At 43.1% G+C, this 246,354-nt stretch overlaps 1 protein-coding gene across 6 annotated transcripts; it reads right to left on the bottom strand.

The window, feature by feature from the left end:
* Nucleotides 1-117,974: 117,974 nt before the first annotated feature.
* On the bottom strand, nucleotides 117,975-242,890 carry Ate1 (arginyltransferase 1). 6 transcript variants are annotated; one of them, XM_085841263.1, is made up of 13 exons: nucleotides 242,587-242,890; nucleotides 238,686-238,749; nucleotides 236,071-236,133; nucleotides 234,902-235,005; nucleotides 233,062-233,316; nucleotides 231,556-231,773; nucleotides 228,748-228,876; nucleotides 227,776-227,904; nucleotides 207,359-207,391; nucleotides 193,448-193,629; nucleotides 190,116-190,215; nucleotides 149,701-149,821; nucleotides 117,975-121,232 (listed from the first exon to the last, which is right to left on the bottom strand). In XM_085841263.1, exons 1-13 carry the CDS (start codon nucleotides 242,669-242,671, stop codon nucleotides 121,054-121,056), a joined length of 1,662 nt encoding a protein of 553 aa, XP_085697389.1. In that variant the 5' UTR covers nucleotides 242,672-242,890; the 3' UTR covers nucleotides 117,975-121,053. The 6 variants fall into 6 exon arrangements, with proteins under 6 accessions (XP_085697389.1, XP_085697388.1, XP_021022640.1 ...); XM_085841262.1 differs by lacking the exon at nucleotides 242,587-242,890 and adding an exon at nucleotides 242,066-242,277; XM_021166981.3 differs by lacking the exon at nucleotides 227,776-227,904.
* Nucleotides 242,891-246,354: the final 3,464 nt, after the last annotated feature.

Here is a 246,354-nt window from a genome sequence, read left to right as displayed (position 1 = left end):
GACCATTTAGTGTAGTTGTGATGACTCCCCTCCCCTAACCATAAAATATGTGTGTTTTCCAGTGGTCTTAGGTGACCCTTGTGAAAGGGTTGTTTGATCCCAAAGGGTCAAACCCCGAGAGGTCACGACCCACAGGTTGAAAACCGCTAACTCAGGAGAATGGACTCTTCTGCTTAGCATGGAGACAGTAAGGGAGAAACACTGGAGAGGGTTCCTTCAGTAAACAGAATGTTTACCTCTGCTCCTGTGAAAATGAGCCCACTCTGGCACTCCCTTGCGTCAGCCCTTGCTCTCCGAGGGACTTTCTATGGGCCTCCAGCTCCCCACTCTAAGACCTCACTGTTCCCTCAAATCCTCAGAAATTCACAGCTGTGAAGACCCAGCGAGAAGTGCTTGCTGGTTCAAGATGGCCATGATTCCAAGCCCAGCAGAGACTGACCTTCTACAAGAGTCCTGGGAAAGGGAGCTGGGTAGGCAGTGCTGAATTATCACACGTGGAAAGGCATAGCCTCTGCCTCTCCGGGTTCACAAGGCTTGGCCCTGCCTGGCACGCTAGAGCAGTTTGGTGAGCTGTGCTTATCGCTGACAGGCCTACAGATAGATTCTCGCTGATTGACGGTGATTGAAACATAGCCTCTTTGGATCTCTTTATAGGGTGTCCGGGAAGCATATTTCAATGAGGTTTTACACACAGTGGGCTCTACCTGGAAATTAGGGAGAGAGAGCCATTTTTGCGCAAGTCTGACTTAGCCGTGTCATTCCCCTTGTTTGCGGTGACCCAGTTTCCATGGAGCGCGTGCCTCTTTTTCTGCCGATTTCTGCGTTTTCGTTATCTATTTCTCCAGGGTGTGTGTCTATTTTGTCCAAATGTGTAAAGAAGTTGCCTTAATAAACCAAAAGGGAGAGAAAAAACAAAAGGATTTTGCTGCCAGGATCCTCCTAAACTCCAAGGAGGAAGCAGAGAATACAGGTCAGGACGCACATAAAGTCACTAACCCAGTAACCCTTTTAGGGTCTCAGAGCTCCTATATTTTATCTCCAGGCTGGGGATAAAGGCCATCAAGGAGTAGGGAGATTTCTTTAACAGATTTCTAAGAACAGTGCTGAGCAAAAGTTAACTCCTAATTTGAGCTGACACTCGGGGACCCAGGAAGCAGAAGGCTCCAGGTGAAGGAGACCTAGGACCTCAGGTCGGGGAGCCTGGAGGCTCTTTGTTCTTCAACCTCTGCGCAAGAGGTAGATGCTCAGCAGACGCTCGCGCCCCCGTGTGGCCGTGGGCGTCCCTGCGGGCAGAAGAAGGGAGGGCAGGCCGGAGGACAGCACTCCGTGGCCTGGCAGGGTGCAAGAGAAGGGGCTTCCAGGGCAGCAGAAACACGGGTCATTCACTGTTCCCAGCTTCCAGTGGGTCCTGGAGTGTAGCCGATGCGGTGATTGGTGGGGAGGCGTGTCTGTAGAAAGAATCCAGCTGGTTACCCAATCCTAGCTGAGATGGACAGTCTTATCCCTTGGTGTCTTGAGAGGGCATCCAGCCGGAATGGCGAGCATCAGCAGTCTGGAATGCTACTACTTCAGGTCTCTTCTCTGTCCACAGGGTGTGGAGTCCCAGGAAGGCTGTTCCATATTTCCAGCTAGTGGCCCCTTCTCTCCACTTGGATGAACAAGGTTCCAAACAACCTCAGCAGCTTTGCCTTAAGCTGGTCTCCTTTCTGCCCTTAGCACATCTTGCTGGATTCTACCTGCACTGTTGGCCTCCCAGCTCCCTTCTACCAAGGCTATTCAGTGCCCCACTCTGGGCTATATCCTCTTGTGAAAACCACCATATAGCCATTCTTCCTGTTGTGGATACAAACTGTATCGCCTGTCTCCTTGCTATGATAAAACACCTGACCAAAGCAACTTAAGGGAGGAAGGATTTCTTTTGGCTCAATCATGTCTGGAATGCCATCGTGGTAGGGCTTGAGGCAGCTGGACATTTTGTTCCAGTGAGGAAAAGCGAAGCCCTATTTCTCCTTTTTATTCTATCCAGGAGCTTCACCCAGAGAATGGTGACACTCATATTTAGGATGTACCTACCTTCCTCAATTAATTTAATCTAGATGATCCCTTACAACTACGCAGAGACACGTGTTTCCATGGTAATTCTAAACCTCATCAAATTAGCAGTCATAGTTGACCATTCCAGGTCCTTTAGGATCCTGGCCAGTTCTGCCTCCTCCCCACTCGTCACCTGCCCAGAAGTGGGAACCATTACCTTCCTTGTCCACAAAGTCACCTTGAGTTTTGATAGGTCCCCATTTACAGGACCATGATTCTACACTCTTAGCATGGGAAGGGGCTTCCTGGAAGACATTCACTGGCTGCTTACTTTATCCTAGCCACTGTGATCGTGGTCTTCTAGGGCGTATCTGCCTTCAAGCACAAGAACCCTGAAAGGTAGCACTAGGTGACCCTGGTAACAAGCCAAGCTTTGGTGTTGGGAGCTTAGCCAAGTACATTGTTGTCATGGGGAAGGGAGCTTTAGAGATGCTGACAGTGCCTCTGTGGGCTGCATCTTTGACTGACCCTAGTGCCTACAAACCTACAGCTGTAATCCAGCTGTAATGGACGCTGCGTCTGATCCTTCTTCCTATAGACCCATGTATAAAATGAGGTCCAATCAGCTCTGCGGCTCTCCAGGGAGGTCCTCTGTCTATAGACTCAAGCTCTTTTTCCCCCTGCATAGTCCTGGCTGTTCTGGAACTCACTCTGTAAACCAGGCTGACCTCAAACTCAAGAGATCCACCTGCCTTTGACTCCTGAGTGATTAAAGGTGTGCACCACTAGGCTGGAGAGATGGCTCAGCAGTTAACAGTAGGTGGATGACCTTCCAAAGGTCCTGAGTTCAGTTCCCAGCAACCACATGGTGGCTCACAACCATCTATACTGGAATCTGATGCCCACTTCCGGCCTGCAAGCAGAAAGAGTATTCATTTCCATAAAATGCATAAATGAATCTTTTTTTAAAAAGCAGAAAGATCCCAAACAAATTACCTGGTAGACCATAAGTTCTTAGAAAGAAAAATGCAAACCAAAATATCCTGACAGAAACTAATGAGCAGAAGCTGAGGAACAGGGTATTCACTCACTCAGGCCGAGTTGGTCCTTTGCGGGTTGGGGGTGAGTGTGTTCCACCATCACCCAGCTCCGTGTCCACATACTCAACCAACTGAGAGAGAGATACATTTATACATTATATATATATATATATGTATTTATATTTGATGTATATATACTCTGTATGCCTGTCGTTTTCCCCAAACCATGAAGTAGAATAACTCTTCACGTTACATTTACACTGTTCATTTCCGTACCAGAGCCTCTAGGCCCCAATCTTGATGGAGCCCTGTTCTAACCCTGGCCTCATATGCCTCTGCTTCTCTCTGCTGAGTGACACTGGGTAAATTGTGTGGCCATCCAGAGCCCCTACCTCCCTATTGATGAACTATAACTCTCAGACCTAACTGGCTTTGAAACTGACCATCCTTAGGTAGTGAGCGACAGTCTCGGGCAGAGTGCTTCCTCTCTTTCTTCTAATGGGCCCTCCATGTGGCCCAGAAAGCCACTCTATCCATAGCTTGAGTTTGCTTTCCTGGGCCTCTGTGGTCACCTGGGCTTTCATAGCGACTTATGTATACATTGATAGAGCTTTTCACACCTTGGGCAGTAGTTACAATCATGTCCTTTTTTTCCTGGGCTTCCTGTTAAATGAGCTACCAGCCGGAAGCAGAACCTAAACCATTGAAAATGCTGTGCTAGTTGGTCGTCAACTGTGTATGCAGAATGCCCATCAGTTCTTGCCACCATGATGGCCGTCATGAAACCTCAACCTTAGAGCACCAGATTTCCAGGAGTCACAGTGAAGTAATGACTCTCGGGAGGAAGCCTGGACACTGGCTGTCCCTCAGCATGCAGGGACCACATGCCCCAAGAATGATACACCATTACTTCCCTAGGTTTTCTGTTGGGTTAGCTGGGGACTTAGGAGGCATGGTACCAGCCTGTTACAGCACTCCTTTCAGCTGTTGATGGGACTGTGGCACCCCATCTTGACAACACTATCCCTATACTAACTCAGGTACAAACAGCTTTTGTCCTTGAAGAAGACAGAAGAATTCCTGCTCCAAACATGTCCTGCCTCCAGATCCTTTTCTTCTCGGATCTCGCCCTGCTACCAGCTCTGGTCCTCCAAGGGTGCTTTCTGTTGGGATCTCTTCATCCTTGTGAGTGGTCTCTGGTGACCTCATCAGTCCATATGCCCCTCCCTCATCCTCCTTTCCTCTCTGCCACTGTCTTATTCCCAGATCCCCTCTATCTACTCTGTTGGCCTCTGCCACACATTCCTTAGCTCCTCTGTCTGGGTCTTTGGTTTCAGTTTGACTTGGGTTCCATGGCAGCTAGGTCACCTAGCCTCCCTATGCTGTGCGTTGGTTGCCACATCTGCTCTGTAAATGGCTTATAGCTCCCTCTTCTGCTATAACCACTTGCCGTGAGCTCACAGACTAAAAACTGCATAAAGATGCTCTTGCTGGCTCAAGGGCCAGAAATCTGGGTGAGCCCTGCTGCTCACAGATGCTGTAGGTAAGAATCTGCCTCTACATTCACACAGGGTATCCTCTGGATTCTGCTCTGGCACTCTGCATCCCAGGGCAGGTACATCGTGCATTTATCAGGAAGCCTATCTCAGCTCCTCTCTCCAGTCTCAAAGTAGGCACAACATATGCGTGCTTCTCGGTGCCATGCAGAGCAGCGCCTTATCTGCTGTTTCCCATCTCTGCTCTAGCTTCGAGAAGTTGTCTCTTTTGAAGAGTTCATCTGCTTGGAGAGATGGCCGATCCAAATAACCTAGTGAGTATTTTTGTTTATTTATTTATTTTTTTATTTTTGAGACAGGCTGTCCTAGAACTGGCTCTGTAGACCAGGCTGGCCTTGAACTCAGAGATTCACCCGTTTCTGTCTCCCAAGCGCTGGGATTAAAGGCGTGCACCACCACCGCCCTGCAAATAACCTCCTGGTTTAAAAGTACTTTTTCCACCTGCAAAGTTACTTTCCTAGATTCAGGGTACTGAAAGAGGAATGTCCTGAGGGGAACCAAACAGAAAAGAATACGCCTTGCTTCAGAGAGAGAGAGAAAAAAAATCTTCTCCAGAGGCTGTTACATAAAAACTAAGTGACTGGAGGACGAGCCAACTCTCTCACAGGCTCTGGAGGCTGCAAGTCCCTAAGGAAGAGGTCTATGAGGCTGAGCTCTTTTGTTACACCCACAGGAAACTCCTTCCTCTCCTTCTCTAGCTCCCAGAGATTGCCTGCCATCCCAAACCACCAGGCATTCTTACAGTCCCTTGGCGTGTACCTTGGCCCTTCAGTGGCTGCATCTACTGTCACTTCATCTGGTGTCCCTCCCATGTGTCCTTGGTTAACTTGCCTCTTCTTAGAAGGACATCTGTTGTATTGAATGGGCCCATCTTAAGGAACTTAACTTGATGACATCTGTGAGACCCCACAGTCAAACAGTAATTCAATCCTGGGTGCCCCAAACAGAGACGATGCTAGGAGAGCCTTTGACACAGTGCTGCTACTAGCTGATTTAATACTCAGTAGCAGACGGCCATGCCCAGGGCCGGTCCCTTCTAGTCCACTGTGGGTGCCAACCAGAATGGCAAGTGAGAGAATGTCCATAACCACGCCTCTCCTTAGCCATGCTTCTCCTTAGCCTGCTAGACCATCGACCCCTGCCCATCTTGAGAGCAACTCTTCCACTGCTCTTTACTGGGACTGGCTCCTGCCTGTGTGACCTTTCACCTCTTCTGGGCCATCCAGGTTCACATCTTGGGCAGTCTTCAGATCTCACTATTCTGGGAGGCTGCTGACCTCCCCACTTCCCTCTCCACCACTCCAGGGTGCCGCCCCCTCTGGCAGGGCAGACTGAGTACAGGAGCTGACATCCTCACCATCCTGCTACACAGCTGGCTAGAGAAAGAGCCAGGCTGTTAGGAAACTCAGAGTGAAGATGCCACTCACCCAGGGGATTAAGACATGGGATGTGTCTGCTCTGGGGCCTGCACAGTTCAGATGAGTGATTTTCAGGCAAGAAATGACCAGTCTGCTCATCCTGGTCCCACAGTGATCGGTCTTACAATGACCTTTTCTTTCTAGAAAGAAAAACAACATTCAAATCCTTTGGTAAGAGGTAGCCTACCTCCCCACACCCCCACTCCTTTTTTTTTTTAAAAAAGACAGGTTCACATAGCTGAGGCTAGCCTCAAGCTGACTGGGCAGAAGATGACCAGGAACTCTTGCCCCTCCTACCCTCACCTCCCAAATGCTAGAGTTACAAAGCGCATGCCACCACGCTTGATTTATACCATGCTGGGGGATGGAAGCCAGGACTTCACGCATGCTAGGCAAGCACTCTACCAAATGAGCTACACCCCAAGGCCCCCTAGCCCTTTCCCCTCCCAGTACCCGCCCTGACTCACATTAAGGATTCAGACAAGATGCTGGGTGCCGACTGGTCCCTCATGCTTGTTCACTTACTGACCTAACGTTGGCCTGCCTTAGGCTGCCGAGGGGGAAGAATTGATACATCCCTTCATCCGTCTAGGGATCTCACACCATGTTTCCAAGACACATTTAATAAATCAGTACGCAGGCAGACACAGAGCGGTCCCCAGCCACAGTTTTGTGGAGAGCAAAGAATGACTTCCAAACACTTCAGCGCTCTGACCTTCCTCATTTCCGGAAGTGCCCTTAAGCTCACTTCCACAGGCACACAAGGGAATGGAGCTGGAGAAAGATGAGGGACAGCTGTCGCTGCTGGGGGAGCAGAAGAGGCAGGCAGGGCCTCACAAGCCATTGTTCCTCTTTGGAAGGGGAATGTTTCCCAGAGTCTCACCATTTTGACCTCACCAGAGACTAACACTGCCCAGGAAGGAACAATCATGGTTTGTTAAATGAACAAATCAATAAAATGGTTTCAGGCTGCTGGAGAAGATTCTAGAACACCTCTACTCACCCACCCCAGCCCCTGACACACACTGCAAATGAAGCTTGATTTTAAACCCACACATGTCAGAAGCAGGCTGCCCTCCTCATGCCCTGTCAGAGGGTAGTGTGTTCAAGAAAAGTAGAGTGCCCCCTCAGCCACAGTGGGTCAGAGCTGAGAGCCGCAGCCACAAGGGAGGCAGAGCCGTTTGCAGCTGCTTATGTGATGTGTATCTGATGGATAAATAAACTTCATTTTCCAGGGCTGCCAATCCTTAAACATGCACAAGTATACATTCGCTCAGAAACCTAAAAAAAATAAACAAGTACGGTATGTTTGACTGGATCTTCTTAGCACCCCAGCTACTCGCCTTTCAGCTGCTTAATAAACTCGGTTTATGGGTCCCTCCTACAGGCCTGTGTGGAGCAGTTCCGCTCTGAGGAATCGGTCCCTGTAGGGTTGGAGGCGGGAGGAAGAAGGGGAAACTCAAGCGGAAAATCTTTGTTACAGCCCCTGTTTCTTCTGGACAGGTGACATTCTAAGAGGTGGCACTGAAGCTGCCTGCTGCCAGCTGTAGCTCAGCCTGAACTGGGGATGTCAGTCAGGCCAGGCAAGGAACCCCTGGGGTGGCAAGCTGGGACTGCCACCCAGGCATGTTAGATGAGAACCTGCCATTCTCATTTCTTTGTCCTCTGAGGGACATACAGACCAGGACAAGAGGAGAGGACGGAGATTTGGCTATAGGCTTCTCCTGTCTCCATCAATCTGGAATCAGGTACTAGAAGCCTTTTGCTTCCTCTCTTGACCCAAGCTGCCATGATGGGAAGAAGGGTCCACTTACCCATGTTTCTCCCACAGCGTGCCTGGGAGCGCCACAAGAGGCCATCATCCACTCCCTGAGAGCCCATGTGGTAGTAGGCCCTGGTTTCGGTGCTCACTGGCCATTCTTCAGTAAGTAATACAGTCTAACAACCCGGAATCCATCAGGAGCTAGAAGCCCAGACAAGCCTTAAGAGTTTGGCCAAGGACTTGTATGAAAGAAGAAAGAAACACAGAGAATCTTTCTAAGATTTTTCTTCCTAAGAAAGACTAGAAGAAAACTGTGAGAGCATTTTCAGCTATGCAAACCAAGACTGAACTTTCAAAAGCATATGTTACTGACAGGCTGAAAGAGGGGGTGGGAAGGTATGCAGATGACATGCAATCTGTAAGAACCCCTTCCCCTCAGGTGTTTGAATTGAACCAAGTCTCTTAAGACTGTGTGTGTGTGTCTGTGTGTGTGTGTCTGTGTGTGTGTGTGTGAGAGAGAGAGAGACAGACAGACAGAGAGAGAGAGAGAGAGAGAGAGAGAGAGCACTTTCAGGGGCCAGAACAGGGTATCATATCACATCCTGTGGAGCTGGAGTTGCGGGTGGTTGTGAGCCACTCAATGTGGATGCTGGAAACCAAACTTGGGTGTTCCAGAAGAACAGGAAGCACTCTTGACCAATAAGCCACCCCTCCACACTGAACCACAATTCTTTCACATGTTAGATAAGAACTCACCAGTGAGGTACACACCCATCCCTGTATCCCAGATTATAAAAATAACTTGAAGGGCTGGAGAGATGGCCCAGCAGTTAAGAGCACTGGCTGCTCTTCCAGAGGGCCTGAGTTCAATTCCCAGCAACCACATGGTGGCTCACAACCATCTGTAATGGGATTCGATGCCCTCTTCTGGTGTGTCTGAAGACAGCTATAGTGTACTTGTATACATAAAATAAATCAATCTTTAAAAATAATAACTTGAGGTGGTCCCCAGGAAAGATTAATTCCCCAGTTCCAGGATCCCCATATGTTCCTGGGGCAAGGTGGGTAGTCTGCCTGGGAAATGAAAGGTGGGCAGGGTTGACTCCAAGGACTCCTTTGGTGCTGATGTTGGGGAAGGCATTGACCAGGTCCAGTGTGCATTCTTAATTCACATCCTTACCACCATAGTGCTTTGTAAGAAATGAGGAAAACATGTTGTTAGCCTTCAGAAATCCTGTTAGCAAGCCCACTTCTAGGCTTCTCAGTATATTAAATGGTTCAAACTGCAACAACTGTTTACTACCACATAGTTCTGCTCTCGACTGGGCTCAGAAGGGTGGTTCTTCTAAGGTGGTTCTTCTTTTTTATGGTGGTGATCCCAAACGATACTCTTTCCCGAAACTCATGTGGCTGGCAGTCCATGCTAGCTATCAACAGAAGTATTTCACTTTCTTGCCATGTGCCTCTCCACAGGACTGAACTCCTCATAGTATGGTGATGGGTTCCAAGCAAGAGCATCCCAAGCAAGTGGAAAGCTACAAAGCTCCAGCCAGGGTCATAATCAAGCATCATTTTTCACATCTCATTGAGCAGATGGGAGGCATGACAAGAAACTAGAAGTCTTCACCCCACCACAGGTCATTGTGGGAGAATGGAGAACATCTCTTACTTTGACTGCATCCTTTTGATGCTAAGAAACCTTACTTATGGGAAAGGACAGGATAATCAGTCATAACCAATAAGGAGACATATGGGATATATATATAGTCTCAGTCCTAAAAACAGAAACATCTGCACCTTCTCTTCTGCATATGAGAGGGGCAGAGCCTGCACTACTCATCTGCATATGAGATGGGGTGGGGCCTGCAATGGCCTGCTCTGGCCCCCATTTTCTTCTTTCCTCTTGCTTTTGCAGGTTGTATATACAAACAGGAAGTCCCTGTTGGTCACAAAAACCCACTTCAGGTCCATGGGTGACATCAGACAAGGAAACCCACTTCCCTTCCTCACCTTTTAATCCCAAACTCCAAACACAGTATCTCCACGCTTGCATTTTACCAGTGGCAGAACTATGAGTCATAGGCGTGGCGATGAATCCCAGGGCTTTGTTCACGTGTGAGAAGTCACAGCTCCATAGACACAGCCCACACAGGACAGAAAGGTTCCCCCTTGCTCCTGGATTTTAACTCATTTCCCTAACCCTGCCTGACACACATATACAGACCACAGATGTCACATCCTCAGCCCAGCTGGGCCCTCAGGACCTCCTGCATATCCAGAAGGCCGGTTCTATTCATTCCTGGGCAAGTTGGGGAGGGGGTGTCAGAAATCACTTTAAATCACTTTAAATGCCTCTCCAGAGAGTAACAGAAAAAGCAGAGCAGATTTCCAGAATCTATCATCCCCAAGGCAATTCCAGAGCACAGGAAGGTGACAGCGTCCCCTCCGGCTCTGCAGCCTGCACAGGGCTGGCTGCTGCCCTCAGACCCTATGTATTTGTCAATTTTAAAATTACACTTATTCCCTCTCTCCTACCCTCCCTCCCTCCCTCTCTATGTGTGTATGTTCATGCATGTGGATATGTCCCTGTACCACTGGGCATGTGTTGAAGTCAATGTGCAACTTGTGGGAGTTGGTTCTCTCCTTCTACAGTTTGAGTCCTAGAGATAGAACTTGGGTTGCCAGACATGGTGACTGGTGCCTTAGCTCATTGAGCCATCTTGCCAGCCTGCCGCATATCTTTCTACCTTCTTTTGTGAGGTTTCCTCAATACAAATTTAAAATCAAACACCTGAAACAAGCAAGACTGTTGGTCCCCAAATCAAAGCATGGCCTAGTTTTGGATTTTTAAAAAGACACTTTATAGGGGCTGGGAAGATAGCTCAGAGGTTAGAGCACTGGCTGTTTTCCCAGAGGACCCTGGTTCAGTTCCCAGTATCCACATGGATGTTCCCAACCACCTATAATTCCAGCTTCAGGAGATGCAACTTTTTTTGGGGGGTGGGCTCCTGGGGTACCAGGCAAACACACAGTGCTCGACACAAGCAAAACACTCAAACACTGAAAATAGACTTTAAAAAATATATAGACAACCTACAATAAATACACAAGAAATTCTAGACACGTTCCACCAAGTCATAGGTTTGTTTATTTATTCATTCAACTAGCACTTAACAGCAAACATGAGCAAGATGCTTGTGTCGTTTGGAAGGGAACACTGGTGCTGAACAGACAATTACAAGTGTAAGCCGAGGGGCATGAAAGGGAGGCCTCTGTGCCCAAAGGACATACACATATATGCACATAACAACAATTAATTAAGACAGAGGCCATGAATTTGGAAAAGGGCAAGAAGGGGTATGTGGAAGAGTCTGGAGGGAAGAGGAAAATGATGTAATTATATTATAATCTCTAATAAAAATTAAAAATAAAGTGACTCGTTGGCTGGCGAGATGACTCAGGCGGTGGAGATGCCTGCCGCCAAGTCTGATTATTCTAACTCCCAACACTCGCAGGTGGAAGGAAAGAACTGCCAATGCAATTGGGCTCTGACCTCAGTGTGTGCCCTGTGACACACAGGCTCCACCCCACCTGTGTGTGCACACACTATAAATAAATCTAAAATTTATTTTAATGAACTCTTATATTTTTGGTTGTGAGCCTAGCCTTAAGTGGCTGAGCCATCTATCTCTTCAGCCCGTTAATGAATAGCGTTGTCTGTTCTGTATATTTCAGTTCTGTGGCTATAAGCCAAAGTCCTTAGCGAACATGTAACGTACTTTGAACAAATGATTGATGGCCTGCCCTGCCTGGCACCGCATGCTGGTTGTTTTCGGTCCCACATTTGGGATGGGCACCAGTGACCAAATATCATACACAGATGTGTCTAAATGTCACACCACTGAAGTAAATACACATGACCTCAATGGAAAGCCAGCTGCCTCTCCTGGATGGAACCCCAGAGCCTTACAGGTAAGACAAATACCAACCAATACTTAACTTCTTTGGGGGTTTTGTTTGCTTGTCTGTTTGTTTATTTGTTTGGGAAGTGAGTAGTGGTCCCCCAGCCTCTGTTCTAGGCACCCTTTCCAGTATCTATTTTGCATGATAAAAAAATTCACATTGGGGCTGGGGAGACGGCTCACTGGGCAAAGCTCTTGCTGCTCAAAGTTGAGGACCTGAGCTCAGATCACTAGAACCCACTTAAAGCAGGCACAGAAGCAACATCTGTACTGCCAGCATGCCTAAGGCAAGAGAGAAACATAGACAGGAGAGCCCCAGAAAGCGAGATGCAGCAGGGAGCAATGACAGAGTCCCTGTCTTAAACAAGCTGGAAGGCAAGGACTGGCAAAGGAGGCCGTCTTCTGACATCCACATGCATCCCATAGCATATTTGTGCACCCATACTTACACGTGAGCACATACATACAATAAGATAAAAAAAATACTGACAGTAGTAGTAGTAGCAGCAGCAGCAGCAGCAGCAGTAGTAACCTTGTATGGACTTGGTAAGGTTGCTGATCTCAAACTGTTGTCCCCGTTACTGGTGGCCTTGTGAAGGGGGCATGAGCAGCCTCAGCATCACTTTGATGGGACATCAAGTCCCTGTCCTGAACCTGTGGAAGCTGAGAAGGTTTGTTTGCGTGTGTGTGTGTGTGTGTGTGTGTGTGTGTGTGTGTGTGTGTGTTCCAAAGACACATAGCAAGGGTCCAAACAAAAGATTCAGGTATTTCAGAGCTATCCCCAGACTGCCGCCCCCCCCCCCAGAGGAAGAGCCTTCTCTCAGCTAGGCATGTTGGTACCCTTGGATCTGGAACTCAAGGATGCTGAACACCTTAATTGCACATGTCGTCTAAGTTGGTTTATTGCATGAGACTTCTGCTAAAGATCAGTGTGATAACTGCACAAATCAGGGATTCCTTCTAGTAACTTCACAGCATTCTGGGCACAGTTCTAGACTAGCCAGTGTAGGGGGTAAGGTAGTGAGGACCCAGCTAAATAATTAAATAAGTAAAACCTCACTTTATGCCCATACGGATTACATTCCAGGAGAGACAGATCACAAACAAGTAGATAAAAAGATTATCAAAGCCCAAAACAGTCTAAGGAGAAAGACGATTGATGCCCTGACTGATGTGTCTATGTGAAGAGCAATCCGTGCACTGAGCATTTGGGGACCTCATAGGAATACAGAGCCGCTAGGAGGCCAGGGACCACATGTAATATAGACACAGGATTGAATGCTCCTTGCTGAGGCCCAGTGGTTTCTTTCTCCATAGAAAGTACCTGAGGGAAACTGAGGATGGAATCAGCATGACTTGAAGAATTCCAGGAATTGCAGACAGTAGACCTAACCTGCATACCTTGACCCACATGACCTCTGCAGTAGAACTCCAGGCGAACTGCCTCAGCATCCAGGTGCCTCCAGAAACTGTATAAAATAAATAAATTAATCGGCTTCCACCATTAAAACTGCTATCTTCATGCATGTGCATACGTACGTACATGTGCATGTGAGTGAGTGTGTATGTGTGTGTGTGTGTGTGTGTGTATGTGTGTTTGTGTTGGCACACACAGAACAGTAGATTTGACCTGAAGCTATGAGATGTAGCTCTGTACCTGGCTATGGCTGCAATCACTCATAGCAAGAAAACCACTTTGGACCCATCTCCTTATGTCACACACCCTGACAACTGCCCCAGCACCATGTCTCCAGAGTGCTACAGGTAATGAATACCTTGGGATCCAATGACATCCGAGCCAAGTCCTGTCCCTTACAAGTACTCACCATCCCAGCTCTGGTGTCCTCATCCACCCATAGGGCCAACATCACCTGCCTCCTTCCCCCTGCAGCATCTTGGTACCGTGCACAGGGCACAGATAGTTTTAGCTCAGATCAGGAAGCCTGAGAAGGACACCCATCCACAAGATAGACAAACCAGGACCCTTAGCTGGAGTTTGAAGACTGTTAGCTGCCATGACTGGAAGTTCTAGAGATTTGGTGCTAGATGGAAAATTTTATCAGGAAATGTCAGAAGCCACAGAGAAAGAAGTATTTAGAGGAACCATTGAAAACTGCTGGCTAGAGGGATGGGGAGACAGGCCAGGCAATAAGTGCATGCCTTGCAGTCACGAGGACCTAAGTCTGCTCCCTCAGAACTCAGATAAAGAACCTGGGTATCAGGGCTGCAGAGATGGCTCCGTGGTGAAGAGCATGCACTGCTCTTGTAAAGGACCCAAGTTTGGCTACCAGCTCTCAACTCAGAATTTCTCAAGACTCCAGCTGGAGGATCTAATACCCTGACCTCCCCAGGGCAGGCACCTATAGTTCTCACATGTACAACCCCCCCCACACACACACAGGTGCACACACACACACATGTGAATACATGCACACAATTTAAAAATAATAATAATAAATATTTTTAAGATTTATTTGTTTATTTTATGTATGTGTGTACACTGTAGCTGTCTTCAGACACACCAGAAGAGGGCATCAGATCCCATTACAGATGGTTGTGAGCCACCATGTGGTTACTGGGAATTGAACTCAGGACCTCTGGAAGTGCTCTTAACCACAGAGCCATCTCTCTAGCCCCAATAATAAATATTTTAAAAATCCAGGCATGATATTGCCTGCTTTTGAACCCAGCATTGAGCAGGTTAAAAGAGTCAAATCTCTTAGATTCTCTGGCCAGCCACCCTAGCTAAGCTGACAGGTGAATGGTACCTGAGGAATACACCGGAAAGTGACCTGTGTCCTCCACATGCAAACACATAGCATAAAGACACAAGCAGTTACACATATGCACACACATATGGCAATAAGTGCCATGCAAGAGACTCTCCTCAAATGTTGGCAATGGAATGCCCACACTTCCTGCTTTTCTTTGACTACTAAAGCTTTTATTTTACTTTATTTTATTTTGTTTTATCTTTTCCTATTTCAGACCCTCATTCAAACAAGCCAGCAATACCTGGAAGAGCAATGCTGTTATGGGATATTTGAACCTGTTTCTAGTTGTGGTGTGGATCGGCCCTTAGCACACAGCTTTAATCCCTCTGGCTAGAATAGGGACAAGTCCTTATTACTCACCTGCAACCCCAAACAATGAAGGTAAAGTTAGTTTGTAGAAGGAAGCAGCCATGTTTGAAAGTGATGTCTAATTGAGTGGCAGAAAAAGGGACGAATCAAAGAAAGATTTGACAGAATAGGGTACACCCAACTCTCAAGAGAAAAGAGAGGAGGGGGAAACTACTCAACGGGGAGGCAGACAGTACAGGAGGAAGAGGGTACAGTACAGGAATACAGTAGACAAACAGTACAGACAGTACAGGAATACAGTAGACAAACAGTACAGACAGTACAGGAATACAGTAGGCAAACAGTACAGACAGTACAGGAATACAGTAGACAAACAGTACAGACAGTACAGGAATACAGTAGGCAAACAGTACAGACAGTACAGGAATACAGTAGACAGACAGTACAGACAGTACAGGAATACAGTAGGCAAACAGTACAGACAGTACAGGAATACAGTAGGCAAACAGTACAGACAGTACAGGAATACAGTAGACAAACAGTACAGACAGTACAGGAATACAGTAGGCAAACAGTACAGACAGTACAGGAATACAGTAGGCAAACAGTACAGACAGTACAGGAATACAGTAGGCAAACAGTACAGACAGTACAGGAATACAGTAGACAGACAGTACAGACAGTACAGGAATACAGTAGGCAAACAGTACAGACAGTACAGGAATACAGTAGGCAAACAGTACAGACAGTACAGGAATACAGTAGACAGACAGTACAGACAGTACAGGAATACAGTAGACAAACAGTACAGACAGTACAGGAATACAGTAGACAAACAGTACAGACAGTACAGGAATACAGTAGGCAAACAGTACAGACAGTACAGGAATACAGTAGACAAACAGTACAGACAGTACAGGAATACAGTAGAGGTCCTGGAGAGCGGGGCAGTAGAGTTGAGAGGGAGAGGAGAGCAGCACAGAGAGAGAAGGAGGCAGTGTTACCAGGAGAGTTTTACAGAGACAGATTGGGGAGAGAGCAAGCTAGACACAGGTAAAGAACAAGAGAATAAGGAGCCAGAAGATGAGAAAACATTGCTAGAGTTGGTTTGAGATCAAGCAGAGCAATTCAGAAGAAGCCGAGATAAAAGCCAGGTTGAATCAGTCCACTGGGAGAGGAGTCGGAGTCAGAACAGCTGAGTTAAACCAGCCAGCAAAAGATCAGGAAAAACTAGAAAGGGTGGGTTTATTCAGCAGCACATTTCGGAGGCTGAAAACATTCTAGGCCTAGAAGATTGTACGGAGGCTAGAAGCTTCCAGGACTGAGCCTAGGTTAGCAGACAGAGGCAGTAAGCTTCGGAGATGACAATTACATCAGGCAAATAGAAGTTACTTTTACACAACGCTGTCTCTTTAAGGCCCTCATAGATCGACTCAGTTTTCTTTGGCATCAGGGTTGGGCATCTCTGGGAATCTGACCCACATCTGCTCGGGATAAAGAATAATTATCAAGCTGAAACATGCCCCCATCCAGCACACCTACTTAATTGGTACTTTTCTTAAGTTAATGTTTCAGATGACGTGGGCTTCCCCAGGGCACCACGCTGAAGGTAGAGCCCATTTGCTGAATACCTTCAAGGATGCCTGATGCCTCCCTTGCACACAGGTGTGCAAGCCTGCCAGCATGCACCTTGGCACCAGCCTGATGCCCTTCGTTTATTAGAAGTGACCAAGTTCATATGCCAAGCTTTCTGAACTTGTTTCTAGAAACTTCTTCTGAGCCACAGGACTAGAACAGAACAGCAGTGACTAAGAGCGGGTGAGATGTTGGGTGTCTGTAACCAGAGCTGGGTCTGACTGTCTATATTGGTGGCAGCATGGCCCGAGGGCATCTGGTCTAACATTTTCGTAGCTGAAAATGACATGCTGTTCTCGCTATAAATTCACTTAAGAAGCATCACCTAGGAGCTTGGTAGATGGCTCAGTAGGTGAGAGTTCCTGCTCTAGGGGACCTGAGTTTACGTTTTCAGAACTTTTGTAAAAAGCGAGATATGATTGGATGTACCTGTTACGTTGACATGTACGGGAGGGGCAGAGACAGACACTACAAATCGCTCACTGGTCAGTCAACCTAGACATACCAGTGAGTTTGCACTTCTGTGACAGACCCTGTCTCAAAGTAATAAAGTCGAGATTGACAAAGATGCCTGAAATCCAGTTCTCAATTGGTGTATGCATGGGCCCATGCACCTGCACATTTCAAGTGCATGCAACATGCAAAGTTCTAAAAAGCAAATAGCGAATCAAGGTGATATATACACATTATTGCCCAACAGGAACATTTTGATAGGGAAAGGGACACTAGAATAGCAGGTGTCCCTAGGACTGTCCCAGAGAAACTAGCTGTGTGGTGACTCTTGCTATTCTGACTTGCTACTAGCAAGCCTTAGAAACTACCAGCTCAACCTATTTATTGGACACATGAAGTGATTGACTCCAAAATAGATTTCAAATGGCATGAGGTTGCATTGCTTGTTACTAGCAGAACACATGTTACAGGTCACTCCAGTTCAACCCCAGGGTCAGGTTTAGCCTATGAGTGTAAAGCTCCCAGCTATTGTTTCCACAAACACATTGGAAAGAAGCTATGAGGAGGTAGTTGCCAGTTCTCACTAAGGATATGCAAGGGCCTGGCTTACAAAGGGTAGCAGTGAACTTCCAAGAAGTTAAGGGACCCATCCAAGTCCATATCACAGCAAAGGTAGCTGCTGAAACTCGGGAGGTTTGAGTCCTTCAGGCCTGAGCTGTCCTATGCTGCAATGCAAGCTACCCCATCTAGTTTCTTACATTCTACCTCTCCCCCTGCCTCTGTGTGTGTGTGTGTTTCAGACTTCCCTAGTCTTTTCCAAGAATTCATCCATAATGCTGACATTCTAGTTTCCTGCTCTTCTATCTATTCTCTTTCACACTGTCACTACTTGCTTTTGTGCTTCTAGGTAATGATGGGTACTGACAGGAGTGAGAGAGAGAGAGAGACAGAGACAGAGACAGAGACAGAGAGTCAGAGATGGAGTGACACAGACACAGACACAGACAGAGAGACAGAGACAGAGAGAACACGCATGCCTTGCACTATGGGTGGTACACCATGGCTCGCTCACAAACACACTTTTGTTGAATGTGGTTGTTCTGAAACCCTATCAAATTGCTCACAATCCTAAAGAACCCACATCCCCCCCCCACACACACACACACACAAGCCAGAGAAACTCTCCACAGGCGCCCAGAATATGTTTGCTGAACTGACTGCCCCACTCCAGTAAGGGAAGAGCATGGTAACCTGCTATTCCTGCGCTGAGCCTCCTCTTACCAGCTAGCGGTCTCCTCCTGGGCTTTGTCCTAAACTGCCTTCCCATTTCCACCTCTGATCGGGAGGGTGCGGATTTCATGTGTGCTGGAGTCTGTTTCCTCTGGTTGCAGGAGCCAGTGGAGTCCATTCCTTCTCGAGGAATGTTCAGGAAGTCAAGTGGAGAGCTTCCAACTGGCTCTCATAGAGGGATTCATACCACGACCCTCAGAAAAGACTACAAATTAGGGCCCTTTCCTGTCTTTCTTGAGAACCGGTTGTTAAACATTGACTGTGGGCTTCCAACTTCCTTCCCCACACCCTGCTGTGTGTATGTACCCCACCATGTTCCCCTGCTTCTCTAGTCTCCTCCACCTCGGGCTTTCTCAGCAGAGCTGTTGTTCCCCCACCCCCGTCCCCTCCTCATTTCTCCAATGTTCTGCTTGTCCTCAGCAATTGCAGACAATCAGTACACCCCCTTGTAAGGTATGGGTTACCTACAACAGAACCTTGGTCAACCAAGTCTCTCTCCACAATGAGTCAGTTCTGAACACAGCTTGTAAAAATGTGTTTACAGTGTCTCTCAGATCTCTGCCTCACACATGCCTTTACTTGCTAAAAGGGTTACCCAGTTCTCTTCCACCACCCCCTCCCATGTCCCAAACAGAGTGTGATCACCATATTTTTTTAATCTCCAGCACGCCCTGGGTCTTGTCAGCACCCACATATGGACTGAGTTTCTTTTAAACAGGCTAAAGTTTCTCCTGTCTCCATTTAGTCTTCACAGACCTGACTAGGGCAAGAAGCACTCCCTGCTTCCAAGCCAGGCTGCCAAGAAAAGGCACAGTAAAGGCACCCTGCCCCCAGCCCCTGTGAAAAAAACAAGTCCCCTTCAATTCAAGGAATGCTGCTTTACAGAGTTAAGTTCCAGCCAGACAGCAAGCGGACAGTCACAGACTGTGGTAACGCAGAGGCCGAAATCCAAGCTGCCTGGTACGGGGACTCCCTGCCAAGCCCATTGCCTTGCGAAATCCACCTTCCTGCTTGCATTCCAGTTTTTGAGCATCAGAGTTCTTTGAGAGCAAATACCCAAAGGTTAGGGTGCCCCCTGGCTCTCCCCACCCACATTTAAAATGATGGCTTTAAAGGTCAAAGAGCTTTAGCCGGTCTCGAGAAAACCCTTACTCACCTCTCGGTTCTCACGGCCACTCAGCCCCGATTTGCCCGGCACGTGTAGTGCGTTCCCACAAGAAGATGGGAGTCTCCGAGAGTCATGACATGATCATGCCTGATTAACTTAGCTGGAACTCAAATATTTTGGAAGCGAAACAAAGAGACTGTGAGAAAAAGAAAGTAATGCTGCAAATTAGCCAGATTGCTGAAGTGGAAGAGGTGATTTTGATACGATTTGGAGCAAGGCTGATCCTAACAATGATCCTAACGGCATCTGCTCACAGGGCATGAAGACAGTAAGCTGGACCCAAGCAGTAGCCCTGGGGTCTTAAATTCACTCTGCAGGGGGGCTTCCTGCTGCTCATAGACCGCACCTTATGCTTATGATGGGGAGGGGCTAAGGTGTGGGGCCACTTGGGGAAGCTGGAAGCCATATTCTGGCCACCTGAGTAGTATCAGGTAAGAAAACTGCAAGCAAGTCCCTTTAGTTGGTAGTTCCCCTCACTGCTGGGTCCAGAGCAGAAGTTCTGGGCTCACTTACAGATACTGGCAGGCAAGCTGCTTTCTATCAGTGCTGTGTTAATGATCACAGACCCACAGTGCCCACAGTCCACTCAGGTTATGAGCATCACCTCCGACGTTAACCACCATCTACTTCCGGTTCTGTAGGATGTAGGCAGCTTTCATTTGTTGAGTGTTTACCATGTCCAGTTCTTATATTGAAGCGGACATAATCTAGACTGCCTTTTGGGGGAGGGGTTGGTTTTTCAAGACAGGGTTTCTGTCACATGAGCCTTCAGCCTGGATTTGGGACATTTAGGGCAGTGCCACTCCGCCAGTGCTATCTGTCTCTAGAGCATCTTCAAACTTCCAGAAGGAAACTCTGTCTTCACTGGCAGTCGCAGTCTCCAATCCCCCAGCCGCAGCCAGCGTCCTTCTGTTTCCTGTCTGTAAGGATTTGGCAGCTCCAGGAACTTCACCTAGGTGGGACTACAGTGGGGCATCCTTGGAGATCTGCCTCGTTGAACTCAGCACACAGTGATTTTTTTTCATATCATTTCTATATGTCTTTATTTTTTCATAACTTAAAAAACCATTTTTTTAAAAATCTCTCTTATCCCCGAAGGCTATATGAAAATTGGTAGGTGTGCTATAGCCCGAGGTTACAGTTTGCCACCATACCCCTATTCTAAAGGTTTTCACTAGTCTGATCACACGTGCCTTTTGATAAACACTTCAGCTAAGGCACAGAGAGACCAAGAGAGTTATCTACTGTAACACAGCCACGCTGCGGTCATCAGCAAACCAGAAACAAGGGGGTAAAGGCCCCCACATGGCTCCTGCGCGTGGTCCCATGCTGTGTGACAGAGCAGGAAGTTGCTATTCTCTCTGGCAAACTCGCAGAAGAGGTCTCTCCCGTTCTTCCAGCCTGGAGATGGGGGATGGGTGGTGCCTGGCACACTGCTGAGTGACAGGGGAAAATGTCAAGTATGCCCTTGTCCTCTGACCATCATTCAAGTCAAAGGAACCAGACCCAGCAGTGAATAGTCAGCTTCATATACCTTATTTCCATACACAGTAACTCTCCAGACGCTTACAAGATGCATTTTAAAGAACACTGAACACTGCTCTGCTCCTATGTGATGGACAAGCAGATCTTAAGTTTCCCACCCCAGGCTCTCAGCAAACACCCTGCCATATTCTGTCTTTTCTTTACCCCAGGAAGTCAGGATTCACACACTTCAGTTTTCTGCAAGTTGGCAGGACGGGAGAGTGGACCCAACGGGCCTCACCCCAGCTGGTCAGCAATGTGGACCGCGGTGGTGGCTAGTGCTGGGTTTCAGGGCTGCCAGCACCCTGCATCAGTAGATGGTATGTATGTCAAGGACAGACAAAGATTTTTTTAACAGCTGTCTTTCAAAAGCAGGAAACGGAGAGAGGCTGTGTGTCCTTTACCGGGTCCTCTGGGTGAAGTCACTACTTCCTGTACACAGACCCTCCCCGCCAGGATCCTAGAAGTCGAATTTCTGAATAGCGAGCCTTGATTCCTTGGGATCCTGTATGGCCTCTGATTTGGGAGAGAACCTTCACCGCTGGACCATATGCTGTGTACTCGTGGAATAGGGTATGGCCCAATGCTTGAGGTAGCCCATTCTCTCCCTGCAGGAGCCATGCATAGCAAAACAATGGCCCAGTTTTTCATCATTAAAAGACAAAATAATAGTCTCTTTTTGGGGGGGAGGGTTAAAGATGTCTGACAAAGGAGCCCCGTCTTCAGTGAGTCTGGTTCATTGTAATTTCCAGAAGGACTGCCTGATCAATCAAAGCAGCTCCGAGGGGATGGAAGTCAATGGCAGCGCTGGTGACTAGAGCGAACAGGAGGCATGGAGGGAACTCCAGCTCTGGCTGCTAATCTGGTAGCCAGAACACAGTTCTGCGGTGCTCTAGGGGGTCCATAAAGGGAGACTGGCCTCCAGAGGTCCATGGTTTAGAAGGAATATGATGTCTACCGATGAAGACCTGTAGCTCAAGGCCAGGTCCATGAGAACTGAGGAGGGTGGGTGGTGTGCGGCTGCTGGGGTGGGGTAAGAAAACGGCAAAGAGAACCCAGAGATACCAGTGTCTCCGTGGTTCGCCTTCAAGGCCCTGTTCCGGCACGTGGCTGCGCTCTGATGCTCACTGCTTTCCAGATGCAGCGGTTTCTGCTGGACAAGATAGTTAATTCTTGATGCCATTAGGGAGGCCCCAGCTTGGGGACTTGGCCAGGGCTCTCAGCTGATGCCCAGGTCATGCAGATATAAAGCATCTTAGGCTGCCTTGAGAGTAGTCCAGACCCAAAACGATATGCTGTCTGCAGAAATGCAGGACCCCTGCCTCTCAAAGGGGCTGCCCGTCTGAGAAGGGCCTGTGTGAACATCACGAGGTCATTCTGCTAACCTGGTCTCAAACTCCAGGTCTCTAAAGGCCAGGCCTCATCTGTCTGATTTCTATCCACGCACAAGCTGTGGTGAGTTAAAGGTGTCCTACACAGTAGCATGGACCGTGGCAAGAAACAGCTGTCCTGGGGCTGGGGCAAGCAACCCCCCACCCCACCCCACACACACGGGCTGTGTGATAGCTGCAGTCGTCAGCTTTGGGGCTTGCTGTGAAGGAAGGTCCAAGCGTGTGTTTTCCTATTGCACTGAAAGAAGAAACTTTTGTACGTTGTGCTACGTATTTCCCCAGTGCTCCTCAGGACAAGTTCCCTCAATTTAGCCACAGGGGAAAAAGTCAAACTCTAAACTCAAAGTCTAAAGACACTTGCCACCAAACCTGATGAGCTGAGTTCAATTCTCCTCTAATAGGAGAGAACTGACTCTCACAAATTGTCCTTGGGCCTCCATACATGCACCACCCCCCCCCACACACACACACACACATAGTTCTAGCTTGCTTCCATTGTTATGGGGTAAAGAAAAGTCTCTGGCTAAAAGCAAGTTACAAGTCACAGTTCATCACAAGGGAAGTTAGAAGTTAGGGTGAGAACTCAAGCAAGAGCGTAAAGCAGAAACCGTGGCAGACACTGTTTTCCGTTGTGCTTCACCAGCTTTCTGACACTGCCCAGGACCGCCTGGCTAGGGAATGGTTCCTCCCATAGCAGACTAAGCCCTCCTGCATCAGCTGTCAATCTTGACAATTTCCCACGGGCATACCCACCCAAAGATCGACCTGATCTGACCGTTCCTCAATTTAGACTTTGATCTCGGGACACGCTAGACTGTGTCAAGTTGACAGCTGATTAGGATGAAAAGAAATAGTTAAATGAAAAATCAAACTTCTGCATAATACTATCATCCAAACTAAATGTCAGACCAAGAAAATGATTTATAAAATATACAACAAGGGGTGAAGATATCTACTAAATAAACAGGTATTCTAAAAGAAGGAAAACAATGCCCTCTTTTAAAACATGGCACGAAAACAGAGCAGCTATTGTTGAGATGGAAATAAGCTTCTCTGATATGTATGAAGAATAATCACTGCCCCAATATCAAACGACCACACAGTAGAGCAACTTTCAGATGTAGTGTCCTACCTGTGAGAAAGCCTAAGAGCATAAAAGATGTATATCTAGCCAGTGGCAAAGACACCCATATTCTTTGATGGAACTGAAGTTTGGGCAACTTTTCTGAGAAAGAGTTTCTAACAGATGTCAAACACGTTTTGGAAGAGTATTTGGTTTTGATCCCGGCGGGCCGGTGCCCAGAACTTGTCCTACGGAAAGAAGAATGGATGTATACAAAAATTTGTTTTCTAAAGCTCATTGGCTTCCTTATGGATTATAATAGTGAAAGACAGGAAACCAGCAGAAGAGCCAGCCATGAAGTCACTAAAAGTAAAGAGCCAAACAATACAACAGGACATAAACATGACAGCTCTGGAAAAATTAATGACATGGAAAGATGTTCACGGGAACGTGAGTGAGGAAAAGCATAATGCAAACTAGTGTGATCTGGTGACCTTTTCTGTAAAAAGAAAAAACTCCAACTGGTTTCGACATAATGAAGCGTCTGGAAAAATGGACTCTCAGGTGTTAATGGAAGCTGTTTCTGAATGGGTGGAATTGTGCACACAGGCATGTGCACTCACACACACACACACACACACACCTTCTTATATTAACTTGTGTTCCCTGTATTTTCTGAACAGTAATGTGTTTTTTAAACGAAGAGAAAATGTGATTTTTAGCAATAAAACCCACACACCGTTAAGACTGAAAGTAACACGGTAAAAAAAAAAAAAAAAAAAAAAAGAATCATGCGAAATATAGAAAAGTGGAAAACACAGAAGAAATAGAAAATTTAGTAAAAGAATATGGCAAAAAAAAAGATGAATATATTTCCACAGACGAAGACATGAGAAGTCAGAGCCACCAAGAAGGCACAGAGGGCAAAGGTGCTTGCTGTTTTGATCTCTGAAACACACATTAAGGTGGGAAAGAGAACCAATTTCATTCCACTGGTTGTCCTCTGAACTACACACACACACACACACATACACACACACAGAGACATACACACACACACATCTTGAACAATCCTGAAACATACACAAACAAAAGTAATAAATAAAAAAACTAAAAGTAGTTAAAAATTATAAGTAAAATATAAGTAAATATAAAATATAGTAAAATAAAAGTAGTTAAAAATTATAAGTAGTAAAAGAACTTCAAGATCAATAAATGAGAAGTCATGTTTCCAACTAACTAAAATATTCAAGTTAAAAAATAAGCGAGTTCTCTTTTTCTATATATAAATATTTATTCTGCCTCAAATGTGAAAATCTACAAACTCCTGTGATTGGGTTTTTACATGTTTATTTTTGTTATTTCTAACTATGTGGATGTGTGTCTATCTCTGTATGGGTGTATGCATGTGAGTCCAGGTGCCCTTGGAGGCCCAAGCCATTGGATTCCCTAGAGCTGGAATTACAGACAGTAGTGAGCTGCCCTACATGAGGGTAGGGCATGGGCTGGAAACTAAACTCAGGTCCTCTGCAAGAGCAATACCTGAGCTTAACCACTGAGCCATCTCTCCAGCCTGTTATTCCCGCCCTCCGTTTTGTCTGCCTGCCTTCCTTCCTTCCTTCCTTCCTTCCTTCCTTCCTTCCTTCCTTCCTTCCTTTTTTCCCCCATTTTGGTTTTTTGAGACAGGGTTTCTCTGGGTAGACCTGGCTGTCCTAGAACTCACTTTGTAGACCAGGCTGGCCTTACTCTGTAGAACTCAGAGATCCACCTGCCTCTGCCTTTTGAGCACTGGGATTAAAGGCATGAGCCACAATGCTCTATTTCTCCCTTCTTTCTTAAGCTGAACATAAAGAACACAGTCTTTCTGATAATCCACAGGCCTCCTGGAAATCACCTCTGCCCCCTCTCAGGTCTAGCGGCAGGATAGATGTTGAGTGATGTAGAAGGTAGGGGTAGCCAGCAGCCCATGGTCCTTAGTGGTGATAGCATTTTGTTCCTTTTCCCAGCTTATGAGAGGCCTGTAAAACTGCACATCCCTCTCACCTGTAAAGTGTATTTCTTTCTTATACCACCAAACTCACTAGGAAGGTGGAGAAGGAAACATAACGCCATGGCTCTCCTATCACCCAATGTCATCCTTAGAAGCCTAGGATGCATCATCACATTGCAAAGTCTCCAGGGACACCGGCATTGATAATAGATGATCACAGAGCCCTGCAGAGGTAAACACAGCAGCAAGGAACTCGTCATTCCAGAACTCTGGGGTCAAAACCTACATTTTACCAGGATCTCAGAATGCCATGCACAGACGATAGAAAAACCAGAAGAGTAGATGCTGAGAGCAAAGTGCAGAGCTGACCTGGCTGGGGCATCAAGGCCTCAACTGGGAAGTCTTTAGAGATGTCTGCTCATAAATATAGGCAGTAGGATTAGGTGGTCTGTGTCACCTTCCCGAGGAAGCAGCTGAAGCAGATGAAACACAGGCAGGGGATGATATAACCTGACCAGGCTGCCCATGGAGCCGTCTGCACATCATTAGAAATGGAGTCACCAGGCAGGAGAGATGGGCAGCAAGAGTGTTAGCGATGGAGGACTCTAAGTCTAAGCCACTCTCCAGTTTCAAGGAAGCAGAATTGAGTGTGAAAGTCTACAACTGTGTTCTCAGTACATAGAGGGTGGAGGCAGAAGAATCATGAGTTCAAGGCTAGTCTTAGGCTTCGTGGTAAGACTTTATCTTGGAAAAAAATATGCATGCCCACATCCATAAACATGTAAAGGAAGCACAAAGAGCTGGGGAATGTATGAAATCACACCACCAAGATGAAAATTAAAAATTCAGAAAGTGAAAAAAATTTTTGCAAATAATTTGGCACAAAAAAAGAAAGCGAGAGACTATTCTAGAAGACTAAAAATCGTCAACTCAACCCAGAGATTGACAGCTGTTGCCTGATGTGAACATATTGACTAAAAAAGGACATTGGTAGAGGCAACCTGAAAACTGGACACACTCCAAGCATCAAAGGATACAAAGGAATGGCTCCAGGGACTGTGAAGATGGCATTGTGGTCACATAAATAAGGAACGGTCCTTACGTGTTACATGGACTTGCTGCGGCGCTCACGGGTGAGATGATGTGGCACCCACATTAAAAACTCTAGGAAGCAATGACAAGAATCCTCATAGGAAGGAAGAAAGCCAAACTAAGAAGTCCACGTGCTCGCTGTGGTTACTCAACACAGTTGATGTGTGTATGTGCAGATTTGTTATGCAGTTTTATTTTATATAAGTTTATGGTTTTTCTTTAAAGTTTTTCTTTACCTATTTGTTTTTAGAATATTTTAATTTTATTTATGTGTGCATATGTTTCTGCTTGAGAGAAGGGTACCTGCAAAGGCCAGAAGAGAGCATTGGATGCCTGGAGCTGGAGCTTCTACAGATGTAAGCTGCTCCAAGTGGGTGCTGGGAACTCTGATCCTCTGGAAGAGCAATCAGTGCTCTTACCTGCTGACTCATCTCTTCAGCATCCATTTTTGTTTGTTTGTTTGTTTAGTATGTGTGTGTGTGTGTGTCTTTTTCTCTCTCTGTGTATGTATGTGTGTCTGAATGTCTGTTCATCTCTCTCTCTCTCTCTCTCTCTCTCTCTCTCTCTCTCTCTCTCTTTGTGTGTGTGTGTGTGTGTGTGTGTGCATGTGCGTGCGTTCAGGTCAGAAGACAACATTGTAGAATCTGTTCTCTCCCGTCATGTGGGAGCAAACTCAAGTTGCCAGGCTTGAGTGACCAATGCCCTTACCCACTGTGCGATCTCGCCTTACACACTGTCTGAAATCACACCATGACTCCAGCACCGAGTTACTGAATGTCTGAAGGCTCATTAACTCCATCCACACACTAAGTGAATAATAGTCTTGTCAGATAGCTCACACAAACATACTCAGCCACGTCCAGCACATAGTATATACTCACTAAACATTTGCCATCCAGTCGGTATTTATAAACCAATTTAGAAACTGCCTACCTCAGGTTAGGTATAGCAATTGATGGAGGTAAAATCTCTCCAAATACGCTGACTTAATAAAATCCTTCAAAATTAACCCTTACCTTATGAGCTGACACAGATACAGACATGGTCAGCCTACCCCCTACCCCCACCCCTCCTGAAAACAGCGGGCATTGGCCAGCATCTGCTACCAATAAAACCCTCTATGGACTTTTAAAAAATTGCCTGGCCTTAGTTGCTGCCCAGAATTTTTCTCCTGAAAATCTTCACTCCCAGGATGCTTCCAGAAGGTCACCTAAAAGTTGCCTATTACTATTTATTCTTCCCAAGGAATCATCCACAGGCACTGTATCTCTGCTTTTAACACCAACATGGTCCTTTCTGGAAAATGGCAACCACCACATAACCCCAGACAGTGTGGCTCAGAGTCACCTGGGGAGCTTGGCAAATACAGTTTGCTTATAGATATGTTCCACTTCTGGGTGGCTACACCACTATGTTCAGTAGCATCTGTCAGTCTTCACCATCTGTACATAAGGCACAATACCACTCTACATGCCATCTCCGAGGAGAGAGCTATATGTGAATGCACACATATAGCTCAGGGAAGTCCTTGTGTCAGCCTGCGCCTTCCAGGGTTGCCAGGTGTCGCCCCTCTGCCTCTCCATACTCCTTGCCCTGAGAAGAGCCTTCTTACCTGTTCCCACCCACCTTTATCTGACCCCTTCTTTCCCATTTTTTTTTTTTGTTTTTGTTTTTTTTTTTTTGTTTTTTGTTTTTTGAGACAGGGTTTCTCTGTATAGCCCTGGCTGTCCTGGAACTCACTTTGTAGACCAGGCTGGCCTCGAACTCAGAAATTCGCCTGCCTCTGCCTCCCGAGTGCTGGGATTAAAGGCATGCACCACCACGCCCGGCATGACCCCTTCTTTCTCAACACCACCAGGCACCCGTGGGGCCAAGCAGCTTCTCTGTCTTGGGTTTCCACCGTGCTGCTTAGCTCTCTTCCTCATTTTATACCCTGGGTACCAAAGCATCCCCTGGCCCCATCCTGAGGCCACTCCTGCCTGGGAGTCTGGCTCCTCAGCCCTGGATCGGAACCATGGCAACCTGAGAGGATGCTTCAAACTGGTTACTTTCAGCATGCCACCCCAACACCTGGGCATCAAGACCTCTCACTCAGTCGCTCCCACCGCATTCCCACCCCACACCGTGTGTCCAAACAGGGACAAATGTTAACTTCTGCCCCTCTTGCCTTAAAGAAAGGGGACAGAACACATTCAAGGCTTTCTGCTGCTCTACCCCAGCTCTAAAGGAAATGGCTTCCCCATGGATGACCAGAAAACCACCAAAACCCCTCAACGCTGGGACACTGTAGACCACGCCAAGCTTGGGGAAACAGAGTGGGCCTCACAGTCTGCCAGGCCAGATTGAAGCAGCTCACTCATTCCCCACATTCTCTTGGGATTAGGGTGTATTTTTCCCTCTGGACTTAGAATATTCCAGATGCCTGAATGTGCTCAGTCTCCAGAGCCCACTCTCCCATGAACACTGAGCCCCTCCTGGAGAGGCTAACTCCGAGACTGGCCAAGGCAGCCCCAGGAGGGGAATCGGTCCCCTTTCCTGTCCTCTGCATCACTGTACAGCCCATGTGGCAGTAATATGACACCCAAAGCCACACTAACCGTTTACATATGACTGAGAGCAGAGACTGAAGCCACGGAGAGAGGCCCAAACATCCAGCGTTTCCCACAGGAATATCACAGGACAGTCTTTAGGCACATGAGTGGAGTTTCCAATATCCTGAGGTGTGTGCCACGAGATATGAGCAGCCACAGGCTCTGAAGAGAATATTTGATAGCCACAGAGGCAACTTGAGCTGTGGGCATCTGACTGTTAGCACAGCAGAACCATAGCTCATCTCTTGTCAGTCAAGTTGGTCATGGCTGCCAGGATGCCTACAGCCATGGAGGAGTTCTGCCTTGGTCCTATGGAGTCTGAGAAGTCCTGGTACAGATTGTCTACAAGGCCCCATGAAAGCTGAGTCAAACATACAGCCCAGGAACAAGGATGATGAAGCCCAGGATAGGCAGATCTCAATAGCTTTGAGGCTCACCTGGGTACTTGTCTTAGGGTTTCATTGCTGTGAAGAGATACCATGATTACAGCAACTGTTATTTTAAGCAGCATTTAACTGGGGCTGACTTACAGGCTCAGAGGTTAAGTCCATTATAGTCATAGTAGGAAGCGTGGTGGCGGGCATCATCCGAATCAGCAGGCAGCAGGAAGAGAGAGTGAGTCACTGGTCTGGCTTGAGCTTCTGAACCTCAACCCAGTGACACACTTCCTCCAATAAGGCCACACCTACTCCAACAAAATCACACCTCCTAATCCTTTCAGATGATGCCACTCTCCATGAGCCTACAGGGGTCGTTTTCATTTAGACTACCACAGTCCCCCAGGCTAGACCACTCAATTGGCATCTGCATTCTGACATATGGCCAGCTGACCTGTGAGCATGTTTCAGGAGTTCAAGAAGCTGTCTGTTGCATTAGCCAAACAATACAACATGGCTATCAGCATCAGCCAGGTTATCAGTTGAGAAATATCTAGGGCCAGCAAGATGGCTCAGCTGGTAAAGGTGCTTGCTGCTAAACCTGAGGGCCTGAGTTTGATCCCCAGGACCTACACGGAGGAGTAGAGAACCAAGTTTTCCAAGTGGTCCTTTGACCTCCACACTAAAAGGCTATTTGACAACCTCAGTTCAACCCTCAGGGCTCACACAGAGGAAGTTAAGAACCAACTCCCATAAGTTGTCCTCTGACCTCCACATGTACACTGTAGCACATATGTACACACACATGCACAAATGCAAAAATACGCGTAATTGCAAAGTATTTTTATAAACATTTTTAACATAGAGGAATTTAATCTGTTCTCAAAGCCACCACGTAAAGGATGTTGGGAGGGAGAGCCCAAGAATAGCCATGTCTTGCTCCAGTCTGGTTAAATGTGAGCCATAGCCTGGCATGCAGAGCCCCATCTGCTCTCCACGGCTCTGAGTGTGGCTGGAAGCACTGGTTTGCAGCCAGGCAGCCATAGGTGCCATGCAGTGATGCCGAGTTCTCATTAAGACAGAACCTTAGAGCTGGGTGGTGGTGACACATATCTTTAATCCCAACACTCAGGAGGCAGAGGCAGGTAGATCTGAGTTCAAGACCAGCCTGGTCTACAGAGTGAGTTCCAGGGCAGCCAGCGCTACACAGGGAAACCCTGTCTTAAAACTAAACAGACAACAAAAAAAAAGACAAGACCTTAGGTCTTTGTTCTCATTCTCTCTTCCCCACAGGGAAACTAGGACAGGCTTCCAACAGAGGCAAATCGGCCATATACACATAGCTTCTGCATAGCTTTTAAAATACTCTTAAATTAAAATATTAATAATTACTGTCATTAGCTGTGTAAGTGTTTGGTAGGGATGTTGGGGGGGGGGAGGGAGAGTTTGGCCTTACTCTGTAGCCCAGGTTGGTGTGAAACTTGTACAAATCCTCCTGCCTCAGCCTCTCAAGTTCTGGTGTCATGAGCACAAGTCTCCCGGGCTGAGTGACGTCACAGAGTTAAAGCTATACACACTAAAACACTTACCAGGACCTATGTAGCTGAGGCCCAGGGGAAGCCCGAGCCAGCCCCCACTCCAGCTCCTGGCTCAAGCTTTTAGGCTCTGCCTGTTCCACCTGCTTCTCTCAACCTCCAGTCACCTTGCCCCTCATGCAAATCCTCATCGTCTCCAAGCCTAGCTGTAGGGAACACATTGGAGACTTGAGTCTCCCATCTCCTCACACATTGCCAACTTGACCACACTAACTGTTTCTGTGGCTGGTGTGCTACAAGGTGGGCCACATGGTCTTAGTTAAGTAACACAGTTAACTCACAGGGTTATCCCAGGAGCCCTCACTCCTAGCATAGGTATCTTGTGATAAGGTTCAGTGATCTGTCCCCTGTGGAGGGTTCTTGGGTCCAGGGAAAAGCTACACACCAAAGAGAGGCAGGAAACATAACCTTGACTCTAAATTGGCTGAGTGCTAATTAGGAAGCACCCAGGACAGGGAAGGGAACAATAAGGATGAAGGATCAGGGCCTGGCCCTTAATCTAATCTCCTGCCTGGAAGGAACGGCCAAGGGCTTTGCACCCAAGTTGGCAGTGACCCTGGGCCAGCCAGGGTTAAGCCAAGCAAGAAATCATGCCAAGCTCCAGTCGTGCGTATCTACACGCCATACAGTTATGTGTGTGGGTGTACACCTACATGAAGGTCAGAGGTCAATGAGAATGATCTGAGTGTCTTCCTCTATTGTTGTCCTGCCACGGACCCTGATTTTTGAGATAGGCTCTCTCATTGAATCTTAAACTCCTCAATTTGATTAGACTGGCTGGCCAGCAACCTCTGGGGATCTGCCTGTCTCTACCTTCCCTCTACAGAGATCACCAACACACTCTGCCATGCTAGGTTAAACATGGGTTCTGAGGATCTGAACTTGGATCCCCACGCTTGCACAAGTCCTTTCTTGACTGAGCATTCTCCCAGCCTTTCTTCACATTCAGTTTCCTTGCTGTGTATGTAACTCAGGCTGGCCTCGATCTCACAGTCCTCCTGGCTCTATGGAGCAATGGGTGTACACCACAAGGCCTAGCTTGTCTTTCCTTCTGACCTACTCTGTGCTTTCCTGGGGGTCCCTCCATGTCCTCAAGGTCATGGACTCTTTGGGGCAGAAGGGAGTCCACCTGGGCTGAGGTGCAGGGTTACTTCTCAAAGCTGCCTTGCAGAATCTGACGTCCCAAGGAGGTAAAATCTTTCCTCAGAACCTTATTGAAGTGTCCATAGCCTGGATGAGCAAATTGAGGTGGGGGGAGGGGTCAACCCATTCAAAGTAATGGTGTTCATTCATTCACAGAGAGAATTAGAGTGTCGGTGACAGACTGCTTCATGCACTTGAAACTGCTGTGCTTTGTCAGAAAAGCCAGACACAAGGACCACGTACTGTGTAGCCCTCTGTGTACAAAACACTGAGAACAACCCATTTCACAGAGCCTGAAAGTAGACGTTAACAGTAAGGGCTGCCCCAGGCTGTGGGAAGAAGTAAGTGAGACATAACTGACAGGGGTGGGGAGGGATTCTTTAGAGATAAGGAAAACAGCTCAGAATCATCTATGGTTGTGACACAGCGTGACACAGTGAGACTGCCAAATGCCACAGAAATACAACCACATGTGGATAATTGTCAGTGTTTTGTTTATTAGTCAGAGACTCACATAACCCAAGCTGACCTTGAACTCACTATAGATCCAATAATGACCCTGAACTACTGCTCCTCTGGCCTCTGCCCTCTACGTATTGGGACTGTAGGCAGTGCCACCATGCCTGGTTTATGGGACGCTAGGGCTAGAATCCAGGGCTTTGTGCGTATCAGTCAAGCACTCTATCTCCATTGACTGAGCTACATTCTTCATCCCTACACAGTAAATTTTATTAATTTTCATCTTAGATTTTTTTTAAACTGGGATGGGAGTCTTCAGAGGCTCCAGATTTAGAAGAGGATGTCTTGTCCTCTTTCCCAGGCAGAAAGATGTCCCTACTTTAGCTTGTAAAACTCTCAAGGCTTGCTATAGCCAGGACTATACTTAGGCCCCCACCATAGACTCAAAGGAAAAAGGGAGGAACAAGTAGGCAGGCAGGCAAGCAGAGTGTTCCCAGAGTGTTCCTACTCTGCTCCGCTCAGCTTGTGTGCCCTTGAGCGAAATGTTAATAGTCCCTAAGCCTGGCCTCTCCTCTGTTAGAAGCGGGAGGGGCAAGCATCATGGGTTCTGAGTCCTTCACGGCTGACTCTAAGGAACAAATGGAACAGAGCTATGGAAAGCATCCCGATGTCATCTGCAATTACTTATGACAGTGGATTCATTGGCTAGAACACAGGAGAAGTCTTCTGAACTATCACAAAGAAAAGCTACCCACGGCAGAGCCCAACACTGCTGAAGTGATCGCCTCCAGCTCTCAGCCTTCTGGGAGAAACTGACAAGCCAGGCCAGGGGACTCTGAAGCATTCACGTGTTCAGAAGGGCTGTGGTGGACCTGATTCTGTACCAAGATTGCTCATCAGCCCTGCATGACTGGAATAACACGGGCAAACGCCCACCCTCTGGGAGTGTGCACTCTACCTCCACTTGGCAAATATTCAACAGTAGGTCATTCCACAATGATTAGATGAGACAAGGCCCCACAGTGGGCAGCTTGGAGCATTGATGATGTGAAATAGCAGTGACACATCTGAACCAAAAAGGTGTCCCAGGCTACCTGCCCAGCTAGCCAAAATGCTGCTCTTTTGAGACCAACACTATCCCCTTGGACTAGTGTTTAAAATGCAAGATCCCATAGCCTTGATGTAAGACCAAGTGCTAGATAACTGGTCAACCCAAGAAAGAAGAAAGGTGCTGATATAGAACATGGGCCCTGAAAACAGAATAGAAAAATGCTCATTCTAGGCCAGTTGGGCTCAAGGAGACTGAATGTCTGGGTCCTGAGGAAAGCCAGGATACTTGACCTAGTGAGGACATGGAGAAGATAGTATCAGAAGCCTGCTCCCAGAGGATGTCATGGTGACAGAAAATGAGATATTAGGTCACTGGTTCCAATGGTTGCCTGGATTCAAGTGAGATCAGATCAACCAGCCAATATCTCCTGGAACCAAGAGTCAGTCATTTTTATGGGCTCCTGGCGTGTATAAGGAAGGTAGTTAAGGGCATATCTAAACAAAAGGAATCCTGGACTGGGATGACAACCTACCCAAAGAAGAGGCAGCAGGAGGGCTGAGCCTTTGACTGGGTAGCTGCTGTGCAGGCTGGGAGGGTTCAAGGAAGGGGAGAAGGGGAAGAGTAGGAGAGCACAAAAGAAGCTGAGGCGGAACACAGAGGAGCAACCAAACTGTTCACAGACCAGGCAGCCTATGCCAGTCCAGAGCTATCGTGGCACTGTCCTCAGCCTCCCGAGCCTGCCCACAATCCATCAATACCCCTTTTGTGGCTCAGGTACCATCTCAATCCTTCCTCTGTAGGCCCTGTTGTGTCCAGAGGCCTGGCAGCATCTGGTGCCCCAGGGTGGAGTGAAAAACTGAGAGGCAGCTTCTCCTACTGGCACCAGAAGCCACAAACAACCAGATGATCAGTATCCTTTTGTTTGGGGGAACAATGGGCCCCAAAGAACCCAACCCACAGAGAGAGGAAGTTGTAGGGCAATGACCACCCCCACCCACCCCCACTTCCTAGTTGGCATGGAAATGAAGGGGTGAGAGAAACCCCAGTATCCTACATCTGAACCTGGTGACCATGTTCCTACCTGAAAGGTACCCATGGCCCCATAACCCACACTTGCAGGAATTTGCCTTAGCCACAGCTGCCTGGCATCCCAGGATGCCAATACACCAGTGTGCTCCTGATCTCCATGGAGTCCTGCTTGATGTGGATATCACCTCCAAGCTGGCCTCTGTCACCATTTTCCATGGTCCCAGGGCTGCTGTGAGCTGTCTTTCCCACCTTGCTTCATTTCTACCAGCTGCTCATCTGAGCCCTCAAACATTGCACATCTGGATCAGTCTACTGGAGATGCCACAACAAACCACCACAGCATGTGGCTTAAGCAGCAGACACTTACTGTCTCTATTTTGAGACTGGACATCCAAGATCAAGATGTCCAGCAGGCTTGGTTTCTCCTTGACTCGTCAATGGCCATCCCCAGGCTGTGTCTTCCTATGGCTTGACATGGACGCCCAGCCACTCATGGTGTCTCTCCTTTTTGTCACGACACCAATTCTATTGGATGAAGACAGAACTCTGAGGTCTTATCTAAAGTCAATGACTTTTCCAAAGTCCCAATTTGCAAACACAAACCTACTAGTGATTAGGGGCTCAAGCCTACAGCCTTGGAGGGATACAATTCAGTCCTAAAGAATCCTGCAATAGCGTTGGCAGTAGCTCCTGTCCTTCCCCAGTCTGTGAGCATATGCTCCTGATCTCCATAGAGTCCTGCTTGGTGTGGCTATCACCTTCAAGCTGGCCTCTGTACAACTAAGCATAGATTTGCATCTTCTACAGGGTTTCCTCATACCATATAGTCCTCATGGCCACCACTTCAGCCTTAGTTCGCATTTCTATTGTGTGTGTGTGTGTACATATGCACACATGTGTGGAGGTCAAAGGCAGTTTCAGAGGTCATTCCTTAGGAAGCTTTTCATTATTTGTTTGAGACAGGGTCTCTCATTGGCCTAGAACCTTGCCAAGTAGGCTGGACTAACTGGCAATGAGCTCCAAGCACCTGCCTGCCCCACCGCCTATTGCATTATCAGGAGGCTTACAGGTGTGCACCACTGTGCCTGGTTTCTACACAGATTCTAGGGATGGAACTCAGGTCCTCACACTTGCAAGGCATGAGCTCACTCACTGCAACATCTTCCCCAGCCTGTATACTATGACTCTCTGATTTTACCATAACATACGGATAACATAGGCTTATTTGTTTGCTGGCACATAGTTGGCTGAAATGCAGATTTCCTGAAGTCAGAGGTCCTTTGTCTGTTTCTTTTGGCACAGAAATGCCCATCCCTAGGACAGGGTCTGATACTCAGTAGGTGATCAGTGAACATCTGTGGAAGAAACAAAGGAATCACTCCCACTTGCCTCACAGTGTTTTGGTCTCTCCCTTGATTTAAAAACTCCCTAAAATTGAGCCCTGCCTGCACTGTTCCCCAGATCTAGAACATACCCCGAACCCTGCTTCATCAGGACACAATGTCTTCTCTAGCATTCGACTCCAAGGGATTTCCATGCCGGTGCTTGTTCTATATCCTTGGGTGGGCTGAGCACTAGGGTGCAGGCCACCAAACTCATCACATTGCATCGAAATTGCCTTGTATCTGTGGCTGCAGTGGTCAAACTAGGCTGTGAACTCTTCAAGGGCAAGAATGTCCATCTTCTACACCCAGCACCGGGTCTGGCTTTCAACTCATGTAAGTCAAAACAAAACATAGATCTCACAGTCAGTGCACTCTGAACCTTCACCTTCTTATTCATGTATCAAATAAATAACAACGGAACATTTACAACAGTTTCTTGAGGAATCTGGAAGGAAGCAAATTATACGTTGAATTTTACTAACCCATAACAGTTCTACACTCCCACCATGAATACAGACTCTGTCTTAGTTTCATTTGTATTACTGTAACAAAACACCCTTGCGAAAGCAAGTTGAGGGGGTGGGTATTTGGCTCACATTTCCAGGTTCCAGTCCATGAAGAAAATTCAATGATCCAGCTGATAGGGGTGGGAACAGGGTTAAGGGAGGGGCTGGTTCCATTCGTGGAGAAACCTGGAGGACAGGACTGAGACCCAAATGATAAGGAGTGAACTAAACAAATTGTTGGGAAGGAAATGGCGGAGCAAAGTCCAGGAGCTTAGCCTGGCTGTGCAGCTGCCACACCTAGAGGAGCTGTGGGGGATAGAAACAAGGGTACTGACTGACCTGTGGATTTCGGAGCTGGGTCAGGAGCTGGGTCCCATCCTTAGGACAGAGAAAAGCTACTAGAGTATCTTAGGAAAGTTGCTCAGTCTATGGTAGAGTCTGAAGGTCATGGTGGCTTCCATGGGAGTGTAGATGCTGGGGCAGCTGAGGAGGCCACCACAGAGAAGAAATAATGGAGTCTGCAGCCAGGATGGATGCACCACTGGGGAAGGTGGTTGGATTGGGGGTGTTTGAAAGTGTGGCAGACAGAACCTACTAGCCTGAAGAGGCTGAGGAGGAGTCAGACTAGTGCATCAAGGTGACTCTACTGGTAGCCTGAACAACATGATGGGTAGCTGATGACTGACATGGAGCAAGTCAGGAAGGAACTCTGCTCCTGAGGGCACCGGATCCAAAGTCAACCTTCTGTTGTCTGGTACTAAGTCCCTATGTCCTGCCCAACCCAGACTTCTACCCCCTAAGGCAAAATGGGGCCAGCCAGGTGAGTATGTAGTCAGAACTCCATCTGAGTAACCAATGACTCACTCTCCCTTCTGTCTACCTCATCCTTCAACCCCAGCGTTACCCTCCTCTATGCTGACCTCCTGTATTTCATACCCTACTGTCTGCAAGCCACATGTCGGTACTTGGTCTTCTTTCTGGTGGTACTGGTCCTTTACGGGAAGGAGCGGGTGCTCTTCAGTGGGCATGTGTATTGGTCACATTTTGCTGTTGCTGTGACAAAATGCCTGAGACAAGTAATCCTAAGAAAGGAGGTTTACTTCAGCTCATAGTTCCAGGGCTCAGTTCACTACTGTAGAAGGAACAAGAGACAGCTGATCACCTTGTGCCCATCATCAGAAAGTAGAGAGATGAATGTGGGTGTTCACTGTGCTTTTTGCCTTATTCAACAAAGGACCCCCGCCCATGGAATGATACTGCCCTCCTTTACGGCGAGTCTCTCCGCCTCAGTTAATGCAACCTGCACAATCTGCATAATAGAGACCTGTCTCCTAGTTGACTTCAGACCTTGTCAAGTTGATGACCAAGACAAATCCTCATGTGTTCTGCATCTTCACCCCAGGTGAACATGAACCCTCTCTAGGACTAGCCTGCGTTCATCCTAGATGCTACTCACACTCAGTCTCTCTGTGTTATCCTTGAGCCTGCCAACAGCAGTATCTGTTTTGAAATCATTTACTTGGCAGCTCCCAACTTCGATGGTTAATTTTAAAATGGCAGCTATTAAATGAAATGTGACATTTAAAGAATCTGTGAAGGGGCCTGACATGGATGAGACCTTGCCACCACCCAACCCTAGCACTCCAGAACTACTAAGACCTGAAATTCTCCTAAGGTAGGACATTCCAGATCCAAACACAAAACCAGAGTACAGATTGTACAGAGAACAGGTTATCTCTTCTTCACTAACCTTTAAGCCACAGACAGAACCAAATGGGAGTTGTCCTGTGAAAACACATCACCTCCTCCACCTTCTCCTGATGAGTCCCTAGGTTGCCAGACCCTGGTTCTGGCTTCTCTTCTCACGCACAGCACCCAACTTCCAATGGTTCTCCGTGCACAGCAGTCTTGAAACACAAATGCATCTCGTTTTTCATAAACTGCCTGGTGCTTTTCGTTCTTCGCATGGGTGTTTTCAATTGCCTGCCAGAGCTGCCTGTGTGCACAGACCCACCCCCAACATGGCAGCAGAGCTGCTTCCCTGGAGTCAGGATAAGAATGCGACCGATACAATGGCCTGGGGACCTGGACTTGCCTTGAGTGATCGCGATGGCAGAGAAGGGACTCATCATTGTAGATGTTACTTTTCTGTTGTTGTGATGAAACAGGAAGGAAGGGTTAGATTTGCCTTACAATTCCAAAGAGGTAAGAAGAATCCATCAGAGAAAAGACGCAGAGCCCCAAATGACAGGCATGGCAGCAGCAGGCAGCCGAGAGCTCACATACATCTGCCAACATCTTCCCAAAACTCCGCAAACAGCACCGCTAACTGGGAGCCAAGTGTTCAAATACCCAGGCTAATGTTGGTTATTCCTCATTCAAACTGCCTGCATTGGTACTCATTTGAAGCCCTGACTATAGGGGCAGGAATGCAAGTGGAATAGCTGTGGATACTTGAGGCTCATCCCCCTCTTTAGATGGGGAAAACTCATTGCTCCCTGCCTCCAGGAGCCACAGGGGCAGAGACACTGCCTGCCTCCCTGGTGGATAAGGGCATAAAGCACATTGCAGGTGATGTCAGGGATGTGACAAATGCAAAGACCTAGCACCTTGGTTCTAGTGACAGTGTTCCTGGAATAGTACTGCAAGGGACTGGATCCTAGCTAAGCCCCGGGGGGCAATGATTGACTTGGGCAAGTCCCTTACCCATCTGAGCCTGAGGCCTGTCATTTGTCAAGCAGGGACAATGCTTTGAGGGTTGGTCCTAACTGAGTCTGAGGTTTTGGAGAACCATGCCCAGCACATGGCATTTGCTCTATAAATGAGGTCTCTTAACATTGTGGAGCAAGACACACACAGGAACCAGTACCATCCTCCTTAGCCACACAGAGCAGATGAGGCAGCTAGCTCTCCATGAATGGCTCACAATGCTATAGACACAACAGGCCTAGGGGGGATTCCCAAATAGTTGTCTTGGCTCTGTTTTTATTTTTATGTTCTACCACTCACCTCTCATATCAACAACCCGCTGCAGCTAGGAACTGACCTGCCCCACCCCCACCCCCCTCACCTGCAATGTGCCTACCCAATAGTCCGGTGTGGAGGGAGTCTTGAATGCAGAGCTAAGGGTGGGGGACAGTGATGGATGTCAAGGGGACCAAGGAAGATTTCATGAGCCAGATAGATTTTTGCAGTCTATTGATTTTGGAAGGCTGTTTGCACAAGTCATCAAAGGGACATTCCAGGAGGTCAGCCCACAGCGCGGCGCCTGGAAAACTGAAGCAGAACACTTGTTAATTCCTTCTGTGGCTGTGGGAGCACAGGGCTGTGCCAGGCCCTCCTCATCGACTGCAGGGCTCATTCTACACCTTGGTTCCCCTGGGGAACCTAAGCAGGGCAGCGATTCCCTGCTTCTGTTTCAAAAGTGGTGAAAGCATGGACAGACCAAGGAGACTTGGGTTAGGGTAACACCTGATCTCACTCTTCCCATCTGCATCTCCCTTCTGCTTAAATGTATGCTTTTAATATATTTATATGATTACTTGTATCATGAGCCTAATATAATCTTTTATGATTTTATTTTATTTTATTTTATTTTATTTTTTTGAGACAGGGTTTCTCTGTGTAGCCCTGGCTGTCTTGGAACTCACTTTGTAGACCAGGCTGGCCTCGAAGTCAGAAATTCGCCTGCCTCTGCCTCCCAAGTGCTGGGATTAAAGGCATGCACCACCACGACCGGCTATTATTTTACTTTTTAAGACAGGATAACAGCGCGGGACCTGAGACTGCATTAGTTAGGGAAGCAGAAACCGGCCTGAGTAGGGCCACAGGCCTCATCCAGCCGGACCAGCACCGGGGTAGCTAGAGCGCAGGGTCGGCTGACACCCGCCAGCTGCCCACGACCCCCGCCACAGGATTTTGAGACTGCTGGTGAGTGGAACACAGCTTCTGCTCCAGTCCAATCACGCGGGACCTGAGACTACTTTGGTTGGGGAGGCAGAAATCCGGCCTACGTAGGGCCACAAGCCTCTTCCATTCAGAAAAGCACTGGGGTAGCTAGGGCGCAGGGTCGGCTGACACTTGCCAGCTACCCACAACACCCGCCACAGGATCTTAAGACTTCTGGTGAGTGGAACACAGCTTCTGCTCCAAACCAATTGCGCGCAGGACCTGAGACTGCATTAGTTAGGGAAGCAGAAACCGGCCTGAGTAGGGCCACAGGCCTCATCCGGCCGGACCAGCACCGGGGTAGCTAGAGCACAGGGTCGGCTGACACCCGCCAGCTACCCACGACCCCCGCCACAGGATTTTGAGACTGCTGGTGAGTGGAACACAGCTTCTGCTCCAATCTTTAAACAGTGACAACGACAACAACTAACCCCAGAGATTACCAGATGGCAAAAGGTAAACGTAATAATCTTACTAACAGAAACCAAGACCACTCACCATCATCAGAACCCAGCACTCCCACTTCGCCCAGTCCAGGGCACCCCAACACACCGGAAAAGCTAGACACGGATCTAAAAGCATACCTCCTGATGATGGTAGAGGACTTCAAGAAGGACTTTAATAACACACTTAAAGAAATACAGGAGAACACTGCTAAACAGGTAGAAGACATTAAAGAGGAAGCACAAAAATCCCTTAAAGAATTGCAGGAGAACACTGCTAAAGAGTTACAAATCCTTAAAGAAAAACAGGATAACATAATCAAACAGGTAGAAGTCCTTACAGAAAAACAGGAAAACACATCCAAACAGATGATGGAAATGAACAAAACCATACTAGACCTAAAAAGGGAAGTAGACACAATAATGAAAACCCAAAATGAGACAACACTGGAGATAGAAACCCTAGGAAAGAAATCTGGAACCATAGATACGAGCATCAGCAACAGAATACAAGAAATGGAAGAGAGAATCTCAGGTGCAGAAGATTCCATAGAGAACATCGGCACAACAATCAAGGAAAATGTAAAATGCAAAAAGATCCTAACTCAAAACATCCAAGAAATACAGGACACAATGAGAAGACGAAACCTACGGATAATAGGAGTGGATGAGAATGAAGATTTTCAACTCAAAGGAACAGCAAACATCTTCAACAAAATTATAGAAGAAAACTTCCCAAATCTAAAGAAAGAGATGCCCATGAACGTACAAGAAGCCTACAGAACTCCAAATAGACTGGACCAGAAAAGAAATACCTCCCGACACATAATAATCAGAACAACAAATGCTCTAAATAAAGATAGAATACTAAAAGCAGTAAGAGAAAAAGGCCAAGTAACATATAAAGGGAAGCCTATCAGAATTACACCAGATTTTTCACCAGAGACTATGAAAGCCAGAAGATCCTGGACGGATGTTATACAGACACTAAAAGAACACAAATTCCAGCCCAGGCTACTATACCCAGCCAAACTCTCAATTAACATAGATGGAGAAACCAAAGTATTCCACGACAAAACCAAATTCACACATTATCTCTCCACGAATCCAGCCCTTCAAAGGATAATAACAGGAAAAAACCAATACAAGGACGGGAACCACGCCCTAGAAACAACAAGAAGGTAATCCCTCAACAAACCTAAAAGAAGATAGCCACAAGAACAGAATGCCAACTTTAACAACAAAAATAACAGGAAACAACAATTACTTTTCCTTAATATCTCTTAATATCAATGGACTCAACTCCCCGATAAAAAGACATAGACTAACAAACTGGCTACACAAACAAGACCCAACATTTTGCTGCTTACAGGAAACTTATCTCAGAGAAAAAGATAGACACTATCTCAGAATGAAAGGCTGGAAAACAATTTTCCAAGCAAATGGTATGAAGAAACAAGCTGGAGTAGCCATTCTAATATCTGATAAGATTGACTTCCAACCCAAAGTCATTAAAAAAGACAGGGAGGGACACTTCATACTCATCAAAGGTAAAATCCTCCAAGAGGAACTATCAATCCTGAATATCTATGCTCCAAATACAAAGGCAGCCACATTCATTAAAGAAACTTTAGTAAATCTCAAAGCACACATTGCACCTCATACAATAATAGTGGGAGACTTCAATACACCACTTTCACCAATGGACAGATCATGGAAACAGAAACTAAACAGGGACACAGTGAAACTAACAGAAGTTATGAATCAAATGGATCTGGCAGATATCTACAGAACATTCTATCCTAAAACAAAAGGATATACCTTCTTCTCAGCACCTCATGGTACCTTCTCCAAAATTGACCACATAATTGGTCACAAAACAGACCTCAACAGATACAAAAATATTGAAATTGTCACATGCATCCTATCAGATCACCATGGACTAAGGCTGATCTTCAATAACAAAATAAATAATAGAAAGCCAACCTTCACGTGGAAACTGAACAACACTCTTCTCAATGATACCTTGGTCAAGGAAGGAATAAAGAAAGAAATTAAGGACTTTTTAGAGTTCAATGAAAATGAAGCCACAACATACCCAAGCTTATGGGACACAATGAAAGCATTTCTAAGAGGAAAACTCATAGCTCTGAGTGCCTCCAAAAGGAAACTAGAAAGAGCACACATTAGCAGCTTGACAACATACCTAAAAGCACTAGAACAAAAGGAAGCAAATTCACCCAAGAGGAGTAGACGGCAGGAAATAATCAAACTCAGGGGCGAAATCAACCAAGTGGAAACAAGAAGAACTATTCAAAGAATCAACCAATCAAGGAGCTGGTTCTTTGAGAAAATCAACAAGATAGATAAACCCTTAGCCAGACTCACTAGAGGGCACAGGGAAAGCATCCTAATTAACAAAATCAGAAATGAAAAAGGAGACATAACAACAGATCCTGAAGACATCCAAAACACCATCAGATCCTTCTACCAAAGGCTATACTCAACAAAACTGGAGAACCTGGATGAAATGGAGAAGTTCCTAGACAGATACCAGGTACCAAAGTTGAATCAAGATCAGGTTAATGATCTAAACAGCCCTATATCCCCCAAAGAAATAGAAGCAGTCATTAATAGTCTCCCAACAAAAAAAAAGCCCAGGACCAGATGGGTTTAGTGCAGAGTTCTATCAGACCTTCAAAGAAGATCTAATCCCAGTTCTTCACAAACTATTCCACAAAATAGAAACAGAAGGTACTCTACCCAACTCATTCTATGAAGCCACAATTACTCTCATACCTAAACCACAAAAAGACCCAACAAAGATAGAAAACTTCAGACCAATATCCCTTATGAATATTGATGCAAAAATCCTCAATAAAGTTCTTACTAACCGAATCCAAGAACACATCAAAACAATCATCCATCCTGACCAAGTAGGTTTCATCCCAGGGATGCAGGGATGGTTCAATATATGGAAATCCATCAACGTAATCCAGTATATAAACAAACTCAAAGACAAAAACCACATGGTCATCTCGTTAGATGCAGAAAAAGCATTTGACAAGATCCAACACCCATTCATGATAAAAGTCTTGGAAAGATCAGGAATTCAAGGCCCATACCTAAACATGATAAAAGCAATCTACAGCAAACCAGTAGCCAACATCAAAGTAAATGGTCAGAAGCTTGAAGCAATCCCTCTAAAATCAGGGACTAGACAAGGCTGTCCACTTTCTCCATACCTATTCAACATTGTACTTGAAGTCCTAGCCAGAGCAATTCGACAACAAAAGGAGATCAAAGGGATACAAATTGGAAAAGATGAAGTCAAAATATCCCTTTTTGCAGATGATATGATAGTATATATAAGTGACCCTAAAAATTCCACCAGAGAACTCCTAAGCCTGATAAACAGCTTCGGTGAAGTAGCTGGATATAAAATTAACTCAAACAAATCAATGGCCTTTCTCTACACAAAGAATAAACAGGCTGAGAAAGAAATTAGGGAAACAACACCCTTCTCAATAGTCACAAATAATATAAAATATCTTGGCGTGACTCTAACTAAGGAAGTGAAAGATCTGTATAATAAAAACTTCAAGTCTCTGAAGAAAGAAATTCTAGAAGATCTCAGAAGATGGAAAGATCTCCCATGCTCATGGATTGGCAGGATCAACATTGTAAAAATGGCTATCTTGCCAAAAGCAATCTACAGATTCAATGCAATCCCCATCAAAATTCCAAATCAATTCTTCAACGAATTAGAAAGTGCAATCTGCAAATTCATCTGGAATAACAAAAAACCTAGGATAGCAAAAACTCTTCTCAAGGATAAAAGAACCTCTGGTGGAATCACCATGCCGGACCTAAAGCTCTACTACAGAGCAATTGTGATAAAAACTGCATGGTACTGGTATAGTGACAGACAAATAGACCAATGGAATAGAATTGAAGACCCAGAAATGAACCCACACACCTACGGTCACTTGATCTTCGACAAGGGAGCTAAAAACATCCAGTGGAAGAAAGACAGCATTTTCAACAAATGGTGCTGGCACAACTGGTTGTTAACATGTAGAAGAATGCGAATCGATCCATTCCTATCTCCTTGTACTAAGGTCAAGTCTAAGTGGATCAAGGAACTTCACATAAAACCAGAGACACTGAAACTTATAGAGGAGAAAGTGGGGGAAAGCTTTGAAGATATGGGCACAGGGGAAAAATTCCTGAATAGAACAGTAATGGCTTGTGCTGTAAGATCAAGAATTGACAAGTGGGACCTCATGAAACTGCAAAGCTTCTGCAAGGCTAAAGACACCATCAATAAGACAAAAAAAACACCAACAGATTGGGAAAGGATCTTCACCTATCCTAAATCAGATAAGGGACTAATATCCAATATATATAAAGAACTCAAGAAGGTGGACTCCAGAAAGTCAAATAACCCCATTAAAAAATGGGGCTCAGAACTGAACAAAGAATTCTCACCTGAGGAATACCGAATGGCAGAGAAGCACCTGAAAAAATGTTCAACATCCTTAATCATCAGGGAAATGCAAATCAAAACAACCCTGAGATTCCACCTCACACCAGTCAGAATGGCTAAGATCAAAAATTCAGGTGACAGCAGATGCTGGCGAGGATGTGGAGAAAGAGGAACACTCCTCCATTGTTGGTGGGATTGCAAGCTTGTACAACCACTCTGGAAATCAGTCTGGCGGTTCCTCAGAAAATTGGACATAGTACTACCAGAGGATCCAGCAATACCTCTCCTGGGCATATATCCAGAAGATGTCCCAACCGGTAAAAAGGACACATGCTCCACTATGTTCATAGCAGCCCTATTTATAATAGCCAGAAGCTGGAAAGAACCCAGATGTCCCTCAACAGAGGAATGGATACAGAAATTATGGTACATTTACACAATGGAGTACTACTCAGCTATTAAAAAGAATGAATTTATGAAATTCCTAGCCAAATGGATGGACCTGGAGGGCATCATCTTGAGTGAAGTAACACAATCACAAAAGAACTCACACAATATGTATTCACTGATAAGTGGATATTAGCCCAAAACTTAGGATACCCAAGATATGAGATGCAATTTGCTAAACGCATGAAACTCAAGAAGAATGAAGACCAAAGTGTGGACACTGTGCCCCTTCTTAGAACTGGGGACAAAACACCCAGGGAAGGAGTTACAGAGACAAAGTTCGTAGCTGTGATGAAAGGATGGACCATTTAGAGACTGCCGTATCCAGGGATCCATCCCATAAGCAGCTTCTAAACGCTGACACCATTGCATACACTAGCAAGATTTTGCTGAAAGGACCCAAATATAGCTGTCTCTTGTGAGACGATGCCGGGGCCTAGCAAACACAGGAGTGGATGTTCACAGTCAGCTATTGGATGTATCACAGGGCTCCCAATGGAGAAGCTAGAGAAAGTACCCAAGGAGCTAAAGGGATCTGCAACCCTATTGTTGGAACAACATGATGTACTAACCAGAACCCCGGAGCTCTTGTCTCTAGCTGCATATGTATCGAAAGATGGCCTAGTCGGCCATCAATGGAAAAAGAGGCCCATTGGACTTGCAAACTTTATATGCCCCAATATAGGGGAATGCCAGGGCCAAAAGAATGGGAATGGGTGGGTCGGGAAGTGGGGGTCGCTATGGGGGACTTTTGGGATAGCATTGGAAATGTAATTGAGGAAAATATGTAATAAAAATATTAAAAATTTAAAAAAAAAAAAAAGACAGGATAACACTCTTATAGTCCGGACTGCCAGACTAGCCTGAAACTCACTATATAGTATAGGCAGCCTTGAACTCCTGGTGACTCTCCAGCCTCAACTCCTAAGTGCTAGGATTTTAAACATAAACTATCAAGACTTGCTGAGTTTGCTAAAATGTCATGGATGCTCTTGCCCTCTGACAGATGTCGATTGCCATACCAGGCCCAGTATCTTCTGTTTGGACCACTGATCTGCTGGGGAGACCCTGCTGGAGTTACCTCATGTCTTGACTGGAATTCCTACATTCTTCTACACGGATGAGGCAGACTGGAACAGAAGGCAGGTAGAGTCTTTGATCCAGCCTAGGTTTCCCCTGTAAACAGTAATGTCGGCTTGGAGGAAGCAGCTTTGCATTTTGCAGTGAGTCATGAAAGCAGATTTGGGGTTGAACCTCACTTGACCTTCTCACTAATCAATTCTAAGCAGCCAGACCTCTCCAACTTGGTGCCCCGACATGGGAATGTCACCCACTCTGCAGAACTGCTGCAAGCCCGAAGGTTGACATAAAGAGGAGGGGACACCACCACTGAGACCATGATACAAGCTTTGCTTCTCCCTCTGAAGAGAAAATTGGCAAATGATGCCCCGCCCCCAATGTGCAATCATTATATGGCCCATGAGTTATGGATGGCTTTGATACTTGCAAAAAGACTCAAAAAACTCAATAGTATTTCTTGAGACATAGAAATTAGGTAAAATCGAAGGGTCAGTGCCCCACAACAGAGGCTGTAGGTGAGCTCGTTCATGCTGTCTCAGTGGCCCTGTGCTGAGCAGAGCAGTCAACACGGACTGCAAAGCCTGTGATGCCTACAGTGTTTATTCTCTGGCTCTTGGCCAGTCCTCAGCTTAGATGTCTGTTTTATACTAATTCAGAGAACTCTTTAGACTTCTTGGACATGGGGGTTTTCTATCCTATGTGGCACATGGAAGAAATGAGAACTGCAATGAATTCAACTGGCCAGGCTGTTCCCAAGTCCTTATCCTCTTCACAAACCCTTAACAGAGCGGGCATACTCGGACTTTACCTTGAATACTGTTCTTGGTGTCTGCTGAAGAGGGCCACTTCCTAAGAGCCTTGTTCTGAGAGAGATAACTTTTCTCGGAAGAGCATCCTGCAATCACTTCTGGCATTTTGGGTCAAATCACTCCCCGTAGGAGAGCTGATATCACATGGAAGCGTTCATGTCTGCATCAGCTGTGTGACTGACAGCTGGGGACAAACATGCCTATGTTGCAGAAATGTACACGTCCAAATCTATGAAATGCACAGTTTAGTTCACTTACCAGGCATGGGGGAGTTCTCAATGGCCACCCTAAAGGTTCCCTCCTCCACCATACCCCATTCTCCCTGTGCTCTTCTGTTCAGAAGGAAATGTTGATGAGATGGCTTGGTGCAAAGCCACAGAATCTCACTGACTTCAGGAACTGTGAGGGAGCTAGCAGGATTACTACCACACAAGCAGAAATTCGAAGCTCTGTGGGAATCAGGAGGCAGCTCTTAGGTCTAAGTCCTGAGGCCCAAGGCTGGAGTCACTTGCTGATGTCATTGAAGCCTGCCTAATTCAGATCAGAGAGAAACAAAGAGATTTTGAGAAGGGTCATGAGAGGCTGTGGACAGAAAGGAGGAAGGAGTGGACGTATTGTTATATGGGTGAGGTTCAGCCTCCCACTGAGGGTGCTGACTGAGGAGGCCTGAGAGAGCTTGCAAAGCCACCTTGGATGCCCCCTTGCTGCCATCAAGCCAGCCAGCTCAGTGTTTTACTCATGCTTAGTGGAGACAAGTGTCAACCACAAAGCAGGCTGGTTGCCTCCTGAGGGTAGAAAATCATACAGACAAGATGGCGGCTATAAAAGTGATCAGCTGTTAGACTATGGAGATGTATTGGTCACCGGAGTACAAGCATGATGGCCTGAGTTTGGTCCCCAAGAACTCACAAAAATAAAACAAACCAAAACAAAACAAAAAGCTAGGAGTGGTGCTGTGTGCTTGGTATCTCAGTGTTGGGAGACAGAGACAAGGTCCCTGGGGCTGGCTGGCCAGGCAGCTTAGCCTACTTGTTGAGTTCTAGACCAGTGAGAGACCCTGTCTCAAAGAACAAGGTAGATAGTACCTAAGGAACTATAACTAGGGTTGGCCTCTGGCCTGACACACATGCACATACATGTGCCCCCACGCACTTGTATAGCCCACACCAAAGGGATAAATTATCCTTAAACCTGACTGTGTACATCCATGCAGTGGCCATGAGGGAATCAAGGAAACCCTAGCCTTTGAGCAGTTCTTACCCAAATAAGATGGCAAGTTCCTCTTCTAACTGTGGCACCGGGTGAGAAGATCCTCTGTGCTGAGGGCACGTCACTCCTCCCTCCCTTTCCACATAGCAGTTCTCTTGACTGTCCTGGCTCCTTTACTGTATTAGTCTGGGCTTTCTGGTAAAAATAGTCACAAAGTTAAAGAGGTTGGCAAGACCAGAGTGCTGGGTGGTCTGGCGGCCGGAGACCCAGAGAAGTCTGTTTTTGAAGTTCAAGGCTAAGAGATGTCTACTGGAAGAATACCCTCTGTTTGGAGGAGGTCACGCTCATGTTCCATTCTAGCCCTCAACTGATTGCACAGGACCCACCCACGCTATGGAGGGCACCCTGCTTTTCTCAAAGAATATTGATTTAAAAAAAAATGCTAGTCTCATCCAAAAAACCACCCTCACAGAAATATCCTGTGTAATGTTTGGCCCCATCTCAGGGCGCCATCCCCAGCCAAGTTGACACACGAAGTTAGCCAACACAGTCAGCATTTTGTGAAGACTTATCGAGGGGCAGTTCTTATGGTAATTACTTGCCCAGTACATGTTAGTTGGAAATAATGGTTGAGAGTTAACCTGCACAAAGATGGCAGCCCTGAGGGTCAGACATCTGCCACCATGTTTCGGAGAAGGGAATGGCTCCAGAAGGACAAAGACCTCTGAGATATCTTCATTTAGCAGAGAGGCTGGACCTGGGATCTTAAAAAAAAAAAAAAAAAAACAACTTTGTTCTCATGGGAACAATGCCTCAATGCTGTACGGTGCCCAAACACACATGGCAGGACACAGGCAGGGATACGAGGCCAGAGACAGCTGCTTATGGAAGGCCTTAGTGTACCATGCAAAGAGTTCTCCATTTTTATAACAGAGTCCTGTCCAAAGCTCTTAGACACCCTGTTTGGTGATCTTGGCCCCTACTAGTCTCACATTAGGGGGTGGCCAGTTTACAGAGCAGCCCCTTGGAGGACATTCTCATTTGTTCTGCAAAAGCTTCTCATGTCAAAACCAAGTTTATGAGAGGTGAAGAGAAATATGAATGTCTACTCCTGGGGCAGAGGACTGGCCCCAGGGAGGTGAGGCCCCCTCAGGCCAGAAGATGCGGGAGGCCAAGCAGCCAAACAGCCTGCTCGGTGGTAGGGAGCAGCCCAGAATTTTCCAAGGAGAGAGCCAAGGGTGGAAGTGCCCTTCAGACACTTCTTCCGACCCTCTGGGCAGGCAGAGCACATGGTACCAGATCCAACACTGACAAAGAGACCTAGTGGAGCATTAGACTCAACCCCCCGCCCCCCCGACCCTGGGAACCTAGGCACAAGTCAGCAATACCAGGGGAAAGTACTATCCAGAAGGGACCACTGGGGGCCTGGGGGAGGGTATGGGAAGCTGCTTCCAATGAGCCCACTGGGAAGCAGCTTTGCATGTAGGGACAGGGCTCCAGCACTTGCCTGTGTGCCACTTTGAGAGCATTGTCAAGTGTCAAGCACACAGGCACTACTCCTTTGCCAGCTGTTCCACGGAAAACTTGTCATCAAGGAATACTGAAGTAAGAGCCCTGGTAGAGTCTTTTGGAAATGCACCATCACGATAGGTAATTTGAAATACTAACCTTCTATTGTCCTGGCAGTGACAGACAGGGGAGCTCAGGTCTTCCTGTGTAGAAGAAAGGCAGCTGACTTCAGGAGAGGGAGTCAGTTCACTCACACACACAGCATCTTGATTCCAGGAAAACAAACTCTGAAGACCCCTTCTAAAACTAGCGTCTCTTCCTGGCTCCTCGGCTCTGGTGGTTCCAATCAGTGGGTTATCAAGCATCTGTGTGTATGTTTGTCTGCGTTTTCCTGAGCCTTGGGGATACACCAGTGAACAGAATCCATAAACATCCCTGCCTACGCAAACCTTGCATTTGAGCTGGAGCTGGGGCTGGGGAGATAGGAACTAAACATCCTGTGACATAGGTACATTATAGATGGTGTGTTACAAAGGGGCATCGACTACAGGGGACCAGCATGGAGCCAGCAGGAGCAGAGGGAGGCCAGCAGTTCCCTGCCTGTGGATCTTGACCATTTTGGAGATCGATCATCAGATAGCTTGCACATCAGATATTTACATTACAACAATTTTACAGTAGCAAAATCACAGTTGTGATGTAGCAACAAAAACTGGGAACAGGCGAGAAGGCAGTGTCCATTGAAAAGGTGGGTAGTCTGAAATCCTCTAAAATCCACCTGCCTTGGGGGCTAGCTTCTCTAACAAGAGAACATGAGACTTCCCTGTAGATGAAGCTATTTCCTCCCAGTTTACCTACCTGCCTGTGTGCATCCTGCCAATCTGGTCCGCATCTGGCCTCCCCTTTGCTGGAATCAGCCCTACATTAAGTTCTATTGTGGTCGGATGACTCTCCCAGCTCCTCCCTGCCCCCACCAGCTTCCTCCCGCTGGAGTTGCTCCTAAGAAACTTCTTGTTGGCCTAATACCATCTGCTTCCTGATGCTGGAGACTTCATGAGAAGGAGGAAGGATAATTTGGTGGTGAAACCCCACACGGAGCAGAGGCTTATTCAAGTAAGTGCCAAGCAGTCCCTCTGCTTGGGTTGGAAGCTGCTGGCTGGACACTCTGCTCTCCATATTCACTGACAGATCTTTTCTGTCACCTCTGAATTGTCTGATCAACTTAATCCCTTGGTGCCGATCCTGCTGCTGTATCTCATTATGTGTCTTGTTGATCCAACAGATCGAGGCCCTGGAGCTGCCTCCTCTCCCATCCCTAGGACCTCCTGAGGAGCTTAGCAGACCTCAGCTTCTCTGCTTCTCCTTCTCCTGACTGCAAGTCACCCTAACTTGGAGACATACATGCCCTATAGGTTACATGGGCATAAGTGTGACAGAGATATGGCCTCTGAGAACATCACTGGGAAGATCCTTTTGACCAGCAGTTCTCAACCTGTGGATTGCTTATCAGATATGTTACACATCGGACATTTATATTACAATTCATATGAAGTAGCAACAAAATAGTTATATGGTTTGGGGGTCACCCCAAATGAGGAACTACATTAAAGGGTTGCAGCATGAGGAAGGTTGAGAACCACTGCTATAGACTGTTACATTTTTGGATCGCCATCCTTGGTTACAGACCGCCAGCTAAGGACCTAGTTGGTCATTCCATCTCTACCTTTGCACCCTCCTATCTATGCAGACCCAATGACTGGCATCCTCTAAGCATGTCACCCAAGTTCCCCTTCCTTTTAATTCCAATTAGTTTCCTAGAAACACTTCCCTAGAGTCCAGGGCTCTAGAAGACATGCTGAAGCTGCCTCCAGCCCCCTCTTGTATCTCTGTAATATTATCTCCTGCGTGTGAGGGGCTACAAGGGTTAAGGAGGTTGGTCACTAAGGCCACTCTAGAATGATGACTAATTGTACCGAGTACTTGAATCTGGCTTATGATAACAGAGTAGCAAAGTTCAAATATTAAGCTTGCAAACTCTGCCTCCACTGCTGAGCCCTCAGGCCTGGAGCACATTACACTTCTCTGGGCTGTAGTGCTCCTATCTGCTCCATGTGGGGAATCCCGGAACCAATGTTCCACATCCTGCCACCCAGGCTGAGTTCATAATTCAAAGCTCTTAACACAGTAACAGACAAGCACTTAGTGTTGACTAGCCACTTAGTAAATGTCTTGTCTACCTGTCACTAATTGTTGAACTGCAAGCTGGCTTCAGTATCACTCGAGCAAATACTTGTGAAGGGTTACACTGCCCAGAGCCTTGGGAAGCTTGTTTTCAGCTTTGAATGCTGAAAGAACCTTAAATGCACACCTGAAATGAGAAGCTGCAAGAATAAAACAGGACAAGTGTATCCCAGCCCCACGTCCGTCGGTTTGGATGGATGGCTGTACTGAAGCCTCTTTCCAGTCTCTCCTCTGCTCCCTTGCCCCTTCTTTTGTTTTGTTTTGTTGAGATGGGGGTCTCACAGGGACCAGCCTGACCTTGGACCACACAGCCAATACTGGTCTTGAGCCCCTGGTTTTCTTTTCTCCTTCTCTCCAAGTGCTGGGATTACAGGTACCACCAGCCCTTAGGACCTGCTCACTCTCCCGGCAGCGTGATCCATCCCTTCTGTTTTTCACGTACAAACATGAATTTGCCAACCTCAGAGAGATTCTCCTTGGTAACCACAAGCTGAAGAACTTAACAGTGACCTGTTCTATCTTATCTATGGTTCCTGTTCGACTCTGGTCCACAGACCCAATTATTTCTCATATTACTGTCCTCTAATCCAGTTCAGATTAGGTACCATATCTAGTTGTTCTAATGCTCTTAGAAACTTATGATTCCATCACCAATGAGTCCCTGTCCCTAATATTTGTAGGAAGAGAAAGGGGTACTAGAGAGGCCCATGTACCATATCTCTAAATGCATGAAGATTAGCTTTAAAAACCAACTGTTAACGTTTCTACTCTTACCTTGACAAACATGCTTTCATAATAGCTAGAAGCCCATGTTTGAATGTTGCCTTCTTGAACTCTGTGTTAGAGTCACTGCTGTAGGAACAACAGACTCCTAACCTCTAGCCTCTTCTTCTTCTCTTTCCATCAGCTCTGGCCACTGCAAGGGGCCTTACCTGCACTCCTATGAAAACTGCAGTCTGCATTCCCAAGGGCCATCCACTGACCACCAACAGCATGGGCCTCAGTATGGGCTCTAAGGTACCTACACTAGTGACATGATCTATCCTCAGGAGCCCCAGCACATGGAAGGAACTGCAGAGGCCATAGAAATGAGTCCTTGGATCCGCTGGGCTGAACATGTCTTTGTAGCATCACCAGACCCAAGAAGTAGAGTGCAACTGGAGAGGACCAGAGAAGGATGGTTGTAATTGGCTCAGAACAGGGGTCTCCTTGCCTGGGCCTTAGGATTTCCTATTTTTTTCAAGGGCCTCAGCTAATGAAGAATACAGAATTGCCTACCCTCCATGAGTGCTTAGGGGTTAGTGAGACCATATGTCACCAAGTTTACAGACGAGTCTCCCCCTTCCTCTGGCCTTTGCTCTCCCCTAAGGACAGTGCCATGATTGCTTTACTAGGAATATCTGTGTGTGTATATCATTGACCTCTTAAACAGGCCTTGATGTCAGGATCCATGCCTGTTGTCCTGCATTTCTCACCGCTCAGTGCACAGTCTATCAGAGAAGACCATCAGTAAAAGAGTAGTATGTGAGCGCACAAAGGCACGGGCCATGTCCTAGCGGGATGGGTGAAGGCAAAGGAGACTGGATGAATGGATGGTTGGTTAGCTAGATGGGTCAGTACCTGGATGGGCAGGTCTATGTGATGGCCTATACCAACTGGCAACTTGACAGGACCCACCACCACCTAGAAGACAAATCTCTAGGCTTTCTGTGAGAGAATGTCTAGATTCTAGATTGGGTTAACTAAAATGGGAAGGCCCACCCCATTGGTGAAGTGGGTTCTCGACAGACTAGATTGGAGAAAGTGAACTGGACATTAGTATTCGTCTTTTTCTGCTTCCAGACTTTAGACGTCGTGAGATCAGCCGCCTCACACTCGGGCCGCCACAACCTCCCACGATGGCTGACTGTATCCCGTCAGCCTGAAATAGAAAAAACTCTTCTTTCTTCCCTTCAGGCGCTTTTTATCGTAACACTGAGAAGAGTGATCAGTAGAGTAGATGAGTGTATGCATTTGTGGGACAGGTTAGGTGGTGATAGGTAGAAGGATGGACAGGCAGATGGTGGATGAATGGCCATTCTTATCTTGCCTGAACCAGGTAAAGGCAATGGCAAGTGCTGATAGCGTTCGGAGAAACCTTGAAGTAACCCTCAGATGCTGCACCAGAGGATCTGAGCAGCAGAGCTGGCAAGAGAATCTATCATATTTGTCTCCAAGAACCACCGTGTTAGTCACCAAGTGCATCAGCTTCTAATCTACAGCAGTAAAGCTCCATCCTTGGCTTTGCAGACAGAGTCTGCCCACCATTGTTACCTGATACCTGTGCACTGGGCTTCATATCTTCAGCTTGACAGGAGAGGGGACTCATGCCTGTCATATCATGTGCGTCCTATCCTGCCAAAGGCCTGGGAACAGATTCTGTTCACACCGAATGACTGGGATGCAGCATCAGGCAGGTGTCAGGACTCTGATTCTCTGAGACTGGGTCACCAACAAGTTATCTCTCCAAGTTTCCCAGTGAAATATCTTACTTCATCCCTAATAATTACAGCATGGGGGGGGAGGAAGAAGAGGAGGAGGAGGAGGAAGAGAGAGAGAGAGAAGAGAGAGCAGAAAGAAAGAAAGAAAGAAAGAAAGAAAGAAGGAAGGAAGGAAGGAAGGAAGGAAGGAAGGAAGGAAGGAAGAAAGGAAAAAGGAAAGAAAGAGAAAATTCTCATTAGCTATCCTGCTGTCCCAGCTTTCAACAAAAACTTAGGGCATAAAAGCCAGGCTTCCACATGCGCCCAAACGATTCACAGATTCCAAATAGCAAGAAAGGCTAAGAACTGGCCACATGCAATAAATTAAAAAAAAGAAGAAGAAGAAGGGAAAAAAGACAAAGAAGATTAATTGCCTATGGAAATAAAAGATAATCAAGTGCCATGATCATATGCACCAGTGGGAAAGGGTTCTCAGAAATGCCACATTAGTGTCTCTGAGAGCAGGGATGAGGCTCCCACTGTGACATCAAAGTGCTGGATCATGTGGCCAGTAACTGGGATGCTGGGGAAGGTCTAATAATAGTCCTGTTCTTGCTGCCTTCGCATATTTGAGTACCAAGGACTGCCCTGGGGAAGCTGGCACACAGCCAGGGACTCTCACGGTAGCTTTATTGTGCTTACAGGGCTTTTTAGCAGCTGGGGAGGACCATGGGCCTGGGGACAAGGGGGTGGTCAGGATGCTGGCCTGGAGACAGATGGAGAGAAAGCTAAAAGCAATGAGCTTTCCCCCCCCCCCATCCTTCTCCCAGCCCTCTTGCATCTCTGGGCCAGGTCCCGCCCTGCTCTTCTGCTGGGCCTGGCAGCCAGCTCTCCACAGAGCAAGCAGGACAGGAAACAGCAGCAGGTCTGCAGCTGGGTGCAGAACTGGGCCCCGGGAGACTGGAGTGGGAGGAAATTTGTTTTGGATGTGGGACCCAGATTGGGGGTTGGGGGGAGATAAGAAGATGCTCTGATCTAACTGGAAAGAAGGAGTCGTCCTGAGCTGAAAGCACGGAACTTCCCTCAGCTCCCCTGCCAAACCTGCCTCCGCTTCCTCAGCAAGCTGTCCACAGGACATGACACCAGTGCACCCTCTGGGCCAGCAGTCCAGGAATGCCAAGACTGAATCAGTAGACCTGTGGCCTGTCACTGCCTGTCCAGTTTGGCAGCAAGGAGCCACTTTGTGACTACTGAGCCCTTAAAAATGAGGCTTGTCCAACTTGAGATGGACCATGACTATAAAACACACGATGGGGCTCAAAGAGCTATAGATGGAAAAAAGAACACTGAGTCTCATGGGTAACTATCATAAGGACTACATACTGAGGTAACTACATCTGCATGTGTTGATTAAATCTAAGATAGGAAAAAAAATTATCTCATCCCATCATTTCCTTGTATTTTCCTCCATGTGGCAATTAAAAGTCACACATGTGGAGCACACTGTGTCCCTGCTGGCAGCACTGACCCATAACCCAAGTGAGCACCTTTGCCTCCAAGTTGCCCTGATGCCATCTGACTCAGTAAGAGACCAAGCTGCAAGACATTGTTAAAATGACAAAGTGCTCTCAAAACATTACTACAAGTCAGTCGCCTGTCAAGCTCTCTCGTGTGCCCTTATGTGTGTGTTCGTGTGCATATGTGCATGTGTGCACATATATATAGGGATCAGGGGTAAAGATATAGGGTGTCTTCCTCAATCATTCTCAGTGTGTGTGTGTGTGTGTGTGTGTGTGTGTGTTACTGGGGAAGAGGTGAGATGAGTGTGGAGGGATAGTATTGGCAATGCTGTTAGGCAGCTCATTTGTGTGCTTAAAAGCCAGGATTCAGGACTGGGCTTCTGGTGAGAGAGGTCTTATAAGTCCAGCCAGAGACCTGGGCTTCTTGAAGAGACACCCTTTAGAGAACTGACAAATTGAGAAGTTGGAGCTTGGAGCCTGCCCTCTGTGGGTATAGCAGTTACCAGCTAAGCCAACTCTGGCCCGACTCTTCAAGTGTGTGTTGACAGGCATTCATGCAATAAACAGAAGTGTCAGCCATGCCTGTGCCTGGAGTCTGCATGACACCCCAAGTTTGCCCAAAGGTCATAGTCCTTTCCCTCCTAAGGTGCTGGTGTTCCTACTGTGAGCCCATGGAGCTTGGCCAAGGGTCCTCAGTGTGTCTGCCCTTCCTGGCTGTGACATCTTTGCTGTGGTGCTGTGGTGGCTGCTTGCTGACTGTGACCCTGTGGGAGCAGGTGCTCCAGTCCTCAAGGCCTTGCTGCTGCTCTCACGGGTAGCAAGCCTGGATCCCCCTTCCGAGGCTTGTGTGTCCGTGCCTACTGACATACAATAACCTTTCATCCTGCCACGAAACAGCCCTTTCCAGGCTTTTGTGAGTTACTTTTGTGACAGTCACAGCTCAAAGCAGTTGAAGGATTCTCTCTGCTTCAACTTGTCAGAACACTCTATAATGGGTCTTTAAAATGCCATCTTAGAGTCTCTGGATGCTGCAGTCAGCCTGGTGCAGACAACTAGTGGTTTCTAGGACCACCTGGGTATACAACAGTCTGAAACCTCTGGTCTCACCCTAATAAGAAAGCCCTCAATATCAGGGGCATTGTGATTCTGAATGGCAGTGTGTCCCTGCAATCCATTCGCTTGCCTCGAGGAAGTATCCACTGACTCCGGCTGTGTAGGAAGCACCCCTCCCTTTTCACGTGGGTTTCTCTCCCAAAGGTGCTGTCATTAGTAGGATGGAAGTTCTGATGGTAACACTTGGATTTCTTCTCCCTTGGGGTCCCTCTTTTCCCTGACCATAGGATTTGTTTCCTCTGGGACTGCAGGGCCTAAACAGAAGCCTGTTCCAGAAATGAAGTCCTGGACCACCAGTGGATGTGACCTGAAGACCAAGGTCCTGGAAGTTGGGGATTGAAAGTGTCTGTCCCTCTTAGCATCAGTGACTGATTTCTGGCCTTCCTTCTACTCCACACAGAAAACGGAAAGGGATAGAGGAGTTTGCCTCAGGCCACAGTTAGAGAAGTGGGATTAAGAAGGAGGCTGAGCTGCAAAACAAACTCAGTGATGCTATGTAGACTTTTCCTCTCGTTTTGCTTTATTTGGGTTTTTTTTTCCTTAATTGTCTTTTGCTTGTATATCTCGTTTTCTCTTTTTGTGATGGGTTTTGGTTTTTATGTGTGTGTTTTTCTTTTGTTGTTCGCTCATTTTTATTTTTGTCTGTTAAAGAGAGAAAGAGAAAAAAAGAGAGAGAGAAAGAGGAGAAAGGAGGAACGTGGAGTCGGGAGGGTGGGGAAGCAGGAGGAACTGGGGGAGGGGAAAATCAAGATCAGAATATGTTGTATGGAAAAAATATTTTTTCAATTAAAAAAAAGAATAGGAGGGAAATAAATGGCACCACAATAAATTTTGTCTTATTAACAAACGGAAGGGAAAAAGAAGACGGGGGCAGAGTCATGGGCCATCTAACTATGGACCATGTGAATCATATTTTCCCCTTGTCAATCTAACATGGATGGAGCCAGCCAAATATCCCAGAGCGTGAGATACAACTGGTGATCAGTTAGCCAGACCTGGTGGTAAAAGCCTGTAATTCAAGTATTCAGGGAAGTTATGGTGGCAGGAACTTGGGGGAGCAGGTCACATTGTACCCACAGTCAAGAAGATGAATGCTTGTGCTCAGTTCACCTTCACCTTTTATGTGGTCTAGGATCCCAGCCTAGGGAATGGTGGCACCCACAGTAGGCAGGTCTACCCATCTCAGTTAACCCAGTACAGGTAATCCTCTACTACAGGAATGCTCAAAGGCTCATCTTCCAGGTGATTTCAGATCTCATCAGGTTGACAATATTGATAAACTATCATATCTAGATATCCATGTTATTCATACAGCAACAGGATGAAGGGAAGAGAAATGAGTCTAAACCCTCCAGAAAGGTCTTCTGTGGTACCTAGGATACCACTGTCATCATGAAGTGATCCTTAGTGACTAGGGAGAACTCAGATGTCGTTTCTGGCTGGGTTTTTCAAATTAACCATATTCTAGAGCCATGGCTACTCATATGTTCATTGGCCTGAAAAGCACTTGCTTGCCCACGTGAGAGTTTGCACAGCATGAACATTCTAGTCTGGGTTCAAATCCTGACTGCTGCTAGGTAACTCTAGACTATTTGCTGGATCTCTCTATGTCTTGATTTCCTTATCTGTAAAACAGGACCAACAAGCATACTGACCTCCCAGGATGTCAAGCCACTCTGCCTCTTTATCTTAGTCCAGTTTCTACTGCCCTCAAATACTCAAGGCTGATAATGCATAAAGAAGAGGGAGAAGATGCTCAGTGGAAGAGCGCTTGCCCAGCATGCACAAGGCTCTGGGTTTGAACTCCAGCATCACTGACAGTTTGGGGCCCTCAAGAGCAAGGTGCTGATGCTTATCTCAGGTGAGGACTCACCCCTTTAGCATGATGGATTGTGTTTCATTGAGAGGGCATGCAAGAGGGAGCCATCACATGACAAAAGAGACAACTAGAGAGTGCGGGAAGGAGTCAGCCGGGTTCCTTTCTAACCACGCACTCTCTTGGGAACTGTTTATGGCCCCATAATCTCTTTTGAGGGCAGGGACTCCCCATGACCTAACCACCTTTTGCTAGACCTCACTTCTTGAGGTCTCCATCACTTCAAACTACTACATAACTTCCCATATATGGAAGACAAACCACATTTAAACAGTAGAACTTCAAGTTCTACTGTTCTTTTTTGTGAATCTGATGTTAGGCTGTAGACAGGTGCTCAGCTGATGGAGAAGAAAGCTTCTCCTTGTGGGTGAGTGACTGCCAGCCTCCTGCCAAGGGCTTGCTTCCCCAGTCCTGACTGACTGCCTCTTCATTCTTCAAGCCCTGTTGCAAGCCTTCCTTAACACAAACTCCAACATCTATGGTGGTCAGTGTTGAGAAATGCAGATGTTCAGTGTGGTTCCAGAACCTTCTTTGACGAGAGCCAGGCTCCCCCAGTAAGTGGGTAGAAATAACCAACCAGTGATGTAAATGAAGAAATGCCCCATCTTCCTCACAAAGGAAGACGGCCACACTCAAATCCTGTTAGATAACCTATCTTACCTCTCAAATGAGGAAGGTGTAAAAGCCTGGTAACAACCTAAGTGTCCATGGAGACCTAGTTAGTGCTGCAGGAGGAGTCTGGTAAAGCCACATGGGCCATGGGGGCCACTAAACACAAGAGGAAACTGGTACCAGAGGCATTTTCTCATAAATCACATGTAACAGTCATGACAATAGAGGGCTAACCAAGTGAGAAAAAAAAAAAAAAGAAAAAGAGCAGTTCGGGGGCGTGGCTCCACAGTATGCAGCTTGCCCAGGGTGTACAAGGCCTTGGAATTCATCCCCAGCACTGAAAAAGAGGTTGGGGGTGGGTGGGTTGCAGGGGATGGAAGAGTATGAATGGAATCTCTTTGAAGTACCCCCACCAAATCAGAGCTGTGGTCTCCATCTCTGGGGAGGAAGTTCCACCCAGGGTGTGTGCACACTCTTGGTACCTCTTGGGTTTCTCCTCTGAAAACTGTGTCCCACTGCACCGAGTGGCGTGGCGGGATCAGAGCAGCTGAAAGCATTTATCTGCAGCACTGGAGTAACAAAACAAGCAGAGACAGAGTTCGACCTACAAAATCCTATGGGTTTTTTTGGCCAATAAATCAATATGACCCAAAGCCTATTAACACACACCGAAATCAGCTTAAAGTTTGGCAGGGGAGTTCTGGGAGCTCTTCCCTCAGGGCCACATGGAAAGTTCTAGTTAAACTCTCACCCAGTCGTTTTGAGGCCAGCTTCTAAAGGAAGCTGGGTGGAGGCATAAAAGAAGATCTCACTCGGTTTCCAAATCGAAGCAGGACTGGAGTTGGGGAGCTCCTGGGGACCAGCCATCAAACAGGGCTTCCCTGATCCCAGCACACTCACCAGGGAGAGTCTCTAAAACTGTGATGTGACCATGACATTTATCATTAGCTTGGTTTCCCATATCAGAAACGACCCCGCACCTACCCTCTAGCCCCAGACCTTGCTGCAGCAGCTGCCCTAACCTGTAGCTAAGCCAAGAAACCTCCAAGCCAGGGGTCTGGTGTCCTGTCCAACCCAGCGCTGGACACCAGCCTCCAGAATGGCCCTGTTAAGGGGGTGGGCAGGTAAAGGTACTTGCTAAGCCTGGTGACCAGAGTGCAGTCCCCGGGACTGACACGGTAGAAGCGAGCCAATTCCCTATCTCCCTCAAGTCGTCCTAGGACTACCCACCTGTGAATAAATGTAATCGATTCTTTAGAAAAGAGGAGCCTTTATCCCATAACTAGGCTGCTCTGGTTAAAAGCCCAGTGCGTCACAGAACAAAACCAAGAAGACTTGAAAGTGGGAAGGGGACTTGGTGAGAGGAGGATAAGAGAGCGCAACAGAGGACGAGTATGACCAGAATGCTTTATAAACGTATATGAAATTGTCAAAGAATATTTTTTTTAGAGGAAAACTTTAGACAGACAAATTCAACTGTGTTTGTGTGAGTGCGAAAGCGGTTCAGAATGGCCAAAGACCCAAGCCACGGAGGCTCCCGCGCAGGCGCAGTTTGCAGTCATATACAGAAGCAGGCGGGAAATGCCTTGAGTGTCGACAATCATGCCAAGTGTGGTTTGCTCCCTTGGAAAGACGCCAGCTGGAAGTTCTGCAGAGGTTTCTGATTGGTTAGAAACCAAGTACCCGCTCCTTCCCATTGGGTCACAGTTTACTTCCTCCGAGCACACTGTACTGGAGCCAACGCAGCCTAATAGCCTCCCAAATAAACTTAAAAGAAAAAAGGCCCACAAGAGTGGATTCCTCAAAGCACACAAAGAACGGAGTCAGGGCCCATGACTCAACACTGCCACGATCCCAGGTATAGGTTACCTTTAGTGGTGCATAGAAGAGGACGGTTATCAAATAATCTTTGTAATTGGCATCACACAGTCCTTATCAAGGCTTCCTTCTAGAGGGTGTGGCCTCCTCCTGACTCTTGAAACCTAGGACTGAGAACAGGTAGGAGAGAAGTCAAAAAATTACCTCAAGGGTTTTGTCTTTGTTGGAGATGGTGTCTCACTATCTAGTCCTAGTCTCAAACTCACAGAGATCCTCCTGCCTCCTGACTCATTAAAGTCATGCATCCACATATCCAATGACTTCCAGGTCTGAAGTCAGGCTGAAAAGAAGGTGGGATGAAACCGGTCAGCTGCGGGAGGGGCAGGGCTGTCCGGGCTCGAGAGAGATGGAAGATGGGAAATGGGGTTCCCCAAATCCCAGCCCCTTGGATCCCTGTGATAAGGCTCTGCCATGTTAGCAGAGACGGGGGAAGATACCCAGAGAGCATCAGATGGTGGGAGTTAGTCAGCTGCCTTCACCAGCATGATGGAGCCTAAGAAGAGATAAGCCCTGCTCACCTCCTTCCCCAACCTTTCCCTGCCTCCCGTGCTGATTGCCCCAAAATAAGAAGCAGGAGAAGGATACAGAAAAGCCTATGCCCAGATCTACAATCCCTGGGCGGGCTGACCACAGTGGGATTCAGCATTGGTACCCGTAAATGGTGGAAAGACACCTTCTTGCAGGAGAACAAGAGAATTAAGCTACATGATGTACTCAAAGCCCAGTGCAGTTAGCAAGGCTTAACAAAGATTTTATTCCTGTAAAATGATTAGCTGCTTGCCTAGTGACCAAGAGGGAAAACACTGGAGTCAGACAGCAAGGGATCAAATATCCCTGTGCCTCAATCTTTGTATCTGTGAAATGGGGGCTGTGAGGATTACATGAGTTACTAGTTTGTAAACAGTAAGGCAGCATGGACATTGGTGCGAAATACTGGCTACAGCCACCAGACAGCACATGGTCACTCCAGAGTGTGACATCATACGAGGGCTTAGCAAGAGGACCCCCACATGGCTGAAATGTTACATCTTACTAGCTCAACATAGAACACAAGTGATCTTCCTGAATCTGTCTTGTACTGGTCTAATAGAGAGCACTAGGAAAAAACACTACTTTCCAACCCAGTGCCAGGATGTAGGGGGCTGGGGGTTTGCAGTGATCTGTATCCACCAGCACTTGGTGGGAACAGCAGAATGAGACCTGCCAGAGAAAGCCTCTGGCCTCAGCACCTTCCAGCAGGACTCCAGCCTGGTTCCAAATAGCATCCTTTTCAAAGAGAAATAAAAACATCAACCAACCTGTATCCCTAGCACCACCTCGCTGGAACACTAAATACAAGCCTCAGAAAAGCCACTGGCCATCTGTGGGGAAGGAATCATGAAAGCCAGCGCAAGCTGGGGCTGGGGTGAAGGAAGGGGCTGCATTATCCACTGATCAAAGGGCACGCATAGCCGAGGAAGGTGGAAGGAGCCCGGAGGAGAGAGGAAAAGTGAAGCTGGCAAGTTGGCATCAGTCCCATTACCAATCCCGTGAGGAACGAGAGGGCGACACAGGACAAGGATGTTGGATTTGTAGTTTGAAGTCACGGCAAACTTTAGACACTGAAACCAAACTTGTATGCCCAGGAGACCCAGGTCCTGCTCCAGGGATAGAAAGCGGTGCCTCCCTAATCCCTGGCTGCAGGCTATGGAATTCCTGGGCTCATCCTCTCCCCAGCCCAACCCAGAAACACTGTGACAAATCAGGCTAAACCCCCAAGGTCTTGCTGTGAATGTAATCCACATGCAAGGTCTGGGCTGCAGCTGCCCGAGAGGACTGCCTAGTAGCAGGGATTGAGGGCTAGGGATCTAATGACCAGTGCCCTCCTGTTCCATCAGTTTGTGGCCCCTCCTGCCATAGGACTGAGAAGAGAATTAAGTCCTGAGCCAAGACATCCAGTGCAGAGATCACACTGTAGCCTGGCCACAGGAAAGAGGACATTCCCCTTCTTCTCTGAGCCTGTAGGAGGTGACAGCCCCGCATATTCACAGCATAAAGCAGGATGGCAGTCTCCTGCCCCCAGAGTTCCATTTCCATGTGTACTACAGGACCTGGATCTCCAAAAGCTGGCTGGTGGAGGGGAGAAGGAAGGGGATGAGAAAAGACGGGGGTTCTGGCTCATTCTCCCATGCTGCTCCTTGGCTGCCTGTCCTCAGACCTGGCTGAGCCCATCCTGCCCTGTGCTATTGCCCCCGAATTTCCACCCAGGATATCTCTATTTCTCCCTCCTTGATGTTGAGAGATCTGGATGAGACAGGGATGTGGAAGGGCCACTGGGAACTGGGATGGCAGCCGGCTGGGTGCTTTGAGAGACAAGAGTGCTGACTTATGAAAAAGTAAGTACACAGGGCTTTGAAGCAGACAGCGTGGAATGTCCCAGCTTTGGAGCAGAAAGAGCCCCTAGTGTAAGAAATCAATGTTGGGTTCAGCCTCTGCGATCGTGGCTGTGGCCCGAGATGGTCATAGGCTCCCTCAATGGAAGTCAGTCATTGTCACAAGCCCCTCACTCAGCACAGGGCAACAGAGCTGGGTGACTAAAGATGCATCCATGGCTCCCTGGCTTCCCAAACAATGGCATTTCAAAATCCTCTTTATTTTAAAATAATTATAACTTCAAAGGCTGTTACAAAACCAGTGCAGAGAGCCCCAGGGACTCTTTTTCTTGATGCTACATTTACTTTTTAAAGACAGGCTCAGTCTCATGGAACCCAGGCTAGCCTTGAACTCATCCTCTCACTGTAAGGATGAGTTCCTTACAGTTCCTTCACTGGAAGGCCAAGGATGGTCTTCCTGCCTCCATCGATATTCCAAAAGTCCTGGGAGTCCAGGTGTGACCCGGCACACCTGGCTTCCAGGATTAACATCTTACTGAATGCTCACTGAAATACATCAACACTGGGACACTCCACAGGCTTTACCCAGATGCCAACGGTGGCATTTTAGTTGCCTCCTGACATGGCTTTCAAATACTGTCCCATCAGACTGTCAGCGCCATTCTTGAGAGTGGTTGAGTACCCACGTTTATCAATGGTTGAAGTGATCACTTTAGTATCTGTTCCAGGCCATACCCTGTTCCTCTTCCCGCAACTCAGAGGGAAAGTCAGGAGACAGATACAGGAGCAAAGCAGTAACCCCAGCGCAGCCAGGCCCTGGTGCATGGCTTTACTTTACCTTTTGATGGACTGTCCTGGTCCTTCTAGGAGCCTACTGTGCAATGGAAGGTAGGATGCCGGACCTCTTCCTCAGGGAGCTTCTTCAGTCTGCACCATCCCATGTAGAGTGATGCGCACCCCAGTTTTATCGTCTGCAAAGTGGGACAGTACCAAAGTCCCATTTCCTCCTTGTTAAGAGAACTTAGTGAAATAACTTTAAAAAACTTGAAACATCCCCTCTGTATTTGATAGCCTACTGTATTTGATAAATTAATAAGAAGAACAAAACACCTATAGGAGATATTTCAAGTGAGCAGAACTCAAGCTAAGTCTTTTCCAAATAGCCTGGAGTGAACATGCTTTGGGAAAGCATGGGGGTCTTTGATCGAGCACTTAATTTATACAAGGAAGCCCTTAGCATGTGAAATTGATTTAATATGCAAATCGCTGAGACTGATTGAAGACTGTAACCACATGCTTTAAATAGCAGTTGTTCTTTGGAGCAGCCACCAGCTCCTCCACAGCATTGCTGTTGAGTGAGGTTCCCTCGTGTGTGTGTGTGTGTGTGTGTGTGTGTGTGTGTGTGTGTGTGTGTGTTTGTATTGCCCCTCCTTCATTGGTGAATAGCACCTCAAATGCCAGGTCTATTCACAGGCATAGCCCAAGACCATGGTTGGATTTAGCCATCTATTATAAAAGGTCCACAGATTAACGATGGTTCAACTTCCAATGTTTTGACTTTAAAATCAAACAAAAAATATACACATAGAACCATTCTGGTTTTCATTTTCAGTCTGGGATTCAGAAATTCAATCTTACCCTTTAAAGTTGGTCTCATATGAGAGGATCTGCCAAGCTGCAGACTAATGTAGGTGTTCTCTGTATATTCAAGGCAGTGTAGGCTGGGCTTTGGTGTTCAATGCATTAAAAGAATTTTTTAAAAACAGAGTTGTACTCTGTAGCCCAGGTTGGCCTTGAGCCCCAGATCTTCCTTTCAAACACTGCCACACCTGCCTGATATTAAATGCATTTTTCACTCTGCACTTGTTCCGACATCAGTGGAGTCACCAGGATGCAGTGTTGTGTCATATGTCAAGGAGTACTTGACCTCCCTCATTGTTGAGGACTCCACAGGGCCTGCAAAAGACATAGGCAAGATCTTGTTAGAGAACTCTGTGTGTTTGTGTGTGTGTGTGTGTGTGAGTGTGCATGTGAGTGTGAGTGAGCATGTGAGTGTGTGTGTGTGCGTGTCGGTGTGTTTTCCAGGCAGAGGCACCACTCCTGGCCTTTTGCATCATGCTGGAGCTCTATACTCAGGTCATTAGGCTTGCACAACAAGCGCTTCACTGGCTGAGCCATCTTTCCAACCTGAAAGCTGCAGTTGTCACCAGCTTGTCGAGGAGTCTTGTACATGTGTGGCTCTCAGGTATGGCTTATGGGTTAGGGATGGATTAGAGGATGTGAGGGTGGAAGGAATCAATTTCAGATGGTCAAGACTTTAGAAAGCCTTGAAGCAGAGTAAACGTGGGAATGGATATAGAATTGTAAAGAGACAAAATCCCAAAGTTGAGGCAACTATTTGGATATAAAGAGGAATCTAGCCCCCCAGGAAGCAGAGGCAGGGGAATGGACCTTTGTGAGCTCAGGGTCAGCTTTGACTATATAGAGAATTTCAGGCCATCCAAGGCTACATACTGAGACTGATAAAAATAAAGTAACAACGACAAAAAATAAATGACATATTGCTACCTGTACCAGCATGGCCAAACCTTGAAAACATTACGTCAAGGGAAAAAGCTATCACAGAAAGCCATGTATTGCCTAATGCTATTTATATAAAATATCCAGGGGAAAAAAAAGGCATTGAGACAAAATTCTCTTTGGTGGTTACCAGGGAGCTTTGGAGAGGAAGACTAGAGATAACTAAGGACTAGAGATAAGTATCTGGTCAGCCAGAGGACTAGAAATAACTAGCTGGTTGGCTAGAGGACTAGGGATAACTAACCAATTGGCTGGAGGACTAGTGATAACTAGCTGGTTATCCAAAGGACTAGAGTAACTAACTGGTTAGTCAGAGGACTAGGGATAACTAACTGGTTAGCCAGAGGGCTAGGAATAGCAAACTGGTTGGCTGGAGGATTGGGGATAATTAACTGGTTAGTCTGCTCTAAGTCATAGATATGTTTCATGTCTGATGGTTGCACAACCTTATGAATGTACCAAACATGACTAGATTGTTCATCTTAAAATGGCTGGTGCTGTCATGGTAGAATGCTGTGGTGGTTTAAATGAAAGTGGCCCCCATAGGCCAATTGGGGGAGGTACTGTTAGGAGGCGTGGCCTTTTTGGAGTAGGTATGGCCCTGTTGGAGAAAGTGTGTCACTCAAGGTGGGCTTTGGGGTTTCAGAAGCTCAAGGCAGGCCCAGTGTCACTCTCTCTTCCTGCTGCCTGTGATCTAAAGGTAGAACTCTAGGTTCCTTCTCCAGCACCATGTCTGCTTGCCTGCCACCATGCTTCCTGCCATGGCAATAATGGACTGAACCTCTGAACCTATAAGCCAGCCCCAATTAAATGTTGTCCTTTGTAAGAGTTGTGGTCATGGTGTCTGTTCACAGCAATAGGAACCCTAACTAAGACTAATGCATAGTATGTTTCCTCAAAACAAAAGAATAGTGGCTCAACGTACTTGCAAACTGTCCCATTTTTCTAATGAGTCCCTGAAAAAGAAAAATACAGTTGGCAAGCCCACCCAAATGTACTGCAGTCAGATTCAAATACATTATTTTGCCCAGAACCTCTGTGGGGGAATTTCTCCTCCAATAATTCAGAAGCCTCAAGATTCCTAAGGAGTAAGTTAGACAAGCCACACCGCAGGGCGCTCTCAGAGCAAATGCAGCCTCCGCACCAGCCGCCAGGAGGGAGGCCCAGCATTCATGCTGCTTCCCTCTCTTGTTGTTCCTGGCATCAGAGAGCAGGAGGTGGGAAAGAATAACTCGGTCCTTGTGGCCTTCCTGGAGACAGATGCTCTGGTTTGTAGAAGAGAGGAAAAGAGAGTCCTGGGCAGTAGTGCCAAACTGGAAGTCTTCAGGATGTGGCTCACTGAGCTGGGGCTTCAGCCTGGAGAGGAGAGAACACAGCACAGCAGAACCTAGCCCCAAACAAGATGCAGGCTCAGGAAACCATGCAGAGTAGAGGCCTGCCTTCTCTCTCTCTCTCTCTCTCTCTCTCTCTCTCTCTCTCTCTCTCTCTCTCTGCCTCAGCCTCCCTGGCAAGTCTCAGCTGCCCTCAGATCTGCCAAGACAAACAGCTCCAGGCTTTCTTTCAAAGCAGCTCTCTGGACAGAGCTTTGGAGGCTGGGCACAGTTCCTGGGCCCACCCGAGGGTGTAAGGACCCTACCCACTGCTGAAAGAAGTAATGTTCTGATGGCTGTTGCCAAAGCCCAGCATCTTCAGGAAGGAATTATGTCTGGTGGGAATAGTAATTTATTTGCTGGTCCCCAGGGACAAGAATATAATGAAGCATGGGGGAGAGAGAGCTTGTGTGTGTGTGTGCGCGCGCGCGTGCCTGTGTGTGTGCATGTGTGTGTGTAGCTGGGTAGAGAGGGTGGACTTTAGTCTTGCCTTCTGCTGGCCTGTCTCTGGAAAAGGCACAGTTAAGGGGGTATGTGAGAATTCCCAAAGTCGGGATCTGCCATGGATGGTACAGCCAGCAGAAATTCATTCCTGGATGTGGAAGGAATTGCCACTTCAGATTTCCTATGCTGGCTGATAGCTGGCAGCCTAGAGCTGAGGAGAGCACTAGCAGTGAGGATGAGCACGGTGCCTTAGTGATGGGAGGATGTGGAAAGAGCCCTGTAGAGCCCACCCTTCCTGGGCTGCCTGCATCTTTACTCTCACTTTGGTCTTCAGACCTCCACTGGATTCAAAATAGACCCAGGATGCTCCTGTGCCATTAGGGACTCCAGGGCCACACAGGTTCCTTCAAGTAGAGACTAATGAGGTGTTTCTGTGAGGAGGGGCCCTAGCACCTCATGTCAGGAGATCTTGTCAGGAGCACATGTGCAAACCTGAACTTCTCATCAACCTGAACATGTTTGCTGCATTCCTATTCTTTTGAAATATTCGGATGAATATATTTTTCAGATATTTGACCTGAAAAAATAAAGTGAGCTACATTGAGTTTTTTTTTTAAAGGGTAATACTATTGAACACATTTTCTTTTTATTATTAAATCAGAGCCAGTCTAGGTAATAAATTTTTTCAAATGTGGTATGCACCTTTTTCCTTACATAGTCAGAAAATCTCTAAATAACTATTAAATAAATAAATAAATAAATAAATAAATAAATAAATAAATAAATGCTGTTGATGGTAAAGGGAAGAATTGTGTTGTGCCCCAACCTACTAACTGACACAAAAGGACTTGCTCTAGTCTTTAACATTAGAGGTTTTGTATCTAAGCTTTTGAAAGCAATGAGAAAGACTAATAAACCACAGTTACAGAGAGAGAAAGACAGAGAGACAGAAAGAGAGGCAGAGACAGAGAGAGGCAGAGACAGAGAGAGAGAATATAAGTAGGTTATGTGTTCCCTTCTTTATATATGTTTGTGTGTGTGCACATGTGCATCATGGCCAGGGGAAGCTGCCATCTGGGGTCTTCCTCTTCCTCCTTTCCACCTCATTTTTTGAACCTGAAGTTCACCGATTTGGCTGGATGGTCGGCAAGCTGCAGGGATGCTCTTATGTCCCCCCAGTGTGGGGATTACAGGAGAATGTCGCCTTTACGAGAGTAGTGGAGCTTGAACCCAGGTCCTCCTTGTTGAGTGCCGAGCACCTTCACGACTGAGTCATCACCACTGTGCTTGCTTTCTCTCAGAATCTGAGTAGTCCTCCCGGCTTCTGCTTCAGAGACTTGGGGGTTTCTCATCTTATGGGATCTCCAGCCGTCAGCTGCATCTTGTTTTAGTTCATCTGTTAAGAAAGCCTGTGGGGTGGGTATTGTTTGGGGAATTTGTAGAACCTTTAGGAGGAAGCCCATCATTGGGGGTTGTGTTTATAGTCCCATCCCACTCTCTTCTCTCTCCGCTCTGCTCTGTGCCACTCCATGTTGGATACCCACTCTCAGCTTCCGGCTTCTGTCACCATACCTGAAGCTTGCTGTCACACTACTCTACCATGATGAATGCTGACCCCTGGAAACATTAAGCCCAGGTAAACTCTTTTGTGTTTTGTGTTTGTTTGTTTGTTTGTTTGTTTGTTTGAGATAGGGTTGCTTCGTGTAGCTTTGGCTGTCCTAGAACTCACTCTGTAGATCAGGTTGGCCTCAAACTCACAACGGTCTGCCTGCCTCTGTCTCCTGAGTGCTGGGATTAAAGGTGCACACCACCACTGCCCAATCCAAAATAAACTCTTTCTTTCATGAAAAGTAAGGGAAGAAAGCAAGCCCATAGCAACCACGGGCTGCTGAGAAGGGTGCTCTGAATGCACAGGGGAGCCAGAGAAAGCCATAAAGAGGGCAGTGGGGGCTTTAGTCTTTTATCCCAGAGGTTCCACACAACACTTCAAGTAGAAAAACTGAAGACAGTTTTTAAGAGAAAAAACCCTCTCACTTAGGACATGGGCAAAATAGGCTCAAAGCACTGGGTTCATGGGCCATCTGCTTTCTCATACAAATTATTCAGCCAGCAAAGCATTGTGTGGAGGAGGCAGGAGGCCTTTGAAGTCAGTTGTTTCCTTGGATGGCTTCGGTTTTCCTGGGCAGCTGATTTTCACATATCCATCTTCTGGTTCTAACTTGGTCTCCACTGAGCCAAACAGAGGCTCTGCCTCGTTGTTCATTAACCAGGAGGAATGCATATGGGGCTTAAGGGCTTGCAAGAATTCTACCATTGTAGGGCAGCTGATTTATGGCCCTGTGTTTACAGCTTCAACAAGGTCCAGCTTGTCCAAAGAAGGGGAGGTCGGCCCTTATGTTCTGATTAACAAAGGCCTGGCAACCCTGCAGCACTGAGGACTGCTTTGTTCTGGAAGAACTGTGAACAACAAACCTGAGCCCTGCAGGTGCAGGCACCAGAGACGGTGCTGCTTCTTCGAGGGCATCTATCCCCAGGTGTGGGCTGAGGGCCTGTTGGTGGCAGATGCACGACTCTGGGTATAGGCACCACCACAGGACTTAGAGAGACACCATTGCTGCCATGGGGGCTCTACTTGAAGACAACTGAGCAACCACCAATGTTCAGTTAACACTGGGATGACTAAAGTTTTGCCAGTGGATTCATTCATATGTTCATCTGTTTATGATAGGCTGCTATCAAACTCTAGATCCTCCCAGCTCAGCCGTCCAAACACCGAGGCAACAAGCAAACACTCCTGTGCCCACAAAAACTGAAAACAGTCATTTTCTCCCCCCCCCCCTCAGGGGGAAAACAAAGTGTGTTTCTCACCAATAGTAGGAGCAAGCCATTTTGTACCAGCTCATCAACCTACCCTTCTCATGGGAGCCATAGCCTTTTCACAGTGCTGTATCCCTGACGTCTCACCTAGTAAACGTCTTAACCAGTATTTGCTGATTTCTGAGGATGGCAAGGCTTCTCATGAGCCCCCCTGGTTCCTTCTAGGTAAAAGTAAACAATTCGTGTAGAAACAGAACCAGGCTTGAGCGGGCCAGCCATCCTGGCTTCCTAGAAGAGGCTGGGCTTGTGGAGGGGTCACCTCAGACTGACTTAACCTGGCTCCTTCCTGCTTCTGCTGGGCTTTCCAAAACTAAAGGGGCTTTTGGATCTTTCAGAGGCCGTGTCAAGAGCCTCCTCACTGCTTTCTTGAACCCAGGTTGCTGGAGAGATGAAGGGCCCTTTTCTTTTTTCCATTTCAATTTTTTATTAGCACCTGTTAATTATATATAATAATGGGCTTCGTCATATGACATTTTACATGTGTGAAATGTATTCCGATCATACTCCTGCAGCTCCCGTCCTCTTCCCAAGTCTTCAGTTCCCCTTCCACTTTCAAGTCTTTGTGTTGATGTTGGTAGGTTGTCTTTTGATTTTTTTTTTAATCTGATAAATGAAATCAAGGTTGCTTCCATGAGCATGGGAGAGGACATTTTTACAAGAGTACCAGCAACCTACATTCTCAGAGAAATCTCTCCTCCTCCCTATTAACTGCCCTGGTCCTCACCTAGGGCGGAGCCTCGTGAGCTCCTCCCCCATACGTGATGGACTATTGCTCCGCCCTATCTGCTACAGTCATCCAGAGCTGCTGTTAGTGTGTGCATTCAATAGACACTTCAGACCTGGTAGACAGAGTTCCTAACTTCACCTCTGGAGAGCTGTGCCTAGGTGTGTGTGCCGCTATAACAGGAGATTCGAGAATGGGTCTTTTATCCGGAGCATGGCTGTATTGGAGGACACAATTAGAGGCCACAATGTTAATGACTAAGGAGCAGCATCCGTCCTGTAGATTCTTGAACCTGAAGCCAAACCTAGAAAGGCAGCGAAAGTGAGGCAGCGAAAGAGAGGAGCTGGGCCTGTCTTTTACGGGAGTCCACTCCTGCAATCCCAGCAATGACCCCGTCCCTCTGGCTCTTTGGCTCTTCTTCGTAGATGTCACCTCCCTTCCCAGTACCACTGCACTGGGAATCAGGGTTGCAACTCGTGAATCTGAGGACACACAGTCATGTAACAAGTTAAGCCTTTGTATTTATAAAGAGTGTATGACATTTTCTAGGGTTGTTTATTGGCATTATTCAAAACGAAATAGCTTCTTTTGCTTTTCAATATTTTTATTTTTAGTTAAAATATTTAATTAACATTTAATTAAAAAAAATAAGAGTAAGCATAGCACATGCCTTTAATCTCAGCATTCCTGTGTGTTCTAAGGATGGACGACAATACATTCACTTCCTTCGTGTGAAATACTCTTTCTAGCTTGTTTATGATCTACCAAGTCCCCTCTTTAAGCAGAAAGCTCCATCTCCACCCCTCCAAACACACATAGCAACCAAATGTACGGGTGGCATCCCAGACCATTTCACTGTATCCAGAGCCCAACAATCCTGCCAACCATGGCTCTGTGCACGGGACACTTCAGAGTAGCCCTGCACAATTAGGCTAAGGTGAGTGGACTCAGCAGCCTCAAGAACCCATTGGCCAGAAAGGGCACACACCACTTTAAGCGTGCTTATATGATAAAGACTCACCCCCCCCCCAACTATACATCTCTACCATCACCCCCACTTTTAGTTAAAAGGCCTGAGCAGTAGGGGGAAATTTCTCTGCATGTCCTTAGTTTGTATGTGTTCTGTGTGAAAGCTGTTGCTTTGCTTTGCTCCAAGGCTCATCTCTCATACTGTGTGCCCACACTGCCACCCTTGACCTGCTAAGGACTCAGGAAGATGCAGATGGCTATAGAAAGTGCTGAACCTATTCTGTAAACAAACCTATAAAACAATGAACCCAAGAGGGGAAGTGGTGGTGCACACCTTTAATCCCAGCACTTGGGAGGCAGAGGCAGACAGATCTCTGAATTCGAGGCCAGCCTGGTCTACAGAGAAAGTTCCAGGACAGCCAGGGCAACACAGAGAAACCCTGTCTCAGAAAACAAAACAAAACAAAAAAAAAAAAACAACCCCCTTCCCCTACCTCCTCCCCCAAGAAAAGAAAAAGAGAATGAATCTGAACCAAGCTTGGTGACTTGAGTTTGATCCCAGGGACTCACCTGGTGAAAGGAGAGAAACGACACTTTCAAACTGTCTTGTGTCAGACATGAGCCATGACATGCACTGCACCACACACACACACGCACACACACTTAAATTGAAAATGCAATTTAAAAAATAGAATGAACCTGATATCTGAGATTAGCACAGACTCCTCAAACCTGGAAGGCAGAGGTAGGAAAATCATTAGACCAAAACAAAGCAGGAACCTGAATGGGTCTGAACAACTCAGGGAAATATTCCTGTAGAATACCCAGGAAGGAGCAGTGCGCAGGGTCGGGGAGCCAGAGGAAACGCCTGTGGTTCACGCCATACACACCAGTGCTGTTTCCCTGCAGCACCAGGGCAGGCAGCATTCCTACTCCAGAGTCTAACAGTAACAACTTTCATTCTAATCTGTGCACTTTCTTTTCAAGCTCAAAGGAGTGAGTTCCTTGATGTTTTTGGGGCCCCAGCTTCTCTGCAAAACAGAGACTTTTTAGATGCTCCCCCTCAACACACAACTTGAGAAGGCCTGGATTACAATGCAAATATAAACACTCCCTTTGAAACCAAAGCCAAGCTTAGGAACCTGTGAGGATAGTTTATTTGTCCCAACCCGGCCCCACTCCAACCCTCCTCCCTTCTGCCCTTCCGATCAGAAAGTGCCAGCGTGACCCTCTGATCAGGGAGCTCTTCCTGTTCCCTCTTCCCCTCTGCTCCATCCTCTGGGGCTGGGGAATTGCCAATCATCTTCACTAATCACCTGCTGATTTCTAATTGATAACCATACTAGTTCTCCCTCCATCAGGGCCACAACATCTGCCATGCAAGACATTGTTATAGAAATTAAAGATACAGATGAACAGGAGTTGGGGAGAGGGCTCAGTTTGTAAGAACAGAAGTGCCCGATGCATGAGCATAAAGACCTGAGTTTCAATCCCCAGTTTAAAAAAAAAAAAAAGCTGCATCATGGCCCCCTAACACTAAAGGTGGAGCCATGATGCACATAGCTTGGTCGGCACCACCAACAGCTCTCTAATTGGATTTAAGATCCATGAAACAAGAAGGAGACCATGCCTGGTACGTGGAAACCTAACGAATACTCAGTGTTAGTGGAGTCATGGATTTTGAAGAAGAGTCTACAGCCAGAAATTTACTAAATTGCCCCTAACAACAATCTATAAACACTTGTCCTAATATTTGCAGATAAGTGTAGTCTTCATCCCTCATCAAGGACACTTCTCTTTGCAGCAGACTGAGACCACTACAGACAAGCAATATGCAGAGCTGTGGAGCCCAGTCCACAAACACACCCACACCCAAGGCTTGGGAACATTGCAGAAAAGAACTTATCTCAAGGGAATAAAGTGGAGATTGATAGAGCAGGACACCACACACACACACACACACACACACAGAGAGAGAGAGAGAGAGAGAGAGAGAGAGAGAGAGAGAGAGAGAGAGAGAGAGGCACTTCATAGACAAAGAAATGGTGAGCTATTTCAAAGGTTGCCTGGCTCAGTTGCCCACCCCACCTTAAGGGATGTATATACACTAACTCCATTTTGTATTGTGTGTACAGAATCAGCTCTGCTCCCTTGGGAGAGGCTGGACTCTCATCTTTAAATGTCTTACTCCATGTACATCTCAGAATGGGGATAGGAAGTGCAAGAACAATGGTTGTGAGGGGGAAACCATTAGGGAAATGAGATCAATTACCACACACTCAGATCACAGCTCTGCAGAAGCAACCAGGGACAGGAGTTAAGACGATGCACTTCTTAAGTCTCTTAAGTACAAGTCCTTGAAACCCACTATCTTCCAAAAACATCATAATGATCTTACAATCATGACTTCAAACAGTCCTAATGAAACCCACAGAAAAAGGTATGCACAACTTCTTGAGGCAAGGGAAGAGATTCATCTAGAAAATTAATAGAAAGTAGGCAAGACCCTACACGCAGCCATCCTGTTGCTACAATAAATTACAACACTGTCGAGGGCTTTTTATAAAATTAGATACCTCAGTAGCAAGAAAGAAATGAAGCCCTGTCTCACTTATCAGAAGGATCAGTGGTAACTGAAATAATTCTATACTGAGAAAGGATTAGATTCTAACCTTTCCAAAAAAATGTCATTCTAAATGAAAAAGCCCACTGGAGCCTCTGCTTCATGCTGGAGCCTGTGCCTGCCTGGGAGATGTGTGCAGATGATAGGCACCTTGCCTGCCTGTTCCTGCAAATGCTAAGGAGGTGATGTCTTCCTTACCCACCTGCTTGTCTCCTGTGCAGGATGGATGACAGCTAATCGCCAGCAGCTCAGAACGGGGAGCAGCCTAGCTGGTTAGAACTAGTTTAAAATGACACGGGTAGCCTCCTTATCACATATCTTGGTGGGCTTGTGCCTCTGTGCACAGATACCTGAGGAGAAATAGCTGGTATAATTTAAATACTCAGCCCCTTCCTTGAGTGTATCATCCACTTCCATCTAATTAAATTCCAGAGAAGATTTCTGTCCCGACGTCCCTCCCCCATGCCACTGAGCCTCAGGTCCACTGGCTCACTGGAATTTGGCTTAGGTGCCAGACTTGCCTGGACTAGAACAACTGAGCCCTCTTAGATTCCTTGATGACTGATACTCTTTCTTCTCTCTCAAAGGAAGGCTTACTTAATCTGCCTTCCTCGTCTGTTCTATTTGCTGGCAGGATGTACTTGACAATGGGGCCCACAGCGCAGCCTAGGGCAGGTATGGACCACTCCTGCATTAATGGCTTTTATGCCTTCTCTCAAGAAACATCCAGAAAGTCTTTTTCTGCCTCTTGACACAGCTCTCTGGCTGCAAAATGACAGTCGAGGGGACCCAAGTGCAGGAAGGGCAGGCAGGGAGACAGATGATCAACTACAAGAGAGCCCAGAGGCTGCCAGGGCAGCTTTTCCATCTGTGAATGAAGATTCAGGGCAGAGAGAGCTTGTAGTGGGTGACTAGGTCAGAGAGGGTTTACAATGGCCCATTTAATTGTACCACTCCCCTGCTGGCATCCCTCTGTGCTTCCCAAGCCCTGACAATGCTCTTGGAATGATGATCAGCATCAGCCTTCCTCATGAGAAGTCTTCCCTTAGCTGTGCAGAGCAGCCACATGGAGGAGAACACAGCCCTGGCAATGGCTGCTGCTGAACTCTTACCTCCCAGCTAACAGAAGCCCGCCAGCTAAGGGCACCAGTACTCTTGGTAGTTGACCTTTGTAGATGATACTTCATGGAACAAAGACAGGTCGCCCCAACTAGTCTCTGCTCAAAATGAAGAGTCAGAAGCAAATAGGATGGTGGGTGTTGTTTGATGCCGCTTTGTGTTAGGACAGTTGGCTGTATCCCAATCAATAACTAACATGCTTTTGGAAATGACCTGGTTTGCACATCTGCTGTCTACAGTCTATCTATAAACTTAGCTATGGTAGCCTTTTCCAGGGCTAGTCCATCATCTAGGATAGATACGCCTTGATCATATCAGGACCCCAAGGACTTAGCAATGCTTGGCTCCTAATATGCACTTAATAAATACCTCTGAGTGAGTGAGTGAGTGAGTGAGTGAGTGTGTGAGTGAGTGAATGAGTACAGTGATGGATGGAAAAGAAAAGCCACACAAGCCAGGCATAGCAGCCCATGATCTTAATCCCAGCACTTGGAAGGTAGAGGCAGGTGAATCACTGTGAGTTCCAGGCCAGCCTGGTCTATAAGGTGAGTTTAGGTGCCAGGGATGTTTCACAGAGAAATCCTGTCTCCAAAAGCAAAAGGAAAAAAACAAAGAAGCAAGCAAGCAAGCAAATACACACACACACACACACACACACACACACACACACACACAAGTTCGAATCAGTTAGAACTAAGAGCTTGATGTCTGGCTCCATCACTAATTCATTCTTTATTCTCTCTCTCTCTCTCCTCTCTCTCTCTCTCTCTCTCTCTCTCTCTCTCTCTCTCTCATAATTTCTTTTTTGTTTGTTTATTTGTTTACAGAACCCAAAAGCTGGTTTTCTTTTCTTTTTTTTTATTGTATATTTTCTTCATTTACATTTCAAATGCTATCCCAAAAGTCCCCTATACCCTCACCTCCCCCCACCCTGCTCCCCTACCCACCCACTCCCACTTCTTGGCCCTAGCTTTTCCCTGTACCGGGGCATATAAAGTTTGCTAGACCAAGGGTCCTCTCTTCCCAATGATGGCCAACTAGGCCATCTTCTGCTACATATGCAGCTAGAGACATGAGTTCTGGGGATACTGATTAGTTCATATTGTTGTTCCACCTATAGGGTTGCAGACCCCTTCAGCTCTTGGGTACTTTCTCTAGCTCCTACATTGGGGGCCCTGTGTTCCATCTTATAGATGACTGTGAGCATCCACTTCTGTATTTGCCAGGCACTGGCAAAACCTCACAGGAGACAGATATATCAGGGTCCTTTCAGCAAAATCTTGCTGGTGTATGCAATAGTGTCTGCGTTTGGTGGCTGATTATGGGATGGACCCCCAGGTGGTGCAGTCTTTGGATGGTCCATCCTTTTGTCTTAGCTCTAAACTTTGTCTCTGCAACTCCTTCCATGGATATTTTATTCCCTATTCTAGGGAGGAATGAAGTATCCACACTTTGGTCTTCCTTCTTGATTTTCTTGTTTTTGGAAGTTGTATCTTGGGTATTCTAGGTTTCTGGGCTAATATCCACTTATCAGTGAGTGCATATCAAGTGACTTCTTTTGTGATTGTGTTACCTCACTCAGGATGGATGATATCCTCCAGATACATCTATTTGCCCAAGAATTTCATAAATTCATTGTTTTTAATAGCTGAGTAGCACTCCATTGTATAAATGTACCACATTTTCTGTATCCATTCCTCTGTTGAGGGACATCTGGGTTCTTTCCAGCTTCTGGCTATTATAAATAGGGCTGCTATGAACATAGTGGAGCATGAGTCCTTATTACCAGTTGGAACATCTTCTGGGTATATGTTCAGGAGAAGTATTGCTGGATCCTCCGATAGTACTATGTCCAGTTTTCTGATGAACCGTCAGACTGATTTCCAGAGTGGTTGTACAAGCTTGCAATCCCACCAACAATGGAGGAGTGTTCCTTTTTCTCCACATCCTCACCAGCATCTGCTGTCACCTGAATTTTTGATCCTAGCCATTCTGACTGGTGTGAGGTGGAATCTCAGGGTTGTTTTGATTTGCATTTCCCTGATGATTAAGGATGTTGAACATTTTTTCAAGTGCTTCTCAGCCCTTCAGTATTCCTCAGTTGAGAATTCACTGTTTAGCTCTGTATTCCATGTTTTAATGGGGTTATTTGAATTTCTCTCTCATAATTTCTTAACTTTGACCTTCAGGAAGGAAGTACCTTGATTTCTAGAAAGTGTGTCTTTTATGTTCAATGTATCTTCAGTTGGTCACCACAGACCTGGTTTCTTGTTGGTGTTCAGAGTAACCATCATGGATATATATTTTTTAAAGATTTGTTTGTTTGTTTGTTTGTTTCATGTATGTGAGTACACTGTAGCTGTCTTCAGACACACTAGAAGAGGGCATCAGATCCCATTACAGATGGTTGTGAACCACCATGTGGTTCCTGGAAACTGAACTCAGGACCTCTGGAAGAGCAGTCAGTGCTCTTACCCACTGAAACTCCCCCCCCTTTTTTTTTTTACATTTTAAGGGTTTTTAAATATATAATTTATTTATTTTTATTTCATGTGCATTGGTGTTTTGCTTGCATGGATATCTGTGTGAGGGTGTCAGATTCCCTGGAACTGAAGTTATAGACAGTTTTGAGCTGCCATGTGGGTGCTGAGAATTAAACCCAGGTACTCTGGAAAAACAGCTAGTGCTCTTAACCTCTGAGCCATCTCTCCAGCCTCTCTCCCTCACAACCATGGATATTAAATAAATATATTTGTGAGAGAAGTATCACACTCTACCTGTTATATATATTAACTCAATCCCTTATGATGGGCACTATCATCATTACTTGATTGATTGATTGATTGATTGATTGATTGATTGATTGGTTGATGATTGAATTGTGAATGAGTGAAATGTTCAGTTGTGTAAGGTGCGCATAGATGTGTGTGCACATGGGGGGAGGGCAGAAGCTGACCCTGATATCATTCTTTCCTGTGCCATATACCTTGTTTTTTGAAGAAGGGTCTCCCACTGCCCCCAGGGGTTCACCTGTCTCTGCCTCCCCAGACCTGAGCTGACAAGTATTCACCACCATGCCTGGCTTTTTATTTGGCTTCTAAGGTCCAGACTCAGGTCCTGGTGCTTGAGGGGCAGCACTCTACTGGCTGGCATCTCCCCAGACTAGGAGCTGTTATTTTTAGGAAAGGAATATTGAGGCTGGAAGAGACTTAGCATCTTGCCTTCTAGAATGGTCAAACCAAGCTGCCAGGCAGGGCCAGGTGCACCAGGAGGTGGGAAAAGATCCTTCCTCCTGCTTCAGACACAGAGCCTTCATTTATGAAGTGCATTAGCGCTAAGTGCTGTCATCTCTCTAGGCTTTTGCTTATTTTGTTGCCCAGAGGAAGAAGAGGATGTGATCATGGGGCTCCCAGCATGGAAACAGTCCTGTTATGTATCAAAGACTTCGTAACGTGGGTGTGTTCGTGTGTGTGCATGTGTGTGTGTGTGTGTGTGTGTGTGCGTGCGTGCACATGCGCGCACGCACGCACATGTATGTGTAAGCATCCAGAGAGACACAGCCTCACTATGAAGGCACTAATGCTGTCTGGCCAAGGGCAGGGTCTGGGTGGAGGGGAGATTAGGCACCATTGCAGAAGAGTCTCAACTCTGCTGAAGTTATCTGACTCTTCTTGGCTTAATTGACTGTCATATCCATGTTCCATTTGGTGCTGTGGACAGCTACACAGCAGCCCTTGAGATCTAGGCTTGTGCTGGGTGACAGACACCTTGCTCTCTGATCACCAGTGACTAGAAGTCAGGGAAGCCCACTCACCTAGGGAAGTTATTGGATTTCATGACAAGGGAGGAAAGACGAGCACCCTCACCGTGCAACCTCCCAGGACTGCAAATCCTCCTTGTCTGAAACTCAATTTCCTTGGGAATAAAGAAAGCACAGGCCACACCAGCCCCACAGGTGTCATTTCAAGTACACTTGAGGGCCCCGGGTGAGTGTCCCCAGGCCTCCCTAATAATGATAACAGCAGGAAAGAACCCAGTTTTATCTATAAGGTTGGCTCTGCCTAATAGGCAAGAGGCTAAAAGATCAGGTCCTGAGCCTCCCAGCTGGCCCGGGAGCACCCAGTGATTTCCAGAGCAGAGGGATTGAAGTTCTCTGCTGGGCTAAAGTTAGCGAGTCTTCAGAATCCTTTTTTTTTTTTTTAATTCATTTTTTTCCAAAATTGGTTTTAAAAAAAAAAATCAAGACTTTCATAATTGTTTCTCCCTGACTCCAAAGTGTGTGGTAGGCCCATCAGTGACTAGGATGGTGTGATTATCAGCTTGATAGAGTAGGGCATGGGTAATGACAGCTTTGCTTTTGTTTGTGATGCCAGATACTGATTAAGAGACGAGGCCTCAAGGGAACCAGCTCTAGTGCAGCCCTACTGTCTGCACACCTAAGGGAACCTGGCTCTGGTGCAGCCCCACTGTTTGCACACCTAAGGGAAGCCTACTCTGGTGTAGCCCTACTGTCTGCACACCTAAGGGAACCAGCTCTAGTGCAGCCCTACTGTCTGCACACCTAAGGGAACCTGGCTCTGGTGCAGCCCCACTGTCTGCACACATAAGGGAGCCTGGCTCTGGTGCAGCCCTACTGTCTGCACACCTAAGGGAACCAGCTCATGTGCAGCCCCACTTCTGCTCACCATATTAACCAAGGAACATAGATTCTCTCTGGCCCTCAGCAGCCCATGGAAAAAACCTGGCCCTGGGTCTTCTTCTCCCTGCTCTTCCCTTAGGAAGATCTGTGAAAGATGGGGGAATAGGATGAAGATGTTTCCTAGCTCTATCTCCAGGTGAGGTGCATTTTGGGAGGGTCAGGAGACACAGCCAACCTATACCCCCAATCACAACAGCCCTTTTTTGTTTTTGTGATTTTGAAATGGGGCTTGCTATGTTGCCTGAGCTGGCCTCTAATTCCTAGCTTTAGGTGGCCCTTCTTTCTTGGTGTCCTAAATAGGTGGGGCTCTAGAGGCTCACCTCTGCCTAGTTTGATTATTATTGCTTCCAGTTTTCACTCCGTGAACTCTGGTGTGGCTGGCATTATAATTAAAGTCTCCTTGTGTGTCTCTACTTTTCAGTTAAGTCTCAAAATATTTCTCTCCTTCAAAATCGTCTTCAGACTACCTATTGTTTCCTCTTTTATAAACAGTACTTTCAGAGCTTCAACTATGGTTCAGAGGTAACTAACTAACAAAACCAAACTTGCCTAACATCAACAGGGTCCTCCTGGGTTCAATTCCCGGGAACACCGTGAATACCACATGGCCACCACCCCCTACTACCTGCACCCCTCACCCCCTCACCCCCTATTCCCCACCCCCACCTATCCTACCCATCTCACCCCCACCAAATAGCACTTTTTATTTTGTTTTGTTATGTGCTTAGCTGGACACAGTTACTTCAAACAGAAAATACAACTCCCTGATGCCTTTGCAAAGAGGTGTGGCTTGTAAACTAACTTCTGTCCAGTAAGGGTTTTTTGTTTTTTCTTTTCTTTAGCTTTCTACTGATTAAAGAGGTGAATGCGATGGGTGAAGATTGAGCAAATATGTTGTACTTTGAGGTACAAGTTAAAACTGGCAGAAGTAGAAAAGAAAAAAAGAATATCATGAAGCTGCCGTTTCAACACAGACTGTCTCTTCCTAGACAATTAGAAAAGGAAACAAATCTACATAAAAGCCCTTGTCACTTTAGGTATCTTCCCTCTTGGTCAGATCCGATTCTGCCTCATCTCTCCTGCCTCACCTCCAGCCACCCTGACATCTCCCAGCAGATTCTTCTCATCCAGTGAGGATGGGTTTGCCCTTCAGAGAGCAGAATATCTGGAACCCCTGAGAGGATGGCAGCCTCTCTTACCCCACAGTAAGGTTCAACTCTACTGGATCCACCTAAGCAAGAGAAGATGGTGCCACCAGCCTTATAGAGCCTCTTTAGGTTACAGAGATCCTGAAAAGATAAGTCTCTGTCCATTCTCCTCAAGGGAAGGCAGGCATGGTCAAAGGTTCAGAGCAAGAAAGAGATAAAGGGGAGAAAGAAGTATGATCCCACAGCCACATCAGCAGTCACAGCACACATGTTTAAAATGGCTGCCCTGGAGTGTCACTTACTGTGTGCTGCACATGTGTGTTCTTGTGGGAAGTGCTGATAATTGAACTGGGGCTTCATGCATGGGAGGCAAACACTTTACTGCCAAGCTGTATTCTCAGCCCTGGGTACATGTTTTAAAGAACAGAGGTGTAAGGAGCCGCCTTCACATTCGCCATTACAAGATGGCGCTGATAGCACTGACACCCGTGTTCTAAGTAGTAAACAAGCAAGCTGCGCATGTGCCGGGGTAGCTTTCCACGCCATGTGCTCTGCCTTTCCCGTGACAACTCTGGCTGATGGGCTGCAGCCAATCAGGGAGTGACACGTCCGAGGCGGAGGACAGTCCTCCATAAAAGGGAGGGGGCTCCGCCATCTCTCTCTCTCTCTGGCTCTCTTCTCCACTGGCTCCTGATGGGGTAAGCAATAAAGTTTGTGCTGCAGAAGATTCCGGTTGCCCTGAGCGTGTTCTTACCAGGGGTAAGTAAAGCGTGGGCAATACAGAGGCAATCCATAGGTACAGCTGGCTCAACCTCAGAATGGTATAGGCCCTGAGATCATGGAGGGTGTGGTGAGACATCTCTTCCAGAACCATAGCAAGAGAAAACCCATCCACATCTCAGCTTGGGTGGCACATCTGCCATCTCCTGGGGACATGCGGCTTCCTTAAGAAGGATGTAGAGTTCCAAAAATATGGGGAGATTGATGTCAAATAAGGACACAGTCATTGTCTGTGATACCCCAATTTTACCAGAGTCCAAGTCCCTAAAGCAAGCTCCCACAGCAACTACCAATGTCACCACCTTCGACAAAGTCATAGAATATATTCCATCCATTTATACCAATAGCTCTCCAAAGCAGTCACTTGGGGATCATGGATAAAGGCCCCAAGACACCAGGGGCAGCTTGTCCATTAGCAGTGCTTCTGTTGTAGATTCGGTTCAGATCTGACAGTCACTGACTGCTAATGTAGGTGTATGCCTCTGCCATTACAGTTATATGTGAATGAAGGAATCAGAGGTCATGGTGTCTGCAGCCACAGCCTCAGCAATCTACTTGTAATGTCTGCTGTCGATCTCTGCACTCACTGTTATTGTCTCGAGTTCATATGTGTGATGTAGACGGGTTATGGTGGGAAGCGGAGCTGCAATCCAGAATGTCCCAATGGCTTGGTTTTCTGTGTTCTGGTTGTGTCTGTTTCCCATCGGATCTTAGAGTCTTGGCACTCTCCTGGTGGATTCTGAATTCTGTGTAGAGGTTGTTTACCTACTCCAGCTTCACATTTGCATATTAAGGATGACTTCCAGGAAGAGGGGCTGTGCAAGGAAGCATCTCTGTTCTTAAGTTACTGGCCATGCACATAATCACAGAATACAGCAGAGGGCTGATACATATCTGATTTTGTACAAATTCATTCCCCTTCTCTACCATCTGAAGTTGAGTCAGGTCTTGAAGCATATAAAAATTTTATTGCCTTCGGTAAGCACCAGCCCCGGGCCACCTTGGGTGGGAACTCAGTCAATGGTCCCACGGTTCGCAGAGGACTCTCCATGCCACAGGCACCCTAGCACACCCAGGATCTTAGGATCACTGGTGAGTCGAACACAACATCTGTCCCAAAACCGTGAGGGGCCTGTGACACCAGTAGCTCAGGTTCCTTCTGGTCAGTGCTGGTCTACCTTGGTTTTGAACACAGCGGACAGCCCCATGGTCCCCAGAGGAGGTACCACTTCCAGACGCTCTAACATGCCCAGGATCTTAGGATTCCAGGATCCCAGCATCCCAGGAGCTTGGTCACACCAGGATCTCGGGGGTCTCAGAGGAAGCTTGACTGCCAAGAACTCTGACATACCCAGAATCTCAGGTTCGCAGGATCCTGGAATCACAGGATCACAGAGAAAGCTGGACTCTGAGGAGTTAGGAATCAACCAGAATTACAGGAAGGACAGGCTCCAATCAGATATACTGAGGGCAGCGAGCACTTGAGATAATCAGATGGCAGGAGGCAAGCATAAGAACAGAAGCAACAGAAACCAAGATTACTTGGCATCATCAGAACCAAACTCTCCCACCACAGCAAGTCCTGGATACACCATCACACCAGAAAAGCAAGATATGGATCTAAAGTCACTTCTCATCATGATGATGGAGGACTATAGGAAGGAAATAAATAACTCCCTTAAAGAAATACAGGAGAACACATACAATCAGGTGAAAGAATTGAAGAAAACCATCCAGAATCTAAAAAAGGAAGTAGAAACAATAAAGAAATCATACAGGGAGACCACTCTGGAAATAGAAAACCTAGGAAAGAAGTCAGGAGCCATTGATGCAATCATAACCAACAGAATACAAGAGATAGAAGAGAGAATCTTGCCGGGCATGGTGGCACATGCCTTTAATCCCAGCACTTGAGAGGCAGAGGCAGGTGTATTTCTGAGTTCGAGGTCAGCCTGGTCTACAAAGTGAGTTCCAGGACAGCCAGAGCTATACAGAGAAACCCTGTCTCGAAAAACTCAAAAAAAAAAAAAAAAAAAACCTCAGAAGAAGAAGAAGAAGAAGAAGAAGAAGAAGAAGAAGAAGAAGAAGAAGAAGAAGAAGAAGAAGAAGAAGAGAGAATCTCAGATGGAGAAGCCATAGAAAACATTGACACACCAATCAAAGAAAATGGGAAATGCAAAAAGATCCTAAAACATCCAGGAAATCCAGGACATAAGGAGAAAACCAAACCTAAGGATAGTAGGTATAGACAAGAAGGAAGATTTCCAACTTAAAGGGCCAGTAAATATCTTCAACAAAATTATAGAAGAAAATTTCCCCAACCTAAAGAAAGGGTTACCCATGAACATACAAGAAGCCTACAGAACTCCAAATAGACTCAACCAGAAAAGAAATTCATCCTGTCACATAATAATCAAAACACCAAATGCACAAAATAAAGAAAAAAATATTAAAAGCAAGTAAGGGGAAAAGGTCAAGTAACATATAAAGGCAAACCTATCAGAATTACACCTGACTTTTCCCCAGAGACTAGGAAAGCCAGAAGATCCTGGGCAGATGTCGTACAGACCCTAAGAGAACACAAATGCCAGCCCAGGCTACTATACCCAGCAAAACTTTCAATTACCATAGATGGAGAAACCAAGGTATTCCATGACAAAAACAAATTTACACAATATCTTTCCACAAATCCAGCCCTTCAAAGGATAATAAAGGGAAAACTTCAACACAAAGAGGGAAACTAAGCTTGGGGAAAAGCAAGAAAGTAATCTTTCAACCAACCTAAAGAAGATAGCCACATGAACAGAATTCCAACTCTAACAACAAAAATAACAGGAAAGAACAACGACTTTTCCTTAATATCTCTTAATATGAATTGACTCAATTCCCCAATAAAAAGACATAGACTAACAGACTGGTTACATATACAGGACCCAACTTGTTGCTGCATAGAGGAAACCCACCTCAGGGACAAAGACAGACACTACCTTAGAGTAAAAGGCTGGAAAACAATTTTCCAAGCAAATGGTCCCAAGAAACAAGCTGGAGTAGCCATTCTAATATCAAATAAAATCGATTTTCAACCTAAAGTTCTCAGTAAGATAAGGAGGGACACTTCTTACTCATCAAATGTAAAATTTACCAAGATGAACTCTCAATTCTGAACATCTATGCAAAGGCATCCATATTCATTAAAGAAACTTTGCTAAAACTCAAAGCACACATTACACCTCACACAATAATAGACTTCAACACGCCACTCTCATCAATGGACAGATCCTGGAAACAGAAACTAACCGAAGTTATGAAACAATGGATTTAACAGGTATCTATAGAACATTTCATCCTAAAACAAAAGGATATATGTTCTTCTCAATATCTTCTCCAAAATTGACCATATAATCAGTCACCAAACAGGCCTCAGCAAATAAAAAATTATTGAAATAATCCCATGCACCCTATCAGATCCCCACAGATTAAGGCTGATCTTCAATAACAACATAAATAATAGAAAACCCACATACACGTGGAAGCTGAACAACAATCTACACAATGATAACTTGGTCAAGGAGGAAATAAAAAAAAGAAATTAAAGACTTCTTAGAGTTTAATGAAAATGAAGCCACAACATACCCAAACTTATGGGACGTAATGAAAGCAGCCCTAAGAGGAAAACTCATAGCTCTGAGTGCCTCCAAAAAGAAGCTGGAGTAAGCATACACTAGCAGCTTGACAGCACACCTGAAAGCTCTAGAACAAAAGGAAGCAAATTCACCAAAGAGGAGTAGATGGCAGGAAATAATCAAACTCAGAGCTGAAATCAACCAAATGGAAACAAAAAGAACTATACAAAGAATCACCCAAACCAGGAGCTGGTTCTTTGAGAAAACAACAAGATAGATAAACTCCTAGCCAGACTAACTAGAGGGCACAGGGGCAATATCCCAATTAACAAAATCAGAAATGAAAAGTGAGACATAACAACAGAATCTGAGGAAAACCAAAAAATCATCAGATCCTACTAAAAAAGCCAATACTCAAAAAAAAAAAAAAAACCTGGAAAATCTGGATGAAGTGGACAATTTTCTAGACAGATATCAGGTACCAAAGTTAAGTCAGGATCAGATTAAGCCTCTAAACAGTCCCATATCCCCTAAAGAAATAGAAGTAGTCATTAATAGTCTCCCAACCAAATAAAAAAAAAGCCCAGGACCAGATGGGTTTAGTGCAGAGTTCTATCAGACCTTCAAAGAGAACCTAATTCCAATACTCCTCAAACTATTCCACAAAATAGAAACAGACGGTAATCTACCCAATTCGTTCTATGAAGCCACACTTATTCTGATACATAAACCACACAAAGACCTAACAAAGAAAGAGAACTTCAGATCCATTTCCCTTATGACTATTGATGCAAAAATACTCAATAAAATTCTCACAAACCGAATTCAAGAACACATCAAAACGATCATCCATCATGATCAAGTAGGCTTCATCCCAGGGATACAAGGATGGTTCAATATACGGAAATCCATCAACTTAATTCACTATATAAATAAACTCAAAGGAAAAAAACCACATGATCATCTCATTAGATGCTGAAAAAGCATTTGACAAAGTCCAACACCCCTTCATTATAAAAGTCTTGGAAAGATCAGGAATTCAAGGCCCATACCTAAACATAATAAAAGCAATATACAGCAAACCAGTAGCCAACATCAAACTAAATGGAGAGAAGCTGGAAGCAATTCCACTAAAATCAGGGACTAGACAAGGCTGCCCACTCTCTCCCTACCTATTCAATATAGTACTTGAAGTCCTAGCCAGAGCAATTAGACAACAAAAGGAGATCAAAGGAATATAAGAAAGGAAGAAGTCAAAATATCACTATTTACAGATGATATGATAGTATATTTAACTGACCCCCAAAATTCCACCAGAGAACTCCTAAACCTGATAAACAACTTCAATGAAGTAGCTAGATATAAAACTAACTCAAATAAATCTGTGGCCTTTCTCTACACAAAGGATAAACAGGCTGAGAAAGAAATTAGGGAAACAACACCCTTCAAAATAGTCACAAATAGTATAAAATACCTTGGTGTGATTCTAACTAAGGAAGTGAAATATCTGTATGACAAGAACTTCAAGTCTTTGAAAGGAGCAATCGAAGAAGATCTCAGAAGATGGAAAGATCTCCCATGCTCATGGATTGGCAGGATTAATATAGTCAAAATGGCTATCTTGCTGAAATCAATCTACAGATTCAATGCAATCCCCACCAAAATTCCAACTATATTCTTCACAGAGTTAGAAAGGGCAACTTGCAAATTCATCTGGAATGACATAAATCCTAGGATAGCAAAAACTATTCTCAACAATAAAAGAACTTCTGGTGGAATCACCATCCCCAACCTCAAGCTGTACTACAGAGCAATTGTGATTAAAAAAACAAACAAACAAACAAACAAAAAACTGCATGATACTGATACAGTGACAGACAGGTAGATCAATGGAGCAGAATTGAAGACCCAGAAATAAACCCACACACTTGATCTTTGTCAAAGGAGCAAAAACCATACAGTGGAAAGAAGACAGCATCTTCAACAAATGGTGCTGGCTCAACTGGTGGTTAGCATGTAGAAGAGTGCAAATTGATCCATTCTTATCTCCTTGTACAAAGCTCAAGTCTAAGTGGATCAAAGAACTCCACATAAAACCAGAGACACTGAAACTTATAGAGGAGAAAGTGGGGAAGAGCCTTGAAGATATGGGCACAGGAGAAAGATTCCTGAATAGAACACCAATGGTTTGTGCTGTAAGATCAAGAATCAACAAATGGAACCTCATAAAATTGCAAAGCTTCTTTAAGGCAAAGGACACCATCAATAAGACCAAAAGGCAACCAATAGATTGGGAAAAGGTCTTTACCAGTCCTAAATCAAATAGGGGGCTAATATCTAATATATATAAAGAACTCAAGAAGTTGGACTCCAGAAAACCAAATAACCCTATTTTTAAAATGGGGTACAGAGCCAAACAAAGAATTCTCAACTGAGAAATACTGAATGGCTGAGAAGCACCTAAAATAATGTTCAACATCCTTAATCATCAGGGAAATGCAAATCAAAACAACCCTGAGGTTCCACTTCACACCAGTCAGAATGGCTAAGATCAAAAACTCAGGTAACAGCAGATGCTGGCGAGGATGTGGAAAAAGAGGAACACTCCTCCATTACTGGTGGGGCTGCAAGCTGGTACAACCACTCTGGAAATCAGTTTGGTGGTTCCTCAGAAAATTGAACATAGTTCTACCAGAAGATCCAGCAATACCACTCCTGGGCATATACCCAGAAGATGCTCTAATATGTAATAAGGACACATGCTCCATTATGTTCATAGCAGCTTTATTTATAATAGCCAGAAGCTGGAAAGAACCAATTGTCCCTCAACAGAGGAATGGATACAGAAAATGTGGTACATTTACACATTGGAGCACTACTCAGCTATTAAAAACAATGAATTTATGAAATTCTTAGACAAATGGATGGATCTGGAGGTTATCATCTTGAGTGAGGTAACCCAATCACAAAAGAACACACTGATATGCACTCACTGATAAGTGGATATTAGCCAGAAGCTCAGACTCCTTCTTAGAACAGGGAACAAAATACCCATGAAAGGAGTTACAGAGACAAAGTTCGGAGCAGAGACCGAAGGAATGACCATCCAGAGACCGCCCCACTTGGGGATCCATTCCATAAACAACCACCAAACCTAGATACTATGTCAGATGCCAACAAGAGCTTGCTGAAAGGAGCCTGAGATAGCTGTCTCCTGAGGGGCTCTGCCAATGCCTGGCAAATACAGAAGTGGATACTCACAGTCATCTATTGGACAGAGCACAAGGTCCCTAATGAAGGAGCTAGAGAAAGTACCCAAGGAGCTGAAGGGGTCTGAAGCCCCATAGGAGGAACATCAATATGAACTAACCAGGACCCCCAGAGGTCCTTGGAACTAAATCACCACTCAAAGAAAACGCATGGTGGAACTTGTGGTTCTAGCTGCATATGTAGCAGAGGATGCCTAGTCGGTCATCAATGGGAGGAGAGGCCCTTGGTCCTGTGAAGGTTCTTTGCCCCAGTATAGGGGTATGCCAGGGCCAGGACTGGAAATGGGAGTGGGTGGCTTGGGGAGAAGGGGGAAGGAGAGGGGATAGGGGATTTTCAGGGGGGAACCAGGAAAGGGGATAACATTTGAAATGTAAATAAAGAAAATGTCTAATAAAAATATTTTTTAAAATTATTATATAAGTCCCTTTTTAATTACTGGATTTTTTTTTCTTCCTCCAGCTAAAGCAAAAATATTTTTGATATTAAAAGTTTGGGAAATGTGGAGGCTGAGGAGATGGCTTAGCAGGTTAAGAGCGCTTGCTCCCCTTCTAGAGGCCCAGAGTTTGGTTCCCAGCATTCATGCTAGGTGACTCACAAGCACCATGGCTCCAGTTCTAAGGGATCTGATGCCCTCTTCTGGCCTCTTGGGTACCTGCATGCGCATGCATAGGCACACAAACACATTTTTAAACTGAGACATGAAGCAGCAGAGGGAAGCAAAAGAAAGTACATAGGTGACCGCACTGGCTGGAAATTAACCCCCGGGATGCCAGGTGATTTATCTTCAGGTTAGTTTGCCGAGAAAAGTTGCTACTTTGTAATCTGTGTACTGCTTGTTACACAGTTCTCGTGGTTTTCCATGACAACGCTTGTGACCTTCCTTTTTCATTCACTGTGGCTGTGAATCCCAGGCTGTGGAGGAGACTGGCAAGTGAGTGGAGAGGAGGGCAAAGGTATGTGGGTAGCAGGCATAGCAAGGACAGGGCCCTCGGATGAGTGGACATCAGAAAGCTAGGTAGTCCTGACCACCGAGCCCTAAATGCTGAGGGGCTGGGGGTGTTCCGTTGGCCACCCGGAGGCGCATCCTCCAGCATTTAGCAGATGCTGATAGCTCTGGAATAGGGCAGTGTCATAACTAAAATTGTACCTTAGGCCACAGTAGAAGGTGGGTAACAGGGGGACACTGGGGCTTCCTATGACCTTCAAGAGGGAAGGCAAGGGAAAGAGAATAAAGAGGAGTTGAAGGAGGGAGAAGGACATGGTGTGACACACAGACCTAGTCCATGGAGCTACTCCGATATTGTGATCCCAGATTCCCACACAGGAGACTGCAGAAGCTCTGGGCTGTAAAACCTACTCCCTCTTTAGCTTTTATATTTCTTTGAGATTATGTCAGACAAACCGATGTCACAACCTCAAGACAAAATTGCAATATTCTTCATTCCATTCCCATCTCTCGTATCCATACGTCCATAGAATTTTCTTCCCTAAAGCTAGCAACAGAATGGAAGGTGGCCTTGGCACATTGAGGCTGGATGTCCCAAGAGGTAGGCATGTGGTTTTAGAATCCTATCTCAGGAACGTGAGCCTGCCAAATCTCTCTTGTCTCATGTTGTACCACATTCAGTGCGCATGTGTGCTTACTGCTTATTTCCCTTGCTCTCCTTTCGTGGATGGTAAATTCCTCTGAGAGCAGAGCAGACACCATGTGATGTCCTTGTATGCTAAGTTCTTGGCATAATGGTCCTTAAAGCAAGAAGTCAGTGAATGGTTCTTAGACTGGATCTAGTGGTGCATACCTATAATCCCAGCACTTCAGAGGCAGAGGCAGGAGGATCCAGAGTTCAAGACTATTCTCAACTACACAAACAGTTCTGGGTCATCCTAGTCTACTCTGAGGTCCTGTCTCAAAAATAAAAAATAAATAAATAAAATTCAAACAAAAAGGAAAGTGATTCTTGAATGAAGATTTCAAATGAGCAGGTATGAACATTCATCTCATAGAAGTCCAGCGTGTGTGTACGTCCATGTGTGTCATCTGTCTGTCTGTCCAGCTCTATGCCTCACCACAACCAGTGCAAGAAAAAGGCCTCGAGTACTGATCAGTGTCTGGTCCTCCAGCTGGGTGGATCTTGCTCTATGCAAGGGGCATGGTTTCACGTAGTCTTGGTTAGGCTCAAAGTTGCTATACTTCGAGGATGACTTTGAACTTCTCTTCTGCCTCCACTGCCCAAGCGATGGGCCTACAAATGCGTGCACCAAACCCAGTTAAGACAATACTGTGGACTCAACCCATGGCTTTGTGTGTTCTAGGCAAACATTCTGTCAGCAGCACTATGTCCCCAACCCTATAGGAGAATTTTGGAAAGACATTCTCTGTAATCCAAGTTTTTCTACACTGACTCCAATTTTAATGTACAGGAAGGATCTGTTATTTAATGCCCCCTTCACATATTCTCGTGCACAGTGAATAAACATTTTTAGTTATGTGCTTATCACTGAGATCTAATACTTTTATTAATCATTTCTATAAATTAATCAGGTCTGCTTAAAATTGGACCGTGCCTCCCTACTCCTGGACAACCCACAAACTTTGCTTAGTAAGTATTTGTTTCCCTTGCTGGTTGATGGGGAGTAGGGGTACCAGAGTGGACACAGTCTAGGATTGCCATATCTCAGAGCGTGCAGACTACAAGGCAGAACTATAACAACCTACTGGGCAGCAATCACCTCTGCAAGGACAATCAGTCAGGACAAAGAGTAGCCTGCCACTCCGCACACCCCCACAGTAGAGCTGTGGGCAGGCAACCTGTCTCTAGGATACAGAATGTCGGTCCCTTCCACCCATGTAATTCATTCTCTATGCTGAAGTCACTCCCTAGTGTTAATTCCCACTACTCTTTCCATCACACACCCTCTGGTCCTCAGAGGGCCCAGCCAGGGGCAGGGCCTTGGTGACAGGCGATTATGCAGCTCCATGCATTCATAATTCAAAATAAACCCATCAAAACATTTGCTCTTACTTTTAACCCCATTGTGCCCTGAGTGGAAATGTTGAGACTCGCAGCAGAGATGATGAATACGGCGGACAAAAGTTTTCCCACAGCCCACAGCCCCTTAAACAATCTAATCCCATTCAAGAGATTTATGCCTGACCTGGGGGACTGCACTGGGGAGCTGGGCTCCTGCGGGTGGCCCCTCCTTGCATCACCAGGCTTTCTAGAGACCAGCTGCCTGTTGCCATAGTGATTTGGTTATAGAAGGGCAATGCACCTAACCTGGGTGCTTTTTCCCCCCACATGCTTATTAAAAGAAAGGAGAAAGTTTCCATTAAACTCTGGGCTGATTACATTTGGGAACTTAATAATGTTTGGATTCAAAGAACTCCCATTGAACTGACCCCGGCAGGGCTCCGAGTTCACCAGGGGAACAAACACTCCCGATGAGGCTTGGCATCTTAACCCTATTTAACATTTTAATTAAGAAGGGAAAATTTGGTGTCATTTGCTTTTCTGCTGTCTCCAAGAGCGGCAGGGGACTTGCTTGAGAATTCCCCCAAGAGTAGGCCGGAAAGAAATACATTAGCTAATTAGAGATGATGTGGACGTTGCTTGGTCATTTTGTTGGCCAACTTTCCTGTTGCCCTCTCTTTCTAGATAGATTCTTTAGATGGGGTTGGTGTGGGGAGCCTAAGTATAGCTTCTTTTCCTTCATCTTTAAAAAATATCCTTTAATTGAGAATGGGATTGTTGCCTGCGTCTTTTCCCTCCACAGGGCCAGAACAAGGCGGGGCATACGAAGCTCCAGCCTCCTCCTGGGAGATGCCCAGAACTTAGAAACTTTAGAAAGCTTGTCCTCAGGCCCTCCTTTCATAACCATCAAAACCCATCGTTTCCTTAGCATTTCTCTTTTTAGCCAGGCAGGCACCACGGGGCTGATTCTTAGGATGACCCAGTTAAGGAGAAATCACTATCTTCTGGGTTTGCAAATGAACTTGTGAGGGAATTTAAAACAGTCCAAGAGAGGGACACTTGAGCTCAGGGGACCCCAGAAGTGTCCGGTGGGTCCCAGCTACTCTCAGCCAGGCTCCTGGGTTAGTAGAAATACTGAGTTCATGAGAGGGCGGAAGAGCATTTTATTGTACTTCCAACCTCAAATCCCAACAGGCAGAGGTCTCTCTATTTCATTTTGCTTTGTTGAAGGACTCCACCATATTTCCTATTCATCCCTTCATCCTGTCTCGGTGCTGAACCTGGGACCCCCTCCTGCTCCGTTTAGCCTGCTGTCTCCTTTAGGAGGGGCCGCAGAGAAGGCTCCGTGTCAGAACCCCTTGCCTCTGGACCTGCAAGGGATGGAAAGTAACTGAAGTCTGTGTTAATTGCATTACGGCTGCGACGTCTTTTCTAATGAAATGGTGGCTTTCTCCATGGCAACGGTGATTAGTACAAGCAGAATGGTGGGTCGTCCCCAGCCTGGCTGCCTGGAAAGTGACTACCACTTCACAGAACAATTCAGTCCAGAAAGACGTTTACTGTGCACAGTTTGCCTAAGCTGACTGCTCAGGCTGCATTCCCCACAGCCCTATTCTTTCCCTCCCAGCTGGAGCGGGTCACAGACTTGTGACCCTGGGTTGGGGGGTGGGACAAAGCTGGCTAGAGCTGAGGTCCCGGGACAGAAAAGAAAGTTTTACTCTTGTTTAGGGGAGTGGGGAAGCAACCCCTTAGTATTTGCAGCTTGCTTCAGTTAAGACAGCTCCAAAGAAGCCCCATGCTTCCTAATTAGTTTATAAAATGCACCGCTCCCCACCCCCCCCCCCCGTGCACGCGCGCGCGCGCACACACACACACACCGAGATGACTGAGAGGAGCAGGTAGACCCCTTTCCATCTGTGACTATCTTTATGTCTTATACGTTGTAGAGTGAGTAGTTTTCAAAGTTGGAGGGAAGAGAAATGGCGCTCTGGATGGAAGCAGAGAGAGTTGGGGAATCCTGGTTTTGCCCAGTGTAAAGGCTGGAACAGAACACAAGAGGCAGCATTGTGGCTTCTCTAGGAGGTGGCGTCCTGGGCTCCCCTCACCCGCCCCCCCAGCCCCTCACCACCAAGGTGAGCAAAGCATAAAAGCACATGCTAGCTCGGTGCTGAGCACACGGCTGGTGGAGCACCTCGCCCGGGATACACCCATCAGGCCCCTCAAGGTTGTCCCTCAGAAGCTGCGGTGAGGGAGGCCAGGGGGTTTCAGTTGTGGTTATCAAAAACAAAAATGAAAGCCTGAAATAGAGTGTGATGGCAACACCTAGATTCAGAATTACACGCAGCCAAGCTATGTTCTCAGCCTATCATAGAAACTTCTGCTATCTTTCTGATAGCTCTGGAGGCTGAAGACTTGGATGTGAATGCTGCTCTGGGCACTCAGTTGAGTGTCTACTACCAAGGGACCAAGTCTCTCCAGGCCTTAGTTTCCCATTTGAAACAAGAGCACCTGCCTCTTTTGATCATTGTGTTCTGTGGGCCGAGGAGATGTCTCAGTTGGTGAAGTGTCCAGCCATGCAAACCTGAAAACCTGGGTTCAGATCCGCAAAACGCACCTAAAAAGCTGAGTGTGGAGGTGTGACCTTGTAACCACTGTATTAAGGGCCTCAGAGAGGGAGTGGATCCTTGCATCTCCTTACCTAGCCAAACTGGCAGAATCCAGACCATCCAAGTTAGCACACAACCATTGAGAAAGACACCTGATGTCAGTCTCTGCCTTCCATATACACAGGCAGGCTCATTTGGATGCACACCCCCACGCTAACATCTGCACACACACACACACACACACACACCTCAAACAGTAATTACTATTATCACACAGAATAGTGCTTTGTTAAATTTGCACAGTTTTTAAGGACACAAAAGGGGGTTCCACTGCAATCCTAACAGCTTTCCTTATGCCTCAGAGAGGGAGGGCAAAGCTCCCTTCTCTAAGCACTTCAAGTCAAACAGAAAAGGAGTTTCTGGTTAGAAATGCAACCAAGACAGGCTAGGGAGGGAGGGAGGGAGCTCGATTATTAAAGTGGACCAGGGTACAAAACACCTTCTGGATTGTGTGGCAGCCTGCCTATAATGCCAGCTTCCAAAAGCAGAACAGGGGACCCTGGAGCAGGTGGGCAGGCGAGACTGGTCACATCACTGAGGTCTAGGTTTAATGAGAGAACTTACCTCAAAGGAAGAGAAATTGAGGCCCATTCCTGACATCAGTCTCTGGTCTCAGTATAAATAGGCACACGTATCCATGCATGTTCATACTGACACACAGGTGTGTGTCCACACATGCAAACACACATACAACACGAACACATAAAAAGAAGAAAAAGAAAACTCAAAGATATCCAAGCTCCAAAATGCAGTCTTGATGACCAGAATACGCAGGGCAGTGGTTCTCAACCTGTGGGTCAGTGAAGGACCCTTTCACAGAGGTCACCTGAGATCATCGGAAAGCACAGATATTTACATTACAATTCATAACAGTAGCAAAACTTCAGTGATGAAGTAGCAGTGAAAGAATTTTGTGGTTTGGGGGTCACCACAACATGTGAAAGTGGTTTAAAGGGTGGAAGCACTGGGAAGGTTGAGAACGTAGGATCTGAGAACGGTAGAAAGACCCTGACTGGTTATCCACCCTGGAGTGAACAGTTCAAAGCAGGGCCAAGAGCAAGGATGGCTGCTTCTGGCCTGAGCAGACCAGGCAAACTTCCCAGGGATGCTCGCTTTTGTTTGCATTAACGAAGCTGAAAAGATACCACACTTAAAAGGACTTAAATGCTTGGATTTTCTGTGGAAAATAAAGATGCTATTTATACTGGCATAAAGTATAATTTTTCACACTTTCAAAAGTGCTGGAAGAAAACTGGATGAAGGCCATGAATCAAAATATTTATAGTGCGGAGAAATTGGTGTGCTACTGTGATTTGTTTTCGTTTTTAGAAAATAACTCATTTCTATTATTGTTATGTTAGAAATACTATTACCCAGACTTTTCAACCAAAAGAGAAGACTCCAAGTACTAAATAATACATAAATCTGTTAAGTAAAGAGTCTTGTAATTATGCTCTGTGTGCAAGCCTATTATCTGGGTATTTAATGTGAAGTTGTAACATCTCTATAGAAGCAAGGACAAATTAGTGAAGTGCCCCACTAAGCAGACACACTCTCTAAGCAGCCGTCTGCACCTTCAGAGTTTGGGACTCAAGACTGAGCCAAGAACCAACCGTGTCAGCTACACCCAGGTGCTTGCTAGATGAAAAGATGTATTGGAATCTTGTTATTCTAACAAGCACAAAGGTGAGCAACTGCACACATACTACATACACACACACATGTGTACACATGAATAAAATAAAAAATTAAGAGAGTAGAGAAGTCAGGTTTCCTTTCTTTAAAAGAAAAACACAGATGTTTTATACAGCACTTCATATTGCCTACCAGTGGCCAGAACTTAAGTCACCTAGCTGCAAGGGAGTCTGGGAATAAATGTCTTTTAGCTTATTTTGATTCTGCAGAGCATGTGCTTCAATAAGAATAGTAATTGACATAGTAATAGTTATTTCTGGTGGCCCTGTGGAACCCATTGTGGCAATGACCCCAAAATAGTGGGCCTCAGATACTGGGAGGGAGAAAGGGCTATGGTTCATGGCCTTTATCACAGATGTTCTGCAGTGAGACTTGCAAAAGGCGCTGGACCATCAAAACACTGTAAATGAGCAGTTATCCATATACCTTCAACTGAGAAATGTCATCCAGTGACTCCAGGAAACTAACTACTCAAAGGTATATATGCAAGTGGATTAGGGATATAACTTCTTCATTGAAACAGTGGTCCCAGATACTTCACACATGTGAGCCTGGAAGTGTACCCTACCCCACCCCCACCCCTTGAGGTTGACACTGGCTGAAGTTCTCAACTTCATTGACTGAAAGAGTTCTCACAGAGCTCCATGACAGCCTCACCAAGGACTCCATGAATGTCAAGGCCCATGTCCACACACTACTAGAGGGCCTTAGAGAACTACACAGCCTGTAGAATTTCCTAGAGCCATCTCCCCATTGGGTTCATTCTTTTATAGGTTTGTTTACAGAATGGATACAGCACTTTCTATAGCCATCTGCGTCTTCCTGAGTCTTTAGCGGGTCAAGAGTGGCAGTGTGGGCACACGGTACAAGAGATGAGTCGTGAAACAAAGCAAAGTTAACAGCTTTCACACAGAGCACATACAAACTAAGGACATGCAGAGAAGTTTCCCCTACTGCTTGGGCCTTTTAACTGAAAGTGGGGGTGATGGTAGAGATGTATAGTTGAGATTGGATGATGGTGGCTCATGTTTGTAATACCAGCATTTAGGAGGTTGAGGTAGGTTTATGGCCATGAGTTTGGGGCCACCCTGATCTCTATAGTGAGTTCCAGGCTCAGTCATTAAAGGCTAGGCTCACAACCAAATGGATTAAAATTCATCAAATATGTTTAAGTACATGGGTTCATGATCATATACATATAGACCTCTGTGTGTGTGTGTGTTTGTGTGTGTGTGTCTGTGTGTGTCTCTGTGTGTGTGTGTTTGTGTGTGTGTATCTGTGTGTATTTGTGTGTGTGTGTTTGTGTGTGTGTGTGTTTGTGTGTGTGTGTCTGTGTGTGTGTGTGTTCTCACACACACCTAAATGGTCACTTTTAGAGAATGAGAAATAAGCTTGTTATGTAGAAATTATTTTATATAGGGAAGGAAATATCTTTTATTTCTTAACTGCTCTGAATCTAAAGGATACACAAACAGAACACGAGTGTGTCTTTGGAATCATTCTGACCAATAAGAGATAACATTAAAATATTATCACTTTGCTATACGTAAGCCCCAGTGAATGAATGAACCTGCTTAGAGTATTCTCTTACATCACAGTATCAGAGCATCTCCTGAAACCCAATAAAAAAGGATGGGAGAATCAAAGCCCCTGGGTCCACAGAGTAGAGGGCAAGACAATGTGTCACGGACAGGGGATTCACAAAAGCTGTGATTTGGCAGAAACTCTAGAGATTAAGTCAACTGTTTTTCTTCAACGGGTATATGCTGAAAAATATAAAAATAAAAAGAAGAGGAAGAAAAACGGAAAAGACAGCTAGGGAGCAGACAAGGAAGCAAAAGGACATCCAGATGGGGAAGGCATTGGCAGGTGTGATTACCAGGAAAGTCAGAGTAATGGCTACTCTGGGTTAGGGAGAAAGGCACTGTGGCCAAGACAGGTGGGTTCCCAGGTTAGCTGACAAGAGTTCTAGGCTTAGAGAGGTAAGCAGGTGTTTGCTGCTGCGTTTGAGGCTGCTGCTGCGACTGAGGCTGCTGCTTCGTGCACACATGCATGGAAGTCAGAGGCTGACACTGGGTGTCTTCCTCAAAATCACTCTTATTTTTTGAGGCAAAGTCTCTCTTGCTGATTTAGCTGAACTGGCTGGCTAGGCAGCCCCAGGGATCCTCCTGTTCCCGCATCCCTAAAATTGGCTTGCAGTGCATACTGCCTATGCGGAGGATCTGAACACAGGTCTGCTTCGTGTTTGTGTGACCAGCACTTTACTGAGCCATCTCCTCAGCCCTACACCTTTTAAAAGATGTTCCTTCTAAATGGCTTCCTCATACGGTAAGGTCATGTCAGAGCGCCCCAAGTGTCAGCCCCTGGATGTGCTGCCACCCTTGGAAAAGACACAGAATTGGCCACATCCAAATCATATCAAGAAAAGATCTTTATAACTGTCAGCTTCTTTGGTTGAAAAAAAATGTGAAATTGTGGGGAGGGCTGATCGCTTACTTAGTGGTTAAAACTGAACCATACATGCTGCCTACATGCACACGATGCCCCTGACCTGAAGCAAGAGATCTACAAGACAGCATTAGAGAAACAGAGGAAGTCGGGTACCCTTGGATAATGCATGATGCCCATATTTCATTCCTACAAGACACAAAGTGCTTCTTTGTACTCATCTTGTAATTTCCCCCAATTCTTGAAACTATGTCAAAGTGCAAGATTGCAAAAGGGATCTGGAATCTGAGAGGCAGGCATGGCTGCTCGTAGAGCCAAGTACTCCCCTGTGTGGCAACTGAGTTCGGCTTGCTCCCCACAGCGGGTCAGCCAAGGACAGTACGGGTCATCCTCTTTCCTACGGGCAGGGCAGAGCAGTGATTTAGGGGGCGGAGAGTGTCCCTGTAGTTTGGGAAGAAGAGGTTCCTGTGCGTCCATAGTGAGAAGTAGCACCGAAGGTCAGAGCCATCAGCACTATCTTAGGCCCAATGCCTTGTGACTTTTATTAGCAAAGCAAAGTAACAGAAATCAGGGAAAAAAACCACACTAACCACTCTGTATAGTTTAATCTTTATTTTTACAGCATTTGTTGGAGCCACAGAGTCTGGAAGAGTGGGCCATTTGGGGAATTTTGTATTTATTAAAATGGCCTGGACACTCATTATTGCATCTCTCTCTCTGAAATGGAGTGGGAATTCTTCTGATAAACTGGCAGAGGCCCCGTCCAGGCTCCTGGAACTAGGCTCCAATGAACTTCTGACATTTACCTTCCTGAGAGTCTCTGTCCTTAGCCTCACATGTCCTCTTAGTCATACTAAGGACAGAATAACATCACAGTTAGATTTGTCTAAAAGCATCTCCAAAATTATTATGAGTCTACTACATAGAATCATCGTCATCCTATTTTATTGGAAAAACAGTTTCAGCCCTTAGAGTTTACCCCCCTTCTATGTACATGCCACATCTTTCATGTTAACTTTTGTTACACACACACACAGGTGGAACTCCTCTAATCCCCAAACACGACATCTAAAATGCTCTAGAATCCAACATTTTTTGAGTGCTGATGGATCCAACACTTGGCCTGAAGTGATGGATCTCAGACAAAAGGAAAGCAGGCTGAAAGCATAAATAAAGAAAAGGTGAATGTCTCAGATCACCTTCAGGCTGTGGGAATGGGGCATATATCAGACATAAATGAATCCTGTGTTTACAGGCGAGTCTTTCCCTAGGACACCATGCACGCATATATGTATGTGTGTTTATGAATTCAAATATCTAAAAAGAACAGAAACATTCCCATCTCAGGCGTAGCAGAGAGCAGAGAAGTGACCTGAACTGAAATTTATCATCTTTACAAAAGAGTGAAAGAGACAATTCAGGCGGCATGGCACAGACTCGGTGTCACTTAAATTGTGATAAAATGTATGTAATATAAATTTTGCCATGGCAACCGTCTTTAAGCACACAGCCCAGTTGTGTTCAATGGACTGTTACATCAACCCTGTCCAGAATTCTTTCTTCATCTTGCAGCTCTGAGCCCCGGTGCCTACTGAACAACAGTTCAAGTGGACCACTGTGCTCCCCTCCTGTAGGGACCCTAGACAGCTCAGAAAGATCTAGGTGCTTTGTCACATGTCTGGTGCATTTCACTCACCATAATGTCCACAGGGGAACGCTCATTATAGAATGCTTCAGACGCCTTTCTTGTCAAGACTGCATAAGATGCCCTGCGTGGATACACCACATTGGCTCACCCATCTGTCACGGACACGTCCGCAGTTACTCCCTGGCTATCGAGAACAGCACTGTGGTGAACATGGGATTCTTCCAGACGCTTCTTTGATTCTTCTGGTCATATTCACAGTAGAGTTGCCTGGTCTCATGGTAATTCCTCTTCTAACCTTGTGAGGAATAGCCAGCCAGAGTGTTCCACAGGATCTACACTATCCCCACACCCATCTGTAGTGCACAGCTTCCTTAAAAAAAAAAAAAAAACTATTTTCTGTTTGTTGTTGTTGTTATTGTTGTTTAGCTGCCATCCTATGTTTATTGAGGTTTAATTTTTTTTTTTTTTCGAGACAGGGTTTCTCTGTGTAGCTCTGGCTGTCCTGGAACTCACTCTGTAGACCAGGCTGGCCTCGAACTCAGAAACCCACCTGCCTCTGCCTCCCAAGTGCTGGGATTAAAGGCGTGCACCACCACTGCCCTGCTGAGGTTTAAAATTTAAGTTTAGCATCTACATATATGATAAAAATCAATGAAAGAAATATCTAAAGCTAATGAACAGTCAAGGAGGGTATGCCTCACCAAATCTTAAGTGCTATTATCCTGCAACATGTCTACTGTAGTAGAGAGAAGAGACCGGTCCTTAAGAGACTCAATGAGCCCATTTTAGTCTCTGATTTGAGAGGTCAAAGCCAGGCAAGCTAAAGCAGTGCGGGGGGGGGGGGGGGAGATTGAAACGCTAAAACTAGGGCTTATAGCAACAGCTCAATGCAGACCTGAATTTGAATCTCTAGAACACTGGTAAAGTTGGACCAGGCAGGGCATGTCTGTAATTCCAGTGCTCCTATGGTGAGATGAGAGGCAGAGACAAGAGAATTTCCAGAAGCTCAGGGCCAAGGGATTCTGGCTCAGATAAAAGGTGGAAGGTGAGGGCTGACAGTCAAAGTTGTCCTACGACCTCCATGTGCCATGTGCCCTCTTCCATTCATACACACAAAAATGACTTAAAAAGAAAGTATGAAAAGCAAAGCTTGATGCGGTTCCATATGCCTGTGATACTAACACTTAGAAGGTGGAAACATTAGGATCTCAGATTCCAGATAAACACAGTCTACTAGTGAGACACTGTATCAAACAAATAAGGAAGCGAGATAGGGCTACATTGTTTCCAAATGATGGGGGAAACTTACCTGGCTTGTTGATTCTGGTGGTGGGCTCCATTTGTTTTCCCTTTCCCCTCCCTCTCTTGTTTCCCCATCCTTCCATTTTTGTGCATGTATGATGTATATGTATGTGTGTGTGGGAGTCAGAAGACAACCTTGGGTATCAGTTCTCCTCTTCCATCTTGCTTGAGACAGTCTAGTTGGCCCATGGACCTTCAGGGATTGTCTTGCCTCTGCCTCCCATTTTAGCACAGGAGTTCTGGAATTGTGGATATGAGCTGCCACGCCCAGCTTCCATGGCAATCCCTTTCCCCACTGAGCCATCTCCACAGCACTGTCCTGTGACTTTTGGGACAGGGTCTCACTCTGTAACTCAGACAAATTCACCATACTTCTGCCTCAGCCCTCCCAAGGCCTGGGACTATAACCACGGTTGCTGGACCTCCAGCTTGAATGCTCTATTCTCTTCCTGGAGAGCGAGTCCTCTCCTTTTGGACACGGGAGATCATGGCAGCTCCTCGGGGTCCATCGAGGCTGCCTCAATGGTTCTCAGCCACCATTTGCTGACATCTGTGGTTCTGCACACACTGTCCCTCTGTGTACACTTTCCCTACATAGCAGCTAAATCGCACTGCTCCCTGTACATGCCCAGGTCTTTTGCCTCCAGCAGGGCTGGGGCTCCATTCCTTCTGCCTGGGTTGCCCGGTCCACTTTCATCTCTAAAATTAACATCAGGTCCAAGAGCTCCTCTCTTGGGATCCCTCTATGCTTTCTTGAGGATACAAAGGATGTCACTTGTACTCTTAAGAGTAAGTTTGCATTCCATCTCGTGGTCTTGAGTTCATCCTCTGAGACCTGGAACTTCTAAGGAGCAGTCATGGTGGCCACTACATCCCTGCATTTTTCCAGTGACTCCTGGTATTGATGAACTCATGGTTGCAGGCACTCAGCACGTGGGTTTTTTGTTTTTTGTTTTTTTTTTTTGACACTACTTCAACAAGGCCCTTCCAGGTCACCCTGTTCAAAGCATCCTTGGTGCTACAAGCACCATCTAGCAGTCTTGTTTATGTATCCCTTCACGGTAAACGGTTTGGGTTCCCCTAGCATGTAACACTAATCTCTCTTACTTACCCCAGTGAAAAGGACGGTATCTGGCAGGACAGATGCTCAGACAGTTGTTGGGTGAATGGGTCAATAAGGAAATGAATGCCAGCTGGGCATGGTGATATGCATCTGCCACCACCAGCTAATGGGGAAGCTAATTTGGGAGTATATCTTGAGCTTCTGAGTCTTGAGACAAGCCTGGTCCACATAGCAAGACTTCATCTCAAATCAGTAGTAAAAACAACATTAAAAAAAGGGATCAGATATAAATAAACAAGTAGATATACTAAGATTTTTTTTAAGGAAATGGATGACTAGAGTTGGCATGAGTACTTACCTCTTTGCACAGTGCTTATGAATAACAAGCAGGTTGAACACCGAGGGCCCCTAGGAGAGGCATCAGTCTGCATCAGAAAGATGTATTGGATTAGTGTTAGCTCTGTCTGACCAGCATGTGCCCTGGGACCACATCCTTCTTGTAGGACAACTGGAAATAACATGCATCTCTACTGGACGATGTGGACTCCTCTCTGTGCCCAAACTCTGAAATGAAATGAATAGTGCATGTCAGGACTGCTCTTGAATGTCTCAGTAGCATGCAAGAAAAGTGGCATTCCTGTAAAAATTGCAGAGGCCATGGGACTTTAGGGCAAGTTAACTCAGTAATGAAACCGCCAGTTACTGTTTAGCTGGATTTCAACAGCACCCTGTCCCAGACGTTATCAAGGAATAGCAGAGCATGAGAAATTCCAAGGGCAAGTGGAACCGGAAGAAAACCTCTCAGCAGGTTTGAACCTGTCTTCTGCTTTTGTGGGGGTGGACTGGAAAAGTTTCCCTCCCTCCCTCCCTCCCTCCCTCCCTCCCTCCCTCCCTCCCTCCCTCCAAGATCTCCAATAGATGTCAGTGGCCTTTTCTCAGGGTGAAGTGTGGTCCACAAGAGCTCCAATAGCTTTGACGTCAACACTAGAACATCTTGGCTTTCATGAACATGAACTTATGAAGAAAAATTCAAATTAGGTGGAGACTATGCTGATCCCTTTTAAGCATGTTTTGTTGTTGATGGTGGTGGTGGTGGTGGTAGTGGTGGTGGTGATGGTGGTGGTGGTGGAGGTGGTGGTGGTGGTGGTGGTGGTGGTGATGGTGGTGATGGTGGTGGTGATGGTGGTGGTGATGGTGGTGGTGGTGGAGGTGGTGGTGGTGGTGGTGGTGGTGGTGGTGGTGGTGATGGTGGTGGTGGTGGTGGTGGTGGTGGTGGTGGTGATGGTGGTGGTGATGGTGGTGGTGGTGGTGGTGGTGGTGGTGGTGATGGTGGTGGAGGTGGTGATGGTGGTGGTGGTGGTGGTAGTGGTGGAAGTATATGAAGACCAAACCTAAAACAGGCCTGCTCACAAGTACCGATTTCCATACTCATTAGGCCAGGAATTCATTACGCAAAGCAATTGTTCTACCAAGAGCCAAAATGCCCTCCTCATATGTATCCTGCCCTGCTCAGGGGTTTGTCCCACCTTTGTTTGTAGGAGCGAGCTTGTATTTGGTCCCTTCCCTTGCTGTCATCTAGACAAGCAGATGAACATGAAGGTCCCTTAGCACACATGTCCACATGTTGCCTGCATACCTACTGACCTCCTACTCACCTATCTGTCTACTGGGTCCAAGTGACCACACAAGTAGGCAGAACAAAGGGCACGCCCCTTGGAGATGATCCTTAGTAACTGCACATCTGAAAGCAAACAGATTGGTACTTCCCTAGGGTTATAAAGCAACATTCTTTTATATGCCTTAAATTTACAACTTTCCTTTATGGGTGTTTCCGATATTCTTAATGCGTGAAGAGCCTATGAAATTCAATGTGGTCTAGTTTGGTCTCGCTTCTTGGGAATGCTTCCTAGACATTCCCCAGTGCTGTGTCAGGGAAGAGCAAACCCAGTCTGCATTCTGGATGTTAGGATGTTGGCACTCACATGACACACAAGACTCTCAAATGAGCCCGGTCTTGCGCTCATTCGACAGACACTCACAGGCACCATTCCAATGAACCAGCTGTGATGTTGACTTCCTAGGCTCCCTAAGAAATGGCCAAGGAAGAAGGGATTTAGGTAGTGCAGACAATGGAGTGCTTCTGAGAAGGCCTGCTGCAGACTTTAGAGATTTGAACTCATGGAACTGGAAGAAATGCAGGCCTGGTGGCTGGGGACAGGCTTCAGTGAGGATCAAGAAAGACAGAGTGGAAAGAGACAGCTGGGCTGGATATTATGGGGTGCAAGAATGAAAGATAAGCCTTCCAGGATGGGTGGCCTTATCCTCACTGGATACATGGTAAGGACTCGCTGAGGTATAGAGGATGTGCTTGGCAGATAACCCCAGTGTCTGTATACTGTGGCTGAAGAAGTGTGGAAACTGACTGAAAGCTGACTACCAAAATCCATATCCCAGGGGGTCAGGCTGCCCTAGCCCAACAAGGTTGGAAGTGCAGAGGGCACCAGAAATGAGGATGTTACTGCACTGCGTTCCATGGGCGATGGCAACTGAATCGTGAGATTCGCCGTCACAGCGTCCTGGACCTCAGAAGAGTGCATTCAGACCTATTCAAGTCTGAAGAAAGCAAAGCCAAGCCATGAAAATCAAAATTGATATTAAAAACCTAGACCCAGTGAGAGCCACCCAAAGGTGCTCATTTGCATGGACAATCAGAAGTGGGGGGGGAGGGGCGGGGGGGGGACCAAAACAAACAAGGGAGCTCCTTCTGCCCCCTGGTGGCTTTGGGGAAAATTAAGCAAAAGGGCAGAAAGAGAGTAAAATCTTCACTCTGTACCCAATGTCAACTGAGTCAGGAGCTGTCTGAACAATGAAGATGGCAGAAAGCCTCCTCCCCACAACAGCTCATACTGTTGAGGCTGGAAGAGACTGCTCCTCTCCACTGGGCAGTGGCCTCGGACAAATCTCTAGCTCAGCTCCTAAGGGGAGTTGGTGAGCTGCATGTGCCCTGTGAGCGGAGCATTGGTGCCAATGCCAATGGCCCGCTGCCCCAGAGGCTGGATGCCCAGCTCAGCACATAGTTGATTTCACCTCAAATGAGGCTACAGCAAATGGCTTTAAATACAGAAGAAGTCTTTGGGGACACCAGTTACAAACCCATTTTTTTCCCCAGGGTCATTCTATACCTCTTTCTGCTGCCCATTTAAACAGTCATCTATGGCACTACACGATGACACTCCTCCATTCCAAAAAGCATGTGCCTGGTTTCCTGACCTATTTAATATAGCTTTCGGCTAACCTGGGTGGCTCAGTGAAACACTAATTTCAAACTGCAACGCCTCCTCTGGAATATGCCTGCCTGCAGATGAATAATACAGAGAAGGGAAGAAAGCAAGAACAGTCGGGGGCAAGCTGGAAACAGTCGCAGGCATTTTCAGTTCGAATATAGCAACCTGCTGAGCAAGGCAATCCCACAGCCCATGAAATGGGGCTGATTTTCCAGACAGCCAGTTGGCTGGTTTTGTCTCCAACAAAACAAACAAAAATATGCATAACTGTATGAGGCCTTAAGCTCATTTTATCCTCCCCCACCCATTATGCCACAGGGATCCATGCCGAGGTGCCCTGGAGTAAGGCTCCGCCTGGGCTCCTATGAATAATTGTTTATGCATGTTCTATTAGGGAAAGACAGCCATCAGTAAGTGCTTACCATTTTAACACTGGTCTGTTCTTTGTGAAGGGCCATTTGAAATGGATCCTAATTACATGGTCTCCAAGACCTGTTTCAGTCTTGTGAACGTGCAGATAACTGTAATTATCCAGTAACAGAGGCTTCTTATTTCTTAAATGACTCTGAATGGCACTGGGTGTTTCTTAGGTTAAAGTGAACGCATTTTAACCATTTCCTGGACAGCTCAACAATCTTAACTCTCTGATTAGCTTGAAAGGAGGGTGTGCTCAAAAGCCGTTGGAGATACGTAAGGCCCCAAACACTGGAATAATGACAGGCTTAACACTTGGGTTTTTGTGAAACAGTTGGAGAAATGGGTCAGAGGTTAACAGCACAGTACTGCCTTTGCAGAGGAGCTGGGTTCACTTCCCAGCACCCACATTTGGTGGCTTGAAGCCATCATCTTTAACTTCAGTTCCAGGAGATCCAATGCCCTCGCCTGGCTTCCATGGGCATTGCATCCACACGGTGAAAATACACACATGTGCACACACACCACACACACACGCACACACACACACACACACACAACCTCTCTCTAACACACACACACTCATTCTCTCTCTAACACACACACTCATTCTCTCTCTCTCTCTCTCTCTCTCTCTCTCTCTCTCTCTCTCTCTCTCTCAAACACACACACACACACACAGTCATAAAACCTAAAACTTTTAAAAGACTTTCTTTAGGGGCTAAGGGGTGTAGCTCAGACAGTAGAGTGTACACAGAGCCCTGGATTTGATCACTAGCACAGCATAAACCAGATGAGTGTGTAAGTCTGAAGCCCCATCCCTGGAGAAGTAGAGGCAGAAGAATCAAGACTTCAAGGCTATCCTTCTTGGCTACATATCAAGTTCAAGGCCAGCCTGGGCTACAAAAGACGCAGCCTCAAGAAGATTTTTAAGGGGGAGGGGCTAGAGTAATGACTCACTGGTTAAGAGTACTTACCGCTCTTGCAGAAGATCTGGGTTTGATTCCTAGCACCCACATCATGGCAGATCACAAATGTGCAACTCCAGTCCCAGGGAATCTAATGTCCACTTCTGACCTCAGGGGGCACCAGACACTCATGAAACATTTATATATGTGTGTGTGTGACCCAATATGATATATATCATATGATATATACTATATATGTTATTTAACATTATTTATGAAATAATATATCACCCATATACATAAAATGAAAATAAATGTTCTTGAGGAGGTGAGATAGCTCAGTAAAAAGCATTTGCTTGTAGAGAGAATCTCTCATGGACTGTGTGAAAGTATCACCTGTCAATAAAAATCTGATAGTCAATGATGAGGCAGGCTTAGAAGGTGGAACATCTAGCAGAGAGAGATAGGAATTCTGGGAGTCAAGCACAGGAGGTTCACCACTTGGACTTAGAAGAAACAGATGTCTGAAGCAGAAGAAAAGTAACCAACCATGTGACACACATGGAATAGAATAAGAAGGTTACACAAGTTACAAGCTAGTTGGGGAACAAACCCAAGCTTATGGCCGAGGCATTTATTCATATATAAATAGCCTCTAAGTCATTATTTGGGAACTGGGGCATGGGTGAAAAGCCCGTGGTTATTCTTGCTACCAGGCCTGATGTGCTGAGTGTAAACTCCCCAGGACCCACATGGTAGAAATGGTAGGAGAACCTATACAAAAGGGAACCCTGAATGCTCCAGTAACACAACCATGTCCTACTAAGGACACTTTATTAGAGTGTGAGATAAAAAGCAACAGCATAAGCCAGTTACAGGAGAGGAGATGGAGAAAAGTAACAAGAAAGCCAGACCTGTTTGAATAGGGTCCAAGACAACAGGCACACCCAGCACTGGAGATGCATGTATGGTGGAAGAGAGGGCTTCAGAGAAAGAACGAGACTGTCCAAAGGGAAAGCCTGTTACTAAGAAAAAGAAAACACTCCCAAGAAGAGGAGTGGGCTAGTGACCTCTGGGGAAAGCTCCAAGAGCACTGGGCCACTAGGCACATGACCCATCTAGACCCTTCAGCTCCCACCCCACCCCCGGTACGCAAAGAACATGCATCTGTGCATATGCTATGCTCTGTGCACACGCTCTGCTCAGTATATAAAGACCAGGTCTGGAAGAGTTTCAACCTTTTTCTGCAGAAGAAGCCTGGAAATGCTCTGATGGTTGAATGAAGCCCAGCAGGAGAGGGGCTTCTAGTCTTTGTTGGCCAAAGGACTTTTGTTTGTTTGCTTGCTTATCTTGTGACAGGGTCTCTCTGTATAGCCCTAGCTGTCCTGGAAGCCTGCCTCTGCCTTCCGAGTGTTGGGATCAAAGGCATGTGCCACTGCTGCCTGGTTGTTATTCTACTTTTCTTTACTTTGTGTATTTACATGTGCATGTCCACATGTGTCACCGTGTACACGTGAAGGTCAAAGGACCTTGCAGAATTTGAGTTCTCACCTTCCATCGTGTGTGTCCCAGGAAAGCAATTCTGATTACCAGGCTTGGAAGCAAGACCCTTTCGTGGCCGAGCAAATCACCAGCCCAGACTCTCACACTACTACTCCTGATGTGAGCTTTCCAGTCTATCCTCCTGCCTTAGTCAGAAGGCATGTCTGCCCAGGCTCTCCATCCACAGGTAACCACACGATCATGTACAGCAGGGTGGCATTAATGTTTATCATACACACAGCCGTGGCTGGCCAGGCATGCTGTGTGTCCACCCATGAGCTTGTCATGTCTCATTCACTTCCACATTCCCATTAGAAAATTCCCACCAAGCCCATGCGCCTTCCTCTACTCTAAGTCCTTTGGATAAAGCATTCCAGTGAGCATTAGTTACTTAGACATTTTAATCAGTAAAGGGTCTTTTGTTTTCAGTTGCACATGTGCATGTACGTACGTGTGTGCGTACAGAGGCCAGAGGTCAACCTCAGGCATCTTCCTCAATGGCTACGCACTTTGTGTTTTGAGACAGGGACTTTCGCTGACCTGGAACTCACCAATTAATCTAGAATGCCAGCCAACAAATCTGGGCAATCCTCAATTCCCTACACCAGCACAGGTCTATTCTAAGCTTGTGTGCCTGACTGACCCATGTTCTTAGCCCCTCTTTTTGAGATGATCAATGTTCCAGATGGTACAATGGCTAGAGAAGCATAATTTAAATGAGACAGAGACAAAGATGAGATGGAGACAGATGATACTGATACAGATGATACAGAAGCAAAGGTGAGACAGATGATACAAATAACAGATACAAATCATTTACTGATCATACTTAAAGAATCCACACCATAATGGTTTAGGAAACAAATTGGGTAATAGAAAATAAACCAGGTAATAGGGGAAAAATACAGCAACTATAGGATTTTTTTAAAAGCAGAGCTGCACACCTCCCGCTCCACCTTCCGGGCTGGTTAACTGATGAGCGACCAGGCAGCTGCATATGAAACAGTCCAGAGGGAACAGGAGTTTTTTCCACTTCTTTTCTGCAAAGCCCAGTAAACTTTTTTGGGGAGACTGGTGAAAGTATTTTTATTGCTATATGGCAGAAAAATAGATAAATTTACAAAGACTTTCATACTTGATTAAAATAAGCACTTAATTAGAACCTTTAAAAACCTGGAAGGAAATGTAAGGCAAACTATTCATTTAATTAATTACAAAATGACCCATATCCATGTGTTGTCTGTGTGTAGGTTTGTGCAGCTGTGTGTGCAGGTCCCCTTGGAGTCCAGAAATGGTGCTGGATGTCCTGGAGCCAGAGCTGCAGATATAGTGAGCCACCTTCTCTGAGTACTGGAAACTGAACAAGATAAACTATTTTAAAATGGAAATACACTAGTAGTGATGTATAAACAATCTAAGCAAGTCAAGCTTTTCTTTTAAAAAGTCCCATCTCTGTGCATTGCTTCACTATACGTCCTGTTACAGTTGTGAACACCAGGAAATGGAGACAACTCCATGGAATCCAGAAACTATGGGTTCACACACAGTGTAGCTGTGATACTGCCTAGCTCCTGGTTCAGTGAGAGATTCTGTCTCAAAAGGAGTGAAGAGAATGGCAAGAAAGCAGGACATTCAATATCCTCTTCTGACCTCCAAACACCCCCTACACACACACCCACACACACGCACGCACGCACACGCACACGCACACACACACACACACACACACACGTACACATGCATCCAGACTCAGGTTAGTAAAATAGCTCTTCGGTCTGGCCATCTCTCCATGTCTGAGAAGACAGTGGACAGACACGTGGAATCCTGTGTGTATGACTAAGATGACTGAGATGCTTTTGTTTCATGGTCAAAAAGCTCCCTTAGTTGAGATGCGACTCAGGCTTACTGAGTAGTGAATTAACAAAGTGTGATAAATTGGACCTCATGAAGAATTCATGAGTTCTCACTTAACGCTAATTTTTTTTTCAAGGCCTACATTGTTAAATGACTTTAAAACCCTGGCTCAGACTGACAAGCACAAAAATTAAAGTTCAGAGAAAATTCAATCTTAATCCATACAGTCAAATAATATAAGATTGCATTTATGCCCTTTCTTGCAGTGAATGCCTAAAGCCTGCAACATTAAAATAAAAATTTCAAGCTACTTCCTCATACTGCATGTTATCAAACTTTAATGGTCCTTTGATCCTCAAACAAGAAAATATTTGTGCTAGTCACAAAGAGTCTGCTATATGCACGCCAGACAAGTGAAGGATGCCTCTGTCTCTGTGGAGGATACAACACTCCCTCCTGAGTGTCACAAATGTCTTGTCACAGTGGTTAGCTAGAGCCATGTTGAAAACATTTACTTGGCATTGATTCTTCATATTGCAAGTCAAGAGATGGGTGGAGAAAACCAAGCTATTCTGAGGCTCTTAAAACCCTAATAGTCTTGCGGGTAGCAAGATGGATTGGTGGCTGGAACTGCTTCCTGTGCAAGCCTAATGAGCTGAGTCAACCCCAGCTCCTATGTAAAAGAGGCAGATTTGGAGGTACGTCTCTGTAATCCCAGGATTCCTACAGAGAGATGGAAAGCAGAGATAGCAGGCTTGCCCAAAAGCCTCCAATACTCTCAGCAGGGCAGAGACAAAGACTCTGCCTCATGAACAAGGTGGAAAGATAGACTGACCTCCTGAAAGGAGTCTTCTGACCTCCACACCATGGTACATGAGCCCAAACGTACACGCCTGCTCTCTCTTGTGTTCTCACTTTCACATGCCCCTCCCCAACCCCCAATAATGCTTTTCTAAAACTCAGAATTTGACCCATGTGCCTGCCCCAGCCCTGAGGCAGATGCCACAGTGATGAGTGAACATGTGATGAAGAAAGAGGAAGATGGAGTGTGCAGTAGATAGGAGAAAGTGTGAAGCCAAGTGGTTTGTGTGCTATGGAGCGAGGTGGAACTGGAGATGCAATGGTGGTGAGGAACAACAGGTGGGTCTGAGGAGCCTGTGCCTGAGGCCATCGAGATGTCCAGGTCCCGGATGCTGCCAAGAGCCATGGCTGGGCCTGTGGCTCTATGGCAACAGGGTCTATGTTGATGTCTGTAGACCATATTGCCACCAAGGGGCATTCAGATGTCTGTGGTCTGGGCTGCTGCCTGAGACCATGTTGATATCCAAGGGTCATGCTGATGCCAAGGAGACTGGTCTGAGTAGTCCGTGCTGCCACATGAGACCATGGTGACATCTATGCCCATGCTGCTGCCAAACGCCATGTCTGAATCCACAGTCCTATTGCAGGCATAGCATGTGTTTATACCCGAGACCAGTGTTACCAGCAAAGCCCATGTAGCTGCCTCTGTCTGGCCGCTGCCTGAGGCCATGCTGATATCTGAGCACTGTGATGAGCTAGCCTCGCCCCTCACCAGCCACTCAGGAGAGCTGTCCCCGCCCCTCACCTGGACAGCACAGGAGAGCTGGCAGGCTAACCAACTCAGCTACTACACAGGCCCAAATCCTGGGCTTTGAGCTGGTCTATCCAACATCTACCAGCTTCTGAGCTGCTGTAGTGAGTGAAGGGGTTGGTCCTGCAGAGCCAAGGCTCCAGGATCTCCATGACTCTGAGCAATAGCAGGATAGCATGAGTCTCAGTGAGGGTCCAGTATGGATAACATTGCAGAAATCAAAGGCCTTGAACCAGACCAATGACTCATTGCAAAAAAAAAAAAACATTTCCAAGTAAATATGTTTGAACAAAAGGGTATACTAAAATGGAAATTGCTGGTTTCTTTGGATACTCAGGTTATAATGATGTTTTGCTGGGGCAGACAGGTGAAAGAACATTTTGCTAAAGCAGACACATGAAAGAATGTTTTGCTGAAGCAGATACAGGTGAAAGAATGTTTTGCTGAAACAGACACATGAAAGGATACATGATGCTTAGAAAGTATAGATATGACACCCCCCCCCCCACCAGACAGTGGGAGCTCGAGTATTGGTTCACTTGGCTCTGCCTCGCTAGTCTTCGCTGACAACACACATGCATTGGTTCACCTTACACTGAACTGCTGAGCTTCACCAAAGAAACTCACCAAAGAACTTCTCGTGAGGTTCCTGTGGCATCTCGAGGCTTCTACAGTGGACTCGGGACAGTTGACGAGCCTTGCCGTTTCTTCAGGACTGAACTGCCCCTGCAGTCCTGTGTGGTGTCTGCTGAGGTCTGCAGCTGCTGACTCGGGTGTGGTGGTTGCTAGTGGACTGGACAGAGGAAATCTCCCCCAAAAGAACTATTTCTAAACAGGTCCACTTCCCCCCAGATCCTAATAAACTTCCTTTTCATTACCTCTGGTAGGTGGTGGACTAGAGGAGAGGTTGAACCTCTTTTAAAGCAGGATGTGAAAAATATATGCCTTTGGTATCTGTGGGACACACCATGCAACACTAGCTTCCATGGTGGGATGATTGGGGGAAGTGATTACAAGGGTGGAGGGCAGATATGGAAAGCCTGGGAAATGAATGAGACTGGGGTGCATAAGTGAAATTCACCAAAAAATTAAAAACAAAAATAGTTTTTAAACCTCGTAATTTGGGAGGCAGTATATTGGCAACGTTAGCTCTTGGTTTCACTGAAATAGTCATCAGACAATAGTTTCTAAATGGGAGCAAAGATAATATAGCAACTGACCAGATAGAAAATGCAAATTCACTCAGGTTAAATCTCAATCAATATAGCCAATGTACTAAACACAAAGTTGAACTTAATAATAGTAGCACGGCTATTCATTCATTTCTGTAAACACCACTTACAGACTTTTTGATTTCTGAAAGAATTCAGAACCTTAATGCTTTAAAATAAACTTAAGCCTTTAAGTTAAGGCATTCTGTTGGAATATTAGAGGCATACAAACTTAAACACAGTAGCATAAATATCCAGTAAACAATGAGAAGAGAGACAGTAATCTTCCAAAGCTAATTTTCCCGAAGCTTTGGGTAAAGAGGCAGACAGCTAGGGAATGAGGGGTAGAAATAATGGTAGCAGGTGTCTGTCTGTTGGGCTTGTTATAACAAGGCACAGATTGGGGGCGGAAGACAAAAGGAATTCATTCTTGAGTTCCGTAGAAACTTCTTGGGAAGTTGAAGATCCTGGTGCTAGGAGACTTTGAGTCTGATGCGAACACACTATCTAGTCACAGACGCTAGCTTGCTTTATCTTCCTGTGATGGGAGACGGGGCTTTACAAGGGGACCAGATAAACTTACAAGACCTCTGCCCTTGTGATCTGATGACCTGCCACAGGTCTCACCTAAGTCAGCACAGCGAAGCTAAGGCTTTCAATACTGTATAGAATTCCCAGAGGGACATGGATAGTCTAAGCTCCAAATACTGCAAAAGGTGGACACAAAAGGGTAAAGGGATGAATAAACTCACAATACATTCCAGACATACACACGACCATCAGTGAATAAATACTGCAAAGCCTTTTATTTCACTTAGGCAATTTGATGCAGTAAGAAGAACTACAGTGCTCACACTAATTACATGTCCATACACTCACAAGGCTGGAGGGGCCTTCCTCTCTGTGGAGCTCAAGGGTAGAATGCTTGCTTGGCTGGTATGTGTAGGGTTTGATCCCTAGGACCATACAGATAAATAATGTTCCTTTTGGATTGTTTATCATGTCTGAATAACGTATATAGAATGCTCGTTATTGTACATTCTAAAAACAAAGCTTGGGTTTTCTTAAAAAAGAAAACATAACAAATAACAATTAATTGCCAAAAAAACCAAAAACAAACAAAAAACTCCTGGTAATGCTGTTATTTATAACTCCTGTTACGCATGAAGTGGGCTCAGGGGTATGTGTAGCCTTCTTCTCCAAATGTAAGTACACACTGGGATACTATGCAAGCATTAGGGTCAAATGCACACTGGAATACAATGGAAGCATTAAGAGCATTCTATTTTCTTTTAAATATGTATATATTTATTTATTCAATTATTTACTATTGAAACTTCTGCCTGCATGTATATCTACACACCAGAAGAGGGCACCAGATTTCATTACAAATGGTTGTGAGCCACTATGTGTTTGCTGGGAAATAAACTCTGGACCTTAGAAGAGGAGCCGGTGCTCTTCATTTCTGAGCTGTCCCTCTAGTTCAAGACCATTCTATTTTAATACACTCAAAGTAAAATGATGAAAAAGCATGAAACCATATTCATGGGTGATTTCACTTTTCTTTAAGAAAAAAAGTGTATGTTTAAGTGCATCTATGTATACATACACACACACACGTATACATATATACATATATGGTAGAAAATAAGTCTGAAAGAATATATACCAAAATGTGAACAGCAGAAAGTGATGAAAATTGACTTTCTATCTTGGAATTTAATTTGTAGACCAGGCTGGCCTCAAAATCAGAGATCTACAAGCTTGTGCCTCCTGAGTGCTAGGATTACAGGCACGTACACTACAGCTAGCAAACACGGTCACTTTCAAACCAGAAAAATAATAAAACCATAACCACTCTTTCTGGAGAGAAATTAAAAGTAATACTTAATTCTCTTGAAAATAAGGTTCATTTTATCACCAATTAACCACGATCCTCGTTATCACAAGGAAAGGCAAAACCCTAGTGAGTGTGCACCACCTGTACAAGTGTGAAAACCCTGGTAAGTGTGTACCACCTATACAACTGTGAAAACCCTGCTAAGTGTGCACCACCTGTACAACTGTGAAAACCCTGGCAAGTGTGTACCACCTATACAACTGTGAAAACCCTGGCAAGTGTGTACCACCTATACAACTGTGAAGTATATACTGTGGCCTTACTATCTCTGGAAATCCCTCAGGATAAAATTAAAAAGTTCATCCTAATTTTTGTGAAATTCTACACATTTTGCTTAAATTGAGATTTATTTTATCCTCTAGAGAGGAAGTCATCCATATCCATACTTTGACATAACCAAATGGTCTACAGCTGATTATTGACAATCAAATTTTATAATTTACATAGTCAACATTTTCTACATGTTTTTTATAGGTGTAATATATTCAAGGATATATGTGTGCGTATGTGTGTACCTGTAGATGACACTGACTGATCGTTCCTGTCTCTATATCCTGACAGTTAGGATTACAGACAGATATGGTGCTGGACCTACCTGCTATTACATAATGAACGACAAGGACCACGGCCGATACAACAGCTTTATTATTAGTATTTTTATTTTGGGCTTTTTCACAAGAACAAAAATCTCCAATGCAGTCGGACTTACTTTGCCTTCTAGCCAGTGGCTCCCTTAGGAGAGGAACATACACTGAATGACTCGGAATTCAAACGTGTCAGATCCCCACTCCCCTCCCTCTGTTCTCTTAAGTCAGCCACAGTAGAATCACTTTGGTTAAATGTTCGTATTCTCTCTCACCTTTATTCACACTGAAATAATACAATATTTACACACCCAACTATTTGCTGTTCAGAAAGCTAGAAACATTCTTCTACATAATAATTTTGATATGCTAAGAAACCACACAAAACTGGCATTTGCAAATGGATTAAAATAGGATAGATTGCTTGAAAGAAAACATAAACAATAATTTTATCTAAATAATTTTAATTGAGTGACTATATTCATCTGATAATATAATTTCTATCTTAGAATATAAAAGTGCTCAGATTACCTGTAATAAAAGTAACAAAAGTCTCAGAGAACTGAAAATAATTTAAATAAAGATGGTACACTGAGAATCAAAATGAGCCCTATGCTGTAGGCATGGAGCAAAGTGTGACTCTACCTGAACTCAGAAGGGGACACTCTTAGTGAGATGGAACACACAGGTCTTCCTGCCTGGAGAAGTCAGACACTGTCCCTGAAAGGCTCCCACGCATCTTTATTTACATGAAAATCACAGGATCAGCTATCTCAGAGAGACTTCACAAAAATGCCAAGTTGGGATACTTTCTTGACTGTCCTATCCTAGCTGTGATGGACACTCACTCGAGAGCTCAAAATATTAGCAAGCCCCTAATGTTCTCATAAATGCTGTCCAAGTCCATTTAGACAGGGTCTCTCAGTGGCTCGATGCCCAGTGGCTAGGCCAGTGGCCAGTGGGCCCGAGAGGTACTCCTCGACTGAATCCCCAGTGCCTGCATTTCAAACACACACTACCAGACCCAACATTTTACATGGGCTCTAGAGAATTGAACTCAGGCACTGTACTAACTGGGCTATCTCCTCAGACCCACCCAAGGACACATCTTTGACAACACCTAGACCCCTAAGGTTTCATACTAGTTGAAAAAACTATATTGGGGAGAGGATAGAGGGAGAGAGGAGGAAAGAATGAGTACAAAGCAACTGAGCTGAAGAGAGAGTTTTCATGCCCAAGACGCTCTGAAGCCTCACTAGGGCCACCCTAGGGTAGGCTCATCAGTATAGAAACAGGGACAGTGAGCCATTTTGCTCTATTCTCTGCAGGAGAAACTCAGAGCTAGGGTAAGATGTTGGGCTGACCCTCCACCCCTCCCCCCCCCCAAAAAAAAACCCTCTGGTAGCATGGATATACCACCTACCAGGAAAGGGGGATGCAGTTTGCCTGGCTACCCAATGCCAAGGTCATATATGCTGATCCCATTCTACTTAATAATACTGAGACTACCTATCACATCTTCTGCAATCTTCAATCTCACACACATTCACCGAGGGCAACCACACAGCAAGGAATGCACGATTTTATCTGGGGTGGACAAGAGATTTGTGGATTTCCATAATGCTCCTTTCTCTATGCCTGGGAGGATTTCAAATGACTTTTAATTTCTTAGCATCCCAGGTGCTTACCACTGGAGTGATTTTTATGAAAAGAAATAAAGTAACAACACTACCCTCACTGTAGGATAGGGTGCTCTCAGCAGGTCCAAGGCCAGGCAGGAAGCACAGAAGGGGCCAGCTGAGAACAAGTTCAAACAAAGAGCTAACCTGTGCATCCAGCTTCCCGCGCACTTGAGGGAAGCCTCTCCTCACCATGCCTGATGTGCCCACTAACTAGCTGGCTGCCTGCCTCCTTGACAGCAGGCATTTGGTGAACAAGCAGAAGGCCCAACAGCACAAGAATGAAAGTGAATGGCTGGTCTCCATTCTCAAGTACCATGGCAGTGCCTACTCTCTAACCCACAATCAGAAGAGGAATGCAGAGGCTATAGGCCCACCAACTCCACTACGGCTGTGCATAGCTACAGGACTAGTTAATACTCACTTCTATCACTAACCACAAAAAAGCGTCGGAGTTCCAGAGAATGGAAAGTAGGAAGCTATTTTCTTTGGATAAGCCTCAGATCAAGCAAGAGTTACGACGTTTCTTTAAAAAGTTGTTTCTTATATTTGTAGAAATAGAACAAACACCACTAAGATCACTGCATATTTTATCATCCAAACAGAGATAACTCTGGGGCACAAGGGAACACTAGTGACAAGGAAAACAATTATGCCAAGACAACAGACATAGGCAGGACAGTCCTGGACAGACACCCAAAGTGAACCCCTGATATCTGCAATGTTTACTGTTCCTGTTGTCTAGTATACACTGCCACACTGGCAGACTTACTATCAAGCAGAGTAACGGGGTTTTGGTTTGTGGGAAAGGCACATTTCCTGGGCTGGAATGTGCTCTTCACCTTTAACCCCATCTGAATTTCCCAGCAGAAGCTAACGTCTTGCATGGGTCTTAGCCAGTGGTTCTTTCTCTACCTTCCTAATACTGCCATCCTTTAATACATTTCCTCACGTTGTGGTGACCCCACCCCAAGCCATAAAATTATTTTGTTGCTACTTCATAACTGTAATTTTGCTACAATTATGAATTGATCTCACACAGGTTATCTAACATTCGGCCCCTGTGAGTGTGGTGAACCCACGGGTGAAGAACCACTGGTCTAAAAGAATAGTCTCTGTGTCAGAATTTCTCCAGGACAGAACAGTAACTGTGACAAAATGACCTATATTGAGTTCTGCATTTTTCTTCCCTAAATATTCACTGGAGACATTAAGCACACTTGGCTCCAGAAGCAAGCTGCAAAGGACAAGTCCCAATTAAAGGGCTAGGTCATAGAATATTTTAAAATCTTTATATTAACCACAAGATTCTCATAAATACAATTCCACAAAATATTTTTAAAAAGCTCTACGAATGTACTTGGTGAATGGCTGCAGGAGCCGAGACGCAGGTGGGACTGTGGCAAGAGATGCCAGACTGGTGCTGGGCTGAGGCGCAGGCCTTCAGTGTCTGAACAGCAGCATCCTCTCCGAGCACTTCTGTCCTACGAGGTTTGCATACTCCAGCACACCAGCCTCCTCACTTGGGTCTTCTTGGTGATTCTTATAAACACCGTAAGGCATGGCAGATCGTCTGTGAAACACCCTTAGTCGGTCAAGTTCCTTACTGCGTCCTTCATCCTCTGCAAAGAAACAAATAAGTGTCAAAGACCAGACACACGTGCAATGTTGAACTGTGTGATCTGAAACATGATGGACTAGGAGGTCCTGTCATGCAGTGTGCTCAAGGGCACGTTCATAAGAACTAACAGAAGGATTTTAGTGAGAGGCAATATGTTGTGGATGGGTCTGGTGCGGTTTGTATTTTGATGCTAATTCCACTCTCCTGGGAGAAGCTGCAGACAAGAAGTGAGTCACATACTCAGATGTCTTCTTGTGGATCAATCCCCTAATGAATAAAGGAGCCAATCTCTGGGCAAGTAGGAGGGGCGTCCAGGTTGGACAGAGGAAGAGAGGAAGTAGAAGAGAGTTAGGTCTTTTTTTTTTTTTTTTTTTTTTTGAAGGGGAATAGCGTAAGGACAAGATATAGCTAGATTTAATGAGGCTTTCAAAATCAGGATTATTAGGGAAGCCAGGCGTGGTGGCACACGCCTTTATATCCCAGCACTCAGGAGGTAGAGGCAGGCGGATTTCTGAGTTTGAGGCCAGCCTGGTCTACAGAGTGAGTTCCAGGACAGCCAGGGCTACACAGAGAAACCCTGTCTTGAAAAACAAATAAACAAAAAAAGATTAGGATTTTAGCTGCTGCCCCCAACGACTGGGTTACTGCTGTTTCTGAACCAAGTTTGTGTTGTGTTTTCCTTCACAAAGTGGCTCGTCCCAGTTCAAGAGAGAAAGATATGATGGTGGCAAATCGTGGGTTTTGCCTGAGGTGCACCACAAAGTCCACGGGGATTTGAAGCACAGGGTTGGCGTAGTAGTGACCCGCCAGTGGGAACTTAGCAAACTGGGTAGAGACATTTCTGGAACTCAAGGCCAGAGTGTCTCCTGGAGATAAGAACAGGTCAGTCATTGCCCACTAGTGCATGGGGCTGGCCAGGCCACTGGGGCAGAGAGTTGCTGGTAAAAGCATGGGAACGAGCCGGTTCTTTTTCTTTTTTATATTTCCCACAACAGCAATAAGCATTCCCCAATACACTAGCCAAAACAAAGAATTGCATTCAACTGAAAACCACTCTACCATACTCTGCCTTTCTGATTTTCTGAAATGCAGTGGCATCTACGATGCTCCAGAATATTCCTAGAGTCCACATAAGTCTCCAGTAACTCTCTAGTTATCTTATACAATGTACCTGTGGCTTTGGCTCAGTATGGAAACTTACAGCCAATTTAACAGGCAGAAAGAAGTCTGGCTTTTGTGGAGGGCAAAGGGCAGATTCTCACAGCTTCCATAGAAAACACAGCACAGAGTTCTATGGCTGCTGCTGTTGAGCTTTCTCAGCGTCCATATACAGTCCAAGAGTTCATGGGCTGTATCAAGGCACAGAACAACCTAGAAGAACACCTGTGCCCCTGCCTTCCCTGAAGGGGCTATGCCTATGACTCAGTTCTGCTCAGCACAAGTAGGGTTCTCTGAGACTACAAGTCCCCAAACATTGTGGAATCCTTCTACAGAAATCCCAAGTGAAAACTGGTCTACACGAACCTTAAGCACCAGGGTTTTCTTAAGTATTTAAGTCCTGCTCTTAGTCAGGGCAACATCCACAAAAATGCTTGTGTGCATGGGCTCACAACAGTGTCTGGAGACCACACACCCCAAAAGTCTACCAGTGAGGAACTGGTTAAAGATAGCAGCACAGGAGAGAATGAAGGCAAAGAACAGAAATTGGTAGTTTCTGAAAGACCAGTGCAGGTAGTATGAGTCTCTGACTCAAAAAACTCAGGATGAACTGAGTGGGGTGGAGTACACTTGTGATCCTAGTACTTGGGGAGTGAGAGGCTGGAGGATCATAAGCTAAAAGCCACCCTGGCTACATAGAGAATTCTAAGCCAGTCTGGGATACACAGCAAGACTCTTCCCAAAAACCACAATCCAACCAAACAAAAATGCTTCGTATTCGAGGGTTTCAGAGAGTGGAGTTTGGAATACCTGTATACTTGTAAAGAGACCTGGGAAAGAAACCCAAGCCGATGTGTGAATGAAACTCACTATGCTTTTTATGCACCAAAACCAGACCCAGAACATCTCATACAATGTAAGTGTAGCTATGACCTACCATATAAGGTCAGACATGGGATTTGTAACTAAGCCACAAACATTTCAAGCTTCATCTGCCTCAGAAGCTGTTGCTCTAAAGCAGCATCAAACTCAGGACAATTCACTGTAGATCAATCAGATGGCAGAAACAGAGAATGTGCCCACGTATTGTCTGTCTGCCCAACACACAGAGAGGAAGGGAGCCCACCCAACCTCAGACTCAGACTCCAGACCTGCCTACATGTCTGGAACTGAGCATCACTCTGTCTGTCAGGCTTTGTGGCCTGTGGCAGTTTATGATCATCCTCAAGAAAGGCACAATTATTTAGTTTCTTAAAAAATGTACTTATTTAATGTGTTCAAATGTTCTACCTCAATGTACATGCACCACCTGTGTGCCTGCAGAAGTCAGAGGAGGATGTCAAGTCCCCAGGGTCTGGAGTTATGGATGGCTGTGAGCCACCGTGTGGGTGCTGGGAACCAAACGGGGATCCTGTAAGAGCAACAAGTACTTTTAACCACTGACTCATCTTTCCAGCCCCAAACTTATCTTAGTACTTCCTATATTGCTAATACTGAAACCAATTTAAATTTAAACAACAACAAAAATCCTATGTAAGATATTTCAAACACTAAAACTAAATTTATTTACTAAAAGGGGAAGAATGTGTCTTAATTTTTTTCTTAAGATTTATTTGCTTGTTAGTTTTATGTGAGTACACTGTAGCTGTCTTCAAACATATCAGAAGAGGGCATCAGATCCCACTACAGATGGCTGTGAGCCACCGTGTGGTTGCTGGGAATTGAACTCAGAACCTCTGGAAGAGCAGTCAGTGCTCTTAACTGCTGAGTCATCTCCCCAGCCCTAAATTTAAAAAAAAAAAAAAAAAAAATCCTTTTATAAACATCTTGCAGTGGTTGCCGTAGATACATCAGTGCTTATGAACAAAAATCTACTGCCCTAAACCAGCAAGGCATAAAGGCCTTTCCTTGATGGCACCTGAAGAGTACAAAGAATAAGGAATATTGATATGAAAGATGGTTGTCACTGGACCTAAGGAAAGCTGGCAGCTTAGATGTCATAGGAATATGTTCCAACAAGAATGTCATGATCGGAATTCTGCTCTGTCACAGAAGGCCTTAATCGTTTTATTAGAAACAGCTTGGAACAGCCATTAATCCTAAGAGGTGGTGGTGGTAATGGCTCCTGGAGCCATCTCCTCTGCAGTAGTATTGGCATCCCAGAAGCCTGTGAGATCTGTTTTACTTTCTGTTTTGGTGGTGCTAAGGACTGAAGCCAGGGTCTCAGACATGCTAAGCAAGTGTTTACCAACCCATTATGGATCTTTAATATTACAAATAATATGGTACTAATTTTATCACAAACCCACCAGATTATAATGAGAATTAACATGATCAATATATTAATTTACTGAAATAAAAATCTGTTTAATAGTGCCACTATCACACCCTGACTGTTAAAACGTCACTGTAACACTTGGCACATCTGCCTGTGTCTATCAGACTTCTGTGAACCTTTCTTCACATGCTTGGGGGCGGGGGTGGGGGATGGGGGGTGGTAGGAGGGTAGGGTTCGAAACAGGAATTCTCTCTGTAGCCCTGGATGTCCTGGAACTAGCTCTGAATATCGGGTTATCCTCAAACTCAGGGATGCACTTGCCTGTCTCTTGAGTACTGGGATTAAAGGTGTTCACCCCCACTGCAGGGCTGTTTCTTCACACCTTTTGACTTCACTCATGAGAGCTAATAGGCTGCTTCTCACATTTCTCCAAACCTTCAAATTCTTTAAACTAGTTAATTCTCTTGGAAGTAAAATTTTTTTGGGGGAGGGGAGGGGATTCGAGACAGGGTTTCTCTGTGTAGCCCTGGCTGTCCTGGAACTCACTCTGTAGACCAGGCTGGCCTCGAAATCAGAAATCTGCCTGCCTCTGCCTCCCGAGTGCTGGGACTAAAGGCGTACTCCACCACGCCCGGCTGGAAGTAATTTTATATACTTATCTAAGAAGGTATATTATTAAGCTACTAACATTTAAAAAAAAAAAAGACAAAATTTAGCTTTCTATTTTGGAAACAGCCTATCTTTTCCCTTTTAAATCTTCAGTTGAGCTCAGCTGTTAGAAGTACTTGCTGCTCTTGCACAAGACCAGGGCTTGGTCCCCAGAATCTGCACAGTAGCTCATGACTGTCTGTAGCTCCAGTTCCAGGGGATCCAATGCCCTTTCCTCATAAGTATTCACACACACAGAGCACTGCATACATATACAGATAAGCAAATCATTTACAAATCCTAATTACAATTCAGACTTAGAATATGAACAGAATTCTGCCCACTCAGAAAAGCTAAGGATGATCTAAAACCTCCAACATTTAGAAAGAACACTTATCTTCTAGGATATATTTTAACAGAAACAGAGGAAAGATGGAATTATACATTTTAAAAAAAAACCCTCACTATTTAAAAAAAGAATCATCAAGCTACTTAGCAATTCATTATCAGTGAATTAATTAATAAGCACTCAGTAATTGCCACACTGCCTTTAAAACAGTAAAAGGAACCTGTGAAGGACTCTGGTCAGCGTGAACATGGCTCTGGCAGGCCTTGCTCTTCTCCCCTTCCCTCCCTTCCGTTAGGCTTGCTAAACTCATTAGATTACATTCCTAAAGCTATACCCCAAAGCCTTATTTGGCCACTTCTTCCTCCTGGGGCTGACTACCAAGGTCCAGCTATCTAAGTACTGAAGTCCAGCAATCCAAAGCCCCTCCTTGGTTCACATAGTTAAGATGCCCAATTACAATTAAACACCTCATCCTAACACAGGCTTCCTCCTGTACCTTTATAAACTGCCATTTTCCCATGTGCCACATCTGTCTCCTCTCTACCTAGAGGCAGTCCTTTGTCCTGCTCCTTCCCAAGATAAATACCCCTCCCTCACTCTCCTTGTTCCTTTCCCCTTCTCCCATCTTTGTTTCTTATTCCCAACCCTTTGTCCCTCTAGACTAAGAACTTGGTCTTGAAGGTCCTGAGCCAATACTTTTCCTTTCAACCTGTGTTGTTAAACTAAGATATTACAGAATCAAAGTGGAAATATCAGTCCAAATACATAATCCTTGTGCCTACATCTCTCCTTTTCCTCCTCAAACTCCAATCCAATGTCCAGTGTCTAACTCATCAGGTGCATTTAAATGTAAAAGATGGAGCTTTGGGTCTTATTCCTATCATATTTTAAGGAAGAAAATGGAAATTACCCCAGAAGAGGGCATGGTGCATGAACTCCAGAGGAAGCCCTGACCATCACCATAGATGTAGAGTCATTCTGTTGCTTGGCTGCATGGCCTGTGGCTTACGACTTAAGGCGGAGAAATTTCTTCTTAGTGCATCCCACACAGTTAACATTAAAAGAAATTTAAACATAAAAAAATCCTACAAGTTACTTAAAACATTAAAAATTATGATTTAGTTAATAGGAAGAAAAATGTAACTGAAATTCTTACAACAACCCTTTGATAATCAACTTATAAACATTACGACAGACAAATCTACAGCCCTAAAGTAACAGGCACAAAGGCCTGGGGAGGACTTGGAGACACCCAGAACAAGCGATTTTGATATGAAGATGGTTGCCATGACAGACAAGGAAAGCTGCCAGCTTACTGAGGTACAAGATCTTGTACTTCTCCTTTTTCAAAGTTATATCACAGCTTAATTTCATAAAATTAAAATACAAATCTTGCTGGGCAGTGGTGGCGCACTCCTTTAATCCCAGCACTTGGGAGGCAGAGGCAGGCGGATTTCTGAGTTCAAGGCCAGTCTGGTCTACAGAGTGAGTTCCAGGACAGCCAGGGCTACACAGAGAAACCCTGGCTCGAAAACAAGCAAGCAAACAGACAAGAACAAAACAAACAAAACAAACAAAAACACAAGTCTTGCAAATTCTTTTAAGATGAGCATTTGGTCACCAATGACGCAAACGTGTTGCCAACTCCATGATATTTAAATCAAGGAAAACTCTGTAGGGAGTTGCTTGACCGCTCGTTCACTCACAGGAGATGAACCCTGCTGCAGGTGTACTTCTATTCAACAATCTATCTGCATAACTTTATAATTTATTGTTACAGCCCTATTACATAAACATGAAAGTTTTTTCTTATAGTTTTTAAGGAATTCTGGTGTATAGATGGCAAATAAACTTAAGCAGGGAAACTGATACAAGAACTGGAATGCTGAGCAAATGTGCGAGAGGAGGAAGTGACAGCAATGTGAATGGTCACCTACACAGCACCTGGAACCACCTGGCCAGGGGTATCTGGGCATGCGTGTGGGGGAGAATTCGACCTTCTGGCTGAGATGAACTGCATAAGTGGAGAGAAGGAACATGAGCAGCAGCAGCAGCAGCAGCAGCACGCGCTTACCACTCTCACTCCTGACCGTGGATGTCAGGTGGCCAGCTACTTTAAGCCCTTGCTGCCTCGACCTCCCCACCATGACATACACCCTTGCAATGTGACCCAGAATGAATTCTTCCAAACTCTCATGCTGGTTGTATCAGTGTGCTGTGTCACAGCAACCAGTAAACTAAGGGGACAAATACACAATCAAAACTCAACTCTCCAAGTTCAGAGTGAGAGGAGGTCTGAAGAGTATTTCAGCCTCTGTAAAGGGGACACGTGAGAAAGGAAGGCGCTCAGCACAGGGCAGCAAGGCAGCACGGCGCTCAGGACAGGGGCCCTTCACATATGCCTTCTTCAAGCTCAAATTCTGCTTTGAGAATTCATCCTGGAGAACTTTAATACATTTGTATATTCTGTAAGAAATACTCTTAGCAGCATCATTACAAGTACCTTTTGATAAAAATGAAAACTAGAACAAACCTAAACTTAGCCCCTTTGTAACTTATCATTGAATACAACTAAATATAACTCAAATATCAAAAAACTCACCAACTATATAAATGAATGGTTTCCAGCGCATGTAGAGTCCTACCAAATATCTAATCAGTTTTAGTGCATTTCCATCATCTGAGAAACAGTTTCCATCTGTTGGCAGTCAGCACGCTGAAGAACAGCCAGCACTGGCATCTTTCTGGATTCCCAGCAGCAGGGTACAGCATCTTGTGGTGGCTCTGACTTGTACTTCTCTGATAGCTAATGACGTTGAACATCTTTTCATGAATGGCTTACTTTGTTCAGAAATTATCTATTTGAATCATTTGCTCATCTTAAAATTTTACTGATTTGTATATATGTTCAGATATCTGGTTTTTAAGTATTTTATCCTTTAGACTGTACTTTCAGTTTGTTCTCTCTCTCTTTCTTTCTCTCTCTCTCTCTTCCTTCCTTTCTTTTTTTTCTCTTATCTCTTCTTTTCTTTTTTCTTTTTTTTAGACAGGGCCATGCCTGGAACTTCTGTAGTCTAGGCTGGCTTCACACTCACACAGCTCCGCCTGCCTCTGCTTCCTGACTGCTGGAGGAGGGCATGTGCTGTGTCTGGAAGTACCTGCTGCTTTGACTTTAACGCAGCTGGGTTGACCTGAATTTGCTCTTTTCCGTCTTGTGCTTTTCATGCCATATTTGAGAAACCAGTGCCTCATCCATGGCCATGAAGATTTACTTTGTGTTTATTTTTTCCCTAAGACTTTTAAATTTTATCTCTCTTAATTTAGGTTTAATTCATTTTTGGTTTTTGCAAATGTAAAGCTAGGGACCAATTTCATTTTCTGCATTTGGATAGTCAACTAACCAAGGGTCATTTAGTGACAACACTATAATTCTTGCCCACCACTGAATTGTCTGAGTACATTTTCTGAAAAGTGAAATATGAAATCTTTTTTCTAACTCCCAAATACTGGTCCACTGACTATTATGTCTAGTTGAATGCCAAAAACAGTGTTAACTCCATTCTTTTTTCTTTCTTTTTTTTTTTTTTTTAAGGGGAAAAAAAAAAGCTATTCTGGGCTCTTTTAATTTCCAAACAATTTTATGATTTTTTTTTTGAATGGAAGCCAACCAGGTTTAATAGACTCTGCAGGTTCAGATTGTACACCTAATTATGTGTGAGTGTGAGGTAAGAGAACAACTTAGTGTGTAAAAGAACACTTACTTTTTGTTGGGCCAGGGTCTCTCACTGGCCTGGAACTTTGCCAAGAAGGCTAGCCTAGCTGGCCAGAGAGTTTCTAGGGATCTCCCTGTCTGTCAGTCACCTCTCCAAGGCGTGTGTTATTAGTAAGAGCTAACACACTGGCTTTCCACAGAGGTTCTGGGGATTGAACTTGTGTCCTCAAATTTGCAATGTAAGTGGTGCTATACCAACAGAACCATCTCCCTAGTCCTAAATACAAATTTTAAATAAAAAAATATGATTTTGTAAAACTATGGAATAATAATGAAAAAGGAGTCTCAAGTTTCTACTCATGTATTCTGTTTTTGTTTTGTTTTGTTTTATTTTGTTTTGTTTTGTTTTGAGACAGGGTTTCTCTATATAGCTCTCTTGCTGTCCTGGAACTCACTTTGTGGACCAGGCTGGCCTCGAACTCAGAAATCCGCCTGCCTCTGCCTCCCGAGTGCTGGGATTAAAGGCGTGCGCCACCACGCCTGGCTTTTTTTGTTTTTGTTTTGTTTATTATTATTATTATTATTATTATTATTATTATTATTATTTTGGTTTTTCGAGACAGGGTTTCTCTGTGTAGCCCTGGCTGTCCTGGAACTCACTCTGTAGACCAGGCTGGCCTCGAACTCAAAAATCCACCTGCCTCTGCCTCCCGAGTGCTGGGATTAAAGGCGTGCGCCACCACCGCCTGGCATTTTTTTTTTTTAAGATTTATTTATTATTATATCTAAGTACACTGTAGCTATCTTCTGATGCACCAGAAGAGGCCGTCAGATCTCATTACAGATGGTTGTGAGCCATGATGTGATTGCTGGGATTTGAACTCAGGACCTTCAGAAGAGTAGTCAGTGCTCTTAACCCGTGAGCCATCTCTCCAGCTCCATTTACAGTTTTAATAGCTAGACTATGTATTCTGAATCTAAGCATTTTACTAAGGGGATAGGAACTAGTAGACATAGGTTTGCTGTGACAGGATACTTACATCATCTGGAGATATCTTTGTACAAAATATTTATTAATTACAGTAACTTTATCAGGTCACTAGCTGTCACATGAGTGACACTATATGCCACCTGATATAAGTTCATCATTTCTAATGCTGTTACCCAAACTATGTAACCTGACTCTAGTTACAAAAAACATTATGAACTAAGGAATATTCTACAAAGTAACTGGACTATATCCCTTAACAAAAAATTACGGTCATCTTTACCACCACTAGGATGGATGTCATCACAGCTCAGAGCATTGTGGAAGAGGGGGCAGAAAGATGGTAAGAGCCAGAGGATGGGTGTGAAATAAAATGGCTGTTGCACGAACCAACTACCAGAGCTATGCTTGCCTACACAGGCCTACACAAGATCAAGCTGGACAAAAGGACTGTTGGTAAGATACCTCTGGGTACTCTAAACAGATGCAAAGGAGACCATGTTGGGAACCAGAGTAACAATATATTAAAAGAAAAATTTTAAAAAGCAGTATATGAGGTATATTATCACCACTTGGCTTTTAATGTCCAGTATTCCTTAGACTAATGGTTTTCAACCTTCCTAATGCCGTGACCCTTTAGTACATTTCCTTGGGTTGTGGTGACCCACTACCATAAAATTATTTCATTGCTACTCCATAACTGTCAATGCTACTTTACTGTTATGAGATGCGGAAACTCTCTATAAAGTAATACAGGGATTTGGGATAAACTGTCAGGTAACGGTGAACATTGTGGTCAACTCTTCCAATACTGAGAAACAAAAACAGACAGACACAGTAGCTTTAAGACAAGGACTAATGAGAATTTAATTTGAGATCTTAAGTCAGAATAAACATCATTGTAATCATTATTTTAAAAAGTGGAGGGAGAGGGAGTGCCTTCTAATACTGTGGTCACAATGGTTCCACTGAATGGTTGCCTGACTCTGTGGTGCAGTCAAGGGACTTAAGGCAGAGTCTGAGGCTTCAACTCAACACTCTCCCAGCACTCAACACAGCCTGCTCCAACCGCACTTCACCTCAGTCTGCTCGTCCTCCACCTGCTCCCATCTCCACACTCTGCAGCTCCTCCATGTCTTAGTGAACCACCTACACTGATTCTCTCTGTATCTCTACCTGTTCCCTGCCTACCGCTAAGGCTCTGTCGCCTCTGTGGTCTCTTTAACCTCTAATTCAATCACTCCTTAACACACACACACAGTGTTAGCGTAATGAATGTATAATCTGAGAGATATTAGTAACTGAGATTCAGATAAAAGAACCATAATTGCAAAAAGCCAGCAATCAAGGAAAATTAGGACTACTCAGGAAATTGAAGCCAGTGAAAGTATTATAGCTTGTGAATTCATTGTTATTCAATAAACTCTGACATTGTGAAAAGTCACAAACTTACTATCTATTTTTCTGGCACAGCATACTGTGGTAATCAATAATCAATTTCCACTTCTGTTCTCATTATGACTTCAGCAAGAGAGGCACACCTTAGGAGTACAAGTGAGAGGAAGTGGTTCACAGACACACATGCAGACAAAACACCCAGACACACACGGAGGAGGAGGAAGAGGAGGATGGTGATAAAATTTAAAGAGTACAACTGAGAGCACACAAAATATGGTCATTTTATATCCTGATACAGTAATGTTTCATTCACTAACTTGAAATACAAGATAACAAGATTCCATTTCATTTTATACATAATTCAATAAAAGTGACTCCATAGAGAATAAAAGCCAGTAGATTAACAGTAAATGAGAGAACAGTAAGGAGGGAGACAGACACAGACGGTCTCCTAAGAAGCAGTTTAAGAGTGTGGATGCCTCCAGAGTATGGGCAGCCATAGCAGCAGCACATAGAATCATGATTTGTTACTACAATTTTACTCTAAACTTTTAATTTTATTTTCTCAGTTTCTTACTAAACTTTTAAATAAGTTCACAAGATTTTCATACAATATGCTTTGGTCATATTCACCCCTTCCCTACCCACTCAACTTTAATAACAAGATTCAAAAAAATCAAGTCTAATTTGTGCAGCTATATATTCTTCAATGTGTAGCCTTCTATTAGAACATAGTAGACCTATCAGAGATATACTGTTGAAGAACACATGCTGTCCCTTGCCTGTTAGCTATCAATTGCCAATAGCACCTCAGCCAAGAATGGATGATTCTCAAGTGTCTACATCCTCTCTCCTTGACTGTACTTTGTCTGGCTTGAGTTTATGCAAGTCTTGTGCATGCTGTCATGTCATGTCATAGTGGCTACACTGTGTGTGGAACTGGCCTGCTGTGTGTATAAAACACTGCTTACTTGTGGTCACCAACTACCTCTGGCTCTTACGATCTTTCCACCTGCTCTTTAGAAATGATTTCTCAGATTTGAACAGAGGTGCTGGGCCACGTGAAAGAAATGGGAAGACTAATTCCCCCTTCATGAGATAATCTCCTTTCCTTCTCAGAATCCTTGCCCCCAGCACAGAAGCTTACAGAGCCGCAGCCATGGAGCGTCAGAGACTGCCCACTTTTCCAAATTACTGAGAGGACAGTCATTTTCCCTTTCTACCTCTGTTCTAAGCATGCTTTCCCTAACACTCTGGGAGTCACCCTTCTCCAAAACACCTTTCCCCACCATGTGGTTGCTGGACTCCATGCCAGCTGACTCCAGAGGCATGCCTTTCCTCTTTATTTGCCACATGCCCTTCCTCCAAGACTGCTGAGATTAACAGCTTGCTCCCTGCAGTTTTTTTTATTTTAAACTCCAATAAAATTGTCCTTGAGCTTCCTTTTGAGTCTGTTCTTAAATTCTTTTTTTAACAAGACTAACAACCCAAGAGAAGACCCTGATATCTCCATTAACATAGGGGGACTGTGTCAAATTCTCTAAAATGTCTGGTAATCATTTCATATTCAACACACATAACTAAGAGTTTTGATTGAGTTACATTTGGATACTAGGTTGGGACTTGCAATCTGCTTCCACAGAGCAACTTCTAGTCACAATAGGGATAGACAAAGAGCTTGCTCTGCTGTGCTCCTATCTCTCTCAGAAACCTCGTTAGTCGCCATCCAGAGACTGTACCATCCCATATACAATTACCAAACCCAGACACTATTGTGGATGCCAAGAAGTACAGGCTGAAAGGAGCCTGATATGGCTGTCTCCTGAGAGGCCCTGCCAGAGCCTTACAAATACAGAGACACATGCTCGCAGCCAACCATTGGACTGAGCATGGGGTCCCCAATAGAGGAGTTCGAGAAAGGACAGAAGGAGTCGAAGGGGACGCAACCCCACAGGCAGAACAACAATATCAACCAATCAGTCTCCTAAGAGCTCCCAGGTACTAAACCATCAACAAAGTTGTACACATGGCTCCAGCTGCATTTGTTGCAGAGGATGGCCTTGTCATGTATCAGTGGGAGGAGAGGTCCTTGGTCCTATGAGGGCTCGATAAATGCCCCAGTGTAGGGGAACAAAGGGCGGGAAGGTAGAAGTGGGTGGGTGGAGGAACACCTTACAGAAGCAGGGGGAGGGAGGATAGGATAAGGGGTTTGGGGGGTGCTGGGAAAGGGGATAACATTTGAAATGTAAATAAAGAAAATATTCAATGGAAGGAAGGAAGGAAGGAAGGAAGAAAGAAAGATCTTTAAAAAGTGAGAAAGAAAGAAAGGTCTTTAAAAAGTGAGAGAGAGAGAGAGAGAGAGAGAGAGAGAGAAAGAAAGAAAGAAAGAAAGAAAGAAAGAAAGAAAGAAAGAAAGAAAGAAAAAGAGGGAGGGAGAGAGGGAGAGAGGGAGGGAGAGAGGGAGGGAGGGAGGGAGAGAGGGAGAGAGAGAGGTCTTTAAAAAGTGAGAGAGAGAGAGAGAGAGAGAGAAAGAGAGAGGGAGAGAGAGAGAGAAAGAGAGAGGGAGAGAGAGAGAGAAGGAGGGAGGGAGAGAGAGAGCGCGCTCTTTGGCTGTGCAGGTTCGATGTCTGGGGTTTTAATATTGGCTGTGCCTGTGCACACACTCTCCTGTGTGTAGCAGTGCAGGGTATGGTCCATGCACTTCAGAGCTGTATGTGCTTCCAGCAAATACTTCTATCCGCGTTGAAATCCACTTGCTAGCTCCTGACTGGCATCCACAATGACCTGGCACTCTTGGCATTCATTTTACTTTACACTTTGTACTTTTCAACACCTGCTTTGAAGCAGAGGGTTGAGGGGCAACAGGCCTTGTAAGCTTCATGTCTTACACAGTGAAGCTGCAGCCACATCAGTCGAGGTAGGCTACATAGTAAACGCAGCTCTGTCTTAAAAGCTCAGCTTCCATAGGGCTCATAAGTCCTCCAAAGACAAGACTTTCTAAATTCCAGTTTGTCAGTTTAATCTTTCAGAACTCTTCCCCTATCTAAAAGAGCAACAGGAGTCTACAGAAGCAGAGGGCCCTTCCAAGCAGCAGAGCTGCTCACTTTCCCACAGATGTTTCTGTTAAACGCTATAAAATAGAAGAGCATTTTTCTTTTGTGGACTTGAAAAGCAAAATGAAGCACTGAGAGTAAGAGCAGAACAGAAAAGCTACAAAGTGGAGCCCTCCTCCCTGTGCCTCTCCTCCCGGAAAAACAGTTATTCAAAAGCACTATTTGTTTTCAGACATACTTTGAAAGTCTGCAGTTACAGAAAAGAAATGTCTGTAGTTTGTAGTTTAGAGCCAGAACTATGTCGAAAAGCAAACTCTAGCACCACTAGCACATTCAAAAAGTACAAATGAACTAAAGGGTCCTGTCTTGTGCCGCCTTCCTTTTGAGTGCTTTAAGAAAACATGCTTGAAAACACTAATTTAAAAATATGAAGTGTGCTGCACAAGAACCTTTGGTTTTAATCAAAGGATTTACAACAATGGGGTTTTTCAAGAAGGAGATGCTAAACTACAGTTTAAGCTCTTAATTAAAACATATTTTAAATGGTAAACAAACTTGTTCAGATAATAAACATTTCTATAGTTAGTCCACACAACACAGTTATCTAATGTCTTCACCATCCTAACACTCCTGAACCTCCAAGTTTGTACAGATCTTAAGCAGTCAGTAACCTGAAAACAAAATTGTTTGGTTTAATTTGGGGTAGGGAAATTAGATGACGTTAAAGACATTAAACTGCAAATCAAAGCTCCCATGTAAGCAACACCTTACTGAGGAATATAAAGCTGGTATGCAGCAGGTGAGAAAAGCACCACTGAGGAAGCTTGGGAGCTGGCACTGCATCCCACTGCAGCACAGCACAGCACAGCACAGCACAGCACAGCACAGCACAGCACAGCACAGCACAGCACACTGCATGTAGCACAGCACAGCACAGCAGGCACACCACAACTTAAGCTTCACTAAGAAAACGGAGCTGGAAATCCAAAGCCACAACTCAAAGAGTTTCCAATCCAATGTTCAAACCACTGAATGAATGAAGTGAACCAAAAGAGAACAAATACCCCCTCAAATTTCACCAACACATTCAAATAATGTTCTCTAGAGTAGTTTTCTTCTTTTATTAAATAATAAAACAAAAAAACAAAGACATCAGAACTGGACAAAGTGAACAGAAGGAAAAGAGTCCAAGACAAGGCACAAGACTCAAGCCCACTCATTGGCACACTCAGGAATCCCATAAAGTCACTAGACTGGAAGCCACAATAGATAAACAAAAGGCTCTTTAAATGCAGATCTGCGAGATGGTTCAGATGGTAAAAATGATTGCCAGGCAAACATCAGGTCCTGACTTCAGATCCCCAGCACCCACATAAAAAGTACAGAGAGTGTGTCTGTAATCTCAGTGCTTGGGATGCTATGACAGGTGAGCCACTAGGCTTGTTTGCCATCCAGTCTAACTGAACTGGTGAACTCCAGGCTCAGTGAGAGTTCTCAAACATTAAGATGGACAGTGACTGAGAAAAACACTTGATGCAACCTTTAGAGTACACACAACACAAACACACTTGCCAAGTGTACCTTTGACTACATAATACAAACAGACATATTTCAATCTAGAGTTTGTTTAACTTCAAGCTTATAAAGTCAGAACCTTCTCAGAAGGCAGACACATGCAGATTCAAGATACTTGGCAAACAAAAATAACTACATTACAAATAAAACAAAAGCAAAGCTGTCTTATAAACAGCTAAACAGAGTGGAAGTACACAGAATAGCACTGTTTAGTTATAGACAGCCTTCCGTTAAATATTTAACTGAGAGCATTATATTTAAATATACTTAACCAACAGAACTATACAATTAGACCTTAGTTTATATACAAAATATTAACATCTTTATATAAAATTGATAGTGGACCCTTTAAAAACCAGATCCTTTGCTTGTGAAACTTAATAGGTAGGTAAAAGGACTTGCCACCAAACCCAACAGACCCAAGTTCAAAGCCTAAGGCCAACACACACACACACACACACACATTTTTTCTTAGACCAGTAGATATGAATCAAATTAAATGCTATTATCACTATTCACTATTGTGGTTTCTTATAGGTGTCCATGATCAAGTGTTTGGAAAATACTGTACAAGAAAATCATGGCTTCACCTAAAATTTCAGCTTTAATTTGCTCACAAAAAAGGAGGAAGAGAGATCAAGTAAAGGGTTCAGTGCACCGGAGTCCGTGTACCTGTGGGAAATGTTATAATCAGGTCTGTGCTCACCCATCCCGTGCTTGTTTAATATGCCCCGGTTTGAAGAGAGCTCAGCGCTCATCAAGTATCCTACCAATCAGTGGTCACAAAACCTATAGGCCCTTCTTGTAGTCTTAGTTTCTCATTTCACTAGTGATCAAGTAGCCTGAGAGCCCGTGGAAAGTTCCTAAAGAACTGCTCTTTAGCTTTCTGGCTGAAACACTAAACTGATGTGACTCCATGAGCGACTTAGCAATGGTTAGGTATTAGGAGTAAGCAACGTGCAAGTAAGCAGAATGGGTTTGGAGTTATTAACACGTAGAAAACCCAATGAAAGGAACCTGAAATTCAATCAGAATTAAAATAGGGCTAAAATTCGAGTAATTTTAAGAGTATGATTCAACGTAGGATTGATTCCATAAGGTTCAAAGCTCTTTTAACTTAGTTGTGAATGAAGTTAATCATAAGAGCTAAAGAAACATAAACACTGGTCAAGACATAACCTATATAGGCTTAAAAGATGCAGGCTTCCCTGGTATGAGCAAATACTTAGAAAGGGAAGCACTTAGTCATGAACAATGTAGCCATCTCCTCTGGGATGTGAAGCCACTGAAAAGTCACTGTAAATAGGCTTTATTGTGTCCTTTAGCCTGTGCAAGCATTATGAAACACTGTTGAGAATAAACACATGATCCTACTACTGGTGTCAAGGAATTCGAGACTATTACGTATCAGTACTACTAGGGCCGGGCCATCAGAGCAACAATAGGTACTACGCCCCGGTCGAGTCAACTGGACAAGTCGAGAGGCTTAAAAGTCACTCATGAGGCAAAAGAGTTTCAAAGAAGCTCTCCTCCTGGAGTCTAGCGTTCCCTACCCATACAGTAACTTTTCATTCCCGTGTTCCATTCCCACGTCAGTCTAGTGTATGGATCCACGTGCTCTCTTTCAGTATTTTCCTATTATAAGTGCTTTTTAAAATTGAATTCTGACATGGCCTAAGCCTTCCACCAGTGTTCCAACAGTCCTAGAAATGTCCTTGAGCAAGATCATGGGCTTAGAATTCAGCAAGATTGTAAAAGCTAAGTCACTCCCTTACACAGGAATTTACCATCACTAAGGAAGAAGGAAGTTTCAGACCAAAGGAGAAACCAGAATAGATACTATAGCAGAGTTATACCCATACACACGTATTTACAATGGCCTAAGGGGAAGGTGGACTATACAAGAGACTAAAATAGGAACTATGGCAAGGACACGAAGCCCTTGACCCTGGCTTCTAAGATTAGTGGAGCTTCTAATCTTAGGTGGAGCCCTGGTTGATCCCAGCTGTTATCAATGAATTCTATCCCAGGTGGTTCCCTTTAGACCTTTTGTGTTTGCATTCCTCTGTTTTGTGTAAGATTCCGGTTACCTCAATCGTACCTTGCGAATGTCACCCAACTTCCTTTTCTTTTCTTTTTTTTTTTTTTTTTGGTTTTTCGAGACAGGGTTTCTCTGTGTAGCTCTGGCTGTCCTGGCACTCACTCTGTAGACCAGGCTGGCCTCGAACTCAGAAATCCGCCTGCCTCTGGCTCCCGAGTGCTGGGATTAAAGGCGTGTGCCACCACGCCGGGCTCTGTCTTTTTCTTTCTCTTTCTTTCTATTTATTTTCTCAGGCAAAGACAGGATCTCGTCGTTACAATGCTGCAGACTGGCTGATTCGTAGATCAGTTAAAGGTCGGGTAAGTTTTTATGATGGGGCAGTCAGAATCGAAAGGGAAGGGTTTGTTTCTGTTGGTCTTCAAGCACATGTTGTCTGGAAGAGGCCTAAAGGTTTCGGATAAATCTTTACAAGAATTTTATGATTTCGTGCAAAAAATCAGTCCCTGGTTTCCAGAGGAGGGAAGCTTAACATTAGAAGATTGGAAGCGTGTAGGTAAGGATATGAGAAAGTTCTATAAGAAATTGAACCGTACAGGCAAGAAAGGGAAAAGGCTAGAGGAAAGTGAATCAGAGACTACTGACAGGGAAGGTAATGTTGAATGGAATATTACTGAGGGAATGAGAAAGTGTGAATTTAAGGGGAGAAGAGATCGTTTTCGCAGCTACCAAGACAGCAGTGAGGAGGAGTCTTTAACTATGGCACCAGCCACCCTTAGACTGAAGCCAAAGCCGTGTCGGCTCTTGGTTTTGATGCTGCCGTGGCAGAGGTGAAGAAGGGAGTGAGCCGCAATGGGAACCTTTGCCGTTAAAAACCCTTAAGGATTGGCATCAAACAGCAAAGGCTACCCTCGCTCCCGGAGATTTCATTCTCTGGAGAAGAGTATGAAGAAAGGGCAAGGAAGTTAGCTCAGGAAAGATCTACATCGAGAAATGGAGCTAAACCCACCGTGCCTATGCTTCTTGGGCAGAAGGACTATGCTAAACCTGCAGCACAGCTGAAAATCCCAAAGGCAGTGTTAGAGAAAATGAATCAGATAGCTGTATCCAGCTGGCAGAGTTTACCTCCACCTGGGGCTAAGTTCACAGTCCTTTCAGGAATTAGGCAAAAGCATGATGAGTCTTATGAAGGTTTTGTGGCTAGATTGGAAGAGGCAGTTTCTAGGATGCTTCCCCCCTCGGAAGGAACTGATATATTAAACAATTGGCTTGGGAATACGTGAATACCTTGTGCCAAGACCTAAACAGACCAATCCATAAGACAAGTTCCCTACAAGATTATATTAAAGCATGTGTAGACGCCTCACTGGCCGTAATGCAGGAGATAGCTTACGCCACAGCAAGGAAAAGGAAAAAACTCGGCGCTACGTGTAGAATTACATGTTTCAGTTGTAAGAAACCGGGGCACCTGAGAAAAGATTGTAAGAATCTCTCAGGAAATAAGAAACGTTCCTTCAGGTCCCTGCCCGCGATGTGGCAAAGAAAGTCATTTAAAAAATGAGTGTAAATCAAAGTTTCACAAGGATGGTACTCAACTCACTGAAAAAACAAAGACAAAAAACTAAAGGGGCAGTCTCTTAGCCCCGTTCAGAAACTGTGGAGCTCATTATAGGACACAGCTCCAGTTATAAGAAAAACTTCAAGTGGTGGATTCTGATACTTTAAAATTAAAAGTTATGGTTAAATTATGGTTAAAGTATAAAAAAAAACTTCATAAAGGTCAAAATATAGGTTACTTCTTACTGTTACCTTATTTATAATTTCCCAATCCTACATTGTGTCAAAAAATTCGTAGAAAAGGCTTTATTAAAAGTTAAGAAATCATTTCCTAAAACATATATAATTCATTTTGTCAATGGTATTTTTGTTGGTTGCAGAAAATAGAGAGCGTTTTTACAGATGGCTATAAAATATTTGACTAAGTGTGGACTGATGATGACTTCAAAAAGATTCAGCATGGTAAACTTTTAGGCTAATTGAGACATTTAGTGTATAGAGATTGTGTGTTTTCTCAAAAAATTTGCCCTCAGATTAAATAAATTAGAAGTTTTAGATGCTTGCCAAAAGCTGTTAGAAAATTTTAGATTTTAATCTTGGTTTGACAAGCTGCCTCTTACAAGCAAGAAAGGAAAGGAAGGGATAGAAGAAGATGGATTTTAAAGCTCTCCCAGGAACAGAGAAAAATCGGGGACGCCCTGTTTTGTTCTCTCTGGCCCCTACAGGAAAAATCTCTACCCTCTTTCTATTGTCTATGGTTGGTGCACCAATCTCGTGTCAATTCATGTTTGTCTTTTGTTTGTCTGAATGATTGTCTCGTTGTCTGAATGACTGACTGTTTTATGTTTCATGTTAAAAAGAATAAATAAATAAATAAATAAATAAATGGTTAAAACTTTACCTGCTGATTCACTCTCAGTTTACACAACTGAGGCTGAGAGGCCCCTCACTTTAGCCAAAAATCAAGCACAGCAGGAGAGGTCCTACTAAAAAACTTGTCTTTAAAAATAAGGAGTCTGCAACCTCTTAGTTCTAAGACAAATAAGCTGATAGTTGTTTTTCCTAAAAAATTCTCTACAAGTTTGTGATTATTGTGTTTAGCAAATTACAAAGTGTTTTTTATCTTATAGTATAGGTATATAAAGTAAAATTCTTTGATCTAAATTTATAAGATTCGTGTAGCCACTTCATTTGGTTTTTGATTGGTCTTAAAGGTATAAATATGATCTGCATATCTTGGTCATAGAGAATTGGCTTATAAGTTATTTGGGTATGATTAAAAAGGTATAACACTGGTTACAAAGTTAGCTTAAGTAGTAACTCAGGGCTAGAGTCATTTTCAAACAAAAGCACCTGGCATAAACCAGCCGAGAAAACTAGTCCCCTAAAGATACTTCTAAATTGAGATAATATTTTATGTAGTTCTTATCCTAAAAAGTAGTCTTATAGAGATAAGATTTTTTTTAAATGTGTCTTTAATAGAACATTAAAATTTGCACTGTCATGCATTCATGTATTGACAGCCAAATTTCATAACGTTATAGTGATGTTTCTAGTATTGATCTTAAAAATAAATAAATAAATAAATAAATTGTTTAAAATTGGGTTTTGCTTTCCAAAAGTTATAGATATATTCTAATATTACAACGGAAACTTAAAAATTATGGTTAAAATTGCCAGTGTCCCATTGACTGCAGTTTGCAGTTTGATCAAAAGCTTAAGATTTTTAACTCACCCAAAATTAATATTGTTACAAGAAAAATCATCTTATGAGAGTGCTAATGGTGCTCACTTTGGCCATTCAGCCATACAAAGCAAGGCAGAGTTAACTAGATATATTCGTCTTTGTGCAGAAATTAGACCCTCACACAATCAGTTTGGCTATGGTTGCGGCCTTTCGGGACCATAAAAGGTTATAAAAAAAAGTGTTTAAGGTATACATCATCTTAAAAAAGATTGTCCAAAATTAGAGACATGGATAGAGAGTTAAATTGTTCCTCAAAAATCGGTCCTCGTTACAGGAGGGCCAAGATGCTCAGTTTGGAAAACATATACATTTGGGTTGATACAAAGCTTAAAGCAGCCTCAAAGTTTGTACAAAGTTTCTTGGTTTTGCAGACTGCCCTAGGAAAATTCTTGAAACTTCACCCTCCCTGCCTTCAGGGAGATTTCTTTTAGATAAACATTTTTTCTTTTCAGATCTACCCAGGTGTTGTTCATAATAAAGTCTAAATTAAAGATTTATAAAAGGTCAATCGGGCTTTAGAACTTATAAAGGCATTACAAGATAGCTTACCTACTTCATACAAAAGTATTATAGATTTGAAAGTTTATTATTTCCTTTTCATCCTGTTAACTGTAAAGAGTTTACTTCTAGTGAACTGGTGACCATTAAAGATTTTTGTCCCTAGGTATGGCTAACAGAGCTTTATAATATGTAAGAAAATTTTATTGTCAGCTTCATTACAAAAAGCAAAAAGTTTAAATCTTTCAATGTATATTGTTTCCTAAACAAAAAGTATTTTATTAGCTAATGCCTCAAAAAAAAGTTTACTTCAAATCTTTGTTTTTCACACAGTGAGCCTTAAAGTTCTGGAGAGTAATTGTTGCTTCATAAGATTCAGAGACAATATCTTTTTTAATATTTAGGGTTTTTAGTTATACTAAAAAATTGTACAAATTTGCTTCAAAATTTTATTTTCAAAAGCTTCCAAGAAATGTTAATTGAAAAAGACCTCACCTTAAACTCACCACAGGAGAACCTAAGCCTTTATTAGGTGCTATCAAGTGAGATTCAAATTAACTAGTGAGAACCAAAAAGGCTTTAACAGAAAGTAGAGGAAACTTCTACAATCTATTGGTATCAATTGTACTTGGTAGTAATCAAATATTAGCTACATATTCTAGTTATTGTTATTAAATGTGTCTACAGCTATTCTTTGACAAAAAAAAATTAATGTAAAATCATCCTTCTTCACCTTAAAGTTTTAACATCCTATTATAAGGCTGCTGTGGTGCTAATTAAGAATTAAGAATTCCTTGTTCCAAACAACATTGGTTATTACAGAATATTGATATTTGACCTATTGCTTACCATCATTTTAAATAAAATTGATACTCATCCTAAAAATAAGTTAAAAATTGCTTATATGCATGCTTTTATAGCATACATGCATCCCATTTACTGTATTTTAAAACATCCCTTCTATGGGAGAAAAGTATATGTAAATTGGATCACATGTTTATTCTTTTGAGTTTCCGCCTGCTTCAGCACAGATAATTAAATTATGTGCTGTAGATGGTGTTTTAAAATGTCGAAGATTGCCTAGAAAAGACCTCTTAAGGCAATGTCACACTAAATTTTTGTCACAGGTAGATTATGGACCTTATACAAAAATAATTGGCCATATAATCTCATTCTTTACATCATCAAAATAGTAATGGCTTGAGATAATAATTTGGTACTTAAAATAGTAAATAAATGTGCATGTCATATTGTAAGGATTTGCTCTCAGTGTCCTCAGTTTCTACCTGTTCCACACATTACTGTTAATTCTCGAGGACTTATACTTAATCAATTATTACAAATAGATGCTCATTTTTGATGTTAGAAAAATAAAATATGCACATGTGACTATTGATACCTTTTTAGTCTTTCTAATTACAACTGCTTTAACAAGAAAAGCAACTAAAAGTATAGTTAGTCATTGCCTGTGTTGATTCCTTCTGCTTGGTATTCCAAATCAAATTAAAACTGGCTATTACAGATAAGCCTTTAAGATGTTTTGTCAACAATTTAATGTTACCCATGTTACTAAGATTTTTATAATTTTCAAAGAAAGAGTACTGTAGAACTTTAAATTTATATCTTCAAAAAAATTTTAAATTTAGATGCAAAAAATCTCGCTGAGTGTCTATGGTACCCTACAATCAGGCATGCTCATAAGATAAAGGGATCCACTTATTGGCACATGGCATGATCCTGTTCAGATACTTAATATTGGGGAAAGGGGAAGTGTTTCTGTTTTTTCCACAGAATGCTGCAAGAGCATGCTAGCTTCCAATGTGACAGGCTGACCTGTGAGTAAGAACTGACAGTGCCCTGACAGTGGTAACAAGAAAACTGTATTGAGCGCACAGAAAAAGAAAAATCAGAGAGAGCACACACAAGCAAAATAAAGAAACTCTTCCTATCTCTGCCATGGGCTACAACAAGGAGAGCCGACCTGGCTTCAACTTGGAGACAACTAGAAAAGCTGACTCGTGAGGTAGAGGGACTGCTACAAGATTTCATCAGAGACACTGTTTTTGGCCATTCAAGCCAGCTCCTTATAGCTATAAAAGTTTGTACCTTACCTGTATGCTATATTGTTAGATAATTTTAAGAGTTAAAATCGCCAATCTTGGCAAGTCTTTTCATATTCATTGTAATTCTTGTCATTTAACTAATTGTGTAGATCTATCTACTGTTATGATTTTGTTAAAAAGACCTGCTTATGTTTTGCTGCCTGTAAAGTTAGGAAATGTTCCTTGGTTCGAGAATTCCAGATTGCAAACTTTAAAAAGACTAAACAAACTTATTAGACCTAAGAGATTTGTAGCAGCACTGATTTTAGAAATTACTGGCTTAATTGCAATTTTAACTTCTTTTACATTGTCCACCACAGCCTTAGTCCAGCAACTGCATACTGCTCATTTTGTAAATGATATGCATAAGAACATTTCCATAGCTTTGTCAGAGCAACATATTATATAGATAATCGTAAGTGAACGTTAACGCCATAAAAAATAGTGCTAGCAATAAAACAAGATATTGCTAATATTAAGACCAGGTTAGCTACTAAATGTCATGCTTCTTTCCAATACATTTGTGTTACCCCCTTACCTTATAATCTCATTTACAGGGAGTATGAAAAGATACAGATATTTCTCATGACTTAGAACAGTTAAAGGCGGTAATTTCAGATATTAGTAAAAGTGATTTGGACACTTGGAACATTGAATTGGCTAGAGATTTAAAAAACAACCTAAGTGCATTGAACCCCCTGGATTGGGTTCAATATATATTCCTACTTATTATTTTTGGCATTGTTTTATTAGTAATCGTGGTGTTTCCACTCATCTTTAGAGTGCTCCTGAGGTCTGTAGCTACTACGAGGCGAGACATCCTAAAACTTCAGCTAAAATTAAAAAAAGAAAGGGAGAAATGCTACGCCCCGGTCGAGTCAACTGGACAAGTCGAGAGGCTTAAAAGTCACTCATGAGGCAAAAGAGTTTCAAAGAAGCTCTCCTCCTGGAGTCTAGCGTTCCCTACCCATACAGTAACTTTTCATTCCCGTGTTCCATTCCCACGTCAGTCTAGTGTATGGATCCACGTGCTCTCTTTCAGTATTTTCCTATTATAAGTGCTTTTTAAAATTGAATTCTGACATGGCCTAAGCCTTCCACCAGTGTTCCAACAGTCCTAGAAATGTCCTTGAGCAAGATCATGGGCTTAGAATTCAGCAAGATTGTAAAAGCTAAGTCACTCCCCTACACAGGAATTTACCATCACTAAGGAAGAAGGAAGTTTCAGACCAAAGGAGAAACCAGAATAGATACTATAGCAGAGTTACACCCATACACACGTATTTACAATGGCCTAAGGGGAAGGTGGACTATACAAGAGACTAAAATTAGAACTACGGTAAGGACGAGAAGCCCTTGACCCTGGCTTCTAAGATTAGTGGAGCTTCTAATCTTAGGTGGAGCCCTGGTTGATCCCAGCTGTTATCAATGAATTCTATCCCAGGTGGTTCCCTTTAGACCTTTTGTGTTTGCATTCCTCTGTTTTGTGTAAGATTCCGGTTACCTCAATCGTACCTTGCGAATGTCACCCAACTTCCTTATTGTCCTCTGCATAAAAAGTCTGATTCTAGATTCGAAAATTACACTCAGATTCCACAGGAACTCTCCTGTGTGTGTCTGTTTGTCACTCACTCATCCACGCTTTGCCCACCCACTTCGAGAGACCCCGTTCCACGCAGACACAGGGACCCAGAGGGTCTGCGGCAAATAGGTCCACTTAAGACTTCATTTGCCTTGTTAATAACACTGAGTCTTCAAGACTGAACAGTGCTTTGTAGTTCTCAATGCAGTGGTCTTGAGTGCCTTTTGATACATGCAATTCTAAATAATGAATATTCTTTTAAGTTATTCTAAGTGGATTCTTTTATAATTCATTTTGTTTGCTGCTAATATGTAAAATACAACGGACTTCTGATATTAATTTATGACCTACAATCATGTTTAATTCAGTTATTAGTTTCAGTAGTTGTACAGTGGTTGCCTGAAGATTTTTCATGTACACAATAGTATATTACTTCAACAGGAAATGCTTAATTAATTGATTTATACTGTGTTTCAAACTAGGTAAATATTTAGTTCATTGTGCCCACAAATCTAATTAAGTTTATAAGAATACTTTGTCAGACAATTGAATTAAGTGGGAAATTGAATACATTTATAAAAATTTTAAACGTTAAAATTGAATTAGCATCTTGTAAATGCAATCAAAGGTTATTCAAAAGTCCTTTTTATTTAAATTATTGCTAAAGTTTGAAAGCCTTATACATTGGAAATTTATTTGAAAATAAATAATCTACATTCAGATGTGACAAATAGGAACAAATGTATTTTTAATAGACTGTTATCTTCATGAACTGAATGCCAATTTTTAAAACTTTGAATCCATTTTCCTATAAATTAAAGCCATTCTTAAAATACGAGGTATGAGTTAATACCCGTACTCACACCAACTTGAAAATACAAACTTAGACTTTAAAAACTGAAATCTTTCTATAGGTTGTGATTTTTAGTGGACTGTGAAACTTGCACTGAAATATTTTAAGTCTAATATAGCCAATTTCTAATTTTAAAAACAATGGGATATGTTCTCCTTAAAAGTCATTTGAGAGGCTTCTAGACTCATTCCATTGGATGTTCTAAATTGAAAACAAAATATCTATTTACAATAAAATTTTCTTTAGAGGTTTTAGAAGTTAAGATAGTCAACTCTTGCCCTCATAGTACCACAACACAGCAAACATAGAGGGTTTGCTGCACAGGCTTACAAGTTAAACCCAAGAGGAAGAGGAAGGGGGTAAAAACCAGAGACTGCCAAAGGGACTGAGGGTGGGCATTTTGGAGTCTTATAGCAATCTGGGGTGGGGAAAACATGAGATTTTTTTCTGATTAGAGACCACTGATAGACCTCGAAACCACTGTCACAGAGCATGATGATCAGCTGGGGCACCTTCTGAAGGCACGTGAACCACAGAACATCTGTAGTAAGAAAAAGACGTGGTGATTAAAACAAAACAAAACAAAACAAAAAAGGAAAAAACCCAAGCCAGCAAGCAATATTGCTCACAGGGGGCTTTGTGTTTGTAATAGTAACCCTGCCCCTGAAAGGAGGAGAGTCGCTAACAGCCTGCCAGCTAAAACCTCCAATGACCATGCTTCATAGCAGGTTCCACACATCCAGCATGTAACTGCACTTTAATTTCCTAAAACTGCAGGATATAAGTGTGATTTCAAATACTGTCTGGACTGTGATATTCAATATTGATAAAACTATACTATATTCTCTTCAAAGCTTCAAAGACTCAGCATATGGGAAATCTTCATTTGCTTGAAGGCATTGTTCTCAAAGACGTGTACTCTGACACTGTAAATGAATTCTAAATAATGAAAAGTAACAGCTAGAGTGTCTGCCCTGAGGAACAGGACCCAGAATACAGGAAATAACGTGCGAAGTGAATGTCACTCACCAGAATAGTGTGTCTTCTTATTAACAGTGGGCAACACAAGATTAAGTTGTTTCAGCTATGAGATGCTTACTAACACTTGTTTTGGAAAGAAGCTGTAAGATCTATAAACTGAATGAGTATTGATTTGCATGCCCATTCCATGTGTGGAAATTATTCAGTCACATTTCAACCTCAAAAAATATGGAGCACTTACAGTCTCTTGCTTCTTCTGTAGTAATGTAAACAACATTTAAGAAAGAAAGGAAATTTTATTTGAAGTTAGGGAGTCAGAAAGAAATTTAAGATCATAGTACTATTCAGATGAGAGGAAACTGCTATTAGTGAATATGGAGTAATTCAACAAGGTAGCTTTCAGTATAAGATGGCTGAAGGAAAAATGACCTGAAGGAAGGCACAGAGGAAGATGTTTTCTGAGTAGTGAGACTGTAATTACTGGCAAAAGCAAGCCTCTTGAACGTGATCGCCTTTGGCTGTGGACATGACTCCAAAGCTAACTGACAAATCTCATGTTTGTTTTAAAGTAACATCTGTTTGATCAGTAAACTCTAAGTTAGAATAAAACAACCCCATTCTGATTATCAACTTAAGGGGTAGGATTTAAGTTTTGTCTAGAAAACTGGGGCAGCACCAGGTAGATAAATTGTAACCAATGAATACTAATAGCTAGAGTGTCTGCCCTGGAAATGAGTCAGCTCTGCTCTCCTGTGGCCACTAATTCTAGACAGGGCTCCAGACAAGATTCTAAGGCACCACCATGGTAAGACACTGCACTCTTGATTTCATATCAGCTTTTCAAGGCAACAAAATGTACTCAGGAACCAATTTCATACAACCACAAAAAACAAACAAACAAAACACCTCGTGAGAAAAAAGTGGAAAGAAATGAGCACACTTCTCTCATGTCCCTCATTCCATTTACTCATTCCTTCTGCTGGGCTATGCATGTCTTCCCTTCTGATTCTAATGTAGTACAAATCACATCAGTGGCAGACTCCAGAGACTCAAAGCAAGTAAGCACAATTTGTAACACCAAAGGACTTCACTCTGAGGAAGCCACACAGCAGCATCATATAAGCCACCTGAGAGCATAATGATGCTCTGTATACCAACAGGTACTATACACACTGAGTGCCCCTGTAGACCAGGCTGGCCTCAAACTCTCAGACCTGCCTGCCTCTGTTTCCCGCCTTGCTTGTGGGACAATTCTTAATACCTGGGTCTGATTTTCCTCTCGTTATAAACTCAATAAGGTAAGTCTTACTATACTTTTATTAACAGATAGTTTTATTATGGCATTTTCATATATACACATAATATACTTTGATCAAGTGTGTGTGGGGTGTCCTACTACTATCTTTTGTTACAGACAGTCTCATGCGACTCAGGCTCACCCTGATATAGCTGAGGCTGATCCTGAACTGCTGGGATTCTGGGCATATGCCTCCACACTTGGCACCTATTTTTATTTTAATAATAAATAAATCTGAGGACATTACAACTTCTTAATTGCCTAGAAGTACACATTATGCCTGTTGGTTATGAAGTCAGGCCTTAGCTTAGGGAGTCCATATGTAGTAATTCAGACTAATAGCCAAAGAAGAAGAGCAAATAAAATGTGGCCGAGAGATTTTTGTCTTTCCATTGGTCAAATAAACAAACCAGTAGGCAGCTTTTATATTGTGATAATTGTTAAGGAATAAAGACAAAAATGTCAGCCCTCAAAGCATGTAAAAACTAATCCAACAAGAGAAACACAGGCAGTAAGCAGCAAGAGTACACATGACTTCTTAACTGTTTGTCTTGTTCCCCTCCACCCCCATATGTACATATTCACACACTATATATTAAAATGAAGAGCCACAAAAGGGGCAGTGATGTCCAGCTGGGCTCTGCTCTAGACATACCTGCTTCGGGGTCCTGGTTGAAACGGCAGTACTTGGAGTTGTCCAGAGAAGGCAGGCACTGCTCAATGGGCACCCAGACATACGTCTCAGGACACAGCAAATCAGAAGGTCTATACTGACCCTGGTGAGAAGGGGAAAATAGAAAAAAAGGGCACAGGCATTAGAAACACTAACTCCTGGGTTCTAAGGCTCCAGGAAGCCAGGAATGGTATGATAACAGGCTTAATGTCAACCAAAAAGCTTTGTCATAAATACTAGGCATTTTGTTAGTGATCACAATCATATTTAAAAAGAGACTGCACATAAAGGCTCTCTAAAAGTGACATCACCATTTAGCAGATTATATTGATTTGGAAGCTGAGTTTTTACATTTCTGGAAGAAATCAAGTTGCCTTTGAAAAGCTAGTGAGAACAGACTGAAGCTTCTCTGCATGTAGTAGGAAACCATTCAAAGCCATAGAAAGCAAGTTTTGTTTTCAAGAGTAGAATATGACTGTCCTCAATCACTAACTTTCAAGTTTACAGACTTGAGGCTGATAATATTCATTTCATGCTAATGTTTTAAAAAATACAATCCTAGTAATACACATCTACTAACAACCTAAATTAGAGGGAGTACAATAAAAGCTTAAAAAATAGAAATTCTAACAAAACTTCTGCAATCATCTAACTTCAAAAATTCTACTTTATACTTTATAGCTGGGTGTGGTGCTGTAGGCCTTTAATTCCATCATCCGGGAGGCAGAGGCTGGCAGATCTTTCTGAGTTCAAAGCCAGCCTGGCTTACAAAGTGAGTTCAGAACAGCCAGAACTCTATTATACAGAGAAACCCTATCTTGAAAAACAAACAAACAAGAAAAACAGCAAAAATATACTTTATTAAAATATGTAGAACTATGTATAACACCACACAATATTTGCTGGAATAAATAAATCATTCATTCATGAATAACAGTTAAGAAAGATAATACTTAAGTAATAGTGATACAAACTATAAGAAAGCATTAGTGAATTTTTTCAGAAAAACCAAAGCTTTTATTTTCTTTAAACTTAATGAAATGTCTTTTTTTCTGAATATTAAAATTCAAATTTTATATACAGGTTAAAATTTGTGCAGATATATACATTTTTATAATCCAGTATGAGAATTTGTTTTAGTATACAGAAAGATCCAACCTAATTTCTCTTGTATTTACTCAATAGCTTCATCATGATTTTTTGAATCCTCTTAACTTCCCCTAGTGATTGTTTCTTCCTATTATATAATGAGTTCTAAGCTTGCCATGTGCCAGAGCCACATCGTTTTCAATATTAAATCTTTATGTTATATTTCACTCTCTGATAAATCTAATCCTTTATCACTCCACTTGCAGAATCTCCATTTTGCTTAAATATTCTAGAATTCTCAATTTTGTATAAAAATATGATTGGCACAAATTTAAAAAGTAATAAAACTGGAAGAGCATGTCTTCTTGTAGTGACAGAACATGAGAGAACCCCCATGAATGTCCAGTGAGAAACGTGTGTTACTATAATAACTAAAACCCCAATTGTCCATATGATCCTATTTCTAACTTGAGGCTGAAGTTAAGGCAGCACTGGGAGTGAGGGTAACCAGCCCTCATCTGTGAATCCTGAAAGTTAAACAAAGGACTTTCCCCCTAGACAGATTCCATAAATAAATAACAAACACCAGGAACAAGAGCTAACTGGAATCGATCCACTGGAGTGTCAGGGTTACAGAAAGGTGAAGCCCACGTGAGTTACATATGTGTGACGGGCACACAACCTCAAAGCACCTAGGTTTCACATGGTTCTCAGATCCTAACTGCTCATCGGAGAGATACTTTTGATTCTTTAAACATTTAACTCACTAAAAGATCAGAAATACATTTTGACTTCTTGGTATCATTTGAAATCAAATCTGTCAACTTCATTATACACTATTCTCCAAAGTACAGGCTTCTTTCAATACTTCAAGTAGTCTCTCAAGCCATCAAAGAAGGCAGCTTTATGGCATAAACTGCTGTGAAATACTGCTTTCTAAACTAAGCTGGTTGAGAGGTATGTGAAATGATTAAAGCTCAATTCAGAGTCACCATCCCACACAGGAGAAGCATGGGGACGTGAAAGCTGCCCTGCCTGTTCCCTACTGAAAGAAAATGAGAGATGTTTGCATTAAGAATGTAATTACTTAAGGATTTGGACAGACTTTCCCGTGGTCAGAAGAAAAATATTTAATCAACCTCTAAATATATTCATTCAGGTTGAACAATGAAGTAAAAGCGGATTAATTCTTTCCTGGGGTGCTGACTTTTAGATAAATGAGAAATGTTGAGTTAGCACAGACTTCTGAAGTACTCAGAATTTTGAAAATGTAACACCTTTGACAGCTTATCCCACAGCTCTTTATGGAGTTCTTTCAAAGTGAAGAACACTTCAGAAGAGGAGTGACTGGACTAGTCCAGGTTGCTAAAGAAGAGCTGTATTTGTTCTACATATAGCTGTGATACGCAGTAACTGTCTTACGGCTATTTATAAGGAAAAGAAAGAGACACAGATCACAACATGGCCATATAATATTTCAATCAACTTTACTAGGTTGTCATAGACTAAGAGTTTAGAAAATGCCACAGTTAAATCTAAAACATGTACAAGGAGGAACCCTGCAAACCCCAGCTAAGAACATCTCCTGTCCCACATCTTTAATAAAGACCATCTTTCCAAAGAGGCTGTTTGCTTTGTGTTGGTCAATGTAATGAACAAAGGTATTCTTCTAACTTGCAGGCTTTAGATCATAATTTGAAGAGCATTACCATACTGGTCAAAGTTTCCACCCTATGAAAGAGCCACCAAATAAATTATGTAAAACAGGTACCTTAGTCCAGCAAAAGAATTCAGCCTAAAATCTGCATTCATTTTGATAACCAGAGGTTAAATATCTCACCTTAGTGGCTGGAGAATTTGGTTTTGTGGTTAAAAGCACTTGCTTGCTCTTCTAGAAGACCTGGGTTCAATTTCCAGCACCCATGTAGTGGCTCACAACCATCTGCAACTCTAGTTCTAGGGGGTCCAACGCCCTTTTCTGGCCTCCACAGGCACAGCCATATATGCAGATAAAGTAGTGATCAATGGGAAATCGTAATTCTTTAAAAAGAGCCGTCTTGCTATCTCATCCTCCTCCAATGTGTGTGTAGAGTGTAAAGCACAGCAGCAGTCTGAGGAGTAAAGACTTTCAGACAGGCTATATAGTAGTGCTTCCAATGGAACACAGCCGACAACACAGGCATTCCCCTCTAGTTAAGACAGCTAGGCAGAAATCCTAATTTCCAAGAGCAAAATGGTGTCTTAATGATATGAAGCAGCAACAAGAAATGGTTTAACAAGCCTCAAGCATACATTTTGTCATGTTTTTACTGATGGGATTCATATACTATCAAAATCTTCCCATTAGCACAGGATCCACTGCTTCTTTACTGTTTTCAAAGCTGTATATTTGTATCGAGTCCTAAAGAAACACTACACTCATAAGCCCTCACTCTTACCCCCACCCCCCACCCCAGTGTATAGGAAATCCATTTAAAAATGGAAGGCCTGGGCTAGAAAGATGGCTCAGAGGTTAAGAGAACTGACTTCTCTTCTGAAGGTCCTGAGTTCAATTCCCAGCAACCACATGGTGGCTCACATCCATCTGTAATGAGATCTGACACTCTCTTCTGGTTCGTCTGAAGACAGCTACAGTGTACTTAGATACAACAATAAATAAATCTTTAGGCTGGAGTGAGCAGGGCCACCCGGAGCAAACAGAGGTCTCAAATTCATATTCCCAGCAACCACATGATGGTTCACAACCATCAGTACAGCTACAGTGTGCTCATATGCATAAAATAAATAAAGCTTTTTAAAATAAATAAATATAAAAATGGAAGGCCTACTTGGTAATGCCACCAAGCCTGTTGACCTGAGTACATTCCTAGAATCCACATAGTAGAAGAAGACAACCAACTTCTACGTGTTCTCTGACCTCTACACACATAGTATGGCATGCATGAATTCCACCTCACTCCCACCCCAGCCCAAATTAAAACAAACAAACAAACAAACAACTAGTTAAAAATAGTGTGATACTTCTTCACACTTTCAGGCATAGTTGATTTATTTCCATGCATGCCTGATTTGTGGCAGAGCCTACAAGGCTCTAGATGAAGCAGTCATTACCCTTTGTCCTGGTTTTTCTGCAATTGTCCCCTCTTCCATCATGCCAATTTGACTATCCTGGTTTCTTTGTAGCTCCTAAAACATGCTAGGCGTGCATACAACTCAGGGCTTCTCAATGTCTCTCTCCGGGCTGTCATTCTTGTGTTTGTATGTGTGTGTGTGTGTCTGTGTACATGTGTGTGTGTGTGTGTATAGTATAGGGGACTGAACCTCTATGCATGCTACACAAACCCTATTCCACAGAACTACATTAAATCCCTGACCTTTTTTATTTTTAAAAATAATTTTTAAAATTATACAACAGGGTCTTACTAAGTTGTCCTGAGAACCTTTGACATTGGAAGCCTCCTGTCTCACACTCTTGAGCAGCTGGAACTCCAGGCCTTCACCACAAGGCCAGGCATATTACCTACTTTAAGTTTTTCTTGATGTCACACCCTCAATGAAACCCATTAGCCCTCCTTACTATTTTTCCCCTGTAGAGTATATCAACACTCTTGTTTATATTTTTGTTAATTTGTACTTATCTAAAACTTGTTGTTATAATATAGGGTCAGAGATTCTATTTTCAGCCTAGGTTTGTCACTGGTGTTCAGTAACCAAATGACAGATGAATCAATGATTCTAGCACCACAGCCCACCTTTGCTTCTTCCCTATAAACACAGTGGGTGTTCTGCTTTATATACTAATATCACATGCAGGAGTCCAGCAATAGTTGCTGAGGCCACACTGCGGATGCATCTCTACCAGACCTATTGTACAAAACTAGCTGGAAGCCCAAATGCTGAACAGTCAAATTCACTATCATGAAGGATCTACAAACATCACTAAAATTAAAGACGTTTGATAGCTGACAAAGTTAGGAACTACTCACTCGTGTCAATTTCACTTTTTCTCTCAAAACATTTACTTTTAAAAATGTTGCCTTTTCTTTTTAATGAAGAACATGGTCCTCCCTATAAAGCTTCACTTAAATGAAGGCCGTGGAGGAAGGGGCTGAATGCGACTTGAGAAAGAGCCTCTCGGCTTCTGCTGGTAACAAGAATAATACTTTCTCCCTGTGTTGGTTACGAGCACAGTTCTCAGGTGCTTCTCAGCCATTCAATATTCCACAGTTGAGAATTCTTTGTTTAGCTCTGTACCCCATTTTTTAATAGGTTTATTTGATTTTCTGGAGTCCAGCTTCTTGAGTTTTTTGTATATATTGGATATTAGTCCCCTATCTGATTTAGGATTGGTAAAGATCCTTTCCCAATCTGTTGGTGGCCTTTTTTATCTTCTTGACGGTGTCTTTTGCTTTACAGAAGCTTTGCAATTCTATGAGGTCCCATTTATTAATTCTCGACCTTACAGCACAAGCCCATTGCTGTTCTGTTCAGGAATTTTTCCTCTGTGCCCATATCTTCGAGGCTTTTCCCCACTTTCTCCTCTGTAAGTTTTAGGGAAATGCAAATCAAAACAACCCTGATGTATTAGTTAGGGTTTTACTGCTGTGAACAGACACCATGACCAAGGTAAGTCTTATAAAAAACAACATTTAATTGGGGCTGGCTTACAGGTTCAGAGGTTCAGTCCATTATCATCAAGGTGGGAGCATGGCAGTATCCAGGCAGGCATGGTGCAGGAGGAGCCGAGAGTTCTATGTCTTCATCCAAAGGCTGCTAGTGGAAGACTGACTTCCAGGCAATTAGGGTGAGGATCTTATACCCACACCCACAGTGACACACCCATTCCAACCAGGTCACACCTATTCCAACAAGGCCACACCTTCAGATGATGCCACTCCCTGGTCCAAGGATATACAAACCATCACATTCCACTCCCTGGTCCCCATAGACTTGTTCAAAAACATGACTCTATGGGGACCACACTTAAACATAGCATAATGCAAAATGCATTTAGTCCAACTTTCAAAGTCCTCATAGTCTATAGCAGTCACAACAATGTTAAAAGTCCAAAGTTCAAGGTCTCTCCTGAGATTCATCCAACTTAATTAACTGTAATCTCCAAAGCAAGGCAGGAAACCAGCTGGGCAAACTCCAAACTCTGCATCTCCATGGCTGATGTCAAAGTGGTCTTCAGATCTCCACTCCTTTTTCATCTTTGTTGACTGCAACAAACTGCTTTCTCCTGGGCTGGTTCCACTCCCTGTTAGCAGCTTTCCTCAGCATGTGTCCCATGGCTCTGGCATCTTTAACACCTTTGAGTCTCCAAGGCAATTTCAATGTTACAGCTTCTTGTTTCAGTGTCTGGGATTCCACTTGATCTTTTGGACTCCTCCTAAGGGCTGGCATCACTTTTCCAGCTCTGCTCTCTGTAGCACTCTAAGCTCAGGTTGATCCACTCCACTATGACTGCAGTTCTTGGTGATCACTCCATGGTACTGACATCTCCAATACACTGGGGTATTCCACACCAACTAGGCTTCACCAATAGCCTCTCATAGGCTCTCTTCAGGGTGCCAAGCCTTAAATCCTTTGCATGACCCCTTCAGTCCTGGGCCATCAACTACAGCTGAGGCTTAACCTTCTCCAATGGCCTTCCCTGGCCTCTCACAGTGCTAAGCCTCAGCTTCTCTCCATTATCCCTTTATTCCTTCACAAGCTGTACCACCTGAGTGACTCTTACACATTACCAAATCCAGCCGCAGCATGAGGTACAACCTTGGTTATCTCTGGTACACAGCTTCTTTGTGCTCCCAGCAAACAATTTCCAGAAGATTTCACCTCAGTGATGCTGGCCTCTTCTTAATCACTGCTAATTCCTTAGCTCCAGCTAACCAGCATCAATTTTCCCAGTAGTTCCTTCCATTCTTAACTCTAGAGCCAGTGTCACATGGCTGAAGCTGCCGAGTTCTGCTGCTTACAGGAACTAGAACATGATCCCCTTGTACTATTACATTATCACTAGCTTTATGTTTTCTAAATCCTTCACTACCTAAGCTTGGCTATCCTGGTTCTTGCTCTGTAGATTGACCTTGAATGCAGAGATCAGCATGCCTGTCTCCTGATATTAAAGGTGTGTACCACCATGCCTGGGTTTAATTTAGCTGGGTAGGATCTTGCCCCAAGGTCCCACTCCCTTAATCTGTTATCTCCTAGAACACAGGAATTTGTTCCATTTCACTTCCTGGTACCCCTTTAATACTCAAACCATATATTTTATATTTTTCCTTTCTAAGCTTGCTATGCTTATTCAAACTTCTCTTCATAAGACTTAACCAGAGAACAAAGTCTCTGCTCGGCTTTTTTGAAATTTCTTTTGTCAATGCAATTAATCCAAGTCTCTTCACCTTAGCCTCAGGCAAACTTTTCAGACAAGGGCAAAAAGTAGCCACATTCTTCACCAAAATACCACAAAACCAGTCTTTATGCCACATTCTGAAATTCTTCTCCTTTGAAATCTCTTGGGCCACGTCAACACAGTTCAAATTACTCCCAGCAACAAAGTCTTCCATATTCCTACTAGGATGACCCATTAAGCCCCATTTAAAGCATTCCACTGCTTTCCAAATCCAAAGTCCCAAAATCCACATTCTTTCAAATAAAAGCATGGTCAGGCCTATCACAGCAATACCCCACTCCCAGTACCAACTTATGTATTAGTTAGGGTTTTACTGCTGTGAACAGACACCATGACCAAGGTAAGTCTTATAAAAAACAACATTTAATTGGGGCTGGCTTACAGGTTCAGAGGTTCAGTCCATTATCATCAAGGTGGGAGCATGGCAGTATCCAGGCAGGCATGGTGCAGGAGGAGCCGAGAGTTCTATGTCTTCATCCAAAGGCTGCTAGTGGAAGACTGACTTCCAGGCAATTAGGGTGAGGATCTTATACCCACACCCACAGTGACACACCCATTCCAACCAGGTCACACCTATTCCAACAAGGCCACACCTTCAGATGATGCCACTCCCTGGTCCAAGGATATACAAACCATCACACCTGAGTTGGTCATCAATGGGCCTTTGGTCCTGTGAAGGCTCTACACCCCTGTATAGGGGAATGCCAGGACCAGGAATGGGAGTGGGTGGGTTGGGGAGCAGGGGAAGGGAGGAGGGAATAGGGGATTTTTGGAGGGGAAACTAGGAAAGGGGATAACATTTGAAATGTAAATAAAGAAAATATCTAATTAAAAAAAAAAAAGAGCACAGTTCTCAGGCTGAAGAGACAGCTTAGTGGTTAAGAGCACTTGCTACAATTCAACGGGACCTGGGTTCAATTCTCAGCACCCGTGTGGAAGCTCACAGCTGTCTATAACTCCATTTCCAGAGGATCCAACACCCTCTTCTGGTGCCAGGCATGCACACAGTACACAGACATACATGTAGGCAAACACTTATACACATAAAATAATAAAATCTCAAGAGCATAATCCTCATAATATCTGAATCAAATCTTGTAGTGAAAATAACGTTCTTCTTTTTCGATGGTGGAGGCAGAGTGCTAGGACCAAACCCAGGACCTGTGCATGGCTACAAGTTCTCCACCCGAGTTACATTTGTAGATCTCAGATACTGCTTCTACTGTAGAGATAAAACATCAATATCGTGTGGTGTCAGTGATGAGCTATGAACTATTAACATTTCCTTTGTTAAACCACAGCTTAATCTAAAATTATTCACATTTCCCCCATATATTTACAAAATAACCTCCAGGTCTTAAAACTCAGAGCCAGTTCAATATATGCGCTTGGCATCAAACACGACAAGATGGGTTGGCCCTGCCCATATGATGATCCCTGCCTATGAGGGAAGAGAAGGCAGTTGTGTCCAGTGACTTGCCAGACAGTAGAACAACAGTTGCAGCACAGCAATACTGAAAAGAATGAGGGCTGTTCAAAAGCTGGCAGTGCATCAAGGGTCAAAGAATCAGCTTTCTCTGGAGCAGCAGCAAACAAGCCTGTGCATTACGCTGTAAAGGCTAAGTAACATCATATCACAAGTTTAAAAACAACAACAACAACAACAAAACAAGCCCTCACCAACAGCAAATACAGATCTAAGGCTACATTGCTGTCTTCCTCAATACTCCAAATCTATATCCACCAAAATTCCAAACAGGAAATGAAAAGAAAAACAACTATTTCATCTTTACAGCAAGTTATGTCGTCCTGTATCTTCGTGGTTTGAACAAGCTTCAAAAACAAATTAATCATGGGTTTTGCATTTAAAATGGGAAAGTTGAGTTAGTTATAAAGAGTAACTCCATCTTCTCCAGGGAAAAAAACCAAAATGAACAACAACAACAAAAAAAAAACCAACAATTTCCATACAGTCATATTCATTGCCACTACCTTTCCTCTTAGCATAGACTGACACATTTGAAGCAAGTTTCAAGCTCATGAGTAGACCTATATATAATCTGGTATTATCTAGAAAAGTATTATGAAATATGGGCTCTAAAATGGTATTATGATTCTTTTCATCTTGTTTCATCTCCTGCCTTCCCAGATTCCCATCAAAGCACTGCTTACAATTGAACACAAAATTGATCAGAAATAAAAGGACATTGTAGTCTTTACATTATAATGGAATATGACCCCCATACTCAAAGAAAGCAATAAATTGAGTAAATACTCCTCTTTAAATAATTTACATTGTTTAAAAAAAACCCTACTTTTTAACTGTAGTAAATCCAGAAACATTTTTAAATGCTTTATCATCTTTTCAAATTTTCTTTTTGGCCCTTAGAAAATGAAGTATGTGAACCCTTATATATTTGGGGCCATGCATACTTGCAAAGCTGAAATGTAAAAATGCTCTTTGAATATTGTACTTTGTTAAAGTTTAAACATTGAAATGAAAAGTTATTTCTTTAATTAAAGTTAAAGGATTTGAGACTTATTTTTCTCAGAAAAAAAATCAGAGAAAAGGAAAGAAATGCTTTCATATGATATTTACCCAAGTTACATGCTTGGCTTTTAAATAGAAACATCTGGGGATGGGCTTGGCAGATTGTAATGAAATTGAAGTTACCAATTCACACCCTGCCATTTTGAGGGTATTTTGTTTTTACAGTTTTCAAATCAAAACCAAACGGACTTCCCTTTGAACTCTGGTACCAAACCAAAGCCCTTTATGAGACTTTACTTTCAAGAATACTTTGTAAATATTTTGTAAAATGGGAAAGATTTCATGAGCATCTGAGAATAGGCTAAACTAGCAGAGTCAGTTTTGAAAAGTTCAAGTTGAACTGAACTTTAAGTGTACAGAAAAAGATGAGGTCACTGAAACACGCACAGACCACTCACTTCCCTGTCCCGGACTCCTCAACACCAATGCACAGACCACTCACTTCCCTGTCCCGGACTCCTCAACACCAATGCACAGACCACTCACTTCCCTGTCCCGGACTCCTCAACACCAATGCACAGACCACTCACTTCCCTGTCCCGGACTCCTCAACACCAATGCACAGACCACTCACTTCCCTGTCCCGGACTCAACACCAATAGCAATGTACAAAAAAGAAGTCTCAGACATTGAAGTCTTTTATCAGGTAAAACTGGTATCAGTCTCTCACTTTCCATAATAAACCTATTGACTTTACTAAAACCAATTGCTCTAACACTACCTAAGCAAAAATAGTTCAAAACGACCCTAGAGTGGGCTGCACTGCACCGCCCCTCAGGTCAGAAATTCAGGCTTATTAAACCCAGTCCCTTCTCTGAAAGACAACACCAATGGAATCTCATCTCAGAGTACTGCAGCAGACCCTTGCTCCTGACTTTGTTACATAAACAGAGATTGACTTTATCAGTTCCCAAGAGAGTGCTTTAGAAGTAACTCGAGCTGCTCTGTTTTCAAGCACTGTGGTTGTGCCACACTCCTCTGGTGAGGTGCACTGGGGCAGTAAAGACAAAGAGCCCAAACATCTGAATCCATTTGTGCTCCCAAACTCTGAACACCAACAGATGGACTCCATGTGCTGCTAGGCTAAGCTTTGAAATTTTAAAAATACATATTTTTTCCACTGACAAACAGAAAGTGATGGTATTCTGTGTTTCTTTAATTAAAATCCAAGGGTTCTCAAAGGCTCTGGGACTTTACTTTAAAGCTTCTTTAAGACTAGGATATTTATTTTGCTATTGGCAAATAATAGAGAATAAAGATTCTAATTTAGTTTTAATCACAATCTTTGCTTTTACTTTGGAAAGCCTGAGTTAATCCTTTTTCTTCTGGAAAATACAAAGAAAGCTTGTGAAGAAAAGATTCAAGGAGTCAGCTTACAGTGCAAACTTAATTTCAACCAAAGGGTCACAAGTTGAAAAGGATAAGGAAAAAAAGAAAAGAAAAGAAAAAGAAGAAGACTGAATCAGGGCAAAGAAAATAATATTCAAGGGAAAAAAAGTAAAATTCAAAGCTTTAATTTCTGTTGATACATGAGTGAATGAGTGAACGAGTGTGTGTGTGTGTGTGTGTGTGTGTGTGTGAGAGAGAGAGAGAGAGAGAGAATGTGTATTGCTGTTGTTGTTGTTTATTCACCATGGTCGAGAACAGAGATCACGGAAGTGGTTATCTGCTTTTTCAGGCTTCAAAAAGAGCACTCAGAGTCCTTACTCTCCACTACCTCAAAACAGCCTCTCTCACGTGGCCAGCAGTGAGGAGGTTTTCAAGTTCTCCTCAAGTTCATCCTCTCAGGGGAACCAATCGGATCAGATCATGTGAATCCTTGCCTACTGCTCCCCACAAAGTGGAACAATTTCTTTTTAAAGTACTTAAAGATGTTGATGTAAGAATTGTGACTTTAGTTAGAGAGGGTAAGAAATTATACATGATGAGAACCCACTCACCACAAACTGAAGAGCCTGAATTCTATTAATCACAACACAAGCTGCCTAGGTATCTATAAAGTAATCCATACTGTTTACATGTTCCCTAAGGAACTCAAACTTACTCTCTCGGGAACATGTCTATACTATACCACAGGGTACATATGAATCCACAAACCTCTAGTCAGGATCCTCACATAAATCAGGGATGTGCATGACAAAGGGTAGGCTTTCCATCCAGCCTCTCACCTGGAAGTCACTAGCCCAGGGGCACTCTAAAGGGTGTAGGCTAGCTGCTATCTGGTGCCTACCCACTGAATATGAGTTATAGTCCCCTTCTAAAACCAAACTCAACTACTACTGCATACTTTATCTTTACTAAGCCTTTCTTGGATCCTTTCATTTCACTACTATAACCAAAATCCCTTGCCTGAGGGAGATGATGTCTGCCCCTCCTCATAAGGTTCCAACCACAGACCAGGGTTCAAGTCTACCAAGTTCACTCTGGGGAACCATTGAGTTGCTATTTAAAGAGTGTAGGTGAGGGGTTACTTACTGGAGGGAGTAACTTATGGATCCTCCTCACATACACAGCCTACTGCCTCAAAAGGGCATCATCAGAAGTCTTTACCCAATAAAGATAATCACTTGTCACACAGATGGACTCTCCCACCAGGCCTCTCTAGCCTTTCCTTGCCTGTTTATTCTAGCCCCTCCCCTTCTAGTTAGGGGTTTTTATTGCTGTGATGAAACAATGTGACCAAAATCAAGTTAAAGAAAGGGTTTATCTGTCTTATACTTCCATATCATAGTCCATCACTGAAAAAAGAGCAGGAATCAAACAAAGCAGGAAACATGAGGCAGGAGCTGATGCAGAGCGAACAAAGGAGTGCTGTTTACTGGTTTGGTCATGATGGCTTGCTCACCCTGCTTTCATAAAGAACCTACAACCAACAGCCCCAAAATAGCACCACTTACCATGGGCTGGGCTCTCCTCATCAATCACTAAGAAAATGCCCTACAGCCAGATCTTATGGATCTTATTTTCTCAACTGAGGCTCACTCCTTTCAGATGATTCTAGCTTGTGTCAAAGTTGATATAAAACTAGCAGGTATACCCTCCTTGAAGCTACATGCAATTAGGACAGAGTTGCATTCAACAGTTGACAAGAGATTCAGGTGAGGGTCTCCTGGCCCTCCCAAAGGGATGTAAGCGCTTAACAAGCCCAGTTGGAATAACCTCTTTGCAAAGAAGCACAAATGAACAAACTCTCCAAAATGGCAGCTGTTTGGTTCTACAAGCAATCCTGTACCAGTATCCAACCCCAGGCTAAACCCTGTTCTGTCTGGTCATTTGTGCACTCAGTGAGTCACCACCTATTAGACGTCACACAAAGGTCTTATGCATGCCATGTTTGGGTTCTCAATGACCTTGTAATCTAAGGGGAAAGTCAAAATTTATGGTAATTGCCATACAGAAACATAAGCGTATACTTTATAACAAAGTATGGCAATGCTATCAAGGAAAACCCCATCAGAACAACAAGGAAGCCTAAGTGAGACGTGAGGGCTGGGGTCACCCTTCTGGGGAACATCACCTGAATTTCTAGAGTACCGTGAACAACAACAGTCTGTTGCAGTTCTCTGTCTATATGCTATTTGTCCTTCAACATCAGGTCCTCCTCCCCAAACCCCAATGTAGTATTTTCTAAATATATCAGTTTTTCCACTTCTTGGGCCTAAAAATGCTATTTCAGACTGAGTTTCCAAAAAATACTTACTGAAATACTTATTAAAATGAATTGTGTCCAATTATATTTTTTAAAGAGCATCAGAGACTCTTTAAAATAGATGGGCCTTATATCTTCCTTGTTATGTTTCATTTTAATGTTTTGAAAAGGTGACGAGGTGAGAAGGGAAAAATGAAATGAGCCAGAAAAGTCTAATTATTAGTGAAGCCAAGATTACAAACGTAGAGACACTCTTTTTCTGCTCAGATTCCCCAGACATCATCAATGGAAGTACAGGGGCCCACCTCTGCCCAAGTGAGCAGTGCTCTCGGCTCTGTGGATGAAGACTGGCCAGCTAGAGACCCTTCCAACATGGTCCCTGAGATGGCTCCACAGGAACAGACTCCTGCTTCTTACCTTTTCACATTCTTCTAAAAATCTCTAAGTCCCAAGTCAAGCAAATGTTTTTAAAAAGTTTCCAGCAAATATATAGCTGTAATAAAGTCAGTAAACTATCTCTAACTGGAACTATTGTGTTTTTTTACAGAATATAAAAACACCAAACGTTTCCCAGTGCCCCAAAATCTTAAATCATAAAGGTCTGTTTATTGCACAACTGAGGACAATGAGAAGCTGGCTGCCTAACCTTGTATTCGTCCCAGGGGTGTGATCTTTGCTAATCATTGTTCTTTTTTTCCCCCCCTGCCTGATGGAAAATTCATCACAAATGACTTAAATAATTCAGGTTTTAGGATAACCTTCTTTCCCTCAACTGTGCAGCAGCAGGGGGTTCTGTAGAAATGACATTCTATACCCTTATATGCTACCAGTATTCTTTCAGCTTAGGAAGACAACAGTTTAATAGCTTTTGTAGAATATCTATATTTAGCACATTCTAAAAGACACTGCGTGGCTGGTGGCCTTCTTTTCTAATGATCAATTAACTATTAATTACATAGTCCTTTTTATTCATAAAATAAACAAATCATCAACTTCATTGAATTTTAGTTAAATAAATGTGAAAGAATGAATTGTGATACAAAGTCCAAAGAGTCTTAGATTTTAGTAAACTTCAGTGAACATTGTGCATAATTATACAACTTAGGACACATCCATCCAAACTCAATTAGCAGCCCTGATAGCACAGGTACAGGGTGTGAAACCCCATAAGAGCAAAGTAAGCACTGTCTCCATAAATGTTAGAATTTTATCTATTTATTATATTAACCATTACAAAACCACACATGAACACCAAAACAGGTCTTTACACTTTATTTTAAATATTTTCATATGTGGTTTCTAAGTATCATTTAGGGCCAATCGTCACCTTTCCATCCAGTAACAGTTTGCAGAAATCAAAACAGCGCAATTACCATTTTATCACATCAGCAATTTGTGAGAAAGCGTGGATACAATTGAATCTGAAATCTACAACTTCCAGATGTGAGAAAGTGTAATCCTGACAAGCCACTATTACATAGAACCTGCAACCATTCTATTTTTTTTTTTTTTTTTTTTCAGAGAGATCCAAGTTTGGGATGTCGAGTATGTTTGGAAGCTGCTGATACACAGGCCAAGGACCTATCAGCTGCTAATCTACTGGTTTTTTTGGTGACATGGAATCTAAGTAACTCAAAATGGTAGCGAGCACACATTCTAGCAATGCTTTTAATATCAGCATGAACTCAGAGAACTGAAGATATTGAATGTGTTTGACTCCACTGCAGTTACCCCTTTTTGATGCTCAATCTGAACACATTCTGGCCAGTGGGAGCCAATTCAAGTTGCCTTGTGTCTCCAACATAGCTCTAGTAGTTTATGATAGCTTCCATGCTTGCTGACTTCTTTTTATCTTCAGAGAGTATTTATTAAAGTCGTCTTAACAATCCTCAGATCTGAGTGCTTGTTTCTGAGCTTTGGATCTTAAGATCTATCACGCGATAGGCTAAGCCTGTGTGCAGCTACTTTCTCTGAGAGAAGAGAGTGGTCACTGGGCATTGTACTCATTACCTCTGCACAAACGGCAGGAAGCACTCAAACCACAGCACAAAGAATCACCAAGGCAGAGCCGAGCACAAGCTTTCCAAAGCACCTCTACTAGAGGTCTAGCCTAAGACAAATTTAAAATATCTAAAAACTAGAGTCAATCAATGGAGTTTTATAACAGTTATAAAATGTTGGTGAATATATATAATTTAGTACTTTTATATTAGTAAAAATAGTTAGTATCCACTGGCTACTGTGAACTGATCACTATCCTGCCTGCTATCTACAAACTACCACATTAATCTCCCCAAGGACTCTCTATAGAGGGGTGGTTATTATCTTCACTTACAGATAGATATAGTCTCAGAAAGGCTATACAGCAAGGCATGATATTAAGGTTTGAACTCAGCTCTCTGTCTCTGGAAACTACATCTTTACGCTATTTCTCTAGTAAAATGCTAAACTAAAATGCTTAAATTCTTTAAGTATAATAGAGTTTCAATAGCATTCGATTAAGAGTGCAGAAATATACGTTAAACATTCACAAACTACTAAGATTATAACCTAGTGTTCAGAAATTGAAAAGGATTTTGCCACTGGGTAAAAAGTTGCAAAAAAAAATTGGTCTCCAAGTATGAGCTCAGCTCAGATGAGTAACTGCCTTGGGAAAAGGCAGCATGCCAGTAGAGAATCTAGCAGGGGCCACTTTAGACAAGTGTGTTAACTCTACATTGCTGACCCTGAAACAAGTGGACAGGAAAGGACTTCTGATGTGAGGTCCTGGGTCTGACACCTCCCATGTAGCTCTGAAGCTTCGTAACTGTCAAACTCAACACACACATCTTTCTACTCTATCTCCAACACACGTCTATTCTCGGAGTACTAAAAGTTTCTGTCATAGTTTAGATATACATGTACCCTATGAAGGCTGTTCTGAGTTTTGAGATTAGGCTGAGTTACACAGACAAAAGTTGTCTCAGAAACAACAGACAATGAAATACTATCACACATCTATCAAGCTGGCTAAAATTCAAACAATGGCCATAGTGTCAAATATAAAAGAACAAAATAACTTGAGAAACAAAATGAGTATTATAATATTGGATGATAGCACAAAGTTTAAGGTTAATATCCGTGAATTTACACTATGAATAAAGAAATGGAGGGCAGAGACAAACCTTATGTAGATTCTCTATACACTAGATAGTCTCTCCTTCAAGAGATGAATCTTAGTTCAGGTAGTTCAGATGTACTGTTAGAAGAGAACTGCATCTCTATGGCATTATTTCATAAAAGCCCTCCAATTTAACCAGAAGACCCACAGCTCAAGATTAGGAGATCTTCTCCTGAGTATATGACAGCTCTACTCAATATTTTCAGTGTCAGAAACAAAGCAAGACAGACTAAGAAACTATCATAGAACAAAAGAGAATGGGCAGACTACTAAAACCAGCTAGTGACCTGCAATGGATCTCGGCTGGAGAGAGGCTGCCAGTACAGAACCTTGTGAAATCTAAGTAAGAGTGTGGTCATTAGTCAATCAGCTCCCAACAATGGTTTCTCTCAACAGTTCTCCCAACAATGTATCTGAGGGAACAAACTGGGTGAGTGGTTATGGGAATACTCTGGAAGCAGGCTGTAGTACACACCTATAATCCTAGAACTCAGGAGTCTGGGACAAGAGAATATTGAGTCTAAGTCCAATTTGGTTTGTATACTAAGAACTATGTTTCAAAAAAATAAAAAGAGATACTGAAGAGATGGCTCAGCAGCTAACAACACTGGCTGCTCTTCCAGAGGACCCCAGTTCGGGAACTCTTAAAGACCAAGCAGAACTTGGATTTAAGAGAACCATGCAAAATACAGATTTTTTTTTCAATTTTTTATTAGATATTTTCTTCATTTACATTTCAAATGCTATCCCAAAAGTCCCCTATACCCTCCCCCCGCCCTGCTCCCCTACTCACCCACTCCCACTTCTTGGCCCTCGTGTTACCCTGTACTGGGGCATATAAAGTTTGCAAGACCGAGGAGCCTCTCTTTCCACTGATGGTCAACTAGGCCATTTTCTGATTCATATTCAGCTAGAGACAAGAGCTCTGGAGGTGCTGGTTGGTTCATATTGTTGTTCCACCCATAGGGCTGCAGACTCCTTCAGCTCCTTGGGTACTTTCTCTAGCTCCTCCATTGGGGTCCTGTGATCCATCCAATAGATGACTGTGAGCATCTGTGATGGTTTGTATATCCTTGGACCAGGGAGTGGCACCATCTGAAGGTGTGGTCTTGTTGGAATAGGTGTGACCTGGTTGGAATGGGTGTGTCACTGTGGGTGTGGGTATAAGATCCCCACCCTAGTTGCCTGGAAGTCAGTCTTCCACTAGCTGCCTTTGGATGAAGACAGAACTCTCAGCTCCTCCTGTGCCATGCCTGCCTGCATGATGTCATGCTCCCACCTTGATGATAATGGACTGAACCTCTGAACCTGTAAGCCAGGCCCAATTAAATGTTGTTTTTTATAAGACTTGCCTTGGTCATGATGTCTGCTCACAGCAGTAAAACCCTAACTAAGACAGCATCCACTTCTGTATTTGCCAGGCACTGGCATAGCCTCACAAGAGACAGCTATATCAGGGTCCTTTCAGCAAAATCTTGCTGGCATATGCAATAGTGTCTGCGTTTGGTGGTTGATTATGGGATGGATCCCCGGATGGGGTAGTCTAGCTAATGATTCCCAGGTACCACGAAGGTCATCTTTAATTAACACATGTCTCAGGCAATTTCGGTCATACAAATGACAGGAGCCGGGGCCTGAGAAAAATTGCTGAAGGCCCTCCTAGCAGTAGGCACCTTGCTCCTTAGCACCAGCACTCCTAACTTTCTGCCGCATGGCTAAGACAATTATGCTGCTCAGAGTTTGTTAATGACAAGAACTTTGACAATAAGGCATTTGAATGCATTAAATTTAGATGTGGCAGGTACATACTTTTAGAGCTAGCACTCAGAAGACGAAGACATAAGGATTGCAATCTGAGGCCAGCCAGGATTACACAGGGAACTGAGGACTGGCTACACAGCAAGACTCTCAAAACAAACAAGCAAGTCATTTAGTATGAAAAAATCTTACAAAGGTTCTATCTTTTTGTTCATGATTTTGGTTTTTTGAAACAATTTCATATAACTTGACTGTTTTCACACTTCCTCTGTAGCTAAGGATGATCTTTAATTCTTGATTCATGCTCTAGCAGATTAGCTACCTCCCAAGTGCCTGGCTGACAAGCATGTGCCACTGCACTGTCTTCAGATGGCCTACTTGTATGAGGAAAGCTGAAGAGGTTAAGAATAAAACCTCTCTATATATCTGAAGGCCTAAGCTATGACAGAGTACTATGCCAGGACAGTGGGAAGGAAGAAAGCTGGCTTCACCTCTAACAAAGGAAGCCAGCTACAATACTGTATGTACAACAGTGCCCACACCCATCCATGGCTTCACTTTCCACAATTTCAGTTACCTATGGTTAACAAGGACCCAAAGTATTACATAGAAAATTCCAGAAGAAATTCCTAACTGTGTGCTATTCTAAGTACCATGGTAAAATATCAAGCCATCTTGTTTTGCTCTAATGGGGCATAAATCATCCACCTATCTACAGAATACCCAATGCTACCTGCCTGTTAGTCACTATGTAGCCGTCTCTGGTTATAAGACTGTCCCAGAAGCATTTGCTGCATCCAAATAATCCCATTTTACTTAATAATGGCCCTCAAGCACAAAAGTGATGCTGGCAATTCAAACACACCAAGGAAAAGCCATCAAGTCCTTCCTCTAACATGAAAGGTAAAAGTGTGGTAAGATATTTTTAACAGAACCCATTTACATACCATTTACCTTATAGTATGCTGACAGAATCTCTGCACTTCAGTACTAATGAACGTTAATATCTGTGTGTGTGTTGAATGTGCGTGTTCAAATACATGATGGGGGGGGGGTCACAGCATACATATGGAGGTCAGAGGACAAACTTCATGGAGTTGGGTCTCTCTACCTTTACGTGAATTTCAGAGATCCAGCTCAAGTTCTCAGGCTTGCACAGCAAGCACTTTATCCACTGTGCCATCTTTCTATCCTTGTTAATAGACCTAAATTACAAAGTACCAACTTTGTCACAGATATGAATGCATATGAAAAATATACAAGTTTCAGAGTTATCTATAGTTTCTCCTATTCTCTGAGGATCTTGGATGGCCTCTATGGATAAAACAGGTATACCATAAGCCAAAAAAGTTAAATACATATGCATAAACTTGCACTTCTTTAAAACAACTCCGTTTTTAAATTTTTAATCTTACTTTATGTATGTTTTGCATGGAATACACTGTGTAACATGTGCATGCCTAGTGCCTATAAAAGTCAGAAAAGAGTGTCAGATGCCTGGAACTAGAGTCATAGTTAGTTGTGAGCTACCATGTGGGTGCTGGGAATCAAACTTGGGACCTCCAAAGACCACTGAGCAGTCTCACCCCATTCCCTAAAACAAGTTAATTTTAACTAAATTAAAAGATTTATACTCCTTAGTCTAAGACGTGCCTGACATCTCTGATTCAGAAAGTTGAAAATGAGTGAAACTGTATGCTGTGCTAGGCCAACATTGTCCTCTGTGTACTGACAAGGTGAACTGCATTTGCTGCCTCAGTGAAAGCAATCCAACTGACTAGACTGTTGTGATGTCATCAAATTTCTCTTTACATCTGCCATGACTCCTAAAAACTAAGAAATCAGACCCTTGAGAACTTATTTGTGCTGCTACTGCTGCTTTTATAAATCCTCAAGACAGACACAGACAGATATAGACAGATCTCTGCAAGTTCAAGCTCAGCCTGGTCTACATTCTGAGTTCTGGGGCAGCCAAAGCTACAGCTGGCCATCAAAACAAACAAACAAAAAATCCTACCACATCTAGATTTTTCTGGCAGATCTCATTGCACAGAAATATTAAGTACCTCTAAGTTAATGTGAAGGTCACATATAAGCCCCTACAAAGAAGATTTAGTGTAGAATTAGCATCATAAGGTGTCTGGATGCACAGGGTCATGAAGGCACAAAACACATTTCTCTAATTGTCATCATGACAATTCATTTCAAATCATTCATTGGTAAAATCAAAGCCAATGAATTTGTATTTTACTTTTTTTTTTTTAATATCAAGAGTCAAATTACTCATGAAAACACAACTGTAAGGCCTACAGATTTGAATAGCAAACCAGTAACACTTTAAACAAGGTCCTTCAACTGTGGGACTTCTGACATTTTGGGCCAGGTAATTCCCTGTTATTTGGGCTATCCTGTGCACTACAGAAAGCTTAGAAGCACCACTGACCTCTATCTCATTAGAAGCCAGTAACACACATCCTTCGTCAACCAACTTAGCTGTGACCATCAAAAATATTTGTAGACATTAGAGGCACTCCCAACAGAAAACAGAAAGAGGGACACACAGTGGGTCTCTGCCAGTTCATTTCACTGCTCTTCTCTAATATGTTAGCGCATGAAAAACGTTAATGTAAGGTTATATTGCACAATTATACAAAGCTTATTATCATACTCCCCAGAAAGTTACTTTATACTGTATTCTAGTTGATATTTTAAGGGTTTTACTTACGATGGGTCATATGTAATCAGATGCTGCTAAGGTCCACATGTCTCCCTCCAAAATTCATGCTGAAACTCGTTTCTCAGAGTGGTGGTATTGAGATGAGCTTTAAAAGGGGATTCAGTCATAGGACTCCACCCTCATGAAGAGAGCAGTGCTTTTTAAAGGAGCTCCAGCTAGATGAATGCACTGGTGGTTTTGTAAAGGAAGGAAGCTAGTTTAGGTCTCTTTTGTTTTTCCTTTAGGCACAGCATTGGTTACCTGTGTCCTTCTGTCCCTTCTCTGTGATGAGGTCAGGGTGCCATCTTAAAAGCAGAAAGAATATCTCTCACCAGACACAGAAACTACCTGTGCCTGGATCTCAGACTTCCCAGACTCCATAAATATGAGAAATGAATCACTTGGCTTGTTTTGGATTTTTGTTTTTAATTTTTAAGATAAAAAATGGAAACAGGGATGCCATGGAAGGCTCGTTCTCTTCTTTCACCTTTCTATGGGTTCTTGATATCAAATTCAGGTTTCCAGGTTTCTACAGTGAATGGTGTAACCTGCTAAGGCATTTCACTGACTCTGCTTTTTTGTTTTGTGACAGGGTCTCATGTGGCTCCATGAGCTGGCCTGGAACATATTACATGGCTAAGGATGGTCTTATCCTGATCCTCCTGGTCCTCCTGCCTGGACCTCCTAAAAGCAAGAATTACAGGCATGTGCCAGCCACTACACCTGGAAATGTGATATTTTTAAGATATTCAGTCCCAGGTGTTCAGTTTATTGTTTATATTAACAGAAGTAATATAAATATACTAAGAAATATTTCTAAAGTAATTTAATAAATTATAACTCACAATTATAAATGGTCTAAATTAATTATGATGTCTGAGAAAAATCTGAAGACCACAAATGCAAGCACAGCTTGCCTCTCTCTGACAATTCAAACACAATAGTGTTTTCATTAAGAAACTCCTCTTCAATGGCCTTGTCAGACATCAGTGGGAGGAGAGGCCCTTGGGCCTGAGGGTGTTCGATGCCCCTGTATAGGGGGATGTCAGGGCAGTAAGATGGGAGTGGGTAGGTGGGAGAGCACTCTCATAGAGGCTACAACCATAGAGGCAGGGGGAGTGGGGATGGGGTAGGGGGTTTCTGAAGGGGAGACCTGAAAAGGGAAAAACATTTGAAATGTAAATAAAGAAAATATCCAATTAAAAAAAAAATCCCTCTTCATCTCAGAGTGAACTTGTACTTAATACTACCAAAATAAGATAACCTGTAGAAATGCCAAACAATGCAAATATCAGACACAGACATGCATTTCCCTTAACCAGTGACCAAATAACTCATTAGCCATGTATCTATACTTACACATCTAAAGAGATCCTGAACATTTACTCTAAAGCAGAGATAGCTCTACTGTCCAAAAGCTGAGAATCTAATGAAACAGATGGGAAAGTACCTAACTCAAAGCCATCAGCACTGGTATCAGAACATACACTGCAATGGGAACAATACACTCCAGTCAGAAGGGCAGCAACATTTCACAAAGGAGGCAGATTTGAGGTGAATCTTGAAAGGTGAAGAGGAGGAAAGGGAGGGTAACACGAACCACACTATCAGCTGAGAACAAGGACATACCACATGAAAGCAGAGGCTACAACCACAGTCCATACATAGATTCTTCTAGGAGTGACAAAGACAGCTCTTACCAAAGGTTCCTAACAACAAGAAGGGACTAAAAAAACACTCCACAAGAAACACTAGATCTTTAAAATTCACACACAAAAAACTAATTTCTCTTTCAAAAACAACTAGATTCTTGGGAAGAATGAAATGTTAAAGTGAATTATTGAATTTCAGTGTGAAGTTACTGGCTATTTATTCACTATACTATTTAAAGAACACCTGGGGACTCAGGATGTAGCTCAGCTGGTAGAGTATCTATCTGCCTTGCACACATGAAGGCCTGGCACCACATAAATCACGTGTGATGGTTAAACTTCAACTTTTATCCTAAACACTAAAACTGTATTGATAAAAGGAGTGACTCACTGTTGTGTTAATTTATTTTCATTAGCCTCACAAACCACAAGTGAGGTACTTAGGGTAGTGTATTAGTTACTTTCTTCTATTGCTATGACAATTTACCATGGCCAAGGCAAGTTATAATGAAAGCATTTAACTAGGCTTATGGTTTAACAGGTTAGAGACCCAACGAGGACAAACAAAGGCATGGGGACAGCCGAGAGAGAGCTCACATCGTGATCCAAAAGTCGGAGGCTGAGAGAGAAACAGTGGGAACCTTAAAGCCCACCCCTTGTAACAGAATCATCAATAAAATACCCCTACCCCTTCCCGAACACTCTCACCAACTTGTGACAGTGAAGCATTCAAACCTACGAGCCTATGGGGTCCTCTTCACTCAAACCTCCACAGGGAGAAACAAAGACATAAACCAGGAAGCTATGCGCTCCCATTGGATTTCTGTCCCTTTTTAAAACTCCATATTGAAATACCTTTAAAATGGCATTTCAAAGATAGTAATACTCATTTCCAAGCACTCCATTAAGGTGTCAGCACATATCTTTCACATGTTTACTACACATGGCATCAGACAATGATATTGTTGTATTGTGTCACCTACAATAGAATGGGACACTTAAATCAATAAATTTATACGTCATCATTGTTTTAACATGCAAGCCATGGATGGCCTTTTAAAAGCATAATTCAACAGCGAGAAAACATAAAGGGAAAAAACAGGCTATATAAGGCATTTACATGGCAATACAAAGGTAAAAACATCTTAACACAGACACCAAAGTACCAACTTTCATCATGAAGCAAAACTGGTGAACGGACTATGAAATTTCATGTAGCCTGTAATTTTAAAAACCCATGCTTGTTCTGGTTAGGTGCCAGCATCTGAGGTCTCGGTTTGTCCCTACCCGGTGCAATGGTGAGACCATGACCGCTGCCCATTTCTCTAATGGCTGCCTTTGCCAAGCTGCAGCCTCCCCTCCCCTGCAGGTGTTAAGGAAAGATGAGAGAACCTGTCTGTTGTAGTGAAAAAGGGCAAATGGGCCACCCTATGTTCCTCAGAGCGGCCTGCCTTTGGTGTAGGATAGCCCCACAAAGGGACCTTCAACTTGCCTGTCATCAAGGCAGTTGAAGGGAGAATTTTTAGACAGGAATCACAATGGTCACCCTGACCAGGTACCCACATAATAACTTGGAAGAATCTAGTTGATTCACCCCCCTTGCCCTTCATGGATAAAAGCATTTCTTTCCCCAGGACCCACCTCACAGCTTCTGGCTGTCAGGAAAAAGAAAACATGGGAGGGATATCTGGACCTGAGAAGTTGATCCTCCAAGACCCTTCAACATCAGGCCTGTTGCTCCAAGACCCTCCTCCACCATATCCCCCTCCCTTGCCCCCATGGCCCAGCCAGCGCCAGCACCAGCCCCAGGATCCTCGGCCCATATGGGACCAGGGCTGTTGTACCCCTTTACCAGAGGGAGGAACAGGAGGAGTCCCCCAACTTCCCAGTCCCACCATGGGGACCAGAAATCAAAGAACCACCTCCCCTGATACCATGGTGGCTCCCTCTGAGAAACCTCAAAGAACCACCTCCCCTGATACCATGGTGGCTCCCTCTGAGAAACCTCAAAGAACCACCTCCCCTGATACCATGGCGGCTCCCTCTGAGAAACCTCAAAGAACCACCTCCCCTGATACCATGGTGGCTCCCTCTGAGGGCTTATGGGTTTCTAGATGATAAAGGCAATCAAGCCATGCAATACTGGCCGTTCTCGTCTGTTGACCTACACAAGTGGAAGTCTCAGCATCCCTCTTTCTCAGATAATCCCAAGGGTTTGATTAATCTCTTTGAGACTGTCCTGCTTACCCATCAGCCCACCTGGGATGACATACAACAGCTTATAAGGGTCTTCTTCACCACAGAGGAGAGAGAACACATCCTCAATGAGGCCCTAAAGAATGTGCCCTCGGACACAGAGGCTCCCAGGAAAAACCCAGCAGTCATTGACGCAGGATTCCCTTTAACCTGACTTTAATTCAGCCAAAGGTAAGGAGCACCTTAAGGTCTACACTAGGCTCTGTAGGCAGGTCTCAAGGCGGCCGCTCAGCAGCCCACAAATTTGACCAAGGAACATGAGGTTAGACAGGGATCAGATGAGTCACCTGCTGCCTTTCTAGAGCAGCTCATGGAGGCATTCACCCAATATACACCCTATGACCCCAGCAGCAAGGAGCACAAGCTACTGTGACTGTGGCTTTTACAGACCAGGCTGGTAGGGATATCAGGAAAAAGCTTCAGAGGCTGGAGGGACTGCAGGATGAGTCACTGAGGGGTTTAGTGAAGGTTGCTGAGAAAGTCTGCCATAACAGGGAAGGAACAGAGAAAGAGAAGGAAAGAAGATGAAAGGGAGATGAAAAAAGAAAAGCGACAGGAAAGGAATTTACAGAGTAAATCTTGGCTACAGTAGTTAGGGATAGCAGAGAAGATACACTCCAACCAAAGAGAGACAGAAAACACCTTCAAAAGGACCAGTGCACACACTGCAAGGAAAGGGGTCACTGGGTCCAAGAGTGCCCCAAACAGCGAAGGTGTTAGTCCTGGGGGGAGACAGCAACTACGGAGGAGGGGTTCGGACCCCCTGCTCGAACCCAGGGTAACTCTGAGAGTGGAGGGGAAACCCACTCAATTCTTGGTGGACACAGGGGCTCAACACTCGGTCCTCCTCCAAGACAATGGTCCCATTCCCATGAAAAAATCTTGGGTCCAAGGAGCCACTGGCACCAAACTATGTTCATGGACTACCTGAAGAACAGTGGACCTAGGAATTAGCCGAGTATCCCATTTATTTACAGTCATCCTAGACTGTTCCTACCCTCTGTTGGGGTGAGACTTACTCTTCAAGATGGGGGCCCAGATACATTTCCTGCCCAACGGGCCACAACTAACTGGCCCAAAAGGAGAGCCCAAGGGTGGAGGAAAGATCTCTCCAACTGACCCCTGCCGGGAGCCAAGGCTACCTGCTTTACAGAAGGGAGCAGTTTTCTCCATAAAGGTCAGAGACAGGCAGGTGCTGCCATGGTGGACACAAATGTCTCATCTGGGTAGAACCTCTACCCCTCGACAAGAGGGTGCAGATATTGGAGCTAATTGCCCTCATCAAGTCCTTGGAACTTGGGGCAGGCAAGAAAATTAACATCTACACGGATAGCAGGCATGTCTTTGCCACAGCCCACATACCAAGAGAGAGGCCTGCTCACATCAGAGGGAAAATAAATAAAAAACAAACAGGAAATCTTGGCTCTCTTGGATGCCCTGATAAAGCCTGCAACTGTGAGTATTGTTCATTGCCCAGGACATCAGAAGGAAAGAGACTCAGTGGCCCAAGGCAATAACCAGGCAGATCAAGTAGCTCAAGAAGTGGCTATGCAGGAACCTATCCCAGTTACGGGCCCACAAGAGACACCCGCTAAGAAGTGAGACTGGACTAAGGGATGTCCTCTCTTAGAATATAATATACTGAAGAAGAAAGGACTGATTGCTAGCCACCTTACCAACTACTGCCTAGAGAAGGAAGGGCAGTGGCGCACACAAGAAGGAAAAACTATGCCCCCTAGAAACCAAGCTGAGGACTTATTGACCAAATGCACAGATGGATCCACTTAGGGGATAGGAAGCTCATCCAAGCAGCCAAGGGATCTAAGGTATATGTAATGGACCTTGTAGGACAGTGTAAGGTGTGTCAGCAACTAAATGCTTATGCAGCCAAGAGCAAACAGGGCAACAGACCTAGGGGAGAACGGCCTGGGGTTTATTGGGAGGTCAATTTTACAGAAGTTAAGCCAGGAAAATATGGTTACAAATACCTTCTAGTGTTTGTAGATACTTTCTCTGGACAGGTTGAGGCTTTCCCCACCAAGCAGGAAACAGCTACTATGGTTACCAAGAAGATACTAGAGGAGATTTTCCTGAAGTTCAGCATGCCCAAGGTAATTGGATCGGACATCAGTCCTGTTTTTGTCTCTAAGGTAAGTCAGGGATTGGAGGAGATTGTGGGAAGTAATTGGAAGCTGCTTTGTGCATACATACTGTGCCCAGAGCTCAGGAAGGTAGAGAGAATGAGCAGAACCCTAAGAGACCTTAACTAAATTGTCCTTGGAGACTGGTGCTGACTGGCTAGTGCTCCTTCCCATGGTCCTGTCCTGAGGCCAGAACACTCCCCTACCATTTTAACCTGGCCCCTTTTGAGATCCTGTATGGGACCCCCACTCCCTTGACCCCAGCTCTTCAAACCCCAGAGTGACTTTTCAGGCTGACATAAAATGCAATATATTCATTAAATACAATACTCTAGTCATTAATAGACAGCCTACCATTACATACAAACTGATGGCTAAATCTAACAGATACAATGTCTGGGTAAAAGCCAATTAAAATATTACCTATACTTCTGTACTGGCTAGTTTTGTGTCAACTTGACACAGCTGGAGTCATCACAGAGAAAGGAGCTTCAGTTGAGGAAATGCCTCCATGAGCTCCAACTGTAAGGCATTTTCTCAATTAGTGATCAAGGGGGAAAGGCCCCTTGTGGGTGGTGCCATCTCTGGACTGGTAGTCTTGGGTTCTATAAGAGAGCAGGCTGAGGCAAGCCAGTAAAGAACATCCCTCCATGGCCTCTGCATCAGCTCCTGCTTTCTGACCTGCTTGAGTTCCAGTCTTGACTTCCTTTGATGATGAACAGCAGTATGGAAGTGTAAGCCGAATAAACCCTTTCCTCCCCCACTTGCTTCTTGGTCATGATGTTTGTGCAGGAATAGAAACCCTGACTAAGACAACTTCCATTTACATAAAGTACAAAACCAGGCTGAACTAGAATAAGGTCAGAAGACAATGGAAATCTTTGGGAATGGCAAGTAAGCAGGGAGAACCTGTGCTAGCCATGATGTTTCTTGTTTTAGGTGACACGGAGATGTCTGCCTTGTCAAAATGTATCAAGTTACACCCTTAAGACCACTGTAGTGTGTGTGTGTAACATATATATATATATATATATATATATATATATATATATATATATATAAAACCGCACTCTAATAACAAGTCTAGTTTTGACAAAACTAATTACAGGCACGGCACAGTGATGTACACTTTTATGCTTCACTGGAGATGAGAATCCTAAATTTTCCTAAGTCGAAAGTTTCCACTGGAACCATGTTCTTCTATATGCAGTTTTCACTACTTCCTTTTACTTCCCAGTTTTATCTTCACAGACACTCATCTGCCTTTCCTATGCAAAGCGTGTGTGTGTGTGTGTGTGTGTATTCTGACCTACTTTCAATCTATCGATAAATTAGTTGAACATTAGTGACAATGATGGACAAGATATCCTGGAGATGAACAAGCAGGAACGTCTGACCATCTTCCTTTGCCTTAACATCTATCATGATCTTTTGGACAGAGTAGGCCCTCCATAAACATGAAGTAGGCAGATCCATCCATCTATAAGACAGGGCTCAAGGGAGCTCCAGGTAAGAACTTAAACTTGACAAGAATTCTCAGAAGCAGAAATATTACACCTCTAGCTTTGCCAAGTAAGAATGGAAGTGCTAGGAATTGCTAGGAGAGAAAGAGACCGGCTTTATGGTGGCACAAGTTTGGTTTAGAAAGAAAGCAGAAGAAGGGAAAATATTTCCTGTTGGGATACATTGTGTGAAGGTGTGTCTCTGTATATTCAATTGTTAATTCTATACTGGTGGAGAGCTAAATGCTGGTAGGATCCTGGTATTGTTGTTTCTAAGGTCCATCACAGGTCTCATATTTTGTAAATATTCATTCGTTCTTACTAGCCTAGAAACAATCTAGAATGGTATCTGATTGGCTGTAATAAAAAGAGCTGAAAGCCAATAGCTGGGCAAAAGTGGAGGGCGGAACTTGAGACAGACAATGGGAGAAGAGGCAGAAGTAGATTTGCCAGGGACACGGAGGTCAGTGGACTGACCAGAGAGGAAGATAAGAGTTGGTGGTGCCAGGATTTGTTAAGTTTAGAGTACTCGGGAGAATGACTAGCAAAAGGCCTAAGCATAAAAATATTTAAAAGCCTCTGTGTCATTATTTATATCTTTGATGGGTCCAAGATAGTCCGTTATAAATTCCGACGCTAGGAGCTCTGAGGCAGTAAGTTTGTAGGCAAAGAAAAAGAGTGATTGGGTCACATAGGAGGGAAACAGACACTCTTCTTTAATAGGTCAGGATAAAGTTCAGGCACTAGTATTTTTCCAAATCTACAGACTACTGATTTATTTTTTTAAGGTTAAGAATTATGCACTACCCCTAAACATATTATTTCACTGCAAAGAGATGATAGAAGTAAATAATGTGGCATGTGATTAAAAGCAGTGATTTTCCCCAGTTAATATTTAACTTTTAAAAAGTAGTTAGCTCAGTGGGTAAAGGCACTTGTTACAATGCCTGACCACCTACCTGGGTTCTAGACTCAAAACCCACCTGATGGAGGGAGAGAACAAACTTGTACAAGTTTTCTCTGCCTTCTCATGTGCTGTGATTTTCATGTGCACACACACGAACAAATAATAATTGTAAAACTAAATAAGCAACTGAAGCACTTTAGGATAGCCCAAAATGAAAAACATGTAACTATCAAAAATCTGATAAATAACAGTATTTATGTGAACCCCAATTCTTTTTTAAAAGATTTATCTTTATTTTTATATACGCATACGTGTGGGTGTTCCATGTGCACAGGAGTGCCTGGGGCATGGGGAGGGGAGCAGCACTTGATCCCTTCGAGCTGAGTTGCAGATGGCTGTAGGCTAGCTGATGTGGACTCTGGGGAATCACGCTCAGGTCTTCTACCACAAGAGCAACAAGTGCTTTTAAACAGAGTCAGCTTAGGCTTAGATGCTCCTTTATGGTGCTAACAATAAATGTGAGTCAATGCAAACACTGGGCAAGTCAAATCAACACCTTGGTCTTAATTGTCTCATGTGTAATGAGAAGCTCATACCAGATGACCCTCAAGGTCACAATGCCCTCACTTGGGACAATTTTAGAAACATAATTTTGTAATTATCGGACTCCCTACCTCCCAGTGCCTCTAGGAGGCATCAAAATCCCTTACTAAAGTTATTCTGTAGTTATTTGTTTGACAATGTCTAATCCATTGGACAGTTGACATTAAAAAGAAAAAAAGATGCTGAATCAAAAGAATCCAGGATTTTGTTCTGTGCTGTGGGTAACTGATGAGGTCATTTGTATTTCTTTCGGGCCAGCAATAGGAAAAAGTCACCACCACATGTACCCACATGTAAGACCCTGGGCTGCTAGACTGTAGTAAAATATCATTTGCTGGTCTGTTTGGTCAAGAAACTTTGAAACTCAGGGGTTTCAGTAGCACAGGATTTTGCTAACGCAGCTCTGTTAACGGCAATTAACATTTTTATAGGAGCTTTTTGTAAGAGTAATGCCAAAACCTTCTTGTGGGCAAAATCCTGTAGAATTCCAGGGGTTTGTCTGCCCACAGGCCAGCTGAGGCATTCAGTAAAAGAAGGACTGCTCAAAGATGAATTAGCCCTTTGTTTCTTTTCTGCTATTTCAGACCCTTTCTGGTGTTTCCACTGATGTCTGGCCATGTCATGACACCAAAGAGGACTGCTTGAAATCACTGTTTACTCTGGCCTGCGTACAGGTCTGCTTGAAGAACTTCATCAAAACACCCCTTTCAGAATACACAACAGCCTCTCAGCAGCACCAAGAGATAACACTGAGCAAAGTATTTTAAGTTATGCCTAACTTCAGAATACTCCATTTATACTTTGAAAAGTAATCAAGTAGCCTTTAAATGTATCAAAACAGGTAAAGAGGGAAATATAATGTAAGGTTGGTATGTAAGTAGTAAGGCTTTGGAAAATGCTTTTCTGAAAAGCTTTAGCAAAGTAAGTAAGAATTATGACGTAAAACTTTTTAGCACAGAAAGAAAACTGTTATACATAGAGAAAGATAAATATTGAGATGTGAATTAATAATTTAGAAAATAACAAATCAAAGATGGAATAATTAGATAAAAAAACAAAAAAAAAATTAAAAGTAAAAAGGGAAAGACATTAAGATTCACCATACACAAAGTAAAAATCTGAACAAAAGCTGAAAGGATTTTTTTTTGTTTGTTTAAAGACTTACTCCATAACCCTAGAGGTTATAAAGATAATATAATCACAGAAACACATTTATACCAATGGACCATTAAAAATAAAATGTAGTGGCTACAGAGATGGGTCAGCAGTTAAGAGTACTGGCTGCTCTTCCAGAAGACACAGGTTCAATTCTAAGCAGCCACATGGCAACCCACAACTGTCTGTAACTCTAGTTCCAGAAGATTCACCACCTTTTCTGGCCTCCTCATAAATTAAGTACACAAGAAATGCACAGACATACGTGTAAGTCAAACCATCTTCAGTAATATAAATGCTGTAAACTAAGGAACCATAGGCAGAGAGAAGAAGTTATTATAACACGTGCTGTTTAAATAATTATGAACATGGTGATTTCATCTTCCAGTAGTCATCATTAGTAACTCAAACAAAAGCAAAACCTGTTGACATGTGACAATGATTTGCTAAATAAGAGCTTTCCATAAAAACCTTAGAACGATGACCTCTCGTTAACTACACAGCGTTTCTGGTATAACCACAGAGAAATTCAGTGGTTCTGCAAAACCTCTCACCTTGGGCTACCATAGCAACTGCCCAGATCTTATTCTAGGACATGAGCCTACAGAATCAACACAGGGCGATTTCCACATCTACACCATGCTTCTGTCATTTATTGCTGTGTAGCAAACTGCCCCAACACTTAGTAGCCTAAAACAGTAATTTATAACTCAGGACTCCTTGCAGATTAGAGGTCAGTTGGTGCTTTGCTGTTGGTCTTCTAGATTCAACAATCATTCAGTTGCATTGAACCATCCAAGGTAGCTCAGGCATCGCAGGCAGGCCTCTTACTCCAGTAGATCAGCTAGACCTTCTACATGACACCTAGCTCAAAATAAAGAAGTGAAAAATGCTGGTCCTTCAAAGCTATAGCCCAGAATTGTAAATAACAATTGACATGGGATCCATTAGTCAGTGAAAGTCAGTTACCAGGTCAGTCCCATCGAGGGGAGGCAAATGAACACTAGCTCTGACAGGCAGGGAAAGAGCAGTGACCATGAAGACATTCAACTCTACATGGCAAAGACAGAATCATCATTTGAGCACCTATCTATGACAGCTTCTTACTCAGTGACAAAAAGCAGGCAAAAAGACCTATTTTGTCAATATCAGACCTGCTTTTCTATGTGCAATATATTTTTTATGACAGATACACAGAGAGGACTATTAATTTGGACAAATCTTTACAAGAAAATTAAAAAAAAAAACACTAATGCATCTTCAAGCATAATTCAATACACTTGGTATACTGCTTTATGTACTGCCTTGTAAATACTGTAAATTTCCTTAGTACATGGCTATGTGGAAGATAGCAGTTGAATTTGGGCATTTTCCTTACTTTTTGAGACACAATCTGTTCTCCAACTTGGAGTTCAGCGGTCTTGATGGCCAGCAAGCCAGTGTCTGCCAGTCCTCCTCCTGATTCAGATATACATTCCACACCCAACACTTTAAATGGGTGCTGGGTACCAAAGCCAGGTCCCCATGCCTACTCAGCAGAGACTTTACCTAATGAACAGTCCCCCCAGCCTCCAAGAAACAAACTGAACTAACAATATAAAAATTAAAATCAGTAGTTTCTTGAAACCTAAGTACTCAAAAACAGTTGACTACAGGCAAATGCTGGCTTTACAGAATAATACAGAAATTCTAACATACCACAGAAATCTCCAAAATCAATGATGCAACTAATGATACAACTTCATGACAAAACCCCTCCCCTAGAAGATAAAATGTGGACACTAACTAAATGGAAAAAGAGTCATAAGTTTTTGTTTGTTGTTTTTGACTTCCAATTCATCCTCTGACAGCTATCTTTTTTTACAGTCCTGATAGTGTTTCTAAATTCTAAACAAATACTGACCTAGAGGGTCTGGAAATGGAAAATTCTTGGAACTCCAGGTTACATTTACACTCACCATTATAGATACCTTTCAAAACATTTAACAAGTAAGAAATGCTACGTTTAATACTATTGCAAGTATTGAAGCAATGGAGAATGCCAGCAAAACTTACTTGGTACTATTCTGATAACTTAACACCTAGAATGTAGGTCAGCAGTACTACACAGAATCTTTATTTCAGGTTGTCAATTTATAATGTGATTTTACTTCCAAACATTACTACTCCTTGGAACATTACTCTATACACTTTTCTAAAAAACAAAAAACAAACAAACAAAAACACAACTTTTATCTATTTTTTATTGGATATTTTCTTTATTTGCATTGCTCCATCCCCATCCCACCCAAAACCTCCTATCCCATTTCCCCCTTCCCCTGCTTCTATGAGTGTGCTCCACCACCCACCTACTCCCACCTCCCCGCCTCTGCATTCACCCACACTGGGGCATCAAACATTCACAGGACCAAGGGCCTCTCCTCCCACTGATACCCAACTAGGCTATCCTCTCGGCTGGAGCCATGGGTCTCTCTATGTGTACTCTTTGGTTGGTGGTTTAGTCCCTGGGAGCTCTGGGGTGTCTGGTTGGTTGATACTGTTTTTCTTCCTATGGGGTTACAAACCTCTTCAGCTCCTTCAGTCCTTTCTCTAACTCCTCCACTGGGGTCCTTGTGCTTAGGCCAATGGTTGGCTGTGAGCATCCACCTCTGTATTTGTCAGGCTCTGGCAGAGCATCTCAGGAGACACCTATATAAGGCTCCTTTCAGCAAGCACTTCTTGGCATCCACAATAGTGGCTGGGTTTGGTGACTGTATATGGGATGGATCTCCAGGTGGGGCAGTCTCTGGATGGTCTTTCCGTCAGTCTCTGCTCCACACTTTGTCTCCATATTTCCTCCCCTGAGTATTTTGTTCCCACTTGTAAGAAGGACCAAAGCACCCACATTCTGGTCTTCCTTCTTCTTGAGCTTCATGTGGTCTGTGAATTGTATCTTGGGTATTCTGAGCTTTTGAGCTAATATCCACTTATCAGTAAGTGCATACTGTTTGTGTTCTTTTGCGATTGGGTTACCTCACTCAGGATGATATTTTCTAGTTCCATCCATTTGCCTAAGAATTTCATGAAGTCGTTGTTTTTAATAGCTGAGTAGTACTCCACTGTGTAAATGTACCACATAAACAACACCCTTTACAATAGTCACAAAATAAAATATCTTGGTATGACTCTAACCAGGCAAGTGAAAGATCTCTATGACAAGAACTTCAAAAGTCTCTGAAGAAAGAAAGAAGATCTCAGAAGATGGAAAGATCTCCCATGCTCATGGATTGGCAGGATTAATATTGTAAAAATGGCCATCTTGCCGAAAGCAATCTACAGATTCAACGCAATCCCCACCAAAATTCCAAATCAATTCTTCATAGAGCTAGAAAGAGCTCAGGATAGCAAAAAGTAGAACGTCTGGGGGAATCACTGTCCCTACCTCAAGCTGTACTACAGAGCAATAGTGATAGAGACTATATGGTATTGGTACAGTGACAGGCAGGTAGATCAACAACAGAATAGAATAGAAGACCCAGAAATGAACACACACACCTATGGTCACTTGATCTTTGACAAAGGAGCTAAAACCATCCAGTGGAAAACAGACATTTTCTTTTTTTTTTTTTAAGATTTATTTATTAACTATAAGTACACTATAGCTATCTTCAGACATTCCAGAAAAGGGAGTCAGATCTTGTTACAGATGGTTGTGAGCCACCATATGATTGCTGGGATTTGAACTCATGACTTTTGGAAACGCAGTCAGTGCTCTTACCCACTGAGCCATCTCACCAGCCCCCAGACATTTTCAACAAATGGTTCTGGTTCAAATGTCAGTCATCATGTAAAACAATGCACATTGATCCATTCTTATCTCCTTGTACAAAGCTCAAGTCCAAGTGGATCAAGGACCTCCACATAAAATCAGATACACTGAAACTTATAGAAGAGAAAGTGGGGGAAAGCCTTGAACATATGGGCACAGAGGAAAAGTTCCTGAACTGAGTACCAATGGTTTATGCTCTAAGATCAACAATAGACAAATGGGATCTCATGAAACTGCAAAGCTTCTGTAAGGCAAAGGACACTGTCAATAAGACAAAAAAAAATGGCAACCAACAGATTGGGAAAAGATCTTTACCAATCCTAAATCTGACAGAAGGCTAATATCCAATATATAAAAAGAACTCATGAAGTTAGACTCCAGAGAATGAAATAACCCTATTTAAAAATGGGGTACAGAGCTAAACAGAGAATTCTCAACTGAGGAATATCGAATGGCCAAGAAGCACCTAAAGAAATGTTCAATATCCTTAGTCATCAGGGAAATGCATATCAAAACAACACAGAGATTCCACCTCACACCAGTCAGAATGGCTAAGATCAAAAACTCGGGTGGCAGCAGATGTTCGAGAGGATGTGGAAAAGAAAGAACACTCTTCCATTGTTGCTGGGATTGCAAGTTGGTACAACCACTCTGGAAATCAGTCTGGTGGTTCCTCAGAAAATTGGACATAGTATTATCTGAGGACCCAGATATACCAATCCTGGGTATATATCCAAAAGATGCTCCAACATATAACAAGGATGCATGCCCTACTATGTTCATAGCAGCCTTATTTATAATAGCCAGAAGCTCGGAACAACTCAGATGTCCTTCAACAGAGGAATAGATACAAAAGCATTTTTTAATTTAACTTTTATCTTATCTATTGTGTACATGTGTATGGACTCATTTGGCTATGGTATGCATGAGGAAGTCAGAGGAAAAATGCAAGAACTGGCTCTCTTTCCACTATGTGGTCCTACGGACTGAACTGAAGACAGCATGAGTAGAGTTGAGCATCTTTACTGGCTGATATCTACTCCCCTCCCCCTCTTTATCTCACTCACTCATTCGCCATCTTTTTTTTTTCTTTTGTCTTTTGATGCAATGTCTTGCTGTGTAGCCCTAGACCTAAATAGCCTGGAACACATCCACTGCATAGTCCAGACTGGCCTCAAACTGATATTTTTCTTGCCTCAAGTTCCCAAGTACTGGGATTGCAGGTGTGTACTACCATACCTAACTCTGTATGTTTTAAAATTCCTTCTTGTATTTACTTTTATTTCATGTATATGAATGTGTATGACTGTTCTGCCTACAGTACACACATGTACCATGTGCATACCTGGCCCCAGGAAAAGCCAGAAAGAATACTCAACCCTCTTCACCTGGACACTGGATGATTGTGAGCCGCACGTGGGTGCTGGGAACTGCAGCTGGGTCCTCTGAAGAACAGCCAGTGCTCGTCACTACTCAGCCGTCTCTCCAGCCACCAGGGTAAGTTATAAATTAAAAACCTCGCTGGGCAGTATTCTTTTTATTATTATTATTATTATTAGATATTTTCTTTATTTACGTTTCAAATGTTACCCTCTGGACAGTATTCTTAAATACAGTATTGCCTAGAAAGTGCTAGTTGCACAGTCTGCTGAGATGCAGGGGTTCAGTGAGAGAACACATTCTACACAAGCTTCCACAGCATTTTACATTGTCACCTGTTTATGAAGACCTTACTGAAAGGAAGACACTGAAGCACGGAGGTAAAGGGGCTAACAAGAAATTAGACTACAGGAAGACACAAGAAGGCTTAGAAAGTCACTCCTCCTCAGAACATCGTTGATATGTGCTAGCACAAAGGTTGTATGTATTCCCACATCCACACAGGGAGCCTCTGCATGTGTCATCCACAGAGGAGCGAGCTCAGTACCACTTTCCTCTGAGCAAAGTCAAGTGTTCACAGCTTTAAATGTCTTCACAGAAAGGCAAAGTTAGCCTCTTCCATCTGAATTAAAAGGTGCAGCTAACAAACAGCAAGCTCCTTGGGAGTTGGAGTGCTTGTGTTAGTACAACTAACCCTCCAATGGAAAAGAACACATATTCACATGACAATACTAACCAACTGCATCTCATCCTAAGACATCCTGCTTTACAGGTATGATACTGAGACCAGCTGTTGTCAAGCAACCGCTCCACTCACACACCTGTGTTGCCACCTTTTTGTAAGCCGAGTACTTACATACACTCCATAACTAGAGCCACAGAATTACCATATTCTCTAATAACTATGTGCCTGTCCCTGTGTTACAACATATTTGCAAAGAAGAATCTATCCTATTCACACTCAACAAATGAATTTCTTGCCATCCTACACAGCTGATGTTTAATGCCACCGCCTCCTCATTAGCATTTCTAGCCATTAACGAGTTTTCACTAAGTATTAAACATAAACTATGTAGGGGCTAGAGAGATGACACAGCTGGTAAGGTGCTAGGGAGAATCTGTGTCTGATCCCCAGAACCTAAGTAAAAGAGACCAGACATGGTGATACACGCTTGCAATGCCTGAGCTGCAAGGTTAGAGACAGGCAGATCCCTGGAGATAAACTCACTGGGTAAATTCCAAGCCAATGAGAACCTGCATTTTTTTAAAAATTGGATGGAACCTGAGCAATTACATTTGAGTGTGTGAACGTGCTCGCTCTCGCTTGCACTCTCTCTCTCTCTCTCTCTCTCACACACACACACACACACACACACACACACATTCACACACACACAAACACATATGCACAAAATCTACTATGCAGCAAAGCTAGCTAGGAAACAAAATGAAGATTACTATCAACAGACTTCACCTGGTATATATAAACAGGACACACTTGGATTTGGAGGTGAGGAATATAAAATGCTGTTATTATATGAATGTCAAATTTAGTTTTAGCATCCAGTATACATTGCAGGAAAATGATGGCTGAGGAAACCAAAGTCAGTCCTGCTTTTAGAGATGAAGACTGCTGACACGGGAACCACCAGCTATTCAATACTCAACCTCAAAGCTTTCAAGTCAAGATCACAACTAAGTCCACTAAATTATTCTTTCAAAGGACAGGAAGGGGGAAAAAGTTAAAAAATAAATAAATATATATCAATTAAAGAGATTTAAGATATATTATCCAAATGTAATGTATGACCCTTGTTCAAGTCCTAAGTCAACTAAACTGATGGTGAAACAGATTATGAAACAGGAAATAGGATCACTGACTGCATCATGGAAGATATTTAGAAACACTGTCTACAGTCTTCAGGTGTGGTATTAAAATTGTAGTCACTTTCAAAGTGCTTATGATGCTTCATAAATACCCATTAAAACATTTATAAATATAAGGATATTCTTGGGGGCTCAGGTATAACTCATGGTAGGACACATAAGGTCCTGACTTTTATTCCTAGCACCTCAAAATACAAGAGGGGGGAAAGGCAGTCCTAGACTCTTCAGTTTAAAAAGGCATCCATTGGACCATTTAGAGACTGCCGTATCCAGGGATCCATCCCATAATCAGCTTCTAAACGCTGACACCATTGCATACACTAGCAAGATTTTGCTGAAAGGACCCAAATATAGCTGTCTCTTGTGAGACGATGCCGGGGCCTAGCAAACACAGGAGTGGATGTTCACAGTCAGCTATTGGATGTATCACAGGGCTCCCAATGGAGAAGCTAGAGAAAGTACCCAAGGAGCTAAAGGGATCTGCAACCCTATTGTTGGAACAACATGATGTACTAACCAGAACCCCGGAGCTCTTGTCTCTAGCTGCATATGTATCGAAAGATGGCCTAGTCGGCCATCAATGGAAAGAGAGGCCCATTGGACTTGCAAACTTTATATGCCCCAATATAGGGGAATGCCAGGGCCAAAAGAATGGGAATGGGTGGGTAGGGAAGTGGGGGGCGCTATGGGGGACTTTTGGGATAGCATTGGAAATGTAATTGAGGAAAATATGTAATAAAAATATTAAAAATCAAAAAAATAAAAAATAAAAATAAAAAGGCATCCATGGCTAGCATGGTAGCTTGTCTTTAATCCAGCACTTGGGAGGTAGGCAGATGAGGGTTTGAGACTAGCACAGTTAACATATCAAATTCCAGGCCAACTACACCTGATTTAGACCCTGCCTTCCAAAAAAGAAAAGGGGGGAGGGGGGGCAAAGGCCATCTTTAGTATGTTCCAAAATAACTTAAAAGGAGATGAAGGTGGAAACTGAGTGAAAGGACAGGTAAGAGGAGGCAGAGGAGTCACTGCAGAGCAGTGGGCACACAGTAAACAGCTTTTGCTTTCACATGTTTTTAAGTTGTTTTACATTATTTAGAAAAACTAAATCCTGTTTATAGACAGGACAGGTCTCTCAAGTGTCTACTTGTTCTTTCTTCTATGAAGGCCTCGTGGGTTTGGCACTCTGACTCCTGCCTCCTCCATCACACCTACTCTTCATTTGAGCCCCTCCTTCCTTCCTCCTCCACTCTGTGGAAGAAAACCCCAGGTCCTCCTAGGCCATCTACCAACCGCTACATGACCCTGTTTTATGCTACAACTTCCCCAGCATCACCTTCAATACACACTTTAAAAAGGAGGCCCCCACTGTATTTCTATGGTCTTCAGAGCAAACCACCAATCAGTGAAGCAGACAAGAGTGATGGTCTCAGTGGAGAGCAGTCTGATCCTCCATAGCTCCACACTACCACTGAAGAAGTATCAACGGCCTTCACTAAAGAGGCTGTTGACAACTATTTTTTTAAAAAGGAAATGGCAAAACATCCTTAAATCTCACAGCAGAAATTGCATAGTCCATGTCAGCATAGAGGAGGCTATGATCCTTCTCACTGCAGAAAGAACTCTTTATGAGTGAGCAAAATTGTCTCCTTAATAATCCATGCCCACATGGACTACCTACACGCAAGTGGTGTGCCCCAAGATGCACATTGTACTGAAAATTCATCTTCTGTAATGAAAACTGGCAGAGGCATGAAGCTGACATTACCTTGTATCTCATCTTGGGGCAGGAGTGAATGTAGAAGCCCATATAATAATAGCTGAGTTGCGATGTTCTCTCATGCAGTTGTCTAGTAAAAGCAATTTCTCTGCCAAAAGAAAACAAAACAAAACAAAAAACCCAAAAACCATAGTTAATTTTGGTTTCAATTTTCAAATAAAACATAATGGAAAGACTCAATACTCAACTCTAAGAGAAAACTATCTTTATTTTAAACACAATATGATTATTACTACAGAGATACCCCCAATAACCTCTAAATTATTTCAAATAAATACTTCTAGGTTCAGATTTTATACTTTAATAGGAAAAAAGAGCTGATCTACAAACAATATGACATAAAATAAAGGTATAATATTATTCACTATGCCCTAAAATGTTCAAGGAATCTGAGCTGTTTTAACAACACAACAAAATTTTAAAAATTTAATAGTGAGGGATGGAGAGATGGCTCAGAGGTTAAGAGCACTGACTGCTCTTCCAGAGGTCCTGAGTTCAATTCCCAGCAACCACATGGTGGCTCACAACCATCTGTAATGAGACCCGATGCCCATATATGACATGAGTATATAAATAAAATAAATCTTTAAAAAATTTAATAGCCAATAAATTTCAAGAAAAGTTATATATGCATTTACACTCAGCCTTTCTGCATAAATGATTCATAACTCTCTGTGTAGCACAGTGGACATACAACTTCCTTAGCCTGAGAGGGGTGATAGACAGCACACGCTCGCTCTCTCTCCATGCCTTCTCTATTTGTTAGCAGAGATGAGGACAGCTCAGTCAGAGAAGCTGAGTCTTCACTGCAAGGCTTATATATGAAGTGGTTATAATCTGTAGTAAGATAAATCTTGGCACAAAATTTCTCTACTTGACCAGCTGAATAAGCAGGCTGTATAGGAGAGGGTTAGTAATTTCTAAGCATGCAGAACATTTTTTGTCTTTTGAAAGTTTTCTTTCTTGTTCTTCTTTCTAATAGTAGCAATGGATATATAACATTCAAGAGCTTTCGTTACCTTCTGTTAGACAGGGTCCTACTTTCTTTTTTTTTTTTTTCGATTTATTTATTTATTATATGTAAGTACACTGTAGCTGTCTTCAGACACTCCAGGAGAGGGAGTCAGATCTCATTATGGATGGTTGTGAGCCACCATGTGGTTGCTGGGATTTGAACTCAGGACCTTCGGAAGAGCAGTCCGGTGCTCTTACCCACTGAGCCATCTCACCAGCCCAAGGTTTTACTTTCTAGTGAAGCCTATCTCATAACTTGCTTTGTAGCCCCAGGCTGACCTCAAACTCCCAATCCTCCAATCTCAACCTCCTGAATACTAATTGATGGAATACTGTGTTCATTTTTCAAGTACAAATTTAAATCTCTGAAAGGTTATCAAAAAGAAAATCTATTTCAAATGCTTCTTTAACAGAGTAAGTGTTACTGTTCCTAGATCTGATCAACTCTCAAGACTCAGACTGTGGAAAGAGTGTATGTGCCCAAGCAAATGGGCACAGCACAGCCACCTACACTGTGACCGCACACTGGCTAGTCAAGAAGGCACTTGTTTTTTCAGCCCTGCCTATTTGGATCAGTGCACTATCACTTACCCAAATCCATAAGCCACCCTCAACTATCCAGCAAGTCAATGGGCTCGCTCTTCAAAATACTGCCTGAATGTGACCACCTTCACTAGCTCTAAGATAGTCGAGCCAGGCGTGGTGGCTCACGCCTTTAAGCCCAGCACTCGGGAGGCAGAGGCAGGCAAATTTCTGAGTTCGAGGCCAGCCTGGTCTACAAAGTGGGTTCCAGGACAGCCAGGGCTACACAGAGAAACCCTGTCTCAAGAAACAAAAAACAAAACGAAACAAAACAAAAACCTAAGATAATCTGGCAGCATAATACGTTCATAATAATGTAATGTAACTGTAAGACTCAAACACAGTAAGAAAAGCACAGAGGGAAAAATAGATTCCAGCTACCTAAAAACAAAAGCAAAAACCATGTTACAACCCTCCTCCTTTTAGTTAGAGATACAGGTAAGCAGAAAAAAGAACGGAGACAAATACTGTAAAGGCAACGCCCCACCACAACCTTCTTGCCATTACAGACATTTGTGCTGTGTAATGTGTATTTGGAGCTATGGCCACAAATGGGAAATCATTGTCTAACAAGGGCCACAGATACCAGCAGACAATCAGGAATTCCCCACTGCGGATTTGTATACTTGGACAACCACATCCTTCATGATGCTTCTACTGTCAGCAGCAGACTAAACATGTAAGTCTTATAAGACTGCTTAATGACACCACTCCTTCTGAGTCCACGGGTCTACACTCTACATGTTCACAAAACCATGTACCTAATAAAATGACAGTCAAAGGTGTCCCTGTCCTTAGGGAGGGAAAAAAAAAAAAGGGCAACTCTCTAACTGTATTTCTCTCAGCAGATTCCTTTAATTCATCCATATCACATTTGTTATATCTTTAATTCATACTGAGAGAATATATATGATAGTGATAACAATATAAATAATATTACACTTAAGGGATATAAATGATTCTGACAGGGAATAAACATATATGAAAAATCCAAACACTTGGTTTCCCTTTGAAAGCCATATTTACTATTATTGTGCATGTACAATGGGTGGAGAGAATGACTATGTCGTGGCCTTTCTGGACTCACTCACTCCTATTCTACCACCTTTCCATGAGTCCTAGGGATGAAACTCAGGGCATCAGTCTTACCCAGAAAGCACTTTACCTGCTAAGCAACCTCACAGGAATCCACAGTGATTTCTTATACTCACAGAATATATAGAAACATTAAAAGCTAGAGAATTACCATCAAACAATGGCATCATTTCTAAAGCTGTGATCTTTTTGAGAAAGGTTTATTTTATTCTCCCCCTCCATATGTGCATGTGAGTGTATACATGCTTATGTGTAAATGCTTGCATGCGCACACGCTTGCTCTCGCATGCACACACGCACACACACACACATACATTACATGCAAGTTCCTATAGAAGCCAGAAGAGGGCTAGCAGGGTTCCCTGGGGTTGGAGTTACAAGTGACTGTCAGCAGCTATCTAAGAGTGCTGGCAACTTGAATTCCTATCCTATGAAAAAACGGGAAGTGCTTTAAATTGCTGAGTCATCTCTCCAGAATCCTAAAACTGTTGCTTTTAAATATTAATATACGGCTATGGGACTATTGTACCAGCAAATCAGCATACTATCAAAAGGAGGGCTCCTCCTATTACACAATGAAATATAGACAAATTGGTATAATTCATTACAACTGTACAAAGCAGTCTTACCTTAATGCTGAATAGACACCCAAAGACAGAAATGAATAATCAGGATCGTAGTAGAGATACACAGAAGACACACAGTATGGGAGAATGTCTAACACCCCCACAGCAATCATCTTCCCGTCAAGCCAGTACTGCTGGTGAAAAGAGCCATAACCACACTCTGGTCCATTGGCAGGACGCTCTGCCTATGAAAAAGCAGACACGGCACATCAGCAGGAAGTCATCTTCTTTACAGTAAAAAGATCTCTTAATCTAAGTAGGTTTTTACTTTGTTTGAGTTAATAAGTCCTAAAAGTTGGTTTTTTTTTTGTGACCACCATCCAGATAAAGAGTGAGTTAGCCTGAAAAACTCAATCTTTAAAAATAAGGAGGATGGGAAAGACGGAGGGTGGAAAGGAGGGGGAAGAGTAAGGGGAGGAAGAGAAAAGAATAAAAGGGGAAAAAGAAAGAGAAAAAGATAATGTGACCCACCTCATCCACAGGACTACACACACACACACACACACACACACACACACACACAAACCAATATTCAGTCCATTTATCAGGAAATATGTGACACATTCCAACAGCTGAACAAAAACTTATACAAGCGACAGGGAAGAGATGTCTCAAGCTGTTTAAAAACATCCACAAAAACCATAGCTAACAGTGTAGTTAACAATAAGAAACTTGATGTTTCTCTCTCCTTCCCCTTCAGATTATGAAGATAGGGTCCTATCAGTATCAGTTTTGAAGTCCCAGCTAAGATAATGAGGACAGAAGGGAATAAAGGGGTGTGGGGAAGTAGATGGGTGATAAGTTATTGCCTAGCATGTGCTAGTCATAAGGGAGAGAAACTGTGGGGAAGGGGGGAAAAAAAGGAGAGGTGGAAGAGAAAGAAATGAAGGAAAGAAAGAAGAAGGACAGGAAGAAAGGGATTAATTCAGAGTAAGGGAGAAAAAAAATCAACTCTTTCTTTACAGATGACGTGACTGTAAAAAAAAAAAAATCCCAAAGAATGGAGAAATACTGTAACTAATAAGTAATTATAGCAAAGCCTAGATTGAAAGGTTAAGATGTGAAATTCAATTCTCTTCCTTTATAATAACAATGATGGGAATGTAAAATTAAAAACACAATGAAAAGAAAGCTAAGATTAAAGCTTACATGTATGGATTCTATTCACTGTAAAGTACAAGCTTATATGAAGGAAGCCAAAAACCTGAATAAATGGAACAACACATTTTTTTAAAAGATTTATTTACTGCTTATTTTATGTGTGTGAATGCACTGTCACTATTCTTCAGACACACCAGAAGAGGGCATAGGATCCCATTACAGGTGGTTGTGAGCCACCATATGGCTGCTGGGAATTGAACTCAGGACCTCTGGAAGAGTAGTCAGTGCTCTTAACCAATGAGCCATCTCTTTAGCCAAAACATTTTTCTTGATTGAAACTGTTATGATAACAGCTCTTTTCAAGTTGCTGCACAGACAGTATAATCCCAATCCAAACTGCAGCAAGCCTATTATCAAGCCTTTGAGAGGTCTAGGTGAGGGATTAATATGGATGAAACATGGGCCCTTTTAGGGGACAAGACTGTTCTGTATGATACCGAAACAGCAAAGACATCATGTTAAGCATTTTTATCAAAAGTCAGCAGTTTAAATAAGAGTAAATATTAATTCTGCAAAATTCTGCAAATCATTTAGAAAGTCTTATGAAGGCACATAAACTTAAAAACAAAATGTAACTGAGTACAAAGGTACGGAATAGTCTTCCTGAAAGAGCTGAATAGAGAAAAAGAGGTGAAATAATCAGGTCTGGAAATGAAAGCAGTTGTGCGGGTGAAGACAAAAGGAGGTGCATGTACTGACTACACTTCGACAAAACTGCTTCCCACGGGCTACAGGGGACCAAACAATTAAACAAACATAATATGTGGTGGGTTCTCACTGCTGTGGCTAGCTAGTGATCCAGTGATGATGGGTTCTAGTTGACTGTGAGAACTCATGCTCGGCTTGCTGCAAACACAGATGGTTACACACAGAAAAGTGCATACTCAGAGTTACTATACACACACATTCCTTTTTCTGTCAGCTGAGAGGACCTAAAAGAAACACCCAAGGAGAAATGAGCACACCCGACTGCCAAGATCTTGGTACATTTTCTGCAATCAAAGAAACCAGTGCTAGGAGAAGTGATTGAGACTTTAGGATTGGGCAGGAAATACACAAATGGGCTCAATGGATTCCAGTGTCAGCACTCGAGCAACTGATCCACTCAAAGGAGCAGAGGTGTTAACCAAGAGAGATAATTTATTACTATGCTATTTTAAGCAACAAAATAAAAGTGATCTATCACCCCAAGTATAAAATCCATGTACCCATACTACTATGTATCATTGAAGAATAATAAAAGAACAGAGAAACCCATGTAGAAAAATATCAAATTTACATAGATATTCTGCCCTGAATCCAAGGGAACACCAGATATGCATAAAATAGGCCTGGTGTTGTTTTCTTTCGTTTGTTTTTCTTCTCTAATTCAATTGCAAGGTTCTCTAGTGTGAACTCTGTAGGTGACATCATCATGTCACAACATCAAAAGGTTGGACATGCCTGGCTCTCCTCTTCCACCATCATTTCACTGAGATCAGAAAGAGCTAAGTCTGAGAATAACAGCTCCCTTTTTTCAAGAAGCTCAGAAGGCCTTGCTAAGGAAGCATCCCCATGTCACCAATGCTTAGTGACTTGAGAATGCCACTTCATTAATGTGTGGCTAACACAGTCTTAAATCTCTTTAGTTAAGGCCTTTTGTCAACACTGATCAACTGTCACGAACACAATGGGAGAAAAAATTACATATTTCATAGGGAAAGCACACTATTTGAGAAAAAAAAGTAAAGGGCTATTTACCTTAAGCCAAGGACATCATGTAAGCTAACAGGTCTCAAAACCCCTTTATACTTAGAAAAGTATAGAGAACTCCCAAGAGTTTTTGTCTAATGGAATACATTTACAGATATTTACCAATTTATCAAAAGTGAGATTTTTAGAAATATATCTAATAATTCATTTAAAAATAACAGTAAGTTCAATATGTTTCATTCACTCTGCGATGGGAGAAATGATACTGCACTTTCTGAGATAACAACAAATCAAAACAAACAAACAAACAAACAAAAAAATACCAGAGAACAATTACATGGTTCTGCATTTTTTTCAAACCTGTATCAGAAGACAACCTGAGTCTCATGTCTGCCTGTGCATTTAACCTGCTAACATCAAGGAGCCTCTAGAAAACAGTCTGTCCACTCATGAGCAAGCGAGTCAGGAAGGCTAACGGCGTCTCGGCACTGTGAGGCAGCACTGGTCTTGAGGACGCTCAGGCACATGCCACAAGGCATAAGCCACACAAGGAGCCTACAAACTTTAAGGTTAAAAAAAAAAAAAAAAAAAAAACAAACAAACAAAAAACAGGACTTGTCTTCTATTTCAGTTTTGAGAAACAAATGGTAAGATACAAATAAAAGGAGAACAATAAGCAAACTTAGGCCAACTTTTTTCAGTCTGAACGGCCCATTCCCAAAGACCTCGTGTTTACACAATCACAGAGGGCCCTTAAGAGCAAAGTCATGTAAACTACAACTGCTACCGTTTATTTCCCTGTAAGTCTGTCAGGGATGGGGTTAGCGATACTTAACAACGTTTCTTTCCAAGTCTGCAGCTTGCAATTTAGGTTGTGCAAAGGAATAAATCAGAAAATTTTCACAAGATCTTCTGTTTCAAGGATTTAGCTGATAACACACACAAAAAATAATAAAGCTCCCCTCAGCTATACAAAAAAATTCACCTTGAATTCCGAGGGAAGATGGCTGAGCTTTGGTGATTAATGAGCAGTGCAGTGCAGTTTCCGTTTCCAAAGCACCATGTAGAGATGACATGAATATTAATAGGCCAGGTCTCACTTTCAGCCAAACTGTTCCCCAAATGAGTGCTTATTTATCCTAACAAAATCCACCTGTCTCCTCACCCAACTGCCTTCCTGGGCCTCCGTGATGCCCCAAACAAGCTAGGCTCACAGTAATTAGCAGAGAGGAAGTCGGTTGAGAGGATTTTCCAAAGGGGGTAAAGATGAGGAGGGTTAAGACTTCAGAGAACAGAACCTGAGTCCTCCTCCCTTCCAAAGCAACCCAAAACCACCTCTCCCAAACTGTTGTTCTAGGACACAAAAACCTACTACTGGTTTTCTTCTAAATATGTTATTTTACAGCTCCGTAGGGACAGAGGTTACCCTGTAGTTTTTTGACGGGAATGAATACTACCTAATGTTAGATAATTAGTAGTTGCTTTAATCTACTATCAATCAAATCTCAATCACCTACTTCATTAAATTATATACAAATGCTCTTTGAAACAATTTTCATGTTTACTAGCTTTATAGCAAATAACAGGCCGATTCAGTCAGACCTGTGCTTACACTGTCTGGGCAAGATTGCTGTTTTATCGTTAAAAACCTATAGTTAAGAGCCCTACAGGTCATTGCATGAGAAGCTCAGGTAAGCTCACTGGACGGGGGATACAGAAGAAGCACTCAGTCAAGCACCCTGGTCCAAGCATCCTAAAGGGGCTCCCATGCAGCGCTGCCACTGCTTGTTCTTTGCTCTGTGCCTTCCTCTTTACTGGGCCTGCATTACCATTCTCAGGACCAGGACTATATCCCCACTACTGTACTAGGTGCTGGATCTGACGACATGTCTCTGCTGGACGATGAAGAGTTATTTTCTTCTGAAAAACCAAAAATGGAAAATCTGGGGTGTTCACTATTTTTATTTGTGTATTTGTAAATTTAATCAATTAATAAAACAGTTCTTTGTTATCTGAAACCACTGTGTTTGACATACTGCTAAAGTTACAGAACTGAAGAGTTTTTACATGTCTGTCCATAATCAGAAAAGCTTTTACTTTTATTTCTATAATGATTCCCCATATCCAGGTGATATTAAATTGCATTCAAGTATGAGCTCTGTGAAGCTGATGTATAGAGATAATCAAGCAGAAAACAAGCTCCTTATAGGAACTAACAGCTTAGAAGCAATTTTAAGAATTCAAATAAGTATACATAACTAAGGTGACTCTCTAGATAAATTCACTGGCATGAAATTTTTAATTTAAGAAAAAAGTATTAGCTTTTTATATTTATAAGCACTATCACCGAATTTAAAATTTATGATAAAGGACTTACCACAAATGGTTTTAATAAATATATAGAGAAAGAAAAGAGCTATTATTACTATAGAACATACAGATTTTCTTTTAAAATTAAATTGTTAATACTAAGTGCTTTTGCCTTAATCTGATTTTTGTGTATTTTAAATCCTGACTTTCTCAATAAAAAGACTTTACAAAGTAAGGCTCTTTCCAAAGGGTATATCAAAAGTAATAGAATTCCAATCGTGGACTCTCCCAACTAAACAGTATTTACTGAGCGCTACGACCCAACCTTGGACTGCTGCAGTCACTGGTCTGAGCTTCCTTCACTGCTGTTCAACCGGCCACTCCTGCTCTTACAGCCCTTCTTACAGGAACACATATTCCATGGTGACATAGCAGACTGAGAACTCAATGAATGCCGAGATCAAACAAGACTCATGTCCCCATGGAGACTAATCCACCCCAGGATTTACTATTCAAGGTTTTTCTGAAGCATTCACGCACAACTAATGGGCAATGAAAACTGTCAGGGAAGATGACCCTAATTTTGAACACAGCTAAAAAGGTCTTGGGAGTAATGATGACTATTCTACTTGCTGAAGGGAAGCTAGCTAACCCAGCAAGAAAACATCTTGAATTTTTAAGATCCCCAAACTAACTCAAGTGTGTGCAGAAAAATCTTGAACAAGACAAATTTGTGGCATTTTTCTATTTAGTGTTTGAATTTCTACTTTAAGCGTGCTTTCTTTAGTCTCAAAATCAACTTTTACATTTTAGTCACCCTGGGGTTCTATAAAGGAAGACTTCAGTAACTGTCATTTCATTTCACAAAGCAATACACATTTCCAATTTCTACTGTCTCAACAATCAGGTGATGCCCAAAACCTAACTGAGGACCGTTAACCTCCTGACCAATCAGCTTCAGGAGAACTGTCTGGCCACATATGCAAGACGCTTGCATTGTACTCACCACAGCAAACTCAAGACAAGAAAGGATGTCTTCAGTTCAACTGTTGGGCCTTACTGGCAGCTCTGCCCAAGCCAGAACTGCCCAACAGGCCTTAGATGCAAGGGAAGGGAACAGCTACCAAAGGACAATCTAGTGCTTTTGTTCCAGATTTCTAATTGGTGCCTTTGAGTAATAACACTCCCAAGTCAAGTGTATGGGACACAATCTGAAACTACAGGATTCTTTCCTTACATATACAGCTACAAGTAACAAAACCTGCTCCTCTCTGGTTTGGCCCAGTGGTTCAGGCCACAGCCTTGTCTTCCTCTTCTGATTTTTCATTATCACCAACAGACTGCTGCCCATCACCTACAAATAACTTTGTTTTCACTAAGTCCCTCCTGCTTCCTGCTTTACCTCTTCAAATAAAGCTGGGCCTAAGTAATAGACTAAACCAGGTAAAGCTTTGCTCCCACCAGTTCACTGGCTGGCCATCTCCACAGCGCTCCAACTCATGCCAGCTCTCAGCAGATCTGCTCCTCAGGGTACTCCACACTTAGAAAAATTATCCAAACTCCAGCTTAACAGCTCAGCCCCTTCCCTTCATGTCTCCATGGCTTCTTTCAATTCTCTCCCTCCCACCACTTCTCTTTCCAAATTCTGGCCATTAGCAATACCTTACCACAGGAAGCTGCCTCACAATATTATGCTGACATAAGAGAAGTGAAGTCCCTGTGTGGGAAGAAGTGAAGTTCCTCCCAGGGTGGTTTCCTAAGTCTCTTCAGAAAGCCAAGCAGTTCGCCATTCAAAAAATCTTGAAAAATGGTTTGAAAGCTTTTATTCATGGCTTGTTAGTTAATATTATGAGGATTAATAAAATAGTGCTAAAATATTAATTAAAGCATATCAATTTCAATACTGATAAGTCACAGAGAGGAAAACACAGCACAGTCTGCGTCTGACTCATGTCATCTATTACAGTCTCTCTAAGATCATCCCTGCTCCTTCTGATGCAATGACCATTCACCAGCTGACAGAAGTAAAATTCTTTCTGGCTTCTGGCTGTTATGAATAATGCTGGTATAATCGTTCATGTACGATTATTTATGTGGATACATATTTTTATTTCACTTAGGCATAATCAAAAGAAGTTTTGGAATTATAACGTTAACTATAATATTTTGAAAAACAACTGAACTACGGCTCTACATTTTGTTTTCCTACCATCAAAATAAGAGAGTTCTAATTTCTCTACATTGTGCCAATCCCTCTCTGTCATTTGATTCTATTTATTTAGTGAGTTCACGGTGATTTTTCTCTGGCTTTAACTTCCATTTCCCAAATGAATATCAAGAGATCGTTTCTCCGTGTTTTCTAGACCTCTGTCTCCCCTGGAGAAGCACAACACTGAGTAACTTACCCACTTTTAACTAGGTTCTACTGCCGTTATTAGAGTGCTATTGTATTCTGCTGGTTCTTGATGCCAATTTAATTACACTTTCCATCCTCTTCAATTTAGTGAACTTTGTAAAATACTCCAGAATATGCTCTGGCGTGGTGTACTTGAAAATGTACCGATTTGAAATGTCACAATGAAGCCCATCACTTTGTACGCTAATTTAAATTTTAAAGAGGGGCAGTGAAGGAGATGTAGTTCAGTAGCAGAGAACTTGCCTAGGCTATTCCATGCCCTGGATCCAATCTCTAGTACTGGGAGAAACAAAAAAACAAAGAGGAACAGCTGGGAAGCCAGTTAAAGCAGGAATGCTTTACAAATGAGCCATGCTATCTGTAGTTTATGACTTGCTTGACTTCAAACGTGGCTTTTTGTCACTGAGGAGTATAGTATTGATAGACGCCAATTAAGTAAAACTGTGACCACATTGTTCAAGCCTTCTAGATTATTTCTAACTTCATCAAAATGTCCTCTCAAAGTATCAAGAAATTGTCCTAAAATGTTTAAGTGTCACTGATTTGACAATTTCTCCTTCACTTCTTTTAGTTTTTATTTTTATTTTGAGGGTGTTATTTTTAATGGATTGCATTTTAGAATACACTTGATTTTTTGTTTCATTATGAAGCATCTTTCTGTCTTCAGTTTCTATCAGACAAAGACTACTTTGTTTGATTTAAAGACAGCCCATCCAATGTTCTTATGATAAATATTCATGGGAATAGCTTACTGCAGCCTCTTACCTGTAAGTCATCCGTATCTTCATATTTAAGTGTAGATAGAGCTTGCCTTTTATTCTTTTATCCAGTCTGACAATCTCTAATTTTTAAATGGAGTATGTAGTCCTACAGTGTACAACAACATAACCACTGGCCACATATGGCTATTGAAATTTAACTAAAACAAAACTCTGAAATTTTTAAGTATAATACAATAGCTATGTATACACAAAAAAGTTTGAAACAATACAAAAATAAAACTTCCCATGCAGCCAAGTTTGATTTAGGCTTTTATATTTAATGTAATAAATAACTGGATTTAAGAGGGCCATCTTGTCATTGGTCTTACAGTTTTTTATTTTTGTTCCAGTTACTTTATTTGACTTTTTCTACTTTTTTAAATCTTTAATGAACTGAAAACAATCTACTACTGCATCTTATCTTCACTATTGGATCATTCACATTATCTCTCTGTAATACACATAATACACATCTCATAATGATTTTTCACAAGGGAACAATTTTGCCTCTTTGGAACTTTTGGCAGTCTGTCATCATCTACAGGCCTGTGCTTATCATGGTGAAGAGTGCTACTGGCATCTAGTGGGCAGCAGCGAGAGGTGCAGCTAAGTTTCCAACAGTGATCAGAGCCACACAGCACCTACAACAAAGTGTAGTGGTAAGGCTCATAAATCCTGCTCTGAAGTTCAGTAAATCTATCTCTAATTAGTAGCTTCCTTCGTGTAAGAATCTTGAATGTGAGCATCTCACAACTGTGCCATTCTGCTTCCTTCCCACCTTGCTTTTCCTGACTCATATTGTTGGATGTGGTTCTCAGCTCCTAGCTAGTCTGATCTACCTGTCTGTGCTCAGTTTTCATCATGAGAGGTAGATACTCTGTGAGAATATAAAGAATGTGATAAGCACAGTCCTGCATGTTACAGATGCTAGCTTCTCAGTAAGTATTATAACTCCTAAGAGAGAGGACTTGAATCTGAAATGAAGAATCATAAGGACATACTTGAAGAGATGCCCAAGTGTGTGTTAACTTGTGCTGCAGCTTCCTCTGTTCTCTAAACATGACAAGGAGACCACAATCTACTGGACTGGCTGGCAGAGTCTGACTCTAAAGACAATGTCAGTAATCTCTTGACCTCTGATACATAATCCCATTTATTTACCTGCATTTAACTGAAGACATTTGTAAGTAGTGCCACACAACATGTAACTCAGACTCAGAAATGTCTGTAAGTCAGAAGTCCCCTAAACCTAGCAGGTAAATGTTCATCAGCAGCTACACACAATCACACAAAATTAGAACTATAATAGAAATGCACTGTCTAGCTTGACAAAGTGATAAAAGGCCTTTTCCCATAAAGCTTAATGAATGCAGTTAGTCTTCATGAATGAAAAGGGTTAATCCCACAGAGAGAAGTAACTGACTCTACACACATTCAAATGACAACATATCAGATTACTGACGTAATTACTATAACCTGACAATTTCATTAGATTCATGTGGCAGTTAAATGGCTAGGACTTACAACAAAGGGACCTGGCTCATTCACATGACTTCTTATGGACAAAGTGAAGCTTAAGGTTGGCTATGTGAACTTCAAGTCTCCTACATTTTACTGTCTTTACTGGAATTATTCTTGCCTCTCAGACAGTGTAGTGAAATAGAACCAAACCCTGACCGAGCTCAAAGCTACTGAAGGAGATTTGGGGATGGCTGCCATTCGGATGGCAGCATCTGTGGAATTCCAAGACTAATGGACTATCAAGAGAAACCCTCAAGGTATTTACTACCAGAGAATCGAGGGCGGGGTGATGATTTTTAATTACTTCATCTTTCTCCTGTATACCCATAAGCCTAATAAAAATTTGTCTCAAAAATCAACTTTGCCAAGAAGCAAGACATCTCCAAATCACCAAGAAAAGAAAACAGAAAATACTAACAAGCTGTCACTCAATTCTGATCATGATGCTCTTCCTTCACACTTTCCATCAAAGACTGCAGGTTCCATATACTCAGCCAGTATTTAACCAGAGTAGTGACCAGGGATTTAAAGACCTTCAGTGGTTGGTCCACTGTAGGGTAGTAGGTAAACTCCAAGCCTTTCCACAACTAATAACATCCAAAGGTAAAGAGACAGAGCTTCTGGCCTCAAGTAGGCTCAAGCAGAGAAGACAAGAGAGCTAAGGATATTAAAATACAAACAGCAGCCGGGCGTGGTGGCGCACACCTTTAATCCCAGCACTTGGGAGGCAGAGGCAGGCGGATTTCTGAGTTCGAGGCCAGCCTGGTCTACAAAGTGAGTTCCAGGACAGCCAGGGCTACACAGAGAAACCCTGTCTCGAAAAACCAAAAAAAAAAAAAAAAAAAAATACAAACAGTAAACTTCATTCGCTGTCAGATGAGTACTGTCAAGTTATGCATAACTACCCTCATTCATCTAACCTCATTCAGTACACCAACTTCATTCAGTCATCTCTCCATCTATCCACCCATCCTCCCATCAACCCATCCGAACAAGTATTTACTTACGCCGTGCCTACTATGTACAACTTACTACATTAAAAATATAAACATGGAGAAACAAGGTCCTCTTCTCACTGAACTTACATTAAAGAGAAATTAATTGGTGAGACCCATTTAAAAGCGTTTTTGCAAATGGTCAATATCATCTAAATCAGCAATTCCTAACCTGGGGTTGTGACACCTTTGAGGGTCAAATGATCCTTTCACAGGGTTCACATTATCAGACATCCTGCATATCAGCATTTACATTTGACTCATAACAGCAGCAAAATTACAGTTATGAAGTAGCAATGAAATAATTTTATGGTCGAGGTCACCACAACATGAGGAACTGCGTACAGTGTCACAGCATTAAGAAGGTTGAAATCTCTTATATTTTGGATGTGAGCCTAGCCTTTAACAGCTGAGCGGGCTGCAGAGATGGCTCAATGGTTAAGAGCATTGACTGCTCTCCAGAGATCCTGAGTTCAATTCCCAGCAACCACATGGTGGCTCACAACCATCCATAATGGGATCTGATGCCCTCTACAGGGGTGTCTGAAGACAGCTACACTGTACTTACATATAAATAAATCTTAAAAATAAAAAAAAGAACCAGGGCTACACAAAGAAACTCTGTCTCAAAAAAAAAAAAAAAAATAGAGGAGGAGAAGAAGAAGGAGAAGGAGGTGGTGGTGGTGGTGGTGGTGGTGGTTGAGAACCACTGATGATCTAAGTGTTAACTGACCTGGGATGTGGATCTTCAACTTCAGCATCCTTTCTAAAATCCTATCATGGAAGCAACTCTACCTAACATAAGTGTTTTAAGCTACATTTCTCATCTTACTAAACATAATTACATTATCATTTATCACTTGTACTTATTTTATCAACTATTTATAGCATTTAACATAATTTTATTCAAAATATCAAAGATTTTTACTGATTCTAAAATATTAAATAACCCTTTTAGTTTTCCTACACTGCCTTAGTTTTCAAATTTTTATTCATTTGTGTGTATAAGAGTACATTTGTGCACATCTATGGATGTGTACTTCATGCACATCTGTTGCCCAGTGAAGACAGAAGAGGGTGTGGATTACCTGGAAGTGGAGTTATAAATAGCTGTGAGCCACTAAGCAAATGCTAGGAAACTTACTCAGGTCCTCTATAAGACCAGCAAGTGACCCATCTTTCTAAGCCCTAAATTACCTTTAACTACATTTATTTTCACATACAAAATTAAGTCTTGATATACAGCCAAACTAAATTTTCTAGCCTTTTCTGTCTGATACTTCTCACTTCTATGGTCAGAAAGTACTTTCTCACCTCTGGCAGATAACAGAATGTATACTGTCTCCAAGAGTCTCATGAGTTCATGTTTCTACTATATTATTTAAAATTTTATGTTTCCTGTACTATGCTCGTGCTGACCACAAATCACTTCATTTAATTATAATAACCTTGTGTTCCTCCCATTTTCAGATTGGAAAGCAGCAGGCCAGAGAAATGAACTTGCCCACAGGCCCCCCCACATCCCTCTCAACTCAGAGCCCAGCACCCTTTCACTGTCACTCTTTGCTTCCATCTTAAGACTGAGGGATTAGAAAATGTGACCAAACCAGCTTCTCTGATCTGGTCCACTTCCACTGGTGATGACTCAAACTGGTCATAGGTCATCACTCATCATTAAGAGAAGAACAGCTTCAGTAATCAAATGAATACAACATCATAGAACAGAAAAAGGAACAACTCTCAATGTGTAATGCGATCAGAGATAGTCTCAGAATATAAGGCTAGGGGCTGGAAAGATGGCTCAGCGGTTAAAAGCACTGTCTGCTCTTCTAGAGGTCCTGAGTTCAATTCCCAGCAACCACATGGTGACTCACCACCATCTGTAATGGGACCTGAGGCCCTCTTCTGGTATGTCTAAGAGAGCTACAGTGTACTCATATAACTAAAATAAAGAAAAAGAAGAAAAATATAAGGCTACAGTTCAACCCTGAAAGGGAGTATGATTTAAGAATCTGGGAACTGAGAAAGGGGGTCTTAAGTGAAACAAACAACAGAAGCAAAGAAAGAGACAAGGCTAAGACAAAAACAAAACTAAATAAATTGGAGTGTGAAGGGCTAAGTCCAGCTTAAGAGGAGAATAAAAAAAAAAATTACAGGATTTGAACAATATAATTCTGTTCACAAATATGTTGCCTTGTTTCAACAGATGGCTCAGGGAAGTTTTGATTTCTAGTGTCATGTGGCTAGTAAGAAAAGATACATCTTAAACCCTGGAAAGGCCCCAATCCCAGCCTCCCTCTACTATATTCAACAGCACTTTGCTTTTTCTAAGTCTCCACAATCATCTACAAGGTTTTCTCCAACCCAAGCTCACATGATTCTGGTTCTCTGAACATCCGGTGACATTTTCTTAACCTCCCAGTTTATTCCTTTCTGAGTTCCACATGAGAAGCAGAATGAAGACTAAATGAGAAGCAAAGGAAGCCTCAGGAACAGTGCCTGTGTTCTACGGAATGCTCAGTGCCAGGCAGGTCCTCTGCTCCTACAGTCTCTTATGCAGGTGAGGCTTCCTTGATGACAGCTGTGCCCATCCAGCTCTGCTGAGGCATGCTAGTGACTTACGCAGGAACAATGCAACACAGGGTTGACAGAAATAAAGGCTAGGGCTGAGTCCTCCACCATTACTAAGAAATAAATGTATCTAAAACAGCATGACCAGCTGCTACAAAAACAAAAAGGCTATGTTCAACCCGCTACTATTACTGAAAAACTTACTGTTTTAAGACAATCCCTCCTAAACTTTAATCAAATAAGTACCTGAGAAAAGAGCCATGCAGAGTTATTCTATTGGCAATGCTAATGTGAAAACTGGAGAGTGGGCCGGGTGTGGTGGCACACGCCTTTAATCCCAGCACTCGGGAGGCAGAGGCAGGTGGATTTCAGAGTTTGAGGCCAGCCTGGTCTACAGAGTGAGTTCCAGGATAGCCAGGGCTACACAGAAAAACCCTGTCTGGAAGGAGAAAGAAAACAACCAAAAAACTGGAGAGCAATCTCTTACCTCCAATGGTGAGCTGCAAAGGAATCTTGTAAACTGCAGAGTCCAGTGTGAATAGGATTGATTTCATCCAGTAAGAATGGGGCAGTAAGAAAAACATACAAAGGAAAGTTATTAAACCATTTTCCAGTAGGATCATCTGCAGCAAAAGTCTGTACATAGTTACTATTTTCTACAACGTATAATTCATCCAGAGTGCAGACAGTTCAACTCAGTTCTAAGCAGTACCCAACTATTTGAATTAATTTATATAAGCCCTAAATATTTGTGTAAAAACAAATACAGTATTAGTCCTAAAATAGTTCAGCTTTTAAATTTTATTTCACAACCTCTGAACATAAAACAACAACAAAAATGCTCAGTAAGAGAGGAATCAACAGTCTTTCAAATTATAAATGTAAAGCAAGGTTTAGTTAATGCCAAGAATAGGTAGAAATACACAATTCAAGACACAGCAGACAGTGAGAGGAGTGTGGTATCCCCGCACTGTGCCTCTGCTGCCACACTTGCTCTTATCAGCTCTCTCTATCCCATATTCCCTCTTTCTTTGTTGTTCTGTAACTCTTTCTCCTAAATCTCTATTACTCTCCTTCACCTCTCTTTGATTGATGACTCATACAAAGGCTAACAGAGCACTAGATGTTACTATGCCAGGTTGCTTGTCTCTCAGTATGTTAACAATTCTAGAGGGAGGGACAGGAACTACTGACAGTGTAAACTTTCAGATGTCTCATGCATACACATGGCAGGAGATTCACATGACAGATATGCTTATAGAATCAACATTTTAAATCCTTTGAGATTCACTACAATAATCAAATATCCAAGTAAAATAAATCCACCTTTCTAAATGTGTGTTAACTACAATAAGCTGCAGTGGCCGGCCTGTTTCCAAGCACTCTTGACTTTCTCTACAACAAACCTAATTTGTATGCACAGAAAATACAAATTTTTGTTCTCTCTGAGATACACATTGAAGGGCTAGAGGTATAGCTCAGTGATAAGAGTGCTTGCCTATCCTGCAAGAGGTCTTGGGTCTGAGCCCCATAACTAGGAAAAGAAAAAACTGAAATTATCAGTAAACTTATATAACATCTGGGATTTCCTTCTACACCACTGACGAAAGGTGTTGAGGTAAGTAACAGAGTTGAATAAAACAAGACTATTCATACTAAACTAATGAGGGTAAGAGAGCAAGACAGAGGACTCCTTCATATATGATTAGCTCCACTCAGTGAATGTTTAGGTTTTCTACAAGAAACTCCCCTTAATACAGTTTTTGAAAACTATCAGCTACATCCTTCCCAAATTATACAAATATACTCCTAAAATAACTCGGGGCACATCAAAGCTACTGTATCAACTAGGTTCTAGACTATAAGATGCATTAAAATATTGATAATGTGAAAATTTTCTTTAATATCAAACATAATTCTATTGACAAACCTTTTCTGAAAGTATAAAATACACCAAAATGCTGTTTTTATAATGCTGGTATGACACAATTCTATAAAAATGGAAATTGTATGGTCTTGGGGTCTTTTGCAATAGCTCAATCTAAGAATCAATTCTCCTTCTCCCCATAACAGAAAGTGCCAATTGAGACACTAGATCATTTTAACAGTGGAGAAAAGGAGGAATAACAAATTTGTATTCTCTTTGCTATTTTAAGGTTTCTATGTTTTACTACTATATGTCTATGTCACCTACATTATATACATGCCTTTGAATTTGTAAGCGGCCCAGCCCAGGCTTAGTAGCAACCGATGCCATCAATCAAGAAAGATAGCAGTCACTTTAAATAACAAACGAGAACTATGAAAATACTAGCGAAGGAAGCTAACGTCTTCTTGAATTCAATAATACACACATACACACACACACACACACACACACACGCACGCATACACACCTTAGCATGCATATCTGTTAACATTAGTGATACCAAGTTTTCAAAATAAGAAATTTGAAATCCTTATCCTGTTTGAACTGCCAAAATATGAAACACATAAAAGTTTTAAACCTTGAAGTAGCAAACACAGAGTTAACAAAGCACAACATACATGTATACTATTCCTATGACATGATAAAGATTCCAGAAATGTTTCCTTTCCATCAGGAGGAAGACAAAACCTGTTGCTTTGTTCCATTTCAATCAGTCACTTACTCTGAGAAAGCCAAAAAAAAAAAAAAAAAAAAAAAAAGACCTATACAGGTTAAGTTCTCAGTACAAATGCTGATACCTTGAAATATAAATGACAAAATGACCGTTGTATACCCACTAACACTGACTACAGAAACAGATTCCTTTCAACAAATAGCATCATTGTACTGGCTAGTTTTGTGTCAACTTGACACAGCTGGAGTTATGACAGAGAAAGGAGCTTCAGTTGAGGAAATGCCTCCATGAGATCCAACTGTAAGGCATTTTCTCAACTAGTGATCAAGGGGGAAAGGCCCCTTGTAGGTGGGACCATCTCTAGGCTGGTAGTTTTGGTTCTATAAGAGAGTAGGCTGAGCAAGCCAGGGGAGGCAAGCCAGTAAAGAACATCCCTCCATGGCCTCTGCATCAGCTCCTGCTTCCTGACCAGTCCTGCTTCAGTTCCAGTCCTGACTTCCTTTGATGATGAACAGCAGTGTGGAAGTGTAAGCTGAATAAACCCTTTCCTCCCCAACTTGCTTCCTGGTCATGATGTTTGTGCAGGAATAGAACCCTGACTAAGACAAATTGGTACCAGCATAGTGGGGTATTCCTGTGACAACCTGACCATGTTTTGGGGAGGACTGTGGAACTTTGGGCTTGAAGATCCATTCGTTGTTAAGAGCTCTGTCAGATGTTGTGTAGGAGCTTGGAAGATAATGTTGAGAACAGTGCAGAAGATGGAGGTCTGGCTTGTGAAATTTCAGAAATTTCTTTCCAGGGCCATTGCTGTTTTTGATTGTGAAGATTCTGTATTTATGGTTAGCTGGGGCTGAAGAATCAGCTGTGATTAACAAGATACCAGAACTACTAAAGCAAAAACTTTGCATTACTGGGACTACTGATGCTGGTTAGCTGGAGCTAAGAAATTAGCGGTGATTAAGAAGAGACCAGCATTGTTGAGGTGACATCTTCTGGGAAGTGTTTTCTGAAAGCACAAAGAGGCTGTGTTCCAGAGATAGGCAAGGTTGTACTCCTTCTGCAGTGGGACTTGGTAATGTGTAAGGGTCACCCAGGTGGTACTGGTTTTGAAGACATGAAGGGGTCACGAAGAGCAGCTGAGGCTCCACACTGTGAGAGGCCATGGAAGGCCATTGGTGAAGGTGCAGCCTCAGTTGCAATTGACAGCCCAGGACTGAAGGGGTCATGCAGTGTTTTGGAGATGCCAGTACCATGAGATGACCACCAAGAGCAGCAGTAGCAGTGGAGTACAGGCATCTGGAGCCTAGAGGACGACACGTGCTACAAAGGGCATGGCTGGAGAAGTGACCCAAGCCCTTGGAGGAGCCCAGAAGATCGTGAGTTGGATCCCAGACATTGGATGGCTGGAGATTGATTTTTGTTTTTGATTGTGACTGTGCCCTGATATTTCCCTCTTGAAGGAAGAAACTATTTAAGTGGAGCCCACAGTTAAGAGACTTTTAATAGTAAAAAGACTTTGGATTTTAAAAGAGATGGATATTTTAAAGAGATTGAAATTTTAAGAATATGTAAAGACTGTGGGACGTTTAAAGTTATTTAGACCTTAGGGATGAATAAGAATGTAAGGGTTGAGGCTTACTAGTGATGTGTTTGTGTGTCAAGCTGACAAGGGGTCAATTGTACTGGCTAGTTTTGTGTCAACTTGACACAGCTGGAGTTATGACAGAGAAAGGAGCTTCAGTTGAGGAAATGCCTCCATGAGATCCAACTGTAAGGCATTTTCTCAATTAGTGATCAAGGGGGAAAGGCCCCTTGTGGGTGGGATCATCCCTGGGCTGGTAGTCTTGGGTTCTATAAGAGAGTAGGCTGAGCAAGCCAGGGGAGGCAAGCCAGTAAAGAAAATCCCTCCATGGCCTCTGCATCAGCTCCTGCCTTCTGACCTGCTTGAGTTCCAGTCCTGACTTCCTTGGTGATAAATAGCAGTATGGAAGTGTAAGCCGAATAAACCCTTTCCTCCCCAACTTGCTTCTTGTCCTGATGTCTGTGCAGGAATAGAAACTCTGACTAAGACAATCATTAACCACTGCTCAAGGTAAGAACATGACTGTGTTCAATTTTGTTGTGAAATTAAAGCTACTAAATATTTAAGTCCTTTAAAATCAGTTACTACGGCCATAGTAAGTAACCCATATTAATCCCTCACTATTTCTAACATGGGTACACTCATGCTAGTTAATAGCTTATACAAAATAGTCAGTCCTGTTGAGAAAATAAACATTTTTACCATGTTGTATAAAGTTCCTTACTGACTCATAGAAATATATTTCATCACTCCAGAAACAATAGGATGCAAAATATAGTTACCTTCTATATCAATCTATATTCCTTATCTACCTATCCATTTTAAAGATTCTTTCTGAAAAAAAAAAATCTATAGTATAATTCAAATCAGGAAAAACTTAACTGGAAATTTAGCTTTTCAATCAGACATGTAAATTTTAAGTAAATAAATTTAATTCACTTAAATGTGTATAAAATTTTAACTGTCAACTACCTTAAATTTAAAATTTTGTATTCCGTAATTAGCATGCCCGTATGCATGTGTCTCCCCTGGAGGTGGAGCTGGAGCTACAAAAAGTTGTGAGCAACCCCACATGCGTGCTGAGAGCCAAACTCAGGGTCTCTGGAAAAGAAGTACACTCTCCTAACCACTAAGTCATGGTTCGTGTCCCTCATCTTGAATTTTAAGACATAACAATCAAAGAATATCTGTTGGTATTAGTCTTGTGGGCTATGTATTCAGAAGCTGAACTCTGTGGCCCTGTCCAGACTGCAATCTGATCTTGGGGCACTGGATAAACCAATGTGCTATAAAGAATATTCCCCATTCCCCAGTCTCTGATTGATTAATAAAAGGCTAGGGCCTGTGACTGTGCAGGAGAGAGAGGAAGGCAGGACTGTAGTAGGGGTTTTCAGGTAAGAAAGAACCACAAGAGGAAGAAGAGAGGAGGAGGAGGAGGAGAAGGGAGGAGGTCACCAAGAGGCAGAATGGACCATGAGCACATGTCCAAAGGAAGCTTGCACTGAGGACACACATGAAACAGCAAGACTCGGGTGACAAATTATAGCTCAGAACCTGCTCAGCACAGTGCAAGCAGCTTGTAAATAAAATACCAGGTTTCTATGTCTTTTACTCGAGAACTAAATGGGAAAGAGAGGTAGAAACTCCCAATAAAATAGCATCAACAATTATGGTCTATATTCGAAATTCAACATACAATGCATCATTTCCAATTTAAAAATCCTTTAAACTTCTAAACAAAGGGAGGAAGGGAGGGAGGGAAGGAGGGAGGAGGGGGGGGAAGAGAAAGAGAGAGAGAGAGAGAGAGAGAGAGAGAGAGAGAGAGAGAAAGAGAGAAAGGAAGGAAAGGAAGGTAGGTAGTTTACATCAACATTTGTTTTTCCTAGCAATTGGTTCACCTTGCTTGGGAAGAGGCACTCTGATTTCTACTCCTGGTACCCACTACCCTCACCATCGCCGGTAGGCTGCCTCACACCACTTTCTAACAGCTCTAGAGAGGCAAATAATGCCTACAATGATTTCCTAAATAGTATTCCAAGTACAAAGTGTCCTCCAAAGTACATTACATTTAGGAAATTCCTTCTTGTACTGAGACGTGCTACTTGTTTTAAAGGAGGAAAAGAAAGAATAGAGAAGTACACACTTCTAATTTTGTCAGAAAAACAGTCAAATTATTATCAACTATTTTATCTTTGTACTAAAAATTTTCAAAGATAAATCTTTTAATGTTCTTGAAATGCTGTTTAATATGCAACCACAGTTTAAACTCTGGTGTTTTAAAGAATATACTGAACATTAAAATGCAATTTTTATAAAGCTAAACTGCATTAAAATCTTTTTTGCGTCATGCACAATGGTGCACACCTTTAATCCCGGCTCTTGAAAAGCAGAGGCAGGTGGGTCTCTTGTGGGTTTGAGGCCAGCCTGGTCTACAGAAAGTGTTTCAGGACAGCAAGAGCTACATAGTGACACCCTGTCTCGAAAAAGCCCAATTAATTTTAAAAAGCAGTAAGCTGTCTCCATCCAAGTACAATTCCAGTCCTGTAAGTGTTCAGATCAACTACCTAGCATCCCCTCGTTTAACCAGAAAGCATCTACTGCTCACAGCGCCAGACCTCTCCTTACTACACAGTTTATGTCTCCACTATAGGTAATCTTATAAAGTCTTTATTTAGAATTGTACCATGATTAATCTGAATCAACCGCAAGGTACATTCCTCAGCTCTCTCAGGAATTTGGAAGTCTTAAATCAGCCACCACTCTACATTGTGTCGAGTCACACTTTAGACTCCTTTCTAACAACCTACAATTTATATTCACACTATCTTAAGCTGGTGTTGTCAGGCAGGATAGAATTTTTATGCTATGAATCTGTGTCTCATGAATGTACAAGTCTTAGAAATTTAATTCAACAAAGGAACAAAGTTTTATACATACTATACTGCAAAAAAAAAAAAAAAAAGAAAAAAAAAGTTAAGCCTTTGGGAGCAACCTAAAGACACAGTGTCTTTTAAAAGTCTCTCAAGAGAAAGAGGGTCAGATTTGTACATAATAGTGAGTCAAAATGAAGGTCTGAAAACAACTGATTGTTTATTATGAGAAGAAGTGGGTCTGGAGAGAGGGCTCAGTGGTTAAAAGCACTGACTTCAAAACTGTCTAGAACTCCAATTCCAGGGGATCTGATACCCTCACAGTAATGCACATAAAACACAATTAGATAATATTTTTTATTTAAAAAACAATAAAGATGTAAAAAAAAGATTCCCTAAATTTATGTTCTAGATATCTCTAGTCCATATGTTAACCATCAGTTGAAAGATTAATAATATGTACTACATTCTGACCAGAACTCTGCACAAATCAAACCCCAATGAACCTTAAATGACGACAATGAACATCTTTACACTGTAATGCATTAAATACTGGTGGAACTGGGATCTCGCTGGCTTTGTATCTATATGCTCATCTGATTCACTTAAATCACTGTGCCTCTGGTTTGGTTTTTTTCTTTTTTCTTTTTTTGGTTTTTCGAGACAGGGTTTCTCTGTATAGCCCTGGCTGTCCTGGAACTCACTTTTGTAGACCAGGCTGGCCTCGAACTCAGAAATCCGCCTGCCTCTGCCTCCCAAGTGCTGGGATTAAAGGCGTGCACCACCACGCCCGGCTTGGTTTTTTTCAAAACAGGGTTTCTTTGTGTAGCCCTGGCTGTCCTGGACCTCAATTTGTAGACAGACTGGCCTCAAACTCAGAGACCTCCTGCCTCTGCCTCCTGAGTGCTGGGATTAAATGCATGTACTATCCCAGCCCAGCCCTTTTTTCTTTTGAATCTGTAAACCAATTTCAGTCAAACCACTGTCCCAAGCTGCTGCCCCATAAATGCCAGACACCAGATCCATTTCAGTGATTCCAGGTCTAAGTAAATTGATAAATTCTCCCAGCCACAGCTGCCTTTTCTCACCTTTGCCTTACCTCAATTACAAGGAATCCTGATAGTCTAAAGACTCTGGACTCCCATGTTTAAAAAATTCTTGACTTTCATTTAGTATAGTGTTTGTAAAGTTACATCATAAGAAACTTGTGCTTGCTTTATATTTCATGTAAGCTCTATCAACACTGCACAGAACCAATTCTCCACAAAACTTTAAGAAACACTGGTCCATGCCAACTAACTCAAATTATTGGAGGTCGGAAAGATGGCTCAGTGGTTAAGAGCACTTGTTGCTCCTCCAGATGACCTGGGTTCAATTCCTAGAACCCATATGATGGCTCACAACCACCTCTAACTCCAGCTCCAGGAGATCTGATGCCCTCTTGTGATCCCTATAGATGTCAAGCATGAATGTGATACACACATATACATGCAAGCAGAATAACCATACACATAAATTTAAAAAGAAATAAAAAGTTCTTTTCTGGAGCAAGTGAGGCTGTTCAGCTGGTAAAGGAACCTAGGCTACCATGAAGTCTACAATCCCAGTTTGATCCAAATGGAAACAAGAGTTAACTGCAGCCAGGTGTCCTCTAACCTCCATGCAAAAACACATAAAATAAAACTTAAATAAATATTAACTTAAAAATTTGTTTTAATGAGTTCTGCTTCCGGGGCTGGAGAGATGGCTCATCGGATAAGAGTGCTGACTGCTCTTCCGGAGGTCCTGAGTTCAAAACCCAGCACCCACATGGTGGCTCACAACCATCTGTAATGAGATCTGTCGCTCTTATGGTGTCTGAAGAGAGCTACAGTATACTTACATATAATAATAAATAAATGTTTAAAAAAATGAGTTCTGCTTTCTACCCAATGATATCCTTCAAGAGAATCCTGGTATTAATAACACTTGGGATTCACAAACGGGCCAACCACAGGATGTTGCCTTTTGAAATGCCTCTTGAAAGATTCTCGTTATCTGTGCAAAATAATTAAAAATACTCTACAGTAGCTAGCCTCTGAGTGGTAGCATACTGATCAAAGAAAACAAACCTCTCAGCATGCAGCAAATGTTCTATCATTTATGCTGAATGGTGACTATAGGAGAATTCAGATATATAAAAATCAATATACTGTATAGCTAAGATTTAGGTTATCTTTAAAAGGAAATCTTCTATCCCTAAATTCTCTAAATATGTCCTAGAGAGGCTTCAAAAATAATCAGTAAAACCACAGGTTCAGTGAGAGATCCTATCTCAAAGCATATGGTGGAGTGTGAATGAAGATACCCTCTACACACACATGCACAATCACACACAGAATTCAAGCCAACCCTGAAAAATAAGATACCTTCCCCCCAAATCAGAATAATATAAATTGAGGATAAGCAGAAAATACCACAAAACCCACAAATCAAAATTAGCATTTGATGTTATTTATTTTCTTAATGACTGACAGTCTGACTGGAGTAAGATGAATCTCAATATAGCTTTGATTTGTACCTCTCTGATGGGTAGTTAGGTTGGAACATTTTTCATGTTTATTGGCCATTTGTATTTCTTTTTTCACAAACTGCTAGCTCCTTAGTCCATGTTTTGATTAAGTTGTCTGTTTCTATATTGTTCAGAGTTTTTTGTATATTCAAGATATTAATTCTGTCAGATGAATAGCTTCCTCTTCATTCAATTAACTACTTCCTTTGTTGTACAGAGCTTTTTATCATGAGGTCCAATTTGTCAATTGTTGGCCTTATTTCCCAGGCAACTAGGATCCTATTCAGAAAGCCCTTTCCCATGACTGTATCTTGAAGTGTTTTCTCTAATAGTTTCTTTTTAATTTAAACAATTTTTTATTAGATATTTTCTTCATTTACAATTATCCCGAAAGTCCCTTATACCCTCTCCAGCCCCCTGCTCCCCAACCCACCCACTCCCACTTCCTGGCCCTGGCATTCCCTGTATTGAGGCATATAATCTTTGCAAGGGCCTCTCCTCCCAATGATGGCTGATTAGGACATCTTCTGCTACTCTCTAATAGTTTCTAATCTACATCTCTCTATTTCTCTAGCAGTTTCTCTAGTAGTTTCAGAGTTAAGGGTCTTATTATCAATCTCTGATCCATTTGGAGTTGTTTGCTGTGAAGGGTGTGAGACAACAATCTAATCTCATGCATTTTTTTTTAACAAAGTTGTCATTTCTCCAGCATATACTTTTACATCTTTATAAAAAAATGAGATTATTTTAGCTTGTGTGGTTGTATGTGACCTTCTATTCTGTTCTGTTCTGCAGATCCGCTTAACCTATTGCTTACATACAGATGGGGGTGGGGGGAGAGAACGCCACCATGTGGTTGCTGGGAATTGAACTCAGGACCTCTGAAAGAGCAGTCAGTGCTCTTAAGTGCTGAGCCATCTCTTCAGCCCCAGCTTAACCTATTTTTGCACCACTATCATACTGTTTGGTTACTATGCCTCTGTAATATAACTTGAAATCATCAATATTCTTTTGTCTCAGGACTGCTTTGGCTATCTTCATGCCTCCAAATGAATTTGAAGATTTTTTTTCCCCTATTTCTATGAAAAACAATGCTGGAATTTTGATAGGGATGCTATCACTGCCACAATTCTAATTCTTCCAACCTATGAACACAGGAAGTCTTTCTGACTCACAGTACTTTCTTCAGATTCTTTCATCAACATTGCAAAACTTTCATTGCAGTGGTCTTTCTATGCTGGTAGGAATAAAAACTAGTCCAGTCTCTGTGGAAATTAATATAGACTTTTCTCAAACTAGTGATACAGAGGTAGGCATGGTAGCATATGCCTTAATCCCAGCACTCAGAACACAAGAGGTAGGCAGATCTCAGAGTTTGATACTAGCCTAGTCTACAGAGCAAGTTCCAGGATAGCTAGGGCTATATAGAAAAATCCTGTCTTTAAAAAAAACAAAAACAACAACAAAAAACCACCGCCAGCAAAACCCTACAAGAAATACATTTACCACGTTTATGTAAAGGAATCCAAGAAGCATACAGCAATGACACTTGTGTATCAGCATCTATTCCAACACTAATTTAAATTCATTTTTATTTTTATTTCTTAGCTAGAATGTACAAGACTGTGCTTTATTCATTGAGGTATCTTTCTACTATAGTGACAGAAACATACAAGAAATTAAAATGTTCATATAATTTGGTGAATAAAAGAATTACATTTCTCTATAACCCAGGGGAAATGAATATCGGAAATGTTTTGTTTTGTTTTGTTGGTTTTTCGAGATGGGTTTCTCTGTGTAGCCCTGGCTGTCCTGGAAATCAATCTGTAGACCAGGCTGGCCTCAAACTCAGAAATCCACCTGCCTCTGCCTCCCAAGTGCTGGAATTAAAGGCGTGCGCCACCACTGCCCAGCTGGGGAAATGTTGTAAATGTAAATTTTTTGAGCTATTTCAGTATGACTGTTACATAAGAGCTCAGAAATAGATGCACCAATATTTATAAACCAACACAAATATAGATTCTCTTTTTGGACATACTTGAAGGCAGAATTATACTCTGGATAAGTATTATTCTTGACTTTCATAGTTACCAACTAGAAGAAAATCAACTTTTAAATCATGCAAGCAGTTACCTAAATTATTTGGTATACCAAATTACTGCAGCACGAACACAAACCTTCCTTGTTTAGATCAATTATCAGTAGGAAGGCCTGCTCACTTCGCAAGCTCCTTAGAGTGAATGGGAAAGCAGGCCTGAAGAGAAAGCCTAAAGACACATGGCACTCATAGCAAGATCACTCCTATCACAGGAGCTATGCACGCACTAAAATGTGCGGAACTCACTGTAGGTAAATTTCTCAACACTCAGAAAATAAAATTATAATTATAATTACTTATTATAAGAAGACAACTGTCAAGAACTCTAGACATCATTCAAAATTTCCTTTTTCTTCCTGAAACATTTACAATTTGGCAACAACTAAATTTCTCTCCAGCTGTTTCTTAAAAAAACTGTCAATTCTGAAACTCGTTCACTAGACAAAGCTCTCTGGCCTCTGTGTTACAGTAACAATGCTGGGTGCTGTGCCTTTCAGCTCTGTCAAAACATTTTTCTAAATTGGAGTAACAAGCAAAAGTATATGAATGATTGACCCTATATTTATTTATTTATTTATTTACCAAAAGAACTAGCCCAAGTCTAAGCAAGTTCTACCATCAGACGAAACCTGGAGAGACCTATCCTTCCTTCTTCTGCAGTTCTAAGGGAAGAAAAGAAATACACATACCAAGCTCACTAGCGGTACTCTTCACATTTCCTGTGGTGTAACAGGGTGAGTCAAAACAGCATAAAAATTTCTTATGTGTTCATGAATTTTATTTTCCCTCTTTTGGAAAAAAAAAATAATACTAAAGTTCAAAACTAGGGCTGGGAGTTTAGCCCAGCTAAAGTATATGAGACCCTGGGTTCAACTCTCAACATTGAAAAAAAAAAAAAGAGAGAGTAATCAAATAAAGCATGTGACCTTCAATTCAAATGAATATGCTAATGTATGTGGAAACACAAAGCAACAAGAAAATACTTTTATTTGCCAATGCTGACTGAATGGAGCAGGAGTCTCATTTGTTTGCTCCTGGCCCTCCTGAGAAAGCCAGTGAGCTCTGGTCAGAGGAGTAAGCAGCAGAGCAGGCTGTTTGTCAGAAACAGCTGCGGAGAAAAACTCAATGGCTGCCAGATTGCAAACCTCTCAGGAAAAATCAGAGGTGTGGATATGTGCGCCCTCCTGCCGACTCCTGACAGCAATGCACACCATCAGCAAGCCACACCTGGGTCAGACGCCCTTACAGGGAGGATCTTAGCTTTTCTCCTCACATAATAGACAGTATTGGATTCCCTCCTCCACTCTGCACAAATAGAAAACTTAACAGCAAAAACAACGGAAGGATTGGGAACTCTCTTAGAGCCACACAGGAAACAAGTGGAGGGCTATGGTTTAAGGCAGAAAAGTGAGCAGTTTATACCTCACCCTTGGTTCTCCTCAGCCCATCAATATGCTGACCCTAACAGATGGAATTAAACTGTTATCGCCTCATATCACCAACCCAAAAAATTTATTACTGGACACATTTGATCTCAGACAATATGGTTTATCGTGAATTAGTATCAGGAGCTGGAAAGGTTAAGAGCACTGGTTGTTCTTGCAGAGGACTCGGGTTCAATTTCCAATACCCACATGGTGGTTCACAACCATGCATAATTGCAATTTCAGGAGATCTGATGCCCTCTTCTGACCTCTATAAGCACCAATGGTGTATACGCATACATGCAGGCTGGCAAACACCTAAAATAAAATAAGCAAATCTAAACAAGCAGAGCTGACTCCCCAAAGCTAAAAGCTGTTCTCTGAACTCCACATAAGCATCACAGCACGTGCTCTACAATCAATCCCTCTCCTAAGTGAATAAATGGAGTAAATTTTCAAAACGAGCTACCATCCCTTTCATACCAAACAGTCATTTCACATCTTTCATTTCGTTCCATTCCTTAACTTTCAGAAATAATAGAAGTGTGCACAGCTTGCTTGCAGTAGTTACTATGCTTGTACTTAGTAAGTTAAACCCAACTAGTATTCAGGCATAGCACTGCTCCAAAACTTCAGGTACTCAACCAAAGACCAAACAAACCCCTGAAGAAAACAATGTGACAGTGAACTTGAAGAAACAAAGAAGTGTCTGGGGTCTAGAGAGATGGTTCCTTGGTTAGGAGCATGGACTGCACTTGCAAGACCTGAGGTCATTGTCTCTAAACCCACTTTAGATGGCTCACAGCTGCCAATAACTCCAGCTCCAGGGTGTCTGAAACCTCTGGCCTCAGCCACACTGTGCTCGAATACCCACACAAAGGCACATCTACATAATTTAAAACACAGTAAATATTTTAAGTTGTTTTATTTGCCAAAACATCTCTCAAGCATCTTTTTCCACTTTCTAAAGTACTAACAACAAATTTGGTGGCCTGGTTTTCCAGCTAATGACCACTATTTCTAAACCATGTTTCTATCTACCTTTTCTAAAATAAGCCCTGCTAACCTGCAAACTACTACTGCATTATGCTTGTTTAATGACTATCCCTGACCACTCCCAGTCTTACTCCACACCAAAGGAAGCTTCACGGAAGCAAGGGATCTCCATCTGACTTTTCACTGAGTTGCTACTGCACCAATGCCTTGGAAACAGCGCCTTACTAGGAGGTACACAGCACATGTTTTAACAAATATTATCAAAAAATTAAAAAAGAAACAAATTTGAATACTTGACAAACTAATACAAGAACTGAAAGCAAGAAAGCTGAAGAGGTGACACAGAGCAGTAACTTTGTGGGTTAGAAATGGTGGGAGCACTGGGATACTGAACTACAGCAGGAGCACTGAGGCACAGGGAGGTAAATCACAGTGAGTTCAAGGCCAGTCTAGTTGTCTATAGGGCATATCCAGCTCTAGCCACGGCTATATAATGAGGCTCTGTCTCAAATTTTTTTAATAAGAAAAGAAAAGAACAAGGTGAGTTATTATAGTTGTGCATTTACAGCTGAATGAGGAAAACTGTCCTGGAGGCTGGAGAAATGACTCGGCAGTCAAGAGCGCTGGATCTTGCAGAGGGCCCTCGCTCGACTCCCAGTACCCATATGGAGGATCATACTGTCAACTCCAGTTCCAGAGGATCCAATGACCTCTTTAACGTCTGTAGGCACTGCACACATCTGTGTAGGTGCGTGTAGGCAAAATACCTTCACATATTTAAAAAAAAAAAAAAAAAAAAAAAAAAAGCCTTATACCCCCATTCACACTAAAACAAGCTAATTATAGGCCCAGAGCTGGAAAGATGGCAGTTGTTAAGAATACTTGCTGCTCTTGCAAAGGAATGAAATTCAGTCCCCAGCAACCACATCATGCAGCTGACAACTGCCTGTAACACCAGCTCCAGGGAGACCCAACTCCTCTGTCCTCTGCAGGCACCAGAAATGACACGTACACACTCCTCCTCACATGCACACAATTTAATGTAGAAAATAAATCTTTGAAAACAAACCAGAAAGTACTAGTGATGACAGGAATGAAGAAGGAACTGCTAAGCCAGAGTAATCAGTTTCATTTTGGCTGGTTGGTATTTTTGGTTTTTTATTTTGTTTTGTTGTTTTTCAGACAGGGTCTCTCTACAGAGTTGGCTGTCCTGGAACTCATTATGTTCCCCAGGCTGGCTTTGAACACACAGAAACCCACCAGCCTCTGGGATTAAAGTAGTGTATCACCGCATCCAGCCCTAGTAATCCATTTCTCAAGAATTCAAATGCACTTATGCATACTCTTCTGTATAGACATTATGTCTCAATATTCTTTTTTTTTTTTTTAAGATTTATTTATTTATTATATGTAAGTACACTGTAGCTGTCTTCAGACATTCCAGAAGAGGGCGCCAGATCTCGTTGCGGATGGTTGTGAGCCACCATGTGGTTGCTGGGATTTGAACTCTGGACCTTTGGAAGAGCAGTCGGGTGCTCTTACCCACTGAGCCATCTCACCAGCCCATGCCTCAATATTCTTTAACTCACCTACAGGCACTGGAGTTGCAGCTTAATTGATAGAGTACTTGCCTAGGACACCTATAATCTCATAATCAGGAGACAGCAGCAGGATAGTGAGAAGTTAAAGGTTAGCCTTAGCTATACTGCAAGCTAAGGCCAGCCTGGGATAAGTAAGATCTTCTTTCAATGAAATAAATAAATTTACCTAAGGACAGTTTAATTCTTTCACAGGTAAAAACATTTAATGTGAAAACTATAATTACTAGTAAATAAACCCTAAATACAGGATTCTTAAAAGACCAACTAGCTTAGAGACTTTCTTAAGTTTTATTTTTCTATGTGCTTGAGTGTTTTTGCCTCCATGTATGTCCATGCATTATGTGGGTGCCTGGTGCGCATGGAGGCCAGAAGAGGGCACTGGGTCCCCGAGCTGGAGTTACAGACAGTTGTGAGCTGCTATGTGGGTGCTGGGAATCGAACATAGGTCATTTGCAAGAGCAGCCAATGGTCAGACTTTTCCTTTTCTTCTCTTTATAGTCATCAAATCATAATTTTTAAAAAGTAACATGTTGGAGGCTGGTGAAGAGGCTCAGCAGTTAAGAGCATTGTAGACCAGAGTAGCCTCAAACTCAAGGCAATCCTCCTGCCTCTGCCTTCCAAGTACTGGAACTATAGCTATACACCATCACGCTTAATAATGAAAGTAAATTTTCTAAGGATTATAGTCATGTTGTGTTATACAGAAAAATGTTTCCCTTTTAGAAAATGCATGCTAAAGAATTTAGGAGTGACATGTCAAATGTGTAAGTTAAAATGCTTCACACAGAAAGATAAAGCGAAGGAAAAATGAGCACGGTTCCACTTAGAGGGTGGATGCCCAGGCATGAGGACACCACTCCTTCAGCGTTTCTGGGTTGGATAACGCTCCTAAGAGAATGGGGAAAGCAATCAGTGAGTATGAGATCTTTTAGATAATTAAGAAGAGTCACTGTATTTACTTTAAGAAAAACTGTAATTTTTATTAAATAATAGCATTTTTCTAGAAATCAACATTAAATTTCTAGCAAAAAAAAAACCCTCTTATCTATATAAAACTATTGGTTTTTAGAAAGCCAGTATTCTCTTTTTCTTTAAGATTTATTTGTTTTTATGTATATGAGTACACTGCAGCTGTCTTCAGACACACCAGAAGAGGGCATCGGATCTCATTACAGATGGTTGTGAGTCACCATGTGTTTGCTGGGAATTGAACTCAGGACCTCTGGAAGAGCACTCAGTGCTTTTAACCACTGAGCCATCTCTCCAGCCCCGAAAGCAAAATTCTTAAATGTTGTCTCCATACTGTATTATACACAAGGTAGGTCACAAATCACCTATTTTATTTATAAATATTATTTTCTGAAAATCTGACATCTTCCTGAATGAAAATCATCCTGGAAATATGTACTGGAGTGAGTGAGCTATGAACCCTATGTGACTTTCTATGAGCAGCTACGTGATACTTTCCTAAGGATGCTATTGAAGGAAAAAAACTGAACTGTTACCAGGAATATCTAAAGCTATATTTATCCTTTTATCAAATTTCTCAACAAGAAAACAAACTTTTGGATTTTAAGGAGTTATTATATGATTGACAACACAGCCAAAATGGAGTTTGTATACTCATGACAGACTGTTAGTTTAAATTTCATAAACAGAAAAGCAAAAAAGGCAAGTAGTTCTCCCATGGAAAAGAATTTGTTTTAAAGAAAAAAAAAATTTAACACTTTTGGCTTTTCTTTTTATTTCACTGAAAACAGGAACGCTAGTTATTTGCCCCTAAAGAAAACTGAAACTGTATATACAATGTCTCTTGAAGTCCATGTAAAAATTAGCTTTTTTCCCCATATAAAACATACCTGACAACTAGGAAGAACAAAGCAACATGCCCAAATCCCTTTCAGCAGCCAGCCCCACAGAGAGAACAGCAACGTGGCATGTACAGTAACAATTAAGTCCCAGGATGAGGATGCAGCAAGAAAAGGAACCCACGTGAAGCAGAAACCACCACCTTACACACAACTATCATGAAGTCAGGGGGAGCGTCCTGGGAGCCAGCATTCCAATTTATTTATCTTAGAAGACCAAAGCTTGGAACTGTGTACAGTGCTTTCAAAATCACTTATTCAGGAATGTCAAAAAAACAAACACACAAAAACACCCAGAACAATTCTGCAGAGGTCAAATGAGTGCTGAGCAAGAGAGGAAGGAAGGGAGATGCCTCTCTCTGCCCAAAGGAACCAGCTGTATGTGGGGTGCAGCTGTATGTGGGGTGGAGTCTAAGGAACCAGCTGTATGTGGGGTGGAGTCTAAGGAACCAGCTGTATGTGGGGTGGAGTCTAAGGAACCAGCTGTATGTGGGGTGGAGTCTAAGGAACCAGCTGTATGTGGGGTGGAGTCTAAGGGTGTTCAAGCATTCAAAGTCTTGACCAGGGGGCTGGTGAGATGGCTCAGTGGGTAAGAGCACCCGACTGCTCTTCCAAAGGTCCAGAGTTCAAATCCCAGCAACCACATGGTGGCTAACAACCATCCGTAATGAGATCTGGCGCCCTCTTCTGGAGTGTCTGAAGACAGCTACAGTGTACTTACATATAATAAATAAATAAATCTTTAAAAAAAAAAAAAAAAAAAAAAAACAAAGTCTTGACCAGAGCAGAGGTTATGGTGGTAAGCAATTAGGAAGCCAGAGGTTCCTTCTGAGCAACAGCTAACGTGTAGGCCAGTGGCTTACCACAGAGAAGCAGAAAAGGAGACAACTAAAGGAACCTTCTCAGATCACAGCAACCTCAGTGACTGCCCTCAAAACTTCCCCAGCCAAGAAACCCACATTTAATTACTTCTGACTGCAGAGCAACATTCTCCCCAAGGTACTGCTGGAAACAAATCAACCAGTAGAGTAGAGAAGCTGCTTATGAAACCAACAGAAGCAAACATTTAGAAAGACCAAGGGAAGAGACAAACACTACAGAAGCACTGTCACTGAGGGACTATACACATGCCTAAGGCTGAGCCTCTAACAGAGGCTCTCCAACACTAGGACAAGCAACTATGAAAATAGCATGTGCACACTTGTTTGGTTGGGGCAGTAACATATACAAGAGGAATGAATGCAGTGACAATAAGGCTGTAATAAAACTGGACAGGGGTAAAACTATAGTAGAGAAGTGACACTAATCTTTTGTTTTGTTTTTTGTTTTTGTTTTTTTTTTTTCGAGACAGGGTTTCTCTGTGTAGCCCTGGCTGTCCTGGAACTCACTTTGAAGACCAGGCTGGCCTCGAACTCAGAAATCCGCCTGCCCCTGCCTCCTGAGTGCTGGGATTAAAGGCGTGCACCACCACACCCGGCTGACACTAGTCTTAAGATGTCTTAAATCAGTGATTCTCAACTGTGGGTCACAACCCCCTTAGGACACAAACAACCTTTTCACAGGAGTCACCTAAGACCATTGAAGAAAAAAAAAAAAAAAAAACAGGTATTTTCATTACAACATATAACAGTAGCAAAATTACAGTTATGAAGTAGGAACAAAAAAAATTTATGCTTGGAAGTCACCACAACATGAGGAACTGTATTAATGGGCCACATGATTTGGAAGGTTAACAACTACTGTATTAAATCCACAGGAACAATAAAACCCAGAAGAAGCAAATAAGGTTAATAAAATGAAGTATAAATAGCTACATTTTAAAAATGGATTTATTGGCTGGGCAGTGCTGCTGCGCAGCTTTAATCCCAGCATTTAGGAGGCAGAGGCAGGTGGATTTCTGAGTTCGATGCCAGCCTGGTCTACAGAGTGAGTTCCAGGACAGCCAGGGCTACACAGAGAAACCCTGTCTCAAACAAACAAAAAGAGAGAGAGAGAGAGGGAGAGAGAGAGAGACAGAGAGAGAGAGAGAGAGAGAAATGGGTATTTTATATTTTGCCTGATTGTATTTCTGTCTACCACACTCATGTTGAGCCTGTGGAGGCCAAATCCCCCTAAGACCAGAGTTAAAGCTGTCTGTGAAACAACCTGTGGGTGCTGGGAGTCAAACCTAGGTCCTCTGGAAAAGAAGCCAGTGCTTTTAATTGCTGAGCCACTTCTCCAGCCCCGATAATATTTACTTTTTTTTGTTTTGGTTTTGGTTTTTTGGGGTTTGTTGTTGTTGTTGTTTTTCGAGACAGGGTCTCTCTGTATAGCCCTGGCTGTCCTGGAACTCACTTTGTAGACCAGGCTGGCCTCGAACTCAGAAATCTACCTGCCTCTGCCTCCCAAATGCTGGGATTAAAGGCGTGCGCCACCATGCCCAGCTACCCTAAGTTGATTTTTCTTAAGTACTAAAGTATCCTATACATGTTTTTAAGTCTTCCTAAATTGTCTTAGCTCATTATCAAACATTTTTACTAAGATATATACTAAAGTACTTACAGACAAAATGGTAGAGTGGCCAAGATTTGGAACAAAATAATCCAACATAATAACAAAGAACATGAAGAGGGAGACAAAACAAAGATGACAGCATGTTGAGAACTGCTGAGTGATTAACAGTGTTGAAGTGTTTCGTGCTTGCAAAATAACTTTAAAAAGAAGTCTTGCTCCTAACTTAAACTGCGCAGCTTATTCATTTTCTCTACTGCCTTACACACAGCTAAGGAGTGGTTCCTCAAGCATACTGTGTACTTCAGCCATCATGCTGTTGAGCAAGGCTGAACTGCTGCCAACACCACCCTTCTCTTCTCTCCTTCAGGCCAGACATACTCCTACCCATCTGCCCATGCCTGACTCAGTGCCACCTCTGCACCTGTCGGTTCCTTTATCCCAACACACCTCTATCCCTGTTACAATGGTAGAATCTCTCACTCATTTAAGATCTACAACATGGAAAGTGGAGACCCTCAAAAAGTGCTTGTTAGATGATGCTCTATACAACAATCTCAACAGGTCTGCTTCTTCCACTTCTACTAACTTAGGCTGCAGGACAAAACCCTAATAGTGCTGTACTCACGTTCCTGCTGGAAAAACTTTTTGAATTTACATTTTTTATTAAAGGATTCAAAATGCTAGGTCTGAATCTTTTCCACAAAGCTCAGTTAGAGATACTCAGAGTAATCAATCAGCTCTTCTTAATAGTTAAGATAGATCATGCTTCTTGACAACCTTGCCAATATAGGGAAAAAATGTTTAAGAGACAGTACCTCAGACTTCTCACATATTTCAGGTGCTTCCTGGTGTATAGCCACTTGATACTTGGTATATAAAGAAAAGGACTGGTTGAAGGATGAGTTGAACTCTGGGTCCTCAAAGGAGGCAGGTACTAGCCTCACCTTCAGAGCAAGGAAAATATAAGCCAATGCTATTGAACCAACTCTACCTGTTGACACACTTCTTTCTGAAGGTGAGGCTAGAGGAAGATCTCTGCAAACCACTTCCAAAGTTCAGCCCTGGGGTTTGCCATAAAGCAGCAGAAATGGAATGGAGTGGCACAGGCCTAAGTGCCAACTTTCTACCAACATTCAGGACAACCTGAACTCACAAGAGCCAGACAGACAATTTGTTTGTACTTTGGTTTTTCTCTACTTACCAGCAGTACTGTCACATACACTAACAGCTACTGCTGCGAACTGGTCTCAGCCAGCACTTCTGCCACCTCTACTGAATGAAGTGCTTTAGGCTTTTTTCATTCCCAGATGTTGTTGTTTTTCTTTTGAAATCATCTTCTATATAAAATTGTAAGTGGACAAGGAGTCTATTAAAGACCTCTACCTTCTTCCTTTTCCAGTCCATCTCTTTTATATAGGGGTATTCCATTAATAAAAAATAACTGAGCTGCTATGAACTCTCTAGATGACTTTCAAACATGGATGAAGCATAGCAACACACCAGGCCAAGTGCACCTTCTTCTCATGGGTATTTAACTTGAAGCTACATGACTGATTTGTAGATAAATATAGATAAATACACAGCAGCTTTGAGTAAAAGCAATGTGGCATATGACTTTCTACTTTGAAACTCTATGTGACTGGCACTTAACACATGACAGTAGTGAATTCACATTTACAGAATGTCCACTCACTCAGTCTTATCTTTGTGCAGTTATGCTACAGATTAATTATAAACAAAAATATAGTACAATTACAGCCAGCGAATCTCACGCGTGGCCTGCTGACCTGGCTCACGGTTGGCTTATCAGGCGGATCCTTGTGAATAACCATCTGGTAACGTTTATAGACCTGGTAAGACTCCTGAAATGTGGCTTTGAACTGAGGACTTGGTGGAGAAGATCTTACCACCCTCACCTTCAGAAGGAGTTAAAAAACAGTGTTTATTAATTCATTCACTCATTCAATTCTACAGTATATGCACTAACAGAGACGTTCAATCAACTTGTTTCAAATAATATTAAAGCATAAACATGTATTTTAACATTAAAAACCAGCAAAGTTAGCAAATGAAGAAAAAGTTATTGCTACACTCTACAGTCTACTTAAGGAAAGCAAAAGAGGATTCCCTCTAAACTTAAGCCTTACCACTGACAGATTAAAAACACCTAGCTCTACTGTAAACTGACAGGTTCCTCTTAGTTATGATAACACAAACACTCTCGAATTTTAACTGTCCACAACTTACCAAAAGTCAGTCAGTCAGAAACACTAAAAACTGTAAATATACTTTGGGTACCTTTATTCATCACTAGTAAGTAAACTTACAACCGTGTAACTATGAGAGGAAACTCTCACAAAGTGTGCATGTCACTCTAGAGTTAAATGCACTATTATGTTTCCTTTATGATTATCTTACAATGTCAACATCTTGGACAAATAATCAAAACTTTCAGGACAAGCCTTAAATAAGGATAAATTAGAAATGGTAACTCTGCACAAGACTAGCTGACATTTATCTTAACATTAATTACTAACAGTTAGGATGCATTAGTAAAATAGCAGCAAAAGGAAATTAAATACAATACAATGAGGACATAATGGGGCATTTCATGTTGGCAAAGGAAAAAGAGTGACACCCAGCAAATAACAAATTCTTCAAATCCTGGGTACTACCACATTAAAAATGTAACTGCTGAGACCTACAGAACTGTTATTAGAGATGTGGCTGATTCCCTGAATACCCTACTTATGGTCAAAGGATAAAGGCCCTTTTGTAATTTAAGTAGTATATTCAATTCTCTACAGTGCTGGGAAGAAGAAAGTTAGTAACAGTATCAAGGAACAGCCAAAGTTGTTAAAGTTTGTCTGTGTGTCTGTGTGTGTGGTGCACGCACTGAGTGTGCATGGGTGCACATGCCTATGTTTAGCGAGCTGAATGCAGCCCCACTGCTTTACAGACTGATGCCTCTCACTGGACCAGAAGCTCACCATTTTGGCTAGGTAAGTTGGCTACCCAACAAGCTCGGAGATCTGACTGCCTAAACCCCCCGAAATCGGGGTTACAGGCACACACACACACACTCATGAATATATGGAGCTAGAGATTCAAACTAAAGGTTTCACTCTTTCTCACTGAGCCATCACTTCAGCCCCATTAAGATTAGCATTAATGTCCTTGGATATTAAGCTACAAATTCAAATCAAGCAGGAGAATATTTTTACATCATTATGGCTAATGTTTTTAAAATAATTTTAATACATAATATTGAAATTTTTAATTTGTTGTTCTAATATGAGAAAAAATGAGAATTTGGCATAAAACTTTTAGCTAAATTGGCTGGGATTTCCTTTTTTTTTTAAGATTTATTTATTATTATATCTAAGTTCACTGTAGCTGTCTTCAGATGCACCAGAAGAGGGTGTGAGATCTCATTACAGATGGTTGTAAGCCACCATGTGATTGCTGGGATTTGAACTCAGGACCTTCAGAAGAGCAGTAGGTGCTCTTAACCACTGAGCCATCTCTCCAGTCCCCTTGGCTGGGATTTCTTTTTCTTTCTTTTTTTTTTTTTTTTTTTTTTTTTTTTTTTTGGTTTTTCGAGACAGGGTTTCTCTGTGTAGCCCTGGCTGTCCTGGAACTCACTCTATAGACCAGGCTGGCCTCAAACTCAGAAATCCACCTGCCTCTGCCTCCCAAATGCTGGGAATAAAGGCGTACGCCACCCCACCCGGCTTTGGGATTTCTTAATGAGAAAGGATTTTGGTAGTTTGGTAGGTGCTGGCTAATTTTATGTCAACTTGACACAAGCTTGAGTTATCTGACAGGAAACTGAATTGAAATTGAAAAAATGTTCCTATAATATCTGGTTGTAGGGCATTTTTTAAATTAATGATTGATAAGAAAGGACCCACCCAATTGCAAGTGGTGCCATCCCTAGGCTGGTGTCCTGAGTTCTATAAGAAAGGGGGCTGAGCAACACCCCTCCACAGCCTCTTCATCAGCTCCTGCCTCCAGGTTCCTGCCCTGATTGAGTTGAATCCTGATTGCCTTCAGTGATGAACAGTGATGTGGGAAGTATAGCTAAAAAAAACTCTTTCATCTCCAACTTGCTCTGTGGTCATGGTGTCATCACAGCATATATAAAAAGGTTGCACAGTAACCCTGACTAGGACAGTAGGATGACTTAGTACAGGTTTGTATATATAGCAACACTGCTATCTTGATCAAAACATAGATGATAAAACCAATTTGTTTATTGTGTCCTAGTCTTTTAATATCTAAATTATCTTTCACCATTTTAATTTCTAAGATAAAATTAATTTTATAATATTTCTGGTTTTATAAACTACTTATTTGCAATCAAGTAACACAAAAAGCCAGCGTACCCTGCTTAAAAACATGCTACAAATGAATTTTTTTTAAACTAGCTGCCTAAAATATTTTCAAAAGCTCAAGAACTTTCTCATATAGCAGTTGACTTATGAGAACAGAAATGCTAAATAGTAAAATACTAACTGGTAAGTATTAGTGCAAAGAAAATAAGTATCCAACACAAAACACAATGCAACCAGTCACAAAAGCCCTCCAAGTACCTCTAACTTGTGCGATGCATTTTCTGGTAAAGATTGAAAAATCAAATCTTCCAATGACTTGGGCTGGTTGGATTTAGCCTTTGGTAACAAACAGACTGGCTGACCTTGAGCCTCCAAGGCTGCAGCTGAGGCCTGCTGCATCCGTTTTAACCTTTGCCTTTCTTTCCTCATTTCCCTTGCTTTCCGACATGGAGGCTTACTCAAGTCAGCCCCTTTGCCTAAGAAGAATGACAAAATATTAGACCAATGGCATTTGCCTCTAGAAATGTGATACATAGACTAAGTCCAAAGAGTTCACAATGAAGTTTTACAGGATCATTAATATTCTACCCAAGTTAGCTGTCAAAAAGGCAAAAGGTCACACAAATGTGCTCTTAATGAATTCATCTGTTCATTCATTCTTCCATCCATTCATCCATCCTAAACATCTGCCCACTCTTCTGCTTCTGTAAGTAGAAATCAACACTTGAAGGATCTTCTACCTCTGTGGCCCACATTTCTGGGGACATTTTGAATCTAGAACAAACTTTGGTGGGTGATTGTTGTAGTATTTCTTGTAATTATGAAGAATCCTTGGGGCTAGAAAGAAGGCTCAGTGGTTAAGAGCACTGGCTGCTCTTCCAGGAGTGCTGAGTTCAATTCCCAACACACATGGTGGCTCACAACCATCTATAATGGGATTTGATGCTCTTTTCTGGAGTGACTGAAGACAGCTAGAGTGTAGTCACATATATAAAAATAAACAAATCTTTAAAAAAAATCCTTGCTCATTTTAACATATTGTGCCTCCAATTACACTCTGTGTTCACAGAGTTCAGGTTGACGAATTCTGTTCTAATTTTTAAAACCATGTATTAATGCACCCCATTGTAACCAATAAAAACTGAGTAACCTGGGGTTGGAAAGATAGCTCCATGGTTAAGAGCACTGACTGCTGCTCTTCCAGAGGTCCTGAGTTCAATTCCCAGCAACCACATGGTGGCTCACAACCATCTGTAATAAGATCTGCTTCCGTCTTCTGGTATGTCTGAAGACAGCTACAATATACTAACAAATAAAATAGATCTTTTAAAAAAAAACAAACTGAGTAACCTAGACATTACATATTTCCTGAAAGAACATGCATCCACCCCAAAGTAACCTTAACTGTCCTCAAATAAATAATTAGCTAATCTGATTAAGATTTTTCCCCAAGCCAAGTGTAGTGTAGCATTCCTTTAATCCCAGCACTCAGGAGGCAGAAACAGGCTGATCTCTGAGTTCAAGGCCAGCCTGGTCTACAGAGTGAGTTGCAGGACAGCCAGGGCTATACAGAGAAACCTGTCTTTAAGAACCAGGTTAAAGAAAAGAAGAGAAGAGAAGAGGGGAGGGAAGGGGAGAAAAGAAGAGAGGAAAAAACGTAACCACCCTCCCCGCAAAAAAAAAAAAAAAAAAAAAAATCACAACACAAGAAAATCTAATCAAAGTCTCTAGTATAACTATCAAGTGATACAAAATTTACACTACCTGGCTTAGGACCAATATGAACTTTGATTGAATGTGATGGTTCACCAGAGCCCAACTTCTCCTCTATAGATTGTGGATGAATTAATTCTTTAGACCCTTCTTTCTTTATACTCTTTTCTTTCTCCTTCTCTTCACTCTCTATGCTTCCTTTGAGGTCACTACTGAGTGTTTTAAGATCACACTTTATATCCAACTTGTTAATTAATGCAAAGTCACCATCAACAGCATCCTCCATTGTAGAATCCATGGGCTCATCTAAAAATGAGAAAACAATGAAAAGCCCATCATCAGCTGTATTATTTGACACGTTTAGGATTATATAACTGTAAGTAATCCTGTTACTACAGCAGCCAAATCCATGGGCTGTCTTCCAGAGCAAGAGCGCGACTTCACCTGAGACACAGTACTCTAACAGGAGAATAAAAGTCACTGCACCAGCTGTGCTCAAGCTCCCAAGGATGGGATATACCCAACTGATATAACAAATCTTGTCTCACTTAAAGAAAACTGTGACCTAAGATTTCAACCCTTCCCCCTTGGCCTAGTGACTCTATCGCCACCTATAATATCAGTTTTAGACACAGTTGAGAAGTCTATAACAAGTTAAACAAAAAGCCAAATGTACAAGTCACATGAAAACATAGGGCATCAATTTACCTATGGACTGTGATTTCTAGACACAAAAAGAAATTCAAAACTTATTTAATTCTTACAATTATGTATACATAATAGTCCATCAGAGGTACACCAAAACTATTTCCAAGGTTCTAATTAGCACATAATCTCTAAAACCAAGTCTTCTGGCCTCTGCTGATGCCAGCTAAGCCACACCTACTCTAGGACAATCCGTGGAACCCAAAGAACTTACCTGCTTGGGCAGCCATTGTCTCTCCAGTGGTCAACACAGTTACCACAACACCCACAGGCATTGAAAATCTACTTGTGGAATGAGTGAATAAGCTAAACTAGGGTAGGGAGCTCCCAGGACTAGGTGCTTCCTATGGTAATAGTGAGAAAGAGTTCAGAGAATGACACTCCCCAAATTAGGTATCAATTATAGGAGAACTTAAAAGGTTTCAAAGTTAAAACACTGAAAAGGTGAAAAAAAGTAAAATAAAGTAAATGATACTAATAATCTTTTAGGTATCGGGAAGGCACTGATAATTTAAAATTGATCAGATAACTAAGACAACTTCATAAAATACTGTTTAGTGAAAACAGCATTGTTTTTCTACCGTGCGTCTGTCATGCCTGCTGTGTGGAAGAAAGAAGACAACTTTCAGGAGTTAGCCATCGCCTTCTACCTTGTTTGTAAATGAGTGTCTCAGCACTCCAGGCCTATGTCCTCAACTGTAAGCTTGGGGCAATTCTCTCATCCCAGCTCCCATCTTCACTAGGAACGCAAGGGCTACACAACACTATTTCCGGCTTTTCATCTGGACTCCAGGGCCAACCCAAGAAGTCCGGCTTGCACAGCAGTGCAGTTACCTGCTGAGTCATCTCTCCCTCATGTGGCATCTGCTCACAAAGACATCATTAGAATCAAGTCAGACGGGAATAAAACACTTCAATTTAAAACCTCACAACATTTTACAATGACCCTTAATTTTCTTTTCAAGACAGGCTCTGTTAGTGCGGACTCACTACATCCTTACTGGAGGGTCTAGTGAGACAGATGGTGGTATCGCTCCATCACTGGCCTTATGATATTAGCATAGGATTATTTTATAAAAACCTCCTTCCCCTGCCTGACCTGAATTAGACATGTGAAAGGGGGAGCCTTGGAAAGATACATTTTAATGTTCACAGCAAACAATTTCCAGACCAGATCTCATCTTACCCTCACAATTGCCTTTCGAGATCTCTCCTTTAGCCAGAAATTTCAGCATTTTTTTCAAAACTTTCTTGTGAGATTTTGATGGCTGAAACTGTAAAGGATGACACCTGGAAAAGCAAATCAATATTTTAAAAGTGAACTAAAGCTCTTACTAAGATCAGTTCAGGATAGCATTTTGGAGAGTGCAGCAAGTTTCATGCTTGGAGTTTTTTGTGAAGAAGAAACATAAGGCAGCCTCTAATCCTACTCCAGATCTCACCGTGACTACAGTTAAAGGATTTCTTAAAGAGTAAGAAGAAAAGAGAGAAGGAAAAGGAGGGGAAAACACATAAACCAGAGGGAAAAAGAGAAGGCAAAAAATACTGGAAGGTGGAAAACATAGGTGGGTAGGTAGATAGGTAGGTAGGTATCAATATATATACGTGTGTGTGTGTGTGTGTGTGTGTGTGTGTGTGTGTGTGTGTGCACGCTCGAGCAGAGTAGCTGACTTAGGTAAACAAAATCCAATCCTAACTCAACAATGGAAAAAACAGTAAGATATACTGTATATATTTCTGTATATCAGTGGTTCTCAACCTGTGGGTCGTGACCCCTCTAGCTAATAAATGATCATTTTCACAGGGGTTACCTGAGTTCCTCCAATGACATACTATGATGTGGCAGTATAAGCTGAATAAGCCCTTTTCTCCCTAACTTGCTTTTGGTGATGGTGTTTCACTGCACCAACAGAAACCCTAACTAAGACAGGGTCCTAGCCCTAAGGGATAAGAAGACAGGAACTTGTACCCCTAGCCAAGAAGCTATCAACAATTGACAGCTACTTGCAAAGGAAAAAATAGTTTATTTCTTCCATTAAAAAGAAGACCGCCAAAGGATGGTAGCAAACACCTCTAAGCCCAGCGCTCAGGAGGCAGAGGCAAACTATTTACCAATAGTCCATAGTATCCACTATCTAACAAACAAAGTATTTTTTCATATCATCTTTGTACCAGGACTAGACTGACTAAACAATATTAGAATCTATTTGTCAACACATGAATCAAATCAGTATGTAGAAACGACAATTCATTTACTTTCCTTTTCCTTCTAATGTCTAATTAAAGTAGAAATAGTATTTTAAAATTCTAAGATTCTACTTTAAATACACACAATCTTTTCATTGTAGATCTTACCTTATTGTGTACTGAGGACAGCATGTTTGATCCATGACAGGTTTGTACACATATTTTCCACTTCTAAAATTATAAAAATAGCTTGTTAATTTCTTATATACTTTTCACATGTACCAAAATAGATTAGAAAACCCCTAAAATAAGGGTAAAAAAATCTAATCAATAGCATAAAACAAAACCACCGTTTTCCTTCCTAAACCTTAACAGGTGTATTACAAGGTCAGTCCTGCAACTCCTTCGGTGTCTTCAGCTGTTACTATCCCAGGACCACAGGGACGGTAATGAAACTGCTTCGTGTGACGAGCCTGCATCACTGGCTCAGTGGCTATGAACACGGACTGCTTTTCCAGAGGTCCTAAGCTCAGTTGCCGGTACTCAAAGCCCCATTACTTCAGCTCCAGGGGCTCCAACACCTCTGGCCTCTGTAGATACCATATTCACATGTGCATGCATACAGACACACACCCATAGGCATAATTTTAAGAATTATAAAAATCTTTTTAAAATAATAATAAAAAAAAAGTCCATGAGCCTGATGGAGCTGATGGAGCCTGCTTAGGATGACACATACACACAATTGTCCGCCTACCTCAGCACCACACAACTAGCCTCAGTTATCGACACTGTAGCCATGTCAGGGGTAGAACCATTCGTTCATTTCTCAAGCCAGAGTTATTTTAGACTATTTCTCTAATTCACCTCTGTATCCTATTAGAAAGCATCTATGTATAAAACATACCTAAATTTGTCCTCTCCTCATCGCCACTAAGATAAGATAGAAGTCCTTGTTTCTTCTCTGGACTCTGTCTTCCTGCCTCTCAAATACCTCTCTGACATACAAATGAACCTTCTGAAACAAATCACATCATATTGCTCTCATATAAAATCTGTGAATGTCTCCTTCTCACCTTAAACATGATCCTTATCATGTCGTCCAAAATTGTACAACATCTGGCCCTCATCTACATTTTGAAACTCATATTAAGTTTAAAATGAGTATTAACATTTTAATTGGTTTGCTCAATCCTAGCTCTAGAGAACACTAGCATTCAGTACTTAATGCTTATTATTGTTTACAATTATTCAAGAAACGTTCCCAAAAGTTACTTAAAAATAACTATCCAGGGCTGGCAGGATGGCTCAGTGGGTAAGAGCACTGACTGTTCTTCCAAAGGTCCTGAGTTCAAATCCCAGCAACCACATGGTGGTTCACAGCCACCCGTAGTGAGATTTGATGCCCTTTTCTGGTGAGGACAGCTACAGTGTACTTATGTATAATAAATAAATAAATCTTTAAAAAAAAACTATCCAGGCAGACTTGGTGGTGTACACCTTTAACCCAAGTGCTCAGGAGGAGGACACAGGCCTACACAGAGTACCAGACCAGTCAGGGGTACATAGTAGGAAAAAAAAAAAAAAAAAAACTTACCAAGAAAACACAGTGTATGAACAATTATAAAATCAATTAACCAACAGGTGTGTGTGTGTGTGTGTGTGTGTCTGCACACGCGCAATTGTGTAAGGCAATCCTGAGTCAGTGAGACAGCTCTATGGATGAAGGCATTTGCTGGCCAGACTGAAGGCCTGATCTCAGCCCCAGAACCCACATGAGAGAAGGAAAGAACCCTCCTGCAGGTTGTCCTCTGAGCTGTATATGTATTGTAGTACACACAAGCTCATCCCCAAATACAAATAAGTAAGCATTTTTTTAAAAGGCAATCTAGGTACTGGGAAGACAGCTCAGTAAGAAAAGCCCTTGCTGTGCAAGCATGAGGGTTGGAGTCCAGATCACCAAAGCCAGGTGTACAATGGTCATCAGGGAGGGTGCTTGCTGCCAAGCATGCACAAGAGTGCTCGCTCACGCTCGCTCGAGCTCTCTCTCTCTCTCGTCCTCACACACTCTCCCCCCATACTCACTCACTCTCTACCCCTTCTCATATATGTATACGTATACGTATACACACACACACACACACACACACACACACACAATAAAAATATTTTAAAACAATTTTTTAAATGAATGCCAAGTACCATCAAAAAATTATATTAATTTTTCTTTTTTGTTTTTGAGACAGGGCCTCATCAAGTAGCCCTGGCTGGCCTGAAGCTCATTCTGTAGACCAAGCTATTCTCAAACTCACAGAGATCCACCCACCTCTGCTTCCTAGTGCTGGGATTACTGGCATGGGACACCACATTCAGCAAAAACTAGTATTCATTTTATAAGATGATAAAGGCATGGTAGATAAGTTTAAAGGGAAACTATTTCTTCGCAGATATGTATGTTGCAATATGCTTTCTGCAATAATAATTAACATGTAATCTACTGTCAAATGCTTTGGAGAGGAGGGAAAACACAGAGAATCAGTGAAAGAATAGAATAATTCCAGTAACTGTCCAAGATTAGTAATAAGCACACAAGGTATGTTATGTATTTTACTTTATGCATAATTTTTAACTTTGCCAATAAATTTCTAAGAACAAAAAACTACACTACACAAAAGAACATAATAAACAGCTCCATAAAAGAATATTCTGAGGGCAATTCTCACCATGCAGTTATAAGAAGCAACTAAGCGATAACAAAACGCACCTGTGTTAAAGAACCTTACCTTCTCCATCCTCGGTCTATAAGATCCTGGTAATCCTGCACTGTCATGGAATGTGCCCACATGCCTGAAAAAGTAAGGAGCATGTTAGCTCCAGCACACCGTGTTGTCTTCTTGTTAAAACCCTTAAGTGTTCTTTACAAGAAAACACAGGTAAGTTAGAGGAGGTTCGGTAAAACTGCAAAGGCAGAGACAGGTGGAGCTCTGGGCATCCCAGGCCAGACTGGGCTACCTGTGTATAAAATAAATTCAAAATAAAAATGGAGCCGGGCGGTGGTGGCGCACGCCTTTAATCCCAGCACTCGGGAGGCAGAGGCAGGCAGATTTCTAAGTTCGAGGCCAGCCTGGTCTACAAAGTGAGTTCCAGGACAGCCAGGGCTACACAGAGAAACCCTGTCTCGGAAAACCAAAAATAAATAAATAAATAAATAAAAATGGCAAATTTAGACTAAAATTCTAGAACATTCATACTGGAGTAATAAAAAGTCTGCATGTACTTTACACCTAACATAATACGTACAACACAAACAAAAAATAAGCTATATTAATTTTAAGATAGGAGTGGTGACACAAACCTATAATCCTAGAATTTAGGAGGTAAATGCATGTGGAGTCAGATGGAGTCAGGGTTTAAGACCAACCTCAACTATATAATAAATTTGAAACCAACCTGAGTAACGTAAGATCCTGTGTGTTGGGGGAGGGGAGGTATTAAGTCAGGTGCGGTGGCACACGTCTTTGATCTCAGCACTCAAGAGGCAGAGGCAGGAACATCTCTGTGAGTTCAAGGCCAGCCTTGGCTACAAAGCAACTCTAGGAGTCCAGGCAAGTCGGGGCTATATAAGAGACCCAGTCTCAAAACAGGAACAAAAAAAGAAATGAAATCTAAAGAATCAAATATATCAAAAGTGGCTCCAACTCCATTTAATTAAAGATTAATAAATCGTCTCAATTCTCACTGGAATTGTAGACTTCATCACACAAACGGTCAGAGAACCTCCAGTGAGTTAACACACTGGTCTCACCTATTTGAGTTTACCTTCTATTGCTATGCAAGAAACACCATAATCAAGTATGGTTTCGGGGTGAAAGGGTTTATTCCCTATTACAGCTCACAAGGCGTCATGGAAGGAAGTCAGAGCAGAAACTGGAGTCAGGGCCCTGGAGGGATCTAAAGGCAGGAAGTGAAGCAGAGGTCGGGGAAGAACACGGACTACTGACTAGCTCTCCTTGGCTTGCTTGAACTGGTTTCTTGTGCATCCCAGTACCCCATGCCCAGAGCTGGGCCCTCCTATATTAATCACTAATCAAAATATGTCACAAAAGGCTTAACTACAGGCCATGGGAGGGCAGCAGTTTCTCAGTTGACGTTTCCTCTCTCCAGGTAACTCTAGCTTGTGTCAAGCTGACCAGCACAAAGGTATGTTAGTTCTACTACTTGCTATGCATAATATGCATAGCACAGGCTTGACCCTTAAAAATAGGACAAACATATACAGACATACTCATTCAAAATAAATGAACTGACAGGAACTGGCATCCCAAGGGAACAAGAAGATGATGACAGAGCCTCTGAGATTATCAATTCAGTGAAATAACTATGACATTGTGGGCGAGAGGACAAAAAACGATGGGGATTAACATGTAAAGGACATACCTGAACTAAAGTTTAAAACGAGTTTTTTTCTTCCTTAGGAAATTGTACCAGCTATATATAGGAACATGCTTTATAGAATGGCAAGCGAGTGGGGGGAGAAATGGTGTCAAGTTCCAGTAAAAATGTCAGCATACCAGTTCTACAACCTTCACTTCAGTTCCTGCCCCAAGGTTCCTTCCTGCCTCCACTTCTTGCCCTGACTTCTCAATGGAGTGAAAGCTCTAAGACGAAATAAGCCCTTTCCTCCCCAAACTGCACTTGATCATGGTGGTTATCACAGCAATCCAAAGCAAAACTAGTGACTAGTCACTCACTGACACCAACAAGTTATTCTGAGCCTCAAATGAATCCTCTGTAGTTTTGAGGCCACTCAGATATAACGGGAGTTCCTACACAGCAGTCACCCGACAGAAGAGTGCCTTACAGGACAGACTAAAACTGAAATGCTGGGAATTTATAGTTGTCTTTCTAGATGATAAAACTGTTCTTCAACAAATCTTGAAACACAAAACATTTATATTGTCCAATTTTCTCTAATACGAAATTACTAGGGGTAGGGGTGGTAAGGTCCTCCCTATTAAAATATTTGTTTCAGTCACATAATGCTGGCAAATATTATAGTCAGAATATAAAAATTCTGAAAAAGAATAGTGTCTCTATCACTCAAAGTGAGCCACTGTCATTTGATGTGCTTTCTTGGCCTTATTTGGGCTTTATTGGACCATATTCCTCTCAGCTGTCACGTGTACTCGGCTGTCATCTGCATCCTGTTTATTTAACCCTATGCTCCAAGCGTTTTTTTCACTTAACTGGTCTTCGTAATCCGTGCATCTAATGATTGTATAACTGTCTACCCAAGGCCGCGGTTTACCTAATAATACACTTTCTCCTAATAAACACATTTAATGCATCCATAAACCAGAATACCGTGCACAGCCAAATCATTCCCCCACTGAACTGTCTTTCAAAATGGGCAAATCTCTAACCTAAATTTATAGTCATAGTTACCTGGTTTCCACCTGCAGGATTATTCTAAACCATCCATCCTAGATTCTGTATTTGCCAATCATGACACGGCAGACAATAAGTACACATTCGGTTTACAAACAAATCTTCCGTAAGAAACCTGAATCCTAGCCCGGTGGTGATGCACACCTTTAATCCCAGACCCTCGCGAGGCAGGGGCAGGCGGATTTCTGAATTCCAGGCCAGCCTGGTCTACAGAGTGAATTCCAGGACAGCCAGAGCTACACAGAAAACGCTTGTCTCGGAAAGCCAGAAAAGTAAAAGAAAAGAAAAAGAAAAGAAACCTAAATCCCGAAGGAACACCGTTATTACGGTCTTCGAGATGGGTTGACACAATGACATGGTATAAACCCCTGATTTAAAAAAAAAAAAAAAAGTCGAGCAGGTATTTTATCAAAATATCAAGCCGATCTCGGTTTCCAGTACGTTCTCTCAGACACTTTATCCAAAATGACAGCGAACAGGTGTGCACGCACACGCCCCTCTACACATGCAGCAGGGGGCCACGGCTGCCGCGGGGATGGATGCAGGGCGGCCGTCAGCTCCCAGGAGCCTCCCCATCTCCCTTCCCGTCTCCCAGAGCAGCCGCTGAGGGAGCAAGGGTGGAGGACACCCGGCTCTTCACGACGCTCCCCAGGCTGCGGCCACCCAAGAGCCTCACAGAGCCCGAAGCACACGGCCGTCGGCCCGGCTCGCTCACCATAGGAGCGACTGCCCAACTTGTTCTTGCAATAGCCACACTGGAAGGAGGTCTGGCCCTCAAAATACTCTACGAGGCTAGGCGAAGGCGCGCTCCAAGAAGCCATCTCCGCGACCCCGCCGCCGCTGCGCCACCCAGTCCTACGCAGCCGCCGCTACCGCCGCCTTCGCCTCCAGCACCCCACAATGCAACGCGCGCGCCCCCGAAGATCGCGCGAAGCCACTCGAGTGCTCGCGGGCCGGAAGGACCGGGCACCCTACGTCACTGACGCCGCCCGCGCCATGTTGACTGAGGGCAGCTGTCCGCTATTTCCGTTCCTCTTCTGTGAGGGGCGGCTACCCCCTAGGGAGGGCGAGGGCGGGAAGACCGGGATGGGAAGGAAGCCGGCTGAGGAGAGACCAATGGGACCGAGAAACTGGAGTCGGGTGACCAACGGCCTCAACCCGCGCCGCAGACCTGCCAGGACGTAGCGAGAGCCTGGCTGGAGCCGGTTAAGGCGACCTGGACGGCGGGACACTCACCACACGACGTCTTGCCCTCCCTGGACTCGCAGTAGCCGCAGTAGTAGCCGGCCTTCAGGCCCTTGTATTCCACCACCGAGGCCATGGCCGCTGCTGTGGGCTTGAGGAGCGGCCACGCCTCTCAGCGCGGGGAACCTCGGGGAAGGGCCGAGAGCGCGGGGGTTGCCGGGTTCGCGGCTCTCCGCCGATCCCCGGTCTGGCCACTGGCCGCCAGCCTGGGTTGCAGGGGTGCGTCTCGGAACCCAGTGTTTAGTGGCCAGCAGGTTACTTGTCCGGTCAACAGCAGTCCTTGTCACCGACGCGATCTCTCAGCCCGCTTTACAGATAGGGAAACTGAGGCTCCAGGTTGGGATTCACCCAGTCATTTGCGCTCGAGGACTGCGCCTGACCACCTGTAAGGAACGAGGAGCCGGAGCTGGCTTGGTAGAGAGGGATCTAGAATCCGAACAACTCTGCTAGAGCGCAATGTCCAATGATGAAGCGACACTTTCATCTTTTAAAGGGAGTTTTAAATACCACTCAAAAAGAATTTTTAACTCTTCAAGGCTGAACATTTACATAATCTGAATTCATTCCATGGGTCTCCAATTTTGCAGAGAACATGTTTTAGAGAATAAGGTTGTGAGGCAAAGTGTAAAAATAAATGCATACTTCTACCAAGATAATATTCCTTAGCTTTCTCCTCTGCGTACACAGATGTTTAAGTCTGTCTGGCATAATTTCCATAGTCGACAATATGGTTAATTCCTTTTTGCAGTGTCTAGAAAGTGCAATCAGGAACCTTTTTTTTTTTTTTTAATTATGTTTGTGGGTGTTTAGCCTGCAAGTAGATATGTGTACCACCTTCATCCAGTGCTGGAGGCATCCAGAAGGCAATGTAGACCCTGAACCCCTGACTGGCAGACAATTGTGAGCCACCATGTAAGATTGAAAAGATGGAAAATACAGCCTCAACTCCAGCCCCCTAAGAAGCCCTAAATAGCATAAATTCCAGACCCTGCTCCTGCCAGTATACAGGTAAAAGGTCACATTTCCACGCTGTTCCAGGGCCCACCTCCTGTATGGAACTAGGTGAAAGGGCATTAAGACAGGCCCTTGAATACGTGATCCTGGCCTAGTAAGATAACAGGAGGAGATGAGTTGACTAACCGCTTTTCTAGCAACTGTAAACTGCTTGCACCATAGAAGGAAAGATGACACACTGAAAGCACTGCGTGGGGTCTTGATGCTCTGAAATGATTGGTTTGCGAAGCTCAGGCTTTGTTGTAACCCCATAAAAGTTGTCCCAATTCTGCACTCGTGGTCCATGGTCCTCTACCCCTGCGTGGTGTACTGGGCCCCCAGAACACGCCTGGAATAAAAGTCCTCTTGCGGTTTTCATCAAGGCCGTTCTTGTGAGTGATTTGGGGTGTCGCCTCTCCTGAGTCAGAACGGGGGGAGTCCTCACTTTGTGGGTCTTTCAAGATCAAATATGATGCTGGGAACCAAACTGTGTCTTCTGCAAGATCATCAAGTGCTCTTAACCACTGAGCCACCTCTCCTGCCGGTGAACAAACTTATTTTTCAACTGTTAATGAAGCCCAGGATGACGTAGAACTCTGGACCCCCCTGCCTCAGGCTCCACTGTGCTGGAATCCCGGGTGTGCACCACTGTACATGGCTAAATGTATAAACTTTTAAAGGAAATTTCAACAGTTTTGACCCTAAGGTTTTCTGTGCTAAAGATGTATCTAGTTAAGTTTAATAATTAATTCAGGGCCTGGTGACCAACATTGTTCACAAAGTTGTTTAAGAACCTAACAGGTGACCATGTAATACAGAAGTGTAAAATTGGAGAGAACTTGTTGCAGCTCAGTGCCCATATTTTTATGGAACACTTCATCTGCTTCATTTTTTTATAGCAAGGATCAATGGATTGACCCAAAGAGGGCAGAATGCCCTGCTCTACATAGAAGGTACGCAGAAAGGCTTTTGACCTTTTCTTGAACAATAGCTCCCCATCCCACACAGCAGAAAGGATTTCACTTTTTTTTTTTAAAGATTTATTTATTTATTATGTCTAAGTACACTGTAGCTGTCTTCAGATACACCAGCGAGGCCGTCAGATCTCATTACAGATGGTTGTGAGCCACCATGTGGTTGCTGAGATTTGAACTCAGGACCTTTGGAAGAGCAGTCAGTGCTCTTAACTGCTGAGCCATCTCTCCAGTCCTGATTTCACTTTTTTAAAAGATTATTTTTATTTTTGTGTATGATCGTTTTGCTTGTATGTATGTGCACACCAGTTCATGCCTGGTGCCTTAAGAATCCACATGAGAGCATAGGACCCCTTGGAACTAGAATTACAGACAGCCCTGCTCTGCCTTGTTGATGCTAGGAATCAGATCCCAGGTCCCCAGGTCCCCTGACATAGCATCGAGTGATCTCAACTGTGGATCCATGTCTTCAGCCCTTTGTCTCATTTTCTTGCCCCTCGGAGATATGGTCTTACGATGCAGCCCTGGCCATCCTGGAGCTCACGATGCAGGCCAGACATGCCTCAAACTCAGAAAGATCTGCCTGCTTCGGCATCTGAAGGGCTGCACTTAAAGAAATGCACCACCACGACCAGTACTGGTTTCACTGTCCTTGATTTCTGTTACCCATTGTCAACCACTGATATATAATGCCCTAAAATGAACAACTCAGAAGTTTTAAGCTGAGCGTCATTCTGTGTCAGGTGATGGGACTGCTTGTTGTCCCTGGCACGTGAATCGTGGCCTGCAGTTCCAGGCTGTATGTGTCACCTCCATCAGTTACTCTCCATTATTGACTGTCAGGGTATTTGCAATCTCTGTGTTCAAGTAGCCCTGATTTACCAACTGATATCAAAGCTTAACAATAGTCATGCCACTATTTGGAGCATGCCAAAAATCAGCCAGAAATTGCTTCTTTTAAGTGAACAGGAAAAAACTCTCCACTTAATTAGGAAAAAAAAAAATCTATACTGAGGTTGCTAAGATACAGTGCAATAAGACATCTTCGGAGAACTGAAGCAGGGGGATCACAAATTGGGAGCCAGCCGGAGCTACAGAGCTACCCTGACTCAAAACAATACTTAGTTTTTCATAGACTGGGTTCACATACATTGTTAATCTTTTACTGTGCCCAATTTATACATTAAACTTGGTCATAGGTATATATAGTTTGGGAGAAAAACTATATAGGCTTCAGTACTATCTATCTACAGTTCCAGATATGCACTGGGGGTCTTGAAATAATAATATAGGGGGCTGGAGAGATGACTCAGTGGTTAAAAGCACTGACTGCTCTTCCAGAGGTCCTGAGTTCAATTCCCAGCAACCACATGGTGACTCACAACCATCCATAATGGGATCTGATGCCCTCTTCTGGTGTGTCTGAAGACAGCTACAGTGTGCTCAAATAAATAATAAATAAATATATTTTTAAATTATAGATATAAAAAAGATAAAAGGAAACTACTGTACTCTCTTCTCACTTTGCCTCACCCTGAGCCAGTACACTCTAGAATATTCCAACCTTGTACAGTAATAATGAGAATGTCCAAAGTCCTTGGGCATGTATGTTAATTCACCTTGCATTACAACAACATTGTCAGATGGAAGAGGTAAAGCAGAAAGGCTGAATAACTTGCTGAATGCCGAGCAACAAGTAAGGGACATACAGGAGGGATAAACAGTAATAAAAGGAATGCAAACGTCTTTAATCTTAGCACTGCAGAGGCGGATTAGATCACTGTAAATCTGC

The sequence above is a fragment of the Mus caroli genome, unplaced genomic scaffold (assembly GCF_978045245.1).
Source record: "Mus caroli unplaced genomic scaffold, Mus_caroli_1 scaffold_8, whole genome shotgun sequence".
Lineage (NCBI taxonomy): Eukaryota > Metazoa > Chordata > Mammalia > Rodentia > Muridae > Mus > Mus caroli.
The sequence above is the reverse complement of the archived record's forward strand: the minus strand, read 5'-3'. Positions and strand labels throughout refer to the sequence as shown.

Coding starts and splice junctions, on each gene's coding strand:
- Ate1 (XM_085841262.1), bottom strand. CDS start 242,171: ATGGCTTCTTGGAGCGCGCCTTCGCCTAGCCTCGTAGAGTATTTTGAG. Junction 236,134..238,685: donor ATAGACCGAGGATGGAGAAG/GTAAGGTTCTTT, acceptor TTATAATTTTAG/AAGTGGAAAATATGTGTACA. Junction 231,774..233,061: donor TCATATTGGTCCTAAGCCAG/GTAGTGTAAATT, acceptor CATTCTTCTTAG/GCAAAGGGGCTGACTTGAGT.